This window comes from Macrotis lagotis, chromosome X (assembly GCF_037893015.1).
Source record: "Macrotis lagotis isolate mMagLag1 chromosome X, bilby.v1.9.chrom.fasta, whole genome shotgun sequence".
Taxonomy (NCBI): Eukaryota; Metazoa; Chordata; class Mammalia; order Peramelemorphia; family Peramelidae; genus Macrotis; species Macrotis lagotis.
The window spans coordinates 697,932,195-698,212,355 of record NC_133666.1 but is presented as its reverse complement, the minus strand read 5'-3'; the positions used below and the strand labels follow the sequence as shown (position 1 = coordinate 698,212,355).

Genomic DNA, 280,161 nt, shown 5'->3' with positions numbered 1-280,161 from the left:
TATTTGGGGAAAGATTGGTCAATCTGCCCTTCTGCCAGACAATGGGGAATCAGGGGCAGGGATTCATGTTGAATGGCTCAGAGAGTTCCCTGCTCAGGAGAGCCACCTTCTCCTTCCGAGCCAACCCCAAGTCCTCTGGGAAAAAAAAGGATGGTCTGTCTTGGTGATCTGGACATGGGAGGGCTACATCAGATAAGAGAGATGGGAAGTGTACACAAGAGTCAGCCTTAGTGACTGCCCAGCATGCACAGGCATCAGCCTCAGAGCTGAACACACACTGCTGCAGCTGGGTAAACCACTGAGGAGAGGCAGATCCCCAGGCAAGCTCACAGCTCCAGGCAGGGCTAGTCAGAACACACAGTGAGGACCCTGGCCGTGAAGGACTCCAAAGGAAAGACCATTTCTCTATGACAGCATCAGGGGTGGTGGTTGGGAAGCCCCCAGGGATGGCTCCGGGTGGAACTTAAGCAAAGTAGAACAGGAAGGCTGAGCAGCCCAAGCTCCCAGAGCACATGGTCAGAACTTTGGACCTTGCCATTGAGGAGATGAAGAAGCTCCACAGCAGAGCACAGAAGGGACTTTCCCAGCTGTGTCCAGAGACTGAGGGCCAAGGGCAGCAGAAGAGCCAGGACTGGCCAGGGTCAGAAGATAGTGTGGAATAACAATTCAGTCTCTAACTCTCTGTAGACATAAGAGAGCTCACTTCCACTCTCTGGGACTCAGGTTTCTCATCTGTCAAATGGGATGAATTGGACTCTGGTGTCTCTTCTACCTGGATGTCACATATGTTCTGATCCAGGACTACCTCCTACTTCTCACTCTGACTCCCTAAACGCTGCTAGTATCTACACTACATACTCAAGGCTGGAGATCCAACCTTCTCCCATAGGCCCTTCTATGTCTAACCTTTTCACCTCTTGGCACCCCTCGCAGGTCAACCCAAGGCAAGCCCCACCGTCAATGTCTTTGCTCCATCACAAGATGAGCTAGACACCAAAAAGGCCACCCTCACGTGTCTGATCAGTGACTTCTACCCTGGTGCCCTCGAGGTGGCCTGGACCAAGGATGGCTCCCCAGTGTCCCAGGGTGTGCAGACCAGCCGGCCAAACCGCCAGACTGACAACAAGTATTCTGCCAGCAGTTACCTCACACTCTCTGCTGACCAGTGGCTGTCAGCCAACACCTACAGCTGCAAGGTCACCCATGATGGCAAGGTCATCCAGAAGGAGCTGTCCCCAAGACAGTGCACTTAGGTGTCCATGTCCCTCCTGGACTCTTCCTTCTATCCTGACACATGGGCTTCTCCAGCTCACCCTCCCCTCTACCTTGCTTTCAATAAAGATCTTGTCCTTTCTCATTCAATTGCCTCTCGTGTCTTCTGTGCCTGTTCTGCCCCTTGATGGTAGTTTCCAATATGGCAGCTGTAAAAATCCCCATATCAAAAGGTCAGCGCAGGTCAAGTCCCTGACTTGAAAGGAGGTGAAAACCACAGGTCCCAGATGACAGGGTCTGCAGTGGATCTCATCAAACCAGGCACACAATGGAAGAGGGAAACCTGAGGGAGGAAGCCCAGGAAGCAACCCTCCATCTAGGGAACAGGAGAGTGGAACACAGGTCCGTTCCAGCTCAGCATCAGCCATTGGGATGAACAAACCTACTACCAGAATAGGAGCCCCAGATCCTAAGACTAGACCAGACCACCCTTCTTTGGATGAGTCAGAGGACCATTGTGAACACTGGTTTATAATGAGAAGATGAGGACTGGTACTGGGTCATGTGTCCTTAGCAATGAAGGGAACTTCAACAAGTCACCTCAATCTTCCCACATCTCCCTAGAATGAGAATGTAGAACAATGTAAACTATGAGAATCTTCCCAGATCAATAATGGAATCCCATGTCAACTCATACCTCATTATATCAGCCTACGCCACTTGGGCAAAGATGGGGTACTGAGGCCTAAGCTGAAAGCAACAGACAAGGCTAGTATTAGCACAATGAAACTGAACAATGTGGAGACTCCTCCCTGTAGTCTGAGTGAACAAGATGGGGATGGCCATACAGCTGGTCAGGAGTCAGGGGAACCCTCATGAGATGGTCGAGGCCAAGTCATCTGGAGACAACTCAGAAACATTAGAGACATGTCCAATGACCTCTTAGTGGGATCGATCCGGGGTGATGCTGGACACCTTGGGTGTCCAGTGGATTCAAATATGGAGCAGTGAAGAGGGAAGGGGAAAGGGAATTAGCATTTATGGGTCATGCCCCAGTTTAGGAAAATTGGATCTCAGTGGATCTTCAGAACTGCCAAGGCATGGAGCAACAATGACCAGTCTCATTTTATAAATAAATGACTAGAAAGTGCACTTAGTTGTCCAGAAACCATCAGTTGGGACGAGAATCAGGTCCCATTTGAGCTCAGCTGCTCTTCCCAGTTCTTGTTTCCTGACCAGCAATCTATACAACAGCTGGTGCTATGATGGTGCTCATCAGATCTCAGATGAAAGGCAATTGGGGATGGTGAAGAGTCCTGGGCCCCTCAGGGAGGACTCAGGGAATTGCTGAGTTTTAGCATAGGCACTTATGACCACTCAGATAACAGATATCAATGGCACAATCCAACTGAGACAAATAGTTGCTCTCTATTCTTGGCTGCAGAGAGAGGGATTCACTGGATCAGAAATGGGAATTCTGGGAAAGTAGCTCAGGTCTCCCATGAAGGAGAAGGTGCCTTGAGACCCTGAAAGGTGATGCTGAGCCACCCCAGAGAGGGGCCAGTGCCCCCATTTCACAGCTGTAGAGAGGGGAAAGCAGGAGGGAGGGGCAAGGGGGGCTTGAATACATCTTTGGGAGGTTTGTGAACAGGTCTGTGTCATTGTGTGCTGTGTTCAGCGCAGGGACCCAGCTGACAGTCCTCGGTGAGTCGCTCTTCTTTTGCTCTTTATTTTTGGGATACTCGGATTTCTGAGATATTGGCTAAAGATTTTGAGGGCTTTATTGTGGGTCCTCCCTGGGGCCCAACATCCCAGCTCCACTCCCAGATTCACAGCCCACTGGGGTTTCAGACCCCAACCCTGCCTGGCTCCTCTTCCTCCCTTGTTTCTGACAAAGATTCTGCTCACCTCCTGGCTCCAGGGGCATGACTAGCCCATGGCCGTGAACAAAATATTCTCAGGCTGGGTGCTTCTACAACGAGCTTTTTGGCGTCCCAGTGTTCTCCCTTTCACCCTTCTCTGCCTGAACTCTCTATCTCTTTATACAACTCCCAGGGCAAGCCAAGGACACTAAGGGGAAATTGGGGCTGGGCACAGGGAGGATATTTGGGGAAAGATGGGTCAATCTGCCCTTCTTCCAGACAATGGGGAATCAGGGGCAGGGATTCATGTTGAAGGGCTCAGAGAGTTCCCTGCTCAGGAGAGCCACCTTCTCCTTCCGGGCCAACCCCAAGTCCTCTGGGAAGCAAAAGGATGATCTGTCTTGGTGATCTGGGGATGGGAGGGCTACATCAGATAAGAGAGATGGGGAGTGTAGACAAGAGTCAGCCTCTCAGCAAATGATAGATGGCTCCAGAGATGATCTGGGGAGGGCACATGGCTACTCAGGGCCAGAGACACAACCCACACCCCAGTGACTGCCCAGCACACACAGATATCAGCCTCAGAGCTGAACACACACTGCTGCAGCTGGGTAAACAACTGAGGAGACGCAGATCCCCAGCCAAACTCACAGCTCTAGACAGGACTAGTCAGCTCAGACAGTGAGGACCCTGGCCCTGAAGGACTCCAAAGGAAAGACCATTTCTCTAGGACAGCATCAGGGGTGGTGGTTGGGAAGCCCCCAGGGATGGCTCCGGGTGGAACTTAAGCAAAGTAGAACAGGAAGGCTGAGCAGCCCAAGCTCCCAGAGCACATGGTCAGAAGTTTGGACCTTGCCATTGAGGAGATGAAGAAGCTCCATAGCAGAGCACAGAAGGGACTTTCCCAGCTGTGTCCAGAGACTGAGGGCCAAGGGCAGCAGAAGAGCCAGGACTGGCCAGGGTCAGAAGATAATGTGGAATAACAATTCAGTCTCTAACTCTCTGTAGACATAAGAGAGCTCACTTCCACTCTCTGGGACTCAGGTTACTCATCTATCAAATGGGAAGAATTGGACTCTGGTGTCTCTTCTACTGGAGGTCACGTATGTTCTGATCCAGGACTACCTCCTACTTATCACTCTGACTCCCTAAACTCTGGTAGAATCTGGAATACATACTCAAGTCTGGGGACCCAACCTTCTCCCAGAGGCTCTTCTATGTCTAACCTCTTCACCTCTTTGCACCCCTCCCAGGTCAACCCAAGGCAAGCCCCAACATCAATATCTGCTCCATCACAAGATGAGCTAGACACCAAAAAGGCCACCCTCGCGTGTCTGATCAGTGACTTCTACCCTGGTGCCCTCGAGGTGGCCTGGACCAAGGATGGCTCCCCAGTGTCCCAGGGTGGGCAGACCAGCCGGCCAAACCACCAGACTGACTACCAGTATTCTGCCAGCAGTTACCTCACACTCTCTGCTGACCAGTGCCTGTCAGCCAACACCATCTCCTGCAAGGTCACCCGTGATGGCAAGGTCATCCAGAAGGAGCTGTCCCCAAGCCAGTGTACTTAGGTGTCCATGTCCCTCCCGGACTCTTTCTTCTATCCTGACTCATGGGCTTCACCACCTCACCCTCCCCTCTACCTTGCTTTCAATAAAGATCTTGTCCTTTCTCATTCAATTGCCTCTCATGTCTTCTTTGTCTCCTCTTCCTGCCCCTAAATGGTAACTCATAGCATTGTGCCTGCAACAACCCCTTATCAAAAGATCAGCACCGGCCAAAGCCTTGACTTGATGGAAGAAGAAATCCACTGCCTCCAGAGGCCAGGTTCTGCAGTGGAACCAATGAAACAATAGGAGAGGGAAACAGGTAATAAGGGAGGAGGTCCAGGGAGTAACCTTACATCTACGGAACAGGAGAGAACCTAGTGGTTCAACTTCAGTCACTGGGATGGACAAGCCTTCTCCCAAACTTAGAATCCCAGAGTCCTATACTAGAAACTTCATCTTGATGAGTCAAGGAACACTGGGTCCATATTGAGAAGATGAGGGCTCAAATAGGCCATTTGTCTGTTTCATCACCAAAACACCTCAATCCTGCGATTTATCTTTAAAATGAGAATGTGCAACAATGTGGGCTATGAGAGTCTTCCCTGATCAACTCTGGAATACCACAACTCAGACTTCCTTATATTGCCACATGCCTCTGTGGCAGAGGTGGTCTCCGGAGGTCTAAGCTTTAAGCACCAAACTAGCTACCTTTGGCCCCAACAAGATGAATGAGCTTAGGACCTCTCCCTGAGGGAGAGGTGGGAGCTGTAGAAAGAGAACCATAGCATCTATCAAGCGTCTGCTCTTCCAAGGCTCAGGACAGTCCCTCATGGGATGGCTGAGACCAAGTCACCTGAAGACAGACTCAGAAACATTAGAGACATGCCCAAAAGACTCCCAGTGCAGACCAGCTGGGGTGATGGTGGACACCTTGGGCAGCCAATGCCTCCAGATGCAGAGCATTGGAGAGGGAGGGGAGGGGACCAGCATTTATGAGCCAAGTCTTGGGTTTCACAGACTTCATCTCATTTGATCCTCAAAACAACCCTAAAAATAGAAATGTAATTCTCAATCTCATTTTATAATTGAAAAATTGGAAAATTCAAGTAGCTGTCCAGTAACAATCAGGTGCCAAGAATATGAGGTCCAATTTGAACTCAGGCCTTACTCCTTCCAAGTCCAACACTAGACAGAAGCTGATGTCACAATGCTTCTCAACAGATCTCAGGTGAAAAGCAATGGGCCTTGGGAAGAGAGTCCTGGGCTCCTCAGCGAGTACTCAGTGAATTGGTGAGTATCATCATAGGCTCTAGTGTCCATGCAGATAGCATATTTCAATGGCACAATTCGAATGATAGAAATAGATTCTCTCTGTTCCTGGATCGAGAGAGCAGTGTTCACTGGAGAGTGGGAATTCTGGGAAGGTACCTCAGGTCTCCAAAAAGGAGAAGATGCCTTGAGACCTTGAAAGGTGATGTTGAACCTTTCCAGGGAGGGCCACTGGCTCCCCCCCATTTCTCAGTTTCAGAGAGGGGAACGCAGGGAGGGTGGGGCAAGGGGGCTTGGAGACAAATCTTTAGGAGGGTTTTTGTACAGGTCTGTGTCACTGTGTTATGTGTTCGGTGAAGGGACCCATCTGACAGTCCTTGGTGAGTTACTTTACTTTTCCTCCCCTTACTGGGAAATGGGGGTTTCTGGGAAATTGGCTGCAGATTTTAGGGTTATTAATGAGGGTACTAACTGGATTTCTTCAAACATTCCAGCTCTACTCAGAGATCCTCAGTCTACAGGGGTCCAACCATTGCCCTGCTGGCTCCTCTTCCTACCTTGTTTCTTTCTTGTTTTGGTTTTTTTTTTTAAGGTTTTTGCAAGGCAATGGGGTTAAGTGGTTTGCCCAAGCCCACACAGCTGAGACCTGAGGTACTCCTGATTCCAGGGCCGGTACTTTATCCACTGTGCCACCTAGCCGCCCCCCTGACTTGTCTCTTAATGCCCTAACAAAGCCTCTGCTCAGCTCCTGGCTCCAGGTTGTGGTCAAGACACCCTTAACCCGAGTCTTTCCACTAGCTTTTGGAAGTCCTAACTCTCTTTGGGAAATGAAGGAATTGAAGGGACTGAAAATGGATTGACACTAAGGGGAAATTGGGGCTAGGCACAGGGAGGAACTTTGGGCAAAGATGGTCCAATCGGCCCTTCTGCCAAACAATGGGGAATCAGGGACAAAGATTCAGGTTAAAGGGTTCAAAGGACTGTGCTGCTCAGGAGAGCCAGCTTTTCTTCTGACAACAAGTAAACAAAGGAAGGTCAGTTATGATTATCTGAGGCTGGAGGGTTACACCAGACAGTAGACATGGGGAGCAGAGACAAGAATCAGTCTCTCAGCAAATGACAGATGGGTCATCTCATGAGCAGGGAGGGCACAAGGCTACTCAGGGCCAGAGACACAACAAAGTCCCCAGTGAATGCTCAGCACACAGAGGCTTCAGTCTGAAAGCTGGACACACACTGCTCCAACCACTGAGGAGAGGCAGATCCCCAAGGAAAGCTCACAGCTCCAGACAGGACTAGTCAGCACACACGGGGAGGACCCTTGCCCTGAAGGACTCCAAAGGAAAGACCATTTCTCTATAACAACATCAGGGGTGGTGCTTGGGAAGCCCCCAGGGATATCTCCGGGGTGAATTTAAAGAAAGTAGAACAGGAAGGCTGAGTAGCCCAAGCTCCCAGAGCACATGGTCAGAACTTTAGACCTCGCCATTGAGGAGATGAAGAAGCTCCATAGCAGAGCACAGAAGGGACTTTCCCAGCTGTGTCCAGAGACTGAGGGCCAAGGGCGGCAGAAGAGCCAGGACTGCCCAGGGTCAGAAGATAGTGTGGAATAACAATTCAGTCTCTAACTCTCTGTAGACATAAGAGAGCTCACTTCCACTCTCTGGGACTCAGGTTTCTCATCTGTCAAATGGGATGAATTGGACTCTGGTGTCTCTTCTACCTGGATGTCACATATGTTCTGATCCAGGACTACCTCCTACTTCTCACTCTGACTCCCTAAACGCAGCTCGTATCTACACTACATACTCAAGGCTGGGGATCCAACCTTCTCACATAGGCCCTTCTATGTCTAACCTCTTTACCTCTTTGCACCCCTCCCAGGTCAACCCAAGGCAAGCCCCACCGTCAATGTCTTTGCTCCATCACAAGATGAGCTAGACACCAAAAAGGCCACCCTCGCGTGTCTGATCAGTGACTTCTACCCTGGTGCCCTCGAGGTGGCCTGGACCAAGGATGGCTCCCCAGTGTCCCAGGGTGTGCAGACCAGCCGGCCAAACCGCCAGACTGACAACAAGTATTCTGCCAGCAGTTACCTCACACTCTCTGCTGACCAGTGGCTGTCAGCCGACACCTACAGCTGCAAGGTCACCCATGATGGCAAGGTCATCCAGAAGAAGCTGTCCCCAAGCCAGTGCACTTAGGTGTCCATGTCCCTCCCGGACTCTTCCTTCTTTCCTGACACATGGGCTTCTCCAGCTCACCCTCCCCTCTACCTTGCTTTCAATAAAGATCTTGTCCTTTCTCATTCAATTACCTCTCGTGTCTTCTGTGCCTGTTCTGCCCCTTTATGGTAGTTTCCAATATGGCAGCTGTAAAAATCCCCATATCAAAAGGTCAGCGCAGGTCAAGTCCCTGACTTGAAAGGAGGTGAAAACCACAGGTCCCAGATGCCAGGGTCTGCAGTGAGTCTCATCAAACCAGGCACACCATGGAAGAGGGAAACCTGAGGGAGGAAGTCCAGGAAGCAACCCTACATCTAGGGAACAGGAGAGTGGAACCCAGGTCCATTCCCGCTCAGCATCAGCCATTGGGATGAAGAAACCTACTACCAGAATAGGAACCCCAGATCCTAAGACTTGATCAGACCACCCTTCTTCAGATGAGTCAGAGGACCATTGGGAACACTAGTTTATAATGAGATGAGGACTGGTTTTGCGTCATGTGTCCTTAGCAACGAAGGGAACGTCAACAAGTCACCTCAATCTTCCCACATCTCCCTAGAATGAGAATGTAGAACAATGTAAACTATGAGAATCTTCCCAGATCAATAATGGAATCCCATGTCAACTCATACCTCATTATATCAGCCTACGCCACTTGGGCAAAGACGGGGTACTGAGGCCTAAGCTGAAAGCAACAGACAAGGCTAGTGTAAGCACAATCAAAATGTCCAATTTGGAGACTCCTCCCTGTTGTCTGAGGGAACTGGAGGAGGATGTCCATAGAACCTGTCATGAGTCAGGAGAACCCTCATGAGATGGTCGAGGCCAAGTCATCTGGAGACAAGTCAGAAACATTAGAGATATGTCCAATGACCTCTTAGTGGAATCAATCTGGGGTGATGCTGGACACATTGGGTGTCCAGTGGATTCAAATATGGAGCAGTGAAGAGGGAAGGGGAAAGGGAATTACCATTTATGGGTCATGCCCTAGGTTTGGAAAATTGGATCTCATTGGATCTTCAGAACTGCCGAGGCACGGAGCAGCAATAATCAGTCTCATTTTATAAAAAAAAAATTACTAGAAAGCACACTTAGTTGCCCAGAAACCATCAGTTGGGAAGAGAATCAGATCCCATTTGAGCTCAGCTGCTCTTCCCAGTTCTTGTTTCCTGACCAGCAATCTATACAACAGCTGGTGCTATGATGGTGCTCATCAGATCTCAGATGAAAGGCAATTGGGGATGGTGAAGAGTCCTGGGCCCCTCAGGGAGGACTCAGGGAATTGCTGAGTTTTAGCATAGGCACTTATGACCACTCAGATAACAGATATCAATGGCACAATCCAACTGAGACAAATAGTTGCTCTCTATTCTTGGCTGCAGAGAGAGGGGTTCACTGGGTCAGAAATGGGAATTCTGGGAAAGTAGCTCAGGTCTCCCATGAAGGAGAAGGTGCCTTGAGACCCTGAAAGGTGATGCTGAGCCACCCCAGAGAGGGGCCAGTGCCCCCATTTCACAGCTGTAGAGAGGGGAAAGCAGGAGGGAGGGGCAAGGGGGGCTTGAACACATCTTTGGGAGGTTTGTGTACAGGTCTGTGTCACTGTGTGCTGTGTTCAGCGCAGGGACCCAGCTGACAGTCCTCGGTGAGTCGCTCTTCTTTTGCTCTTTGTTTTTGGGATACTCGGATTTCTGAGATATTGGCTAAAGATTTTGGGGGCTTTATTGTGGGTCCTCCCTGGGGCCCAATATCCCAGCTCCACTCCCAGATTCACAGCCCACTGGGGTTTCAGACCCCAACCCTGCCTGGCTCCTCTTCCTCCCTTGTTTCTGACAAAGACTCTGCTCAACTCCAAGGGCGTGACTAGCCCATGGCCGTGAACAAAATATTCTCAGCCCGGGTGCTTCTACCATGAGCTTTTGGGAGTCCCAGGGTTCTCCCTTTCACCCTTCTCTGGCTAACCCCTCCATCTCTTTACACAACTCCCAGGGCAACCCAAGGACACTAAGGGGAAATTGGGGCTAGGCACAGGGTGGATTTTTGGGGAAGGATGGGCCAATCTGCCCTTCTGCCAGACAATGAGGAATCAGGAGCAGGGATTCATGTTGAAGGGCTCAGAGAGTTCGCTGCTCAGGAGAGCTACCTTCTCCTTCCGGGCCAACCCCAAGTCCTCTGGGAAGCAAAAGGATGGTCTGTCTTGGTGATCTGGACATGGGAGGGCTACATCAGATAAGAGAGATGGGGAGTGTAGACAAGAGTCATCCTCTCAGCAAATGATAGAAGGCTCCAGAGATGATCTGGGGAGGCACATGGCTACTCAGGGCCAGAGACACAACCCAGACCGTGGGTTGTGACTGCCCAGCACACACAGGCATCAGCCTCAGAGCTGAACACACACTGCTGCAGCTGGGCAAACCACTGAGGAGATGCAGATCCCCAGGCAAGCTCCCAGCTCCAGGCAGGACCAGTCAGAACACACAGGGAGGACCCTGGCCCTGAAAGACTACTAAGGAAAGACCATTTCTCTATAACAGCATCAGGGGTGGTGGTTTCGAAGCCCCCAGGGATGGCTCCGGGTGGAACTTAAGCAAAGTAGAACAGGAAGGCTGAGCAGCCCAAGCTCCCAGAGCACATGGTCAGAACTTTGGACCTTGCCATTGAGGAGATGAAGAAGCTCCACAGCAGAGACTTTCCCAGCTGTGTCCAGAGACTGAGGGTGTGCAGACCAGCCAGCCAAACCACCAGACTGACAACAAGTATTCTGCCAGCAGTTACCTCACACTGTCTGCTGACCAGTGGCTGAGAGCCAAAACCATCTCCTGCATGGTCACCCATGATGGCAAGGTCATCCAGAAGGATCTGTCCCCAAGCCAGTGCACTTAGGTGTCCATGTCCCTCCTGGACTCTTCCTTCTATCCTGATACATGGGCTTCTCCAGCTCACCCTCCCCTCAACCTTGCTTTCAATAAAAGTCTTGTCCTTTCTCATTCAATTGCCTCTCATGTCTTCTCTGCCTGATTTCCTTTCCCTTTGTTAGGGACTCACATTATGATGACCCTGCCAACATATCAAAAGTTCAGCACAGACTGAGAGGCCCTGACTTGATGGAACATGAAAACCACTGGCCCCAGAGGCCCCACACACCAGAGGGTCAAACCGAATACACAATGGGATGGGGAAACAGGGAATGAGGGAGGAAGTCCAGGAAACAACCCTTCATCTTGGGAACACGAGAGAAGGATCACAGTGAACCCAGGACTACTCCAGTTCAGCTTCAGTCACTTGGATAGACAAGTCCCCTCCCAAACTGAGAACCCCAGAGCCCTAAACTAGACCACCCTCCTCCAGATGAATCAGAGGAACTCTGGCTCCAAATTGAGAGGATGAGGGCTCATATTGGGCCACGTGTCCTTAATACCTGGGAGACCTCCACCAAGTTATCTCATTCCTGGAATGTGTCCAGGAATTATCAAATTCATTTTAAAGATGAAGAATTGGAAAGTGCAGTTAGTAACGATCAGCTATGACTTCAGATTTGAACTCAGGTCTTCCCAATTCTAGGTCCAACTAACTATACAGCAGCTGATGCCACAATGCTTCATTAGATCTCCGATGAAGAGCAATAAGGCTGGTGAAGAGAGTCCTGGTCCCCTCAAGGATGACTCAGTGAATTGTTGAGTATTATCATAGGCTCTAGTGTCCATTCAGATAACAGCTATCATTGGCACAATCCAAATGATAAAAATAGCTTCTCTCTAATCTTGGCTGGAGAGAGAAGTGTTCACTGGGATGGTACCTCTGGTCTCCAATGAGGAGAAGGTGTCTTGAGACTCTGAAAGGCTGATGTTGAGCCACCCTAGAGAGGGGCCACTGTCCCCCATCTCACAGTTGCAGAGAGGAGAAAGGAGGGGGTGGGGTTAGGGGGCTTGGAGAGAAATATTTAGGAGGTTTTTGTACAGGCCTGTGTCCCTTATATGTTCAGTGGAGGGACCCAGCTGACTGTCCTTGGTGAGTGGCTCTTCTTTTCCTCTCCCTTTCTGGGAAATCAGGGTTTCTGGGAAATTTGCGGAGATTTGGAGATCTTTATTCTGGATAATAAATGAGAATCAATCATCCCAGCTCCACTTTAAGATTCACTCAAGTTTCCAAACACTGCCCTGCGGGTCTCCTCTTCCTCCTTTTTTCCCCCAGGCTTTGACAAAGCCTTCTGCTGAGCTCCTGGCTCCAAGGGCTTGACTGGTCCATGATTTTAATCAACACACTCTCAGGGAAAGTCCTTCTTTCACTAGTTTTTGGGAATCCTGACCCTCTTTGAAAAAAAAGAGTGGTTGGTCATCCCACCAGAGTGACAACAAATATTTAGCCAGCAGTTACCTCAGCTTCAAGGTCGTTCATGATGGAAAGGTCATCCAGAAAGAGGTGTTCCCAAGCCAGTGCACTTAGGTGCCCATGTCCCACCTGGACTCATCCTTCTATCCTTACACATGTAATCTTCCCCTCAACCTAAATTTCAACAAAGATCTTGTCCTTTCTCTTTTAATTGCCTCTAATGTCTTCAGTTCTGATTTCCCCTCCCTTCCCCTTACAACATGGGGCCTCTGAAAACCCGCATATCAAAATACTAGCCAGGCCAAGTCCTGTCTTAAGGGTAGGGGAAAGATCAGTCCCAGTAGACCACTTTCTAAACTCTTTCTCCTCCTTGGAATTTGAAAATGTTTTTATTGAAAGGGCTGACTCTCTGAGATGAAGTGAGAGGAAAAGGATGGGGGAAATACAGGTTCAATGAATGGAGTCAGGAAGACCTGAGGTCAGATCCAGCCTTAGTCCCTTCCTAACTGTGCCCCCCAAGTGAGCATGGCACTTTTCCTTCTTCAGCCTCAATTTCCTTATCTGTAAAATAGTGAGAATGACAGTATTCACTGCCCTGCATTGTTGGGAGTATAAAATTCAATGGTATCTGTCATGCACTTTGCAAAACGAAAGCCTCTTTAAAGGCTAATTATTATCATTATCATTATTATTTGCTATTGTTATTACTAACACCTAGCTCCCAGGGGCTTTGTGAAGATCAAATGAAGACCAAATAAATCAAGTGCTTTGCAAACGTTAACGATTTACCAAAATTCTAGTTCTAGAGAGGCTAGATTACACCAGGAGCAGACTGAAGGTGGGGGATCAGTGAGAAGGTGTTTGCCAGGCACCAGGTATGGGGTGATGATGGACTGACCCTGGACAGGAAAGTGCAATTGAAAAAGACAGGGGTTTATGGGGGAGAATGTGAAGGCAGAAAAGACAACATTTGGAGGGTGCTGAATAGGCAGAGAGAGTGACAAAGAGGAGGAGTGGAAGGCGGGACCTAGGGGGTGGACCTGGGTGAAGACATCACCATGACTACTTCCTTTCTGCTTTTTCCTGCCTTGATCCTCATCTAAATGCTCTCCGCCATGCTCTCCACCTCTTCAGATCCCTGGATTTCCTTACATGGACGTGTCTTCTTAGTGGGGCACTAATCCCCACTCCCTCCTTCAGATCTGATTTCTTTCTCATAAAATCTCAATCACAGATTCACAGGATCTAGACATGGACTTCCTCCTACCACATCTCGGTGACCCTCACAAGGCTAAATTGGTCCCCTTGTATTAGGTCATTTCTTTAGTTGCTATTTTTCTTACTGTTCTATTTCATTAAAATACCTTTGCTTTGAAGGAATTGTCTCATATGGCTAATTTCTACGGATATGTACTTTGGTAGGACTTCCCAGGCTATGGGAGGCTATAGAACCACAGAGTGTCTTCAAACTAGAGTAGACTTTACCTGGAGGAATTACCCTGTGCTCTTTGAATTGGGGAAGTGGCCCCAAGTGCAACCCAGGAATCCATTAAGATGATGCAAGGCTCCGTGAGAGATACAGCAACAGAGATAACCTTATTTAATGGCGTTCTGGTTATCATTTTTGAGTGGTGATTAAAACATGCCTTGGAGGTCATTGAGGAGAATGTCCACACAGAGTTCATATTGGGAAAAAAGGAGCCCCTATATTTAGTAAAGTCCTCCAGAGACCACTATTTGTAGGTAACAATACATCTGAGTGCATCCAGACCTTGAGCACTGTAGAGCCTGCTGTAACTCTCCCTACCTTTCCAGTCTTCTCCATCACTCCTCTCCAGTTAAGGGGTTCAAGCTGGGAAGACCCAAGTTCAAATCTGACCTCCGACTCTTACTAGCTGTAGAACCTCTGTCCATTTCCTGATCTGTAAAACAGGAATCACAATAGCACCTTTCTCCTAGGGTATGGTCAATGAACAGCCAGAAAAAGAAGGGGGTACCACAGAGAACCAGTAGGGTGACCCCAAAGACCAAGACAGACAAACCCAGAGTCCTTTGGGTGACACTACAAAACAGCCATGGCAGGGAGAACATGGCCTCTCAAGGCGAAATCATCTTAGGTTCTCCTGTGCCCTGAAGAGGTTGGAGGGTCATTTTCCTCTGCCACTGACTGTGAACCCCCATTTTAGAGGTCTAGGGATGAGAACATCAGTTTGATCTAACTTCAAATTTATTTTTTCAAAGAGCTATTTACTTTAAAGCTTTCTCTAGAAATTAGCACACAGACCTTTTCTCCAGTCCCTAGTAGGGAGAGAGGGGGGAGGGGAGATGGGGCTCCCAGTTCAGCTTTATTCCTACATAGTCCCACTAAGTTAAGGCACAAAACCAATGTGGTCTTCCCTAAAGACCAGTTATTTCAGCACTTTTGTTGAACTGGCTGAACACGGAGAGGGGATCCCTTCGGAGGCCAACCCTCCAGATTACACGGTGCCAGCTCTCAGCTACCTTGATTCTGCCCTGCCCCCTCCAGCTGCCCAGCCCTGTGCTCAGAATAGCCTCACCTTTCCTGGGGCCCCAGGGTGTGGGTTGAACCACCAAAGCAGTCTTTCAGAGAAGGGAGATAAAGTTCAGAGACTGGCTGGCCCAATACATGTACTTAAAATCAAGAGCCCTGAGAAGTGACTGTCCCACTTTTGCTTGAAGATCCCCATTGAAGGAGAGTTTCCCCCCACTCCCCTTCTCTCTGGAGACATCAGGTTGCTCTGAAATCTTTCCACTATGGAGTCTAAACTTGCCTTTGCATCTTCTCCTCATTTCCCTCTGAAACAGACTCCCCACTTTTGGGAGGGCTTATTGGGTCATGGTTGGCATCTTGCCCAGCGGGCAAAGGGACCTATGGGGGCTCAGAGCCACCTGAGGAAGAAAGCCTCCCTGCCCTGGACACTCCTGTAGTCCCTTCTTCACCCAGAATTCCTCATTCCTTCCTAGACTCTCTTCCCCATCCCAGTCCCTTAAGTATTGGAAGGAATTGAGGGTACCTAGCTTGGAGAAGACCAGAAAGGCCATGATAGTTATCTTTAAGAATCTGATGGAATCCCATGCAGAAAGTAATAGGCTTGTTCTGTCTGACACCACTGGCAAGAACCAGGAGCAATAAGAGTCCTTTACAAAAGGGCAAACTTTGGCTGACATAAGGAAAAGTTTCCTAAAAATGAAAGCTATTCCCAAGTAGAATGAGCTGCCTTCAGAGATGCTGGCTCCCCATCCTTGGAGGTCTTCAAAGCAGAGGCTTGGTTGACCATTTGTCCCATATGTGAAAGTGGGAGTTCTGTCTCTCATATTCTGCAATTTGGTGATGCTCTCTCCGGTCTCTTCTCCCCACTAAGCAGCCCCACTCTTTTCAGTTAACACTCATGTACAATGGACTCCAAAGCCCTGTGCCGTCCTCAGTCACTGTGCCCGATACCCTCCATCTTGTCAATGATCTTTCCAGGGACAATAACAAACACTGTGGGGTCAAGTCGGCAACCATCAGACTAAAGTCTGGAGGTCTCTGGCCCCAATAGCAGTGTAACAATCTCCTCAGAGTGGGGCCTCACAAGGAACAAAGCAGTCCAGGGAGAGAAACAGGTCAAAGTTCTCATGGTGATAAGAGTAAAACCAGGTCTGTTAGTAACCACTTCACTTCTGGTCTGGACAAGAGAGAAAGAGTCATGCTTTTTAATTAGTCCTTCTTATGTTCAGAACTGAGACTGGTGCCCCAGATAGAACCAGTTACCCACAAACCAGTCCAGATGCCAGAACACAAATTGGCAGCAATGGGAGGACTTAGAACAGGAACCAGGATGCTGGAGATGAATGGAATTTAAATAGTATCTTGTTAAATGAGATGCCATTTCCTGGTCAGAACCTCAGAGAGTTGAACCCAGACTCCCCGTCTTTGGGAGGGCTTATTGGGTCATGGTTAGCATCTTGCCCAGCAGGCAAAGGTACCCATGGGGGCTCAGAGCCACCTGAGGGGGAAAACCTCCCTGCCCTGGACATTCCTGTAGTCCCTTCTCCATCCAGAATTCCTCATTCTTCTCTTTCTAATCTCTCCTGTTCCTGTCCCAGTTGATTCTCTCTGGCTCTATCTCACTAAGTTGTCTCTTTTTCTGACTCTGTCTCTCTATCTGTATGTCTCTCTGCCTCTGTCTCTGTGTCTCTGTGTCTGTGTCTGTCTGTCTGTCTGTCTGTCTGTCTGTCTGTCTGTCTCCGTCTGTCTGTCTCTGTTTCTGTCTCTGTCTCTGTCTCTGTCTCTCTCTCTCTCTCTCTCTCTCTCTCTCTCTCTCTCTCTTTTCTCTGTCTCTCTCTCTGTCTGTCACATGCACACACTCACACAACATCTCCACTTCCCAAGCCAGGACTTGTTGTCTCCAGGGGATCACTTGAGGCACTGACAAGATAGAGGATATGATCCCATAATGATGGACTCTGCAGTTTAGTCATGGACCTAGAGTCAAAAACCCTGAAACAGAGTTCCAACCAGGACATGTCTATCTGAACCTGGGCAAGGTCCTTTGCCAGTCTCAGTTTCCCTTTTCTATAGAATAGAGATAATATTTGCAGTATTGTGGAAAAAGGTCATTCTATCCCCCAAAGTACTGTGAAGAAGAATCTTCCCATCCTCAGTTCCCCAGAAGGCTCTGGTGTAGCTCCCCAACTTTCTGAGGGGGCAGGTGTTCCTGAGTCATGGATCTTAGAGGATACCTAAATGTACATATTTCTCTAATAGAATTCATAGGAAAAGAGAATGTCAACTGAGAGGGAACTTAGAACAGAAAATGACAAAGCTGGGAGAATTTGTAGAATAGAATTTCGGAACCATAAAGAAAATGAAAGCATAGAAAGTTAACTGTAAGGAACCCTAAAATAGAGAACATAAACTGTCAAAGCAGGAGAAGACCTTAGGATATGGAATATCAGAACTATATAGTTTCTTAGAAAATAAAAGGTCGGAGCTTAGAACAAAAAATCTAGAATGTCAGAACACCAAAGCCCCTTAGAACATCTGTGTCAGACTTAAAAAAATACCCAACCTCCAAATTTTGCATAAGAATCCCTGTAGAACCTAAGAAAACCACATATTAACATTATCTATGATCTGTTGCATTTTTATTTATTTTGTTAACTATTTCCCAATTCCATTATAATGTGGCTTGGTACCCAGGAATGGCCAGCCTTTTGCCCTAGAGCAGGAAAAAAGTATCCTGGATCATAGAATGTCAGACTCAGAGGGGCCTTAGAGACCATCTCCTTCATCATATAGATCCAAGCAGAAGGAAGCCAGGATTAGAAGCTCCATTCCTTGGCTCCTGGGTTAGGCTACTTTTTTTCTCAAATTTCTGCCCACAGAGCTGAATCTTAAACTTGACCTGAGACTGGTCTAGTTCTCAGGCCTGATTTAATGATGAAGCCCCTACACATAGCTCCCTAAGTGACAGACCACACAAAGTGGCAGAAATAGTCTATATTAGAGGTCAGGAGACTTCCTCCCACCCTTTCAGACCTTGCTCAGCCCTTCCCCAATTGGTCACCTGGGCCCTACTTCCCCTGATCCCTGAAAATAGGAGGCAAAGATTAGAAGAGTCAATTTCAGGTGTCCCCCACCACCCCCCTCTACTCTGGTATTCTGTCATTCTACAATGCTTGGGACCTGAGCCAGATGGGTCAAACTCTGGAACTTCACTGTATATAATAACCCTCTCAGAGAGTCAGTTTGAGGGACCCCAAGCATCAGCCTCCCTAGCTCCAAAAACAAAAAATGACACAACCTCTCCTATTGAAATGGTGCTGGAGCTGAGCTTTGAAGAGAGCTCCAAAAGGCAGAGATGATGAGAGAGAACTTTGCAAGTAATGGCAAGGATGGCAGTCAGGACAGGGGGGAACAATCTGCACAAAAGCATGGAGGCTAGAAATGGAATACCAAACATTAAAGAAGTCAGTTTGGCTGACATGCAATGTCTACAAAGATATCTGCTATGACATTCTCAATAAGTGGTCCCCCAACCTCTCTGTCTGAAGATTTCCAATGATGAGGACCTCACTGTCTCCCCCAGGAAGCCCATCCCACTTTTGGAGACCTTTAAATTGTAGGAAGACCTTTAAATTGTAGAAAGATTCTTTTCTTCTCTGCACCCTCTCTACCTTTCCTCTCTTCTTTCCTTGTGGGTCTATGCAGAACATCTCTTTCACATGAAAGTCCTTCCATATTTAAAAACAGCTATCACAACCTCTAGTCTACCTAACCCCCACTTAACTGAGCTTATCCTGTTGCCCTTTGCCTTGAACATCCTCCAACTTCTCAAAGATCTTCCTAAAATGTAATGCCAGAACTGAATGCTATTCTAGAAATGTGGTCTCAGCAGAGCTATCACTTCCTCCATACCTCTTTTAATGAAGACCCAATAAATGAGGAACCTTGGTTGACCGAGAGCCTAGAGCACTAGAGTTTAACATCCATATTCAAAGGCTTCCTGCTCTGTGTCCCTGGGAAAAAATCACCTAACCTCTGCCCACCTCAGTTCCATCATCTGTAAGATGGAGAGAATCACAGTACCATGTCCAGGATTGTTGGGAGGATACAATGAAATGATATTGGTAAAAACCCTTTGTAAAAAGAGGTCCCAAAATGCTATCCATCATTCATAAACTCTAAGCTTGAATTAGTTTCTTGGTTGGCTTATCCTGATCTTGTAAACCACTACCATCCCTGTACTTTGTGATTGATTTTTTGAACCCATGTGATATTTTTACATTTAAAGCAATTAAACTTCATTTTGTTAGTTTTATCTTTGTACCCTATAAACATCTTTGGGAGTTTTTCATTACCCAGGGAAATAAGTATTGAATATTAGTATCCCTAGTGACTCAGTGAACGCAGGAGCTGTGACCCCTCCTTTCCCACTGGGGGTCATCCATCAAATGAACAAGCAGCATGGAGCAGGGGAAGGGGCACTGGGGAGTGACATTTATAGAACTAGAATCAAATCTATAGTTTGCCCTTGGGCAAGTCACTTCACCTCTGGGGTGTCTCAGTTCACTACCATGATGGCTGTGGTTCTTTCTGTGTCTAAATCTGTGATTCTCCTAGATCCCCCCCAAAGTCACATCTTGAAAGATGGTCAGATCTCTAACGTGCACATCACTTGGTGCAGGACCATTCAGACTGGACAATGGGAGTAGACTCAGATTCAAGGGATCCAGATATCTTCCCCATTCTGCCCTACTGACTCACTGATCCTTCAGTTTCCTGCTGCCCAAGATTATGGTTGGGGCCCTTATAGTTGAGGCTCATGACCTCTCAAATAAAGCATTCCCCCTAAGAAGGTCAGAGTTCCTGGATTCCCCCTTGTCCAAGAGGTGATTACACACACACACACACACACACACACACACACACACACACACACACACACACACCAAGTCCTGAATGGCATGTTCCTCTTATTCTGATTATGGGACCATGAGATGACAGACTTAGAAATTGAAAAGCCCATAGACAACATCTGGACCAACCTCCCATTTCACAATAAAGAAAACTAAGTCTGAATGTGACTTGAACAAGGTCACTAACCCTAGTCTTCTGCCCAGTCCTCTGACCACCACTCTTTCCATGTCACCAGACTGAGATCCTAGGACCACAGGTCTATGCCTCAGAAGCCACCCAAGTCAACTTCCTCCTTTTACAAAAGGGAAAACTCATGTCTAGGAAAGGAACTTGCCAAAGATCCCACTGATAGAAGCAGAGTTAGAGTTCAAGTCAAGTCCTCCCAATCCACATCGAAGATTCTTTCTATTTCTCTCCACCTCCATCTCAATCAGTCAATAAACACATATAAAGCCCCAATTAGGTGCCATTTTCAGGGATAAGTCATTTCAAATAACTTGTTTTCAAAGATGGACAATCCTCTTCCCTTCCCTGGACCTCAGTGTCCCTATCTGTAAAAGGATAGAGACACATGACCTACTCCTTGTATGATCTTAGATAAGTCACTTCCTTCACCTTAGCCTCAGTTTCCCCTCTAAGCCTGAGACTGGTCTCCTAGTTCTCAGACTTGATTTAATGATGAAGCCCCTACACATGGTCTTTGAGGTCACTCATGGCTCAAATGTTTTTATGGTGCTATGATTGTGTTCATCTCGGGTCCTAAGTTATACACTGGGGTCATGCTGTCCACAGCCCCTTCTGCTTCCTTCTCTTGGAGGAAAGGAGCTGCCCCAACATGGGATCTGGTGGGAGGACTCAGTCAAGGGATCAGAGCTCCCAGATCAGGTGTGGCCCCCAAGCCCAAGTCTTTGATGATGGGATCAGAGCAAGGGGTCCCACCATAGGGGCCATCTGACCACTAAGGCCAAGCCATTGGACAGGAAGCTTTGGAGCTGTCACCTCCCAGCTGTGCAGAATTAAGCAACTTCCCCTCTTTGAGCTCAGTTTCCTCTTCTGTAAAATGGGCTCACAATGCCTGCCTCACAGGGTTGTTGTGATCATCAAATTAGCAAGCATATGTAAAACAAGAAGTAAACAAGAAGCTTGAGAAATGCCAGCTGTTCTGTGGCCCTCCTTGTTTTGTTGTTTCATCATTATTTTGTCAACAACTCAGAGTGGGGGAAGGGAGCCCCAGAGGCACAGACCCTCAGCTGGAAGCCACCTGAGAAGCATCTAGTCCAAGACCAGGCCATGGGAACAAGACCCTCTCTCCAACACTCCAACAGGGGAGAAGCCAACTGCTCTTGAAGCCCATCAGGGATAGGGAACTCATTACCCTCTGAAGCAGTCCATCAGAGGACTACAAGGGGTCAGATACTTGGTCCAACTCAACTGGTTTTGTTTTTTGATTTTTGTTTTTTAGGGATTTTTTTTTCTGCAAGGCAATGGTGTTAAGTGGCTTGCCCAAGGCCACACAGCTAGGTAATTATTAAGTGTCTGAGGTCGGATTTGAACTCAGGTACTCCTGATTCCAGGGCCGGTGCTCTATCCTCTATCCACTGTGCCACCTAGCCACCCCTCCAATTCACCTGTTTTACAGATGAGGAAATGGAAGCCAAGGGAGAGAGAGAGAGAGAGAGAGAGAGAGAGAGAGAGAGAGAGAGAGAGAGAGAGAGAGAGAGAGAGAGACGGGGGGGGGAGAGGGAGAGAGAGAGAGATATTTAACCAGGTGCCATAGTTCACAAGAGACACATCCCAGATTGGAGCTCTGACTCCTAGTCCAGGGCTAGCAATTCAACAGCACTCCAGCATCAATTACTCCTGTATCCTTTAATTAAAAGAAGTCTGTTATGTGGCCAAAATCTAGCAATAAATCACTAAACACTTATTAGACACCTCTTATATATCCTCAATTTAACAATCACTAAGCATTTATTAGACACCTGTTATATGCCTACAATTTAGCAATCACTAAACACTTATTAGATAACTATTATATACATTCAATTTAGTAATCAATCACTAAGCACGCATTAGGCAACTGTTATATACCCACAATCTATCAATCAGTAGACATTTATTAAACATGTTATATGCCTGAAAATCCCCTCAAAAAGCTTAGGGAAGTAGGCAAAAAGTCTTTACAAAGCAAGTTTGAGGTCATTTGAGGAGAGGGGAGGCATTAGCACCCAGAGATAAGGAGGGGAGTGAACTATTGGGAAAGACCTCCTTGAGAAGGTGTTGCTTGAGATCTGAAGACAAAAAGCAATTCTAAGAGACAGAGCCCAAGAGGGAGGGCATTCAGGGAGCTCCCTGGCTAGGGAGGGAGTGAGACACAAACAGGATGGACTCCAAATGATCTGGGATGCTGGAAAACCTTGAAGTGCTCTAACAATGTTAACCAGTGGTCATCATCATCATCAGCATCACCACCACCAACATTACCATCACCACCATCATCACTATCACCATCACCATCATCATCATCATCACTATCCCCCTGATTAGATCATTGTCATAAGCTTTTGTTCCTGCCATGTCCCTTCTTGCCTATCCTGACTAGGGAATGTTTATTTGCTGCCTCCTTTATATTCATGTCCCCGCCCAGAAAATCTCTGAACCCGCTTGGGGTATCCCTTCCTTTCTCTTGGCATCCTGAAGGGAGATGCCATTGGAACATTGAGCTGTCCATCAATCATCCCTCCCTCTGTCCATTGTAGTTCCACAGTTCTTTGATAAGACCCATTACATCCTTCTACATCTTTCCCTCATTCCCTGGCTATTTCTCAAACACTGGACAAATCATTAGGCACTTGCTATACTCACTCTACAAAGGACAGAATAATCCCTGTTCTCTAGGAGTTTATAGGTTGGGGGTTGGGGGATGGAGAGGAGAAGACAATGAGAACACATAAAACTGTGCACATGATAAAGATAAAGAGGTAAAATACAAATAAATAAAGACAACTTTAGAGAGGGAAAGCACTAGGCAGAGGGAAGGAGTGGGTCCATTCCAGGCATGGGAAATGACCATTGGAAAGACAAAGAGATGGAAATGGAGATCCATGTTTGTGGGACAGGGAACTTTGGTTTGATTCCAGAGGGATGGAAAAGGAACAAAATTCAATGGGGCTGGAAAGACAGGTTGGAAGCAAGGGGTGGGGGACTTTAGAGAGATTATAAATGTTTCCAGGAGGCAACAAGCAGCCCCCTGAGGCTGAGTGAGCAGGCAGGTGAATGGCACAGACAGAGAGCCAACTTTCATTCTCTAGAGGCTGTAGATTTCCATTATTCCAAGACATGGAAAAAGAATTGGAAGTGTTATTGGAAGATCACTGGGGTCAAAAAAAGGGGAAAAACCAGGGGTCAATGAAACAACTCTTCAGTTCTCAAAGTCAATCCAATTCTCTCTCTTCTCCTGGTTCAGTTCAATGTCCACTTGCAAGGTCCATCCAAGATCTAGGTATTCATAGATTGCAAGCTTTTTGAGGTCAGGCAAAGCTTTGTTTCTATCTTTGAATTCCCAGCACTTAGTACAGGCCTGGCACCTGGTATGATCTTAATAAACACTTGATGGACAAGCTTTATGGGTTTGGACAAAGCTCACCATTCTGGAGAGATACAGAGGGAAGCCACAGGGAAGCAATCCCAAGCATAGATTGATACAACCCTGGGTCTGTTCAGGGAGGTGAGGACATGTCCTTGGGCCTTGAGCACAGGTTACCAAAGGCCTAAGTAACCTAAGTCTGGGTAGGTAAGGTAGGAGTGAAGACAAGAGTCTTGAATACTGAACAAAGGAGCTGGAATCTGGGGGAGCAATGGGGAATCCCTCCAGAAGTTTTGAGTTGAAGTCCGATCTCAGCAAAAGGAGCCTTATTCTGGCCGTGAGGGAATTGGGGACTGGCAGCAGAGAGAGAGACCATGGGTCTAGAGTCTGGAGAAGACTTCAAAGCTAGTCATATCTAAGTTGCAGGCAGGAAACTGAAGCCAGAAGACAGGGAAATGACTTGCTCAAGGCTTCACAGATAGCACCAGGGAGAGGAAAGCCCCCTTTGAACTCAAATCCTTGTAACTTCAATTCCAACACTTTTTTCATTGGCAGAAGACAGTGTAGAGGTCAAGAAGACAGGAGCTAAGGGAGAATAGCCCCGAAGATGGGGCTCTCTTGGGGGCTTGGCCACAGCCCCAGAATCAAGGTGTTTTCTAACTTGGCTCATCTTTCCCTTCCCCCACCTCCCCAATGCAGCTGATGAAACTGAGAGGCCAGGAGGTCCCGAAAGAGTTCAGAGGGGGAGGGGAAGAGTGGGGGTTGGGAGGGAAGGGCCCCACCCAGTCCCAGGAAGGGCCACCAGGGCCAAGGTCAGGTGGAGCCAGGATCAAGGTCTGGGGCCCTTGGGGGGGGGGGGGCTCTGGAATCACAGCCCCTTAGAGAACTACAGTCTCACAATAAGTGACTTTTAAATCTTAGACATTTCAAACCTCAGAAATCAGAAATCCAGCTACTGAAATCTTAAAATCTTGATATTATTGTCTTAGACTTGCAGGCTCATCCATTGGGAGGGGACTTCCAGATGATGGAATGACCATCCCCTGGGTCTGAATTTCTTCCAGTTCCCTCATGGGCCAGAGGCATCCTCAGAAGGAGGAAACTTCAGGTTATCAGACCTGGAAGGGGTCCTTGATCAGTAATTCTCAGTGTGGGCTAGGAACTGTCCCCAGGAGCCTTTCAGAGGGTCTGGGAGTTCAAAACTAATTTCTATTATGATAAATGCTTCTGTATAGAAATGACCCACATAAACAAAAGCTCTTTGCTGGGGGGAGGGACTTCAATAAGTTTCAGGGAATAAAGGAATGCTGGCAACAAAATGTTTGAGATTCCTTGGTATTGATTGTCAGAAGTAGAAGAATTCTGGCAGAGCTGGAAGGGGCCCCAGAACAGAGAATGCTACTGCAAGAAGGCAACTAAAACATAGAAGGTCACAACTGGAAGGGACCTAGAACCTAGAACAGGGAAGGTCAGAGCTGGCCCTAAGAGATCAGTTCCCCCAACTGCCTCATTTCCCATAGAAGGCCTCTTTTCTCCTTGGCCCAAAGTTCCACTGGGGCCTAGTGATTGTAAGTCTGGTTCAGTTTGTCTGACTCCAAGTCCATAATCTATTAGTGGCTTGTAAATGCCATTAGCTGTCTTCTGTGACCTCTCTGTTGGTTCTTTCTGTAACACACACACACACACACACACACACACACACACACACACACCCTCCAGAGCAACTGGACTCTAGTCCCCAGTCCCATGGCAGAGTCAAATCTAGTCCTGGGCAGGACCATGGTCAATGAGTTCTGGCACATTCTATGCCCCTATTGGGCTGGACCCAGGGTCCCATATGAGTTAGTTTTGATCCCCAAGTAATTCGCTCCTATGGGAGGCATCTCAGGAAAATGGGAGGAGAACAGAAAGGGTCTGACTGGTTCACTCTGTGAGCCCTCTCTGGGTCTCAGTTTCCCTTGCTGTAAAATGAGAATATTAGAGAATAGTTAAATAAATTGTGGCCATGAATGCAATGGAGCATTTCAAAAGAACAGGGGAGGACCTTTGTGAACTGATGCAGAGCAAAGTGAGCAGAACCAGGAGAACAATTTAGACAAGGCAAGAAACAAAGATCATCAATTTTAAAATACTTTAGACAAGCCAAGAGTCCAAAATAATGAAGATGAAATACCCTGCTCTCCTCCCCGACAGGGAAGTGATGAACTTAAAATGCAGAAATAAACATGTTTTCAGACATAGCAAATGTCTGGAAGTTCTAGGTAGCTAAGTATGGAGGGATTGTTTCTTTAATTTGCGCCATGGGAAGGGAGAAAATGGTAGGGACAGAGAAATTTTGAAAACATTTTATTAACTTTTTAAAAAATGTTTTTCATCAACTAAGGACAATAGAGGAAAAATTGAGAAAAAGAAATGGGAGCAATCCAGGAAAAACATGAAAACCAAGTCAGCAACTTAGTGAAGGAATTACCAAAAAATACTGAATAAAATAACCTCTTCAAAACCAGTTTAGGTCAAATGTAAAAAACAGTCCAAAAGGCCAGTGAGAAAAAGAATGACTTAAAAAGCAGAATTGACTAGATGGAAAAGGAAATGCAAAAGCTCTTTGAAGAATATAATTCCTTCACATGTAGACTGGAGCTAGGGGAAGCTGATAACTTTGTGAGAATCAAGAAACAATAAAACAAAACCAAAAGAATGAAAAACTAGAAGAAAGTGTGGAATATCTCATTGGAAAAACAACTGACCTGGAAAACAGATCCAGGAGAGATAATTTCAAAATTATTGGGTTATCTGAATGTCATGACCAGGAAAAGAGTCCAGACTTCATTTTTCTTTTTCTTTTTCTTTTTCTTTTTCTTTTTCTTAATTGTTTTTCAAGGCAATGGGGTTAAGTGACTTGTCCATGGTCACACAGCTAGGTAATTATTAAGTATCTGAGGTCAGATTTGAACTCAGGTCCTCCTGACTCCAGGGTTGGAGGTGCTCTATCCTCTATGCCACCTAGCTGTCCCTGAACTTCATTTTTCAAGAAATAATCCAGGAAAATTGCCTTGATATTCTAGAAGTAGAGGGTAAAATAGAAACTAAAGGAATCCACCAATGACCTCATGAAGGATGTCCCAAAATAAAAAACTCCCAGGAATATTATAGTCAAATTCCAGAACTTCCACGTCAAGGACAAAATATTACAAGCACCCAAAAAGAAATAATTCAAATATTGTGGAGTTACAGTCAGGTTAGCAGCTTCTACATTAAGAGCTTTTGGGGGGTGGCTAGGTGGCATAGTGGATAAAGCACCAGCCTTGGAGTCAGGAGTACCTGGGTTCAAATCCAGTCTCAGACACTTAATAATTACCTAGCTGTGTGGCCTTGGGCAAGCCACTTAACCCCATTCACCTTGCAAAAACCTAAAAAAATTTAAAAAATTAAAAAAAAAGAGCTCTTAGGGTTTGGAATATGATATTCCAAACTGAACATACTCTTTCAGGGGAAAAGGTGGACATTCCATGAATTAAAGGACTTTCAAACTTCCCTGTTGAAACAACCAGAAATGAACAGAAAGTTTGCTCAAGTGCAGGACTCAGATGAAGCATAGAAAGGGATTTAATGATGTTGATCTGCTTGTTTTCCTGCATGGATGATACTAATACCTCATATGAATCTTCTCATTTATTGAGTAGTTAGAAGGAGCATTTATAGACAAGATCCAGGAGGGAGTTGAACATGAAGGAATAATATATTATAAAGATGGAGTTAATGGACAAGAAAGGAATGTACTGAGAGAAAAAAAGCGTTAGAATGGGCTGTTATTTCACATAGAAGATGCAAGAAAAAGCTTTTGCAATGGAATGGAAGGAGGGAAGGTGAGGGGAGAATGAGCGAGCCTTCATTCTCATCAGAAGTGGTGCAGAGATATAGAAATCTATGTTACCCTAGAGGAAAATAGGAGATGAAAGGGAAGGGAGAAAGGGAACAGGGGAGGAGGTGTAGGTGATAGAGGAGAGGGAAGTGTGAGAGAGGGAAGTCGTATACAAACACACTTTCAGGAAGGGTCAGGGTGAAAGCAGAGAGAGAATAGAGTAAATGTTAGTGAGGAGGAATGGGATGGAGGGAAATGCAGCTAGCATTAGCAACTGAGGGAAAGGATATTGAAGCAATTCTCTGATGGAACTGTGCTAAAGAATTCAACCCATCCCAGAGACAGAACTGTATATGAATACAGACTGAAGCAGACTTTTTCTCTCTCACTTTATTTTTCTTGAAGTTTTTCTTTCTTTGTTGGGGGGGGGGGGAGGAATTATGTTTACTTTTACAACATGGCTATTGTAGTAATGTGAAGAAAAAATAAATAAAAGCAAAATGCTTTTTTAAAAAATGTTTATGATTTTGAATTTTTAAAAGGAAATAAAGTTGGAGTACACTACCATTTTCTGTAGTTAATTTTGTGCCAGAGCCCCACACCATGTGAACAAGGTCTTCATGGCAGAACAGGATATTGCTGGGTATGAACTTTCTACTAAACATCAGAGATAAAACTATCATTTAATTCAAACTACTCTGAAGCAACTTTTCAGCTTAAAGACAAGAAGATTTCATTTCATCTTCTTTCTTCTAAATTTCTCTGAGCCTGCTTTATCCCCAGAGCATTCTAGGTGCTGTCCCCCAGCTCAGCTAAGGTTACCTCAGTAAAATTGCAGACCCCCAGAGTTGGCAGAGATCCCCTAAGTTCCTCCATGCCCCCCAGAGGAGTTGCCCAGCCCACAATGGGAGTTCTGCCCAGCACCTCCATAAGGAATTCCCTACATGGTGGACAACTGGAAATATGAGGGAGTTTTTCTTGGCTTCAAGCCTAAACTGGTCACTTGTAGCTTCTACTCATGTTTCTAGAACTTCTCTCTGGGGCCAAGCAGAGAAAGATCTCTCTCTCTCTCTCTCTCTCTCTCTCTCTCTCTCTCTCTGTCTGTCTATCTATCATGAGAGCCCTTCAGATAACTGTTTCTCTTCTGTCTTTTTCAGGCAAAGCATTCTCACCTCCTACAATTCAGACTCCAGGTCCTTCCTTGCCCTGGCCATCCTCTCTGGCTACTCAGTAGATTTTCAATGTCTTTTCAAAACTGAATACAGGACTCCACATGTGATCTGACCTGACTAGAAGACAGAGGTACTACCATAGCTTCTTTCCTTCCACTCCCAAATAAGCTTAGAGCTCACTTTCTTCCATACCAGAGTGTTTTCTGAAGAGCCTGGAGACCATCTTCTCTCCTTTTCTTGGAGGGACATTAGCTTGGGCTGAAGGAAGAGATATTGGAGTCAGTCTTCTAATGAATTCTGGCTAAGGACCACAAAAGTCTAATTCAGGGAGGTTGTTGGGATGGGCCCGAGATCTAACTGTCTTCTATCTGGGTGGAAGGGATTGGGGGTGAGAGATCAATGGAAGCTCCAAGCTGGTGATCACAAAATGCAATCCTCTCGTTTGAAATGTGAGGAAAGAAAAGTCAACTGCCCAAAGCCAGACAGACTCAGGGTCTCTAATTGGGAGCCAGTCCAGAGCTCTTTCCATTCCAACTCTGTGGTTATCTTTGAGACAGTAGGTTTATGTCCATGGGATCACAGAGCTAGAGGGGAACTTGGGGAATAATAGAGTCTGAACCCCAGAGAGGAAAGAACTAGTGAAAGGCTATGGATGGGCATCTAGGTGGTGCAATGGATAGAGCACTGGAGTCAGGAGGACCCAAGTTCAAATCCAACTTCAGACACTATAGCTATATGACCTCGGGTAAGTCATTTAACCCCATTACCTAAAATAAATGTTCTTTTTATAAAAAAAAAAAAAAAAGGCTATGGGTACAGCATTTGATAAGGGAGAACCTTGAGCCAGAGCCTCACAGAGGCCAAAAATCATGATGGAAGCCCCAGTCCACCACCTCATCTATGATAATGGTCCTCCATTCTCTGCCTGAAAATCCCCAAGGAGAAGGAGCTCACTGCCTCTTAAGTCCACTCTGGGGCAGCTCCCCACTTGGGAGAAAGTTCTTCCTGATGTCAAGCCTCAATGGGCCTTTCTGTAACTTGCACAAGTTGTTCTGATTTCTGATACAAACAGAAGAAAGCTAAAACTTCTTCCAAAGGCCAGCCCTTCAGATCTTTCCAGAAACTCTCCAGAAGCACCACCATCACCCCAGACCTCCCAGTCTTCCTCACTTGACATGAACTCAAGACCCTTCCCCATCCTGGTGAGACTCTTCTGTCTCTTCCCTAAAATGTGGAGCCCAGAACTGAACACATTGTTCAAAATAGAGTCAGACAGGAGCTGAGAACAGCAGGATTATCACCTCCTGGTTTCTGGATAGTTTAGCCTCTCCTAAAGGGATCTAGGAGAGCATCCATAATGCTCATGTTGAGTAGGCAGTCCACCAACTTCCCCCAGAACTTTTTCAGATTAACTGTGCCTCCCTCAAGGGTATTTTTAATCCTTCCATTTCCCCCGTAGGTGTTCATCTTCATACATTCAATCCAGTGCATGAGCCTGCCCAGGTTCTTTTGGATTCTGACCAGGCCACCCTCTGGATCAGCCATCCCTCCCAGATTTATATCATCCACAAACTCTCTGGGCAAGCAATCTGGACTTTTGCTCCTACATTTGACCAGAATATTAAATGGTTCAGGTCAAGGTCAGATCCACCTAGACGAGGACTGGCAGAGGGATGGGGACTAGTGGTCAGTGCTTGAGTACTCATTGCTGAGGATAAACTTGGGTCAGTCATCCAGCCCAAATGGACATGCCCCCCCACCCAAAGGATACATACATACACGTATACACACACGTGCACCTGCAGGAGTTACAAACATCCAGTTTCAAAAACACAGCCCTTCCCTCCTCTTCCCCACCCCCCAGGCTGGTCCCACCTGGCCCTTGTTTGTCAGTCCTAGCCACGCCTGAACGGCCCTGAGGATGCTCTCACTTCCCCTTCTCTGTCATCTTTTGCCGTTCAGAGTTCTGGTTTCAACCAGCACTAGCTTAATTTTAGCCCCGGAATTTCCAGGCTACAGCAGCTGCTGACAGAACTGGATGTAAGCACTCCCCCTCCCCCTTCTCAGGGATGCTAGAGGTCATCCCAGCTAGGCCCCTGCCTGTAGGCCTCAACGATCCCCCCCAGCTCATGTCTCTTGCTCACTGTCCCCACTTACTCCCTCTAAGTCACTAAGTGGCATTGGGTTCATCACTTAATTATCTTCAGGTTTCAATTTTAATCTATAAAACAAAAGGCATAGACTAGAGGACCTCCCAGCTCTGCCATCCCCCTTTCTAAAGCCTCTCCCATCCATAACATTCCCTGTTCTAAGGCCTCACCTAGCCTTGACATTCCCTGTTCTAAGGCCCCTCCCAGCTCCATGAGATAATATCTGTAAATCATTTAGCTTAGTCCCTGGACCTAGTACACATTCATCTTTGACATTCTCTGGCTGGTGTTCTCATTCTAGGCCTAGAGTCCTTTGTAGACAACCTGGATCTGGGGTCAGGAGACTGACTGAGTTAGTGGATTGGCCTTGGTCAAGTCACTTTAGTCCTCAGTTTCCTTCTGGGTCAAATGAGAACATTCAGTGAGAAGCTTTCAAAGGTCTCTTCCAGTTTTACATTCTATGAGTCCCGAGTGCACAAGCCAGGTCCCTAGATAGAACCCGAACCTTTTATTTTTCTTTAAGATTTTGAGTTTTACAATTTTCCCCTGATCTGACTTCCCTCCCCCCACCACGGAAAGCAATCTGTCAGTCTTTAATTTGTTTCCATGTTGTACTTTGATCCAAATTGAGTGTGATGAGAAAGAAATCATACCCTTAAGGAAGAAAAATAAAGTATGAAATAACAGGATGAGACAATAAGATAGCAGGGGTTTTCTTTCTAAAACTGAAGGGAATAGTCCTTGGTCTTTGTTTCTTTCTCTGGATACAGATGGCAATCTCCATTGCAGACAGAAAGCTGAACCTTTTAGTCCAAAGTGACCTCAAGGACCTTTCTCTCCCCATCCCTAGCCCATACCAAGATTGCCTCCCATTCAGCTCCCAGTGACCAGAGCCTTCCATGCCTCCATGAATGTACCCAAGGAGTGGCCCTGGGACAGTGCCTTGCAGTAGGCTTACAGATGGCAGTAGGCAGTAGGCCTACAGATGGGCTTTTCTGTCCAGTGAGTTAATCCTGAAAATGGGCAAACTGAGGCCCAGAGGAAGGAGTGGAGTCAGGGAGAGAACCAGGAGCAAATTCCAGCTGTCCTGCCCTCCAGGCCAAGGCTCCATCCTGGACCTCCAGAGGCAATTTTGACATCCAAAGTCTACTAAGCAAAGGGAGAACCTGACCCTTCTGGAGACCTGGAGAGGCCTGGAAAGTCAGGGCTTCAGCATCTGAGCTTGGACTATGGGTGGGTCTGCCCATTGCTAATGGGGCAGCATAGGGATTGGGTAGAAATAGTGATTGAGAATAATGGAGGGGTTTTCTAAAGAGAAAATCCACATCACTTCAGCAGCTGCTTCCCCCCCCCCCCATGCTATTGGCTCCTGCCTCCTGGTTTCCCAGGCTTTCCTTCTGTCTCCTGGCCCAGCTTTCTGTCTCCCGAGCTTTCTAGCTCCTCCTTCCATCCTATCTCCCAGTCTCTGGCTCCCTAATTCTGCCTCACCCCACTGCTGCTCTCAGGCTTCCATCCTCTCCCTCTGTCTCTCTGTCTCTCTGTGAGTCTCTCTGTCTCTGTCTCTGTCTTTGTTTCTCTTTCTGTCTCTCTGTCTCTGTCTCTTCCTCTGTCTCTCTGTCTCTGTCTCTGTCTCTCTGTCTAACTCTATTTCACTATCTCTTTGTGTCTCTGATTTTCTGTTTCTATGTTTCTCTGTGCCTCTAAGCTCTCTGTCTCTCTCTTTTTTTCTTTCTCCTATCTCTCTCTCTCTCTCTCTCCATCTCTCTGTTTTGGTGTTTCTCTGTGTCTCTGTCTCTGTCTGTCGGTCTCTTTCTCTGTATGTCTCTGTCTCTGTCTTTCTCCCTTCATCTCTCTGGGTCTCCCCACTTCTCCCTCTACTTCCCTTTGGCTGTACTTTTCTTGTTCTCTTTCTTTCTATCTGAGTCTGTCTCTGTCCTCCAGTTTCCTGTCTCTTTGGGTCATTCTGCCACTATCTCTCTGTTGCTATGTGTGTCTCTGCTTTTCTGTCACTTTCTTTCTCTCTCTGCTCTCTGTTTTTCTCTATCTCTGTCTCTCTGTGTCTCTGCCTCTCTGCCTTTGTCTCTATCTCTGTCTTTTTGTGTGTACTTCTATCTCTGTCTCTCTCTGTTTCTCTGTCTCTGTCTCTATCTCTGTCTCTTTGTTCCTGTCTCTGTCTCTCTTTTTCTCTCTCTCTGGCTCTCTGGCTCTGTCTTTCTGTCTCTGTCTCTCTGTCTCTCTGTCTTCATTTCTCTGTTTCTCTGTTTCCTCCTCTACTTCCCTATTGCTCGTTTTCTTGTTCTCTTCCTTTTCTCTCTGAGTCTGTAACTGTCCCCCCAGTTTCCTCTCTCTGTCACTATCTCTATCTGCCTCTGTCTGTTTTTGCCTCTGTCTGTGTTTGTCTCTCTCTGTCTCTGTCTCTATCTCTGTCTCTCTTTCTTTCATTTCCTTCATCTCTCTGGATCTCTAGATCTCTCTCTACTTCCCTATCACTCTAATTTTCTCTCTTCTTTCTCTCTGAATCTGTCTCTGTCCCTCAGTTTCCTTTCTTCCTGTCTGTGGATCCCACTACCATTATCTCTCTCTCATTCTCTCTCTCTCTCTCTCTCTGTTTGTGTGTGTGTGTGTGTGTGTGTGTGTGTGTGTGTGTGTGTGTATGTGTGTGTGTGTGTGTGGAGAGAGACACTCTCTGGTCTCTTTCTCTTTCTCTGTCTCTGTCTCTCTATCTCTGTCTCTGTGCATGTGTGTGTTTCTGTCTCTGTCTCTGTCTCTCTCGCCTCTCTCTTTCTCTGTCTCTGTTTCTCTCTGTCTGTCTCTATCTCTTTGTCTCTGTCTCTCTTTCTCTGTGTATCTCTCTTTGTGTCTGTGTCTCTATTTCTGTCTCTCTGTCTGTCTCTTTCTGTGCATGTGTGTCTCTCTCTTTGTCTCTGCTTCTCTGTCTCTCACTCTGTCTCTGTCTCTCTATCTCTTTGTCTCTCTGTATCTCTCTTTCTGTCATTCTCTCTGTCTCTGTGTATGTTTCTATCTGTCTCTCTGACTATCCCTGTGTATGTGTCTGTTTCTGTCTGTCTCTCTCTGTGTGTCTGTGTCTCTATCTCTCTGTCTCTGTTTCTGTCTCTCTGTCTCTGTCTGTCTGTCTGTCTCTCTTTGTGCATGTGTGTCTCTGTCTCTCTCCCCATCTCTGTCTCTGTCTGTGTGTGTCTCTCTCTCTCTCCCTTCTCTCTTTCTCTCTGTCTCACTCTCTCTGAGTCTGTTTTTCTGTCTCTGTCTCTGTCTCTCTGTCTCTCTGTCTCTCTCTCTCTCTCTCTCTCTCTCTCTCTGTCTCTGTCTATCTCTTTGGTTCTCTGTCTCTGTCTCTATCTCTGTGTGTCTGTCTCTCTGTCTTTGTGTGTGTGTGTGTCTGTTTCTCTGTCTCTCTGTCTCTGTGTCTCTCTCTGTCTCTGACTGTCTGTCTGTCTCTCTGCTGTCTCTCCCCCTTTCTCTGTCTCTGTCTCTCTCTCACTCACTCACTCTCTATCTCTCCCTCTGATTCTCTGTCTGTCTCTCTGTGCATGTGTATCTCTCTTCTCCCTCTCCTTTCTCTCTCTGTCTCTGTTTCTGTCTCTGTCTCTGTCCCTTTGTCTCTGTCTTTGTCTCTTCTCTCTGCCTCTGTCTCTTTCTATGTCTCTCTCTCTGTCTCTCTCATTCTCTCTGTCTCTCTCTCTGTGTATGTCTGCATCTGTTTCTCTGTCTGTCTCTGTCTCTCTGTCTGTCTCTGTGTGTGTGTGTGTCTCTGTCTCATCTCTCCTACTCTCTCCTTCTCTCTCTGTCTCTTTCTCTCTCTGCCTCTCTCTCTGTTTCTCTGTTTCTGTCTCTTTCTCTGTCTCTTGTCTCCTGTCTCTGTCTCTCTGTCTCTGTCGCTGTCTCTCTGTCTCTTTCTCTGTCTCTCTGTGTCTCTCTCTTTCTCTTTCTTTCTCTGTCTTTCTGTCTCTCTCTCATCTCTCTTTTTCTGTCTCTCTTTTTGTGTCTGTCATTGTCTCTTTCTTTCTTTCATTCCCTTCATCTCTCTCAATCTCTATTTCGCTATCCCTACATGCCTTTCTTTCTGAGTATCAGCCCTGTTTCCTGTCTCTATCTCTCTGTGCCTCCTTGTCTCTGTCTCTGTCTCTCTCTCATTCCCTTCATCTCTGGAGGTCTCCCGGTTTCTCCCTCTACTTTCCTATCCCTACGGTTGTCTCGCTCTCTTGCTTTCTCTCTCTCCCTAGATCTGTCTCTGTCCCTAGTTTCCTGTCTCTAGCTCTATCAGCTTTTCTGGCCTCTCAGGATCTCTCTTTCCCTCCCTGTCCTCCCTGCCTCCATGTTCAATCCCCAGGATGGGGCCTGGCCCTCCCTGCACTTGGCCCAGCCTGGAGGCCCTGTTCCTTTGCTCTTGGTCCCTATACTGGTCTAAGGCTGGGCCGGGTCTCAGAGGTGAGGTGCTGTGAATCCAGAAAGGCCCAGCTCAAGGGAGCCTCCAGTCAGTCATGTCTCCAGGCCCCCAGGTCCAAGAGGACTGGAGAGGAAAGTGGCAATCGCCGGGGTCTGTTCAGCCCCAAGGGACAGATTAAGGCTTGTGGGCTGGCCCCTTCAGGAGTGGGGCAGCTCTCCAAGCAGAGCCAGGAGGGCACACTAGGGTCACTGTGGAAGAGGTCCTGGGGAGACCACGGCCCCTGATGGCCTTTCACATTCAGGCACTATAAGGCAGTGGATTGCTGAGATGGGGTGGCTGGCCCTGGTGAACAGGGCTCGGCAGGTCAAGAGCAGAAGGGACCTTTGAGGTCAACCGGTCCATACCCCCTCATTACAGATGGGGAAACTGAGGCCCTGGGAGTGAACAGCACGCATGCACACACACACACACACACACACACACACACACACACACACACACACAATCAAGCAGGAGTCCAGGTCAGGTCTCAAGGACAGGCCTCACCCTCACACTCAGGGGTGGAGCCAGGGCCAGATACTGAGCCACCCCCAGTCAATCTCAAAGACACTAGTCACGGACCATGATCCCCTGTCCCCGCCTCAGTTCTCTGTGCCTGGAGAAGTAGCGTCCCCTGGCGTCCTCATCTCCACATTCTGGTCATATACCAGTCACCTACTGGTATATGGGGCTGGAAACTGGGAGAAGACTAGGGGAATGCAGGAGCAGACCTGGCCTGATGTCCACCAGGGCAAAGAACAGCCACACTGCTAGGGCTGTCTTGACCCCAAACCAATCTTTTCTCCTTGGGGACTCAGTTTCTCCATATGTAAATGAAGGAATTGGACAGAGAGTTGGGTAGTGGAATGACCCAAGCTCACCCCTTGCCTCCAGCTCTTAGAAGCTGTAGGGTCCTGGACAAGTCACTGAGCTTCCTGACCCTCAGTTTCATCAGATGTAAGGTGGGAGCCACTATATCTGAGGTAAATAAGTGTCCCTTGTTCCTTTAGGCTCCGGCAGGTGTGACATCTGGAGAATTCTTCCAGAGTGGATGCTATGGTTTGTTCAAGGCTACCCCTCTTGACAGAGGTCCCAAGAGTGTGTTGGGGTGGAGGGGGAGGTCTATGCACCTCTTGGGTCAACATGTCTTTGTCCATGTGTGACTGCCTGAAGGGTGTGGGTGTGGGTGGGATAGGTGTGGGGATGGTGATGGGGGGACAGGAAAGTTGGGGTGGGAGTGGGTAGGAGGAGGTGGGAGAGGTGTAAGTGTGTGCATGGGGGGGCAGTTTCTGTGTGTGTATGTGTGTGTGTCCATGGATGCATGTGTGACTTAGCAGGTTTTTGACCCAAAGATCATTTTTAGTTCATTTTATAATGCACTACATGCTTTTTCTTTTTTTTTAATCCATAGGCCCATGTGTTTCCTTCCCCCTCCTTCCCAGCCCCCCTCTCCTCAGTGGCGAACAGTCAGGCTAACATGTACATATAGATTTAGATAAACATGTTTACAGATTAGTCATCTTTAGCATGAGGAATTAGGAGTAAGGGAAAAAGATACAGTGGAGATCATTTTTATAGTGTTCAGCAGCTTCTGAGGGTTGTGTTTGTCTTGTTTGTCTTCCTCCGGGTGGGGATCATATTGTCCATCCTGCTCTAATAGGGCTGTCCTCACTCTCTGGACTGCTGAGAGGAGCTGCGTCCATCGAGGTTGATCATCTCCCAATGTTGCCGATGTGGACGTTGTTCTCTTGGTTCTTCTCCCTTCACTCAGCATCAGATCCGGTAACTCATCCCACACTTCTCTAGAGTCTGACCCATTAGGGTTTCTTATAGAACAGTAATAGTCCACAGTAGTCATGTGCCATCACTTGTTCGGCCATTCCCCAATGGATGGGCATCCCCTCAATGTCCAATTCTCTGTATCACACAAAGAACTTTAGCATGTGTTCTTGCATGTGGCCATGTACATGCGTGTCTGAATAAGTCTATTTGTGCATCTTTGTGGGCAAGTGTTTGTCTTCATGTGTACCTGGGTGTCCATGTGTCTGGACATCTGTATGTCTTTTCATAGATCTGTGTGTGTGTGTGTGTGTGTGTGTGTGTGTGTGTGTGTGTGTGTGTGTGTGTCAGTACTTGGTCTAATAGACCCAGATTTCTGGGTTCTTTCCACCTGCCATGGAGTTTGAACCTCAGAGACTCTGGACACCAGATGAGAGTCATTCTACAGTCTAGAAAACTGAGGCCCAGGGAGGGGACAGGATCTGTGTGAAGTCCCAGAACAAGGGAATGACAGAGTTCAGCCAGACCCCAGGCTGCAGACTCTGAGGAGGGGGAGGATTGGACTGGGGGGGGGGGGGGGTTCTTCCCTGCACTTACTGGGTCCCTTTCCACACACATCAGGAGCTGCCAGGAAAGGATCTCCCAGAGTCCTCTCCACCCTGGATCACTGAAAGGAAAGAGACTGGACCCTGAATTCTCTCAGGATTCCACAGGGGATGGGCCTGCAGTGGCCCGGGGCGGGGGGGAGAACAGACAGCCAAGGAAGTTCAGCCATACCGAGCCATCCTCCTACTCCTGGTCCTCACTCAGTGGGGGAGTGAGAACAAAGGGAAACCCTGTCCCTGCCATCCACAAAGGGCAGCTCTGGGGGTCCAGAGTGAGCCAGGTTTCTCAGAAGAGGCTAAAGCAGACAGTGGTTCCCCTGGGCCCATCAGAAACACTTGGAGGCCAGAGAACTCTGGACCAATCCCACAAAGACAAGCCCTACCCCTGCTCCTGCCCCTGGCCAAGGGCATCCAGAGGCCCAGCATGTGACCAGCACAGGGCACAGCCTTCCAAGAGTCTCAGGTGACTCAAGAGTTGTAGAAAGTTCATAGAATGGAAGCCAATGTTTTGGGTCCAGGTCAAAGGGCAAGGACGACCTGGGACACAGGGAGAAGTTGAGGGTCTCCTGAGCGTGAGAGGGGGACGTTCCTGATTTTGTGAGCAGAACTTGGAGATGATCCAAGGCCCAGATGGGAGATCTGAGGCATGGCCACAGTAGGGCAAATCGAGCTGGGGGAGATGAGGTCGGGAAGGGACCAACCCATAAATCCTGCCTGACATGGTGGCAGGCTGGGAAGGTGACCTTGGGCCAACAATCCTGGAGGCCCTGTGGAGATTGACTTAGAGGGCAGAGAGCTGAGGCAGGGCAGAAGAGACTCCAAAGGGAAGCCATCCTCCTCCTGACCCTGGGCATCCTGCCCATGCTGCCAGGCTCAGGTCAGGGAGGAAGTGGAAGAAATGAGGATTCCTGAAGGATGCAAGGTGGGGCATGGGGAGAATAGACCTGGATTCTAGAACATCTAGGGCCAAGGCAGCTTGTCTGGACCCATATATGACCCACACATACACATGACACACAGACACACAGTCACACACATACACACACAATATCCCTTACTCTTGGGGTCCCTCCAAGTCAGGAGAACAAGAGCAGAGACCCCAGATAGGGCAGAGATCAGGTCTTTCTTCCGACCTTGAACAGAGGATGCTGAACCATGGTGTGTAGGGAGCCTGACTTTTTGAAAGAAGGGTCCTCAGGGCCCCAGGGCCCCTCCTCCAGAGCCAATGCTCTACCCACCAAGGCATGGAGCAGGACCAAAAGATTGGTTGGTTCTTTCCCTTCCTCTATGAAAGAAGACCAAAGTGCCATCACTATGTTAAGAGTCAAGTGAATCCAACTGGCAGTCAGACCAATAAAAGCTCGGAAAGCTGTACCACTGGTAGGGCACCAGTCAGAATTTCCATGAAAGGAGGGGAGGATAGGCTAGGCTAGGTGAGGCTAGGGTAGGGTAGGGTAGGGTAGGGTAGGGTAGGACAGGTAGGGCACCAGTGGTCCATGGGAACCCCTGGGGTGGGTACTCTGAACTTATGGGTGTCATGTTTCCTCTGAGCTGCTCCCATTCTGCCTTCCTCATGGAGCGCAGTCCCCTCATTGATGAGGGCCCGCCATGCTGGGCGGTCCTGTGCCAGGGTCTCCCATGCTGTAGAGTCAATTCTAAAATTCTTCAGAGAGACCTTCGGGTGTCCTGATGTCACTTCTGACCCCCCGTCAGCGCTTGCCCTGGGTGAGTTTTCCATAAAATAGTCTTCTTGGCAAGCGTACATCTGGTATTCTAACATGTCTGGCCCATCTCAGTTGCACTGAAAGATTCTACAGAATCTTCCTAAGACACTTTAAATGGAAGCGACTCAGTTTCTCGGCATGGTGCTGGTGACTGTCCAGGTTTCAAAGGCATATGACAATAAACAAGGATGGTCAAGGGATAAGATGGCACCATGGAGGCAGAGAGTGCATGATGGTAGAGTGAGAAAGCAAGGCCAACGGAGGCCGGGCTCTGGTGATGACATGCCATGTGTGCAGAGCTGGGGATTCTGAGACGAGACCAAGCTGGGCAGGGGCTCAGGGGGCAAAGGAGAAGGGCCTTGTCCTGGGGAGGCAGCCTGCTGTCCAGGCTAGCCAGAATCTAAGGGCCTGGAAGCAACAAGAAGGAGCCTGTGGGTTGGCAGGACCTCCCTCAAAAGAGGCAAAGGACTTAAGGGCTGGAAGAGCAGGAGGAGGAGGGTGGAAGGAGGGAAGGATGGTGGGCTGCAGTGGATCAGGAGAGAAGCACAGAGGGTCCTTCCCCTGCCCTTGGGGAGGAATTTCCATGAAAGAAGGAGGGGAGGATGGGAGAAGGAAGGTTGGGGGGAGGAGGGGAGAAGGAAGATTGGGGGGGAAGGGCCAGGACCAAGGGAGGAGGGGCCACAGGGTGGGTGGTGGGGGCTGTGGTCACCCACAGACCAGCCTGTTCAGCACCCCCCCACCCCCAGACCTGAGGGCTCCTCCTGTCTGCCTGAGTGATGGGAACAGCCAGTTATGGGGAGACAGTGACCCCCCCGGAAGAAAAAGGAGAGGTGCTCAAGCTAGCCCGGGCAGACCCAGCCTGGCCCAAGGCCCCCATCTTCCCAGATGGGTCCTGCTCCTGCCCTGGGCTGAGCCCCTGCCCGAAGTCATTCATTTCACATAGCTAACTCCCCTGTCCTCTGGTGTTTGGACCCCAGGAGGGGTCCAGGAGGATGCAGAATGTCTGATGCTGATGGTGCCAGAAGCAAGACCTGGAATGCCCGCCTCTCCCTGGCCCCAGTCCCAGCTCACTGGGTCCTGCCACCCATACGTTGCCCAGAGCCTAGCGCACTGATCATTGGGAGGAGTGGAGAGGAAGCTGCTATCACCATTGCTGAAGGTGGTGGCAGGGAAGGCAGGAGCCTCCAGTTGTTTGGGAAGGTGACCTAGAAGGCCAATGGCCTCACATGGGTTGTGGAGTATTTAGGGTCCCCAAAAGAGAAAGCCCCTGAGTGATGGGGGCACAGCAAGGTGGAAAATGAGGGGGCCTGCTGCCCTCTGGGCCCTGAAGTCAAGGGGAGGCTGGGTCAGCAGGGGAAGAAGTTGGAAGGTGTGAGCTCAGTGGAGCCCCTGAAGATTTGCCAGGTGCTCCCCACCTATTATTTCATTTGATCCTCACAACTCTGAGGGGTAGGGACAATTATATCCATTTTTCAGATGAGAAAACTGAGGCAGAGGGGTGAAGTGCCCCATACTTCTGAACTCATCTTCTAGACTCTGGGTCCCACCCTCTTTCCACCGAGCCCCCTAGGTGCTCATCATCATACACTGGAGCCTCTGTCCCCCAGGGATTCCCCTCCTCTCCCGAGCACCCTGGGCACCGACAAGTACCCACAGAACGTGGCCCGGACCAAAGCAGTAATTTCAAAGGACCAACTGCATGGCGGGGCAGGAGCTGCCTTGGTCTCAAGAAGCTCCAGTCACCCCACCCAGGACAGATGCCAGCTCCAAGCCCAGACCGGTCACTCCCCAAGTCTCTACACCACAGTCAACTGCAGCCCAGGAGGAGGAGCCCCAGAGTAGAGGCCCAGCCTTAGGTTTGCCAGCAGAGGTGGGGGGCCTCATCTTGGCCAACTACTGCTTAAGCACTTTGTCAGATGAAAGTTTCAGGGCCCGGAGGAGGAAGAGGGAAGTGACCCCCAGAAACTACTGCAATGTAAACATCCAAAGTGGCATTTGTCCAGGAGAAGCCACATGACATTTTGTAATGATTTGCTAAGGTGATGGCTCGTCCCCAGAACTTGTGCCCAGGAGACCCACCGCACAGCAGGGAGCCCCAAGTCCTGGCCCCTTTAAAGGGTCTGAGAAGAAAGGGGCCCATGGCAGCTGTTGTCAGGCCCAGATCCAAGGAGGTCGGGGGCAGTAGGAGCCTTTGGACTGGAAAGTGGGGACTCCTCCCCTGGCCAGGCAGACGGGGAAGGGAGGGCTGTAACCTGGCTGTGTGCAGAAGAGGGGCAGCCCAGGCTGGACCCAGGGAGGCACTGACCATGACACAAATCCATCCATTTATTTCATAAATAATCACAGAGAAAATACAGTGTGAATGGGAGAAGAACAGGAGCCCTGGTGCCTGCCCTCAGGGAGCTCACAATCTAAAAGGGGAAAGGCAGGACACACACACACACACACACACACCACGCATGCACACAGACACACATATGCGCACGTGCACACAGACTCTCTCTGTCTCTTGTCTCTCTGTCTCTTTCTCTTTTGAAACTATGGAACATTTCCTGAACCTGCATGGCATCCTTTCCCAGGAATATTCTAACTTTCTCGAATGGCTTCCACTTTAGCCAGATACTAATTAGAATATCAATTATGTTACTAATTAGAAGTAACTAAGAGGACTATCCAATGGGGGAGGGGGTGGCACCCAGAGAACAGAGATCCTGGGCAAGGCTAAGGCCAGGCCGGGCCCTGCTCCGGCCGGTCACGGACACCAGGGGTCAGCGTTGTCACGAGAGGGCCGGCCTGCAGACACCACCCCAATCAGACTCTTGGGTGAGATGTGAAGCACAAGTTTCAGATGAGGGACCCGGGGCCATGGGTCCCACCCCACCCCCTCCTTCCTTGCTCTGGTGCCCCGGAAGCATCAGGGAGGCCACCACATCCCCTCACTGCCAACATGGCCAAGGCGCCGGAGGCAGGAGCAGGGGCAGCTGCTGGCAGCTCTTTCCAAGATGACCGCCACAGAAAGATGTCACCGGGGGGTACCTCTCTCCAAGATCAGATTTTAATTGGAACTCCCCCATGGAAAGGCAGGTGGTCTCACCCCAGGAAGCTGCCTGCCCAGCATCTCCTGGAGGGAAAAGGCCTCTTTAAAAAAGACGAGGATTCTTCATCTCCGCTGAGCTGTGGCTCCCTCATCCCTCCATGGGGAGGGGGCACCCAGGCCAGGCTCAGGGGAAGGGCTTTCCAGGCTGGTATCCCCGCTGCTGCAGCTTCCGAATCAGCTCCAACAGATTCATCTGCAGAGTCAGCTCCTGGAAGCAAGAGAGAGCAGCAACCCATGAAGGCTGAAGTCTGCCCGGACCTCCTCACTGCCCAGTGACCAGCCGCCTGCCTCAGTGTCCTCAACTGAAAAAGCCCCTAATATTTGTGAAGCAAACTAAGGAGTTTGCTGGCACTGAGGGCTCCTAAGACATCTGGAGCAAGGCAGAGCCAGGGTGCGGTCTGAGGACACCCAGCAGGGAGGGTCTGGGGCCCCACCGGAGAGGCCTTCCTGCCTCCAGGCCAGGGTGCCGACCACTGGGCCACCATCAGCTGCCTCAGCCTTCATTCTGCAGGTGCCAGAGGGTCGCACCATGAGGTGATGGCAGAGGCAGGTTTGATCCTGGGCAGTATAGTCTGGCAGAGGCTGAAGGGAAAGAGGGGCCCGCCCCAGGCCTGGGCCCTGACCTGGGGGTTGGTGGTGACATAGAAGCCCGTGACGCCTGCCTTCTCCAGGGTGCTCTGCTGATCCACAACTTTCTGATCCAATTCCAGGACAATTTTCTCATCCATCATCCGCTGCTCCTCTCTGATGCGATGCTCCACAGCCTACGCAAGGAAGACAAGTGGGGGAGGGTGAGAAGCCTGGCCCCTGCCAGACCCACTGGTAACAACATCACAACCAGGGGGTTTACACATAAGGCCCAGAGAGGGACCCTGCTTGCCCAGCTGGCTCCGGACTTAACTGCCTCTCAGGTAGGCACCCACTGAGTGAAAACAAAGGCCCTTGCCCCAGGCCAGCACTCTGATGAGGGGTGCCACCCCCAGGCATTATCGGAGATGGAAGACCAGGTGATGGACAGAGCCCCTGGAGGGCGAGTCAGCCCTCTCCTTCCTCAGAGGCACCTGGATAGGTGAGTGACCATGCCATCCACAGGTAGCTGCATGAGCACATCTCCCCTCCCCTCTGGAACCCTCGCACCCTCACTGCCCCAACTGAAACTCAAGCCTGGGAAGAAGCCAATAGGGAAGGAAAGGAGCTCAGGGTTGGTCCTGGAGCAGGGGGCTGTAGGCCAACCTGTGACCAGAGGTTGGGCAGGTCTCCTCTCCGAGCTTTAGTCAAATAAGGGGCACCCCTGCTCCTTCAGAGTCTCCTCCTCTGGGTAAGAAACTACTGAGCTCTTTTCCCTTCCTGTCCCCAGCCTCAATCTTCCCCCTCACAGACTACTAGGAAAATGAGGAAGTGAGGCCGAGCTTGGCCCCCCACAGCACGCACTGCCACATAACACTGCCTAGCCCAGTCTTACCACCCCCATGAGGCGGGGGACTCGGCCCCGCACATCATGGCTATGCCACAGCAGCCACTTAAGCCCAGGGGCTCTGGGTTGGGCACCCCTCCCCCTCCCCAACTAGGACATCCTGCCTCTCGTGGAGTCAGCCCCCTGTCCAGGCGTTGCATCTATTTGTGTTTCCTTAATTGGGCCTCTGTGTCCACCATTTCCCAGCCTCCCTCTTGTCAAAACCAAGCCCATGTGGTTAAGAGCCAACTGCAATGCCACCACCTACAGGACACCCTGACCACTCAAGAGCACCCCCAAGTTCAAGGAAGACAAGACCAAGCCTGGGAATGGGAAGACAGGCCCTGCCTCTAGTTGTGAGCAAGGTCTGCTTTCCCCAGCAAGGACCACAGTAGAGGCAGAAGTCACTGACCTCTCTCCACCACTTCTAGGCTGGGCCAAGCCTCCCCCAGTGAATGGTCAACCAAGGAAGGGCTGGGCCTGAGCCAGCCAGGGATGAAGGAGGAAAGGACATCCAGAATGGCCAAGCTGAGCAGGCCCTTCTGGTGTACAGAGAGGCTGAGGCCCAAAGAGGAAAAGGTCCCCCAGCCCCCCAGGGGCAGATCTCTTGACCCAGCCCCAAAGTTACAAAAGTCTAGAACACCAGGGGAAACAAGGAAGCCTTGGGGACCAGCTGGTTTCCCAGGAATCCCAGAACACCAGAGGGTAAGGCCCCTTGGTCTGCCCACTCCCCTGTGGCTGTAAATGAGGGAGGTGGGACCTCTAGTCCAGAAGGGCTCAGACTACCATGGCCAAGGCCCCTCCATAGCAAGGGGATGTTCTGGGCTTCTATTTGTCCAGGTGTAAGTCCGGGACCCCCCCACCTCGATATGTCCAGGCGCCAGCTCCTAGCTCACCTCCTGCTCACGCTGCTGGGCCGCCCGCAGGATGGGCAGGTTGTGGGGCCGGCAGGCCTGCTGGGCTTCCTTGTGTTTGTTCAGCAGGGTCTGCTTAAGCACTGCAGGGAGGAAGGGAGAAGCAGAGGGATTGGCTCTGGGTCCCAATTTAAAATCTTACCAGAGTCACAAAGCTACCAAGTGGCAAAAGCAGTGAAAAGCAGCAAGAGAAGGCCAGCAAGGAGACATGGAGAGCTCCAACCAACCCTGCAGGGAGGCATCTAAAAGGAAGAAGTCAGGCTGTAAAGCCCTCTGAACCTCAGTCAGGAGTTTACATTAGGGGCTAGAAGCACTGGGGAACCACTGAAGAGCATGGAGCAGAATGCACGGGGAGGGAAAGGCTCGAGGAGGGCGAGAACAGGAGAGCCTGAGCAACATACATGAGATGCCACAAAGAGAGAAACAAGATTTGAAAACTGCCTGGATGAGGGGCGGCTCATAGGGGTCCTGGTGGGAAGACATGGTGGACAAAGCCCTGGAGTCAGGGAGAGCCAAGTTCTAATCTAGACACTTCCTAGTTGGAGGACCCTGGACCAGAACACTTGACTTGGGTTTCCTCATCAGTAAAATGACCGGCCAAGCCATGGGGAGGTTCAAATGAAAGAAGATCCGTAAACACTTTCCAGCCTTAAAACCCTCTGTAAATGCTAGCTGTGGTCCTCATCACTGTCAAAACCCAGGGCAGTGTGGGGTGGCTAGATGGCACAATGGATAGAGCACCAGGCCTGGAGTCAGGAGTACCTGAGTTCAAATCTGGCCTCAGACACTTAATAATTACCTAGCTGAGTGGCCTTGGGCAAGCCACTTAACCCCATTGCCTTGCAAAAACTAAAAAAAAAAAAAAAAAAAAAAAAAAAAAACCCAGGGAAGTGAGAAGAAAAAGTCTTGGGGGACATACACCAAGGCTGTGACCATGGGACAACCCTAGGATAATCCCAAGGAAATCCTGGGGGAATGCACAAGTCTCCATAGCTTTGAGCTTTCAGCTCAAAGGCCAATGGGCAGTCAAAGCTCAGGAGGGTGACCAGGCCTGGAGGCAGGACATGGGCCAGGATGGACAAGACAAGAACTGAGTCCACTGAGCCCTTGGAGGCTCCTGAGAGAGGTGCTGAGGGAGGGGGAGTGCCATAGAGCCGAAGTGGAAGGAGAAGCAAGAGAGCCCCAGAAAGGGTGGGAGAAGAGGAGGAGGAGTTCCTTCTCTGGAAAGGTGGGCTCAGGGCAGCGACATCTCAATAAAGGTCCCCCTCCCCCTATATGTTTTAGCTGGGCTCCAGCCCAGGCTGCTCTGGCCATAGCTGACAACAAGACCCAGTCAGATAGGCCTCCATCAGACCCACCACGTGAACAAAGTAAGCAACCACTGGCCGGAGGCAGGCCAGTGGGCAAAGGGATAGGCAGGCTAGGGAGCAGGTGGACAGGCAGGATGGGAGACAGGCAGGTCACTCACCTCGATGCTCACTCTGCAGCTTGAGCCGCTGGTTGTAAAGGCTTTTCTCTGTGAGATGCTGGATTTCTAGCAGCCCCTGAACAATCTCAAACACAGTGCCATCGATCAGCACCAGGGCCAGGTCGCTGAGGGTGGTGTGGGACAATCGCTGCTGGAAAGAGCTGGGGAAGAGGACAAGAAGGGCCGTTCCAGGTCAGCTGCCCTGGGGTGGGGGGGGGGGGTGTCTGAAGACCTAGAGCTGACACCACTCTCTGCTCCCTGTGACCCATGCATGGAAACAATGGAAAAACCTCCTTTTTAGTAAAACCAGGCAAAAATCTCATTCCAAACTTTCCCTTTGCAAAGGAGGTAGAACAAAAGATTAGGTGGCTGCGTTCCTGACTGGTCTTCCACTGCTTCTCAGAAACCCCTGGAGAGGCTGGTGCTGGGTGAGCTGAGGAGGGAAGGGAGGAGGTCCCCTAGATGGGCTCCTGCAGTGAGAGTGGGGGTCCCACAGGAACATGAGAGCGACTCCTCCAGGGGCTCAGCTCTGGGATGGGAACCCAGACTACATTTTAAGGCTGCTCCTCAGCCAAGATCCCAGGAGCGTCCCAGGAAGGCTCTCTGAGGCAGTCCTGTCTGGTGGCACGAGGGACTACTCTGGTTTGGACATCTCTCCTTCCAAGCTAGAAATGCCTGGATACAGACTGACGACAAATAAAACCATTTTAGCAGAGGAGCCCAAATTGTAGAAGACAATATGGGCGTGAATACCATTTCTCTGACACCAAACTCGTCCTGCAGAGCTCCTCTCCGAGCCCTGGCACCCCCTGTGGGTGGGGCGAGGAGCCGGAGAGCAAGAATGCAAGGTGATGGAGTGGAAGAGGAAGGTGAGGGGGAGTGAGCAAGCCTTCAGTCTGCGCTTCAGAGAGAACATAACACACTCAACTGGGCACGGAAATCTAGCTTGCCCGGAGGAAAGAGGAGAGGGAAGGGATGGGAGGAAGCGGAGGGTGGGCAGGTGACAGCGGGGAGGGTGGGCAGGTGCCACACCCTGCTGGGGGGCGACAGGATGGAGAGAAATGCCGCTATCCATGGCAACTGTGGGGAAAAACAGGAGGCGACTTCTCCACGCCGGGATGGAGGACCCGATCCATCCCGGAGACTGGAGCCCCCCTCTTCTCTCACTTTATTTTTCCCGGGGTGTCTCTACCTTTGGGGGGCGGCTGGCCTCTATTTCCTTTCACAACAAGACTGTGGAGCGATGTGCGGAAGAGCAGGAACCCGTAAACCATGAAAAATAACGTAAATTCTTGTAAAACACAGACAGACCGAGGGTCAGATGTGGGGAGAAGGGACGGGGAAGGCCCCGGGGTGCCAGGCAGCTCCTCCTCCTTCCAGCCGGGAGGCGTGTTCCTGGGGGGCGCCCCCCACCCTGGGCGGGGGCAGCACCCAGCTCTGGAGGCATGTGGGGGCGGGGCGGGGCGGGGCGGGGCGGGGCCGGCGCTGGGGGCGGGGCCGGGGATGCGCAGCCGCACACACTCTCCCGCGCCCGCAGGCCCCTCTCCCAGCTGAGTCCCCGCCTCGCCCAGGGACTCCCTGCGCCCCCGGCGCCCCCTCTTTGTCACTGTTGTCCGAGCCCCCTTCCCGGCGCCAGCAGACTCGGACTAAAGCTTGGGGGGGGTCGGGGGGGGGTCTCCGGTCAGCCCGTCCAGGCTCTTCCTCGGAGGGGGAGGGGCAGCTTCGACCCCGCCTTTCTTCCTCCGCGGGGGGGGGGGGGGGGGGCCGCCGCCCCCCCTTAAGTCCCGAAGCCCCCGCCCCGCCCGTGCCGGGAAAGGGGTGGGGGCGAAGTCTGCGGTCAAGGCGGGGCCGACCAGTGGGGAGGGAGCGGGAGGCCGCCGGGGGGGCCGGGGTCAAGGGCAAGGGGTCAGAGGTCGGGCTCCGGAGGCCCGGGGGCCGCGCTCACCTGGGCAGCTCCTTGACGAGCCCCTGCAGCGCCGACAGCAGCTGGTAGTGGCGCTCCTGCTGCCGGGCGCCATCCGCCGCCTCCTCGTAGCCCCCCGAGTAGCGCTCCATAGCGACCGCCCGGGGCCTGGCCTGGAGCCCCGCGCGCTACCGCGCAGGCGCCGTGCCGCAGCGAGGCCGCCCCGCCTACTCTTGAGGAGGTGCTGGGCCTCCGCGCCTGCGCACCACCGCCCCACCGCCTCAGTCGCTTCTTGCGCAGGCGCGGATCCACAAAGACCCTGCCCCTGGCCGAGCCCGAGTGCGGAGCCCTCCTGCGCAGGCGCAGATCCACAGAGACGTGGCTCCGGCCCGGCCGAGCCCCGCCCCGCGCCGCCAGGCCCCGCCCCTCCCCTAGGCCCCGCCCCCGCCCTGTGTGCAGGGACTTGAGGGCGGGGGGGGGGGGGGCCGGCAGGTGAGACAGAGCCCGCCTGTCCTCTGACGGCCGGGGGGGTGCTGGGCCTTGGCCATCACAGGTGACCGGGGGAGGTGCAGGGCCCTTGGCCTTCAGAGGTGACCGGGGGAGGTGCTGAGCCCTTGGCCTTCAGAGCTGGCCGGGGGAGGTGCTGGGCCCTTGGCCTTCAGAGGTGACTGGGGCAGGTGCCCAGCCTGCCCTTCAGGCACTGCTCTGACAAGGGTTCAGACCTCGCAGCTACCCACATGGCAATGGGCTCACAAAAATATTAAATGTGAAGTGATTTTCTGAGAAGCAGAGGGCGCTTGAGCTGAGATGTGAGGGGAGTTAAAGATAAGGGGCCGCTACATGGTTTTGCAGTGTATAGAATATCCAGCCTGGAGTCAGGAAGTTCCAACCTCCAATATTCAGCTGTGTGACCCTGACCAAGTCATGTCACCCTATTGGCCTCACTTTCCTCATCTGTAAAATCAGCTGGAGCAGGAAAGGGTAAACCATTTCAGTACCTTTGTCAAGAAAACTCCAAAATAGGATCATGAAGAGTCCAATATGACAGAAAACAGCTAAACCACAACAAAGGTGAGAAGGTAAGCAGGGAGGGCATCCAGACATAAGAGGACAACAGGGGCAAAGATCTGGAGATGAGAGATGGAGCCTCATGTTTGGAGAGTCACAGGTAGGAGAGCAATGCTTCATCATTCGGGAAGAATAGAGCCACATGATGAATTCGTTTATGATAGGGGAGAAGAGGTGAGGGGCAGGACAATGCCTACAAAAGTAAAGATAAGCATACTCAGTCTAACCCACAGTGGTTGGGAGAGGCACTAGCAACTGCCCGAGAAGTATTCTCCCCATTTCAGAGAAAAGAAAACCAAGCTGAAAGCTGGGAGGGATCACCAAAGTTGGGAGTTGGCCCTGACTTACTAATTCAGAGCCTCCCTTGGAGGCCATCTAGACCAACCTTGAATGGTCCCATCAAGTCAGAAAGTATATTACCAGGCCTTAGCGCTGGGGGGGGGGGGGGGTATAAAATTTACAAAGCCAAAGATGTTTCCTGCCATCCATTGCTCCTGGCTCTGTGCTCTGGGGCCTTCCCTGCTCAAAGATAGCAACTGGGATTGAGGCTGGTACCCAAGCAGGGCCAACATCTCCAACTGAAGAACTAGGGACAAGCATTGGGCTAAAGCTGGCATGGGCACCAGAGGGCCAGGGGCTGGAGACTGGACTGGAGCAACCAGCTGGAAGCTTCCCCCCCCAACTCAGTTTCCTTGTTTCTTTCTGCCCTCACTTGAACTGGGTGGAAACAAGGGATCCCCACAGGGATCCCCACCCCCACTTTGTGGTTTCCTTCATGTCTTCCCCTTCCTCATCCTCTGCCTGCTGTCTTTTGGGGCTGGCTGAGTTTTCATTCTCACAAGTTCTTAGGGTCTATTAAAGGTGTTTTTTAATTATTGTTCATTTAGTAAGCACATGGCGTGTGTGCCAGTCTTTGTGGGGGAAGTAGAGAAAGGGTGGGAGAAGAAAAAAGGGAGGAAGGAAGGAAGGAATTCATTTATTATTTGCATACAAAGAATCATACTAAGCACTGAGGATGCAAATAGAAAAGCAGAAAACAGAAAGTCCAGTTGTCAAAAGTCTGTTCCTACACTAATGAGGAGACCGCCCAGATAGAAGTGTTTAGCCACATAGAGGTGCAAAGGTCCCAGGAGTGCAGGGATGACCCTACTCCTCCTTGAGTCTGCTGCTGACCCCACTATCGGACAGTGCTGCAGACTTCAATATCTTGCCTGGAGGCTGGAAACGTGCCATCCGCGACATTTGCCAGCTCCCCCTCCACAAGAGAAGAACAATGACTTCAAAGGAGCAAAGCCATTCCTGGGCCCTGAAGGCCTCCCTGCCCGTCAGGGTTCAGTGGTGGTGAGGAAGGCAGCCCCCTTCTGAACCATGGTCAGAGTGCTTTGCAGGGGCAGGGGCTGCTGCTCTGCCTGGCTCCATCAGGCGGTCAGTGGTCAGTGGTGGCGGTGGTAGTGGTGAAGAAGGCATCCACTAGGGTGCCCTGTGTAGGTGTGAGCACCATCCTGGTAGGGCTGGGCTGGGTTGAGGCTCCTGAGGAGCTTGGCCCTTGCCCAAAATGAGCAGCTGTTACCAAGGTCCTCCAAGTACTGATCTTTCAGAATCCTCATGTGACTGCTACCCCACAGTTCAGGCGCCTGCAGGCTCCTAAAGAAATTCTCCTTCATTCACTCTTCCTCCTGTAACAACTGCACTCCAACATGTGGCCCCCAAGGGGGCAGAGAGGAGAGACAAGTAATCTGCTACAGACCCCAGACTGTGCCTCTGCACCTTCCCCACAGAGATGGTCTGACAACCCAAAGGTCAGCCTCCTGCCCCATGGGGTCTGGAGGGGCTTCTGTTTGGGGGCAGCAAAATGAGGATTTGTGTGATGGAGATGTGCACAAACATGAGCATGTCTTCCTGAATTGTGGGTGTTGCTCTGTGTGTCTATAGAGAGGAGGGTAGAACCCCCCCCCCATGATTCTGTGGGAAAGAGGTGAGGACTGGAGGAAAGGCTATTTCTGTGAGGGTCTGCCTACATACCGAAAGCATGTTGTGAGGGACAGAGCAGCATTGGGGGTCTTACTGTAGGTGGAGGGAGTATGAGCAGAATACATGGATGTGGGAAGAGCATGTGTCTGGTTACCTATGTATGTCTAGGGAAGGGAGACTAGGGGAGGTTTGGAGGAAAAGGTGTATGAAGGGGGTGGGGGTATACCAGTAAAGGAGGGGGAGGCGTATATGTCAAATACCCCATCCCATATATACATACACACCCACATTGCCCACAAAAGGAAATATAAACATGGGATGGGTATAGGGATGGGCTATTTGTATCTGGCTTGAATATGGATGGGGCGGGTAGCTATGAGTCTGAAGTGAGCATGTATCCAAATGCACAGAAGGTTTCTCTGGGATGTCTGACTAAATGACTGAATGGACAGATTCTGGATCAATGAATAAATGGATGAAAAGCATTTCCTGTGAACCAAGTCCTGGGTTGTGTGTAATGTATGTGGCCGGGATGTGTGGGTATGGCTTGTCTATGAGGTTGGGTTGGGTGAGGTAATGTAATGATGATGATGATGATATCATTTTTGGTAACAAATGTAATTCATTCTCTCCTCATGAAAAACTTCAAGGAAGTAGCATTATTCTGATCCCCATTTTACCAAAGGGGAAACTGAGGCAGACTTACCCAGAGTCACCTCGAGGCTGGATGTGAATGTGTGTGCAGATGCAGGTGGGGGGTGGGACAGCAGTGTGACTCCTGGGCAGATGTGGCTCTGTGGGGGTACCTAGAATATGTTTGTTTGTTTTTGCTGAGAGGGAGGGAGTATTTTTCTGTACATGTCTGGGAAAGGCAGGGATGATGCGTGGGTGCTGTGTGTGTTCCTGGGAACTGTCTGTGTGTGTGCATGCCTATGGGTGATGGAGGAGGAGAATTCTATATGTGTATGTATGTCTGCCTATGGACCTGGGAGCATGTCCAACCCCTCCCCGTGTCAGGGGAAGGGAAGAGGGGAGGAAGTAGGGGAGGGAAGAAGACTGTCTCCAGGACCCCCCCCCCCCATGGCCTCCCAGCTCCTCTGTTCCTTCTGCTGAAGAAAATATTTGCTTTTTTCCCAACTCTTCATTTTTTTCTCCCCTCAATAACTACCAGATGTGGATTCTGTGGTCCCACATCCCCATGGCAACAGAGGCTCCCACCGCAGGGTGGCCCATCAGGCCTGGCTGGCTGCGGGCACCATCCCCTACCCCAGCCCATTTCCTGCCTCCATTGTGTCCTCTCCTTTTCTGCCCCTCACCCCAAGACCCCTGGGATCTGGGGTTTGGAAAAGCCAGGCAGAGCTGACCCCCATCATCACCAGTGAGTGCCTCAACTTGGCAGCTGTCTGTGAAAGCCAGAACAGATAGAGGAAGGGGGGAAGGGGGAACCCTCAGGGCCAACTTATGGAATCCTGGATAAACAACCAAGTCTAGACCCTTGGGTAAGATGGGGGTGGGGGAGGAGACAATGAGTTGGCACTGCCCAAATGGGGCAGCCCCAGTGCTGAGGAAAACAGGGAGTTGGGAGTCTTAAGAAGCTCCCAGCTTGGGCACCTTCTTTTCTCAATGCCTCAGTGGGGCAGGACGGAACCCAGATGGAGGTGGTGAGCTAACAACTGAGACTGGACTGGATCCCACTGAAGTCCATCCCCTGAGCACGGAGAACTGGAGCATTAGGAGCCCCCACCCCCCCTCCTTCAGTTCTTCCCAGTCAAGATCCGAACCCTGGGGGGAGAGGGGAGGAAGAGACCCAGGTCTCCCACCCCCAGGACTGGAAGGGCATCGAAGGGCAGTTAAGTCTAGTGCCAGAGATCACCTCGTACAACTGCCTCATTTTAGGAATTGGAGAAGTTTAATGTCAGGATCCTGAGGTCCCTAAGTCACACAGATTCCAACACTGAAAGCTAGAAGGGGTTCCAAGGTCAACCCCAGTGTTTTGCAGGTGAGAAAACTGAGGCAACCAGAGGTTAAATGACTTGCCCAAGGTCACATAGCTAGAAAACATCAGAGGGCAGGTTCAAAGTCAGGTCCAGCCTTCCAGGGTTCTTTTCACATCTTCTGGTGCCAAACACAGACTCCTTTGTCCAGTGCTAGGTTGTGGTTGGGAATGTGGAAAAGACAACTTCAGGTGGGGCAGCTCTATGAGGATTGGAATTCCAATGATGTCAGTCTCTACCTCAGGGTTGATTAGTGGGGGACCCTGGAGAGAGGAAGTAGTAGGGAAGGAAGGAGAGCTACAAGAGCAGGGGGATGGGGCCCAGATTTGGGCAGGGGGAGAGACCCCCAACCCTCCTTCCCTGGGAGCCTCGCAGGATGCCCCTCCTCCAGGAGTCTGGGGGAAGGAGAAAGGAGGGGAAGGCCAGACATGGGCAGGGGAGGGGTACCCCCTTCTTCCCCAGGAGCCTCCAGGCAGGGGCCAGACATGGGCAGGGGGCTTCCTGCCTTAAGACAAGGAATCATTGAGGGAGGACAGTGGAGCTCTGTGTTGGCTCTCTGGAGGGACGGAGGAAACCTCAGAATTCAAATGTTTGCTCTAGAAAGGGCTGAGCCAGGGCCAAGCTGAGTTGGACTGCAGCTGCTGCCGTCTGGAGGCCCAGGCAGGGGTGGCACAGAGCAGAGGGATGCCCGGCCCAGCTGTGCCAAGGCCCAATCACTACTGGCTCCATGCTGCTTTCCTTGCCTTCTCTTGTAGGATTTAGAGCGGCCATCAAGGCCAACCTCCACATTTTACAGATAAGGAAACTGAGACCCAGAGGGCTTGACTGACTAAATGAGGCAATGGCAGAGGCTGGATTTGAACCTCAGGTCCTCTGAGTCCATAAAGGCCACTTGTGTACCCAAGGTCCTCTAAGACTCATACTTAGTATCTTTCATTTTGTAATTAGATGCGCAGAATCTGATGATGAGAAGGGAAGTCGCCACATCCAAGAATTTACCCTCCATCCCCACCCCAGCCTTTGTTGGAAGTCCTCCAGGAATGGAGAACCCACTCCCTCCATTTCACCCAGAGCCAACCTTAAAATTGGGACAAAATAGTGACGGCTAGGTGACGCAGTGAGAGTCAGGAGTGCCTGAGTTCAAATCCGGCCCCAGACACTTAATAATGACCTAGCTGTGTGGCCTTAGGCAAGTCACTTAACCCCATTTGCCTTGCAAAAAAAAAAATTGGTCAAAATCTACCTCCCAGTGGCTCCCTCAGACCCCAGAGGAAGAGAGCCCCTCCTCCATTCAGCTCTTTTGCTGGCTCAGCATCCCCAGGACAGCCCCAGCTCCATCACATCATGCTCCCATGACACATCTTCCAAAAATTGGTACCGGACGGTTCTGACGGGGGTGGGGGGGAGGCAGGACATCACCCAAGCTCAAGAAAGATACATGTTTTTTATTAAGAAAGCTTTTGGCAAAGACCCTCCCTCCCCATGCAGACAGACACACACCTGTGGGAAACCCATCCTGCGGGGGATCTCCACAGGTGGTGCCTGGCTCCCCCAGGAGCTAGCTCATAAATATGCCTTCCCTCTAGATGGGCTCACAGGGATCTCCTCCCATGTCCATTGTGGAGCAGTCAATACCAGCTTGACCACGAGGAAGGCAGGGCTGAGGGCAGGGCTGGCACTGAGCGGGGACAAACAGAGCAGGGGGAGGGGAGGGCCTGGATCTGGCACAAGGCTCTCCTGGCCTCAGGGGCAAGGGTCAAGGTGGGCAGAGGGAAGGAAGCAGCTCCAGGAGCTCAGGAAGGCCAACTCTCCTCCACTAGGTCCAATCAGCTAGGCTGATTGGGGTGCTCCTGATCTTAGGCTAAAAAGAGGTTCTCCTGTTTGAGGCGCTTTCCTGGTTTTGGCCGACAAGACAGACCGGCCAGGGCTCTCCTGACTTTGGCCAATGAGGAGCCAGACAGGTCAGGGCTAGCTAAACAAGGAGGCAGCCCCCGGCAAGGGGTCTCCTGATTTTGAGCACTGCAAAGTCAAGCTGGCCAGGTCTCTCCCGGTTTGGGCCAAAAGCCAGACTGGCCAGGGCTTGCCTGACTCTGCAGGCTGGGCCCAAGCCCCAACCCAGATACAAATTACAGACTACATCAGAGTAACAATGAACTTCCAGAGAGGAAAAATGGGGGATGCTGTTCCTAATAGCCCCTTTGTAGGGCCTGAGGGTGGGGAAGAAGGGGAATGGAGGGGTGCAGGTATGACCCTGGCCTGCCTCCCCCCCCAGCGGTACCTAAGGCGGGGAGGTGACAACCTTGACCTGCTCCCCACTGCCAGCCTCACGGCTCTTTTTCCGGGGTGGTTTCTGGATGGGGGTCTTTTTCCTGGGCACCTCCACCAGGCCAGATGGCTCTTGGCTTCCCGACCTGCCAGTGTCCAACTTCCCGGCTCCGGGCCCGAGGGGGTCTCCAGAGGCAGCCAGGGTCTCCAGACCGGATGCCTGGGGTTTGTGGTGGGCTGGGGAGGTGGAGGGACCAGCCTTTCGGGAGCCAGGCAAGCTGGAACGCTTTGCCTTCTGGGGTGGAGCAGGCTTCTCCCGGTGGACCTGGGGGGCCCCCAGCCCATTCTGTTGAGTACCCACATCTCCCCGGCCGAGGCTCCCAGTCTTTTCCTTGAGCTGCGTGGCCAGGAGCATGGCTGCCTCAGGAGACAGACAGGAGGGCAGTCCCTCAGCTCGGGACCTGTCCCCTGGGCCACCGGTCCCCAATTTCTGTAAGCTGGCATCTGTGGGCTCCGAGCTCCCTGGTCCCCTTTCTCGGGCCCGAGGGAGCCCCTGGGCCAACAATTCCTCACCTCCCCCTGGCCGGCCCTCGGGGACACTGGGGGGCTTCTGGCCCTTATCGAGGCCCCTGGGGCTGCCTGGCTCCTCGCCCCGCCCGCGGAGGCCAGAGGATGTCTCACTGGGGGTCCGTTTCCTTTTGCTCAGGCAGTGGCTGGCATCGAGGGCTTTGCTGGAGGCAGGCAAGGAATTGGACTGCTGGGAATTGTACCTCCCGTGGATCCAGGACACCTTGGGCTTGGTGGAGGGGTCTGGGGGAGGGGGCTTTCTTCTCTCAGGGGAGGGGGACAGGCCCTCGGCCTCAGCCACAGGCTGCTTGGTAAGCCGAGCTACGCGGGCATAGAGGGCTGCTGGTGGCAGCTCCGGGCTGGAAGCCGACCTCTCGCTGTCTGAGGAGCCCAGCGGCACCGTCTCTCGGCTGTCAGCGGCCCTGGAGGGGCACGTGTTGGCATCTTCCCCCTCCTTGGGCCCAGGGACCACGGGCACCTCAGCAGGGTTACCAGGAGACTCTCCCTCCTGACTCTCGGGCACCGATTCTGTGAAGGCAGGAGCAGAATCTTCTTACTTAAAACAGAGATCAGGAGGCGGCTAGGTGGCCCAGTGGATAAAGAACCAGCCCTGGAGTCAGGAGTACCTGGGTTCAAAACCGATCTCAGACACTTAATAATTACCTAGCCGTGTGGCCTTGGGCAAGCCACTTAACCCCATTTGCCTTGCAAAAAAAAAAACAAAAAACAAAAACAGATCTCACAGACCCAAAGGATGATGCACTCTGAAGGCCCTTAGACCATGCAATATCACAACTAGGAAGAGCCTCAGAAGAGGGGATGGCAAGGCTGAGAGGGTCTTAGAAAAGTCTGGCAAGGTTGAGAGAAGACCTAGAATAGGGCATGACAGGGCTAGGAGGGCCTTAGAATAGGGGATGGAAGGGCTGAGAACATGGAATGGCAGGACTGGGAGGGGCTTTAGAACAGGGGATGGCAGGGCTGGGAGGGGCTCTTTAGGGTTTGCAAAGTGTCTTCCATATGTGTTCTCACTGAATCCTCACAACAGTCCTGGGTACAATTATCCTAATTCTACAGATGAGGAAACTGAAGCCAACAGAGAAGTAAGTTAAGGTACTTGCCCAGGGTCCCCCAGCTAGCCAGTGAGGATGTGGACAATCTTGAGCCAGGTGTCCCTTGGGGAGGGGAGACTGAGCTGCCCCCTTGCATGCAGCAAGGCCTCTCCAGCCTCACTTACCTTCGTGGGGCACACAATACACAGGGCCCTCATCTGTGGTGTCAAAGGAGGAGAAGGAAGCCCGAGAAGACCAGGATGGCGAGGGCGGCTCCAGGACAGAGGGCGGCTCCAGGAAGCTGCAGTTTAGGGTGTTCTCTGGGTCATGATGAGCCACTGGGGAGAGAAGGGGGGGGGCGCAGCTGCAGCCTGCCCAGTACACCACACGAGCCCCAGTGGCCCTAGTTCTGCTACTTTAACAGTTTGTAGGGACTGGGATGGTCAGAAGAGGGCCCCAGCTGGGCCCACAGCTGCAGGATGGCCCCGGCCCTGGAGAGACCTCCAAAGAAGGAAACTCTTCATTTGTTTCTTGTTTGGCCCAAAGGCTTAACTTGGACTGTCAGAGACAATCACTTGGTTGGCCAGGCAGCACGTCTTACATATGCCAGGCCCTCTACAAAATGCTAAAACCAAGAGGGCCTGCCCTCGAGAGCCCCGTAGGAAGATGCCAACCAGGGCAAGGTCCAATTTGCAGCTGAAGTTTGAAGCAAGGGACACTAAGAAGGGAAGGGGGAGTCAAGAAAAGGAATGTACTGGGTGAGGGACAGCAGAGAGACTTGTGGAGCTGGACCCGAGCTGTGGAGGGGAGATAGACATAAGAAAATGGGAAAGGAGGCTTGACACACTAAAGGCTGAGGCCAGAGGTAATAGGGAGCCACGGTATTTCTAGTGTCCCACCTCACTCCATCTCAGTACATTGTAAAGATAAGGAAAGAAACCCCTTTCCTGCCAGTGGCCAAAGCCACCATTGACACTGACTGGAGCACCCTGGGGCTCCCAGGGGCCCCTCTCCAGGAACCTCTATCATCACTCAGGAATTCACCTTGAGGAATCCATCCCTCCCTCTCTCCCTTTCTCTCTCCATCTTTCTTTTCGCTCCTCTCCCCCTTCCCCTCCCTCTCTCTCATCTCCCACATCCTTGGCCAAACTTTCATGAAACTCCAAAACAAGCATCTTTATATACTCTTGGAGGGACTAAGAAAAAAATGGTCCAGTTACACTAGAAAGCAGTTGGACCTCGGCCCCAGATCACTAAGCAGGGACATACCTTCCAACTGGCCTACACTCAAAGAGATCAAAGAGGAAAAGACACAAATGTACAAAAATAGCTAAAGGAGCTCCGTGGAAACCAAGAGGGTACCCACCCATCAGTTGAGGAATAGTTGAGCAAGCTGAATCCTATTGGGTTGTAAGAAAGGAGGAAAGCTAGGTGGTGCAGTGGATAGAGCACCAGCCTTGGAGTCAGGAGTACCTGGGTTCAAATCTGACCTCAGACACTTCAGAATTACCTAGATCTGTGACCTTGGGCAAGTCACTTAACCCCATTGCCTTGCAAAAAAGCAAAAAACAAAAAAGAGAATAGAAAGGATGAAGGGCATGATTTTCAGAGAAACCTGGGAAGACTTGTAGGCACTCAAGCCTTTGCATACCTCCAATGATGAAGAAATCACTACCTTAGGATATATGCCATGTTGGGTCAGCTCTCATTGTTGCATTCCATTTAAAGCTGCTTAATTTCCCCCCACTATGCCTATGTTAAACCTCTAGGGCTAAGTCAAACAGGGCTAGTATGTACCCTCAGGGGTCATTTAGCCTGGCCCCTGTCTGAACAAGACAAGACTTTGACATCAAATGAAATTAGGATGTTTCCACAGGAATAGCAGGAAATTCCCACACATGGGTTCAAAAATGGGACCAACCTCACAAATACAAAGTGAGAGAAGCATGGTTAGTCCGGAATTTGACTAAGAAGAAGATCTGGCAGTTAGAATGGACCACAAGTTCCATCTGAATCAACTATGCTCCCAATGTTTACTGTGATTTTGGACTATGGGAGGAAAGGTAGAGATCTTAGGAACTGGGAGATGCCAGCTGCTCTGTCCCCTTCTCCATTCAGATGACCTAGGAGCCTGGGGATCAGTTCTGAGTCCCACAGTTTAGAAAAAACATTGCCAACCTGGAGAGTTTCCAGAGGAGAGTAAGCAAGATGAGGAAGGCTCTGATGTCGAGGACAGTGAGGACACCTGCAGGCTTCTAAGCACCTCCTGGACCTCCCCCCTTGCTCCAGCTCTGCCCAGACACCTCCTCCAGACTGCCCCCAAGATGGTGGGTTGTCGGAGGCTGCCAGCCCCTTCCCCCCATGACACTGAAGTTTTCAAGCCTGGAGGAAGGAGGGGTCAGATTGGGCTCCAGCAAACAGCCTCTGTGGCCGAGAGGACAGCTGCCAGATTGTGACTCCACATCTGGTTCCTGGACCCTTCAGACCCATCCCAGGCTAACTGCAGCTGGGAGAACTCAACCACTTCCTGTGAGGCCCGACAGACTGGGGTGGGGAGAGGGAAGGGAGGTGACAACAGAGGAACAGTGACTGGGAAAAGCCCTCCTGCTCACCCCCAACACACACATACACACACACACACACACACACACACACACACACACACACACACACACACACAGACAGAAATTTCTAAAGCTATATTCCTGTGATGAGGCAGAAACTAGCAGGGGGAGCAAGCCAGGTTGGAATGGCAGAAGGGAGAGGTAGATGGCAGCTGGAAGTTTAACCTGAAAAGAACTGCCAGGAAGCTGGGCATCTTGACTCACACTGGTTAATCAGCTTGCTGGTCCCCAGTTCCTTTCCTTGCCTCAAAAAGAGACATGATCACCCCAGAACCTCTGAAGTGACCCAAGCATTGTCCCATACAGGGACCCACCTGAGCCTGAGGCCCCAAAGAAGTCAGGCTGTCTTTAGTCACATTGGATCACTGTTCTTGCCCAACCAAGTTGGGCTTGTACCAGACCTGCTGGTACTTTTATTGGATTCTCACAGTTCCCTCCTTGGGGCAGACCAGGCCTGTCTCCCCAAACCTCCAGGATTGGGTAGGGGGGGGAGCTTTTTCCCATACCCCCAGGTAAACCAAAGATGAATTCTGGGACATGGGCTTTTTAGACCCATGCCCCACCTAACACACATACACAGGGCAGGAGCTGGGAGACAAGTACCCATCAATGGTCCTGGACCAAAGAAGGCACACCCACTTTGGGGAAGATCAATGCTGAACAGCACGAAGGTCTCCAAGGATCAGGAACCCATTAGCCTTCGCGGAGGTCGATTCCATTCTAATACAGTTCCAGTTATTTAGGAAAATCTTCCCAACACCAAGCCTAAATCTGCCTCTGTGTAATGTCCCCCCTTCCTGACCTGGCAAAGAAAGGTTGGTTTTGTTTATACCTGCCTGTCCCCTGGAAACCCCTGAAGACTCCTATCATGGACCCCCGAGTATTCTCATGACTAACTATCCTCAGTTCCTGACATAACTCTAGGCCTTTCCAAATCCTGCTTGTATTCCTTGGGACATTCTTCAGCTTATCCAGACCTGCAAACATGGCGCCCCCAACAGAACACAATCCTCTGGGCCTTCGGACACATGCAGTCCTCCAGGCTGGGCTCAGTCCAGCAGGAATACCTCCCTTCCTGGGGCTGGACTGGATCCAAGGTTAAGATCATTGGATGGAGGGTTTGTGGTTGGTTTGTTTTTACCATTGGCATATCCTACAGACTTATGTAGAGCTCATAATCTATTTCTGGTACCTAACAATGCCTCCCATCCACTAGCTTGATTTCAGAACCAAAGTTACATTTTCCCAGCAAATTGCCTCTTAGGAGATTCTACCCATGGTCCTAGTCTGTCAAAATTGGGTGGAATCCCTACTGTCATCCAAACAAGGTGGGCACTACTTTCAATTTTTTTATCCTTTGCAGATTTGGCAAATAGTCCATCTATGCTGCTACCCAAATCAATGCCAGAAATGCTCAAGACTCCTTCCCCAGATTGGAGCAGACAGCCCTGGGGCATTGGGACACAGATTCCTGAGGCACTCCACTGGAGACCTGGTCCCTGCTTCCTTTTCTAGATGCTTACTGGTCATCCCTTTAATAATATGTTCTAGAATTTTGCCAAGGAGTAATAGTAATATTTATCCACTACTTTAAGTTCTCTGAAACACGCTGTAGATATAATCCCATTTGATCCTGAGGACAACTCTGGGAGGTAGGGACTATTATCCTATTTTATAATTAAAGAAACGGAGACAAGAAGTCCACATAACCCCAAATGGGGTCACAAAGAGTTGGTCACAACTGAAAATGACTGAACAAAAAAATTGTTCCCTTCTCCCCACCACCACCCTTCCTTCTGTATCTGACTCAAGCTTCAATTCCCCCCTGGTTCTCTTTGTTCTGTCCCTTCAAGTCCAAAGAAGATCTTCCTTGGCAGAGAAGAAAATCAAAGTGAACTGAAGAGTTCTACCATTCTTGCCCTCTGTTACCATCTGTTACCATTGGCCTCCCTCCAAGCAATATCTTTTTCCTCTGTTAATCCCCCTCATTGCTCTTCCTACATTTTGAAAAGAAAAAACAGCAAGCCTTAATTGACCCTCCTTCTCCTGACTCAGTTTATCCCTAACTGTGGCTCTTGGCCCTCTTCTCCAGGCCTGGGTACACCAATAGGTATACACCTCTACTCTTTTCTGACCTTGCTTCTGTCTTCTGCACAAATCACTTTAAACATCTTGTTGGGGGGCAACTAGGTGGCACAGTGGATAGAGCACTGGCCCTGGAGTCAGGAGGAGCTGAGTTCAACTCCAGTCTCAGACACTTAATAATTGCTTAGCTATGTGGCCTTGGGCAAGTCACTTAACCCCATTACCTTGCAAAAACTAAAAAAAAAAACTAAATATAAATATAAAAAAAAACTAAAAATAAATAAAAATAAATATCTTGTTAGATCCATTCCCGGGAACTCACATTGGTCCCTTTAGGCAACCCATCCATTGGAATGGTTTCTCTTCATGACCTCAAGATTTTATTCTTGGGACTGTCCCCTCCTTCCTGATCTGGCCACTCTCACTTTAGGCCACTGCCTATCATTCCTCACAAGCCTTTGAAAGCTACTTTCCTGAAATTCAAGGTCCTCTTCAGACCCTCCCTGGCCTGCCTCAAATACTTCCATGTTCTAGGATAGAATGATCTCAACCCCACTAAACTGTTCTAATGTCTACATCACTAACCAGATGCTCTGTATAGGAAAGAATCAGACCCCAGATAACCTTTTTTTTATATTTTAAAGATTAAAATCATCATTCAGGCCTAACCAAAAAAAAAAAAATGTAGCTTGGAAAAAGCCAAGCATACTCATGTACTGTTGTTGAAAGTGGGAAATGATCCAGCTCCTCTCGATTTCAGTCGGTGATTATGCAAGAGAGTGACTCAATTATCCATACCCTTTGACCTGGCAACTCCACTCCTGGGTATACAGGGCATCCCACCCCAAAGAAGTCAAAGGCAGAAACAATGGTCCCATATAAACCAAAATCATTTCCAAAGCATTTCTGGCATTAGCCAAAGAAAAAGATGAAAACAAAAGTGAGACCCACGGATTAGGAAATGGCTAAAAAAAAACTATGGAACATGAATATGATGAGATATTCTTGTGCCAGAAGAAATGATGAATCACAGAAATTAAGAAAACAAAAGAGGATTTCTATGGACTTATACAGGCAGGCCACAGAAGCAGATCAAAGAGACTAATCTCCACAAGGACTGGGGCCATGTCAATGAAAAGATGGAGCAAAGCAAGCCAGACACAGAAAAATGGAAAAATGACTGAAGCTCCAGGAGGAGACAGCAAAGCATACCCTCCCTCTTATGGCCAGAGGGGTGGGAGACTCCTGGACCAGAATAATGCCTGTACTGGCCCACAGAGGCACTCTACTGAATGGTTTTGCTTAATTGTTTTTCTCTACCACTAGGAAGAGCTCAGTCTGAAGAAGGGAGTGAGGAACTGGCATGGTCAGACCATCGGCACCAAGAAAACTATGTGGGTTTTGCAGATACAGCCTCCATCTAAGTAAAATGCATGCCTATAAGACTCATATGGCCCCAAAGAAAAGTAATTACATCATGACAGAGACCCAACTTGTCATTTCCTTGGTAAAGGAAATTGCCCACCAGGTGAGGGGGCCTCCCTCTATCAATAAGTGCAAGTATTCAAAGAGCTGCCTAGGGCACCAGGGTGAAATGATTTATTAGGGAGACAGAGGCAAGGTTTGAACCCAGGACACTGTGGCCAGCTCCTCCCCACCAAACTATCCACCACTGTGTGAAATAATAACAGATATAAGGCTTCAAAGTGCTCAACCTGGATTATATCAACTGAAACTCATCCCATTACCTATGGGATAGTATTGATGGGTTTTTTCATTGCATTTTGGGGTTCAGTCCCATGGGATTTCATTAGCACCTAAAGATGAAAATCAACTTATGGCTGCCAAAGGGTCTCCTAAACCACATATCTGACTCCCCTAGTCACAAAACTCCAAGGGCTCCTTATCATCTCCAAGATCCAAACAATGCTGCCTCAACCTACCTTTCCAACCCTTCCTTCAAGTACTCTAAGGTGCAGCTCAATTGCCCCAGCTCTCCCTCACCTTTGCCTTTCATAAAGCCTGGTTTCCTACAAAGCTTACTTCCAATTGACCTCCTCTTTGAAGCCCTTCCTGAATCCCCCAGCTTCGAATGTCTCCCCCAAAGGAATAGATTTTGAACTAGCATATGTGAGCATATATTATCTTTCCAGATGGATGGAAAGCTGTTTGTCTTTGGATACTTAGCCCAAAGCAGTGTTCATGTTCACCTTGATTGACTAAATGAGAGCATTCTGGGGCACCAAGAAGTTAAGGGACTCATCTAGGATCTCACATGTGGCCCATATATGTCCAAAGTGAAACTTGAACTCGTGACAATCTGACTACCCTACATGACAATGCCTCTCCTTACATGTATCATTAACCCTATTTAAAAGAACAGGAGAGGGGAACCACTTTTTCTGTCAAAGGCCATTTGGATATTTATAACATCATTCACAGACTATATATATATATATATATATATATATATATATATATATATAGTCAAACATTTAATTAATTTAACATGAATTTATTATTTAATTAGTAAGAATTTAAGTTAATAATAATTAATTTAATAATAATAATAATTTAATCAATTTTACATTTAATCCACCCCTAAAAAGCTCCTAGATTTATTGAATTTTGAGTCCTGCCTGTGGTTGCCTTGTCAGTGCCCGGTCAAATGATTTCCTGGGCTTTATAAGGCCCATGGGTCAAACATTCCCTGATCCTGTAATAGAGGTTTAGAGATTTTGTCCTAGGTCACCCAGCTAGCTAACATCAGGGGAAGGATTCAAATCCAGGTCTCTACGAAACAATTAAAAAATATTAAGTGATCACAGTGTGTTAGGTACTGGAAATTAAGAGACCCCCCCCCTTTCTCCCCCACCCCAGGAGTTTACATTTTAATGAATAAGAAAACTCCTAAATACCAAGGTCCATGGAAGTTATAGAGAGAGTAGATGGGGTTAAGATGAAAGGGAAAGGTCATTGGGGGAGGCAAGAGTCTCAGAAGGTGTCCGGTAGAAGATGGTGTTTGAGCTGGGTCCTAAATTAGGCCAGGGAAACCAGGAGGCAGAGGGAAGGAGGGATGGCATCCCAGCCAGGCCAGCGCCTAGGACACATCGGCTTATGGGCAGGTTCTTTCTGACATCAAGGAGAAAGAAATCTGACTCTGCGTCTTCTACCAAGGTGTCTTGTCCTGCCACCAGACCAGTATGACTCAGGACGAGAGAGTGAGGCTGAGCAAGTTTTGTCTCATTTAAGTCCAATTCACACCAAGTCAAGACATTGCCCGTGATGTCACTGGTCCTTTTTGAAAACCAAGGCCGAGCAACAATCTTGCTCCAGGCCCCTTCTCATATCTAAAGTCAGAAGTCCTCCCACTCTCTTAAATACCCACAGTTCCTTGAAACAGCCCTGCCAAGCCTGGTCTCCAACTCTTTCCCCATTCTGATGGTTTCTCCTGTACCCCTAAGCAACCATACCCAGTTCCAAGAGCGCCCCCCCATCCCCATCATCCTAACATCCCAACTGCAGGAAGGTGTGAATGAAGTTTTGGTCTCCCTGGGCCCTGGCTTTTAATAAGTGTTCATAGATTGCCTGAAAGGGCCTGTTGCTGGTTCCAGGGTGGCAGGCCCCAGTCTTACCCACAACCTTGGGCAGCTTCTGTCTCCTCAGGGGGATCCGGGGCAGCTTCATGCTGATGCGGCTGAAGCGGCCACAGAGACGTTGGGGACTCTTTTTCCTCCTTGGCTGGCAATCCCTGGGACATGAAGGGAGAAACGCTCAGTCTGATGGTAAGCTGGGATGGTCTGGTGAAGACCTGGCCCGGGGAAGAAAGGGCCCCTGCTCTCCCTTATCTGGATTTCAGATCTTGTCAAGAATTTAGAAACCATCCAGTCCAATCCTGTCATTTATAGATGAAGAAACTGAGGCTCACAGAGGAGATGCGATCTGGGAGCCGAGTCCAGATGCTCTGACCCTGAAGACTGGATTCTGTCCATCTGCTCCTGGGTCAGCTGGGAGGAAGGAAGAAAAGAGGTGGACTGGACTTGGACTTACTGGCGGCCAGGGTCCTTGCTCCGGCAGACACAGCAACAGCCCAGCAAAGAGAGAAGCAGGCCCAACAGGAGGATGAGGAGGGCCCCAGCTCCCATCACCCCCTGGCGCTGGTTGGTCTCTGTGGGAAGAGAAGAGATGTGAGAAGCTTAGGGATGGGCCAACTCAACAATCTGGGTTCTTGGGGAGATTCTCTGGTTCCCCTGGGTGGGGGGACCTTACTCTCTCCCAGGAAGGAAACTGAGCTCCATCACTAGCCGAGAGCATCCAAGCAGGCAAGGGTCCTAGTGATGGAGGTCACAACAGGGAAAACTACTGCCATAGGGATTCAAACTCAGGTTCCTGTAAGGCCAAGATCCTCTCCCTGAACAAACTCTCCTGCAGCCTGGACTGAGAAGGGGGTTCCCCACTCCCAGCAGGGTCAGAACCAGGCTCACCCATGTGGCAGGCACCCGTCACCGGATCACATGTATCCTCATGGCAGCTACATGTCTGGGCACAGTCCACTCCATGGTGACCTGGGAGGCATGTCAGGTTACAGCTGCAGGGAGAAGAGGGAGGAGGAAGAGTCTATGAGAAATCCAAGAACCTGAGGGCAGAAGGAGGGAGCAGTCTGGCCTTCCAAAGAGGAGAGTGACTGAGAGGGCCCCAAAGGAGCCACTGGGGTGGCATGGCAGAAGTGGGGGTGGCAGAGGAATAGCAGGGAGGCTGCTGACCACTCCCCTTCCCCATGGTTATCTGTGGCTTGACAGCAGCATCCTAACACACCCCAGAAGGATGGAACCCAATTTAGCTGTGGCCAGTTCAATTTCCTTCTAGAAGGAGAGGTAAGTCACCAGCCAGTTATAGCCAAGTAGGCCTATCCCTTGGACCCAGCAGCTTATCTGTTGGGCCCTGAAAGGAAAAGGGCAGAGAGGAGATCTGATGTAGACCAAGGGAGGGACCAGAAGCCCTGATCCACCAGAAGGGACCGGCCTCCATCAATCACCCTTCTGGCTTCCACTTGGTCTTGGACCCGGTGATGTCAGCCAACCCAAGTTGAAGGTTTGGGATTCATCAGGTCGGCTAGACCCCAGACTAAGAAATGGCCTAGTCAACCCTAGGAAGACACTAATGTCCTAGCCTAGGCACAGTACAGAAGGGAGGAACAGCACCTTGCTATTGGAAGAATTCCCCAGAAGTCACAAAGGAAAGAATGGAGCTGCCAATCAGAGGGCTAGGAAGACCTTAGAAGCCATACTCTCCAACCCGACCCCACCCCTAAACACACATGCACACATGCACTGTACAGCCAGGGAAACTGAGGCCCAGAGATGGAAAGGGACTTGCCCGAAGTCGAACAGCCATAGGCGAGAGGGAGGTCACAGAAGAGAGTGAGGTCACAGGCAGGAACAAGGTCACAGGCGAGAGCTGAGGTCACAGCTAAGGAAAGAGCTCCAGGTCACAAGGGAGACTGGAAGAGGGCTCTACCTCTGGCTGCAGAGCTAGCCTGGCCCTACGCCAAATGCCCCCCCCCAGTCAGTGACCCAGACAAGGAATTGGCAGCTGGTAGGCATTTGCCCACTGTCTTCTGCTCTAGGCCCAGACTGAGCCAGCTGGGAAACAAACATGGCACCCCATCTCAGAGCCAGCCTGGCCCAAGAAAGAGTGATAGTTGTAACAGTAGTAAAGGCAGCTCTAGTAAGAGGACGAGGAGGAGTAACAGTAGCAGTAGTAGTATCAGGAGCAGGGGCTGTGGCAGTAGTAGTAGTAGTGGTAGTAGTGGTAGTAGTAGTAGTAGTAGTGGCGGCAGCAGCAGCAGCAGCAGTAGCAAAAGTAGCAATAACAGCAATAATAGCGGTTGTAGTAACAGTAGCAAATAGTCATCATGGTAATAGTAAGGGGCAATGAGAGAGTCTATGAGGTTCTCAAGGTGCTCTACATGTATTATTTCATTTGAACCTCCAAACAACTCTATGAAGTAGTAAATACAAGTGTGATCCCCATTAGACAGATGGGGAAACTGAGGCTCAGAAAAGAACAGTCATTTGTCTTTTGTTTTGTTTTTGTTTTTGCAAGGCAAGCAAATGGGGTTAAGTGGCTTGCCCAAGGCCACACAGCTTGGTAATTATTTAGTGTCTGAGACTGGATTTGAATTCAGGTCCTCCTGACTCCAGGGCTGGTGCTCTATCCACTGCGCCACCTAGCTGTCCCCCACAATCATTTGTCAAGATCGAAACAAGTCTAGGAAAGGTTGGTGGGGGGTTGAGATCATGAGATTCAACAAAGAGAATTCACTATAAAAAGATTAAAGAACAAGATGATTGGAAAAGAAAAAGGGAAAGATGTGAAAAGTCTTTGTTTTGCCTCATGATCGTTGGAAAGACAACAGCTTTTTAAAGATCTTTTTGCATTAATGAAAAAACCAAGATGCTGATGGAGGGAAAGTTTAGAGTGAGCAAACCCAACAGCTGTAGAAAGAGGTCTCCTGACTCTCCAACGGTCTGGCACATCCAGTGAGGAGAGCTTTGCACTCTGACTTCCTAGCTGTGTGACCCTGGGCAGGTTACTGTACTTCTCTGAGGCTCGGCTCCCTAGGGGGCTCATGAGATGATTCTGGGACTTAGATGAGCTGTTTAGAAAAGCCCTAGCTCCATCCCGGTGATCATTCACCATTCCCCCTGTACTCTCTCCCTTTTTCATCAATCACTGACTCATAGATTTAGGGATAGACAAGGAAAATAGTGGACCATCCTTGGAGGTGCCCAGTTAAACCATGGGATTATAAACCCTCCCCCATATGAAATAAATCTGACCCAAACACAGCAACTGATCTCCATGCATCTGGCAGGCCCACTCCTGTGGGTCAGAATAGTCTTCAGACAGGCCCTCACGCTTAGTCCAGAAGGCCCATTCATCAGAAGAAAGTCCAAAGTCCCTCCCCATAGGCTCCAGGCACAGACTGCTGTTCCCCTGCATCAGTCTCCCCAAAGTGTCTGGACCCTAGCAGCTGCCACACACACGTACCAACCGGGTCAAATGGAGACGTTCCTCAGTGACCAGGAATGTACCTCTGATCACCCAAACAGATATGCCCTCTCCCTCTCTCTTACCGAGCAGACCCAGGATATGCCCCAGATGCAGTTCTGCTTCCACATGGCCAGCCCCAACACTGGCCAAACCAAATTGTACCTGGACTAGCTCTCGGACACAGAATGCCCCCCCCCATAAGGATGGGCAGACCTCCACCCCGGTGACTGGCAGTCAGTACACAGATGGTACTGACCAGAGGCAGATCACCCCCCCTCCCTAGGCAGTGAGCCCCCCCAGGGTTGCTAGATCCCCACAGCTCCTGGCAACAGATCCCCTCCCCAGCCCACCCCCCACAACGTCTAGACACAGGTGCTCAGCTACTTCCCCTCCCGGAGCCCCATGCGCAGGTACGTTCACCATAGTGCCCTCCCACTACTATCGCCATTGTTCCTGGGCCCCTAGGACTAGCCAGACAGAGACCGCCCCAGAGGGTAATCGTTATTAGCATTATTCTAGCTACAAATATCTACTCGGGGGCTGAAAAGTGCTTTATACACAGCATTGTTTTACTTTTACAAATGATGAAGAAACCGAATCCTGGGTTAAGTGACTTGTCCAAGGTCACACAGCCAGCACACTTTTCGGGAAGACCTTTCATTCAGGTCTTCCTATCCTCAACCACTTGTGCCCCCCAATCGCCCAAAGCCCAGCCCCAGTCTCCCTTAGCCTGGCCAGAGCACGCCCCACCGTGGGGTGTCATCGGTTAACATTCCTCAAAAAGACACCGTCTCCAGGCTGAATACAGAGCCCAGGTGTCCCCCCCACACCCGGTACGTGGACAAACCTCCATCCCGCCCCTCACGGAGCCACCCCCTGCCCAGATCGGGCCCAGCCCCGGTGCCCTCAGCCCGGCCCAGCGCGCCCCGGTGCCCTGGCCAGATAGGACCCAGCCCCCGTGCCCTCAGCGCGGCCCAGCACGCCCCGGTGCCCTGCCCAGATGGGACCCAGCCCCGGTGCCCTCAGCCCGGCCCAGAGCCCCCGGTGCCCTGGCCAGATGGGGCCCAGCCCCCGTGCCCTCAGCCCGGCCCAGCGCCCCCGGTGCCCTGGCCAGATCGGGCCCAGGTCCCGGGTGCCCCCTGACCGGATGGGACCCGGCCCGGCCCCCCCACCCAGGCAGGACTCGGGACACTCACTGGGGGCCGTGGGCGCCCGCACTGCACAGGCAGCGCCCGGACTGGAAGTCGCAGCGGCCGCTGCTGCAGTCGCTGCACACGAAGGCGCAGTCTTCGCCGTAAGTCCCATTGCTGCATTTGGTCTCGCACCTGGAGGGGGGGGACCGGGCGACTCAGGGCCGGGGGGGCCTCGGGGAGGTGCCCACCCGACTGGGGGGGGGGCTCTAGGAGCCTAGAGGTGGGGGGGGGGGGGTCCGGCCAAGCCCGAGAACCGGGAGGGAGCGAGTTCCCAAGGGTTGGGGCCCCGAAGGGCCGGCTCTGCGGAGGGCGGACTCAGGGGGTGCTCCCGTGAGGAGAAGAGCGCCCGCCGGGAGGGCAGCGGGCCGGGGGCGGGCTCACCGGTCCCCGATCCAGCCGGCGTTGCAGCGCGTGCACTTGCCGGTGATGTGGTTGCAGGTGTGGCCGTCGCGGCAGGGTGGGCAGCGCTGCCCGCAGCCGTCCCCGTAGAAGCCCGGCCCGCAGGGCTGGTCGCACTTGGTCCCGTTCCAGCCGGCCTCGCAGGTGAGGCAGCGGCCCTCGGCCACGGTGCAGGGCTGCTGGCCCTTGCACTGGCCGCACCTGGGGGCGGGCGGGGAGCTGGGGGGGGGCCGGGGGCCGGCTCCTCCCCTCCCCCCGCCCCGCCCCGCCCCGCCCCACCCCCGCCCCCCCGCCCGCCCGCGGGCACTCACCGGCGGCGGCAGCCCGGGCCGTAGAAGCCGGCGGGGCAGGCCTCCCGGCAGTACTTGCCGCGGTAGCCCGGCTCGCAGGCGCAGGTGCCGTCCAGGGGGCTGCAGCGGCCGCGGTGGCACTGGCAGTAGCGCTCGCAGTGCGGCCCGAAGGTGCGCTCGCGGCACTGGCAGCGGCCGCTGAACTGCTCGCAGGGCGAGCCGTGGCAGGAGCACTGGTTGTTGCAGCTGCGGCCCCACCAGCCGGCGTGGCACAGGCAGGCGCCCGTCTGCGGCTCGCACTGCGACGTCTGGCTGCAGTAGCAGGCGCTGGCGCACTGCGCGCCCCACCAGCCCGGCTCGCAGCGGCACGCGCCGCTCGGGGCCTGGCAGGCGCCGTGCTGGCACAGGCAGGCGTGCTCGCAGCGCGTGCCCCAGCGGTGCGCGTGGCACGTACACTGGCCCGTCACGTCCTCGCACTGGCCGTGCGGGTGGCAGCTGCACAGCTCCTTGCAGTCGGGGCCCCAGAACTGCGGCGGGCACTCTGCCGGGCGGGGGGTGGGGGGCGCTGAGCGGGGCGGGGCGGCTGAGCCCCCCAGCCCCGCCCTAGGCGCCGCCCCGAGCCCCCGCCCTAGGCGCCGCCCCCAGCCCGCTCCCCTCCCCCCCGCACTCACTAGTGTCGCAGGTGGCCCCGAAGTAGCCGTGGCGGCATCGACACTCTCCGGGCCGCACACACACCTCGTTCTCCGAGCACGTGGAGTTCCCCTCACACAGGGCTGTCAACAACGGGGGGCGGGGCCGGGGGGCGTGAAGGACCCCGCTCCCCACCCAGCCACCCCTTTTCCTTTCCAGCCCCGCCGGCTCCCCTTCTCCGAGGCTCCCCGGGGAGCTGGCCACAGCGCCTCCCCACCCAGCTGTGCGCGTGCCGAGGCGGCCGCTGGGGCCCAACTTACCGATGGTGCATTCTTCGCCCTGCTGTCTCCATCCCGTACAGCACGTGAGGACTTGGGAGCTGTGGGGAAGGAAAGGCACGGATTGGGGGACACACTCGGCCCCCCAGGTCTGTCCGGCACCTGGCATTGCATAACGCAGGCACATTCCCGGTCCAGTTGAAATGAGTGCACTAGGGCTGCCCGGGTGCTGGGGGAGAGGCAAGAGAGGAGCCACAGCTGCCACCCAGATGGAAGAAGCCAAAACTATTCTTTCCCCTCCCCCCAATAGTCTATAGAAGTCCCGCCTGACTGACTCTAGGATTCTGTGTTCTCAGTTCCAGAGCCCCGTCCCAGCTCTGCCATCCCCTGTTCTGAGCCCCCCAGCTCTGCCATCCCCTGTTCTGAGCCCCCCAGCTCTGCCATCCCCTGTTCTGAGCCCCCCAGCTCTGCCATTCCCTGTTCTGAGGCCCCTCCCAGCTCTGCCATCCCCTGTTCTGAGCCCCCCAGCTCTGCCATTCCCTGTTCTGAGCCCCCCAGCTCTGCCATCCCCTGTTCTGAGGCCCCTCCCAGCTCTGCCATCCCCTGTCCTGAGCCCCCCAGCTCTGCCATTCCCTGTTCTGAGGCCCCTCCCAGCTCTGCCATCCCCTGTCCTGAGCCCCCCAGCTCTGCCATTCCCTGTTCTGAGGCCCCTCCCAGCTCTGCCATCCCCTGTTCTGAGCCCCCCCCAAGCTCTGCCATCCTCTGTTCTGAGGCCCCTCCCAGCTCTGCCATCACCTGTTCTGAGGCCCCTCCCAGGTCTGTCCGTCTATTTTAAGACCCCTCCCAGCCCAGATAGTCTCTATTCCAAGACCCATCCCCAACTCTGACATCGATGTTCTATCCTGTCCCTTGTATCTCTGCCACTGTATGTTCTAAGCTTCCTTCCAACTCTAAGACCCCTCCCAGCTCTGCTATTTTGTGATCTATGTTCTAAGATCTACCCCTACTTTGATAGTTGGTTTAAGACCTAAACTCCATCCAGCTCTGGGTAGGAATGGGGCCTAAGCAATTACTAATCTTGGAGAGCAGAGGGAAAAGCAGTATTTCTACACCCCAGGGGCCCTCAGGAGGTGCTAACACGGAAGGCAGGAAGGTATTCGCCTTTCACACGCAGGGAAAGAGAAAACTTGAGAACCAGCTAGCTCTTACTGAGACTCCCCCAAAGGAAAGGATCCAAGCTGTTTCTTGGAGCTCCCTAACCTCCAAATATCTCCTGATCAGTTCTCCCATGACTCCCTCCTTTGGACCAAAACACAGAGGGTCCCTGTCAGTAGCTCGGGAGGGAAGACCCAGTCATTAGTGATTCCCATCTTAGCATGATGAAGTTTGCAATTTGTGCTCCACAAAAAGCAACTCGGACACTGGTAGGACAGGCCCCAGCACAGAATCTGGATGGTTGAAGGGCAGCAGGAAGGCTGAGATGGGAGCACAGAGTTCTCCCAGGAGAACACCAGATGCTTCCTAAATCTGCCAGATGACTCTGATTCCTCCTTCACCTTAGAATTCCTCCTCTGCAGTCTGAGGCCCTGGGGTGTCTGCTAAATGAGGTGCCGGGGTGTCCCCAAGAAGTCTTATTCTCATTTTGCTAAAACTGGGCTTTGTAATTACATATCACAGCCTCCTCTCCCTTCCCCTCACCCCTCTAGAGGACATATGGGTACTCATAACCACCTTTTAAGATAATTACCACAGTCATCCACCAGGCCTTCCCATCTCCATTTTATTCTTTTTTTTTTTGTAGGTTTTTGCAAGGTAAATGGGGTTAGGTGGCTTGCCCAAGGCCACACAGCTAGGTAATTTTTAAGTGTCTGAGGTCAGATTTGAACTCAGGTCCTCCTGACTCCAGGACCAGTGCTCTAAGCACTGCACCACCTAGCCGCCCCTCCATTTTATTCTTGCTTCTTTCCAGTGCCCAAATTATTTTCCACACACAAATCCACTCAAAAGTCTTTCCTGGCTCTGTATCACAAGCCATTTAGTTCATGTTAGTTATCTTTTTTTACTCTCCGCTTTGCTCTAAAAAAGCAGGGAGTTTGGCCCCTGGGTATCTCTGAAGTCTTTCTGGCTTGGTGCCTCTCTCTGTCTGCCTTAGGTCTCCCCCATTCACTTACAAGCATCTCAGAAGTCGCTTCTCCCAGGCAATGTATCTAAAGCGATCTGTAAACCCTAAATGCCAGATAAATGCCAGTTGTGGGTATTTTTCCTGACTACACTGTGGGCTCCATGGAGAGTGTCAGATCAAAATTTTCTATCTCCCATCTCTACAGCAAGTGATTTATTGAGGGAACACAGCACTGTGCTTATTTTATCCTCAATGGCCCTGGCAGATCATGGGGACAGAAATGAGTCATGACCATTTTACAGTCAGGGAAACTGAGGCTTGGATGGCGGTTTACCCAAGGGTACAACTTCAGGAATTGGCCCCAGAGCTGTAGCCCGAGCAGGGCAGCTCTCTACTTGGAAGAGTTCTAGTAAAGCAGTTCTCCTTAAACAACTAAGGGGGAATAAGATTGGTTTAAGATAATAAATATAAATTAAAAAGTAAATGAATTGCCAAATAAATAAATGAGATAATAATGAGTAGTTAAGCTGAGAAGCTAGCAGCAGGGCTTCTCCTCCCCAGTCGCTGGGACAGGCACCCCATGGTCTAAGATCCCCTAGACCTAGGACTCTGTTCCAGGGTCACTTTCATCATGGAGTTTGGTGGCCAAAGATGCTTCTTTCTCAGCTCTGCACTAGAAAAGCCAGTTTTGTCTCTATTTGAACCTAGCTCTCTTGATTTCCATCCTAAGATTAATTTCCATTTGGCTCTTTAGTGGCTCCAGGAATTGAGAGGCAGGAATAAATGACAGAAGGCAGTCCTCAGGGGCTCCTAGACCCTGCTTCCTCTCTGCATTGCCCAGGAACAAATGAGGTGCTCATTGGACCCATTCAAAAGCATTTTGAAAACGTCCTGCTTTGCCACCAAGAAGGTACAGGCCAATTTCAAAAGGCAACTGGAATGTTCTGGAAGGCACCAGATGAGGTCTGAGAAAAGGCAGAAATAAAGCCCCAGCCTGGAGTAGAGCCAGCAGACAACATCCAATCACTTTCCCTGGGACCAGAAAACAGCAGGGCACCTAGGTCCCTACTGCCTCCCCTAGTCTCCACCCTCCTCTTCCTCCTCCTTTTCCTTCTTCCTCTTCCTCCTCCTCTCTCTCCTTCTCAGGGCTTTCTCCTTTTGGCAGGAGCTAGTGGGAGGAATTTTGCAGATGCTGGCTCCTTCCATAAAGGGGCCCAAAGGAACTTCCCCAGCTCGAGCCCTGAACAATAGCCCCAGAGCCTCTTACTAGCTTATGGATCTTGGGAATGCTAATTCCTCTCCCTGGGCCTCAGTTTCCTTACTTCCCTCCCTAATCCTACAGTTTCCCATTTGCACAAATCCCTGACCCCCATCACTTAAAACCCTTACCTCCTTGTACTTTTTGCTTCTGCCCACTGGACCACTCCAACTCTCAGCTTGACCTGCCAGCCCCTGAATACTGCTGGAAGGAGTCAGGCCATCCTTGCTGGCTGACTGGATGCCGGAAAACTCTAACCTCAATGGGTCCTTCCAAAGCTGCACTCATTATCTTCCCTGCCCAACTTGTCAGCACTGCCCACAGAACCTCCAAGCCTCTTCCTTAACCACCCCCATTCTGGTATTCTCATTTCACATCTCAGCTCTGCCCACACCTGACTTCAGTTTTCAGCACCTCCAACCTGGACAGCAACATCCCCTACTATGTGCAGGCCACAGGGGAAAGCTTTCCAAGTACAGGGGATCGAGGCAAAAGAAGTAGATGCCAGTCTGGTCTCAGCTACTTTCTGCCTATGTGGTCCTGAGCCTAGTGATAGAGCATCAGAAAGGAAATCTAACACCATCAAGTCAAACCAATCCTCGAACAAGAATCTTCTATGTAGCGCCCCTGCCTTTCCTTAAAGACTTCCATGGAGGAAGAATCTGCTTCCTCCCCTCTCCCCCACCCCCAGGCAACCCACAGTGCTTTGGGACAGCTCCAATTGTTAGGAACTTTGAGGTTTTTTCCCCTGATAATCAGCCAACTTATCCGGCCTTAAAACTTTCAAGGATCATTCCTAATTTTGACCTCTTCAATCAAGCAAAAAAAAAAAAATCTTCAGATTCCAGATCATAGTTTTAAAGCTAAAAGTAAGCTCAGAGGTCCTATTTTAGTCCAAGCATCATTGAAACTCCAGCCTCAACTGGAGGAGGGCTCGTACCTCTCCATCATTTATTTGTGAAGTTGATTTCTGGGGATCAAGTAGAAGGCTTTACATGTAACCCCACTAAATTACTTCTTATTCGATTTGCCTCAGTGGTCTAACCTGCCAAGATGTTTTTGAACCCTGACTTTGTGTTGTGTGCCCCAAGTTTGCATGACATCCAAAGTGGTAAGCAGGCCACCCATGTCCTTATTTGAGTCATTAATACACACTTGAAATGGCATGGCACAAACCACTTGCTCGGCCTGTCTCCCTGATTATTAGTCATTTGGAGCATTGTTTTCCTGTAGTTGTAAATAGTGTATATCTTCCTTTGAAAACCCTTGGCTTCCTTTAATCAGTGTAATACTGGGGATTGAGCCTGGATCTAGTGGATATTTGTGTCACTTAAGCTGTTCAGGCCTCAGTTCCTTCATCTGTAAAAGAGGGATAATAGGCTGTGATGTTTTAAGGAAGCATACTTTGCATACTTTGTGAAAATAGGAGTTAATATTAGATGGCATCCTCTCTGCCCTTCAGAAAAGCTTAGAATATAGCAAGATTCGGCTAAATAACAGCAGGAAGGGGTGGCTAGGCGGGCCCTGGAGTCAGGAGTATCTGAGTTCAAATCCGGCCTCAGACACTTAATAATTACCTAGCTGTGTGGCCTGGGGCAAGCCACTTAACCTCATTCGCTTTGCAAGAAATTAAAAACAAACAAACAAGAAAAAACAAATAACAGCAGCAGTGATAACAACAGCATGCAACAAGAAAGGACAAAACCAAAGGATTACGTGATGGATGGGGTGAAAGGGTCTCGAACAACATTAAATGATTCTTCTAGCCCGGTCATCCTGCCTACAGGTTCCCCCTCTCCACTTCATCCCCCACAGAACTGCTAACATAATCTTCCTAAGACATGGAGCTGATGTCCCCTTGCTCAAAAGTCTTGCCCTCCATGGCCTTTCCTTAGTCTAGCCTTTAAGGGCAGTAGAATCCAAAGTTCAGGAAGAAAGGGGTTGTTTCATTTTTGCCTCTATCTACAACCCCACAGACATTGCTTTGCATATATTTGTGAAACTGAATTGGATTGAATTAGGCCCATCCACCATCTGGCTCTGAATGACCTTAACAGTTTTATTTGAACATTATTCTCTGCTCTAGATGGAACTGCAAGCTAATCACCAAGCTCGGGATTCCACTGCCAGTTTCTTGGAATTCCCACAAACTGTCCCTTCTACCCAGAATGACTTTAATTCCTGGGAAAACTCTAGGATGAATCACTGGAGAAATGGTTACTGAGTACTTGGAAAGGGAAGCAGGGATGACCAAAAGCCAGCAGAGTTTTGTCAAAAGCAGATCTTGCTAGACAAAACTCATTTCCTTTCCTGAGAGAGTGACTAAGCCAGTACAGGCTATACCCTGGCTGACAGAGTTAGGATCCAGAATTATCTTGATAGATCAGATGGCCCAGTGGAGACAACTGGGTTTGCAGATAGGAAGACCTGAGCTCAGACACATCCTAGTGTGTGACTCTGGCAAAACACTTAATCTCTTTGCCTCAGTCTCCTCATCTGTAAAATGAGAATAATAATAATAGGACCTACCTCCCAGGATTGCTATGAGGATCAAATGTTATTTCTAAAGTGTTTTATGCAGAGTCTGGTACATGTGTCACATAAATGTTAGCCACTATCATTACCCTCTTCATCATCTGCCCTGGTCAGACCACATCTGGAATGTTCTGCTCAGTCCTGGGTACCAGAGTTTAGGAAGAATTTAGATAAGCTAAAGATTACTCAGAGAAAGGCATCTGAGAGAGTGAAGGGAGTTCTAATCATCTGAGTATTTGGTCGACAGGACTAGGGCAATTCAGCCTGAAGAAGAAAATAGCTCATATTTATAGAGCAAGTCAAAGTCGGCAAAGTATTATATATATGGTATCTCTTGGGACTTGGGCACTATTCTTAACCCCATTGAACAGCTAAGAAAACTGAGACTGTGAGTGAATATGTGATTTTTCCAAGAGTCACACATCTGGTGTTTTGAGGCAAGTTTTCCTGACTCCAAGTCCACTCTATCCACTAGGATGTCTAGTTGATTGAGAAAAGACTGGGTGAATGGGTAGATGAATAGATAGACGGATGAGTGTATAGATGGATGAAAGAGTGGATGGGCTAATAAAATATTACTTTCACTTCTTCCTTCCTCTATTCATATATGGCTGCCTGATGCCCACAGGGGCCCAAGCCTGGACCTTATTTTCTGGCATTTTCATTTGGCCCATATTCCATGCCCTTGTGCCCCCTTTACTCATTCATGGTAAGCATGGGGATTGTTTCACTTTTGTCTTTGAAGTCTGGCAACCTTAGAAAATGCTGGCAGATTACAAGAAACTCACCTGAAGCAGAGAGATACATATAGAGTAAAAGTAAAAGGTTGGAGCAAAACAGATTTTGCCTCAGCTGAAGCGAACAAAGCAGGGGTAGCAATCCTTATCTCAGACAAAGCCGCAGCAAAAGTAGATAGGGTTAAAAGAGATAAGGAAGCAAACTATATCTGCCTAAAAGGTACCATAGCTGGGGGCGGCTAGGTGGCGTAGTGGATAAAGCACCGGACCTGGAGTAAGGAGTACCTGGGTCTCAGACACTTAAAAATTACCTAGCTGTGCAAAAACCTAAAAAAAAAAAAAGGTACCATAGCCAACTCAATACTAAAAAGTACTGGCAGAAGGAGCAGCTAAGTGTTGCACTGAACAGGACATCATTCCAGGGGTCAAGAGGACCTGAGTTCAAATATGACCTCAGCCATTTGACACTAACCGGGTGACTTTGGGCAAGTCACTTAACCCTCCTGATTGACTCACAAAAGAAAAAAAATGCTGGTTGAATTGAATGAATTCAGAGTCACATCTGGATCCCCCACCATCCCAGCTGGGAGGAGGCACTTACTGACACATATACAAATATATACATCATATTCTATGCAGCTGTCCAGCCTCTACTTACAACTTCTTGCTTTCAAGTGGCTAGTCTCCTAAAACAGAGTCCGGATACAAACTTATTGGGGGCGGGGGGGGGGGGGCTAGACTGAACATTCTTGGTCAAGTGAAGATTGGACCAGATGTCTCTGAGGACCCCTCCCTGGAGAGTCAGTCTGAGTCTCCAATCAATGATATTCATGTATCACTTGGCAAAATTTCTTTCCATCTCACTGGAGCTTCACAAAAACTCTCTGAACTCAAGACTATAGCTATTATCTCCACTTGACAGAAAAAGAAATTGAGGCCCAAAGGTTCTCTTATCTTCTTTATTTTTTTCCTTATTATTTTTTTTGCAAGGCAGATGGGGTTAAATGGCTTGCCCAAGGCCACACAGCTAGGTCATTATTAAATGTCTGAGGCCGGATTTGAACCCAGGCACTCCTGACTCCAGGGGCAGTGTGCCACCTAGTTGCCCCTCTCAGTGGCCTTGTACAGGATCATACAGCTTGCCTGCATTTGATGTCACAGTGTAAAAGGGTACTGAAACCTCCAATCCTGATATGTATATGGTTCTTTATCAACCATAACAGGAGCCTTAGGCAAAGGGTAAACTGGATTCTCTGTCAGCTTCAGCCTCATTGCTCCCAGTTCTGCTGCCCTTTGGGACCAAGCAAAACCTGTCAGCTGGCACCCAGAAGCAAGGCTGGGGCAAGGACAGTCCTCAGACATCTCGGGTTCCTCCTCCCAAACTCCTAACTTCAGCCTCCAGTCTCCACCTAACAACGACTTCAAGGAGGGCTTTATGAGAACATGAATAAAAATCACACTGGAAGTGAAGACACGCAAGCAGAGGTTTGCTCTGAGTGGGGGTCTGTGAACTCACATACAAAAACACAGGTGATAGATTATTACGTTTCAACCTAGGTGGTTTTCTTTGTGTTTTAGGTATTTAATAACATCGTTCTGAGAAGGGGGTCGGGCCAGTCAGTCAACTAGCATTTCTTGGGCACCTACTAGGTGCTGCAGTCTGGGGCTTCAGTACCACACTGCCAAAGGGCCCCGTGACACACACAAAATGCCAAGAACCTTTGAATCTACACTAACAGAGGCAGCGGTGCCTCCTGAGAGAGATCGGATAGGCTGAAGAAGAATACTTGGAAACAGACTTTGTCAACCCTCAAAGAACTAGACTGACGGGAGAGTTTGTGCTGGTTCAGCCCAATGGCCCCAATGGAGGCTCAGGGAGGAAGGTGTTGTCCAAAAGTTCCCCAGCACGGAAGCTCAGTCCCTCAATGAAAAAGCTGGGGCGAGAAGAGGAGGCTGCCAGCACCCCTGGCCTCCTTTGTCCCTGCTGTACCTTGAGGCCTAGCAAAGGCAGAAGTAGAGACAGGAAGAGGAGCCCTGGGCTTCTAGGGGCTGCCCTCCCCTGACAGGAGTCACTTCCCTGAGGCTGGCAGAACCCTGAAGATGGTCCAGGTCTCCTAGTCACCTGACCCCATCCCCACCCCAGGGAGGAGAGAAAGCCAATCACTAGTGGCCTTCTTAGATCAAACATTTTGGTTTCAGTACCCTTTTGCGCTCCTATGAATTAATAAGAAGCCCCCTTTCCTCTCCACCAAGAGCTTAGGTTTATGTGGGTTAGGTCTGTTGCTATTTGCCATATTAAAATGAAAAGGGTTTCATAACATGCTGAAAATCATTTTGATCTCAGGAACCCCCTGAAAATATCTCAGACACTCCTAGGGTCCTAAGTCACCGTGCATCCAGTTCAATTCCTTCCATTTGATGGAGAAGGAAACAGAGCCAGAGAAGAGGGCTGACTTGTCCAAGGTCACCCCATCAGTGAGAGGAAAATCTGAGATGTGAACCTGCCTTTTGATTCAGAAGTCAAGCCCCCCGCCCTTAAACCCTGCTGGAAGAGCCTCTTTCTCTGAACCTCTGGGTCATTTCCACAGTCCCTGGTGCTGGGACCTAGGCAAGGAGGAGAGTCACAGGCACACCAGGAGTGAATGAGTATCCCATAAGCCTACAGTCCAGAGCCAGATTGGGCACGTGAGGCCCAGAGAGAGCACAATCCTTTTCCACAGGTCACGCAGTAAGGGACCCAACAAAGACTGCTTAGCTCTGCAGGGGGGACCCCTCCAAACCCCACCAGAGTTATTCCCACAGCCCTGGATCTACATTGGTAAGGAAGGGAATGACCCCAGAGGCCGTCTGGGCGGCTCGAGGGACTTGGGAGCATCTCCCTAAGTCAGAAAAGAGACTGGGGGAGGGGGGACTGAGGAAGAAGGGGAACTGGGAATAAAGGATATTTGGAAGGAGGGGGTCTTTGCCTCAGAACTCCTCAGGAACCCAGCCTCCCCCCAGCTTTGGCCCCAGCACTCCTCCCATGGTGGGCAGCCTGCAAGAGGGGATGCTGAAGGCAGCTGCCTGAAGGGTGGGCTGCGCTCTGTGGGTGGGATAGGGGGTGGGGGCTAGCTGCAGTAAGCTTCAGGCCCCTCCCCACCAGCCTGCAGTCCTGGGCCCCAAGAGGGGCGGGGTATATGGGGAGCAGATGGCACGGTTTGTACGGGCTGGCTGCTGACTGGCCAACAGAGGGGGGGGGAACTCTGTCGCCGGACTCCAGGGGGGCCTGTATGGGGGAGGGGCCTAGGTGAGGGAGGGGAGAGAGGCTGAAGGAGAAGAGGGCTTGGGGGGGGGGATTGGGGAGGCAAAGGAGGGGAAAGGGCTGAGGCAGAGGTGGAGAAGGGACCAAGAAAGGGGAGCAGCCAGGAAGGGGGGGGGCTAGGGAAACTCTGTAATTTGCTCCCCCCGGAGCACACACCCCACATAAGCAGGGTCATCTCTGCTCACATATGTGGACACACAACTTCCACAGGCCGCTGCTAAGAAAGAGGCGCCCTGGGGGGCCTTGGGGCAGCTCTCTGCAGAAGGAATGGGCAGGGGTCGATGGCCCCGCGGCTGCTAGGGCCATGGCAGCGGCCCAGCCTGGCTGCCCAAGGGAGCCCACGGGTCCCTCCTCTTCCCGCCCCCCCCTCCATCACTTCGGTCCCCCCTCCTGCCCAGGCCCCGGCTCGGGCCATCTTTGTCCTCGAACGTCAGCCTCAGACTCCCGGGCCCTTGGTCCGACCCAGGACCCCCTCCTCGGGCAACCTGCCAAGCCCCGCTCCTCGCTTGCCCCCCTCCCCATCCTGGCCTCTCCTCCGTCGCTCGTCCCGCCTCCCCCAGCCCCTCACTAGGCCTGGCTTTCCCCGCCACCCAGCCCCCCCTTGCTGCCCATCCCAGCCTCCCGCCCTGGCCAGGCCCTGGCCCGTTCCGGGGCCCCGCGCCCCCGCCGGGCCTCTCCTCCCCTCCCCGCCCCCCCCCGCCCCCCTCCCAGCAGCCCGGGCCAAACCGCGCTCCCCAGCCTGGCCTCTGCCTAACGGATTCCATCCCCCTTGGGCGCCCCTCGAGCCCCGCTGCTGTGGGCCGGGGCCTCCAGCCAGCTCCTCCGCTAGCCCTCTGGGAGGCCTCCCCCGGCCCCCGGCCCCCGGCCCCCGGCCCCCGGCCCCCGGCCCCCGGCCCCCGGCCCCCGGCCCCCGGCCCGGGCCACCGCGCGCGCATCGGGGCTGAGTCCTACCCGGGCAGCCGGCAGACGTTGCGCCCCCGCCGGCGGCTCAGCTCCTGGGGCGGCCCGGAGCGGGCGGGCGGCGGCAGCAGCAGCAGCAGCAGCAGCGGCAGCGGGGGGCCGCGGGGGGCCGCGGGGGCCGCGGGGGCCGCCCGGGGCCCCCCATGCCGGCCCGGGGGCGCGGGGGCGCGGAGCGGCTGCAGGGGGACGCGGCCGGGAAAGCCGAGTGCGAGGGGGCGCCCGGGGCCGAGCGGCGAGAGGCGAGGCCCGGCGGGGAGGGGAGCGGGGAGGGGGCCGGCCCGGCAAGGAAATTTCCACAGTCGGCTCCCCTGATCCCGGGCCAGCCTCGGGCCGCCTCCGCCTAGCGCCGCCCAAGCCCCACCCTCGCGGCGCCGCTCCCCCAGAGGCCCCGGCCCGGGCCCCGGCCCCCCAGAACAGCACTTAGTAAGCGCCCACGGCATCCTCAGCGCGGGGGCCATGGGGGACGTCCCAAGCAAACGCGCCCCTCTGGGCCCCCCCATCGGCTCTCCCTTCATTTTCTCACACCTCCCCTTCTCCTTGCCCTCCCCCCCCCCTGTAGTGCCATCCTCCTCTCTGCTCTCCCCGGGAGGCTGAAGGGACTCCGTGGGAAAGGAGGACCAGAGGCTCCCGAGCGGCTCTCCAGTTGGTGAGGTCCTTCGCTTCCCTCTTCCCTGGAAAAGACATCTACTACCCGCACCTCAGTTTCCTCATCTGTAAAATGGAAATGCCGGCATCACCAGAACTCGAGAGGTCTTGGTCGTGCTGGGCCTGTTCCATCGGGCCTTTCTCGGAGGGATAGATGTCTCCCAAATGGTGCTGCTGTCCTTACCTTTCATTTCCGTGTTGGGTTCCATGGAGCAGCTGGATTTGAGACCCGGCACGGTCACCCAACAATTAACTCCTCTTCGGGGGTCTGGGAAGCAGCACGAGCCCCATGGCCTCCCTTACAAGCTCCAGAGGCCAGCCTCACCCAGAGAGTTTCTGACTGCAGTGAGTGAGCCCATTTCCTGAATAACAATATCTCTGGGGAAGTGAACCCCAAAGACCTCAGCTGGTAGGGAAAACCCAAGGTATCAACCCCCTTGGATTGTGTTTTCCACAGGACTATGGGTTGTTCAAAAGGTTGCAAGTTCTGGGTTTCTCCACCACTTGTCAACCCAAGGCCTTCTTTTCTTCTTTTTTTTTGCAAGGCAAATGGGGTTCAGTGGCTTGCCCAAGGCCACACAGCTAGGTCATTATTAAGTGTCTGAGATCAGATTTGAACCCAGGTACTCCTGACTCCAAGGTGGTGCTTTATCCACTGCACCACCTAGCCGCCCCTTCTTTTCTTCTTTCCAAGATACTCAATGTTGATGTGGTTGGTGCTCCTTTTCGGATTCCTCCTGGAGCCCTTCCCAATAAGGATCCAACCCTTCAGAGATGTTGATATTTCCTGGGATGGTCACACTCTGGTTTCCTTCTGGCCCCAGATGGGCCAAAGCCAGCTCTACCAGTGAGGGTGGCTTAAGAACCAACCAGATGAGAGAGTGGCAGAAATTTCAGGAGTGTGTGTGTCCTGGAAAGGCCATACCTAGAAGGATAAAATCTGGATCCTTCAGCCAGGAGTCAGGTGGAAATATGGCTGAACACTAATTGGAGGAGAAGAAAGGATTGGGGGGGGGGGGGGAGAATGGAAAGGCAAGTGGGACTGCCCAAAGCAAGTCCGCTTCTTTTGTGTCACAACCCCTTTCTCACGTTTACTGCTCACTTTCCTAATGGAAGGAAATGCTACATTTTAGCAATGAAGGAAAATCTAGGTGTCCCCTAGTTTCCCCCACCCAAGTTCTGTCCCCAGATTAAGGACTGCTCCTCTAGTCCAAGGCCCTCTTTTGACAGATGACGGAGGAGACATGCACCCAAAAGTCACAAAGGTAGCAATAGAGCCAATATCTGAACCCATGTCTATTAAGTCCAAGTTCATGGTTTCTTCCACCACAACTTGGGTGGAAGCAACAAGGTCTGGGGAAGGAATAACAGCTTCAATCATAAATGCTCGCTACCTGTACTTTGGTTTCTTTTTATTTCAGATAACCGATTTTAACGGGGTCAACTTTGGATGGCCATCCCCTCACCAGTAGAGCTGGCTTTGGCCCATCGGGACCAGAAGGAAACCAGAGTGTGACCATCCCAGGAAATAGGGCAGAACCTGATACTCGGCTAGGGGAAACAGGGAATTGGGAGAAGGGGGCAGGCAGTTGCTGCTGCCCTAATTTTAAGAATGTTCTTTGTTATTATGGGCTGACAGGAATATCATTAAGCATGAACACTAGATGCCCAGCATAGGGCTTCTGATTAGATTCAGGGCTGGGAGGGAATTTATGAGATTGGGGTCTAATTAGACTCAGAAAGGGGGAAGGGGTGGTGTCAAGAAACCTTGTCCAAGGCAACAGTGCAAACCAGAACCCTGTCCTACCCTGTCCTTCATACAAATGCACTGTCTCCTTTTCCCCATCCCCTATCCCATCCATAATCTAGATACATTTGCTCCCTGACTTGGAATCAGGAAAACGTGAGTTCAAATCTTGCCTGAGATGCCGTCACCAGGGCAGATCATAGCCTCTCAGCTTCAGTTTCCCTATCTGAAAAATGGGCATCAAGATGGAGTGACTTGGTCAGTTGTCCTTTTCTCCAAAAGGATCAAAATGACATCTCTACATTGGAGTGGGGGGACAGTACATGGCACCAGCTGATCAGGCACAAAAAAGTATATGTAAACATTGGTGAGGTCTTTTAGTCACTGGATTTTGGGGAGGCAGGGTCGGGCTGTCACTGGCCTCACTCTCTTCCAGAGGCGTCGGAATTAAGTGCTTTGCAAACCTTATAAATTCACCCCTTAGGATCAGAGGATCCCAAACTCAGTGGGGACTTTTTACTATCACATTCTTATTCACCACCTCAAATGAGGGAGTTGGACTTGCCTGCCTGAGGCCCCATCCAGCTTAAGATCTGGGACCTGGTGTCTTGCTCTCATCACCTCTTCTCCTCACTGTGCAACCTCAAAGCCACCAAGCCAAGTACCTCCTTCTCCATGGAGTCTTACCTATCACCTCAATCCCTAACCACCAGGTCTTCCTCCTACACTAGGAAGGATTCAACATCACCGCCATATCCATGTCTCCATGCTTAGAACAAGGACCTACTCAGAGCATAAACTGTTGCATTTATTGGTTGACCCCCTTTCCCCACCAAAAAAAGGTCATTTCCCCATGAAGAATAAATGCACCCCACCCCCTCCACAGATTGACGAACACATCCGAATTTGTAGGAGAAGGTTCTGGACAGAATAAGAGCAGCACCCCTTGGGCCACCTGGGCACATCTGCTTCCTCTCTTCCTCCTCCATAGCAGAATGGGCCATTGTCCCTCTGTCCAAGGGAGGTTGGGAAGAGGAAGCCTCAAAACAGGGCTAATGCAGTAGGGAGAGGGGGCCTTGATTTTTAGTAAAACATTTAAAAAAAAATTCTAGCGAGAGAGCTGTTTCCTACTCAGGCCAGGGAGAGGGAGTGAGCCCTAATCAATCAGGAGTAAAAAAGAAACATCCTTCAAATCAGCATTAATTGGGTTTCTTTTTAGTTTGATTGTAGGATTGAACTCCCCCCCTTTTTTTTTTTTAAGGTTTTTACAAGGCAGTGGGGTTAAGTGGCTTGTCCAAGGCCACACAGCCAGATCATTATTAAGTGTCTGAGGTCACATTTGAACCCAGGTCCTCCTGACTCCAGGGACGGTGCTTTATCCACTGCACCACCTAGCCACCCCTGTGCTCCCTTCTTTAGAAAAAGCCGATCTAAACAGCAAAGCCAAACCAAGAGAGATTCTCTGAAATCCAGGCTACAGATTTACTGAGTAGATGACCAGGTCTATTGCAATAGCAGCTACTTTAGACATACATCTCTGTAGAAATAAAACCACCATAGTATTAAGACTCTTCCCTTTCCAGCAGCTAGAGAGAGGCTAAGTTCCTCTTCCAGTCTTCTTGGGTGGGCCCCCTTTGTCTTGAGCAGGTTAGTGGCTGGAAGCTGGTGAGGTGACTGCAAGCTGGTGAGGTGAATGCTCCCTGCAGACCACAAGGTTCCAGTTTCCCCAGAAGCCCTCTGGTTAAAAAAAGGCATCATCTGCAGGACAATCTAGGGGCAACCCCAGCAAGATAACCGATATTGCCCTTGGGTTAAGAAAGCCTGGGAGAAGCACACTAGTCAGAAGCCCTGCCTTGTCCAACTGAGTTATGGTTAAGTGTTGGGCATTTTTTTTTTATTCCTCTCTTCTAAAAATCAACTCTAAATCATTGTCTCTGACCTCTGAGGAGTCAGATGACCTGACTAGCTTTACAAATTCAATCATAAATGCTTGCTACCTTTGTACCTTGGTTTCTTTTTATTTCAGATAACCGATTTTAAGAGGGGTCAATTTTGGATGGCCATCCCTTTCCATGTGGACACTTCCCTCAAGAGACTCTCCTTCCACATCAAAGGAGGAGCACCACTCACTCCCCTCTAAATCACCCAGCAGGAGATCAGGGGGTCAAGCACCCAAGGCCTGAGGGCTTTGGAACCCGAGTCTGAAGTCATGCTAAGGAAGCTAAGGTGTAGAAGCGGGGAGTGACCCAGTCCTTGGCCCACAAAGGGGCATTAACAGTAATTCAATTTGTATGCTGCTGATTAGGGGAGCCTCCAAGTGCTTCAACTTCAGAAAACCTCAGCTTATAAGGTGAAGATGTGCAATCTAGCAAGTGTGGGTGAGTGGGTTCCCAATGAAGGCAAGGATTTCATTGAGCCTGCCATGGTGGGCCTGATTCTTGGAAATCAGGGGTACAATCCATCTCAGACACAGAAAAAGAAAGACTGAGGCTTGGTCCTAGGAATGCAATAAAGACCTCTATGATTTTATTATTTCACTTATGAACGTATGGTTTTGGAAAAGCCCCCCCCCCCCCAACAATGCATGCCCTTTCCCCCTTCAGAACTGGTTCAAAGGCTTCCTGCCTCCTGAGACTGGTTCAGGGTTCAGGGCACACTGGCCTCTACCCCTCCAGGGCACAGGGCTTGCCCCCAGAAGGCAAAGGTCTCCCCGGCCTTGCTGCTCATGCCTCCATCACTCAAGAAGCCTCCGCTGTGGCGGGCAGCTCTGGAGGAGAAGGAACCTGTCCGACTTGACTGGGCCCAAGGCCACCAGTCTGTCCATGACACAGCCAACCGTAGGCAGGGAAGGGAGTGATAAAGTCACTCTCAAATGTTTAAAATCTCTTTTTAAAAAAATCCTTCATTTGCACATCTTGCCACCTAGAACAGGACTCTTTCCCCAAATAGCTCCCGGGCCTGAGCTAGTTTTGAGTCACGTGTGGTCAATGCCAAAAGAATTCCTGCCTCTTCAGAGGTGCAGCCCAGAGGCGAAAAGCCCGGTCCTCAACTGCTAAGTCTTCTTTGCCACCTTCAAAGACCCTGCCATAATTCCCTCTAAAAACCAAGAGGAGATTTGTCCCGAGGTTCAGTCTTCACTGGAGTTCTCAAAGTCTTCCCAGTCAGATACACTCATCACCTCAGAGCCCAAGTCAGGGTCCCGCTGCCCCCGGTCAGGGTGCCAGCTGGGGGTTCGCCGGGCAGGGTCTGTGAGCAGAGATCTGGGCAGTGTGAGCACACAAGCTGCCAAGCCAGAGATGGCATTCTCCAAGTGAGGCCCTTCCTCCCAGCAGTCTTTCTCCACATCGTAGATATGGACATAGCTCATTCGACTGCCTCGGTTGTGGGAGCGGCCCCCCAAAACATAGATCTTATTGTCCAGGACTGCAATGCCTGGCTCACCGTGCCCAGCGGGGAGTGGGCAGACTGCCGTCCATTGCCTGGTGCTTGGGCTGTAGTACACGACCTGCAAAGATGGAGATGAATGAGTGAATGAAGACTGGTCATGTAGGTACAGGCAGAAAGGTCAGACAGGGGATCCCACTGAGAACCCCACATGGGGCTGGTCATGTCATGCCTCTTCTTTCAGTTCAGGTCTACTGAAAACCCCCCATCAGCATGTGGTGCTGAAGTGGGTGACAGACTGGCCTTTAGCAACCAGGGTCTTCAGGAGCTCCCCACCTAGGAGAGGGGCACTGCCCATGGACCATCACACTCTTTGCCCAGGTTGTTCCTCCTCTCCATCTTATTACCCATCCTAGTCTCAGCTCCTCTAACCAGGACCCCCTAGCTCATCTCTCAGATTCCATCACTACACCTCAGACCTCATGACTGAAGACTTCCCCATGGATCCCCAACTTCAATGAGAACAGAAACCAGGGCACCTCCAATTTGGAGGCAGCCTGCATAGGACTGGGGGGTTCATTCCCATCTGGTTCCATGAACTGGTTCCTCATTAATTGGAAGGAGGAAGAGCAACAGCTTGTAAGCCCATAACGTAGACTTGCAAGCCCAAGGGGGCAAGGCCCAAATGATGCTAAATTCTGTCTCTTCCCAAGTGTCCAGCATGGCGAGTGCCTAATAAATGTCTATAACCAAACTGGAAACAACGTAAGCAGCACAAGATTTAGAGTAGGGAAGCCTAGGTTTGTTCCTGCCTTGGCTCCCACGTCCACTAGCTCAGCAAGGGCCCCCGTCATGTCTCTTCTGCCCTCTTACCTGGTGGACGTCTCTCCGGTAGCCTGAGTCATTGTTGCTGCCACCAATCACATACAGTTTTCCCAGAAGGGTGGCCATGCCATGCCAGGCACGCCGGATGGGGCCGTCAGCCAATGACTCCCAGCAGTTGGTGTCTGGGTCATAGCGGTGCAGCTCCTTGAGGTAGTCCTCGCCTCGCCGACCACAGGTGATGTACATCTTCCCATCCAGGGCAGCCCCCGCGTGGGCATACACCTACACAGAGACAAGGCAGGCACTGAGTCAGACAGCCACAAGCAGGGACATCCTCAGCCCCTTTGATTCCCAGCTGGGCCCTGCCCCTCGTCTCAGCTTGTTGTCCTTCAGAAAGGTAGAGGAGACTACCCCCCAGGGCCTGGGCCTGCCCACATACAGCCAGGGCTGACTGACTCAATCTCCACTGACCCCTGACAGGGGCTGGATGAACATTTATTGAGGAATGAATGAGCCCTGGGCTACTTGTGCTAGAACCTGCATTCAAGTCATTTTGCTAACCCCTGGGAGAGGTGTCAGGAGACCTCGGGCAATAATGGACGCCTCCTTCCTTTGGGTGCCCTTACACTTCCTCCCCCTGGGGGAGGATGGTGGATGGAGAGGATAGTGTAACTGTGAGGGCTCCGTATGGCGTGCACTGCTGTGAGAACCAAGGCACGAAGGCGACTCACCAGGCCTTTCCAGGATGGCCCCACCTTCTGCAGGGTGATCTCGCCACATGCCAGCATTTTCTTCTCGAGGCTAGACACATTTGCTCTGCCATGTGCTCAATGTCAGGGAAACAGTCAGAGGAAGCTGCCCTGTCCTGCCTGGCTCTGGAGGAGCCCCCAGTCTTACAAGAAGGGCTAGGTGGGTCAGGGAGTACCATGATCAAAGGAGAGGGAGGAAGAGATCACTTCTGGTTTGGTGCAGTTAAGGACACGGGCATGGGAGAGATGAAAGGTTATAGAACAGCCAATGGGCTGGTAGAGGGAAGGAAGCACATGTCTGGCTGGGTCACTCCCTGCGCCATAAACGCCAGTGGCTCCCTATGGCCTCTAGAATCAGATGGACCCTCCACAACCTAGGCTCTGCCTACCTTTCCAGCACTACCATCTATGGTGCTCCCCATCCAACCAGCTGCTGCTATTTCCCACCTCAGTGCCTTTGCCCAGTTGCTCTCCCCTCCCCCCTCCATCTCTTATTCAATATTACTATAGAATATTATTGCCTAGTTTCTTGTTTCTTTCCAGACTCAGCACAAGGACCATTCACATGAAAGCTTTCCTGACACACTTTTCCTGCCCTTGCTCTGTATTTATTCTAAATTCACATGTCTATCTCTAGATCCATCCACCTCTTGTCTCTCCATCCCCCTATAGCTGCTGGGTGCCCCCCTCGCTGTGATGCTGGAAAGACCTGTTTCACCTGTGTCTCTTATCCCACCAGCTCACCAATGCCTACTGATGAATGGCTCTGAAGGGGTTACTGGGCCTGGGTCTTGAAGGCCACACCCACAAATGCACCGATTCCATTCAGCAAACCTCCAGGAAGGGTCAGCTACTCCCCAGGCCCCCCCCCCCAAGAGACCTTGGTGGCCTGTCCACTGGGTCCCACATCTGCCCCAGGCAGGCTCCTCCCTCTTCTCTCCCCATTGCCCTGACTTCCACTCTAGAGCAGTACACACTGGCCCCTCCTGCACCCCCTTTGCAGCTGACCCTCTTTAGAACAGAAGCTCCCCCCTTTCCTCACTCTACCCACAATGAACACCCATGTCTGTTTGCTGAATGAAGGCCCAGGACATTGAACCAGAGAGGATGGAGCCTAAACCTGCCTCTCCAGAATTGTTCCTGATCAGACCAAGCTCTGCCCTTTGGGGAAACCCCAAGGCTCCAGGGCCATGCCCAGAGCCCTGGTTTGAGAGTCAGCATGTCCAGGGCCAACGCCAGTCTTGTTACTTGCTGGCTGTTGGACCCTCAGTCACTCACCCACCCTCTCACCTGTCAAAGGGGATCATCTCTCTCTTTTTTTAGTTTTTAAGCAAGGCAAATGGGGTTAAGTGGCTTGCCCAAGGCCACACAGCTAGGCATTTATGAAGTGTCTGAGACCGGATTTGAATCCAGGTACTCCTGAATCCAGGGCCGGTGCTTTATCCACTACGCCACCTAGCTGCCCCGATCATCTCTTTTCTATGGACACCACAAGACTGCTGGGAAGAACTGATCATTTCAAGGCCCTGTTCAAGATTCCCTTTCTCTTCCATGATGCTCCAAACTAGTCCAAGTCCCAGACACCCCGATTCCTTAGGATCAAAAGTATCTCAGAGCTAGAAGAGAGCTGAGAGACCACATACTCTAAGATCTTCTTGGAAAAGATGAGGACACGGGAGCCTGGGCTGGGCAGGGCAGGGAGTTTCCCCCGACTCCTACTGCACTTGTTATTTGCCCATGCCTAGGCACAGGCTACTTCACCTTGTTCCTTCCACTGTGTAGGTCTTCCCAACTCCACCCAGCACGTGCTCAAACCTTCTTGGATCGACAGCATCCAGCATCTCTGCCTATGGAGCTGGAGATGCTGCCAAGAAGCTGGGCTGCCCTGGAAAGGTCAGAAGGGGGAAGGCAGGCCAAGGCTAGTGTCCAGCCCCAGCCACTGACTAAAAGACCAAGTGAAATGAAAGCCTTCCCACTGGATTTGGGGCTTCTATAAAGGAAAGAAGAGGAGGGGAGAAGAGGGGGAAGGGGAAGGGAGAGGAGATGAGAGGGAGGAGAGAGAAAGGAGAAGGGAGGGAGAAAAGAGGAAAAGGAAAAAGAAGGGGAGAGAGAACAGGGAGGGAAGATGTGGGAGGGGAAATAGGAGGGGAAGGGAAAAGGGATGGAGAGAGGAAAGAGTAGAAACAGACAAGACAGGTAGAGAGTTTATCTCCAAACTAGCCTCGGTGATCCAACTTGAACAAAAATAGGTATAATTTGTCCCTCCATTTTTTTCTTTAATCTCTTTGGGATACAAAAATATTTCTAGTAGTTCTTTTTTTTGTGGGCAAAGAACTGGAAATAGAGGGAATGCCCAACAGCTGGGGAGTGGCAGAACAAGTCATGGTTATAGGAATAGGATGGAAAGCTATTGTGATATAGGAAATGATAGAGGATGGTTTCAGAAAATCCTGGGACAACTTCCATGAACTGATGCAAAGCGAAGTGAGCAGAACCAGGAGAACCTTGTACACAGTAACAGCCACACTGGGTGATGCTCTACTGTGAAAGATCTGGCTTCTCTGACCAATACAAACAACCCAAGACAATTCTCAAGAACAATGCTGTCGATATCAGAGACACAACTGAGGACCCAGTGCAAACTGAAGCACTTTTGATTTTAACACTTTAATTTCCTTGCCCCCCCCCCACACACACACCACTAAAGTGGAAATACGTTTTGCATGAGGTCATACTGTATCGTGTGTGTGGTACTGTTTGCCTTCTCAATAGGTATGGAAAAGGGTGGAGAACATTTGGAATTGAAAATAACAATTTTTTGTGCAGTAAACATATCTAATTCTTTAGCTTTACCCATAGATATACATTCCTTTGAAGAGCTCTCATCTCGGGGCAAGGTAGAGAATCTAAAGAAACAGGCCCATTTTGAGCAAAGGTGTCACATGATCCACAGCAAGCCCAGTTCGGGTCAATCCCAGTGAGAAAAGGGAAGTGGCATGGAACAAGTCCGGAAAGGCCAGATGGTTTGAGGGTAGAAATGCCATAGTGGGAAGTTTGTTGTTTAAGCTGAGGGCAGCAAGAATCCCTGGAGTTTGGCCAGGCAGAGATGAGGAAGAATCTGATGGGCCAGAGCTGGGGGGCTGGTGGCACCATACAAAGAAATGGGGCTGTTTAGAGGCCAAAAAAGGCTAGCTATCAAGATCTGGGACTCATCATTGGGCTTAGAGTTCAGAGCAAAGGAGGCCCCAACTGGTCTGAGGGTAATGACGGGACAGCAGGAAGAGAAGGGAGGGAGCGGAGAGGCCAAGAGGGCAGAGCAAGGAGCAAAGAGCATCCAGTGTGACCACAGAGCCTCCCGCCCATCCTTTCCGATCCTCCCCAGGCCCAGCGCAGGGAGCCTCCGAAGGATTCAACTGTTCAAAATGGGGGACCTGTTTAGCCAAAGGAGGTAGCAGCCAGAGGCCCCCAGACCTGGAGTCAGAAAGCCTTGTGGGCCTGATTTCAAATCCAACACTTACTAGCTGTATAACCCTGGACATGTCACTTAACTGTTTGCCTCAGTTACCTCTTCTGTAAAATGAGCTGCTCCAGCACCTCTGACAAGAAAACCCAAAATGGGGTGATGAGGAGCTGAATGTGACTGGACAAGAAAAGGATGAGGATATTCAATAGGGACATGCCCTAAGGACCATTCACCAGCAAAGCCCCTCTGACCCGAGCTGGCCTTCAAGGGTTTCAGCTAAACATAAGAGACCCTCTCGAGCTCCTCAGAGTTCAGTGGTTCAATGGTCTCAAGTCTGGAGTCAAAGAACAAAGTTCAAATCCAGCCTCAGGCCCTTTCTAGCTGTGTGACCCTGGGCTAGTCCAGTCACTTCAGTCTGCCTCAGTTTTCCAAAAAGGAAAGTGGAGAGAGACTCCCCACCTCTCCTCCCCAGGGCAGAATTGAGTACCAATGAGATCACGTTTACAAAGTGCTCCCAAGGGGGCTTCATCAATGCTTTGCTGTTAAAGCATCAGAGGCCGGATTGGAACTCAGATCTTCCTGTCCCCAGGTCTGGCATTCCATCCACTAGGCTACAGTCATCTAGCCTTACTCCTCCTATAATCATGTGACTGGAAAGTGAGATCAATGAGCCAATCCTGAGTCAAATCCAATCTCAAGAATGGTTTCAAGATATTTTAGGAAAAACAGAGGTTTAAAATCTTGGCCCCATGAGCCCTCTTTACAGCCCAATACTGAGTCAAATCCAACACTTACTAGCTGTGTGACCCTGGACAAGTCACTTAACTCTGTTTGCCTCAGTTTTCTCATCTGTAGTCCATAACACCTTGGACCTTCCTGGGAAGTGTTTTGCCCCCCTCCCCCAAACAGAGGTTTCCAGGCTCAGGGAGCATCCTGGGGAAGCAAGAGGAAGATGAAGGCCCCAGAAATCCCAGTGGGCTGCCAGGGTTGGGTGGCTCCCCACCACATCAACAGCTCTGGCCTCCGTCCACCTCCTTGATCCATGCCCCAGCACCTCAGGGGGCTGCCCCTCTGCCAATGGACTCCTCACCTCTCTCTTCAGGGGCGCCACATAGTCCCATGTGTTGGTGTCTGGGTCATAACGCTCCACCTCCTTCAGGTCTGCGTGGTAGTCCCGTCCAGCAACGGCATAGATATACTTGTCAAGGACACACACACAGAGGTCAGCATGTTCTTGCCGCAGGGACTGAATCTGAAACCACCTGTTGTGCCTCGGATCATACCTTGGAAAAGCAGACATGGAGACAGGGCTGGACCCCCTCTGGACCAGCAGAGTCATCCAGCCCCCTCCCCACCTCCACCATTATCCCAGGGAGAAGGGGAAAGGCTGCCAGATGACCCCCTCAATCCACCCTCTCCCCAAGATCCCTGGTGTTTGCTTTCCATTTCCTTGGGGGGACACATGTTGCTCTGTGCCCTGACCTTGCCTGGGCTCAGTGGCTGTGCACAGTTCAACCTGTGATGCTCACAGTAGGTCCAGGCCCCCAACTAGCCAAGAGGCCTTTCTTCAGCACCATCCCTGTCTAAGCCTGGGGATGGAAGGGCAAGAGCTGACCCTCTAAAGGGGACCCAGCAAAGATGGATCCACTCCAGGGGGATGGGAGGGGTCAGGAAAGGTTTCCTGTAGAAGGGGAGTTCAGGCCAGGCCTAGGCCTGACACAAAGGCAGGAGAGGGCAGGACAGTGGGTGAGGCAGTTGGCCCACAGAGCTTACAAAGCTACCCCAGAAGTGTCTCAGTAGATACAATGCAACCCCCAAGATGCTCAAAGAAAACACCCTGGTCAGTGGTGGGGGAAGGCAGGGCAGCCCAGACTGTGCTGGGGGTCGACTGAGGCAACCAAAGAGGAAGGCCAGGGGCCACCAACAATAAAAGGGAAGTACAGAGGACACCTGGAGGCCAAAGTGTCTCCAGGACACTCAGGTGCAAATGTCTGACAGGTGGCTGGTGATGCAGTGTCAATGCTCTGGGCAAGACCAGAAAGATCTGGGGTCACCAGATAAACTCGTTAAGAGCATTTGGAGAAAAAGAGAAGAAGCTGAAGGGGGGGACCCCAGTGCGATCTGGATGAACAAAAGGAGACCAAGAAGAAACAGGGCCCTAAGCAGGAAGAACACCAGGAGAATATGGAGAGGACCAGCCTGCTGACCTTTAGGAGAGTGATGACCCCAGAAGGCTGAGGAGGGTACCAGAGGCTGGAAGGTCAGCAATGACTGAGGAGAACCCCTGCATCCCAGAGGGGACGACCCAAGCAGCGGCCACTGGGCCTTCATGACAATCCTGATAGTAGGGAAGATTTTCCTGTCCCTTCCAGCCACTGTTCCATTTGTCCTCCCCTTTCCCTGAGTCCTGTTCTCCAGGTTGAGCATCACTAGACGCCCCCCTCCCCAAAGAGCTGCTCTCAAACCTTCCCCCTCTGGAGTCCCTTCTCCCTCTGTCAGCTTTCCTGCCTCTGGGCCTAGGGGAATTGCAAGGGGGTCCCACTTCCCCTCTGTGTGCTAACAGCTCTGGACCAAGCGGCCCCTGACCTGAGGTCTGTCTCAAACACCCTGCTCATTTCCTCTGCAGCTCACACCCAATCTCCCGGAGCCTCATGTCTCCTCTGTAAATGCAGATAGCAGAGCATCGACTTCATGGACTTATTCCCCTTTACAAGTTGAGGGCGTTCCCCACCCAAGTACAGATGACATGAGGTTTAGACCCTGTTGGGAAACACTAGCATTTGTTAAGCCCCAGGCTAAGGACCAGGGGACAAAGAGAGGCACTCGAGGAGCTCTGTGGGAATGAGCGATGACCAGCAGCCCTTGGGGGGGGGGGGGCTCACTGGAGCAGCAGAAAGCTAAACCCCAGGGAACCATAGAGTCGGTCACCCGGGGCGGGGGGCAGCCAAGGGACCTAGAGGTGGGAAAACAGGAGTTGGGATGTGTCCTCAAACCCTTGGGACCTGGGCAAGCCTGGCTTTCACTTGTTTGCCTGGCTTCCCAGCTGTAAAATGGGGATGACACAGCCCGGGCTGCCTGAAGGTGAAAAGAAGATGGCAGATATGCTAAGGGAGCTCCCGGCTTCGCCATCCTCCTCACTCTGACCCAGCTGGTCCACCTCCATCTCCTGGTCAGCATGAGTCTGTCCAAAGCAAAGTCTGCAGTCATCCCAGGCAAGAAGCTGGGAGTTTGGAGCCAAGAAGGAACAGCTGAACTGGTTGGGGCTGAGATGGCCCAGAAGGTCACAAAGCTCCTCCTTTAGAAAAGGGGAGGAAGCTGCTGGGCCCCAGTGGTCTACTCCAGGGCCAAAAGCCCTGGGTTCCCATGTCCAAACTTCTCTGGGCCCCAGCTGCTGTGACTCCAAGGTCCCCCCCAAATCGAAGCTCTTCTGACCCTGAAGACAACACAAATGAGAACTGGGGGGGGGGGGTACCAGCCGATTCACAGACTCAGATGAAGGGGCTTCTTTCCTGAATAAGCTCCCCAAGACTGAGTTTAGATGACAATAGTGGCTGCGTGCACCCCAACACCAATGCCTGAACAAGCAAAGGGGTAAAGAGCAGGGGCTTCTGAGGTCAACCTACCTCCAACATCTGGACTCGGCCCGGAATCCTCGGACATTGTTATCCCCACCAATCAAGTAGACAAAGTTATGCAGGACAGCCACGCCCTGATTGGACATGCGGGGCGCCAAGGCAGCGGTAAAGTGTCGCCACTCTCCCAGCGTAGGGTGCAGGTATTTGGCCTGGTCGCTAAGGACCGTGGACGGGGTTGAATGCATGCCCCCAAAGCCCACCACGCAGCGGAACTCGGACCGCAGGGCCGTGTGGGAGTTCTGCAGACTGGGCTGGAGGCTCTCATGGTGGTGATAATGCAGGGCACTGCCCACCGTGTCTCGCAGTGGGCACGGGCTGAGCTTGTCATGGAGCTTCTGCAGGAGCTGCAGCTCCATGAGGGGGAAGCGTACAGTCTCCAGAAGCTTGGGCGGCTCCGTCAGAGACACCTGGTCAGTCTCAATCTGCTCCTGGCTGTAGTGGTAGAGGAGCGCCCCCTCATAGACCTCGTTCTCACAGCTCACCTCCAGGCGGTCGCTGCTGAGCAGGGCGTAGACCTTCTCCAGGGGCAGCTGGCGGTACTTGTCAGTCCGACAGAAGGCCACAAAGTTTCTGAGGATGTAGGAGTCCAGCTGGTCCGTCAGCCGGCTCAGCTCAAAGAGGTCGGCCAGCCTGTACACGTCCAGGATGTTCTCCTCATCCACCCAGGACATGAGGAAATCGCAGCAGAAATGGATGATTTCTGGGATCTGAGAGAGAGACAAAGAGAGAGAGAGAGACAGAGAGAGAAAGAGAGCGGGGTGGGGGGAGAATGAGTGCAGGGCTCAACGAGGGTAGCTCCAGAGCCCGGGGAGAAGCAGCTCTGTTGGGGGGCTGTGGGGACCTGCACTGATCTGAGAAGCCTCCTCCACCTAACGCTGTCCCTGGCAAGAATCAATGATTTGGGAACCAGCAATCTAGATCAATCCATTCATTTTACAACAGGAAAAACTGAGGTCCTACCACTGAAGTGACTTGTCTAAGGTCATCCTGACAAAGCTGAGGTTCAGATTCAGACCTCAACGAGTCACAACTCTGCCCCCTCTCCCCCCTCTTCTACCCCATGGCTCCAAAGACCTGGCTCGCTGTCTGAGCTCGTGCTCTACACCTCCCCCCACCCCTGACCCCTTTCCATCTGGAACAGTAATGGAGGGAAAATCAGAGATGTGGAGAGCTCATCACACTCCCAAAGGGCTTCCCTTAACCAGCATCACAAAGCCTCAAGCAGTAGCCATAGGGGTAGCTAGAGGCCACAGAGCAAGGGTCTAGAGACAGAAAGATCCATCATCTTGAATTCAAATCCAGCCTCAGACACTCAGTGCCTAGGTGACCCTGGGCAAGTCACTTTACCCTGTTGGCCTCAGTTTCCTCATCTGTAAATTGAGCTGGAGAAAGAAATGGCAGAGCCACTCCAGTATCTCTGCCAAAAAAAACCCAAATGAGGTCATGAAGAGTTGGACATGACTGCAAACAACTAAGCAACATTTGTGGACCAAGAATGAAGATCGATCTGAAATCAAAGGACCCTCGAGGCCATACCGGCTCACCCCAAGCCCCAGGTCCTAAGAATTCCGTGGGCAAAGTGTCAGGGCCAGAATTCCCCAGGCAAGGCTCCCTCTGGGGACGTCCAGTGACCTCGCTGGGAGTCTGAGGGCTGCCAGGGCTGAGAGGGCAGAGCCCCCAGTGCTTGGCCTACAGTCAGGACTTGAGCACTGAACACACATTAGGAGGGTCTGCCTTTGACAGGGCTGAAATCTGTCTCCCTGCCACTCCAGATGCGTCTGCAGGGGGAAGCACGAGTTGCTGTAGATCACTGGTGTCCAGCTCAGGGCAGGGAAGAGGCAGGAAGCAGCAGAATTTCAATTGGAATCAGGACACAAAGCAACAGAGACAATCTTGGTGGTGCTAATGGATCATTTCTCCATGAGTCTGAGCCTGCGGGCCTAGAGGGCTCCTAGGGTCCCAAGGTGGGCCAGCCCCTACTCCACAACCACCTGGGATGTCCCTGGGCATTTCCCCTCCAACCATGGTCTCTTGTTCAATGCGTATCAGCAAGTGACAGACTGTGAGAGACCAGCAGAGAAGCTGCCCCACCAGGCTCCCCTGGCCTTCCAAGGCCTGTCCTCCCCCCAACACACAGCCTCAATGCACAGACACAGGCCCAAGACCACAAGGCCCTGGCCAAGTCATCTCACTTCCCTCAGCCTTCATGTCCTCATCTAGGGAATAGAAATAAGAACCACTCCCAGAGAAGCTATGACCTTCCAGGACTCCAGCCTCTCTCCTCTTTAGAATGTCCCAGGCACAACTTCAAAGGATAAAGCGAGTCAGAGCTGCAGGCCTGTGTCAGAGGCCCCAGGAGCCTCATAGCAGCCAGACCCCCCCAGGCTCCCCTAGCCTGCTCCTGCCCCCCAGCTCTGTCTCGTCCCTTAACTACACACAATCCCAGAAGAAGCACATGGAGCTGGCAGCATCGAGTGGACAGTTTCTTCTGTTTTCTCTTCTTCATTTTAAGTGGCCTTCCTTTTCAGAAATCTAGACTGAAGAAGTCACCTCAGGCAAGGCCTTTGGACAGGTTTATTGGGGGGGGGGCAGACCTCCAAAGCAACAGTTTGCCAGCCCCATCAGAGACAGAGAAAGAGGCAGAGACAGAGACAAGAGGATGCCTGACAAGAGTGTGAGTCGCCACCAGGGAGATCAGAATGACCAGTGAGGAGGATGGAGCAGACACTGGCGGAGGCAGGTCATGGAACGACAGGGAGAGCAGCCTCTGACCAAGAAGGAGGAGCAGAACTAGGGTAGGAGGTGGTGGCAGTGGCAGCATCAAGTGAGGGGGTTATTTTTTCCTGGAAGATAATGGCAAAGGGAGAAATCAGTGGATAAAGACTGAAAACACCAAAGAAAGAGCTCAGAGTGAAAGGGGGGGGGGCGCAAAGTGGGCTGGGAAAGGAGAGCCTAGGAATCAATGCCAATACCAAGAGAAAACCTCCCAGTCAAATCCACTGATGAATTAGGAAGGCCTCCTTTCTTCGGCATCTTCAATTATATTCCTCTCATTTGCAAAGCCAGGCATCTCTGCCACCTGCAGTGCCATTAGCCCTGCCCTACCTTGACTCAGGGCTCATCTCTGCTCCAACCCCGGGGGTCTCACCTGAAGTTGACAGGCAGCCACCAAGGTCTCCTGGACATTGTGCAGACTGAGTTCCAGTTCGGAAGTGTAAATGAAATTCAGAATCTGGCACATAGCATTATAAGAAACCCCATGGATCAGGACTTCTTCTTGTTCCATTTCCCGCAGTCCCCCTGCAAACATTCCTCTGAAAAATGAAGACACAAAGGAAGAGGGGGTTAATACCCACAGCCCTGTGAGAAAAACCCATAAGTCCAGGGGAGACTAGCCAATTGGAAAGATAATCAAAAAACCAAGTCTGGAAATTCCTAAAGGTCATATTGGAAAGGATGGACTTTGGGTGGGCTCGACTTGCTAGAATGCTGCCCACAGGGAGCTGATGGTCAGGGCTGGACTTGGTCACACAAACATCCAGCCAAAGGTATCATCTTTGGTGCCAGGCTTCCGGCACTATGCTTCCCTCCCCCAAATCAGGCCAGGCCACCAATGGCAGACCCACAGTGTGGGAGGGCCTGCTCCACAAGGCAAGGACAGGGGGCAATGCAGAGCTGGCCATGAGCTACATACAACCAAACAGGAGAAGCTATGAACCCATTCCAAACTTTACTCATTCAGACACCTTATGGCCAAAATTATTCCTCCCCTCTCCGGCTAATGATGAACTGAAAGACCAGGTAAGAATTCAGTCAAAGAGAGATCCAGGTTATCACCAGCCTCCTGGAAGGCAGTTGCTACCAAGGGCCCTCCCTTCCTGTGGAAGGGAATTTATCTCACACTGACCATGTGACCAGGCCCCCAAGTTAAGCGCTTTGTGAACATCATCCCACCGATCCTCCCAACAAGCCTACAAGGGAAGTGCTGTTATTTGCCCCATTTAACAGTGGAGGAAACTTGAGGGTAGGGCCCCCCAAAACCAGGAAGTGTCCCAGTCTGAAAATGAACTCTGGTCTTCCTGCCCTAGGCTCTGGGGCTATAATCCCCTCACCTCTAACTGTCCCTATGGCAGGTTGACCAAAAGTCATCAAATCTGGCTTTTCAAAGGAACACTAAGGGGACACAAATGGGAGCATGTGTGGGCAGCAGGCCAGGCAGAAGGTTTGACTACCAGCAGTGAAAAGCCAGGGGACTGGGGAAAAGCAGACTGGAATTCCCTTATACTGCATTACGTTGGCTAAGTCATTCACTTTCCTTACTGGGCCTGGGGAGTACTGGGCTAGAGGGTCCAGAAAGTTCCTTCTAGGTCAGACACTAGGAGGCTCATAGCAGGCCTCCCTTCACCGGCCCTCCTGCAGCTCTCACCCAGAACAGCCCCACTCACCCCAAGAGTCTCTCCAAAGAAGTCAGGGCCCCACCAGCAGACAGAAGGGACCTGGCTCTCACTGAGGTCAGGGCAGCAGCTGCCTCAGGGACCAGATCCTCCCCTCCTCAAGGTCTGGGGAGGGAGACAGGGTGGGAGGCCCTAGAGAGGAGAGTCTGCTTCCAGCGATACTTGAATGTTCTCATTCTGGAGACCAGATAATGCAGAACAGTCTAGTCAATGAACCGCTCTCCCACTAGCGTCTCTCACACCTTCCTGTCAGAGAACCTGAGTTCAAATCCAGCCTCAGACACTTAATAACCATCTAGCTGTGTGACTTGGGCAAGTCACTTAAGCCCATTGCCTTAAATAAAAATAAATTTTAAAAAATAAATAAAAATAATCTGCTGGCAAAGTGCAAATGCTTAACAGATTCTTTCCCAAGAACCAAATGGATTTTCTAGCCTTTGACCTTTAGCAAAAGGTCATGATATCGATGACCAAAGAACACAATTTATTAATAACTATAAAAACAGCTCCCAAGTAAGTACATGATGACTTATGGTTACACACAACTTGTCTGGAATTCTTATGTGGAAGGCCCCTGGTCAGGGCTGGGCCTTGAAGCAAAGTCTGTCTCTCCCAAAGGAGCTTCAAGGTCCTGGACTGCAAGAACCTCCCAGTGCTCCCACTCTAGGAAAGGGGTTTGGGAACAAGGCCCCGCTGGCAGGCTGATGGGGAAGGAAAACCAGGCTTTCAGCTGGCAAAGGAGCATCCACGGGTAGAGCAGGCCATTTCTCCCTCTCCACTGAGCCTCGGTTCCTTCCTGACCACTGGCTTAAAGGACTCACTGCCCACTAGATAGCTTCAATCAGTAATCCTCCAATTCACTCTAACAACTCACTCTCTTTCCTCTCTGTTAGTGGCAAGGGTACCACAGTCTCCTAATCTGGTGCCCTCCTCAGCTCCCCACCTTGACTACATCTCTCCAACACCCCCTTCTCTCCCTCCCTAGTGCCAGCTCTCATCTCACAGGCTCACACTGTCACCATAGCCTTTGGTGGGACAATGGTGGGGGGGGGGGGGAGCCAGGGTCTTCTTGCCTCAACTCTCCCCAGTCCATCTCCCTTCCATTCAGTTCCCAGAGTGATTCTCCTAAAGCCTAGCTCTGACCCCATCCCTCTTCTGTTCAAGCATTCCAGTGGCTCTCTCACTCTCAGGGTCAAACATAAAGAATTTTTTTTGGTGCCTGCCTCCCCCTCCAGGAAGCCCTCTCCAACCTACCCCTCTCTCCTGTCTCTGCATGTCTGCAATCACATCTCCCCCTCCTTGTTCTTTAAATCCCACCGTGCGCCAGAGGTCTTGCTCCTAACCCCTCACACCTGCCAGGGCCTCCCCTCAGATGGCCCACCATTCAGGCTGCAGCAATCCTAAAGTCCCCCCCCAACCCCCCCATGTCTCCCTTCAGGGGTACATGAGCTCCCTGAGGACAGGGACCTGGACTTTTCTTTCTTTGTATTGTGGCCTACAGAAAGCTATTGTCGACGGCCTCAGTTCAGTCTTAACTCAAGAGCTGCCACGCAACAGAATAAAGAGCAGTTTGCGCTATTCCTCTGAGAGGCAAGGCTCCTTGGGGTTCCAGTGAAGGAAGAACAGTCTGTAAGAGCAATCAGAGCTGACTGAATGTTCTTCAGCATCTATTACGTGCCAGGCCCACAAATCACAGTGTGAGAGACACGTGGACCACGTACCCAGGAAATCTACTTTCTCCTGGAGGATACAAGTCCACACAAAATCCTATCTGGCACAAACTCAGATGCAGACCAAGAATTTAAGGGAGGGCAGGGCACAGATGGAGCAGCCAGGAAAGAAACAGAGAAAAGTCAGGCTGCCTGGACCCCAGCTGAAAAGGGGACCCTCAATCTTCTTCTAGAGGTGATTAGAAGCCACTGACAAGAGAACCAGCTGCTCAGTTCTGGATCTAATGAAGGTCACTTGGTCAGCAGAGTGGCTGGAAGCTGCTAGATCATCTAGAGGCAGTGTGGGAAGGACCTGGCTCACAGCGGTCAGATGGGAGATGCTGTCTGAGCATGAGGGAAGAGAGGATGAGGAGTTAAAGAGAGGTCATGAACCTGGGAGACTGAACAATGCCTATGACCAAGGAGTCACCCATGCATGGACTGAAGCGAGGCAGAGCTGCACAACGATGTCAGCCTCATTCTCCCCTCCAGAATCATGGAGTCCAAGCTGCAGGAGGACTAGCCACGGCCAGGGAGGCAGTGGGTGACCTTGGCAACTCTGATGCCTGAGCAAGCTCTGAGAGCACCACAATGCCAGCCTCAGCCACCTCCACAGCCATTAGAACACATTGTTCTTATCCACCCCTTCTGCCGAGGGATGTCTTCATGTGCTTAAGTCAACAAAGAGTTTGTGGTCTGTCTGCCGAGAAGAGTTTACTGGAGCCCCAGATGAGAGCTGGGTGAAGGTGGACACCAAAGGTGGGTAAGCCACCCTCCCCCCGTCTCAGCCCACCCCACACATCCCTGCACTTAGATAACATAGTGGATAGAATTACTAGCTGTATAACCTTGGAAGAGTCCCTCAATCTGTCTCAGGCTCAGATTCCTTATGTGTAGAAGAGGGATCAGGGTTGTCATGAAAATAAATGACTTTCAGGGATAAAGTCTGGAAAAGGGGCAAGGTGGAAGAGGAAAAAATCATGAATTCAATTCTGGCCATGTCAAGTTTCAGATGCCCTTGGGACATCTACTCTGTCTGAAATGTCTAAGAGGCAACTGGTGCTGTAAAATGAGGCTCAGGGCTGAGATGGGCCGGGACATGTCAATATGATAGCCAGAGCAATGGGAGTTTACCATAAGAGAGAGTGTGGAGAGTAGAGGGCCTCAGATGGAGCCTTGGGGACTGCTCATATTAGGGAGCAGGATCTTGATGATGAGCTAGCAAAGGAGCCTGAGAAGGATGGTCAGACAAAAATCCAGAAAACAGAGGCAGGGAAGAAAGGGGGTCAGTAGGGACAAATATAGCAGTCAGGACCAAGGACAAACTCTCAGCTAAGAGAGAGCCAATGACTTTTGGAGAGCAGCCTCAGTTGAGTGATGAGTCTGGGAGCCAGACTGCAAGCAAAGAGGACTAAGAGGGGAGGGAGTGAAGACACGAGTACAAACAGCCTGACCATGGAGTGTGCCAAAATGGGAAGAGAGGCATGGGATGGTCAGTGAGGTCATGTCCAAGGTTTTTAAGGATGGACTACACTGGGGTGGTGTTTGCAGTAAATAAAGAACAGTGGACAAGGGGACTATGAACAAAAAAGATAGAAAGAGACAGAGAAAAGGGAAGGTTGAGGATTCATTTGCTGGAGAAGATATAGGAGACAGGATCAGGTCTGGCCTTGGCAAGGAGAAGGGAAAAGGAGAAGAGAGTAGGAGTGGTGTCAAGAAGTTTTGGGAAAGCCATGAACAAACAAGTTTTCAGAAAATGAAAAAGCTAACAATTGTCATATGAAAAAATGTTCTAAAATCATTAATAATTTTGTGGTTGAGTTGTTTCAGTCCTGTTCAACTTTTCAGGACCCCATTGGGGGGTTTCTTAGCAGAGATATTGGAGCAGATTGCCATTTCCTTCTCCAAATCCTTACAGATAAGGAAACTGAGGCAAACAAGGTGAAGTGACTTGCCCAGAGTCACCCAGCTAGGAAGAGTCTGAGGCCAGCTGTAAACTCAGGAAGAGGAGCCTTCTGGACTCCAGGCCCAGAACTCTATCCACCTAGTAGCCCCACTACACTAATTAGAGAAATCTAAATTAAAAGAACTCTGAGATTGCACCTCACACCCTTCAGAAAAAGATGACTGAAAAGGAAAGTGACAAATACTGGAGGGGGTGGGAGAAAACAGGTTCATTATTGCCCATTCTGGAAAGCAAGGCATACCATCTTAGAAAGCAGAAGGTAGGTACTTAGGGTAGCTCTTTTTGTGATGCCAAGAATTAGAAACTTGAGGGGATGCCCATCAAAACAGCTCAACAAGATACAATACCACTGCGATATAAGAAGAAACTAATAAGACTGGTCCAAACTGATTCAGAGTAAAGCAAACAGAACCAGGGAAACATCGTAGACAGTGACAGCAAGGTTGTAGTAACAGTGAGCTGTGAAAGACTCAGAGCATTGTTCCACAGAATGACCTGACCCAAATTTCAAAGAACTCATGATCAGATGCTACCCTCCTGCAGAGAAGGAACACAAGGCCTCAAGGTGCAGAGGAAAGCATCTTTCTTCTTTCTTTTTCTTGTCTTTTTTTTTTTGAGGCAAGGGCTTTGCAGACTATGCAGTTTGTAATGGGTTTTTGGTTTCATTGGGTTTGGTTTTTTTTTGTTTTGGTTTCCTTTTTTTGCCTTTTCATTGTATGAAGGTAGGAGAAATGGGAAGGAATTTGGAACTAAATTTTTTTTAAAGTGCTTTAAAAATTGAACAGCTGGGTGCTGAAGTGGATAGAGCACTGGGTGCTGAAGTAGATAGAGCACTGGCTCTGGAGGCAGGAGGACTTGGGTTTGAATCCAGCCTCAGATACTTAATAATGACCCAGCTGTGTGACCTTGGGCAAGCCACTTAACCCCATTTGCCTTGCAAAAAAAAAAAACAAACAAACATAAAAAAAAGAGAGACTCAACCTTGATAAAAGGATTGGAGAAAATACAGCTAATAGTAAACGGCCTCAACTGTCTCAGTAAGGAGTCAAGGTCTTCAACTGAGGGCGAGGATGAGGGGGCTCTGTAAAGAAGAGAAAGTTTAGAATCATGTCTGTGAAGAATGAGATAGGGAATCAATCAAGAAGGAATAAAAGGACTGCCAAGCTGCAGTGAGAACCCAGCTGAGGTTGGCTAATATAAAATTTGTAATGGGGAGCATGGGTGGGGCTCCTGAAAAGAGCAAAGGAAGAGGATGATGGCAGTGATGCAGTAATGATACAGAGAGGCGAGGGACTGAGGAGCATAGGACACAGTGGAATGGAAATGACCAACAGGATTGAGACTGAAAGAGGTGGGGAAATGAAGTCAGAACAAGGCTAAAAAGGTGAAGAGGGAGGAGCAGTAGAAAGTACAAGGGGATTATAGGCATTAGGGAGATTCAGCAGTCTATATGGACTGTACTTCTCCAGGACAGAGGTGGGTGTGGAGGAACATTAAGAGGAGTTCCTTGAGAAAAGAGGAAGAATGCCCTGGGAGTCAGTATGCCATAACAGACATCTTTTGGACTGAGTAGAAAATGTGGACTTGGGGGATTTCAAGAAGAGGTTAGTTAAGGGAGAATCTGAAAGTAACAGGAGTGAGGAATATTCCTGCCAGGGAGGGAGTGACCAATCACAGGTTTCCCTTGTAAAGTGGGGATGGCACCTCTGGAAGGGCTTCAAGTCACAGAGGGTCAGAGCAAAAAGAGGCTTCGTGACTTCCTGCACTGGGGAAAAGCTGCAACAGATGCCCCCACACCATTTACTCATTCCAAAGTCTGGCTATTCCAAACCTAAAAGCCCCCCCCCCCCAAAAAAGGAAAGAAAGATGAGGCCACTGTGTTAAGCTCACCGGAAGTAGTCACAGGAGGCAGCCAGGAGGATCCGATGGGCTTCAATTTGCTTGCCTTCCACCACCAGGACAACATCAAAGAGAATCCCACTATCTCGAAGAGCCAAGAGTCCACTGAGTAGGGACTGGGAATGCTGGGCGCTCCGGTAGGTGTTGCTGTTGCAGTGCTGAGCCATGGGTTCAGGGGGCACCTGGCCCAGCTGAGGGAAGTCCTGATCTTCTGCCATCCCAAACAGGGTGGCGTCAGTCACTAAAGAGACAAAGCACAGAAGGGATGAGCCCTGTAGCAACTCCCCAAACTCCCCCATTCCCCAATATCAACAGGGCAGAGGGTTCCAGGTAGTCCTGGAGCCTGTCAGAGCATCTCTAGGCAGAGGAGTCCACAACACCCCCCCCAGCAGTCCGCTCTGGAGTAGCTCTGAGGAGTGGGGGGCAGGGGGAGGGACCCCTATCTTTTACGGTCCTTGTAGTCCTTGGCTTTCAGTAACCAATACCATACCTCCATTCAACAGGAAAGGAAGGACAATCTAACAGTTATCATGTCTGTTCATTTTAGAATAAAGAGAATGATTTCATTAGATGGGTCACTCCTTTTCTAAATGTTCACTGGTTTTAGAGTGTCAGGGAACATGAAATAACCTTTGCATAAAGGAGAGGTATCAAGGAAACTTCAGAGCACCTAGTATTTTTATAGTAAAATACTCTACAGTGTAGAGTTGAAAAAAGACCACAGCGTCAGGTGGTGTAGTGGGTAGAGCACCAGCCCTAGAGTTAGGAGGATCCAAGTTCAAATTTGGCCTCAGATACTTGACAGGTACTGTGTGACCTTAGACAAGTCACTTAACCCAGGCTGCCTCGAATTCAGGACAATCTCCAGTGCTTATTTATATCCAGTCACCGGACCCAGACAGTTCCAGAGGAGAAAATGAGGCGGGAGACTGAGCACAGTTCCCCTTCCCCTGCCGCCCCACCACCACCAAAGTCATGATATCAACCTCTTCTGATTTCCTGGTCTTCTTCAAGAACGAAAGGCAAACAGCAGCAACAACAACAGAACGTGTGAATGAGAAACACAGGTAAAAAGCCAAGAAATAGAAGAAGGATCCAGTCTGGGAAAAGCTTTAAATGCCAAAGGAGAGAGTAGGCTTGATCCTGGAGGTAACAGAGGAGGGAAAGGAAGAGGAAGAGACAGTAGAGAGAGAAGAGAGATGGAAAAAGAGGGAAGAGGGGAAAGAGAAAGACATAGGGAGAAAAAGAGTGTTGGGAGTTGGAAGAGTTGACAAGACAATTCCCTTAAAAATATATTTTAGAATTTTGTAAGAAATTGAAGTCAAGCTCACAGGCTAAAATGTGCAAATACCACCCTCTTTTACTCATTTGAGAACTAGGCCATTTGTTTGCCTGTCTTCAATTCTGTTCTATCTTCCCTATCCTAGATCCCTTATCTCATCTAGGTTGGAAGCTCAGGGGTCATTCAAAGCCCACCCTGCTCTGGAGCTTGGGCCTAAGCCTTGGGCAACCTGGTGGCCCCTGCTCCCAAGGGTGAAATCACTTCCCAGAGGCCATGCTTAGTCCTCTTAGTTCAGAACACTCAAGCTTAACCTCATCTCCAAGCAATAGGGTTTCCAGGCCACGAGGCCCAGTTATCTAGAATCAAAAGTCACTAACATTTGTTACAATAGTTTGGGTTTTCTGTGGGATTTTTTTAGGAGGGAGGATATAAAAAAATGCTAGATAAGAGAAAAATTAATTTTAAACAATCACTGCCAGCATGGATCAAGCCTCCCTGGCCAGTTTTGCAGTAGAAGCCTGGGATGCTGCTCGCTGGTTGGAGGAGGGGAGACAGTGAGTTATTTCCTATCTCTCTCCGAGGCACAGCTACCAACTCCCTCTTCACATCCATGGGAAATTAGCTTTTCTCTGGCTTTTAAAATCTGCTCTCCCTTAATCTAATCCTTCCCTCTTCCTTCTCCCCTCCTCCTCACCAGTCTCCTTGGTCTCAATCCCCATTACCCTCCAAGAGCGAAAACAATCTGTGCCTTCAAATACCAACTTGTTACATCTTCCACAGGCTCTTCTATCCAAGTGCCCTGATCTCCTACCAAGACAAGCCTGCTGCTTCCCTTCCCTTCCCTATCGAGATTTGCATCTTCTCAGACTTTTCAGAGATTAAATTCACCATGGAGGTAACTGCTTTGTAAGCCATAAAGGAGCCATAATACCAAAATGAGCTTCCCTTACCGGTCAGTCCCTCTACCTCCTGAGGCCAGGTAGCAGCTCCCTCTGCAGGAGGTGCAGGGTCAGCTAGGGTCAGTTCTGGGAGCTTCGGAATCTGTGGGGTGGGCAGGCTTCCAGCTAGGCCCTAGCTAGAGTTCATCAGAACACCAGATAAGTCAGCTCTGCTGCTGCCAAGCTCAAAGGGAGCCTAATTCTTGTGCCATATCAGAATGTTCAAGACAGAGAGCTGGGATCAGCCTCCAAAGGCCCTTCATTTTACAGATAAGGAATGAAAGAACTAATGAGGTTCAGTGGGGAAGGAAGGGGCTAGGACTTCAGTCAGAGGTTAGCAATGCTTCATGCTCACCAAGTCACAGTCAAATTTGAGGCATCTACGATAGCTGCCTCCTGGTGTCTCTGCAATATATTTTTTTTTTGTTTTTCATTTTCCCCACCAATTACGAGCAAAGAGTTTTCAACATTCATTCTTTTGCAAGATTCAGAGTTCCACATTTTTCTATCACCCTCCCTACCCTCCCCCCCCCCATAGCAGCAAGCAATCTGATACAGGTTGTATACGTACAATTGTGCTTAACATATTTCCATATTAGTCAAGTTGTAAAAGAAGTATTAGAACACAAGAAAAAATATTAGAAGGGGAAAAAAGAACCATGAGAAAGAAAAAAAAAGTAAGTTTTAAAAGTGAACATAATATTTGCAATATATTTTAAGATGTAGGTATCTTCTTCCTGTTATCAGGGTCTAATTAAAGAAAATAACTCGTTTTAACAGCATTTTCTCTTAAGTAGAGGCAGCTTATCATAAAGACAGAGATTCAGCCTCAAGAGTCCAAAAGATGAAGATTCTGGTCTTGCTTCTGATGCTAAGCAAGGAACACTAACATCCTGTTAGTCAAGATGTGAACTGATCTGATCCAACCGTTCTGGAGACCAATTTGAAACTCTGCCCAAAGGACTCTAAAACTCTACCCTTTGACCCAGCAATTTGTCTACCAGGTCTGTATCCCCAAAAGATCAAAGGAAAAGGCAAAGGACCTCTCTGTACAAAAATATTTATAGTAGCTCTATTTAGGTTGGCAAAGAATTGGAAACCAATGTGCTCTAAGAAATGACAAGCAGTTTCAGAAAACCCTGAGAAGATTGTGTAGAAGCTGATGCAAAGTGAGGTGAGCAGAACCAGGAGAGCTCTGTACACCCTATCAGCACTGTTGTTGCTGCTGGGATCAGCTGTGAATGACTTGGCTACAATGCTTCAAGCCAATTCCAAAGAACTTACCCACCTCCAGATAAAGTACTGATGGAGATAAAAGCATAAATTCTTCATTTCCTTTATTGTTCTCGTTTTGAGGGATGTTTTGGTTTTTTAAAAGTCCAAGATCTCCCATTGCATCCTAGGACACCTCCAGGCATCCTGATCCCTATTTGGCCACTGGACCCAAATGGCTCCAGAGGAGGTTAGGAGAGTGGGACACTGTGACTTGGCAGAGCCTCCCCTCACTTAAATCCAATTCACTCAACATGTATGTCATGGCATCACCTCCCGACTGTCATACTCCTCTCCAAAACAATGCCAGACAACAATACCTTGCAACATGGCTAACAGAAATGTTTTACATTATTTCACATGTATGACTGATATCACATTTCTTGCCTTCACAATGGGTGGGAGAGGGCAAAAGAGGGAGAAAATTCATAATGCAAAACATTTTAAATGAACGTTAAAAATGAATTAAAATAATTTTAAAAGTTCTTTATTCTAATAAATCACAGGGTCAGGTCCAGATTTTTTAATTCTTGAAATAATTAGGAAAATACATGATTGAAAAATCACTTCCCTAATGCTCTCAAGATTGGATGATAAATGAGTGTACAGATCTGACACCATGGGGATGGTCTCCACAGCCTGGGTATCTGCTCCTATCTCAGAGGAAATGATACACCTTTTCCTCCTCCCTACCAAGCCTCACCACACCTCAGCACATGCTTCTTTCCCTTCTCCCAGATCCCCCTTCATCACTTACTCTAAGAGCTCTTCCTCTAAGAGCCTCCACCACTGGCTCCTTCAATTCCATATACAAACGTGCTCAGGTCTCCTTCTGGCCTAATCCCCCAAGACTCTTCTAGCTGCTGTCTTCACTCCATCCCTAAGCAGGTCCAACCCAATTCCCTCCTTTCCTCTGCCAACTCCTCAAAAGGATCTCCTGACTTACCATTCAAAGCCTCTCTGCTGCCTGGCCTTCGGTCACCATTGAACTCAAGCTGCTCTCCAGGGTTTCCACCAGAGCACCTAATCTCTTCTCAGCCGGGTCCCCAAGGATCCCTCAGAAGCACTGGGCCTCCCTCCACCTGGAGCTTTCTGAGCCACTGCATTGATTTCTCTTTCTCCCAATGTCTCTCTGCATTCATTCTGCTCCCTCCTCTAAACAGCCCATCTCTGGCACTATTTCACCCCTTTCCACCACTGCAATGGTCATCCATGATCTCCAGCTCCTGCCTTGACTACTCACCAGCAACGGCTGCCATCTAGGACTGCCCCTCCAGGCTGAGCCTACCTGATGTTCTCCCCCAGATATCCCGTTAGCACCTCAGACCCCCGGGTGTCTCTGCCACAAACCCACTCTTCTAAACTTAGCCTTCCAAAATCTGATGCCCCAATCTCAGTTCTCCAAACTCCCAAATCTAATTTAGCAACTCCTTCAGCATAACCCCCGAGCCAGCCTCCCTCGGACTAAAGGTGCCAGATGAATCTAGCTCAAGGAAAACTCTGACCAAGCCACATTGCTACCAAAACAAACCTTCAATGGCTCACATGGGTGGCCAATGAAAGCCTTCACTTGGAATTCAGGGTCCTCTGGGAATTGTTTCCACTCTCACTCGCCAGCCTGAGCCTCAGGGGAGCCGATTTCTTAGACTTCAGTCCCGTAATAGCCTCCAAGAACTTCCCCAAAGCTTTCTCCCACAACTCCAGTCTTCCATGACCTCCCCTTGCTTTAGGCTCCAATGTCTACCAACATTCTATCATCTGGCACTTTCTAAGTGAGCTGCATTGTCTCCCTCTGTATTGAACTTAACCATGAGCTTATCTTGTCTCTCAACTAGAAGGCAGGGTTCACACTTTATACTTCCCTGTAAGCCTCCCAGTATCCAACAAGGCAATATGCAATAAAAATTTGAGTTCCACCCCCAACTCCAGAAGAAAGTTTTCCAGTCTCTGTTCTTGACCAGGGAATCCCCTTAGAATGTCTTGGTATTTCCCAGGCCCAGGAAAAAATGCCACCTCTTCCACCACTCATCCTAGGGACCTTTCTTTCCCCCATACTCCTCTGGCACATCACTCAACAAACATTTAAGGGCCTACTGCCTGGTAGGCATTGTGCTATGTATTGAGGATACAAAGACCCCCCCCAAATACACATACAGATCCGTTCATCTAGAGCTACACTGACATTCACGCAGTCATCTGAAAATAAATGTGCCCCACACAGATATCTCCAACTCCATAAGTTCAAAGGAGAATTTATTATTTTCTTTAACTAAACTCTCCCTTTATCCCAATTTCCCTATTACATCAAGGATGCCACCATTCTCCCAGTCACTGAGGCTCACCCCCCAGTCTTGGGTTCCCCTCAATCCACTCCCTCACTCATCCAATCCTCTGATCAGTGAGGATCATTAGACCTCTATCTGGTCTGCTGTCCTCCCTCCTCTGACCCATCCTCCACACATCACAGCACTGCTCAATAAAGTCCTGGGGCTCCCTCTTACCTCCAAGATCAAAAATAAAGCCCTCAATTTGGCATTTAAAATAGGCCACTGCCTAGTCCCTTCCCAGCTGGCCAGTCTTCTTATACCTGACTCCACTAGCCTCTTGGCTGCTCCTGCATCTCCCAACCACAGGTATCTTCACTGATTGTCCCCCATGCCTGCAATATTCTCCTTGCTCACTTCCCACTCCTAGTCATGTGGGATCCCCTTAAGAGGCAGCTCAGACTCTACTTTCCAGGTAGACTCACTCAGCTGCTAAGCTCAGATTCCCTTCCTTTCTATTCTGCAGAGATTTTCTATGTATGTACCTAGTTGTTTTTAATTAATTTTATTTAATTAAGATCTGTCTCCCCTTCCCCCCAATGAGAAGGCAAAACCCCAAAACCCTGTTGCTAGCAAATATAATCAAGCAAAACAAATTCTCAATTGGCCATTCCCAAAAAAGTGTACCAATCTGCACTGAGTCCATCACCTTCAACAGGATGTAGGCAAATGATCAACTGTGAATGACGTAGCTCCTCTCAGCAATACAAAGATCCAAGGCAATTCCGAAGGGCTTATGACAGAAAGTCTTCTCCACCTCCAGAAAAGGAACTGAGGGAGTTTGAATGCAGATCCAAGCAGATGTTTTTCACTTTGTTTTTTTGTTTGTTTTTTAAATTCGGGTCTGTGTCTTCTTTTGCAAGAAGACTAATGTAGAAATGTTTTGCATGATGGCACACATATATCCCATGTCAGATTACTTTCCATTTCAAAGAGGGAGGAAATTTTGGAACTTGAAGATTTTTCTAAAAAAATGAAAGTTAAAAATTGTTTCTATGTGTTATGGGGGGGGGGGGGGGAACCAAATGATTAAAGACAATAAATCAGGCACCTTGGAAAAAAATAAGACTGCAGGCATCCAGTTTCATCAAGAGTCCTCCAGCACTGGGGCTATTCGTTGGGAGGATCACTGGTTCTGCTCACTTCATTTGGTATTAGTTTATCTGGTCTTCCCAGGTTTCTCTGATACCATCTCCCACTTCAGCATTTCTTATGAGGCAATATATTCCTATTATTTCCATGCGGTTTTTCCTTAGAATGGGCAGAGTTTTTTCCTTTGCCTCAGTTTCCCTAGCACAGAGCCTGGCAGATAGGCAATGCCTGAAGACTAATAGATGAGGGAGATTGCTAAGTGGGTATACTGGAGGGAGAGCATTGACCATCTATCCCCCTTCTCCCCAAATACTGCCCATCTCCCTCCCCACCAATAACACTAAGACATTCTATAGCTCTCCAACTGCCTTTGGAGACAAGACCATCAAACAAGCTACCTGGTCTTCCAGATTACATCACTAACCCAAGCTCTTTACCTCAAGAAACCCAAAGGCAAGGATATATCCTAACCCTTGAAGATCAGCTGCCTACCAGTTATCCAACTGGACGCTGTCCACAGAGAGTGAACCCAGCTCCCTCCACCATAGGTATTCTACATCGGGCAAAGATGGGGGCAAAGCAGATGGCTGTTGAGGAGACGACTTGATAGAAATGGAAGAACATCTAGAAATAATGCCACTAGGTCCTTCCAAGAGAGAACAGGTCCATGGTTGAGTTTAAAAAGTGGTGGCCTGGGCTCTAATTTCTACTCTCTGATATTTTTTGAGGTAACAGGCCAGAAGGGCAGGTCGGTGGTCGCCAGGTTCTTCCTTCTTCCTTCCTATAGAATGTTCCCAAGGCTGTATCATTCTCATGGAAAGTGGCCCAGAGGTGCCAGGAACAGCTTTCCAGCTGTGGCACTCAGGGTCTGAGGCCCGGGGCTGCCTCCCACGGCTCCCCAGGGGCACTGGGGCAGGCAGTTGGTGGGGATGACTGACTGCTCGCCACAGAGAGCTGGGCAAGAAGCAGGACCATGGATGGGAGGTGCCGTCACACTCAGGGTTCTCGGGTCTGACAGTTGGCGGCAGTTGGTCAGCGACTGCTGCCGGTGGTGAGGAGGAAGGTGGGTCCCTTATACCGGAGGATGGTTCCCTCACTGGTGGCTGGGAGATGGATACATCTTTAGTTGGGGAGGGGATTCAGGGTCCTGGGCTGTCTCTACTGAAATTCAAGGGGAAATGGTAGAGACAGATGATGCCTCTTCTGGTGTGATCTCTGAAGAAGTCACTGAGGTTCCTTCCAATTCTAAAGTCCTGGACTGATGGGGGCACGGAAAATGGCTAATGGAACCACAGGGGCTCAAGCTGGGAAAGTGAAATGGGTTCTGGGTCTTGGCCTGGTGGAGAAGCTGGCGGGCTTGGAATCTGGAAGGGACGGGCAGAACCCTGGCAGGGGCATTTAACAGGCCTCTGCCATCGCGGACCCCTGCACCTCGGGGCCTCGCCTCCTCGGGTGGCCAAGGGAGGCGGTGCCAGCACCCCACCTCGGGGGGCCCCGTCAAATAAAGCCGGGGAGCTCCCCGGGAGAAACGCCGCGGGGCCACTAAGGGCCCAAAGCCCAGTCCGGCCACTGGCACGCGCCGCTGCCAGCTCCCCTCTGCCCCTCCCCCCGGGCCAGGCCCCTGGGGAGGAGGGGCCCGCGCCGGGGGGGGGGCGGCGGGGATGCAGCGGGGGCGCCCCCGGGGGCCCCCCGGGAGGGGCGGCCAGCAGCGGCCCCGCCGCGCCCGCAGCAGGTGCACACTGAGCCCCGAGGCCCCCCGGGAGGGCCACAGGTGGGGGGCCGCGGCCGGGGGAGGCCGTGACCCCCCAAGGTCACGGTGGAGGGGGAGGGGAGGGGAGGGGCGGCCGGGGGGGGGCCGCGGCGCGCCTGCGCCCACTCATTAGGCGCCTGCTGTGTGCCCGCCCCGGCCGCCCCCTCCCCCGCCCGCGCCCCGGGGGCGCCCCCGGCCGGGGCCCACTCACCCGCGGGGCTCCGGCTCGGCGCCCTCCTCCCTCCGCCGCCGCCGCCGCCTCCGCGCCCCGGGCCCGGGCCGCCTCCTCAGGCCGAGCCGCCGAGACGCCGCCGCCGCCGCCTGGGCCGCCTCTGCCTCCTCCGGGGGCGGGGCCAGCGGGGGCGGGGCGGGCGCACGTGACCGGGCCTCCCGCGCCGCGCAGGCGCCCCGAGCCCGCCGCGGGCCGGCCCGGAGACGGGAGGGGCGGGGCTAGGGGCGGGGCGGGGCTAAGGGAGGAGCCGAAGGGGCGGGGCCAAGGGTGAGAGTGGGACAGACAGAGAGGAGGGGAAGAAGGGAGGAGGAGGGGGAGGGGGAGGGGGAGGAGAGGAGGAGGAGGGGAGGAGGGGAGGAAAGGGGAGGGGAGGAGAAGGAGGGGGGAGGGAGAGGAGAGGAGGAGGAGGGAAGGAAGAGGAGGAGGAGGGGAGGAGGGGAGGGGGAGGGAGAGAAAGAGGAGGGGGAGGGAGAGGAGGAGAGGGGGAGGAGAGGAGGAGAGGGGGAGGGAGAGGAGGAGAGGGGGAGGAGAGGAGGAGAGGGGGAGGGGAGAAGGAGGGGAGGAGAGGAGGAGGAGGGGAGGGAGAGGAGGAGGAGGGGAGGAGGGGAGGGGGAGGGAGAGGAAGAGGAGGGGAGGGAGAGGAGGAGGGGAGGAGGAGGAGGGGGAGGGGGGAGGAGGAGGGGGAGGAGGAGGAAGAGGGGAGGGGAGGAGGAGGGGGGAGGAGAGGAGGAGGAGGAGGGAAGGAGGAAGAGGGGGAGCAGGAGAAAGAGAGGAGGAGGGGGAGGAGAGGAGGAGGAGGTCATTTAACTCCACTACCTTGTTTTAAAAAAAAAATCTAAAAAAAAAAGGTAACTAAGCATCATCATACCTTTTCTATTTCTGTCTCTAGCACTTTAGCACATTACTGCACAATTAGTAAACACAATGTTTTCTCATTTCATTCAAAGTCTACCACAGGGCAGGGCCTCCAACCCACATTCTGGAGACCTCCTTTGCTTTCTCCCAACATCTCAAGGGATGAAACACCCAACATCTCAAGTGGATGAAACTTTGTCATCCATTTGTCATCTTTGCCATGGGATAAGCCCATCTTCATGTCTTGCAATGCTTCGATGACTTCCTTTATTCCTATGCTTCACATGTTAGTTAGATGCTGTAGTTGCTTGAATCCACTGCCTCCAAAGATGCATGCATTCATACATCTCTTTGCTATGTAACATCACTTTTCAATGTTACTATGGGAAAGAGGGACCTGGACTGAGTTCAGAAAAGAGATCTTCACAGTCTCTCCAAAACAATCCAGGCTTCTTTCCCCTCCTTTCCAACTCTAGGCCTAGCTCATTGCCTCCTTGTACCATTGAGACCTTTAGATGATGATTAGATGATTAGATGATTTCTCATTTCTCCCCATGCCCCAGGAAGTTCATCATTAGAGAAACCATTCTTTTGCCAACTTGGGATTCTTCCTCATCCTCAGCATCAATCCCTCTGATGAAAGGGTGGAGCCTGGCATTTACTAAAGTATCTGATGCCAAGTAGGCCCTGAATAAATATTGATTGATTAAATATTGGCACCATGAACTCTAAAGCCTCCATTGTGGGACTTGATTCAATCAGAATAATGTCACCAAAATATGGAACATGTGGAGGATCTGCATAGATTCTGCCCTGGACCTCCTCTTGACCAGAATTGGCAAGAGACCATCTCCTTCTGAAATAAGGGAAATATTGGACAGGAAATATGTTTTATAAATTAATCTATTCTCTTACATTACATTGACATTGACCCCCTCTACCCCTCATGGAGATGAGGTCAATGAACTTTAGTAAACTACCTCATCCCTCCCAGGAAAGAATCCCAGTAAAGCCCTGCCACCAGGCACAAAAGCTCCTATCTATAAAGCAAAATATTCCTGCCTAAGTCTGAAAGGATTGTCTTTGATGCTTCTCATCTACTGGTCCTTAATTACCTCATCTCTACTGTGCCCATCAACTTATAACTAATTAGGGACAGCTAGGTGGCGTAGTGGATAAAGCACCGGCCTTGGAGTTAGGAGAACCTGGGTTCAAATCCATTCTCAGACACTTAATAATTACCTAGCTGTGTGGTCTTGGGCAAGCCACTCAAACTCCATTTGCCTTGCAAAAAAAAAAAAAAAACCCTAAAAAAACATATAACTAATTACTTCATCTTCCTGCCCCTTTAAAAGCTCACATTCCTCAGTTGAACTGCTTGTCTCCCTTTGGGAAGCTAGCCCTCTCTTGGGTAGGGTCACCCCCCCAAATAAACTCTTCCAAACTGTCAAAAGTGAATAGCAAATTTGACTTAGGATAATAATCAAGTAAAACATATGGTAAAGACTGTTTACCACCATGGGAGGGTGGGAAGGTAATAGAAAAATGTGGAACTCATAAATTTGCAAGTGGATGAATGTTGAAAAACTACCATTGCATGTAATTGCAAAATTGAAAATAAAATTTCAATTAATAAAAAAAATACAGCAGCTAGGTGGCACAGTGGATAGAGCATCAGCACTGGAGTCAAGAGTACCTGGGTTCAAATCCAACCTTAGACACTTAATGTTACCTAGCTGTGTGGCCTTGGGCAAGCCACTTGACCCCATTGCCTTGCAAAATCCTAAATAATTAACAAACATAAAAAGAAACTCTTCTGCCTCTTTATCTTTCCTTACAGCTTATCTTCTCACCACAGCATCTGTAGTTGTTGCTGCTGCTGCTAATCTTTCCCTCAGCTTCTGCTAACCACAGCAATATCTAAATAAACTTTTTTTATACCTAAATCCTTCCGGGGAAGAGTCAATCTTTTAAGTGAATATTTTCACATTTACTCCAACTCCTAAAATTTTAGGTGGACACATTTTTCTAGCAACACCAGGAGGAAGGCTGTTGTGAGCCCTGAGCTGGAATCAATGGTGTTGGACCATCTTCATAGTGATGCAATGGTGTAAGGCCAGTCCCAAAGTCCAAAGTCCAGTGGTGTGCAATTCTCTCCTCATTTGGTGGATGAATATACTGCCTTATATGATTGGCCAGGTAGAATGGGTGAGAATAAGGCAGCTCCCCTTTTTTGTAAATTTGCTTCAAGTTGCTTCAGGTGCTTCTGGCTTCCAGTTTTTGTTTTTTGTTTTTTTGTTTTTGTTTTTTTGTAAGGCAAATGGGGTCGAGTGGCTTGCCCAAGGCCACACAGCTAGGTAATTATTAAGTGTCTGAGACTGGATTTGAACCCAGGTACTCCTGACTCCAGGGTCCATGGTTTATCCACTGCACCACCTAGCCACCCCTTGGCTTCCAGTTTTGAGGAAGAAAATGGTAGATGCCAACCCCACTTCAGGTTCCTGAAGGGAAAGATGAAGAAGAAACCAATATGAGAGGAGCTAGCAGGATCCAGCAGGGTCCCCTCTTCAGTTTGCTATACTACAGATTTTGGGAAAGCTCCTGTTGGGTGAGCTTTTGGGTTTGACTCTTGATAGATCTGGGCTACCTCCCTCCTAATGGGAGAGCTCCCTCCTCTGGCAGGTCTGGTATATCGTCTCCTCTGTGTACTTCTGACTTGTCTTTTGCTTCTGATTTGGATAAATGGATGTTTTGGTTAAGCACTATGTTTTTTTGGGTTTTTTTTTTTAAAGTTCAGTGACAAGGATTATTTCACTTCTGTTTTTATAGGCCCAGCCCTGGAACATAGTAAGTGCTTAACAAAAGTCCATCATTTGAATTGCTAAGTCAATTACTAGGTGGAGCAGTGGATGGAGCACTGGTCTTGGAGCCCCCAGGAAGGGAATCCAAGCTATGTGGCCTTGGCTAAGCCACCCAACCCTACTGCTTCACATCCAGGACCATCTCCAGTCATCCGGATCCACATCCGGCCACTGGACCAGATGGCTCCAGAGGAGAAGTGAGGCCGGCAGCCCAGCGCAGCCTCCTCCCACCAAAATCAACAATAGGCAGTGAGCTCCTTGAGAGCAGGGACTGTATTTCCCAAGCACTATGTTTTTCAATGTGGAATTGGAATTTGGTGGCAAAAAGAGCAACCCTTGGATATAAAGTTTGGCCTCTGGCTTTCCCCCTATAATGAACAGTGATCAGAAGTTAGATTAAACCTGAAAATCAAATTCCTTTTTTTTTTGCAAGGCAAATGGGATTAAGTGGCTTGCCCAAGACCACACAGCTAGGTAATTATTAGGTGTCTGAGACCAGATTTGAACCCAGGTACTCCTGACTCCAGGGCCAGTGCTCTATCCACTTCACTACCTAGCCGACCCTGAAAATCACATTCCTTAAACTACCAATATTTAAATGTGTTGATAGTCACAATTCTTGCCCAGTACCTCCTTTCTCTGAGGAGAGCAAAATGACAGCCACCTCTAGATCTAACTTCCTGATTGCCCTCCTGGAAGAAATAAAAGAAGGGTGAGGGAAGAAGAGGCTAGTGAGGTGTATTCTGCCTCTGTTTGAGCCATACTGGGGTCAACCCTCCACAGTGGGAGATAGTGGTCAGGGTGATACTGATGGTCCGACTCACCTTCCCTATTAATCTCTCAGGGTGTTCCATTGCTCATCTTGAATACATGGGAATGCCTGGCCTCTTCTCTGCAGACATTGCTTCCTAGGATGATAATAAAGGGATTGAGACTAGAAGCACGATGTAAAATCTGCGGATACCGTGAGTCCCAGGACTGTGAGTATCAGATCAACAGCTGCTTGCTGTTTGTGGTATCAAGGAAAGGGTCCTCTTTCCACATTGATCTTTCTTTTCAATGATGACTTGCAGGGGCAGACCTGGAAATAAGTTTAGAGGTCTTCAGGTGGAGCTCTTGAATCCATCTGCCTGGTATAGACAGTTTGTTAATAATTGTGGCATATGTGCCCCCTGAAATGTCTGGTCCATATTTAGTAATATTACTTTCAACTTAAACCTCTTTCTTCCTTTTTTATTCCTCCAATCCTTTGGTCCTCAATGACACACAGGTTTTTTTTTTTCTCACAATACGGTTAAAATGAGGAGCCCTTCTACCAGCATTCCCACACACACACACACACACACACAAACAGGAGGACTAGGGAGTTGGCCTCTGGGAAGGATGTGATAATGTATGTGTGATAGAATTGTCCTGAGACACCTGGACATATGTAGACATTCTGTAACTGGTTCTAATCTGTTAACTAAATGCTTGGGAGAAGCCTTCGCAATTGACTGAATAGCCAGGATGAAGGCTTCCTTCCAAAGGAATTAGTGATTAGAACTTCATTTATTCTCTTTAGCTGTTGTCTCTTGACTTGACCCTACTGATGGCATCCCATGGGTCAGTGGGTGACCCTATGAAATTGCCTCTGTCCTTTGCCCTACCTTTTCTATTTAGCTGAAGGGATTGGAGACTTTTATTTTGTGGATTTCAAATGGATGGGGAAAGTTCTCCTCTGGGAGCCTCAGCATCTCAGAAGTCAGGTTCTACTGTAAGCACCAATGCCCTGAGGAGCAAGAAGTGGCCTTCAGGATGCAGCCCTACGAAAACTAAGATTCCTCGGAAAGATATATGCTGCCATCTGGAAGTGAGCTTGGTAGGAATAGGGTTATGTAGAAATTATGCAAGGAGTGAGCACATTGATTGAGGTAGGATAGAGAGTAAGGTCAGATTTAAGGAGTAAGGAGTAAGAAGACTGGAAAGGAGGGGCAGAGTTTAAGGACTTGGAATGCTGAATGAGCATTTTGTAATGATGCTGGAGACCATAGGGAGTCAATAAATGGGTTTATTAAGTTGGGGAATGACATAGTTGGACTTGTATTTAGGAAAATTACCTTAGTGGCTGACTGGAGAATAAACTGAAATAGGTAGACTGAGGTGATCCTCCTCTCAGCAGACTATTCTAATAATCAAAACTTGTAATGGACTAGTGGCAGTATCAGTTAAGAGAAAGGGACATATTCAAGAGATGTTGCAGAGGTGATATCCATTGTTAGGCCTATTGTCCTGAAACCAACATTATTTGCCTTCTTCAGTTGCCATATTTTCCAGAAATACTAGACCCAGAGTATATAGGAGGTCCTGAATATGTCACAAACAAAGCTTCCCTACCTCAGCTGATAAAGGTTGTTCTTTGCATCCCTAGCTGGACCAATAGACCTTGGTCACAGATTGGATATGGGGAGTGAGAGATGATAAAGAATCCAAGATGGAAACCTGGAAATCTGGGAGAAAGGTGGTAGCTTCTACAGTAACAGGGGAGATACCAGAAAGGGAGTTTTTTTTTTGGGGGGGGGGATAAGGAGTTCTGTTTGGAGCTTATTAAATTTAAGATGTTTACTGAACATCCAGTTGGAAATGCAAGATTGGAGGTCAGCAGAGAGATTGGGGTAAAATAGGTGGGAATTGTCAGCCTAGAGAGGGTCATCAAAACCATGGGAGCAGATGAGATCACCCAGTAAAACAGAAGAGAAAAGGGTCCAGGACAAAAGCCCTCAGAAAGATCTGGAGCAGGATTCAGTAAAGGAAACAAAGAAGAAGCCTTCAGAGGGTGGCTGGAACACCTGAGAGAAATGAGGATCAAAGAGGGGAGAGTGATGGATGGTGTCAGAGGCTACAAGAGAGGCCAAGGAGAATGAGGACTGAGAAAAGGCCATTGGATTTGGAACTAAAAGATCTTTGGAGAGAGTAGTTTTGGTGGCATAAGACCAGAAGTTAAGAAGAGAGAAGAGTAAATGGAGTTCCCTGTTGGAGGTTGCCTTTTCCAGAAGTTTAGCTACAAAGCACAAAAGAAAGAAAGGATGATAATCTGCAAGGATGGAAGGATCAAGTGAGAACTTTTCCGGATGAAGCCATATGGGCGTCTTTGCAGCCAATAGGAAATGAGCCAGTAGAGCGAGAGAGATCGAAGGTCAGGGACAGAGCGGTGATGCCACAGAGAGGGGTAGGTAATCTGTTGACTCTACATTACCCTCTACCTTTGAGTCATCTGAATAAACTCCACTTCCTTCCTTCACTAGTAGTCAAATATGACTTAACAGAGCTGATGAAAATCAGGGAACCAGGTTGACTGGTTGCAACTACATGTTGTCATCTAATAATCTCACCAGGTGCTTCAATCTGCTCAGGTAATCATTTTCCTCCTTCCTGATTCTCCCCCTCTCCAGAGGCTTTACCGAACCTCCTTGTCTCCTCCATTGTCTCCCTCCATCCTGAGGACTTTGGCTCATACTTCACCAAAAAAATGAAGGCTGTTTGCTAAGAGCTCCCCTTACCTCTCTTCATCTCCCATCTTACAGAATTCAACCATCTCTTCACTCCGCACCCCTCTACATCTCCCTTTGTGTCTTTTCCAGCAGAGGGCTCCCACAGTCATCTGAATTCTCTTATTTTCAGTCTTTTCTTACCTACTGACTCTTGTTAATCCTGTCTCCAAGCATACTTGGACCTCAGAAAACTTCATCCATTTCACACTGATCAGCTATCTTCCTTTATTATCTCTCCACTCTTTTGTGACTAAACTCCATTTTTTTTGGCAGTTCAACTAAGTTTTTTACTTTTTCTAATTATATGCAAAGGTAGTTCTCAACATCATCCTTTTGCAAGCTTTTGAGATCCACATTTTTCTACCTCCCTCCCTTCCCATCCCCTCCTCCCCTGGTAGTGAACAATCTGATCTAAGTTGTATATTATACAATCAAGTTTAATATATTTTCATATTAGCCACGTTGTGAAAGAAGATTTAGAACTAAGGGGAAAACTACGAGAAAGAAACAATATAAAAGAAGTTTTAAAAAATGAACATAGTGTGCTTTGCTCTAGACTCAGACTCCAGAGATTTTTTGGTTCCCCCCCCACCCCGATATAGATGACATTTTCCATAACAGGTCTCTTAGGACTGCCTTTGATTACTGAACTGAGGAGAGAAACTAAAACCATCATAGATGATCATCTCACAATGTTGCAGTTAATGTTTATGGCGTTTTCTTCCTTCAGCTCAATTCCCTCAGCATCAGTTCATGAAAGTCTTTCCAAGAATTCCAAAAGTCCACCCACTTATGATTTCTCCCCCCCCCCAACTGTGTTTCTTTGTAATTTATTTTTTCCAATTACATGCAAAGGTAGTTTTCTACATCCATCCTTTTGCAAGAGTTTGAGTTTCACATTTTTCTACCATTCTCCCTTCCCTCCCCCCTCTTCTTGGCAGTGAACAATCTTTATAGGTTGTCTATATACAAAACTGCATAACCTATTTCTATTAATCATGTTGTGAAAAAGGAATTAGCTGCTCATGATTTCTTACAGAATAGTACTCCTTAACATTCACATACCATAACTTTTTTGGTCATTCCCCAAATGAGGAGCATTCCCTCAATTACCAATTCTATGCCACTATGAAAAGAGATGCTATAAATGTTTGTATAAGTGAATCTTTTCCCCTTTTTTTAATGATCTCTTTGGGATATAGACCTAGTAATGGGTATGCACAAATTGTTTGCCCTTTGGGCATAGTTCTAAATTGTTCTACAGAAAAGTTGGATTAGTTCACAATTCCATCAAAAGTGCATTAGTTGTCCCAGTATTTCCACATCCTAACATTGATCATTTTCCTTTTATAACATTTTAGCCAATATGATAGGTGTTAACTCAGTTATCTTCACTGGCATTTTTCTAATCTCTAATCAATAATGATTTGGAACATTTTCATATGACTATAGAAAATTTTAATTTCTTCATCTGAAAACTTACTATTCATAGCCTTTGACCATTTATCAGTTGGGGAATGATTTGTATTTTTAAATTCATCTCAGTTCTCTATATATTTTAGAAATGAGTCCTTTAATCACAAACATTGTAAAAATTATTTCCCAGCTTTCTGCATTCCTTCTAATTTAGTTGCATTGGTTTTATTTGTGCAATTTTTTTATTTAATGTAGTCAAAATTATCCATTTTGCAATTTATAATGTTCTCTATCTCATTTGGTCATAAATTTCTCCTCTTTCCATAGATCTGACAAATAGACTATTCTTTGTTCTCTTAATTGGCTTTGTGTCTAAATCCTGGACCCATTTCAACCTTATATTGATATAGGGTATGAGAAGTTAGTTTAGTTTCTGCCATACTATTTTTCAGTTTCCCCAGCAGGTTTTGTCAAATAGCGAGTTCTTATCCCAGCTGGAATCTTTTATGAAAAAGTAAATTACTAGACTGTTTCTCCCACTGATCCATTTCTCTGCTTCTTTGCCAATACCAGACAATTTTGATGACTGTGACTAAATTTCTCGAGGAGGTAGTCAATACATCTTGTGCTTCCACTCCTTGACTCTACAGTCTGGCACTAGACTGAAGTTGTTCAAAAGTTGCCAATGCTATTTTTTTTTATATTTTTATAAGGCAATGGGAGTTAAGTGACTTGCTCAAGGTCACACAGCTAAGCTAAGTATTACTGTGTCTGAAGACAGATTTGAATTAGGTCCTCCTGACTCCAGGGCTGGAGTTCCATCCACTGTGCCACTAGTTGCTTTTTCTTTTTTTTTTTTTAAAGGTTTTTGCAAGGCAAATGGGGTTAAGTGGCTTGCCCAAGGCCACACAGCTAGGTAATTATTAAGGGTCTGAGACTGGATTTGAACCCAGGTAGTCCTGACTCCAAGGCTGGTGCTTTATCCACTATGCCACCTAGCCACCCCGTCCAATCCTTTTTCAATGGACAAATCTGATGGGCTCATCTTTTCTACCTTTCTCTAGCCTTTGACCCTGGAGATCACACTCTTATCCTTGATGAGCTAGGCTTCTGTGGCTCAACTCTCACATAACTTTTCTCTTGATTGCTCTTTTTGAGTCTCCTTTGTTGGCTCTACATTCAAGACATGCCTACTAATGGTGAAGGTTTCCCATGTGTTCTATTTTGGACTTCCCTTCTTCCTCTATACTATTTCACTTGGTGACCTCATCCCATGAGATTGAATTATCTTCTCTATGCTAATTGTTCTCATATCTAACTATCTAGCCTTTACATCTCTCCTGGCCTCCAGTCCTATGTTACCAACTGCCTTTTCATCTTTCTAAATTGAATGGCCCCTGGACTAAACATCTTAAACTCAAAATGTCCAAAATAAAACTCATTATCTCCCCCCCCCCAAAAAAAAATTCCCCTCTTCCTAACTTCCCTAATACTGTGGAGGGTACTACCAACTTCCAAGTCCCCTTGGTTCAAAACCTTGGTGTTATTCTCAGGTTCTAATTCTCTTATCCATCTAATCTGCTTTCCCATTCTGTTGATTTTTCCCTAAGTAACATCTGGAATAGATGCCCCAATCTTTCCTCTGATGTAACCCTTACCACCTTTGTCTAGACTCTTCTGGTTGGTATCCCAATCTCTTCCCCACTGGGAATTAATACTCAATCATTACAATGATTTTCCTAAACCAGGGCTGTTCAAAATGCAGCCTTCAGGCCACAAGTTGGCCACAGGATGATTTTATGTGGCTCATCTGTGGGTTTACTAAATGCTTCAGTGAATGAAGCTGAGTTATCACAGAGCTCCCGCTAAAATGGCAAATCAAAATATATTGTCTGTTTCAATAAAAATTTTTCAAAGTAAGGTTGGACAGCTCTGTCTTAAACTATAGACCTCCCCAGCCTCTGCCTAATTTAATAAACCTCAATGGATCCCCATCACCTCCAAATCAAAAGTAAAATTCTCTGTGACTATTAAAGCTCTCATAACCAAATATTGTCTGCTCCCTTTCTACTCTTTTTTGCATTTCATATTTTTCTACCACTCTCCCTTCCCTCCCCCACTTCTTGGCAGTGAACAACCTTTATAGGTTGTCTATATACAGTACTGTTTAACCTATTTCTATTGATCATGTTGTGAAAAAGGAATTAGGGTTACATGACTTGTCCAGGATCCACATAGTTGGTAAGTGTCTGAGACCAGATTTGAGCTTAGGTCCTTGCAACTCCAGGACTGGTATTTTATTTGCTATACCACCTAGCTACCCATATCTTTCCAGCCTTCTTGGTTGTTTGTCCTTCATTCTCAAAGAAGACCATGACATCAGGGAGGGGATTCCATGACATGCACATGAATTGGATTTGAATAAGAGGGGGCTGTAGTAAGTCACCAGTCTCACTTTCTCCTCCAGAACCACCTAGGTCCAGTGCCTGGATAGGAATCAGGTTGACTGGACATGGCCCTGGATGAGAGGCAATTAGGGTTAACTGACTTGCCCAAGGTCACACAGCTAGTAATTGTCTGAGGTTGGATTCGAAGTCCTGTCCTTCTGACTCCAAGGCCAGTGTTATATCCACTGTGGCATCTAGCTGCCCTTTCCAGCCTTCTGAAACTTTTCTTGTCTCCCAGAGTTCTGAATTTCAGTGACATTGGGTTATGTATCCTAGACTGAGCACAAGTCCCTCCTTCTTTGGTGTCCCTAGTCTAGTTCCCTCAGGGCCCTCGCTGGTCTTGGCAGACATGCTTAGCTCCAAGTTCCTCCCTTTATCCAGTCTCCCTGGCTGCTCACCGAGTCTGGGGACTCCCCCCTTCTTACCCCCACTTTCTTATTTCAAGTTCTAGTTAAAAGTTCACTTTCTGCAAAAAGCCTTGTCCAGTTCCCCCTCATCTTAGTCACTTCCTCTGAGATCATCTCCCATTTAGTCTATATGTGTCTTGTTGGTACAGTTTGGTACACACTATCTTTCCTGTTATAGTGTGAGCTCCTTGAGGGAGGGACTGCGGGATTTTTACCTTTCTCTGTATCCTGAGGGCTTAGCACAATGGTTGGCACATTTGTGGTTTGGTCAATTTAAATCAATGTGTTTGTTAGCCTCCCTCTTAAATCCAGCAGTTTATCTCCTACACAATATGGTCTCTGTGTGTGTGAGTGGAATTGTAAAGTGGCAGAATCAATCCTAAATAAGGTCCAGTGGTATCCCGGTAAACATTTAACGATCGGCTTTCTGCCTCCCCCCCAAGTCTATATAACACATTTTAAAGTTTAATCAGCATTATTAACATTTCCTCCACCACATTCTTAAGTTTACACAACTCATAAAAACTAGAAATTCAACTCTGACTTGTGACATTTGCCCAAATCTGAGGTAGAAATGCTCATGTTGAAAATTGAACAACCAGTTCTCAGGACAAATTGTCTCTAGCCCTCCCTGAGACCTGAACATCTCAGATCTCTTAACTGTTCCTTTCTATGTTCTGACTAATCATCACAGAGACCAATTGTCCTAAGGACCTCTTGTGAAGCATTGCTGTGTCTTATAGTCTTGAGGAGCAAAATGAGGAAAAATTCATCTAGTCAAACTCAAGTGACTTTGCTCCTCGCTTCTTAGAATTAGAAAGAATCCTGGATTCCTGCCTCTTGAGTCAAAATACAAAAGTTCAAATCTTGATATTGACAAATCATTTAATCTCTTTGGGTCTCAGTTTCCAAATCTGGAAAAGGAGGCTCGTTTCTTCTAGCTCTGAATCTAGAACTCTATAATCTTTTTTTTTGTTGTTGTTTTGTTTTGTTTTTAGGTTTTTGCAAGGCAAATGGGGTTAAGTGGCTTGCCCAAGACCACACAGCTAGGCAATTATTAAGTGTCTGAGACCCAATTTGAACCCAGGTACTCCTGACTCCAGAGCTGGTGCTTTATCCACTGCGTCACCTAGCCGCCCCTAGAACTCTATAATCTTGACCAGCAAATTATGAAAAATGTCTCCTTCGGGTAGCCTTCCTCACCTTCTCTAAATTCCAGTGTTTCAGGTATAGTCTAACCTATAGAACTGCTCAGATTTTTTTTGCTCAGATAAGGGAATTTACTTCCATTAGTTATAGTGAGGCTCCCCCCACCCTTCTCCCATGTAGCATGACAGTGTTATGTGCAGACACATGTAATCTCTTCTTTGCCTGCTCTTTTTTTGTTTGTTTCTTTTGCAAGGCAATGGGGTTAAGTGACTTGCCCAAGGTCACACAGCTAGGTAATTGCTAAGTGTCTGAGGCTGGATTTGAACCCAGATCCTCCTGACTCCAGGGCCAGTGCTCTATCCATTGCGTCACCTAGCTGCCCCTACCCCTGCTCTTTTTAGTTTGGATTCTGCTTAACGGAATTAGTTCCTTTTCTTTCAATTATCTTCTTCAATCTTGCCTTCTGTTTTTCTCTTAAGTATTCAAGTGAAATCTGCTTTCTCTTCTTTAATTTTTGTTCATTAGTTGAAATTTCTTTTCATTTTCTGTGCCTCTTCCTAGAAAGGATTTTTTTCTTTTATTTTCTTCATAATTTATCTTCCCTTCTGTCTACTAGGATTTTATTTTATTTTATCTATGGCCTTTACACTTGCTTAGGTCTTCTTTAGGATTGCTGTTGGCATGAAAGCTTTGGGGTTTTCTATCTAGTCTCTATGTCATTGAAATCGTATTTGTGAACTGCCTAGCGTATATAATATAATGGCATATAATAAACATCATGTAAAAGCTTATTCCTTTCCTCTGCCCTTTTTATGTTGTGGATCTTACCCCAATCCCCTTTACCCCTTGTGTCTCACTCTTAACAGTTCCTGTACAATAAAATTATTGGCCCAATCTAAAATTCCCCCCTGTCCCTTTATTATTAATTTTTGCTATTATCAGCATCATTTCCCCCTCACTGGTCATGCACTTTCTTCCCTGAATCTACACTCTTCTACTCTTCTGGGTATCAGTTGCCATTTACCTTTTCCTGGGTAGAATGAGTAGTCTTTCTCTACCCCCAGATCCCTAGACTATATGGTCTTCATCTTTCTTTATAGAATATCTCTCTTCCCAGAGAGATTATCATAATACTTCTCCCCTTGCTTCAATTCTTCCTTTCACTTTCTAGTTCCTACTCCTATGGGCTCTCTTCTTCCTAAGAGATCAGAGGAGTTATTTTTCTCTATTGCTAACCTTTGAATTTAATCCTGAACATCACATTTTTCAGTCTATTCTTTCCCTCTTCTCTCCCCTTTTTTTTTGTGTCCTCCCTTACTTGTAATTTAATTTCACAAAAAACCCAATGGTTCACCTATAGGCCTTGCATTCATTGTGAGGTTTTAGTTCCTGATGTTTCCACTCCTTTCTCCACCATCACTTGTATTTGCCTTTTGCTTTCACCTTTGTATCCTTCACTTTTAAAAGAGAAAATTCCTAATGGCCTATTGTCATTTTGTTGTTATTTTTATATATATGGTAATAGGTCACTTTAGCTTATATCCTTTCTTCTTCAAAACACAAGATTCTATGGTCTCCTAAAGTTTCTAATGAGTGCAGAATAGTTTTATGTTATTTGAATTTCCTTTGTATTTGAAAGTGTTTCTCCCTTACTTGAAGGGTTGGTTGTTTACTGCTATAATTGTTAAATTTAACCATATCTTGTAGTTTTTAGTTTTCCACGTTCAGAAGTTCTGTGAAGTTTTATTGTTTATTTGTTGCATTATGGTGTTGTTTTTTGACTGAGAGACCTTTATCTTTGTGCATTATCTTCAAGATCAATGTTTTGCTTTTAAAGAGATTGTGTTTTAACATTTTTTTGCTTCTCTTTTCTCCGGATTATCTTTTGTTTATGTATATTTACATTTCAATAAGTTTTTTTTTTCATTTTTATTGTGCTAATTATTTCTATTGGGCAGGGTTTAAATTCTTATTTCTTTTTTTGAAAACATTCTATTATGCCTCCTCAGAGAGATTTTTTTTTTCTTCCTGAGGTCTTTGGTAACTTAAGTGCCATGCTACACATGGAGGGTGGCTTCCCTGGACTTCAAAGCCATCTCAGCCATGCCAGGCAATTCAAATTTATCAAGTGTCAATTTTTATACTCAAGTAACCAGGTCCCCGGCCTTGGAGTCAGGATGTAGCCTCGGACACTATAGTTCTGTGTGACCTTGGACAAGTCACTTCAACCCTGATGGTCTAGCATCCAGGGTCATCTCCAGTCCTCCTGATTCTTATGGCTCTGGAGGAGAAAATGAGGCTGGTGACTTAGCACAGCCCTCCCCCACTTAACTGTGCCACGATGAGGATGAAGAAGAACACATCATCATCACCCCAGTGACTTGGGGGGGCAGGGGGATGTCAGGCTCTTTCCTTCAGTCACACAGAGGTGTCTTCCCTTTCTCAATTCTCTGCCTGGGCTCTTGGGGGAGAGGGTGTTGCCTGGGGGTACTTGGGTTTTCTCTTGCCCAGGAAGGGATGGCAGGGCAGAACTGTTCCGTGGAGAGCGGGCTTGTGCGTCTGGTGGGCTGCCGTTGGGGGCGCCGGGCTTGGAGGCCCGGGGTGACTCGGGGGTCTGCCGATTCTCGGTGTCGGCCCCGGGGGGCAGCGGACAGGGCGTCTCCATTCCGCGGTCGCGGAGGCTGGGAAGGCAGAGAAGCCGGGGTGCCCTCGCCGGCAGCCGCCCGGACCTCCGTGGCTGGGAGGGGGCACCGGGAGCTGGCAGACCCCGTCTTGGGGACCCGACTGCACCGCAGCAGTTTCTGCGGAGAGCGCCTTTGGGAAAGGGCGGGCGGGAAGCCGGGGGTGAGGCGGAGCGGGCTCCTGGCAGGCGTGCCTGCTGCGCCCCCGCCCAGCCCGGCTGCCTCGCCTCTGGGCACTGCCCTCCCCCCAGAAGCCAAGCCTGGGGGAGGGGGCTGGGGCTCCCCGCACCCCGCAGGGTCAGGCCGCGCCCTCCGGGCCGGGTCGGGCTCAGGCTCCTGGGCTCGCCCACGTGCCGCAGGCAGGACTCCAGGTCCCGGCAGGCCGCGGGGGCGGCGCAGGCGCACTCCCAGCCCCGGCCTCAGCGCCCGGGCTTCCCTTCCGGGTCGGGCTCCTCGGCCCGGCAGCTTCCGGGTCGGGCTGCTGGCAGCGGCGGCGGCGGCGGCGGCGCCCGGGGCGAGAGGCGGGCGCGGAGCGGAGCCGAGGCCGGGCCGGGGACCATGGACGTCTCGGGCCAGGAGAGCGACTGGCGCAGCGCCTCCTTCCGCCAGAAGCTGGTCAGTCAAATGTGAGTAGGGGAGCCGCGGCCCGGCCGTCTGTCAGCGCGGCTCGGACCCGGGAGGCGGAGGAAGGCCGGGGCCGCCCCGGGCCGCCGCCGGGGGTCCGCAAGGGCTGGCCGGGGCAGGCGCGCGTCGGGCCGGCTGTCACCCGCGGGCCCGCCCCGGCCCCCGGCCCCCGGCCCCCGGCCCCCGCGGGGCTCGTGGGGTGCTGCGGCGGCTCCGCCCCCCGGACATCCCCGCCCCGCCCCGGGCCGGTGACTCACGGCCGGGCTATGCCGGGACCCCGCGCCGAGGGGGAGGTGGGGCCCGGCGGCTCCGGGGCCCGGGCTCGGGGCGCCCCCGCCGCGCCCCGCCGCTTCTCTCACGCCTTGAGACCGTAGGCAGGGCCTGGCCTCCCGCGCCCACCTTGTGCCGCCGGCCCCCGGGGGACCACCCAGAAGCCCCGGGGAGGCCACTTCCAGCCCCAGCCGGGTGCCTGCCCCCGCCCGCTCCTGGAGCCCCCGGGGCGGGCCCCCAGGTCCTGCGCCCCGCGCCGGGCCGGCCGGCCTCCTCAGAGCCCTGGTGACCGCCGGGGCCAGGCGGGGCCAGGAGCTCCGGAGCCCACGGCCGCGCGTGGCTCAGGGGGAGCTGGAAGCCAGGTGCCCGACTGGCTCCCGCCCCAGGTGGGAAGCCCCGGGAGGAGGGGAATCGGTAATAATAGCTGTCATTGATGCTCTTTATGATTCTCTCCTCTCATCTTCACAGCACCCCTGAGAGGGACCTCTTCTTATATTATTCTCCTCATTTTACACATGAGGAAACTGAGGCAAACTGAAGTGGGGATGGGGTGAAGTCTCAAGACCGATGGGATCTTGCAGGACAATGAGGTTTTTCCCATTCATGAGATTCTAGGGTATGAGGGAAATGAGGAAAACATTCTTGATGTCCAGCCCCCTATGGCCTGCTTGCCCCTGGGCCTAAGCAGCTAAGAGGAATTGAACCCAGGTTTGTCTGCCCACAGATGAGGGGCTTTACCCTGGCAGCTGCTTCCTCATCCTCCAAACTCCCTTCCCTTGTCCCAGACCTTCCTGTGACTCAGCACCACTTACTAAATCAAGTCCAAACTGGCATTTAATTTAGCAAGTAATTATGAAGTGCCTAAGTTACTATTGTATATATCTGTTTTCTGGCCCTTGGGTGAGGCGAAGGGGAAAAGAGACAAAGAGGAGTCCCCTCCACTCCAAGGAGCCTGGGCTCAGCCAGAGGACACGAGGAAGAAGAGCACTTGCCAACTGCCCGTCTTTGTAGGACTCACTTGAAATGGCAGGATGAAGGAAACCTGGATCTAGCCAAAGTGGTCTCCGAAGCTCACTCTCAGGCCTCCTTCATTTGCTTAGTGATGTGATTGGATCCATGCTGGATCTAAAACCTCTGATCCTTTTCTTGTGTCTTCAGCACCTAGTCCATCTCTGGCAAAGGCTTGGTCGTCGCTTCTTGACAGGATCTTTTCTGTCTTCGTGCTCTCTCCATCCTGTCCCTTTCTCTAGAATGGACCCCCCTCCTACCACCACCTAGAAATCCTTCTATTCCACCAAGCTCCAACTATGCCATGCTTCTCCATGACTTTATCTCCTCAGATGGAAATCTTTCATGCCTCCTTGTGCTTACTATAGTTTAATTTGTTATGATAACAGCCAGCACTCATGTAGTCCTTTAAGGTTTACAAAGCAAGCTGCTGGAGGGCAGGAACTATGGTTTATTTCATTTTGAGATCCCAAACCAATCAATCATTCATAAAGTTATTAAGCATCTACTAGGAACTAGGAACTGTGCTAAGAGCTGTTGATACTAAAAGGTAAGAGAAAGCCCCTGCATTCAAGGAACTTACAACCCAATGGGAGAGAGACTAATTAACAGAGAGAAGACTTTCTATTGAAGGTTGGATTTTAGGTGGTCCAAAGGTGAAGCAAAGGAGAGAGAGCAGTCCAGGCATGGGAGATAGCCAGAGAGAATGACCAGAGGTGAGAGATAAAGTCTCTTGTTTGTGGTACAGCCAGGGGCCCTGGATCAAAGAGGACATGATTGAGTGTGAGGTATAAGACAGGAAAAGGAAGGGGACTAGTTTATGAAAGGCTTTGAATACCATACCACAAGAGCATTTTGTATTTACTCCTCAAGGCCATATCGAGTGCCAGGTGACACGATCAGATCCGTATTTCAAAAATCACATTAGTGACTTGGAACGGGGAGAGACTCCAGGCAGGGAGACACATCAGCAACTATTGCAGTAATCAAGGCCTGAGGTGATACAGATCCACACAAGAGTGGCAGTTAGAGGAGAAAAGGGGGTATTCCAGAGATACTGTAAAGGTAGAATGGTCAGACCTTGTCTATAGCTTGTATTTGGGGGTGGGATGGGGGGAGGGTGTGAGAGACAGTCCAGAAAGACTCCTATGTTATGAGCCTAGAGAAGTGGGAAGATTTTTTTTTGGCCCATCCATTAATAGAAAATGTGGGTTTAGGGGAAAGATAAATGATTTGATTTTAGATATATTGAGTTTAAGATGTCTACTGGACATCCGGTTTAAGATATCCAAAAGGCAGTTGGAGATGCAAGATTGGAAATCAGCAGAGGTATTGGCTTGAGTATTATTGTTGGTACTAAATAACTCTTTTAAAAATAGAATTATTTTGAGAACAGAGCATGGGTCATAACAGAAATCAGTCCTTGGGTTATTGTTTTAGAAATTTTAACTTTATTAGGAGGGGCAGCTAGGTGGCACAGTGGATAGGGCACCAGCCCTAGAGTCAGGAGTACCTGAGTTCAAATCCGGCCTCAGACACTTAATAATTGCCTTGGGCAAGCCACTTAACCCCATTTGCCTTGGAAAAAAAACCCCTAAAAAAAACCCAAATAACTTCATTAGGGAGATTTATGTGCTTTCAGTTTTTAATATGAAAAATAGAGAGGTAGTCTGCAGAAGTCAACAGTTAATTAATTCCAAACCTCTTAGTTTGTTTCCACGTGTCCACGTGATTCTCCTCGAACACCCCTAATTAACAGCCTGGACCTAGAACACCCCTAATTAACAGCCTGGACCTAGAACACCCCTAATTAACAGCCTGGACCTAGAACACCCCTAATTAACAGCTTGGCATGGGAGTGATATGAAGAATTTAAAAATCACATATAAGCCCCTGGGGTGCTTTGCTGCTCGAGTAGCTATGAAACTTTGACTCTAAGGTCCTCTTTGCTCACAATATGGGGGATACTGTGGTTTTGATTGAATGGTAGAGAGCAGATTGCTGATTGTCATTCCCCTGAAGGCATCCTGCCCTAGGAGGATGGGAATTAATCATGCCAAGGCTCTGGGAGCAGTTGAATTTTAAGTGATTTTTTTTGGTTGTTGTTGTCTTTTGTTTGTAATTATCTTTGTTTCCAGATATATTTCTTCTTTACCTAGGGAGCCATCTCTTATTACAAAAAAGTGAAAAATAAAACAAAAGCAGTTCAGCAAAAGTAAACAGTAAGGTCACCTGGGTTAAGAGAGCATTTGCAGTATTCCACATCCATAAGACCCTTTGCCTTTTCAGTGAAGATACTAATTATTTTTTAAAAGTGAAGGAAGAATCCTGGTAGATAGCCAGTAGGTAGCCTGTGGGAGGGGGGAAGCAGTGGTGGGTGTACTCTTCTGAGGATGCTTTTGGAAAATGCTGAGATACTAAAAGAAGAAAGCTAGTAAGAGAACGGAGACTAGACCTGGTCTTAGGCAATGTGCTGCAATGTGCTGCTCAGTCACTCAATGATCATTTTGTATTTCCCTTCTCTTTGCCAAGCTCTGTGCTAGCAAACATAAAGGGAAATAAATCTTAATTTCTACCCTCACAAACTACTCTTATGGTTGTAGAGAAAGTAACATGGGGAGCCAGCTAGAATGCAGAATGGGCAGCAGAGTGGGTCTGGGGGTGAAGAGAGAGGAGTCAGAAGGCTTTGTTGCAGATTTGGAAACTCTTTAAATCTCATTTGGAATGGTGGGTGGCAGGATTTAAAGAGATGAGAAGTGATGAGTTCATCTCAGCCAGGAGAAATAGCCTCACCAAAGGCATGGGCAAATGAAATCAGAGTATTGATTGTATATCTTTTGGGCCTCATTTATTGTTTCCTCTGATAGAATGTCATCACCTTGAAGCCTGGGTCTGTTTTATTTTTCTCTCTGTATGGCCTGTGCCTGTGCCTGATTGTTGATAGGAGGCATGGTGTGAGATGAGGCTGGAAAGGTATGTAGGTGTCAGATAGATTGGCATCCATCCTTAGACTATGCCTTCAGTGCCAATAGAAAAGTTCAGAAGAGGGGAGGGAAGGATTAATTCTCTCTTGGACATGTCTTGTTCGAGATGCCTCTGAGATCCTTCTACCTGGAGATGGCCAGCAGGTACTTGATAACCTGAGTCCTGACACTTAGGAGAGACTTTATGGCTAGATATATAGATTTGGGAGTCCTCTGCAAAATGATTAGGGTTGAACTCACTGAAGTTGATAGTCACCAAGGAAAGACAGCAGAAAAGGTTCTAGAAGGCTTCTTGGGGATGACCAAGGTATCTTTATATGCTGCTAGTGAATGTGAGGAGATGAAGACCCAGCAAGGAAATGGTCAGAGAAGTGAGAGGAGAATGCTGAGAGAGCAGTCTCACAGAAACCAAGGGATAGGAGCAAGAGGAGATACTCTGGGCAGTTGAATGGTTGACAGCATTCAAGGAGAGGAAGAACTGAACAACCTAGGCCTTTGTACCTAGCATGGTAGTGTAGTACGGAGAGTGAAGGGGACTGGAGGGAAGCAGAGATTTAGACTAAGGAAGCCCAGCTTTGAGCCCTCCTAGAAGATTTGAGACCACTCTGCCTGTAACCCCTCTGAGGCTCACTGAACTCTAGTAAGTAGGGATGAGAAGGAGGCTTGTACCATCCGCCCCACAGGAAGCATTTTGAGGGAAGTATTTTGCAAAGCTTAATTTGCTTCCATACATGTAAAGCCGCTGCTGTTGTAATTATAGGTGCTGCTCATGATTATCCCTTCCGGTGTTAGGATAGGCTGCGCTCCTGTCTGTAGAGCTCCTGTCTCGCCAGGCTAGGGAAGCCGAGAGTCCACATAGCACAGCATGGTGGAGATGACTGAGCTGAAGTGCCCAGATCACACATCACACACACTTTAACAAACATTTTTAATATTTACTTCCAGTTACGTGTAAAATAGTTTTAACATTCATTTTAAAAAATGGTGAGTTTCAAATTCTTTCCTTCCTCCTCCCCCCCCCCCCTTGTTGAGAAGGCAAGCAATTTGAGAGAGGTGCTTTAGTTGTACATGTGCAGTCCTACAAACTATATTTCTATGGGGACCAGAAAAAGAAAAAGATGGGGAAAAAGTCTGCTTTGATCTGCATTCAGATTCCATCAGTCTGGAGATGGAGAGCTTTTTTCATCCCAAATTCTGTGGAATTGTCTTATGTCATTGTACTGAGAATAGCCAAGCTGGTCACAGCTGCTCATCCCACATACTACTGTTACTCTACACAATATTCTCCTGGTTCTGCTCATTTCACTTTTATCAGTTCATATTAGTCTCGCCAGGATTTTCTGAAACCATCCTCCTGCTCATCATTTCTTTTGGCATGATAGTGCTCCATCACAATCCTATACCACAACTTGTTCAACCATTACCCAATTGATGAGCATCCCTTCAGTCTTTGCCCCCACAAAAAGAGCTGCTAGAAATATTTTTGGGCATATAGATCCTTTTTCTTTTCTCTGTGATCTCTTTGGGACAGAGACCTACTTGTAGTTGCTGGATCAAAGAATGCTGCACAGTTTTAGTCTTTTGAACATAGTTGGTTGGACCAATTCACAACTCTACCAATAATCAATCTCTCTCTCTCTCTCTCTCTCTCTCTCACACACACACACACACACACACACACACACACACACACAAGAACAGTGAGGAGACTGCCAACCAGGTTGAGAGGCATATATTAGGCCAGACTCAGCCCTTGGCTTGCTGACCTCCCACCTAACAATGGTTTCACAGTTTTAAGTGGGGGGGAGAGACTCAAAAGAAAAATATTTTGTGAACCCTGAAAATCATGTGAAATTTTGTCCACAAATAAAATTTTATTGGAATACAACTATGCTTATAATAGTTTGTGTTGTCTCTGGCTGCTTTTGCAAGAGCAATGCAAGATAACTATTCACGAGACCTTCCATGTGTGGTGCTCTGATTGTTTAGCACTCCTTTAACACTCTATAAATTGTATTTTGGGGTGTCATGTGCATTGCCATACATTTTATTTAACAGCACATATTGATCTTGTCAAAATGAGAAGGGGGGGATAATTGCAATTTTTTTGAGCTTATAACCAAGGTCGATTTTTTTTTTCTAAATGAAAACCCGAACCACTTTATAGCTGTGGAAATTAGTTTTTGCTGCAGACTTGATAGTGTTTCTTAATGAATTCAGCCTAAAAGTACAAGGCAAAATAGCACTTACCTCAAAACTTCTACTGCAATAAACTCAGTTCAACAATGGCAAATGTTACTTAAATCACAAGTAAAGTTGAGATACATTATATACTTCCTGAGCTGCTCAAGATGGAAATAAGAAATAAGATAAGATCCCTATTGCTACACAGATTTTCAGAGAGTCTGTTTTCCAAAGTCAAACTCCCATTGTGACAATGTTTTTCTCAATCCAAATACAGAAGAAATTTCAAAATTCGTTTTAGCTATGCTATTAAGGAGCTTCTACCTTACCTTCAGTTAGAGTTGATTAATCTGTAATATAATGATGTATCAAAAGCCAACTATCAAGAGAAGACTTCTATAAAATTCTAGAAAGACCTTGTAAGCAATGGGGACAGCTAGGTGGCACAGTGGATAGAGAAAGCACTGATCTTGGAATCAGGAGGATGGGAGTTTGAGTCTGCCCTCAGACACTTGACACTTGCTAGCTGATGACCTTGGACAAGTCACTTAACTCTAATAGCCTCACATCCAGGGCCATCTCCAGTAATCCTGATTCATATCTGGTCACTTTACCAAGATGACTCTGGAGGAAAAAGCAAGACTGGTGACTTAGAACAGCCTCCCCTCACTCAAATCCAATTCATGTGCTTGTCATGACATCATCTCCCTGCTATCCAGGTCTTTGGGAATGAAGGATAGAACAACATCATCATCATCACATAAGCAATGAATATGCTTAATTAAAATCATATGCTTTTGTACTGCTAGAAGTATATGATAATATTTTTATCTATTTGAAAAGACTTTTTTTTTTTAGGTTTTTGCAAGGCAAATGGGCTTAAGTGGCTTGCCCAAGGCCACACAGCTAGCTAATTATTAAGTGTCTGAGGCCAGATTTGAACTCAGGTACTCCTGACTCCAGGGCCGGTGCTCTATCCATTGTGCCACCTAGCTGCCCCTGAAAAGACTTTTTTTTTTTTTTTTTTTTAGTTTTTACAAGGCAGTGGGGTTAAGTGGCTTCTCCAAGGCCACACAGCTAGGTAATTATTAAGTGTCTGAGGCTGGATTTGAACTCAGGTCCTCCTGACTCCAGGGCTGGTGCTCTATCTACTGCGCCACCTAGCTGCCCCATGAAAAGACATTTTCAAAGATGAAATGTGTAAAAACAGATTATTATAGATCAGCATTAACAGATGAACATTTACATTTGATTTTGATGATAGGGAACATTTAATTTTGAACTCCAGTTAAGCAAAATATCAGTTCCCCAAAAAAGAATTCCATTCTGTTCTCTTATTAGTAGGACTGTATTATGAAGAGACAAAACATTAGGTCTGTATTACCAAACATCCTCAATTATATTTTAAATTTTGTTGATAGAAATTTTATGGAAATTTGTTTTTTGATATTTAAGTCACTGCATAATATCCTCAGTTTTATCTATTGGCCACAAAGTCTAAAATATTTACCATTTGGCTCCATACAGGAAAAATTTGCCAGCTTACCTAACCTACCAAAGCACTGTGATGTCAATAGGCATAAGACTTAAGTTGGAGAGGATTTGGTTAATTAATATCACACGTTTTCTGCCTTTCTGCTCTCAAGATCCTTTTACACTCATTTTTTTTTTTTTGGTTTTTCGCAAGGCAATGAGGTTAAGTGACTTGTCCACACAGCTAAGTAGGTGTCAGACTCTATTTGAACTCGACCTCTTGACTCTAGGGCTGGTACTCTATCCACTAAGTCACCTAGCAGCCCCTACATTCTTTTTAAGTTTTTGCAAGGCAAATGGGGTTAAGTGGCTTGCCCAAGGCCACACAGCTAGGTAATTATTAAGTGTCTGAGACCAGATTTGAACCCAGGTACTCCTGACTCCAGGGCCGGCACTTTATCCACTGAGCCACCTAGCTGCCCCCCACCTACATTCTTTTAAAAAAAAAATTTTTGTTTTCCTAACAACATGCAACAAGTTTTCATCAATATTTTTTCTATTTTTCTGTATTTTTAAAATATTTTTATCCAACTACATGCAATGATAGTTTTTACCAATTTTTTTTTGCAAGATTTTGAGTTTTACAATTTCCCCCCATCAGAAAGCAATCTAATATAGGCTCTGCATGTATAATTAGGCAAAACTTAAATTAATATTAATCTAGCTGTGAAAGAAGAATCAAATCCAAACAGAAGGGGAAAAAGGTTAGTGAAAAAATGACATATAATACATAAAACAGCTTTTAAAAACTGAAGATAGTAGGTTTTGATCTGCATTTAAACTCCACAGTTTCTTCTCCGCACTGGATGGCATTTTCCATCACAAGTTTTTAGAATTGTCTTTGATTATTGTACAGCTGAAATGAACAAGTCCATCATGAATGAGCATCATCCCATGTTGTTGTTAGTATGTAGAAAGTTCTTCTGGTTCTGCTCCTTTCACTCAGCATCAGTTCATGTAAGTCCTTCCAGACTTTCTGAAATCCCATTCCTCAAAATTTCTTACAGACAACAGTGTTCCATCATATTCATATACCACAACTTGTTCAGCCATTCTCCAGTTGATGAGTATCCCCTCAATTTCCAATTCTTTGCCACATGAAAAGAGCTGCTGGAAATATTTTTGTACTTTTGGGTCTTTTCCCCTTTTTTATGATCTCTTTGGAATACACCCAGTAGTGGTATTTCTGGGTCAAAGGGTATGTTTTGTTGCCCTTTGGACATAATTCCAGATTGCTCTCCAGAAAGGTTGGAAGATCCTTTTATTCTCCTAAAAATTATTAAGAACCCCCCACCAAAAAATGTTGTTTATATGGGCTGTTACCATTATTAGAAAGTAGTCTTGATCTAGAGAACTCTTTATTTTTTTCAGAGGTGAAAGTAGACCCATGGTCCCCCAAATGTTAAGTAGTCAAACTTGAACCTTGGACCCTTGGTTGCATGGTGCTCCCTCATTTCTTGTTGGAGATTGTATGACTTGGATGCTTTAGCATGGAAGTTTATGATCTTCATCCCAACCTCGGTTGGTCAACCTCTGGGTACAAGTTGGCTGATATTTGAGTGACAAACACATGGCTTGTTGCAGGACTGTACTCAAAGCTCTAAAGTTAATGTCCCATTGGTACAGTTTTAGAGAGGCAAGTGTTAACTCTAGGCAGCTACAGGAACCAAAGAGAATCAAATCTCAGAGTCAAGATAGATCATAATGATTGATCATCTACTCATTTTGCCAAGCACTGGACATATAGAGTCAACAGGCAATTACATCATCATGAGATATAATGGGAACTCTAGGTTTATGACGAGAAATAAGCATACATGTGAAACCCCAGTTCGCATTTAGTGCAGAAACTTGCATTTTTGTAACAGTAGAACAAAGAGAAGAAGAGATCCCAGATGGTTCCATCTAAAGGGGGTGTGCCCAGTGGGGGGGAGGTGAAGTAAAGGTAGGAAAAGGACAAAAGCCCTCCCAAAGGGGAAGGAACAAGGCCACAGCAAAACCAGTTTCTTTTCCCTTGAGAACTTCTAGAGTATAAAGATAGGAGGGTCTGCTCATTTCCAAGGATCCATGCTACACAAGCAGTTATCCAGTCTAGTATAGACTGACTAGTGATGTCTTGACTCCCAAGAACTTACAGGGAGTCCAGTTTGGGATACAAATAACACATGATAGCAGTGGTGGGTAGGGTTGTGCCATCACATTCAGGGCCTCCTGTATAGAATGGGTCCAGTGTTTTTGGAAAATAAGGCATCTTAAAAAGACAATTTCAGGGTACCCCTTAACATTTCTTTTTTATTTCGATCTGACCGATTTTTTTATTCTATTTGATATTTTATTTGTTTTACAATTATATACAACAGTAGTTTCTACCTACCATTTTGTCAGGTTTTGAATTTTACAATCCCTCCCCCCCAGAAGGCAGTCTGATAATCTTTGCATTGTTTCCATGTTATACATTGTTTTGTTTTGTTTTTTAGATTTTTTGCAAGGCAAATGGAGTTAAGTGGCTTGCCCAGTGCCACACAGCTAGGTAATTATTAAGTATCTGAGACTGTATTTGAACCCAGGTACTCCTGACTCCAGGGCCAGTGCTTTATCCACTGTGCCACCTAGCCGCCCCCATGCTATACATTGATTGAAATTGAATGTGTTAAGAGAGATAGCATATCCTTCAGGAAAAAATAAAATATTAGGGATAGCAAAATTGTGTAGTATATAAGATACTTTTTTTTTAAAATGAAGGTAATAGACTTTGGTCTTTGTTCAAACTCCATAGTTCTTTCTCTGGATACAGATGGTATTCTTCATTGCAGACAGCCCCAAATTGTCCCTGATTGCTGCACTGAAGGAATGAGTGAGTCCATCAAGGTTGGTCATCATCCCCATGTTGTTGTTAGGGTGGACAGTGTACTTCTGGTTCTGCTCATCTTGCTCAGCATCAGTTCATGCAAGTCCCTTAACATTTCTTAACAAGTCAAATGAGACAGCTCCTTCCCCCAGGGAACTTACATTTTTATAGGCTGGAGGTTCTTAACATGGAGTCTCTGAAATCGTTCTGATAGCTGTATTTCAATGCAATTGGTTTTCTTTCTAATCCCATGTATTTTGCTTTTTGAATTTAAAAGCATTATTCTAATAATCATTAACATTTATAGTTCTTTAAGGTTTACAAGGCACTTTTACCCCATTTTATCCTCATATTTCAACCTGAGACAGATGCTATTACAGCTACATTATAGATGAAGGAGTTCATAGACATCACCAAACGGACAAAATAAGCCAGGACACAAAAAAAGGCTAAGCACCCTTGTAATAAGGGGAGATGATAGCTAGAATAGAGAGGGATGATTGGGCCAGGGACTATGGTAATAGGGAATCAGCAGACATAACTTTTCTAGTAGCAATGGAAATGTTTATTTGATTCCTGTGCTCAGAATAAGAGGTGGGGTTGTGAGTAGGGACATATGTGTTCATGGGACTTTGGTCCTGAACAAGTGAGCTTTCCCTTCTTCTGGAAGCAGGTCCCCACCTGAGCAAGATGACGTGTTGGAGGGAATAGTCTAGTGCCAACCCTAGAGCTGATAGATGAGTGGAAGTTCCAAATTGTGCTCCAGAATGGTCAGATCAGTTCCAAAAATGAAGGGACAAACTTTCTCTGTCACTTGGAACCAAGGTATCAAACTCACTGTCACCCTGGCACTAAATTAGGATGTAATTGGGGAATTTAACAAAAATAAATCAAAGTACAGTCAGTGTAAGATGTGTTCATTTGTGATTTCCTAGTCAGTATACAGCTGACTAGGCACACAGCATTAGTATATATTACATATACTTCAATACAGCAGTTTGAATATGACCCCATGTTCTGGAGGGCCAAGTGGGAATCCTGTGGGGAGGTGAGGTAAGTGGTGACTGGTAAAGGTGGAATACAATCTGAAACAGGCATCCAGAGGGCTGCTGCCTGTTTTGGCATGACCCTTGAGCTAAGAATAAACCATTTGCTCAAGGTCATACAAAAACAAGCAGCAGCCCCTGATCTAAAATATTAAAATAATACAGTCTTGACTTCAGATGAGTAAAGACTCCTTAAAAAGACTATCACTTTGGTTATTTCAAACATTTAAGGAACAATTGGTTCCAATTCTATATAAACTCTTTGGAAAAATAGGTGAATACAAAACTCTGCCTAACTCTTTCTGTGACACCAATATGGTGCTGATACCTAAACCAGGAAGAGTTAAAACAGAAAGAAAATTATAGACCTATCCCCCTGATGAATATAGATGCAAAAATCTTAAGTAAAATCTTAGCAAAATGATTAAAACAAGTTATCACTAGGATAATACATTATGATCAAGTAGGATTTATCCCAGGAATGCAGGGTTGGTTCAATATTAGGAAAACGGTTAGTATACTCAATTATATCAACAACAAACCTATCAGAAATCATATGATCATATCAATAGATGCTGAAAAAGCTTTTGACAAAATACAGCACCCATTCCTACTAAAAACACTGGAGAGTGTAAGGAATAAATGGTTTGTTCCTTAGAATAATAAGCAGTATCTATATGGAACCATCAGCAAGCATTATATGCAACAGGGATAGGCTTGAGGCATTCCCAATAAAATCAGGGGTGAAACAAGGATGCCCATTAGCACCACTACCATTCAATATCCTATTAGAAATGTTAGCCTCAGCAATAAAAGAGAAGAAAAAGAAATTGAAAGAATTAGAATAGGGAAGGAGGAGACAAAACTCTCACTCTTTGCAGATGATATATATGATGGTACCTAGAGAATCCCAAAAAGTCAACTAAAACACTACTAGAAATAATTAGCAACTTTAGCAAAATAGCAGGATATAAAATAAACCCTCATAAATCCTCAACATTTCTATATATGACTAGCAAGATACAGCAGAAAGATAAAAAGAGAAATCCCATTCAGAGTAACCTCAGACAAAATAAAATACCTGGGAGTCTACCTGCCAAGGCAGACTTTTGAAAACAGTTACAAAACTCTTCTCTGGCAAATAAAATCAGATTTTTTTTTTTAGGTTTTTGCAAGGCAAATGGGGTTCAGTGGCTTGCCCAAGGCCACACAGCTAGGTAATTATTAAGTGTCTGAGACCGGATTTGAAGCCAGGTACTCCTGACTCCAGGGCCGGTGCTTTATCCACCGCGCCACCTAGCTACCCCATAAAATCAGATTTAAATACCTGGGCAAACATCAACTGTTCATGGGTAGGTCAAGCTAATATAATAAAAATGACAATTCCACCAAAACTAAACTACTTCTTTAGTGCCCTACCAATCAAAATTCCAAAAAATTACTTTGAGTTATAGAAGGTTGTAAGTAAATTTATTTGGAGAAATAAAAAGTCAAGAATTTCCAGGGATTCAATGAAAAAAGGTGCAAAAGAAGGTGGCATAACCTTACCAGATCTAAAATTATAAAGCATCAGTCCTCAAAACTGCCTGGTATTGGCTAAAAAATAGAATGGTGGATCAGTGGAATAGACTAGGGGCAATAGCAGGAAATGATTATAGTAATCTGCTGTTTGATAAACCCAAAGAGTCCAGCTATTGGGAAAATTGGAAGTTAGTGTGGCAGAAACTTAGATTAGACCAACACCTCACCCCCTATACCAAGAGGAGATCCAAATGGATATAGGATTTAGACATAAAAAAACAATATTATAAGCAAACTAGAAGATCAAGGAGTAGTTTACCTGTCAGATCTATGGAAAGGGAAACAGTTTATGAGCAAGGAAGAAGTAGAGAACATCATTCAAAACAAACTAGATAATTTTGATACATTAAATTAAAAAACTTTTGCACAGACAAAGCCAGTGTAACCAAGATCAAAAGAAATGTAGTAAATTGGAAAACAATTTTTGCAACTAGTGTTTCTGACAGAGGACTCGTGTCTAAAATATACAGAGAACTGAGTCAAATTTTCAAAAAAAACCAAGCCATTCCCCAATTGACAAATGGTCAAAGGATATGCAAAGGCAATTTACAGCTGAAGAAATCTTACTTATTAGAGAGAAATGCAAATTAAAGCATCTCTTAGATACCACCTCACACCTCTCAGACTGGCCAATATGACCAGAAAGAACAATGATCAGTGTTGGAAGTAATGCAGGAAATCTGGGACACTGATACTTTGTTGGTGGAGCTGGTGAACTCATCCAGCCTTTCTGGAGAACAATTTGGGATTATGCCCAAAGGGCAACAAAAATGTGCCTACCCTTTGACCCAGCAATACCACTACTGGGTCTATACCCTGAAGAGATGATAAAAAAGAGTAAAAACATTGCTTGTACAAAAATATTCATAGCAGCCCTGTTTGTGGTGGCAAAGAATTGGAAATTAAATGAATGTCCTTCAATTGGGGAATGGCTTAGCAAACTGTGGTATATGTATGTGATGGAACAGTATTGTTCTGTTAGAAACCAGGAGGGATGGGAATTCAGGGAAGCCTGGAGGGATTTGCATGAACTGATGCTGAGCAAGATGAGCAGAACCAGAAAAACACTGTCCACCCTAACAGCAACATGGGGGTGACGTTCCACCTTGATGGACTTCCTCATCCCTTCAGTGCAACGACCAGGGACAATTTTGGGTTATCTGCAATGGAGAATACCATCTGTATCCAGAGAAAGAAGCATGGACTTTGAACAAAGACCAAAGACTATTACCGTCAAATTAGAAAAAAAAGTTATATTATGTAATTTTACTATCTCATACTTTATTTTTCTTCCTTAAGGATATGATTTCTCTGTCATCACATTCAACAGAGATCAATGTATTACATGGAACCAATGTAAAGACTAACAGACTGCCTTCTGTGGGGAATGGGGGGAGGGAAGCAAGAATGGGGGGAAAATTGTAAAACTCAAAATAAATAAAATCTTAAAAAAAAGAGAATATCACTTTGGGAGAATTTGAGCAGAAGTACAATAGAATCTGTAACTGGGAGGGAACTCTGAGGACTCCAAGAATGTCATATAACTCAGTTCCATCATTGTACAGGTGAAGATTTCAAAGCTTGCTTCACAGACTCTCTTCCCCAATTCTGGCCCTCACACCAGGGGACTTCATGTTGATAATCCCTCCAATACTCCTCAGGTCTTCAGCTTACTTCTCATGACCTCCATTGTACCCAGGCTGCATACAGAGATGGCATCATCAGCTTCTATCTCAAGAACTCTGAAACTCCTTTATCTGATTACAATCTGTTGGGATTCCATCTCTCCCTCTGCTTTGCAGCCCCACCCTATTGTTGTGACCTCTCAGAAATCCAACCCTAGGCCCTCATTCCTTCACTCTCCTCCATTCCCCAGCTTGATCTCTTGCTTTAAGTCTACACTGTCCTCTTCTCTGGAGTCCCTTCTCCCCTTAATATATTACAAGCTGCAGCCATGGATCACATCCACCATTGCTGCTGAATGGAGCAGAAAACCCTGAAACCAATCACTCCAGCTTTATATATTCTGAACTGGGCCCTCACTGCAGCTCAGCAATCCATGTACCTCTTCCTCCATAATTGACTCACTCTCCCACCTTCCACAGCAGCTCTTCCAAACCTTTTCATCCCTCTTTCAACCCCCTATGACTCTCCGTCCTCCTGCCCTCTCAGCTGAGAACCTGGCCTCATATTTCACTGACAAAAATTGAGACCCTTCACTAAGAGCTCCCTCTTTTCCCCCTCCTTCTCAATTGTCTTTCCCGGCTATCTCCTTCTTCAACCTTGTCTCACATGAACAGGTGGCTCTCTCTTCTTGCCAAGGCAAACCCCTGTACCTGCACAGGTGATCCTATTCCATCCATCTTCTCTAGCAGATCATCCCCTCTTGTCATCCCTCTTTCTCATCAGTCTTCAGTCTTCCTTAATTTTCAGTCTATTGACTGCCTTATCTCTCTCAACCTCAGAAAAGCTTCACCTGATCCATCTTTCCCTAATGACTGTCTACCTTCTCATGACTAAGCTTGAGAAATCCTCCCGATCTCCCCTTCACTCTCTTCTTAACTTTGTACGCTGGCTTCTAACCACATGAAATTGCTCTCCCACATTACCAGTGAACTCTTCAGACCTTTTGCCAGGCTTTATCCTTCTTGATCACTGTCGATCCTCTTCTTGATATTCTAGGTTTTTCTGACACTCCTCTCTCCTGGTTCTCCTATCCTCTCTGACCTGTTTTTCTTGCTCTCTGTTGCTGGATTTTCTTTTCACCCAGATCAAATTCATACACCTTGGATATCTCCAAGTACACTCTTCCTGGGACCTCTTCTTTCTCTATACCATTTTATTTGGTAATGTCATAAACTTCCATGAATTCGGTTATTACCTTTATGCTGAAGACTTTCTGCTTTATTTATATAGTCCTAACTTCTCTCTCTTGACCTCCATTCTTGTTTTCTCTCTGCCTATTGAACATATTGAACTGGGTGTTCTACTTTAAATTCAGTATGTTCAAAACTATAAACTCTTTTCCTTCAAACCTTTCCTTCCTTTCTTCCTGGTTATTCTTAAGGGTGCCATTTTCTTTCCAGTAACCCAGGCTCACAACCTTAGTTGTGAATTCTCTCTTAGTCTTTGTGTGTGTGTGTGTGTGTCTTCCATATCTAATCAGTTGTCCCTTCCTGTGTTTCTAATTTCACAGCCTCTCTTGTCTATGCCCCCTTCCTTACCCTGGTGCAGTCCCAGATCCTTCAAGTCTGGACTAGTGGCAGGAGCCTTCTGGATGGTCTCCCCACTACTAACCATGCTCAGCTCAGTTCTGAAATTGATCTTCCTGGTGTAACTGTGTTGTTCCCCATTTAGTAATGTTTGTGGCTTCCTTTTATCTCAAGGATCAAATCTAAAACCCTCCACTTAACCTGGCCCTTGCTCCTTTTCTAGTCTTCTCACAAGCCTTGCTCCCTCTTCTTCCTGGTGATCCTGGCCCCTTGGCTGCTCTTGTACAAGACCTCCTGGCTCAGCAGTGTCCTCCATCCTTGTCTCCACTTCCTTCGAGTCTCTGTTAAACCCAGTTTCTGCAAAGAGTCTTTCCAAGGGTCCCTCGATGCTAGAGAGCCCCTCTGTTGATTTTCTTCAGTTTATCCTGGGTATATCTTGTTTGCACAACTGCTTGCATGTTGATATCCCCTGGAGAGCAGAGATAGTGGAGATCTTTTTTTTAATTTTGTCTTTTTTATTCCTTTCAGACTGCCCAGCATACAGTAGGTGCTTAATAAATGCTTATTAACTATAAGTGAACTCCAGGAAGCCTTTTCCAAGGCTTAAGGAATTCTTGATAACTCAACTTGAAGAAACTGAAGACGGGGGGGGGGGGGGGGTGTCAGTGAGTTACCCAGGTACATACACAGGTAATTTGTGGCTTCAGCATTAGGATCCACACTCACATCAGGGAACTGAAAGACTTGTTTGTAACTAGTTTGGTCAGCATAGAGGCTGTTGGAAGTAACAGTTGGTATAGGAAAGGTAGAGATGATAGAATGTAGGAGAATATTTTTGTGGAAAGAGTGTTGGATTTGTAGAAAGAGCTATAGATTTGCATCCTGTCTCTGATTAGCTAAGTAACCAAAGGTAACTGAATTCACATCTAGATAGTTTTTTAAGCCCTAACATGCCTCATTTCAGATTTTTTTTTTTCAGTATTATATGGTTGAAAGGGACCAGAACCAGAAATTCAGTAACCTGGGTACTAGGTCTGTTGTTGCCACTAGGTCCAGTCAATGAAGTCTTTCCCCTGGTTCATTCTAGCTAAACTGGACTGTCTGCTCTTCCCCAACTCTGCTTTCTGTTTTCCACTTCTGAGGGAAAATAGAAGGCACAGTCCTTTCTCTCTTACCTTCTTCCTGTCTTCCTAAATCTTCCTCATCCTTTGAAGTTTAGTTCAGCCTCCACCTCTTCCTGGAAGCCTTCTGTGATTCCTCTCTGTCCTAGGCTGGTTTGAGATGGGGTTGCCCTGTGCTCAGGCTCTCTCCCTACTCAGATTTCTTCCTAATCTACTTGTCTGTGTCCAGAAGGCCCAATATGGCCTGGTTTGGAGATTTGGAACTGGGTGAGACCAGGGTTTCCAGACCTACCTCTAACTTTCCCCACAAGCCTCTGTTCTAAGACATTACTGATGGCTAACTGGACAGAGAAAAGGGTATTGGAAGGGGTTGGGTTGCTCTTCTCCCTCTCATGACTGACTTTGGGGTGAAGCCCTACAATTTCTTCTTGGAATCCCCTAAGACAGCTTCCTTCTCTGAGTCTTCATTTTTCTACTTTCAATCAGGGATTCTTAAATCTGGGGTTTGTGAACTTTTAAAAAACTTTTAACAACTATATTTTAGCATAATTAGTTTCCTTTGTAATCCTGTGAATTTGGTTTTCTGCATTTAAAATCACTCTTTTGAGACCTCCAGTTGGGGTAAAAAACCAGATGCAGTATCTCTTGAGTTCCATGGTTTGAACAGGACCCTGGGATCTTGGGAGGGGTCCCCCAGGGACTCTGGGCAAGTCATTGGCCTCACACAGTGGGCCGAACAAGCTGGTCAGATGTGGTAGTAATCAAGGGCTTTGGAAACCTTTGCTCTCTTGTAGGCATGTTGACTATTCTGAGAATGCATGAATGACAGAGTGTTCTGGAGATCTCTTGTTGGGGGAGTGCCACAAGTATTTAGAGAGAGAGAGCCCTTGTTCTTAGCACATTGCCTAGCAAACAGGGAGGCTTAAAACGCCTTCTTTCCTTCCTTCTTCCAGGAGAGTTTATTCTCATAGTGCTGAAGGAAAAGGAAATGGAAGGAGGGAGGGGTGTACAGGCCCTGTAACTAGTGAGAATACTTGGGGGGAGGACTGGAGGGCAAGAGGGCCTGGTGCCTGGTGCCTGGTAACAGGGCAAGCTGACTGGTTGGCATTCTCTCAGTCACCAAACATGGGGGTCAGGTCCTAGGCCTGAGGCACTAAAGGTGAGTGAGATTGGAGCTTGGGGTAACAGTGCAGAAATGCAGGCCCCCAGAGGGAGGTTGGTGCCAAACTGACCTCTCCAAAGGAATGGCAGCCCGAGGGACTGGGGCTAGTTGACCTTTGTATCCTTTTGGGGTGCTTGATGAGTTGAATTTTTTTTTAATTAAACAGAGGCAGTTATAATGCAGTAGAAAGAGCATAAACTGAAATTGGAGGACATGGTTTCTGACACTTATTTGTGTCATTTAATCTCAAGTCTCAGTTTATCTATAAACATGAGGGTGTGAAGGACCAGACAGACGGGTCTCTGAAGTCTCCTCTGGATCCAAGGGGCATTGAGTCTGGCACCAGTGGGTGCTTAATGCTTCTTGGTTGACTGACTTTCTTTCCTCTCTCACTCTTCTTAACTCTGTTCAGTCTGGCTTCCAACCTAATCACTTGACTAAAATGCTCTTCCCAAAGTTACTACCTGCAGTAGAATCTCATTGGCTCCAGACTTCTCTTTCACTCTCCTGGCCTCCCAAGCAAGCACAGAGTCCTCACTCTTACCCTGGCAAGTCACTTCACTCTGTTTGCCTCAGTTTCCTCACTTGTAAAATAAGCTGGAGAAGGAAATGGCTAAATATTCCAGTATCTTTATCAAGAAAACCCTAAATGGGGTCATGAAGAGTGACATGACTGAAAAACAACTAAATAACAAGAGCATATTTAATTGATACCTTTTGTTGTTCATCTCATTCATTTCTAAATATTTTCTCCATCTACCAAACGACCCATCCTTTGGAATAGAATGTACATGTAATTGTAAAAAAGAGAGAAAACCAGGTTCTGCAGAAGCCTACCAACTCTGAAGCCTGGTGGATAGAGTCAGATCTGGAGTCAGGAAGACATTCTCAGATATTGAGAAGTTTGGTGACCTGGACAGGTTACTGGACCTCAGTCTGTCTCAGTTTCCTTATCTGTAAAATGGGAATGATAATAGCACCTTCCCCCCAGGGTTATGAGTATCAGTTGACCTTATAATTATGAGCGGCTTAGCAACATGACATCTCATTGGAGATGCTCGTGCAGTGCTTGTTCCTTCTCCCCCCTCCACTGACTACCCCCAACCTAATCTGAGTGAGTGTTCTGTATACCCAGCAGGAGGGCCAGGGCCTAAGGAAAAATGAGAGGGGCATTTCTTCCCCTCTTCTCAAGTTATTTAGTGTTTTCCTTTGGCCTTTAAACTGTTCTGGTTCTTGCTTGACAGCAAGTCATAGGATCCTAGATTTTGAGCTGGAAGGATCTTGAAAAGAATCAGTTGAGTTCATTGTCCTTCATTTTATGGATGAGGAGTCTTAGAGATGTGAAGTGACTTTGCCCAGGCTCTTATAGTTAGTAAATATATGAGCCAGAGTTTGAGCACAAGTCTTCCTGATCTTTATCCAGTCTGCAAGTTTTCCCAAGTTTCTCTTAATTCTTAATATGTATAATTTCTAAGATATCATAATATTCCATTACAATCATATACCACTGTTTGTTCAGCTAGTCCTCAGCTTTTCCTTATTTGAAGAGTTTTTTTCTCTTTATTTCTTTGGTTTTAAATATTTCATTTTTTCCAATTACATGTAAAGACAATTTTTATTTTTTTAATTGAAGTTTGAGTTTCAGATTCTCTCTCTCTTTCATCTCCCCTCATTGACAAGGTCAATTTAATATAGGTTATACATGTACTGTGATGCAATACATATGTCCATGTTAAGCATGTTTGAGAGAATACTCAGAACCTCCCCACACTTTGATCTACACTCAGACTCCTCCAGTTCTTTCTAAAGATGGGGAGCATTTTTCATCACGAATTCTTTAGAACTGACTTGGATCATTGTACAGCTGAGAATAGCTAAATTATTCTCAGTTGATTCTCATACAATGTTGCTGTTATTGTGCACTGTTCTCCAGGGTCTTCCAGATTTTTCTGAAACCATCCTGCTCATCATTTCTTATAGCACAATAGTGTTCCATCACAATCACATTCAACAATTTTATTTAGCCAATCTCCAGCTGATGGGGATCCCCACAAAAAGAGCTGCTATAAATATTTTTTCTACATAGGGGTCCTTTTCCTTTTCTTTGATCTCTTTGGGATACAGACCTTGTAGTAGTCTAGCTGGGTCCCTAGGGTAATGATGATAGACCTTTGGGGATATTTTGGGGATATAAATTGCTCCTCTGGAAATTTTCTAAGTTTTTTTTTATTTAAATGCTGCTGATAATATATGAGAAATGAATAATCCTCTCTGGGAGACTTGTAGTTAGAGTGGCTTCCTCTAATGTCCTTCCAAGCTCCTTTCCCAAGTTTATTTCTTTCCCTTCTTGAAATCAAACCTTTTTTAAAGTTTGTTTTACAGTTTTTTTAAGGGCTGTAAATTAGTTGAATAGATAGAGTTGAAGTGCTAACTAACTCTGGGCAAAAGCATAAGGAACTAGGCCTTTCTTCATTCCCCCTTCCCCTCAGCAAACCAGTCTTCCAGTTCCTGGTGTTTTTTTCACTAAAGCCTCCTAGGAAAGAGACCTGTCGGAGGAATCTAATGGAATTCCTAAATACAGGGAAAAGGAACTGAAGGAAGGATGGCCTGTGCTTCAGTGAATTGGATCCATGCCCCTTGTCTCTCTTTGGTTGTCTTCCCCAAACCATCCTCTTCATCACTCCTCACATTCAGAGGAGCTGAGCGCAGTAACCCATCTGGTCTAGTTGGTGTTCTGGTCCCTCGCCTTCCTCCCCTGTCTCTGCTTGCCCTGTTTCATCCCCCTCCATCCTTGCTACCTGCTGACTGTGGTAGCATGTTTCAGTCACGAAGCCCAGAGGACTGGGCTATATGGTTTCTCCCTCAGGAAGGTCAGCTGCTTGGTGGAGGCCAGTTGTCACCACTTTTGTGACCTTCAGCAAGTCCCCTATTTGCCCTGTGTCTTAATTTCCTTTCCTCTTGGAAAGAGGGGGGGCTCTAGGACCGACTTCTTCCAGGTGTCTTATCCCCTCATCTGGGATCTGTTCTGTTTCTATGGCATTTGTTTTACATTATCTGTAGATAATAGGCTGTATGCTTGTGTACTTCCCTCCCAGACTGTAAGGTCCTTAAGACCCTTTGTATGCCCACCATTTTATACCTACCAGTCTTACCCTTTTAGGAGGTGCTTTTTTACACAATCAGGTTAAATTGAAAGTAGTTCTGGAAAATAAGCCCTTGGAAGCCTTCCTGGTCCAGGTCTAGATTTCTAGGGAAGGCCAGATACATGGAGTTGGGAGGGATTTATCTCTCCCCGGGGCTGGCTCCCTGCTTGAAGGGAAGGGAATTTACTCTAAATTTGAGGTTGGGGGGGAGGGTAAAAGAGGTTCCAGGTCCATGGAACGGCCAGTTCCTCTAATGTCCTTCCAGGTTCCTTTCCCAAGTTTATTTCTTCTCTTTTTCTTCTTGAAATCAAACCTTTTGAAAGTTTCGGGGCTTGCCTGCAGGTGAGGTGGCCAAGCTCCCCTTCTTGTTGCTAACCCTTGGAGAGTTTAACCCCACTTCATTAACCTTGCTGAGACTCTCCTGCCATCTGGTGGTGAAGCCAAGAATTTCTCTCTGCAGCTTTTTCTAGCCGAGTTTATCAGGCCTGGAAAGGACATTATGTAACAGAGGACTAGACCCTTACAGGATACAAGGGGAAGATGGGCATTTTCAGAACCCAAGATGTTCAGTGATGTTCCACAAGCACCTGCTGTGAACAGCAATGGGTGTGCAACACCAGGAGTGAGAGCACCTGGCCTTAAAGAACTTGTTCCAGTCTGTAGATGCACAATCAATGTCTGGTCATTCAGGGAGGGAAGTCAAGTCTGGTCTGATGTCAGGGGTGATGCTTGGACTGAGCTTTGAAAGAAATGAGAAAGACCTAAATGGGGAGAGAGGAAAGGAAACACATGCAGGTATGTGGGGGGGGGGCACAGCCTTGGAAAAGGCCTAGAGATAGGAGATGGAGCAGTAAGGAGATGAGCTTAGGCCAGGCCAGAACTGTGCTATGTGCTGGAGAACTAGAAAGCTTAGGCCAGGGCTTATGTGCTCAGAAGGATGGAGGTCAACTCTGGAGAGGGAAGGATAGTGGTCCCAGCCCTTAGGAATAGATTGAAGAGGTACTAAAGATTGCAGCACCAGTTATGAATGAATGAGTGAGGAAATGAATGAAGTAGCATTTATTCACAACTGACTGGCTCCAGTCACCACACTAAGTTCCAAAAATCAAATCAAAAAACTTGAGTCTGTCCTCAAAGAGATGGACTTTTCAGAGACAGACAGAAACATAGACAGACACGCTAAATCACAGGATTGACCTCCCTGGCCAGCTAGACCAGCCCCTAAGGGAAAGATGCCTCCTCAAACCTGTTGAGGAAGTGGTTTTTGCAGACTTCCTTAGAAGAGGAAATCATCAACCTTTGAGACAGGACATTCTACTTTGGGATAGTTGAAATAGAGGGAATGTCTTCTAATATCCATCCAGCCAGAATTTGCCCCTTTGCAACTTCCACTATCACTCCTGGTTTGTCCCTCTAGGGCCAAACAGACGCCTCTTCCTTATGATGTCCTTTCAAATACTCAAACCAGCTGTCATGTTCACTCCCCACAGTCCGTCCCCCCCCCACCAGTCTCCTGTCATTTCCAGGCTAAACATCCTCAGTTCCTTCTATCAATCCTTTATAACATATATAGACTTCCCAGTTGATCCTGCTCCATGACCAAGTCTGGCCCCTTTGCTTATTTATGTAAGACTAGAGTGGATGTTTACACTTTTAAATATTAGAAAACTATTTACCAATTTAAAAAGCATTCTTACTTGGGGGCTGCACAAAATCATGACTCGGCCCCAACTCTAGAGCCTCTCTGGTTTATCAATATCCTTTCTAAACTCTTCCCAGAACTGTACCCAGTGCTTTAGATGAGGCCTAATGAGGACAGACTGCAACAGGACTGCCACCCCCCCCCCCAGTCATTCCTAGTATCTCTGCCCCTCCTAATATAGTCTAGGAGCATTTTTCTGTTGAGATTCATTAAGCTGGCAGTCTCGTCCAACCCTGCTGCCATCTAATCATGCCTCTGGCACCTTATGTTTACGAAGTTTCATTTGTGTGTTTGACAAGCCTTGACATATTCACTATTGAATTCACTATTATTTGATTCAGTCCAAGGATCTAACCCAGGGTGGTCAGGGCCCCTCAGCTAAGAGTGGTTCTTGATTGGTCATCAAGTGATTTTTGGCTTGTCTTCCAAGTGAGTTAGATATTCTTCCAAGCTTGATATCATCTGCCAGTTTGATGAGCAAACCTTCTATTCCTTTATCCAGATCATTGAAAAGACTAAACAGCTCAGGGTCTAACACAGAGCCCCAGGGTCCTCCCGTGAGGACTTCCTGCCATGTCAGCATGGAATCTGACAGTCAGTCTGATTGGGTTCCTGGCTTCATATGGCTCCCTTGTTCACAAGAAGAACATGAAATAGTTAATCAAAAGCATAGGGGAAATGTAAGTACACTATATCCAAAATATATCCCTCATCTGTTAAGTTAGCGATCCTGTTCAAAAAGGCTTGAAGTTAGTCTAGTGTGATCTGTGCGGCTTGTGAGGTTCTGCTGGGTCTGTGCCATTGATTCCTGGCTCATTGGCTGCTGCCCCCCCCCCTTTCTTTTGGGCCAGTGATGCCCCTTGAGGTTTTCCTCAGGATTCCTAGTCGGTGTCCCTGACCTAGAGTTTGACTCTGTCATCTTTCTGGGACAACACTTGACTTTCTTCAGTCTTGTGGCCCCTCTCTGGTTTTCCTTGTGCTTTCCAGTTGTTGCTGACAGTGGCTTGGTAGACCCATCTGGGCCAGGGAGGCCAAGTGCTCTCATCCCATTTTCCAACTTATCTTGACCCCTTTAAGCATTTTGTTCTGTCATTTCCAGGGTAAAAGTCTCTCTCTTTTCTGAGAAAACAAGTAGACCCTCTGGTCTTCCCACCCTTTCTGCTGTCCTTTGTTTCCCTTGCTAGTCTCAACCCTGGTCTAGCACTAACCCTCCAACCCCAGGAATGGAGACCAGACCAGTGCCCTGAGCCAGAAAGGGAGAAAGCAGGGCATGGGGGCAGGGAGGGCTTTACTCCTGGACTGACTAAGGTCCCCCCCCCCCCAACTCCACCTCCCACATAAATAGATTTGGTCTGAAATGACTAGATATGATGAAGCCTTTTTGTGGATTATACCACTCTGGCTTTTCAATGGTTTCTCCCCCTCATCTATGTATAGTTAAGCAAGTCAGCCTACTCCTTGAAGTCTTTGGCCTGATCTGAAGGGTCTTCTTTCTTCTGTACCTCTATCCACTTGTGAATTTGTCATGTGAATTTGTCTCCTGCAGAATGCATTTGGCTAATTTTCACAACCATGCATATTTATGTGGAAGTTTGTATTTTTATTTTTTGCTATTTAATTAGCAAGTGGGAGGGAGAAAGAGAAATATAGGGCCTCAAAACCTGGTGATCCAGTGCCTAAAGTACTGAGAAGTCTGTCAGTGTGCTTGTCTTTAATATTGTCACACTCACTGATGTCCTTTCTGTTCTGGCTCCTGTTTTGTCCTTCCTGGCCTTGTCTTGGCATTTGTTCCTACCAGGAACCAGAGATTCTCTCTCCCTCTCTTCTCTTTTTCCTCTCTACATCCCACAGTCTGTCCTATCCTTCCAGGCTAGGTCTAGGAGCCCCTAGGCTTCTTTAGGCCTTCCCAACTCCCTTAGCTGGAAGGAAGCTCCATTTCTGGTTTCAACCCCTCCTTGGCCCTCCAATCCCCCCCCCCCTTTACAAGCCTTCTGTGATGGAGAGTAAGGCCAAGTCTCCATAGAAGTCCCCATCCCACCCCACTTCTCTCCTGGCTTTTTTCATGAGCAAAATACAGGGACTGGAGACTCCCAAAGGCAAGCAACAGACCCAAAAAAAAGAAATCCTTTTGGCTTGGCTTAACAGTGTGGTAGAAAGGTTAGTAGGTCTGGAGTCAGAAACCAGAGGTTAGTTCATAGTAGTTAGACAGTAGTCTTCCAAGCTTTGTTTGAAGACCACTAGTAAAGGAAAATCCCTTCTGTCCTGGGGCAATCCACTTCATTTTTGGCTAGGGCTAAGTGTTAGAAAGTTTTTTCTGCTTTTTAAAGATTTTATTTTACTTTGAAGTGTTCATTCTCTCTCTTTCTCTCTCCCCCCAACACCTCCAAAACAAAAGAAACAAAATGAGTGAAGCTGTGAAATCAAATAAATTCCTGAATTGTAAGAAGCAATCTATCTTCATTTGACCCCAAGGCCATCCATCTCTCCCTCCCAGAGCACAAGAGCTTTGGAATTCTGTTCTTTGGTCATTCTGTGGATCAGTGTTAGGAAAGTTTTCCCCATGCTTTTAGGCTTAAGTGTTTCTCTTTTCTGCCCTAAAGGGCAGAACCAATCTAAGCCCTCTTTGATGTCACAATCCCAGAACAACTTCACTGAATTCATCTCTTCTTGTTAAACATCAATTAACAGCTGATCCTCTGACAGCAAGAATTTGAGACCCTGCCCAACCTAGGTGTCTCCTCTCACCAGCCTTTTCAGACAGAGGTAAACATCCAGGTTCCACCCACTACAATAGGTGTCCCCTGGCTGTCCTGAGCTTCTCTTCTGCCTCCATTCTACTTCACTAGGTCATCTCAACTCTCAGGAAGTCCATTTTCATTTGTCTTCAGAAGACTTTAAAATTAGCTTGTTCATGTCTCCAACTTGGGCAAGTCACTTAACCCCCATAGACAACTTAAATTTATCATGTACAAACTGAACACCTTAGCTTTTTCACCTCCTTTCTTATTATCATTGAGAGCACCATGTTCACCCAGTCATCCAGGCTCCCCCCTTTGAGTGCCAATCTCAAATTTTTTCTTGTATTCAGCTTACTGAACCCATCTATGGCCATTCTTTCTAATACTCGTACAGTCAAGACTGGTGTAGGTGCTCACCACCTTAGGCCCTGTCATAGCTTGCTTCAAGTCTTTCCTCCTTTCAGACCATCCTCCAACAATTGCCAAAGTACTCTTCCTAAAGATCATGTATGACCTGGTCACACCACTCCTCCCCCCAGCTCTCTGACACCCAAGCTCCACGAGCTTCTGTTTGCTTAAAGAATAAATATCCAGTCTTTTGGGGGCTTTCTCAGACTTCCATAACCTGCCCCCTATGGACCTCTCTAGTCTTCTCCAGGCATCCTATAACCCAGCAGCACTGCCCTTCTTGCTATTGTGCCCATAGAACATTTCATCGTTGGATTCTGGACTTTTTTTTCCTTTTTACAAGGCAATGGGGGTTAAGTGACTTGTCCAAGGTCACACAGCTAGGTAATTATTTAAGTGTCTGAGGCTGGATTTGAACTCGGGTCCTCCTGACTCCAGTGTGGTACTCTAGCCACTGTACCACCTAGCTGCCCCTGATACTGGGTTTTTTCACTGAATGCGTACCTTCTATTTTCTGGGATTACTTACCCTGGTCTGTATCTCTGTACATAGTCATTGTAAATAATCTCTTCCAAAAGAATGTGAACTCTGTGAGGGGGAGTCTCTGCTTTTCTTTGGATCCTCAGCTAGTGAGTCTTTATAAATTCATTAATTGACTGATTAAATGGGAAGACCCATGGTCTTATGTCACATGTACTTAAGGAAAATTACTCTGACCATTATGTGCCAGTGGGAAAGACTTGAGGCAGGGAAACCCTTCTGGAAGCTCCTGCTGTGGCCACTTGAAAAGGGGGGTGGTGGAGTGAGAGCAGTGGACAGGGAGTATGTGAAAGATATGGTGAAGGTAAAAACAGCAAGATTTGAGAGCTTGGTTAGATGTGTTAGGGTGAGAGTTTGGTTAGATGTATAGGGTAAGAAGGAAGGAGAGCATTAATGGTGAAGAAGACAGATCAGTTTTAGATCCTTAAGGGTTCTGTGGAGTAGAAAACCCTGTCTAGATCCAAATGTTAGATTTTTATGGTTCTGAATTCTCCCGGTTTAGGTTAAGTATTTTAAATACCCACAAATGTTCCTCGTGTGGCACTATTTCTAGATGCCTTTCCTATTCCTTCCCCTTTTTGGCCTCCACTCTATAGTGTCCTTCTGAAAATGCAACTCCCAGAGTTGGAGGTAGACCCCCCCAGCAGGTGATGATGATGATGAGGAGGAGGAGGAGATTGTTTGTCTTTTGTTCTCAAAGAAGTCCATGACATTAGAGGGGTGATGCCATAACATACATGTGAATAAGATTTGAGTGATGAAAACTGTGCTAAGTTAACAGCCTCATTTTTTCCTTCAGAGCCATTTGGGTCCAGTAGCCTGATATAAATCAGGTTGACTGGGGATAGCCCTGGATTTTTGAGGCATCAGCATTGTGTCTTGTCCAAGGTCACACAACTAGGGCAGGAGCTTTACCTGAGTAAGCTGAGCAAGTAGCCACAGGGTGGCCCTTTCTCTTCATCCTTCTTTGTCTGGGGTTATAGACTAACATCACAGCTTTTTGTACTGTGCCATTACATTGCTGAATTGAACCTCATCAACTAAAAATCCCCAGGTCTTTTTCTCCAATGCATTTCTAACAGAATGAAAAAATTTTGGTTGTCTAAGGCAATCTGAAGTATGATTTTTTTCTTGAATGTCAATTTATTTTATTTTTTCAATTACATGCAAAAATGGTTTTCAGCAGTCATCTTTCTTGTAAGATTTTGAGTTCCAAATTTTTCTAGCGCCCTCTTTCCCTCCCTCCCTCCCCATGGCAGCAAACATTATGATATAGGTTATATATATATATATATATATATATATATATATATATACAATCATGTTCAATGCATGTCAATATTAGTTATGTTGTAAAAAAACAATCATAATGAAAGGAGGAAAAACCATGAGCAAAAGGGTAGAAAAGCATAAAGTTTTGAAAAGTGAAAATAGTTTGCTTTGCTCCATATTCAAACTCCATAGTTTTCCCTCTGGAATATAATTTATACTTTTTTCTATATTGTTAATTTTCTTTCACTTGTGGGAGTTCTATCAGACTTTCACACACAATCAATCAGTAAACATTTATTAGGCACGTGCAATGTGTCAGAAACTGATAGGGGCTGGGCAAAAAGTGACAAAAGCCAGACCCTGCCCTCCAGGAGCTTAGAGCAGAGAGATGGCTTACAAACAATTAGAATACACTATGAGATAAATAGGGTAAATTGTAAAGGATGGAGTTTTAGTGGAATAGGGGGAGCAGGGCAGTTGTGGAATAGAGAAATTCCAGACATGGAGGACAAAGAAAATGTCCAGAATTAAGAAATGATGGACTATGTTCATGGAACAGTGAGGAGGCTGATGCTATTGGATAAAAGGGTAGGGAGAGAGAGGTATAAGAAGACTAAAGAGGTAGTAGGGCTAGGAAAGGAAAGAAAGGGGTGCATTGTTGCAGAAGCAAAATCAGCAGACCTTGGTAAGAGATTGGATGTGGGAATGAGAAGTAGTGAGGGATACAGGAGAACCTTTTTTGTTTGTTTGTTTTTGTTTTGGGCAAGGCAAATGGGGTTAAGTGGCTTGCCCAAGGCCACACAGCTAGGTAATTATTAAGTGTCTGAGACCAGATTTGAACCCAGGTGCTCCTGACTCCAAGGCTGGTGCTTTATCCACTATGCCACCTAACCACCCCTTGACAGGAGAACCTTAATTGCCGCCTACTGTAATAGGAAAGATAGAAGGAAGGGGAAAGATGAGTTCCATGTTGGCTATGTAATGAGTATAAGATTCAAATATCCAGTTTGAGGTGTCTGCCATGCATTTTGGAGAGGCCTAGAGATGGTAATTTAATCCATAGGATCTGATAAGGTCACCCAGGGAAGTTGTATAGAAGGGAGAGGAGAAGAAGGCTAAGGACAGACTCCCAAGAGATACCTACAAATGATCTAATGGAGCATTCAGCAAGGAGAGGAGGAGGAGGAGGAGAACCAGGAGAGGTGTGGTGGTGCCCTGAAAACCTAGAGAGGAGAGGACCAAGGAAGAGAGAGTGCTGGACAGTGTCTGAGGCTGCATAGAGGCCAAGGAGAATGATGATGGAGAAGAAGCCATTAGATTTGGCAATTAAGAGGTCATTAGTAACTTTGGAGAGAACAATTTCAGTGGAGTGATGAATAAACTTAAGAAAAGAAAGGAGAGGGGTGGCTAGGTGGTGCAGTAATAAAGCACCGGCCCTGGAGTCAGGAGTACCTGGCTTCAAATCCGGTCTCAGACACTTAATAATTACCTAGCTGTGTGGCCTTGGGCAAGCCATTTAACCCCATTTGTCTTGCAAAAAAATTTAAAAAAACAAAAATAAAAAATAAAAGGAGAGAAAGGAGAGTCCCCTAATATAGACAACCTTTCAAGTTTAGCTACCAAGGACAGAAGAGATACTAGAGAGAGGATAGTTAGCTGGAATGGAAAAACCTAGTGAGGATTTTTTCAGATGAGAGACAAGGACATGTTTGTAGCCAGCTGAAAATGAGTCAGGGAGAGATTGAAAATAAGTGAAAGAGGGGCGGCTAGGTGGTGCAGTGGTGGATAGAGTACCAACCCTGGAGTCAGGAGTACCTGGCTTCAAATCCGGTCTCAGACACTTAATAATTACCTAGCTGTGTGGCCTTGGGCAAGCCACTTAACCCATTTGTCTTGCAAAAAAAAAACTTAACAAAAGAAAAAGAAAATAAGTGGAAAGGCCCCTGTCTCCTACCAGTTGTGCCATTTTGTTAAGATAGCTTAGTTAAAAACCATTTTAATATAAAAAAAGTGAGAGTGGGGATGACTCAGAGGAAGCCATCTGTTGGATGGAATTGGGTCCATGTGAACAAGAATGGGGTTGGTCTTTCTAAGGAGTAAGGCCTGGGAGACGGGGTGAAGGTGGCACAAGGAACCTGAGTGATAGGAGATGAGGAAGAGGGACCTCACATCAAATAGTGCAATTTTATCTATAAATTATGAGATCCTCAAGGTTCTCAGCTGAGAGGGTGGGAGGAGAAGGAAGCATAGGAAGTTTGAGGACAGATGAGAAGTTTGGAAGAGCCACTGTGGAGAGAGTGGGATAGTGAGTTGGTAAGGAAGGTAGAGTGGGATTGCCATGCAATAGTGAGGACCTTGATGAGTTTACATAACATAAATTTGGAGTGGACCCAGTCAGAAAAGTTAGGGTAAGCAAAAAAATACATTTCACTTTGTATATTGAGTCCATTTAGTCCCCTCTCTGGAATTGGGCAGGATGTTTCATAATCATTTGGAATTGTAGTTGATCATCGTATTGAAAAGTTACTAATAGTCTTACATAATTGATTATCCTTACAATGTTGATGTTATGTATCCATCGTTCTCCTAGTTTTGCTCATTCAGGCCTTCCCACATTTTTCTGAAATTATCCTGCTTCTCATTTCTTTTAACACAATAAAATTCCATCACAATCACATACTACTGTTTGTTCAACTGTTCCTCAGTTGATGGGCATGCTCTCAATTTCCAATTCTTTGCCTCCACAAAAAGAGCTGCTAGCAATATTTTTGTACGTATATATCCTTTTCCTTTTTTTTTTTTAAATCTCTTTGGGGCATAGACCTAGTAGTGTTATTGTTGGGTCACAGTAGGTATAATTTATTAGCTTTTGGAACATAGTTCCAAATTGCTTTCTGGGATAGTTAAATTACTTCACAGCTCCACTAGTAGTGCATTAATATACCTATTTTCTCATATCCCCTCTAGCATTTGTCATTTGTCGTTTAACTTTTTTATCATCTTAGTCAATCTAATGGGTTGAGGGGATAGCTCAGTTTTGTGTGCATTTCTCTGATTATTAAGAATTTTTTTTTAAGGTTTTTGCAAGGCAAACGGGGTTAAGTGGCTTGCCCAAGGCCACACAGCTAGGTAATTATTAAGTGTCTGAGACCGGATTTGAACCCAGGTACTCCTGAATTCAGGGCTGATGCTTTATCCACTATGCCACCTTGCCACCCCGATTATTAAGAATTTAAAATATTTTTTCACATGGCTATTAATAGTTTGAATTTCATCTTCTAAAAAATAATCTTTTATTGATTGGGGAATGGCTTATTCTTACAAATTTCACTCCATTCCCTACATATTTTTGAAATAAAGCCATTGTCAGGAAAACTTCCTACAAAGATATTTCCCCCTCCCCAATTTCCTGCTTTTCTTCTAATTTTAGTTGCATTGGTTTTGTTTGTGTAAAACTGCATAAATTTTATGTAATCAAAATTATACATTTTACCTCTTGGGAACTTTTCAAAAGTCTCTTATTGGTTCACAAACTTTCCCTGTATTCCTAGGTTCGACAAGTATGTTCTTTCATATTCTACTAATTTGCTTATAATATCATTCCTTAAGTCTAAGTCATATACCCATTTTTGAAATTATTTTGGTAAACAATGTGATATGTTGGCTCTCTGCCTGGTTTCTGCTTTCCCATCACCCAGTGAGTTCCTATCCTATTACATGGGAGATTTCAGTTGATCAAACTCCAAGTTACTGGGCTTGTTGGCTTGTGTCAGTCAAGCACCTGATGTTTTCCGTTGGTGGGGGGCTTCTAAGAGGAAGAGGATGTTAGAAGATCTCTCATGCAGAGGAGGGAAGAATCTTTCCAGGATTTGGGGGCGGGGGGAAACTACTGAGCTTGGGCTTTTGGTTCTTCCTCTTCTCTTTCTATACATACTCCTCTCTTCTTTCCCAGAATACTTTAGACTTCTTCCCCAGCATCTGCTGCACTGATCTCTGCACAGTGAATAGTAGATAAATAGTTGTTGGCTGCCAAGTGATCTCTGTAGTCAGCTCCTGCGTCACTGGTGGGGACATTGACCCCACCACCTCCATGGCCTGCAGGGGAGCCCTCCCTCCAGATCCACTGCTTGCCTCCTCACGACAAGGCCCTGGATAAAGGGGAGGGGGCCAACCCAAGCCTGGCTGCCTCCCTGGGGAGCTGGGGCAGTCGGGGCTGCGGCGAGTGACGTTTTCTCTTTTGTATTACAGTGAAGATGCCATGAGGAAAGCTGGAGTTGCCCACAGTAAATCCAGTAAGGATATGGAGAGCCATGTCTTCTTGAAGGCCAAAACCCGGGTAAGGTGCGATAGTGGTGTTGGGCCTGCAGGCTCTACTCCACCCTGGGGGAATGAGGGGGTGGCTGCTTTGGGTAGTGCCCCAGAGAAGGGAAGGGACTGAGCCAGGGTCATGGACCCCTCAGTTTCTGACTGACCCCCCCCCAGGACCCCTTATAATATTCCAGGTCACCTCTTTACCTTGTTTGTCTGTAGTTTTGTTTTTGGAGGCTCACTTCAATAATAGCAGGAAAATGGGCAGCTAAGTGGCTCAGTGGATAAAACACCGGCCCTGGAGTCAGGAGTACCTGGGTTCAAATCTGATCTCAGACACTTAATAATGACCTAGCCATGTGGCCTTGGGCAAGCCACTTAACCCCATTTGCCTTGCAAAAACCTAAAAAAACAAACAAAAAAAATGGAAAAAGTCATGCCATCTTTCATTGACATAGTCCTGTTTTCAGAGTGCTTTTGTGTATGTCATTTAGTGACCATTTGAGGGGGCTTTCTCCTCTGGGTCACTGGGCTAGAACGTGAGGTTTCCAGAGGTCCAAGGTGATGGAGTTGGGGGAGAGCAGGTACCAAAGACCATCCTGTTCACTGATGGTAAGGGAATTTGCCTTCTTGGCCATCACATGGCAACAGGTCAAAAGGATCTGGTGATGGGAGCTTGAGCCTGAGATCAAGGGTGAGGCCTTTTACTTCAGTGAAACTCCACTTCTCCTCTGTCCGAGGGGCAGAATACTATTGGCACCACTGATGTCTGAAAGCTCCAAATAAGAATGGGAACCAGCCCTTTGAGCCCTGTTGTACAAGCTGTCCCTGGAGAGATTTCCTGTTGGATGGCTCTCTGGCAGGGACTAGGACTAGCTAGGACTGAAGTAATATGGAAGAAAAGGACCCCAGAGAAAAGTGAAGCAGATGAGGCTCTTTACCCTTCTGAAACCCACCAGTGCTCTGAAGGGTGGAGCCTCCTTAGAGTGGGCAGGGTGCTAGGTCATCTGGGGTCTTGGGATGGGTCAGAGGTCATTATGGATGCCTGCTATTTGGGGGTCTACTGTTATTAAATCCTTCCTTTATGACCCCCATCTAAACCCCAGTCAAGTGACAGAATGCTCCCCTTCATGCTATCTAATAGCTCTTCACTATTCCCCCTCCCTAATGAATGGGGTCTGGGATCTGTGTGTACAAAGGGAAGTTCATCCCCTCTTCTCTATTCCCAACTATTGTTTTAATGAGGTAAAACCTGTGGCCTCTATTAGGGAAAGAGTGATGCCCGAGATCACAGAGGTGCTAGAGTAGAAATCTTTCTAGAGCATTCTTTACAAGTGATGATCCACTCCCTGGGGGACCCCTGAGGCAATCTCTAGGCAGAGGCAGTTTTCTGGGAGACTATAGCTGTATGCTAGTCAGTGGGGGGTCATGGGAAGTATCCTGGACTCAGAAGACTGGGCCCCAGGTGTCCATCTCCCCATTATTAGTCTTAGGACCCTAGGCAAGTCATTTCCTCTTTCTGAGACTCACTTTCCTTATCTATGAAAAGGGGCTGTTGAGACTTCTGCTTTCTTCCCCACTGACTTGTGCTAGGGAAACTTTGTAATCAGGAGCAAGTCCATTATCATTTAAATTATTAAAGTACTGGAGACTTTAGAAGCAAATCTGTTGAGTTCATAGGGGTCCTCAAATGAAAACTCCACAGTGGCAGTCTTCTGGGTCCTCACTGGCTGCAAGCTCCTTGGTGTTTTAAGGTGAACAAATTGTTAGGTGTACAGCCCTCCTCACAGACAAGGAAACTGAGGTTCAGAGATATTAAATGGTGAAGAAGAAACCAAGATCTCTGAACTCTGGATTTTCGGCAAACCATTTTTATTTAGTATTACTTAAAGTTCTGGAATTTCTGCCTTAGGAATATCTAGATATCCAAGCTTGCCTAGCAACCTCCCTTCTTTTCCCTTCTTGAAATCCTCTATCCTGAGATAATTTATGAGGAATCTTGAGTAGGGAAAAGGGTCATGATAGATTAAAATAGTTTTGAGTTAACATTCCAAGAATAAAATTGTCTTCAACTAGAACTACTCAGTTTCTTCCACAGAATTGCTAGGGTCCCCTCCCTGTGATCTGTATCAAGATTAGAACTCTTTCTGAGAAGCTAAAAAGTAAAATGGGAAATGGACTGGAGGATGGTGAAGAACTCTTTCTGGCTTATATCTAGTTTTCTTGAGTTCCCTCAGCACAGAGTCCATTAAAAAAAAAAAAGAGTTCTTTGGTTCTTCATTTAACCCGCTTTCCTAAGATACCAAATCTGGAAAGGGTTTGAGATGGGGAAAGCGACCAGGAGGTTTGCCTCTGCTCTGATTGGAGCCTGGGCCCCCTGACTCCAGATGCTGGACTGCTCTTTCCCTCCCCCTCCCACTCTGACCTTCTAGGGTCCTCCCAGCGCCAGCTCTCTGCATCCATGTTCTGAGGGCTCAACCCAGCCCAGACAGTCATGTCTGAAGAAAATGGGCAGTAGGCTCAGCTGATGTTTTTTCACCCCTCCATCTTTCCTGGTTGTCCCAGTCCCCTCTTTCCTCTCGGCCCGGTGTTGGCCTGCTGCCTTAGACATTCAGATGACTATTTCTCCCCAGTGGGTCCTGTTGTGGGGCCTGAGCTCTAGCCCCTGCCATCTGTCAGTGTGTGGCTCCACTGGCCCGCAGGAAGAAGAAGAAGGGCTCCCTTCTGGTGAGAGAAGGGAAATGGTGAGTCACCAAATGCCGGTCTTCTTCATTGTGGATTAAACTGCTTCCTGTTGTTTAATTTTAGGACGAATATCTTTCCCTTGTGGCCAGGCTCATTATCCATTTCCGAGACATTCGTAAGTAACCCCTTTTTGTGTTTCTTGGCTTTAGGGAGCTGTTGGGGGGGGGGTGGAGGGACGGCACCCTGTCCCCAGCTGAGCACAAGTAGCTCTGTTTCAGCTAATGCGTCCCTGTCCTTTTCTTGGGACACAAAGACAGAAGCAAAGCCAGAGGAGATGGTCCATGTCCTCAGAGAGCTTCCAGGACCCCTTTGGGGACCTTCCCAGCTCCTGTGACTGATTGAGTCTTCCCATTCTCAACTCTTGGACCCTTCACCCTGTGTTATCCTACAGCTTGATTCTTAGGTCGTAGCTGGGTGACTCCAAGCCTCAGTTTCCTTTTTTCTTTAACTCAGATTAGCTCAGATCCTCTCTGAAGCTCCCTCACAGTCAGAAGAACTTGAAATGCAACCATGGCCTTCTTTCTTCGGGAACACCCTTCACTTTTACTTCCATCTCTCTACTAATTAATAAACATTCATTTTCTTTCCTTACCACCCCTCCCCCAGCCTACCCAACACTTCAACAAGAAAGAAGTGACCCCTCTTCCCAAGTTCCAACCTGGCTGGTTGTCTCCTTCTGCATCTGAAGTCTCCCCTCTGGTGGCAGGACTTGGATTGAGCATTGATCAGAACCCACAAAACTGTTTTTCTTTATGACACTGAATTATAAAGTATAAATTGTCCTCCTCAGTTTGTGAAGTCTTCCTTTCCCAGTTTCCTCTGGAAAACTGGAACCCATCCATTTTGTCATTTCTTCCAGTATTCAACTTTTCCTGACCTTTCCTGGACCTAGATTGAGTTAGCCATTTGATGGTACCCTAGAGGATGGGCACCTCCTTATTTTTCAGGTTGGGGCAACTTTGAAAAGACTTGCTATAACTAGTTTTGGACACATGAGCCCTTTTCCTCTTTCTTGGGTATGTCATGAAGTTCTGAAGATTCACGGTGCTCTATTCACTGCTCATATACAGCTTTTAGCTAATAGCTCCAACTTCTGCAGATTTCTGGGTCTTGAGATATACATTTTTAGAAAAATGACATCTTTTGGTCTTCCCATCAGTGGCATTCCCACCTCTACCCCCAATCCCATCCCTTAGAGTAAAAAGGGGGGGAAAGTTCAATGAAACAAATATTGAACAAGTGACAGGCACTGTAATTAGGCCCATGGTCTCCCACTTTTGCCAAGCAACCTGGGAAGCCTCTTCTCTTAAAGGCAATGGTCACATACTATGTCCAGTTTGGTTCTTCCTTAGATGGAGTGAATGATTCCTAAGTTGTTCCTTGTCCCATAGAGGTATGGAGGAAAAGGAGCCAGGAAATCTGGGACCCTGGGTTCTAAACCCAGCTTGACCCTAGACTTTCTGTGAGAGCTTGGACAGTCATTCCTTAAGCTCCTGCTATTACCAGACACTGATTTCAAGTTCATCATCTCTCCTCAAAGAGGGCATTCTTAACTGACTTTTTACTTAGAAAGTCTGGTATTCTCTGGTTCAGTGCTTCTGTTAGGATGGGTAACCAGCATCCTGGGAAGACACTGGCTACACTCACTGGTTTCTTTTTCATTTTCTTTTGGTTTACTTTGGTCTATTCAGCTAAAGTATAACTTGAGGGACCTAGAGGAGCTCGCTGGCCCTCTTGGGGTCTCAGGTTCTCTTGAGAAAATTGGGACTGGCTTAGTTGCCAGCTTTGGATGCCTTCCAGCTCAGAGACTCTTTGTGGTCTTTCGGAACTGAATCAGACCCAGTTTGTACTTGGAGTTCTCTGTCCTTCTTGGAGGCTGGTCACCAGTCTGGACTCTAAGTTGTATTGCCATTGCCCACATGCATAGCCAGATGCTGTCTATAGCTTTATAAGTTTATTTGGGCGACTAGGGAAACAAGGAACTAGGTCACTGTTAACCTCAGAGCTTCCGGTGCGCCAAGAACCCCTGCTTCCTCCTACAGTTAACCCCGCCTTTTGAAAGGCACTGAGTTGAATTTCATCGGTTTTTTCCTTCCTCTACTATTCTGAAGTAAAAGTACTCCAAGAATGAAGTATATGAATTATCTACAGATTAGAGGATCATCTCTTTTTAACCCAGCATGAATTTTGTTTATAGGAATTGGATTGTTTAGGTATAGCAGGAATGCTGCCACTGACTGGTGGTGTGGCCTTGGGCAGGTCACTACCCCTCTCAGTGTATTTACTGTTGGGAATCTATAACCAGACTGACTTGGGATATTAGGAGGTTTCATCCGACCCCAGCACTCCCCCCTGCTTCCTCCCTCCCTATTGTCTTGAAACAAAAGATGAGCTCCTGAGCTTGGTCTTTCAAAGTCCACATTCCTGGGCTCTTGCCTGTCTTTCCAGGCTATCATCCAAGCAGACTTGGTGGGTTCCCCAAACTGAGCAGTCCTTCATGGTGCCTCTTACCTACAGACAAGCTCTTGTTGATCTTCCCAGCTCCACTGTGAGTGTAGGCTTCTTCCTCTTCCCATCCTCCTGTGAACGTCCACTTGCTGTCATATTGTGTCTCTAGTAGAATGGAAGCATCTCCCTACCCCACCCCAGAACAAAGACTATTTTCCTTTTATCTTTATGTCCTCAGTAGTTATTGCAGTACCTTGAAACAATGCTGGTGGACTCAGATTGGATCAGGTGACTTAGTCAGAGGAAGTCAGACCCTGAGAGTAAGGGAAATAGATATTTTCTCTATGTTGTAGTGAAGATCTCTGCAGCCTCTGAGGGCTGGGACTAAATGACCTCTACCTCTGAGGGTTTCTGATCCTGGGACTCACCATGATCTTCAGGCCAGACATTGATGCACCTGCTCCTGAAAAAAAGGTTATCTTCAACAGCTCTGGGTGCACTGCCACCTCCCAGGATCCTGGGCCATCTCATTGCAAGATGGCCCCTTACATCCAGCCTACATTGACCAGACAGAACCACCTGAGCCCTCCCACACATGGCATCCTTTGAGGCCCCACTGCCAGTTGGCTTGTCCCTATGGAGGCTTTCCTTTTACCAGCTAAATAGCCTTCAATAGTCCTTCAATAAGTCTTCCTAGTACATGTATTCAAAGTCCTGCCAGTTTTTCTCCAACTTAGAACAAGTCCCTTCTAAAATGATGTCTAAATCTCCTCTGAAGCTCATGGCGATGATTTTTGTAATGTCTGCTGCTGTCTTGGCAGGGTAGGAGTTGTTAGTGATTTCTGCTTAAGCAGAACTTTTCAGCAGGCCCTCCTCACTGATGGCTTAGACTCTTGTCATGAGTTCCTTGGGTGACCTTGGAGCAGTCCTACTATATAGACCTGAGTACCAGAAAGAAACCTGGAGATCAACTAGAGTAATGCCCTTATTATATAGATGAGGAAACTGAGGGCACAGAGACATAGAGACAGCTCACTGACCTAACTGCAGGTATGTACTTGAGGCCCAGCTACTCTGGGTTCCAAGTCGGCGCTCTTCCCACCAACCCACACTGCCTCTTAGCCTTTCTTGACTTAGTTCTCAGGATCCCTTCCTGTTAAATGAGAGGAATGGATTGGGCAAGTTCATTTAAGATACAGCTCTGATTTCTATCCCATTTGAAGTTCCTTCTTGGGGCTCTTTGGTAAGAGGCTTATCCTTCTAAAGGGGTGAGCTGCCTTGGCCAAGGTTACTCAGCTCAAAACAGAGCGGTGTCCTTTCTGGGTCCAAAATCAAAGATTCTGGGAATTCCAAGTCTGGGGTAGTCCAAAATGACACAGGAAGACCCCAGATCCTTTGGGAGTCTGGGGCAGTTGTGGGGCTGACTTCAACTCGTCTGAACTTCTGGGCATCTTCCATGGCCATCTAGTCCACCCTCCTGGTGGGCACCATCTTGTAACCCTGGCTGCCTTCGTTATGTGTTCCTTGAGGAGTCCCAGGTCTGAGAGGATGTAAAGGCCAAAGTTGCTGCCCTCTGAAACTGTCTCCAAGCAGAAGCCAGAACCAGGGCCTGGACAGATGCTGGGCTTTGCTTTTTTACTGGTCCCATTTTGTGGACTTAAGTGACCCTCTGGAAGCCTGGCAGACTGCAGGTTGGAGGTGCCTACAGGCTATAGCTTAGAAGGGAATATGCTCTTAGACTATGTGCTTCTGAATATTTGTTTTTGTGTTTTTTCCTTAATAGATAACAAGAAATCTCAGGCTTCTGTTAGTGGTAAGAACCTCCCCTCACCCCATACCCCACCCCCAGCCATTTCTGTGTTATGATAGGATGCTTAGAGATGGGGAGTGAGGGAGGAAGGGTGAGCCTTTGGGAATGTGCTTTTTGTGCTGGAGACCTTTCCCCCATGAACAGAGGAACAGTTTTCAAAGAAAATATCAGGGCAGAAACGAGGTCACTCCCTGCTTCTGGCCACAAAATGCATTCATTTAATTGTTCAGAGTATTGAGAGCTCCCTTCTCCTACCAAGACATTCTACTTGTCTTAGCAAACAAAAAAAGAAATCAGCTCCCTACCCAATACAAGAGACAACATGTCTAGACTGTTATGAAGACACTTTTCTTCTCCCTCCCTGCTGGACCTGATGACCCTGCCTCTCTTGTTTAATTCTTCCTTGAACCCTATGTGCAGCCAGTATGTAGGACCAGGATTAACCCAATTGGCAACTTTCTGGATTGTCCCCTATTCAAACATAAGAGTTTTGCTATTTTCGAGTACATCTTTTCCTGTAGCCAAGGCCCCTCTGGCCTCTCCAGTAGGCTGCTTTTCTGGCTCTATCCATCCTTCAGAAGAGGGGGATGACCTCAGGGTCAAAAGGTGTCCAGAGTTCCCAAAAATGTTCAGCGAGTGAGCTTGGTTCTGTAAGAAGGGAGCTGTCCTTGGTGGCCTTTGGGCTAGGTGGGCATTGGGTGGGATTAGGGAACCCCACCTGGGACCACCGCAGCTCCTACTTTGACACCAGGCTTTTATTTAGTCCAAATTCCTTGAAGTTCAGTTAACGAGGAACAACATGACTGGGATGTGGAAGTTAAAGGATTGCTGCTAACTTCATGGTTTTGACTCTAGGGAAGGATTCCTTTGTGCTCAAGCCTGTTCAGTGGCACAGCCTTGGGATCTACTCAGTTTACTAGGGAGCAGGGGGAGGGGAGCTCATTTTAGGTAGAGCAGTGTGACCCCAGTGTTCAAGGTGCCCCTTCTGAAGCATGCCCGAACACCCAGGCCCTGGACCTTGCAGTGTTCCCAGACTCTTTCCAGATCCCCTCAGTGGAGGGCATTTTTTACACCAGTTTCCTACACTAATGAAATCACAGATGGGGACCCCCAAAAAGCCTCTGGGCAATGAAGGGAATTGGGACTGTTGCCCCCTTCTATTTTGGTGATGGTGACCCTCAGGGCAGGGTAGCCAGTCTGAACCTTGTCTTTGAGCAGTGGTGCCATTTCCCCCACTTCCCCCTCTCCCCCACAGATCCTATGAATGCCCTACAGAACCTCACAGGTGGACCTACAACTGGAGCGACTGGAATTGGGATGGCATCTCGAGGCCCAGGCCAATCACTGGGCGGGATAAGTGGGCTCGGAGGAGTGGGCCAGACAATGGCCCTTTCGGGACAGCCACCACCTGGCACCTCAGCAATGCCCCCTCATGGTATGTCTGTTGTTTCTGCCACCACTCAGCAGAGTAAGTACCGTGACTTACTTTTTGGGAATTCCTTGATGTCTATATTGTTACTAAACGTGTAACCTTGTCTCTTGTCCCCTACCAGGGATCTCAAAGAGGGTTAAGGAAGCCCTGACACAGTCCCAGCTAGATGATGGATCCCTTGTTTCACCTTTGTGGTGAATGGGGGAGAAATAAGCCGGACTTTGCTGGCACCTCCCAAAAGCAGAATTGCCCTAGGAATGTATTGGGTTGTTATTGGAAGAGTGTTCTGGCCACCTTGGGCATGTGGTGTTCCTTCGTTTCAAATATCATTAGCCCTTTGACATTACAGTGAGACTCCTCAGTATGAGGGAGTCACCCTGGGCTAACAAAAGATTTGGATTTGGGTTTAGGAGACCTGGGTTCTAATCCAGTTTTTAATCCATTGATGATCTGTATTGAATGAGCACCTTCTTTTGCCTGGACTTCAGTTTCTTCCTGAGGAGGTTCTACCAAGTACCATCCTCAGACTTTCTAGCTCTAAAAATCTGATCTGAGGATCTAATTAATGGCCCCTTGCTAAGCAGTGCTGGACTTGTTTCTCCCACTCACCCTTGCCTTGGGCCCCAATGAAGCTGCATTTTCTCTAGTCATCATTCAGTCATTCAGCATTTCTGAGGCATTTTCAAGTGCCTCCCCCCCCCCCCCCCCATCGATGAGCACTATCTGCTAGTCCCTGGGGAAAAAGGGGGGACTTAAACAGTCCCCACTAAGGAACAGATTATTTGATCTCCTTGTTTCTACATCACCTCCCTCTCTTTTCTGTTCAAAGTAAATTGTAAAAATTGATAATTCGTGTATCCATTGATTGTATACTGGTAATTCAGAATGATTTAAAAACTATTCTCTTTAAGGGAAGTTTTTTATTGCTATCAAAATTTTGTTTTTACATATCCTAGATTTCCCTTGTAGCCTTCTTTTCCCTTCTCTGAGTCATCCTTTATAATAAAAATTTTTTACTAAAAAATAAAACTAAGAAGATTTTTGTAGCAAAACTAGTCACAAATTGAGAAAAAAAAAAGTAAAACCTCTGATATTCTAATGCGGTGTTTCCAACAGACTTCCAGAGGACTAAGAGATATCTCTTCTTTGGAACCAAGTTTATTCTGCATAATTTTTCGACATTTTGTCTTGTTTATTTTGTGAGAATTCAATTTCCACAGTTATAGTCATTGTGTAGATGATCTTTCTGGTTTTTGCATTAGTTCATGTAATTCTTCCCAGTATCGTTATATGTATTTCTTTTTTTTAATAGTTTATTTGTTTTTCCAACTACATGCGACAGTAGTTTTTAACCAATCTTTTTTGAGTTTTGAGTTTTACATTTTTTTTTTCCTTCCCTCCCCCCAGCCCTGATAGAAAGCAGTCTGATTTATCAGGCTCCAAATTTATAACCATGCTACATATAAGTCCATATCATTCATGTTGTGAGAGAAGAATCAAATCCAAATGGAAGAAAGAAAACATTAAAGAGAAAAAAGATGAGTTTTAAAAATTGAAGATAGAAAAAAAATTGAAGATAGCAAGATTTGAGCTGCATATAAACTCCTCAGTTTCCTCTCTGGATATGGTTGACATTTTCCTTCACAAGTCTTTTAAAACTGTCTTTGATTATTGTGCTGCTGAAGTGGACAAGTCCATCAGGGTTGACCATCAGCCCATGTTGTTGTTAGTGTGTAAAAACGTTCTTCTAGCTCTGCTCATCTCACTCCACATTAATTCATGTCAGTCTTCCCAGTCTTTTCTGAAATCCCATCCCTTGTGATTTCTTATAGAACAATAATACTCCATCACATACATATACCAAAGTTTGTTCAGCCTGTCCCCAATTGTTGGGAATCCCCTCAATTTACAATTCTTTGCCACCATGAAAAGAGCTGCTGTGAATATTGAATACAGGTGGGATTTTTCCCTTTTCCCTTTTTCATGATCTCTTCAGCATATAGACCCATTAGTGGATTGCTGGATCAAAGGGACATACATTATTTCTTATAGTACAGTCACATTCCATTATATTTGTTTACCAGAGTTCAGTTAACTATTCCCCAATTGATGGTTATTGACTTCATAACAAGGTTTTCTTAAGAATTCAAACATAACCCTGGCTGGCACACCAGCCTCACATCTGGAGCTTCACCTTTCCTTGGCTGCATCTTTGTATCCTCTCATCCTGCCCAGCCCAGGATAGGACTCCATTGAGGCTATTCAATAAACTGTGTTTCTTCCACTTTGTATCTATGACTCGGAACATTTTACTTAAGACGTGATGTCATGAGAGTGAAAAAGCTAGCAAAGCTAGTAACCCCCTTCTGGAAAAAGAGGGGATTGTCCTCAGTGGTGGTCTCTTGGGCCTTTCCAAACTGAATTCTATTGTCCTGTGATCTTCCCAGGACTTAGATTCTCCAGCTATAGATGAAGGAGTTGGACCAGCTCTCCACTCTTAGTTTCTAGCTGTGACTAAAATGACTTTGGGAAACATTTGTTCAACGTCAGTAGATTCTGGGGAAGCCCTGACCCAAAGGGACATTTCCAGAATGTCCTTGCCCTATCAGGGTCAGAGCACAGCCACGCTCACCTCTGTTATGCCAGTCCTTATGACTGCAGCTGCCCTTCTCCCCAGCACCTGGTACTTCTGGTTCTGCTGGCTCCCTGATTGGCATCCTTGTCAGGAAGTCAAGTTTTGTGGGGTGGCTGTCTTTCCTTTCCACTTTGCCAGCCTTATATTGTGCTCGAAAGAATGAGCATGAGCCAGTGTGGACGAGGCTCTGGGGAAGTGGGGGAGGTTTGGGAAGGATGAGTCTCAAAACAGGAAAGGTCCCACTTTGATTGAAGCCCCTTGCCTGTATTCCTTCCCTTAGATAGACTAGCTGTAATGGGAATAGTCAAGGGGCTTTTCAGCCCCACAGCCCTCTGCTTCCCTTGCTCCCTCAGAATCTGCTAAATAAGGGAGAGGAAGGCCTGAGGGAGGATCAGAAAACCCTCTTCTTCCTGGACCCTGCCACTGGGCTGGCCTCTCCACTGTCAGAGCTCTTCATAAGGAAGGCTTCGTTCTGTTGTTGACAGAAGGAGGGAGAAAAGGGAAGCAGTCTTGTTTTGTCCCTTTTATCTGGCTTCTCTTTGGACCGTCCAGGCCAGAACTTGCTGTTTTTACTGAAGTTACTAGTCTTGATCTTGGACATAATTAATGAGGATAAAGGGGTTGTCTCCCACCCCCTCGGCATTTCAGCCATGTAAGGTGGTCTTGGGGAGGAATGCCACATGACTGCTGGCATAGTGATAGCTGAATCCTTGAGAAGTCAAGCAGAATCTTTGGTCTGGTCCCCGGCTGGGGTCCTTCCCCAGCCCTACAGTTGGTGCAAACTTGTCTCTAGGGCCACTCGGGAGCAGTAGAGTCCTGGATGTAGGGCCTGGGTTCTAGAAGCATCCTTAGGATGTTCTGTAAATGCTATGTGGAGGCTTCTCTTAAGAGACCAAGGCTAGCCAGCAATTCTACTTAACAGAAATTTCTCTCCTTCCTACTTCCTCCCCCCCCATGACAAAATGAAAAACAAAACACTTGTACTGAACATGCTTAGTCAAGTAGATCCACCCCCCCAGATTGGCCAGGTCCAAAAATTGCATCTTGTTCCTTCCTAGTCAGTTGGGTATCCAGCTTCTCATCAGGCCCTGGAGGAGCTTTGGTCTAGACCCTCCTGGCCTCCAGAGTTGCCTGCTTCTGTAATGGAGCAACTACTGCCTCAATTGTCCTCCCAGGGCCCCTCACTTCCCTCAGAGGCAGCTCAGGCAGTCTTCTTAGAATCCTCCCCACTTACCATTTCTGACCCCTCGGTGGCATGTGCTCCCATGCCCATGCCAGCATGTTCTGAGCCAGTACCCAGGAGGCCAAGCCCTTAGCTGCTGGGTGTTTTGCCTAATCTGCCTCTGGACAGGGTGGGGTGGCTGGGGCCAAGGGCCCCTGGCAGTTGGCCCCCAGGCTCCGATGGGGTGATGCTGGGGGGAACTGGGGCCGTGGAGAGTTTTAGGCCGAGCTGGACTCTGTCTTTCCAGCCCAGCTCCAGCTGCAGCAGGTTGCCCTGCAGCAGCAGCAGCAGCAGCAGCAACAGCAGCAGCAGCAGCAGCAGCAGCAGCAGCAGCAACAACAGCAGCAGTTCCAGGCCCAGCAACAGGTGGCTCTGCAGCAGCAGCAGCAGCAGCAACAGTTTCAGGCCCAGCAGAATGTGATGCAGCAGCAGCAACAGCAGTTCCAGGCTGCCGTGCAGCAGCAGCAGCAGCTGCAGGCTGCCGTGCAGCAGCAGCAGCAGCACCTCCTCAAATTACACCACCAGAACCAGCAGCAGGTAAGGGAGGAGCCCAGGCTTGCCGACATAACTTTGGCTTCTCCCGCCAAAAACCCTCCAAAACAGTGAGCTCCCCATCCTTGGATTTCCTGGCTGCCTGGAGAAATACTGGTCAGGGAGGGAAGGATGTGAGGGGAGACCCTGCTGAAGCCCAGTCATCGATCCTGGTTTCTTAGAGCTGGAAGGAATTTCAGAAAGTTCTCTGTTGTCTCCCCCCACCCCATAGGAAGTAGGAACCCTTCCATATTGGTCAAGCAATTGTGGTTCAGTAAAGTGAGTTATAACAGTCATGAATTCCACAGCCCCTGTCTCCCCCAACCTTGCCACCTGGACACCCAAGCTCAGCACCAGAGAGGGCAAGAGAGGGAAGGATGCCATCACAGCCTTCTCTCCAAGAGGTGTGCTTTTGGCAGGAGCTAAATATTCACATGGGCTGCAAAGACAGAGCCCCAGCTTGTCCTAAAACTCTCCTGAATTGGGAGGGAAGGGAAGAGAACAAATGTTCTGAAGCAATGTGGCAGGCGCTGTTGTGTTTTGGTTGATGGATTGAAACAATTGAGGAGACCAAGGTTTGGATCTCCAAGCATATTGATTTATTAAGTAGTGTGTGCCAATTGCTCAGCAAATCAGGAGCCGCTCCTCTTTTAACTCATTTTGATTGAAAATGCCCCCCTGATTCATGCCACATTCCTCCATGGATCACTTATTTATAAATAAAGTAAAATCTATAAGATTTTTCAAGTATTCCTAATCAGAATTACCTGAATCAGGCTTTAGATCAAATTACTCAGAGGACTTACAGTGGACTAATTTTGAGAGGGGAATTTTACATGTCACTAAGGTAACCAAGTAACTTGGCATAAAAGCTCATAGCTTTTATGCAAAGGGAGAAGGGCTTAATAAATTAAGGCAGCAAAAAAAAAGAATGGTGAACCCTTGGCTAGAGTCAGGCTCCCAAGTTTATGCAGTGGGAGGGCCCTTGGAGTTGTTGAATAGGGAGCAGTGTTGGCCTAAAGAGGACATGGACAGTGCTGTGAAGGATGGGTGCCAAAGCAATTTAATGATGATCATCAGTATTAAATAACATTGTCTCCTTGTAATCCACTGCCAGTGTTCTCTTAATCGTTTCCTATTGAGTCCCAGATGCCCCATGTAGTCATCTGGTCTCAGGAAATAGCTTCTCTTGAACAATCTGGAATAGGTCTCATTCTCATGTCAGCTTTGAATGAGGCTCTATTTCTCAGCCACAAGGCTTCATACAGTTTTATAGTCTCTTAAATTAGGTTCTCCAGGGGTGGCTAGGTGGCACAATGGATAGAGCACCGGCCCTGGATTCAGGAGTACCTGAGTTCAAATCTGGCCTCAGACACATAATAATGACCTAGCTGTGTGGCCTTGGGCAAGCCACTTAAGCCCATTGCCTTGCAAAAACCTAAAAAAAAAAAAAATGGTTTCTCCAAACCTGAAACCTCAGAAAATTTAAGTTTTTATATACCATTGTTGTTCCTAGCCTTATTGATACCCTACCTGATATAAGAATCTTTAAAAAAAAATTCCTGAGTGTCTAACTGTAAATGAACTCTTCTGGCTTCTAAAATGATCAGATACATACTTTAGAAATGAGAAAATAATTTTACTTTCTTAAAGCAATTTGATATGTAAAATCCTTAATCCAATTTTGAGAACTTATTACCAAAACATGTTTTAGTACTAAAGCCTGAGTTTCCCCTACAGGATACATCTGGAAGTCAATCATATACATATGTATATAATTCTTAGAGAAAGCAGTGAAATCTGGTTGCTTTCTCAAAATTATTCCATTTAATTAGAAACTTTTTATTGTATCTTTCTCTTATAAATTATAAGATTTTTCATACTTGCATCCTATTATGGTAACTCAGAGATGTTCTAAGTGTCAATCTATTAATTTAATGTTGCACATAGAAAATGTCTACTATTCACCAGTTCTAATTATAGAAATTTTCCCTGAAAGGAAAAGGAGGGACCTAGTTATAGAAATCTCAGGACTCATTCCCTTGAGGCCTTATGTATACCTTAATTTGGGTAAGACTCCCTTAATTTCTACTTGATTCCACACATACATTATAACTGAGAGCCAGTTATCAGAATCCAGCCTCAGGATCAACCAGGGAAGTAGGAGTTTCTGTTCAGAAAGAAAATAACACAATGAGGAAACCGAGTCAAGGCTCCTCCCTTAGACCACACTAAGGTTATCCCCTCAACTTCTCCCGGGGACAGATATCCACCTGTTGAAGTTCTCAGATCGCAGCACATGTCATTTTCTACTTACTCCTCTTGGCTTCGTGACAAATCAAACAACCATCCCTATAATCAAAACTCAAGAAATTTTCCCACAAATATCAAAATTCCACTAATTACATCTTAAGATTCAGATACTGTTCATAATTCTGATTTCCAAACAGTTGTATTTCATTTATCCTTTACTTAGGAATGAAAACTAACCCTGTCCTGGATTTCAGGCACAGTATTGTGTTCCCTGCTGGCTCTCCAAAACTGCTGCATGAGGCTTGTACTTCCAGGCATGGGGATTTCTTAAGCAAGGCAGCTTATTAGTGGGGGAGACCACCAATAGCAGGGGAGATAGAATTTTATATTCTGTTATTGCAGGATACAAAACAGGATGATAATCAGGTAGTCAGATATTCAATCGGAGAAAAGTTTGATTGGGAAGGGGACAATAAAGAGGTGCAATTCCCTAAAGTCAGAAAAAGAGGTGTCCAACACTCCTCAAGGGTCTGTATTCAATCAAAGGAAAGAGTGATTGATCAGTATGGGGGGAGTCACAATTGTCCTTCTCTTTGGGGCTGACTGAGTTTCTTTTGGTCACCATAACCTAGATCCTAAGCAATAGGTTGAGGGATAATGCAATCAAGTTTTCTCACAAGCCAGAAATTGAACTAGTCCTATAAATGAATAGGTGGTGAACTTAACTAGATCCAGAATTGAGTCACAAGATGGAGTCAGCATGGTTCACTCCATTCCCAGAGTTCCCCAGCCCTGGACTCAGTGCCTTACAGTTAGCATTATTTGATCCTTACAGCACCCAGGAGGCAGCCGTTGAATTATCTTCCTTTTACAGTTTAGGAAACTGGACAGAGTTTAAGTGACTGTGTCCGAGGCCAAATTTGAATTTGGGTTTTCTTGACTCTACCCACTCTGCTGCCTGACTGTCTCCGTCCTTGGAGGGAGGTGGAGGATTAAAGTAGACATAGAGTCCATTCCAGGAATAGACCACCATGCAGATGGGAAGGAGGGGATGAGATGGAGAGCAGTTCAGTCTTCCTGGCTCATAGCTTTTATGCAAAGGGAGAAAGGGTTAATAAATTAAGGCAGCAAAAAAAGAATGGTGAACCCTTGGCTGGAGTCAGGCTCCCAAGTTTATGCAGTGGGAGGGCCCCTGGAGTTGTTGAATAGGGAGCAGTGTTGGCCTAAAGAGGACATGGACAGTGCTGTAAAGGATGGGTTGTCAGTACAGAGCAGTCCAGGAGGCTCTTCTGATAGACTAGATGAGGAGACTGGAGGTGATGAGCAAGAGGGAGGCTGCTGACTTTAGAAAGGAGAGGCCAGAGATGAGGGAGAGGGCAGAGGACTTGATGGGACAGTCAAGGGGCTTGAAGGAAGGAAACACATTTATTAAATGTTTCATTGAGTCCTTGTAAATGATTCCCATTTATACTTCAGGAAACTGAGGCCAATGGACTTGCCCAGGGGTCACCAGGGAGTGCCTGAGGCTCCATTTTAATTCCAGTCTCCCTAACCCCTGCGCTCTGACCAGTGGGCCATCTGGAAGAAAAGGGTCATCCTTCAGCCTGACTCCTGACATCGGCCCCTTGCCTTGCTGTTGAGCTCCAAAGGTTGTTTTGAAAGCTAGCTTTGAGGAAGGCCCTGTGAGGTGCAGGGTGCTGGAAGCAACCCTTGCTTCCACACTGCTCCCCAATGTTAACCAAATACTCGAACATCAGGATTCAGCTGCAGGAAGGTCGGGAAGATCCCATGAGGGTGTGTCTGGATCCAGGGGGCCTTTTGGAAGGATCCCCAGATCAGAATGAGAGGAGACCCTCTAGTGGCCATTGTACAGGAGCATGGGCTGAGGTGGGACCCTCACCTCAGGAGAGGCTTCATGAAGGGAGTGGCTGGGGGCTTAGCAGTGACAAGGAGCAAAGGTGAGGAGGGCAGTTTGGGGCCAGGAGGCTGGAGGAATAAGCAGAAGCCAGAGGGGGACCTGGTCAGCCCTCTACCCTGGTGGTTCTTGGATGGTGGTTGGAGGCAGGGAGGCCTCCAAAGAGATGTGGGAGGATAGCAGTGACTAACTCTGGGCCAGAGGAAGAGGAGGAGCTGAGGTTTCAAATACAGGAGACCGAAATAGGGAAATGTAGAAGAGGAAAGATCATGAGTTCTGTTTGGGGAAGGTCCTAGAACTGAGAAGTAACCAGTGGGAGCTCTTGAGGTTCCTGAGAGTGTCAAGAGAGAAGTGAGCTCAGGACAGAGCCTTGGGGCACACCTGCCATGGGATGGTGGGCGGCTAAGCTAGCCTGGAGGGAGAGGACAGGCAACAATGTCAGGGGCTACTGAGAACCCCATGTCTGGTCAGAAAGGAGAGAGTGGGATCCTTAGGAACCCCAAAGGGAAGATTTCCTTCCAGTCACCTCTAGTGCTCCCCCCCACACTGACCCCTCCCCTCCCAAGATCCTCATCACCTAAGGGACTCTTTGACCTTTTCCCTCATATTTGTCTGTGTATTCCTTCTGAATTTAGCAGCTTAGCAAGGCAAGAGTCAGTTTTCAGACTGAAGCTGAGCACTGAGGCTAGTCCTCTTGGACTGAGACCTTGGGCCGAGACCCTGGGCCCAGAGCCGGGGGGGGGGGGGGGTGTACAACAGCTGAGGCAGCAGCTGAGCTTGGAGGTTGTCAGAACAGTATTTCCCTGGCTTCCTCCAAGGTTAGCACCTACAGGCTTTCAGGCCACAGGGTCTTCTCTATGAGGCCCTGGTCTTGCCTCCAGAGGCAAATTGTCTTTGGAGACCAAGTTGAGGGCTTTCCTGGCTTCCTATGGCAGAATGAGCATCGGTATGGGGAGGGCAAGCATACCAAGGGTATCCAGGTGCTCTGAGAAACTGAAGCCTAGGGAAGAGTCAGGTCCCTCTCTTGGGTGTCTGATTGGCTTCCTCCTTCTGATGTCACAGCAGGGAAGGGAAGCTTCTGGCCTAGAAGGTTCTAGAAAATGCCTATGGTAGTGGAGCCTGGCAGATAGAGAGAGTGAGCGAGGGCCAATTCTGAAAACCTTTTCTCATCTCCAGCAAGGTCAAGTCGGGCAGGACAAACGCTGTCCTGTAATAAGTCAGGTGGGCTGCTTTGGAAGGTTGGGAAGATCCCATGAGGGTGTGTCTGGATCCAGGGGGCCTTTTGGAAGGATCCCTAGATCAGAATGAGAGGAGACCCTCTAGTGGCCATTGTACAGGAGTCTGAGACCCTGGAGGTAGGGACTGGGCCGGGGCTCCTCGCCCTGCCAGTCAGATTCAGGAGCTCTGGCCTCAATCCCCTCCCCTTCCCCTGAGGCCAGCAACTTTGTTCCCAGCTCACAGACCTCTACAAGCATCATGGGCTGGAAGAGGAGAGTGTGGTCAAGGTCGCACCCAAGGCCTTGTGCCACCCAATCTGTCAAATACCAAGGGATCATGGATGAGGTGGTGCAGGAGCGCGATATCCTGAGGGTGGGAAAGCAGGAGGCCAGCTTAGTGGGGTAGTGCTAAATGCTGACTAGTCGGGGGACTCTGGCCAATCACTTACTTGCCCTGTTGGCCTCGGTTCTGTCCTTGGTAAAGAAGGAATCCTAGTGGCAGCTGCCTCGCAGAGCTGTCCTGACCCTCTGATGAGATTGTCTTTGTAAAAGGGCCTAGCCCAGCCCTGCCTGCCCCTCCCAGCTGGTTTCTAGGCCTTTCAGTGCCATACCAAGGGGCTGAGTGATCTTCTGGGAAAGGGGCGAGGACATCTGTATGGAAGAGGAATGCTGCCCGACTGTGAGTGTGAGATGCAGAGACCACCAGAAGTAGATGCCCTTCTCCTGGGGTACACCTGCCTTCTCTGCGGTGATGCCTTTTGTCATGTTAAATTTGATTTTATGAAATCTCCCCCTTGCTCAGGTCAGCTCTCATTCTCTCCCTCTTATAGCCCAGATCCATCACTGGGTTTGCACCTCAGCCATGGCGACTTGTAGCCACCTTGTGTTCGTCATCTCAGCCGAGTTTGTCTGTAAATGAGTGTCCATAGAAGGTCGACCACTAGGTGGTGCCTTTGCTTGGACACCGCTTGGAGGCTGCTGCCCAGGCCGAGAGAGCAGGGAGACCAGTCCAACAGGGGCTGGGCAGCGGGTCTTCATGGAGTGTGGCTACCTGGGCCGGGCCAAACACCAATTCTACAAAGGAGGGCATCACTTGGAGGCAGGTTGGTGGGAAGGGCAGAGCAGGTGGCCGGTCTTGCCAGGGCAGTCAGAAGGAAGGAGGAGGGGCAACTTTGTGTCCACTCACCTTATGGGTGGTGGAAGATCTCTGGACAGCCCTGAGAGCTCGAGCATACAGCAACAGTTATTGTTTTCACTTTTCAGATTAGGAAGCTGAGGCTGAGAGAGGGCTCTGACTGCTGGGGGAGGGCGCGTCCACAGAAGACTCATACTGCTAGCTTTTGCTTTTTCTTCCAATGGTCGTCTCCCCTCTAACAAAGAAAAAAGATGAAGCCAGGCTGGTTCATCGATTATCAGGACCTTGGCCTTGTGGGCCCATTGTAACATCATTCCCTGGACCCAGGGCCCAACCCTCCCTTGCCCCCCACTGGCTCAGAGCTGCGAGAACTCCGTGGTTAGCTGGCCATGCCCTCCGCCCTCCCCGGCCGCACCCCTGGCTCCTCTTGGGTCGCTCCCGGGCTCTGGCTGGTGACTGGGGCACATGTCTGTTTTCTCCTTTCAGCTGCAGCAGCAGCAGCAGCAACTTCGGATGGCCCAGCTGCAGCTGCAGCACCAGCAGCAGCAGCAGCAGCAGGCCATGCAACCCCAGCAGCCACCCCAGCAGCCACCATCACAGGCCCCACCGCCCTCCCAAGCCATGCAGCAGCAGCTCCAACAGCTGCACCACCACCCACCACCTCAGACCCAGCCACCGCCACCCCAGCAGCAGCAGCAGGTGGCTCAGAATCAGCAGCCCCAGCTTCCGCCCCAGGCGCAGCCGGCGCAGCCTCTGGTCCCTCAGGCCCAATCGCTCTCTGGACAGATGATGCTCACCCAGCAGCAGCTCAAAGTAATGCAGGTAAGCCGCGGAGGCTCTGCTGGGAGGGAGGGGACCAGGGGTGGCTGGGCCCAGCCACAGTGGCCCACCTGGGGAAGTGAGGCTCAGGGGGTGGCTGTGGAAGAGCCAGCAGCCCCCTTCCTCCTCAGCTCCCCTGAAGGTCATGCCAGCACCAGCAGTTTTGCAGGAGAAATGGAGGCACAGGGAAGGTCAGCAGCTCTCAGCCAGAGGATGCTCGAGAGTCTGGACTACCGGAGGCCTCGTGTCCTCACAGACTGTGGCCTGACCTGTCCCTCAGCACTCCTTCTGTGCACGGTTCATTCTCGGGCCGAGGTCACCACTGGGCTGACCCGGGGGACCCATCGGCCTCGAAGCCAGTGCAGCCTCTCTTTCTTCTTCAAGGTCCGAGCCCAGATGGTCGTGCAGCAGGCCCAGCAGCAGCAGCAGCAGCAGCAGCAACAGCAGCAACAGCAGCAACAGCAGGTGGCTGCAGCCCAGGCCGCTCAGGTTGCTCAGATGGCTGCTGCCGCCGCAGCGGCTGCTGCCGCCGCCGCAGGAGGACAGGTAAGGGCAAGAGGGCCGGCCTGGCAGTCAGCCCTGCAACAAGTGCATAGAATTCAGGCTCAGGGAGCTTTCTGAGGAGGATCTTGGTGGCTCTTAGAAGGGACTGGACAAACATTCTTCTTGCATTTCTGTCCTGAGGAGTGAGGACATGGGTGTGCTACTCATCCCCACTGGGTGCCCCTGCTGGGTGTCAGTGATGCTGGTTTTGCTTTCCGTTGTGCTGAACAGAGGAGAACCTGGGCATGGTACCTCTTCTCCTTCTGGCCCTCACTTTCTTCTCTTTTGTCTTTCCACCACAGCTGCAAGATTGTGAGACTGGAGAAAAAATAGAGGGGTTGGCCCACCAGAGAGGCAGTGACCCAGAGGCTGATGCCATTTCTATGCCTCCATGCTAGGGGATCCCTCACCCCATAGCACCCTCCAATTTTCTCTTGTCTCTTCTGAAGTGTGAAGCAAGTTTGAGGGGGGTGCTGGCAGAAACATTCCTGGGCAGGTAGGGTGATGGCCTGGATGAGGCTTCCTTGCTTCCCCTCTCCTGGTGTGAGGACTGTTCTTCAGAGGAGCTTAGAGCCCCCAGCCTTTTAAAGAGGGCAGGTGACTGAGGCCAGGCTGCCTTGTTCCTGGGAGGCTGTGGTCACTGTGTCTGCTGAGCCCACAGGGTGAGGCCAGGAGAGCTTTCTCCTCCCCCTCCTCCTCCTCCTCCTCCACTCTGCTTGGGATCAGACTCTGGGGGAGGTAGGGCATGGTTGGTTCACTGGCTCTGGACAGAACAAGACGGTCCCTCCCATGCATTCTGTCCCTCCTTTGAGCAGGGAAGGCAAGATCCTTAGTACGTGAGAGAGGCCCTGTTGGGAGGGCAGTGAGGGCTGGCAACTGACTTTTCCTTCATTCACTTCTAACCCCCTGGTCTGAGGCACCATGGTGAATGTCTACTATGTTGGAAATGTTTTTAAAAATACTTTACAGACAAGATCTTGGACCAATCCCTTCCCCATGTGGGCATCGGTTTCCTTCTCTGTAATGTGAGGGCATTACTGAGATGGTCTGAAGTGTCTCTCAGATCTGTGAGACCGATTCTGAGCTTTTGTGGGGGGGGGTTGATAGAGTCTGCAGTTTTAGGAAACTTCCCTTGAATACTTGCAGAAGCCCTGGGGCAGTGCCCTGCCTCAGTTTGCCGAGGTGGTGATGGCCACCTGTTAGTATATCCTGGGGGGAGTGGGCTTGATTCCCAAGTTGCTCTTACTCTGGCCATGGCTGGGGTAGCATGGATGGGAAAAGGAAGATCTTAGGGGAAGTGCACAGACTCCCCAGGGCCAGTTTCTTTTTCTGAATCCCTGGGCTGGGTACCCAGGCTGTCCTCCATCCTTTATCTAGCAGACAGGTTTCATCCCAAATTCGGCTGAGCCGTGCGGCTCTTCACAAAGCAGAGCCCAGCTCTTCCCACAGCCTTCCTACAGTTCATTCTTCTGCAAGCCATCCAGGGAGTTCTTTCAACCAGACCAACCACTAGAGTCCTCTGTCCCACAGGCACCATGCAGGCCAGTGAGAGAGGCCATTTTCACATTTGTGCTAGGGGGGCTCCGGGCACTCTCCTCCTTGGCTACCCCAGGAGGTGGTCTCTACAGGGTCTTTTCCCTCGGAGTGGGGGTAGGAAAATTGAAGTGTTTGAGCTGGTAAACCTTCCAAAGGCTACTGTCAACAGGTAAATCCTGTTCCTGGCCAGGCCAGGCTCAAGATGAGCTTCCCTGGTGCGTGGCGTTCCCTCCAAGATCTTCTGTTAAGCAGCTTTGCGTCAGAGGGCTCACCAGCCCCTGGAGCCATCCCAAGACGACAGAGGCTTAAATGGGGATGCAGGGAGCAGGAAGACTTTCTCTGGGAGCCTGAACTGGAGCCACGCAGATTTGGCTGCTCATGGGGTAGGGTCCTCACCACTTCCCTACGTTAGACCAGCCACTCAAATGGGCTGTGACATGGCTGGAGAGGAAGGTATTCTTCCTTCTCCACACATTTGATGTATCTTTGGTGGCACCCTTTCCCATGGGTGTGACCCTGGCTTATTGGCTGCCTATTGAGGCTGAGCACTGGGTGCAGGGATGGGGTATATAGGGGTGGTGGACCAGCCTCAGGAGGCTGTGTGGTTGTGAGCCAGTGTACCTGCGTGTTTCTGGAGTGATGCTCCCCAGGTGGCAGGGAGTGGCCCAGAAGCCCTGGCTGGTCCCTGGACATTGACCCTGCCCTTCACTTGGGTCTTGAGAGCTGCTCCCTGGAGCAAGGGCTGACGGCTGTGGTTCAGAGTGTAAAGCAGCCAGAACCAGAGCTGGACCAAGGTTTGCCTTCCTGATGAGGAAGGGCCTCTTCCTTCACCTAGAAATGGAAGCAGATCCTCCACTTGAATCAGAGGACCCTGTCATTCCTAAGAGAACCTCAGTTTGATCTTCTGTCAACTGGGGAGAATCATCTTTGCTCCCCCTTCCTCACCAGAATGTTGTGGGGCCTGAACAGCCCTGGAACCAGGGGTGAGGGTGGTGCTCTGTGGGGATTCCAAGACGTAGTGACCTCCTGTCCAGTTGTCGGGAAAACGCCTTTTTAGTCTATCACTCACATGGTTTGTTTCATTGCAGAGAATTCATCTTGTTGCCAAAGGAAGCTTCCTACTGTGTCATGTAGTAGCTGAATTAGTCTGTGTTGTTGTGTGTAGAATTCTTGAGGAGAAAGCCTTGTCCTGGCACTTTGGTCCACTGGGGCCTCGGGCTTAGGGTCTTGTCTCTCCATCCTGGTTCTAAAGCAAGTCCAAATTCCTTTCCCAAGCCCCGGAGGGACAAAAGTGCCCTCTGCCCAACCATTTGGTGGCTTGGGCAGGGGAGGAGGAGCCCCCAAGGGCACAACCTGGACAAAGCCAGTTCTTGTTCCTGGCCTGGTGCTGGGGATTTTTCCTTTTGGAATCCTGCCTCTGCCCCCCATCCCAATCCTCCCCCTGCATGGACCTAGATGGAGAACTAAGCCAGGGCTGATGGGTGGTTTGCTTGTTCTCTATGTTACTTCCTGCTTTTCTTTGCTGGGCAGCCGTGCTTGGTCCTTACTGGCGTTAGTTTAGCTTAACTGTCCTCTAGCACATGCATCCTCTCCCTGTCCCGACATTGGCTGCCTGCCTCCCTGCCTCCAGATGACAGCACCCCACCCACAGGGTTGTGAGGGCTGCGCCAGTCAAACCTGACCTTGTGATAGCCATCCTCCTCCCGTGCCCATGCGTGTGTCTTGAGGGCCTCTCCTCCCGTTGCCCCCATGGTGAGGGTAAGAGGAGGAGATGGAGTTTTGGTAAAACCTGTTTCTGAGGTCAGTCTCTTGGGACAGAGGAGGAAGTATTTGTACTGGTGGCCGCTGGGTGCCAGAGGTTCAGGGCAGCAGGGGAAGCCCCTTCGGGAATGTGTCCCGAGGGGTCGCGGTGAAGAATTTCTTTGTCAGCTTACTGGCAGGGCTGTCCAGCCCTAGTTGGGGACTTTCTTCTGTGAGACTCTGGGCAGCTGCTGCTACGAGGCCGAGACCCACCTCCTCTGTCCTGGACAGTTCACCCCACCACACACACCCCCACACACCCACCCCAGTTTTCCTTCTCTGTAAAAGGAGCAGGTTGGACTCGATGACGCCTAAGTTCTCCTCTAACCCTGTGATCTTATTTTTTTTTTTTGCAAATGAACGTCCAAAGATTTATTTCAAACTCAAGATATTGTGAATTTTAAAAAAGAAGTTGAATTCTCTGTATATTTTAGAAATGAGTCCTTTGTCAGAAATACTAGTTGTAAAAATTGTTTCCCAATTTACTACATTTCTTTTAATCTTGGTTACAGTGGTTTTGTTTGTGCAAAAGCTTGTTAATTTAATGTAATCAAAATTATCTACTTTGTTTTTAAAGATGTTCTCCAACTCTTCCTTAGTCATAAACTGCTCCCCTTTCCATAGATCTGACAGGTAAACTAGTCCTTGATCTCCTAAGTTTGCTTATAATATATTTTTTTGTGTTTAAATTCTGTTTCCATTTGGATCTTATTTTGGTATAGGGTGTGAGGTGTTGGTCTAATCTAAGTTTCTTCCATACTAACTTCCAATTTTCCCAGCAGTTTTTAATCGAAAAGATTTTATCCCAATAGCTGGACTCTAGGTTTATCAAACAGCAGATGACTATAATGATCTCCTGCTTTTGCACCTAGTCTATTCCATTGATCCACCACTCTGTTTCTTAGCCAATACCAGACAGTTTTGATGACTGATGCTTTATAATATAATTTTAGATCTGGTAGGGCTAAGCCACCTTCTTTTGCACTTTTTTTCATTAAATCCCTAGAAATTCTTGACTTTTTATTTCTCCATATGAATTTACTTACAATTTTTTCTAACTCATTAAAGTAATGCTTTGGAATTTTGATTGGTAGGGCACTAAACAGGTAGCTTAGTTTTGGTAGAATTGTCATTTTTATTATATTAGTTTGAGCTGTCCATGAGCAATTGATGTTTGCTTAGTTATTTAAATCTGATTTTACATGTGTGAGAAGTGTTTTATAATTGTTTTCATATAGTTTCTGCATCTGTCTTGGCAGGTAGGCTCCCAAGTTACTTTGAATGGGGTTTCTCTTTCTAGCTCTTTCTGCTTCATTTTGCTAGTCGTATATAGAAATGTTGAGGATTTATGAGGGTTTATTTTATGTCCTATGACTTTGCTAAAGTTGCTAATTGTTTCTAGTGAAAGACCTACATCTAAGAGACCACAGTCTTCCATCATATCCAGGCTAACACCAGATAGCGTGTTCCTACTATATCAGACCATGGGAGGGAAGGAAGCAAGATTAGAAAATTGTAAACTTCAAAATAAATAAATAATTTTTTTTAAAAAAAAAGAAGCTGAAAAGGAAGGATCCTACTTTTCCCAAAGAAAGCTTTCTTTCTCTGCTGCCAAATCTCCTTATCAGCTGCTTCAGGACCTTGAAACTCTGCTAGAGGCCCCTCATTTTTCTCCAGCTGCCTGGGGCAGAGGAGACTAAGGCCTGCTACCTGGCCCTGCCACTGCCTCCCCCACCCAGAGGCTGTACGTGCTTCTCTCCATCCTGCTCAGAGCCCACCTGCGGTTCCTGTTTTGCCATTACTTTTATCTGTTGTCCCTCTGTCCTCAAAGATGTCGACTGCAGCCATGCCCCGAAGCGGGGTGCAAATAAGACCACGGTTCCCACCTGCCACACCACCCATCGCCATCCCCTTGGGCGGACAGCCAGTGCCACAGGTATTTCCGTAGTCCTTCCACAGGCTGTTGTGGAGGACAGCAGGCATTGAGCCGGGGGGGGGGGGGGGGGGGCAGTCAGCCAGGGCCTTAGAGAGGAAAGGGTCGGCCTGGGGCCCTCCCCAAGCCATTTCTGGGGGAAGACTGGCAGGCTGAGGCACATTCTCCAGACAAATGTCTTCTTGGATTCTACTTAACTTTCTATGATTGCAGCTGGAATCTTCTCTAAGCTCTGCATGGCCCTCTCTGGTGGCAGTAAACCATGCTCGCATCACACTAGGTGGTGTCCATGGCGGGGGGGAGGGGGGAGTGCTGACCCAGGCAGCCTTAGGCCAGACATTTCACTGATCCAGGAAACCTGAGGAACTTGGGATGGAAATAGATGGTGCTGGCATTGACAGGTTCTTCAAGCAGAGGAAGGCTTGCTGGAAAAAACCCAGGGGTAGTTAGTGCCTAGGCCTTGAACTCTGTGCAGGACGAGTCTCACTTTGGTCAGGGGGTGGGGCAGTTAGCATCCCTGGCCATGAGTTGCAGATTGTCAGTTGGTATGAGCTGTGGAGGCAGGGGAGGGCAGTGGGCTGGGCTGGGCTGATTCTGGGAGCTGTTGCACTTGTTATTCTGTCAACCTGAGGGCCATGGGCTTTAGGGAAAGTCTGGAGAAGAGGCTGTGACCAGCAGCATCTATGTGTGTTAGCTAGAACCTAAGCCAGACCCACAGGAAGGAAGGCAGAACATTGGGGCAGCTAATAGAGCCCTTGGGGAAACCTTCCCACCTACCATGTCACAGGGGAACCAAGAGGCCTTCAGTAGGGACACACACACACACACACACACACACACACACACACACACACACACACACACTCTCTCTCTCTCTCTCTCTCTCTCTCTCTCTTTCTTTCTTTCTCTCTCTCTCTCTCCCTCTCCCTCTCCATCCTGTCCTGAAAGTCCATTCTTCATGTCTGTTTATTCTCTCCAAACCTCCTTTAAAAACCCTTTCCCTTATATTCTCTGTATTATTTTAAAACCATCACCAAGCTTTCCAAGCCCTTTCACTGTTATCATTTGCGAGGTGCCCATGGCCTCCCCCCATTCCTTAATTCCATTCAGCAAACATTTCTTTTTTTAAGAAAGATTTTATTTAAGTTTTACAAATTTCCCCACATTCTTACTCCCCCTCCCCCAGGAAGGCATTCTGTTCGTCTTTCTGTTGTTTCCATGGTATACATTGATCTAAGTTGAATGTGTTGAGAGAGAAATCATATCCTTAAGGAAGAAAAGTATGAGATAGTAAAATTACATAATAAGATAATGGTTTTTTTTTCTAATTTGATGATAATAGTCCTTGGTCTTTGTTCAAACTCCACGGCAATATCTCTGGATACAGATGGTATTCTCCATCGCAGACAGCCCCAAAATGTCCCTGGTTGTTGCACTGTTTGTATGAGCAAGTCCATCAAGGTTGATCATTGCCCCCATGTTGCTGTTAGGGTGTACAGTGTTTTTCTGGTTCTACGTTCACCATCAGTTCACAGCAAATATTTCTTAAAAACTTTCTGTGACCCAGATACCACAGAAATAAAGAGAAAAATATCTCAGCTCTGAAGGAATTTCTACTTTAGTTTGAAAGAATGTTTGATAAGAGGTAAATAAAAAGTCATTTGCGGGGTGGCTAGGTGGCACAGTGGATAGAGCACCGGCCCTGGAGTCAGGATACCTGAGTTCAAATCTGGCCTCAGACACTTAATAATTACCTAGCTGTGTGGCCTTGGGCAGGCCACTTAGCCCCATTGCCTTGCAAAAAAATAAAAATAAAAATAAAAAGTCAATTGAGAGGGAGCACTAATAGGGTAATTGGGGAAAAGCCTCCTTTGGTACAGCTGAGGCAATGGAACTGAGCCTTGAAAGAAGCTGCCATTACCCAAGCAGTAGGGGAGGATGTTCCAGGTGGAGGAAACAAATGTTCAAAGGCATGGAAGTGAGAGACAGCCTATCTTGTGTGAGGGAGAATGGCTAGCATGGGCCAGGATAGCTGGGTCATAGTGGGTATGAAGATGTGGCCAGAAAGTTGGGCCACATTGCCAGCTACTTTAGATACCAAAGAGAGGAAAAATGGCATCTCCAGAGCAGAGAGTGGCATGGGCAGAGCTGGGTTTTTGAGGGAGATCAAGAGGCAGGGAAAGGTTAACTCTGAGTGTAACTGGTGGTTCTGAGAGGAGAGGGAAAAGGATGGGTGCCTCAAAAGACTATTGTGCATTAGGATGGGCAAGTCAGGTGAGGTTGGGGAGGATGGAGGAGCCATGTGACATGCGACTGCTCAGGGTATGAGTTTTAGTAGAGGAGGACCAGGAGAGTTCTGAAGGAGAGGAGGAAGAGGAGGAGTACTTTGAAGAGTGGAGATAACGGGTTGTAGTTTGGACATATCAGAGTCTCTGAGGCTTCTTGGTGGAGGCTGTTGGTGACATGAAACCTGAGCTGAGGAGAGGGAGATGAGGGCTTAGTCTGCAGGTTTGGGATCAGGGAACCCACTGGAGTAGCTGAAATAATTGCTTCATTGTAAGGAGAAGAGAAGGGGCTTTGTCTGGAGCCCTGAGGGTCAGCCACAGATGAGCACCCTGAAGAGCCTACCAAGCTCTCTCAGCTGAGAGAAGAGCCAGTGGTTGGAAAAGTGGCTAGCAGCAAGTCGAGGGAACATTTTTAATAAGAGATATCCAAAAATTTAAGTGTCAGATTGAAAATAGAGTGACCAAGAATAATCCTCCTTTTTCCAGGACTAGACAAAAACAACAGATCCATCCAAGGGAGTCAGGTGGGCAGGAGCTGGGCTGGGGGTTGGATCGGCTCCTCCTGATTTAGACCTGCAGGCTCTTCTTTGTTCTCTGCCCTTCTGGCCTAATTGTCCTGTCATTTAGCCAGGGAGCTCGGCAGTCCATAGGATACATGGTCAGCATCTAGAAATCTCTGGGAGCAGAAAACCACTGAAGGAAGGAGGGCCCTAGTCCTCTGTTTTAGGACCATGGCTAAAGAGATCATAGATTTAGGGACCCTACAGTCTTGAGACCAGAGGAGAAATGAAGAAAGGAAGCTTCAGAAAGTCAGTCAGATGTTAAGGAGCCCAACTGAGATTTGAACCCAATGCCTTTCCAGGTTGTCATCGTTCCAACATGTAAAGCCACAGGCCCCAACTTAGGGGAGGCTTGATTGATGCAGACCTTGTACCAAGCAGGTTTTGGAAGAGAGATGGATTGAAGCATAGAAAATGTAAGACATTAGATGGCGGGGGTGAGAGATCAGTGCTACCTATGTCTCCTTGGGCAGGAATCCAGGAGGGTACATGGTCCCCTTGGCACTGCGCTCTCTGGACCATCTTGAGAGGCACAGTGCTCCCAAAGTCTTCCCAAGCCAGGACCCCTCTCTTTTAATTTATGCTACCTGCACATGATGCAGCAAGGATATCCTTGGCGCCAGGGCAGAAATGGAATCCTCGACTACATTGTGCACCCAACTCAAAAAGGGCAGAAAGTACAGGACCCTAAGGTGCTTCAAAGGAAGAAATCAGGGTCTGGAGAGTGACTTCACCCTTCAGTGTTCTCTTTACCATATGGAGTATGAAAGAAGCCTTCCATGTGTCCTTCAGACTCATACGCGATTCCTTCCAAGATCCACAGCAGAGTGACCTTTGTTCAACAACCTGCTCACTAATAACCAAGATGGAGGCAAGCTGGCCACCCAGGGAAGAACCCCAGCCTACATTGGGAAGGCTTCTCTCTAGCTGTTGCCATGTTTTCAGATGACACTGCCCACAAGCATCCAGCTCCAAGACATGGCAGAACATCTTCAGGCAGATCCCAATCACTCCAGAAGTTGGGCTCCGGACAAAGCCCCCCTCTCTTCTGGAGTGGAAGAAGAATGTGTGTTGTCTAGACCACTCCTGAGTATAGCCCACTGTCAGATCAATTCTCACTGGGAAACATTTAACAAATTAAAACTACAAGAAAGCCTAGAAACCATACATTTTAAGCCTCATTCCCCAGGCCATGTAAAGGGATCTGTTGGTGCTCAATTAGTGGATCCCATTTCTAGGCAGTGGTCTAGGTAGTGAGATACAGTGAGCTGGACCAGCCCTGGGCAAAGCTGATCATCAGTCCATTTACCAAGAGCAGAGACCACAAAAGGACAAAGTTTTGGACTCAGAATTCAGACAGAAAAGAAGGGAAATAGCACTCGGGAATCTCGTAACCAAAGACCCATTGTTTTTAGCCCCAGATTCTGGTAATAATGGAGTACTAGAAGTTGTATTGAAGTGGACACCAGAGAAAATCAGAAGCTTGACAGGCAGAGGCCAGCTGTAATGCTCAACTGGAGAAGCTGGGTGATGCCCATCAGAGGAATGGCTACTCCAGAAAGAAGGTGGAGTGGAGAGTGGGGCACCCATGGGAAGAACTGCCAGCCGGCTTCCTGTCCTGTCCTCTGGGGGTCCCTGGGGTGGTGAATCAGAGTCTTCAGCATGGTGGAGTCCTGTCTTTCCTATTTGAGTCCAGGGACAGTCCCACCAGCTGAGCCCAGGACTGGACAGAGGGTGCTTTTATATAGTGGTACCTGCTGGTGGAGTCAGGTTTGCTGCCAGGGCTTAGAAGGGATTCTTGTTTGAGCATGGGTTGTAATGGATGGACCTTGTGTGAGAGGTCAAGCCTGCCTTGGCCTGGATGCCTCAGAGGTCTGATAATGAGTGACCCACAGCTTTAGGGATTTGTGATGTCAAACATGAGCTGAGGGATCGACTGTCACAGCTTCAGAGTCTAGAGCAGACCCATTGGGACTCGGGAGGGCTGTCCTTGGCAAGGAAGAAATTACAGCATGTGCTGTCAGAGCACTAGCACTCCTGGGCTCTCAACGGCCTCAGCTCCCCTAGGAGACTTGCCATTGACTCTCCTTCCTCCCATAGACCTCTTCTTCCAGTCCTGCTCCCAGCTCCTTGGAGGCACTTGACTTTGCCCTGTGTCTGCTGCTCTCTGATGTTTGGGTTCCCTAGAAAGAGAAGCCTGTGGAATGGTTCCGTCTTTGTAGCTCTTTCCCTGCTGGCAGGGCTCAGAGCCTGGTGCTTTGGCTCTCTGCTCCTCTCCTGGCATGGACAGTGCCCTCAGCTGCCTGACTGCTTGGTCAGCGCTGGCCCTCACCTGGGCCACACCTGTCTAACTCCTCTCCAGACTCGGGGTCCAGACCCAACCAAGGGCCTCAACAGGTTTGCTCTACTCATTTTTTGCAGTTGAGGAAACTGAGGACCAGGAAACTGTTAGAGCCAGAAGTTGTACCCATCTCCAGGACTTTCTCCACCACACCTAGTTCTCTGACCTTGGAGCTGGGAAAACTTGCCTTGGTCCCTCTGAACTCTGGCTTTCAGCCCACCTCTGATGTGCTTTGATGAACCTCGGCCCCTTTACTGATAGGGATCAACTGCCAGATCTGCCCTTGACGTCATTCCCATCTGCCTTTTCTTCCCTTGGCTCTCCCTGCACTGGAGGTCCTGAAAGGAATTCATCCTCTCCATTGCTGCCAGAAGCCCAGTTCTCAGCTATTTATAGCTCCGATTTCTCTTTTCCAGCTCTCCCTGCTCCCAACTCTGCCTCCCACTCTCTCTGGGGCCCTCTGCCTCCTCTTCTTTTCGGGCTCTACCCCTGGGGTCAAGCCCTGGGCTCTCCTTTCCTGGAGCCAGTGGCCTTCCTGCTCACAGCTCCATTCCACCCTTTCATCACTCATCGTTTAAAATTAGGCACTTGTAACTGTCCCATTCTATGTCTTTTCCCTTGCTAGATCTTGCTGTCTTAATCTCACATTCAAGCAGTGTTTTTGGGTCTCCTTTCAACACTTGGTCTAAATCCACCCTTCTCTTGAGTCACCTTCTCCAGCCTTGGCCCATGCCATCTGCCTGCCTTCTCACTTCTCTCACCTTCTTTCAGCCTTTGCTTGTTGGAATGCTTCCTTCTACCCCATACCTAGTTCAGACTCCCATCACCTTCTCCACATGGACCCTCTCCCAAATTTCTCCAACCCTTGTGACCTCTTAGCAGGGAGCCTCTCTTTCAGATTACTCCAGCCGTCTGGCTGGACCTTTCTTTCACTGACCCTGTTCACTGGCTGATTATGTATGTAGATTTAGTGTAATGTTAAGCTTTGTAGGGGTGGCTAGGTGGCACAGTAGATAGAGCACCAGCCCTGGAGTCAGGAATTCAAATCCATCATCAAACGCTTAATAATTACCTAGCTGTGTAGCCTTGGGCAAGCCACTTAGACCCATTTTTGCCTTGCAAAAACAAAAAAACAAAAAAAATTGTTAAGCTTTGTATTAAAGAAGATAACTCCGCCCACATAGGACATCCTGAGGAGACTCCTACAGTTTCAGGGACTCTCTGACCCTGGGCTCAGCTCAGCCTTTCCCCATTTCCTTCTGAATAGCACCCACCCCTTCCTCCAGGACCAAGAGTAAGGGTTGCCCCTTAACAGGTTCAGGCCTGACTTTCCCCACCACCTCTAACCCCAATTAGCTCCCATCAGATCCTTTGAGAAGAAGCAGAAGGTTTAGATATGCTCCTTCATCCAGTGACCAAATCTCCAGATCATCTTTCTGCCCCCCCCCAACTTGGCCTTTTGGTTACTGAGTCCCCTTGGGTTCAATTAAATGCTTTTTGGACTAAGGGGAAAAAAGACCCATGATAGACTGTTTCACAGCCCTGCATATCCCTTGGACTTTGGAGACCCCTTATCCCCATATAATACATTCTGTGTCACAACTCTAGGCTGCCCTTAGTCCTGGGAGACACCCTGGATTTGTCCTAACTTCCTTTTCGTATGGTCATCTTCATCGGTCCTTTGTTTTAGTTTAAACTACTTTGATTTAGTATTTATAATTACTCAAAATAGCGTAGTCATTCAGTTCCTCTTGGAACAATATGGTTGTTGCCATATACAACAGTTCTCTTGATTCTACTCATTTTGCTCTTCATTATTTCATGCACAGCCTTCTGTGTTTTTCTAAAATCATTAAGTCATCATTTCTAGTATAACATCATGATCAAAGACTGCAGCTTATTTAGCCATTCCCCACTTGATGGCATCCCCTCTACTTCCAGTTCTTTGCCACCACAAAGAGAAATTTAGTCCCACTGGTCCCACAGCCAGTTTATATCTGGGGGAGTGGGTGGGGCTTGAACCCAGATCTTCCTGGCTCTGAAGGCTTTCTTCTACTTAGTAATAATATGAAGAATGACTCTCAAGACCATCCAGTGAAGGGTAGGAAGGAGGGACACAGAGGTCCCGGGGGAGAGGGCAGCTCCCAACGGACCACAGTGTGAGCACAGTGTGAGGGAATGAAGAGAAGGAAAGAGGACAAGAAGGGCCTGCAGAGAGGTAGGAAAGGCTGGGGAGGAGGGTTAGGAAGAGACCCTGGGTTCCCATCCATCTTGTGGATCCTCCCCGTGGGATGGAGGCCAAACCATATGACCTCTGACCCCGGAAAGGAGGCTCATGCCAGGTGGGGGGGAGGCTGCAACAGAAGGTCCTAACTCTCCCAGGAAGCAGCAACAGACTGTGGGGCCCTGTAAGACTATAGATGAGACCTGAGCTCCAACGTGTGAGGATCTCCTGGTGGGAAAACTCTCCTCGGAGTGTTGCCAGCATCCTTGAAGACCAAGGCAAACAGGGCCCCACTCACTGATGTCAGAGGCCGTCCTTGGGCCCGAGGCCGCCTGGCTTCCGGCTGGTCCTCTTGCTTCTCTGCCACACTACCTCTTACAGGAACTGTCAGAGGCGTGGAGCTCTCGGGTTGGGAAGGGCACTCGGGCCAAGAAGTCTTGTCCAACCCTTCAGGACAGAGGACTCTGGAGACACTGAGAGGTGAGGAGAGTTTTGCCCATAGGAATTGTCAGAGACAGCATTGACCCCCAACTTTCCTTCTGCCACTGCCCAGGAACAGTCTTCTTTTGTGTTACCCTAGTGGCAGGGCCAAAATTCCACAGCACGAGAAAGGGGGGCCAAGAAGAGGGGTACAAGGAGTTCAGAGGAGGCAGAAGCGAAGTGAAGCCAGTCCCCTGAGCATTCATCTCCCTCCATACATAAGCAGAGCACTCAGACCTCCCTCCCTTTGGGTTTGCTGCCTGAGTGGATTCCTATCCTTGGTCTCTTTCTTTGTCCTTTTAATCACTCCTTCCTCTTCCCCATGACCAGTCCACCTAGAACCAAAGATGTGTCCCCACATTCTCTTCTGTTCCACCTTCTTCCCCACCTCCCAACCAGCCATTTTGAATTAGATTTTTTTATGATCTTTCTTCCTTATTGGCTATACTTTTCATGAAAGCTGGAGCTGGCATCCTGGCTCTGCTTCTCCAGGTCTGTTTTTGGCACCCCTGTTGCCTCCCTCTACCTCTCCCTCCCTTGCTTTGTCAAGCCTTTTCACCCCCTCACATCCCACCAGGGTAGATGCCTTTTCAGAAACTCTTGTCTGAAACTTTGCTCTCACCGTCCTGAGCCCTGGGGCCCACAACCCTTCACAGATCTCCCAAGTACTCCACCGCTGACTTCACAGGAACTGGATGTTCTCCAAGACATTGGGGGGGCAGCGTCCTCAGCCAGCTGAAGGTCAAGGTCTGGTGGTTCATCTGCAGGTGCTGCCTCTCTGAGGATCAGATGCTCGAGCTCCAGACACAGCAGGAGCATTCTGGGCAGGAGGGGCGACAGCCTGGAGACCAAGGGGGCTTGGGGAAAGTAAGGCTGCTTCCTTTTCTAGGACATGGCCATTGAGGTTCACAAGCCCTTTGCTGACCACTGCCCTAGCAGGCAGACAGTACAAAGAGGCTCATCCCTAGCTGATAAAGGAAGAAGCTGAGTCTGGGGGCAGGACCCCTCAAGGGGGCTTGCTTATGGTCTGGCAGCTGATGAGCATTACTGTCAGGTTTCAGACCCAGGTCTCCCAACATCACTTTGTCTGTACTGCACCACAGAGAAGGCAATTAGGATACTGTAGTCAGGAGTCAAAATAATTTAGCATAATGTCATTATTTATCACAAAGTTTTACTAATATTTTTGTTTTTACTTCACCTGAATTTTCCTCTAGAAATCTTCTGTTCCTAGAAAACTATTCCTTAAAGAAGGGATTCTTTTGAAAGGGGGGGAAAAAAAGTAAAAAATTTTCAGAAAAATCAGTCAATAATTTGGAAAAAAAACGAGCCTTAGACACAATGTTCTATGCATGAACCTCCCACTGCTGTACAGGAAATGGAGGGCTGAGAAGAGACATATTGTCTTCTTGGGAGTCAGCCTTGTTTCTTAAGAAACTAAAAGGGGGCAGCTAGGTGGTGCAGTGGATAAAGCACCAGCCCTGGAGTCAGGAGTACCTGGGTTCAAATCTGGTCTGACACTTAATAATTACCTAGCTGTGTGGCCTTGGGCAAGCCACTTAACCCCATTGCCTAGCAAAAACCTAAAAAAAACTAAAGGAAAAATAACCTAGCAAAGTCACAGACTACAAAACCCATTAAAATGAACAGATTTCTGAGAAATGGTAACAAAATTTTATAGTCATTAGTAAGTTCCATTTGAAACAAATATAAAATGCATAAAAATAATGGAAAGACAGTCTACTTATAAACACATTTATATGTAGAGGTTCAGTAAGAAAGTCCTCAGAGAAATGATAGCAATTTAGCTGGAAAAATATTTAGTGCTCATGGCTGGGTCTTACCAATCCCATAGATTTGAGAACTATCAGTTAATTTACAAATTTAACACTTTACCATTCACCCTATTGAAAGGATACCTGACAGTCTTAGAGACAAAATAATCCAGATTAATTTGGAGAAGAGCAAGGAAAATCACAAAAGGTCCAAGTGAAGAGGAATTGCATTTCAGGCCTCAAGCCATATTAGAGTGCAGCAATCAGAGCCATGTGGTCCTAGTAAATAAACTGAGAGATCCACGAACCAGAAAAGAACCAGCAACAAGTGAACAACCCCAAGGGATGTGTCTCATGAGGGAAGGGAAGCAGTCAGTTGGGGTGTAGCTCTCTTGAAGTAGAGTTCCAAGTATCCGATGTTAAGGGTGGGTGAAGTGAATTTTGTTCGATGTGGAAGGCAGGCTTGCCTTGTTCTGCTTGGTCACAGAGCATAGGAAGGCAGCATAAGCTGACCGGAGGGTCTGGGATGACCAGCAGGATGGGAGGGTCTTTGTAAAAGTCTTTGGGCTTGGGCATGGACTGGACGAAGTCCTGGAGTTCCAGGAGACCAATTGGAGAGAATCCAACAAGGACCTCTAACTCCAGACCTGCTGTTAACCAAGAAAGTGCCTCTTGTCCTTCCAGAGCCTTCATGTCTTTACCAAGGTTGGACCAGAGGATCTGGTAGCATCTAGGCAGCAGGGTTGAATGAAGGGGACTCCAGCCTTGGGATCAATATCTAGGGTTCAAGTCCTGCTTCTGACTGTGTAACCTTTAAAGCAAATCAAGGCTAGGGGCTTGGCAGCATGTAGATGAGGTTCATCTGACAAGAAGTGCAGGGGAGGCAGGTGGACTGGGGCTCTGGGGACTTCAGTGTCCCTGTAATGCTTGTCCTCAGAGTGTGCATTGAGAAAGTTGAAAAGAGTGGGAAAGCTTGCAGATAGGACTGAGGTCATAAAATTATTTCCTATGGTTTTCATAAACAAGAATATTTAACATAAAAATGTTTTAAAGATGGTTGTGGCCAAAAAATGTTACCCTTTCGTGGCCAGCAGATCCCCCTAGACTCATTCACAATTTGGAGTTACAGACAGGTGGGGCTTGGCCGACACAGGGAAACAACAATAGAATGATGCTTTTTCTTTTTCAGTTTTTTTTATTATTGGAAACAATAACCTTTAACAAAAACAATCAGGGGCAGCAAAGTGGTGCAGTGAATAGAACACTGGCCCTGGAGTCAGGAGGACCTGAGTTCAAACACGGCCTCAGATACTTAATAGCCACCTAGCTGTGTGACCTTGGGCAAGTCACTTAACCCCATTGCCTTGCAAAAAAAAACAAAAAAAATTTAGGATTTAACAAAGCAGTGAAGGGATCCTCATGTGCCTGTGTTTTTGTACTTGTTGCCTATGGACTAAACCAGAGATGAACCGGTTCAGTACAAGAAGGCAGAAGGTAGGGCAGCCAGATGGTGCAAGGAATAGAGTACCAGCCCTGGAGTCAGGAGGATCTAAGTTCAAATCCAGCCTCAAACACTTGAAACTTACTAGTTTTGTGATCTTGGACCAGGCACACACAAAAAAAGTCAGAAGGTGAGTTGGAGAAGTAGGGAATAGCACCAGCTTTGGACTCTGGGGAAGTTCTACCCTATCCCAAAGGGTTGTACACTACTAGGATTCAGCAATATGATAACCTAGAGGAGAAAAGCAAGGCTCCAAAGGACTCATCCAAGGGTGCCACAGTGCTGCTTGCTGGGTTTGTGACCCTTCTGTGGATCTCCCTCAGTTCCCTCCTAAGATGATCCAAAGGGTCTCATCGTTGACTGAACTAACTTTGCTCATTGTTAGCTGGATAGGTTTCTTTCCTGCCTCTTCCATCTCTTTTAAAATCACAGGACTCCTTAGCACTGTCTTAACAAGTTGGGAGGGGGGAGAGAAGTGGGGTATTAAAGTCACTCCTAGCCGCCGCCTCTTCTCCTAACATTGGTTGACTGATGTAATGATGGCTTTTTGGAAGGCACCTTTCAGAAGACAGAAAAAGGTCTGTAAGTTGCTGTGTGATCTCTCTGAACCTTGATTTTGCTAGTATAGGATGCCACCCAGGCAATTCAGTTATTGCAGGAGCAGGACCACGCCCTAAAAAGCCTCCTGGCCTACTGTTCCAACCTATGGTAATTGCTGAACATGTCTGTTAGGGGGAGGACGAGGGTCAGTCTCTTCATGGCCACCTGCTTCCCAGGTCACACACAGGCTGTGTCCTCTGACAAGAAGAGAGCACTTGGATAGGCCCATCTCCGGGAGGTCAGGTGGAAATACCTACCTTGCTGAGGACCAGTGTCCTAGATTTCTGTGACATGGCCTTGGTCAGTAGGCAATCTGAGCAATGGGAGGAGGGGCTTGGTTCAGGACCCTGCAAGGAGAGAGTGCACATCCAGAAAGAGATGTGGCCCATGCTGTGGGAAGAGCATGAGGAGAAACCTAGGAAAGTGTTATGGGAGTTGGGGAGCTTGAGAGATGGCTGGTGGACTTGGGGAGAAGCGAGACAGGCTTTCTGGGTGGGGGGATTGGAATGGGCTTTAGAGGCAAGAGAAGACGACAGGCCTGGAGATGTCAGTCTGAGGACTGAGCAGTGACTGCCACAAGCAGGACCACGCTGCCTCCAGAGACCCTGGTGACCTCCGACAGTTGGAGTGGCATACCATGAGCTGACGCAGGAAGACTGTTCTTTGCGCAATGAATATTGGGGAGAGACTGGGAATGGGCATCCATGAGGGAGATCATGGACTCCCAATGTATAGAGAGGGACTGTCGAGGAATATGGTGCTCTCCATCTGTCCTGCTCAGGTCAGACTGTAAGGGTCAGGAGTCAGTGAAAGAAGTCAGAGGGCTGGGCTCATACCTGCTCTCATTGCTGGCTTATCCATGCAACCTTGGAAAGTCAAGTTCCCCTCCCCAGGCCTCAGTGTTGTCCTCCATGAAACAGAAGGTTGTATCAGAAAATGATCCATGTTGTGGGAAATGGGGATATTAATGCACTGTGGGTGGAGTTGTGAAGGTTCCAGCCATTCTGGAGAGCAGTCAGGAGCTATGCCCAAAAGGCTTTGTGACTGCATACCCTTTGGTCCAGGTCTGTGTCCCAAAGAACCATGGAAAAGGGGAAGGGGCTTGGGGAATGGCCGAACAAGTTAGGGTACATGAATGTCAATGGAGGAGGAAATGAGTGGTCCAACTCTGGAGAAGCCTGAAAGACTTGTCTGAACTGATGCTGAGTGGAGGGAGCTGAAGCAGGAGAACACTGTCCACCTTATGGTCACCTGCAACAAACACTGCTGCTCTTAATGTCCAATGAGCAAGGACAACCCTGAGAGTTGAAATGAATGATGCCATCCATACCTGGAGAAAAAGCTGTAGCATCTGAATGCAGTCAAGCAGGCACTTTTAAAGCTTAGTAAAACCTATGGTTTTTTCTTTATTCTTCATGGATTTTTTCCCCTTTAGTTCTATTCTTTTCCAACATGACTAGTATGAAAATCTACTAAACATGCTTAGACATGTACAACTTATATCAGATTGTTCACTGTCATGGGAGGGAAGGAATCAAGATAAAAAATATGGAATTCTAAAGCTTGCAAAAGGATAAATGTAGAATGCAATCTTCATGTAATTGGAAAAAAATCAAATAAAATTTTAAAGAAGAAAAGGACAAGTTGGATTAGATCCCTCTGAGGGCCTTTCCAGCGCTGTGCGTTGGAAGGGGGGGACAAACAGTGGGGGTTGGAGGCTGCATGAGCAGCCCCCAGAAATGGCAGGGAACATGACACGCTCTCCTTTTTGTTTCAGGTCAATCAGGGCAGCATGACCATGATGTCCTCGCCTTCCCCTGTCCAGCAGGCCCAGACCCCACAGGCGATGCCTCCTCCTCCACAGCCATCTCCCCAACCCGGCCAGCCTTCCTCTCAGCCCAATTCCAATGTCAGGTAGGTTTCCAGCTCTCTCCATGATCTGCCTGGACACAAGGACCTTTGCTCACTGGTCTCGAAGCAGTTATTCCCAACTTGGGCTCCCCCCCGTTTCTGGTCTCCAGATCTCCCACCTCCTCCCAGCCTGTTGGGCACTGATGGCTATCTTTGGAGAGAACCCTAGCCTGGCCTTCCCTGAGCTCCCCTCAGTTGGAGACCTGTTGTCCCCCTTGTCCTTGTGCAGCTCCGGCCCTGCTCCATCTCCCAGCAGCTTCCTGCCCAGCCCCTCTCCGCAGCCTTCTCAGAGCCCAGCATCTGCCCGCACTCCACAGACCTTCAGTGTTCCATCCCCCGGGCCACTCAACACCCCTGGTGAGTCCCCATGGGCAGAGCCAACTTGTGCCTCCGTGGTTATCTCCATTCTGGTCTGGACTGTCCACTATGTCAGGTCTTGGCTGACACCCCCCACTCACACACACATACGCACCTACTATTGGGAGCGCTGGAACCTGGAGATGGTTGGGAGGCTCTTGCTGGTGTCCTAGGTCCATGAAGTTCCCCTATGATGTGGGCACCGTGTGCTCCCAAAATCAGTGCTGGCTGCAGAGCCCTGACCGAGGCTCAGCTCCGTCCGCCAGCTCCATAATTCAGCCTTCACAGAGACCGTTAAGCCTAGGGCTGATTTGGCAAACACTGGTCACTGTCATGGGCAGTATCTAGTGTCAGTACTAGTCTGTCTTCTAAGGGGCCTACAGGTGGCCACAGGGTTGACCTGCAGATCCCTGAGATGGTCGTCCCTCCTCCCCCTCAGGCCATGGGGGAGGGAGGTGAGGAAGAGAGGGAAGCTCATCCCTACTGCTTTGCCATCCTCCCTGTGCAGTGAACCCCAGCTCGGTCCTGAGTCCAGCCAGTTCCAGCCAGGCTGAGGAACAACAGTACCTGGAAAAACTGAAGCAGCTTTCCAAGTACATTGAGCCCCTCCGGCGCATGATCAACAAAATCGACAAGAACGAAGGTACCCAGGCCTGGCCTCCCTGTACTGGAGGGCCCAGAGGAGGAGGCGACGGAGCTCCAGGGCAGGGTGGCCTTTCCTAATGGAGTTCAGGGTCTGGCCTGGCCACCTGCCACCTGTAGCCTCCTGCCTCTTGTCCATCTGGGAGCTCCAGAGAGGTAGACTATGTACAGATCTCACTGGCCTCTGCTCTTTTCCAGAACGGAAGAAGGATCTCAGTAAGATGAAGAGCCTTTTGGACATCCTTACAGATCCATCCAAGCGGTAAGTGGTGGTGTCCCTGGGCCCCTCCTCAGCAGAGCAGCCCCTTTTTACCCTTGCCCTGTCCTGGCCTAAGCACGTAGCAGCTGTCCTAGGTGGTGTCCCACCTAGTCCCCTCTAGGACTACTCCCTCTTCTCTCTGCAGACTGAGCAACAATGTAGACTCTTTTGTTTTCAGTTTTATTTGTCTTCAACATAAACTAAGCCTTAAGAGTCAGTGTTCAAGGTGGAAGCCACCATCGATTATGGTGCCTCCACCGTTGTGTGGGTCCTGGCCCCTCTGGTGAAGCCTCTGGACCCTTCTGAGAATGTTGCATGACATCAGCTGCTAGCATGACAGAAACCATTGTTGTTGAATTGCAGTTATCAGAATGGTTTTTAAAACCAAGCCTCCAGGTGCAGCCCCCTTCCCCGGGCAAGCGAGGCCGGCCCCATTCTCTGGCCCTCAGGTCTCCTGGAAGGTCCCTCTGTATCTAACTCTGTTTTCCTGGGTGCCCTCCCTGTTGCTTCTAGTTCTGGCTGGTGACCAATCCTCCAACCCCAGTGAGAGGTGGTCTGGCCTTTCTCCTTCCCAAGAAAATTCCTTTTAATTGAGTCACAGTTGGCACTCCATCTGCTGGCTTCCTTCCCTTCATCTCAGGGCAAGTCTGAACTGAATGCAGAGATAGACTGTGGCAACCAGGCTCAGGGCTTTTCCATCCCATTCCCTTGTCTAGAGCTGGTCAACCTCAAGGCTGATAGGAGCACAGACTGGGAGATGGCAGAGTCATGATACCCATCAAGCCCTGGGACGGGGTGGCCATGTCCAGTACAAAGACCCTCCCCTATGCCAGGGTCAGGCTGACGGCTACCTTCTCTTGTTCCAGGTGTCCCCTCAAAACACTCCAAAAATGTGAGATTGCCCTGGAGAAGCTTAAAAATGATATGGCTGTGGTGAGTGTGGGGTGGGGTGGGGGGGCTGATGAGGCTCCAGGCAGTCTGGTGGAGGCTAGGAGGAGATGTTCAAGGGATTGGGTACCCCAGACCAGAGAGGAGGGTCAAAAGTAAAGGCAAGGGATCCTGTCTGCCTAGCCCAGGATCAATACATGGATACAGCTAGTTTATCTAGAATTTCTCTAATGAATCGAGCCTCCTGTATATCAAGCATAGGGAAGCCACTGGAATCAAGTCTCGGGCAGAAGCACAGTATCGTAGAGGAGGATGCTGACTCCCACAACAGCAGAATGTCAGACCAAACTTCATATTTTTAAAGAAAGGGTTTTTTTTTCCCCCTTTCTCTGTCCCTCTCAAACCTAGAAAAGGTAAAGCAAAACCCTTGTATCAAATAAGCACAGTCAGAACAAAGCAAAGTTCATATTGGTCCTCTCCGGAACTCTGATTCTACATCATGAGTTCATCCCTCCTTGTCAAGAGCCTACCGGCTTCCAATATCCCCAGTCCCTGGAATCACTCTTAAACAGACTGGTTTGTCTGCTGGGGGGGGGGGGGGGGTTCTCATACAAATTGTTCTGCTTGCACTTCCTCATTTTCTCTTGAGTTCATTCCCTTCATCATTTCTTACAGCATCATATTCCCTGACATTTATAGACCTTAACTTGTGCAGTGGTTTCCCAATTCATATGGACTCCCTTAGTTTCCAGTTCATTGCCATTATGAAAAGAGCTGCCTTGAATTTTTTTTGGCATATGAGTTCTCTTTGAGACTGAAGGACAACCATCATCATCCTCTTGTGCATCCTTATTATGTGAGATAATTTCCCGCCCTTCCTCCTCCCCACTTCATGTTTTCTTTCTCTTCCCTTCTCTTTCTACAATTTTCTTTATAAATTTTTTTAAGATTCAGTTCCAAAATCTCTCCTTCCCTTTACCTCCTCTCTTCCATTGAGAAGGCGAGAAACACAATACCCATTATACATATGAAGTCATACAAAATATTTCCAAAACAGCCATGTTGGGGGGGAAAAAGGCAGGAAGAATAGAATAAAAATATGCTTCAGTCTGCCTTCAGAATCTGTCAGCTCTCTCTGCATGTGGATAACAAAAAAATATATTTATTTTTTATTTATTATTACTATTATTACAATAATTTTGTTCTAAGAGTAAACATAACCCCCCCCCAAGAAGATGAGAAACCTCAAGAGTAGTGAGAGAGAAAAGAATCTACTTCAGTGTTCAGATTACAATGGCTCTGTCTCTGGGGTGAGTCCACCAGAGAAGTTGCTTCAATATTTTTCCCATAGTTGCTATTACTAGCTGTTCTCTCCACTCATTTATTCTGTTCTTTCTCTCCTTTCATCCTGGCCCTGTCCAAAAGTGTGTTGTATCTGAGTACCTTCACCCTCAATCCCCCCTCTCTTCTGTCACCAACTTCTATCACCCCTTCCCTCCTCCCATTCCCCTTATCCCTCCCTTTCTTTTTATTTTTCTCTAGGGTAAGATAGATTTCCTCACCCTCTTAAGTGTTTATGTTATTTTGTCTTTGAGCCATTTCTGATGAGAATGAAGGCTCACTCATTCCCCCTTGCCTTCCCCCTTTCCACTCCATTGAAAAAGCTTTTTCTTGACTCCTATGTGAAATTTCTTAGCTTCTTCTTCCTCTCCTTTCCCTTCCTCACAGTACTTTTCCTTTATCACCTATTGACTCCATCTTTTTACTATATTATACCATTATATTCCACTCCTTCCTATGTCCTGTCTATCTAAGCTCCTAACAGCTCTTATAAATGAGAAAGTTCATATGAGTTATCAGTATTTTCTTCCTGTGCAAGGATACAAACAGTTCAACATCAAGTTCCTCATATTTAGTCCTTCTCTTCCACCTCCTCTATGGTTCACCAGAGTCCTGTACTTGGAGATCAAACTTTCTGTTCAGCTCTGGTTGTTTCAGTAGCAAAGTTTGAAAGTCCCCTGTTTCATTGAAAGTCCCATCTTTTCCCCTGAAAGAGGATGTTTAAGGGGCGGCTAGGTGGTGCAGTGGATAAAGCACCAGCCCTGGAGTCAGGAGTACCTGGGTTCAAATCTGGTCTCAGACACTTAATAATTACCTAGCTGTGTGGCCTTGGGCAAGCCACTTAACCCCATTTGCCTTGCAAAAACCTAAAAAAAAATTGAATAAAAAAAAAAGAAAGAGGATGTTCAGTTTTGCTGGGTAGTTGATTCTCAGTTGTAAACCAAGATCTTTTGCCTTCCAGAATATCATATTCCAATCTCTGCGAGCCCTTAATGTAGATGCTGCCAGATCCTGCCTATGGAGCCTCGGTAGTTGAATTGTTTGTTTCTGGCAGCTTTTAGAATTTTCTCTTTGATTTGGGAGTTCTGGAATTTGGCTATAATATTCCTGGAAGTTTTTCTTTTGGAATCTCTTTCAGGAAGTGACTGGTGAATTCCCTCAATTTCTATTTTACCCTCTGCTTCTAGGATCTCAGGGCAATTTTGCTGTATTTCTTGAAAAATAAAGTTTAGGCTCTTCTCCTGGTTGTGGCTTTCAGATAGCCCAATAATTTTTAAATTATTTCTTCTGGATCTGTTTTTGAGGTAGGTTGTTTTTCCAATGAGATAGTTCACATTTTCTTCTAATTTTTGGCTTTTTTGGGAGAGTTTTATTTCTTCCTGATTTCTTGCAAAGTCATCAGCTTCCTTTAGCTCCATTCTGCATTTGAAGGAGTTATTTTCTTCAGAGAGCTTTTCTATCTCATTTTCCAGCTGGCCAATTCTGCTTTTTAAGGCATTCTTCTCCTCATTTGCCTTTTGTTTTTTTCCATTAGGCCCTAAACTGGTTTTTAACATATAATTCTCTTCAGTATTTTTTTGTATTTCTCTTACCAAGCTGTTGATTTGGTTTTCAGAGTCTTTTTTGAGCTCATCCAACTTTTCTGAGCCCATTTTCTATTTCTCTTGGAGGTTCTGGATATGGAAGCTTCGATTTTGTCTTCATCTGAGTATGTGTTTTGATCTTACATGGGACTAAAGTAATTCTCCATGGTCAGATTCTTCTTTTTCTATTGTTTACTCATTTCCTCAGCCCAAGACTAATTTACAGTATTTCCAAGGCTTTGGGTTTTGTTTTGTTTTGTTGTTTTGGGGACACCCCACTGGGACCTTTATTCTAACAAGGTCTTAATGCTCTTGCCTATGGTTTGATATGTAAATGCCCACTGTACTTTCCTCTGCCCTGGAGCTGTAAGGAAGGGTCCCGCTTGGCTATCTTAGTTTGGAAGTCCAAACTGCAATCAGGATCTGAGTGTGGGCAATCAGCAGAGTCCTGCCCCCAGGGAGAGCAGAGAAATTTCTGCAGCCTTCCCTGACTCGCTTACTGTCTGTGGGCTGTGCTTTAGGGGTGCAGGCTGCTTTCTCCAGATTCTCGCTGCAGGTTGTGGCGGGTGCTCCCTCACTCCACACTGATTCTGGTGTAGCAGAATTCTCTCCCTGCTCCTTCAAGCTGTTCCCAGGCTACACTGTGACCAGGGCTTTTTCCAACTCCTGATCCTGGTGAGACACACCTTTCCCGTGGAACTTCTAAGTTATCTTGGACTGGAAAAATATATCACTCAGTCTTTCGGTGGGTTCTGCCCCTCTAAATTTTGACTAAAGTCATAATTTGTTGCTTTTGGAGTTTTGGGGGGAAGGAGTTCCTGGGAAATGCTGCCTTCACGCTGCCATCTTGGCTCCACCCCCCTCCCAATAACATCTTTTAGGATTGCTGGGGAACATTGTATTGATGAAAGGACCTAAGTCTTCCCCAGTTGATCATTGTTAAAATATTGCTCTTAGTGTTTCCAGTTTTTTTCTGGTTCTAGTCACTTGATTTCAAATCAGTTCATGGAAGTCTTTCCAGGTTTCTCAGAAACCCTGCTACTATCCTTTCTTACAGCACAATAGAAGTTCATCACAGTTATATACCCCAACTTTTTCAGCCCTTCCCCAAGTGATGAGCCTCCCCTCAGTTTCAAAGCCTTGGACACCACAGAAAGAGCTGCCATAAATAGTTTTATACAGATGGGTCCTTTCCTTTTTCTTAGATCTCTTTGGATACTAACCCAGTAATGGTATTACTGGGTCAAAAGACTGCAGTTTAATAGACCTTTGGGCATAATCCCAAAACATGGCCCAATTTTTCCACCTCCTCTCCAGCATGTGTCCTTTTCTGTTACATTAGCCAATCTCATAGGTGTGAGGTGATGCCTCAGAGTTGTTTTAATTTGCATTTCTCTATTAGTGATTTAGAGCATTTTTCACATGACTATTGGTAGCTTTGGCCATTTATGAATTGAGGAATAGCTCTTATTTTTTATAAATTTGGCTCAGTTTCCTATATAGTTAACTAATGTGGCCTTTATCAAAGAAGCTTGTTATGAATTCCACCACTACTCCCATCCCAGTTTCCCTGCTTTCTTTCTAATATTGACTGCTTTGGGAAGTTTTTTAGTTTTATGTAGTTTGGGGTTTTGGCTTTCTTTTGGTGCAAAAAAAAACTTGTGAATTTAATCAAAATTATCCATTTTTCATCAATAATCCTTTCCATCTTTTTTTTTTTAGGCTTTTGCAAGGCAGTGGGGTTAAGTGGCTTGCCCAAGGCCACACAGCTAGGTAATTATTAAGTGTCTGAGACCAGATTTGAACCCAGGTACTCCTGACTCCAGGGCCGGTGCTTTATCCACTGTGCCACCTAGCCACCCCTCCATCTCTTGTTTGATCGTAAACTTTCCAGTTTTTCATTGGTCTTACAGATACATTTTTCCATGCTCCACTAATTTGCTTATGAGATAACCCTTTATGTCTCAATCATCTGCCCATTTTGACCTTATATTGGTTTATAGCATGAGATGTTGGTCTGCACCTAGTTTCTCCCAAACTATTTTTTTAATATTTTCAGCATGCTAAATGGTGGGTTTTTTACTGTAAAAGCATAAATCTTTGAGGTTACTCAAACCCTATCTTAAAGCAGTCATTTTCCAATGCATACTGTGTATCTAACACATCCATTCTGTATTTCTTAGACAGAAACAAATTGTTTTGATGATTGCCATTTTGTAAAATAGTTTGAAATCTGAGACTACTAGGCCACCTTCCTTCACATTTTTTCCCCATAGAATCTCTTGATCTGACCTTCTTTGTATGAAGAGTGTTTTGTAATTGTGTTCATATAATTATTGGGTGTGTCTTGGCTTGTAGTCTTCAAATATAATTTATTCCTCTGCTTCCTGCTGTTTTAAATAGGAATGAATGTGGTTATTTTTGTCCAAAGCCTTTTCAAAATCTTTTGAGATAATCATATGATTTTTGTTGTTTTTGTTATTGATAGGGTTAATTATGCTATATTGTTCAGTTGTTTCAATTGTGACCTCCTTTGGGGTTTTTGCCGCAGAGATCCTGGAGTAGTCTGCCATTTCCTTCTTCAACTCATTTGACAAATGGGGAAACCAAGTGAAGCAAACAAAGTTAAGTGACTTGCTCAGGGTCACATAGCTAGGAAGTGTCTGAGGCCAAATTTGACCTTAAGACCCAGCTATCTATCCACTATGCCAACACTGCACTGCCCCTAATTATGATAGCTTTCCTAATATTGAACCAGCCCTGAATTCCTAGTATAAACTCCAACCTGGTTATATTGTATAATCTTTGTGATATTCTGCTGTATTCTCCTTGCAAGTATTATTTTATTTAAAATTTTTACATTAATTTTCATTAGAGATATTTGGTTTATAGTTTTCTTTCTCTGTTTTTTTTCTTTCTTTGATTTAGATATCAAAGTTATATTTGAATCACAGAAAGCATTTAGGGTAGGACTCCCTATTTTTTCAGAGAGATGAATTATTTTGTAAATGTTTAGTAGAATTCACTTGTAAAAGGGCAGTGAGGTGATGCAGTGGATAGAGCACTGGCCCTGGAGTCAGGAAGACCTGAGTTCAAATATGACCTCAGTCACTTAATAATTGGCTAGCTGTGTGACCTTGGGAAAGTCACTTAACCCCATTGCCTTAAATAAATAATTTTTTTTAATATTTAATATTTATTCTCATTTTGTACAAATTTTTTTTATACATTAATAAAATATTCTTGTTTAAGAGTAAACAGAATACCCCCCTCCCCCTAAAAAATATAGACTTGCTTGAGTGATAAAGTAAAGGGGAAAGAAAAAAATTAAAATTAAAAAAATAATAATAGTAATAATTGTAGGTATGGCCAGGTAGCACAATGGATGGAGCATCAGCCCTGGAGCCAGGAGCACCTGAGCCCATATCCAGCCCCATACACCCAACAATCACCCAGCCATGTGCCATTCAAGCCACCTGATCCCCACTGCCCTGAAAAAAACAAAAAAAAGAAAAATAAAGACCCAAAATAAAATAAAATAGTAATAATAGTAGGGGCAGCTGGGTGGCAGACAGAGCATTGGCCCTTGAGCCAGGAGCACCTGGGTCCGAATCCGGCCCCAGACACCCAACGATCATCCTGCTATGCAGCCCCAGGCAGGCCACCCAGCCCCATTTGCCCTGCACCCCCCCAAAAAAATAATAATAATAAAAAATGTACTTCAGTCTTTGTTCCAACACCAACAACTCTGTTATGGGTGGATCACATTCTTTATGATAAGGTACTTCCATATTTTTCCACCATTGCCATTGCTGATCGCAATTCCCTCCTTTCTTTATTTCTCCACTACCATGTACTATATTTTCTCTCTCCTTTCACTCTTGACTCTGCTGTAGGGTAGCTGAGTGGCATAGCAGACAGATCCCTGGTCCTGGGCCAAGAGGCCCTGAGCCCCCATACCACCCCTTAGGTCCAGCAACCACCCGGCCCTGTGGTCCCGGACAGGCCATCCAATCTCAGCCCCTTGCAAGAAGTAAAAAAGAAAATGTGTTATATCTGGCCACTCTCCCACCATGGTCCATCCTCTCCTCCATCATTCACATCCCCCCCCTTCCCCTGTCCCCCCCTCTCCTTCTTACTCTACATGCCTATACCCCATTGAGTATATATGCTGTTTCCTCTCCTAACCACCTCCAATGAGAGCAAAGATTCCCTCATTCCCCTTGCCTTCCCCCCTTCCACATCATTGCAGTAGCACATTGTAATAAAGAAAAATCTTATTATATGAGATATCTTGGCCTATTCCCTTTACATTTCCCTTTTTTTCTATTGACTCCATTTTTACACCATATTTTATCTTCAAATTCAGCTTTCTCCTGTGCTTCAACTATAAAAGCTCCCTCTACCTGCTCTATCAACTGAGAAGGTTCATATGAGTATTATCAGTGTCATTTTTCTATACAGGAATACATGCAGTTCATCATCATTAAGTCCCTCATATTTTCCCCTTCTCCTCCAATCTCTATGCTTCACCTGAGTCTTATAAGTAAATTTTTTTAAAAAAAGAATCCACTTGTTAATCCATTGATCTTGGAATTTTTTCCTTAGGGAGTTCATTTATGACTTGTTCAATTTTTTTTTTCTAAAATAGAATTATTAGAGGCAGTACCAGCCCAGGAATCAGGAGGCCTAAGTTCAAATCCAGCCTCAGACACTAACTAGCTGGTTGGATAACCTTGAGCAAGTTAAGACTTAATCCTAATTGTTTCTGGAAAAAAAAAGTTATTTAAGGATTTAATTTCTTCTTCTGTTAACCTGGGCAGCTTATGTTTTGTAAATATGCATCCATTTCATTGGATTGTCCATTTTCTTGGCATGTAATTGGGCAAAGCAGCTCCTAACTTCATTGGTGGTATTTACCCCTTTCATTTACTAGTAATTTTGTTTTCTTCTTTTTTTAAAAATGAAATTAGCCAAAGGTTTCTTCTTTTTCTCCACCCCTTTTTTTGTGGGGCAGCTAAATGGTGCATGGATAGAGCATTGACCTTGGAGTCAGGAGGATGAGAGTTCAAATTCAGCCTCAGATACTTGATACTCCCTAGCTGTCTGACCTAGGGCAAATCACTTCACTCTGATGGCCTCACATCCAGGGCCAACTTGTCCTGATTGATATCTGGCCACTGGACCCAGATGATTCTGGAGGAGAAGGTAACGCTGCTGACTTAGCCCAGCTCCCCTCACTCAATCTACTTCACATGCTTGTCATGGCATCACCTCCCTGATGTCATGGTCTTCTTTGAGAATGAAGGACAAACATCATCATCACCCACTTATGCCCCCAATAAAACCGAGCTAGTGAATTTAGTGGATGGAGCACCAGGCCTGGAATCAGGAGAACCTGAGTTCATATATGGCCTCAAGCACTTACTGTGGGACCACAGATGAGTCTTTTTAGATTTTTCAAGGCAATGGGGTTAAGTGGCTTGCCCAAGGCCACACGGCTAGGTAATTACTAAGTGTCTGAGGTCAGATTTGAACCGAGGTCCTCCTGACTCCAAGGCTGGTGCTCTATTCACTGTGCCACCTAGCTGCCCCCCACAGATGAGTCTTAAACCTGTTTGCCTCTGTTTCCTCATTTGTAAAATGAGCTGCAAGACAAAATGGAGGAGGAAATCACCTGAGGATCTTTGTCAAGAAAGCAACAAAAATAAAGTTTTATGTATTAGTTCAATGATTTTTTTTCTTTCAGTTTTATTAATATCCCCTTTGATTTTCAGAATGTCTGGGTGTTTAATTGGGGATTTTAAATTTGTTCTTTTTCTAGTTTTGTAGTTGTATGACTAGTTCATTGATCTGCTCTTAATCCATTTTATTGATGTAAGCATTTTAATGTATAAATTTGCCCCTGTACCGTTTTAACTGCATCCTACAAAGTTTGTTATGTTGTCTCATTGTTGTATCTTTAATGAAATTGATTCTTTCCAAGATTTGTTCTTTGACCCACTTTCCAACTAGTTTTTAGTCTCAGCTTCCAAGGTCCTTTATTGAATATAATTTTTTTATTTCAAAAAGGGTACATTCTTTTTTTCTATAATTGTGTACGAAGTTTTTAATGCCCTAATAAAGGTCATTTTTCATGAAGGTGCCATGTACCATTCTTGAGATCATCAAGACATAACAGAAAAGCTTCCAAGGCTTTGTCTAATCCAACTCCCTTTAATGGCCCCTTTTGGTGACTATCATCTTCTTATATTTAAACGTTAGCAATTTATCCTTGGTTAGTACATTATCGTTGTTCATTCACATTGACCTTTTTCTGTGTCTCTTCAGTCCTCTTTGAGCTTTAGAGTTCTCCACAGCTCTTTTCACAGGAATGCTTGGGAATCCTCTGTTCATTAAAGGTCCAGTTTCCTCCTTAGTTTTGCTGAGTTGCTTCTCTTGGCTTTCCCTCACATCCTTTGCCTTCTTGGAGTTTCCTATTCCACATCCTCTGCTCTTGACAGTCATGGCTCTTACATCCTGTGTGATCCTGACTGTGACTCCTTAGGACTTGAACTCTTTATCTCTGACTCTGTGAGTAATTTTCTTTGATCGGGAAACTGGATTTTAATTATACTGTTCCTTGGAGTTTCCATTTGGAGATTTTTTTTTCAGGAGGTGATCAGTGCATTTTATTTCTACTTTGCCTTCTGGATCTGGCATTTTTTTTTTATTCAGTCTTTTGACTTTGTTCTGGTATTTCTTGTTGCCTCAGGATTCACTGATTTCCATCTGGTCCCTTTCTGATCTTCAGGAAGTTTTGTATCTTTTGTGCCAAGCCGTTGATTGGGCACTGGTCCTGGAGTCAGGAGGATCTTGATTCCTTTTCCAATACTTTCTTCCATAGCTCTCAATACTTTTTCATTTTTTTTCCTCAGGCGCTCTGATTTCATTTATTAAAATATTTGTTAACTCTTTTTTGCCCCCTGCATTTCTGTAAGGGAATTTAATTGAGTTTGTTTATTCTTCCAGCCTATTTTCCTTCTACAGGGAAAATCTGAGCTGGTCCTCCTCTAGTGTCCCTTCTTGGCTTATTGACTGTAGGATTATTCCAGAATCTCATGGACAGGCCAGAGATCTGCCATGCCGAATTGGTTCACTGCCCCCCCAGGCTGAGCTCTGCATTTTCTGCCTGGGTTTGGGTCTGAGCAAGAGTCATCTGATGAGGCACTCTCTCTGTCCGCTGACTGGGAAACACTACTGGTTCAGAGCTGCAGAAGTGTCGCCTTCCGTTTGGTCTGTTCCTTCTGCCCTGGCTTCTCCTCTGCAGGCTGGGCTCTATGCTCTGAACCTCTGCTGCTGCCACCTCCTAAAATTCATCCTTTCTCCATATACCATCCAGGCCTCCCTACCCAGGAAGACCACTGCCAAGCCCAGGCTCCCCAGGGACTTTGATCTAAAACAAGTAGTTTGTGACGAAGATGCCAGTTTGCACCTGTCCCAATTGCAGTATTCCTGTATGGGTCTGTCGGTGCTGAGAAGGCTCTAGTATCTTACCATAGCGTTCAGCTTCTCTGTGGATACACAGGTGCTCAGGGTACCGGCTCTTGACCCAACCATTTCCCTAGTGCCCCCAGAGTTCCCTCCCTGTGGACTGGACAATTCACTCACCATGACCTTTTCTGAATTTTCCCCTCAGGATTTGGTCTGGTATATTTTCTAAGACTGTTTGGGGGCGGTTAGGTGGCGCAGTGGATAGGGCACCAGCCTTGGAGTCAGGAGTACCTGGGTTCAAATCCAGCCTTGGACACTTAATAATTACCTAGCTGTGTGGCCTTAGGCAAGCCACTTAACCCCGTTTGCCTTGCAAAAACCTTTAAAAAAAAAAGACTGGAGAAGTTTTGTGGACAGTAGCGAGCCATTCTACTAAGTACCATGCTGCCCTCTCAGCTCCAGCCCGGGAGCCCAGTTTTGGACAAGTTAAATTTAGTATATCTTTAGTTGATCCAGTTTGAGATGTCCAGGAGGCAGTTGGAGATAAGGGACAGGAGAAAGCTTAGAGCTGAGAATTGTCAGCCTAGAGATGATAATTGAATCTGTGGGGACTGGTGAGATCACCAGGTGAGACTAGACCTGGAGGAAGCTCCTGCAAAGGAAGGGGAGGAGGTCTGACAAGGAGGAGTAGGAGCAGGAGAGAGGGTGTCGGAAACATCTACAGAAAAGGGTAGAGGAAGAGGATGCTGAAGAGTGTGGAAAGCTGCAGAGAGGTCAGAAAAGAGAAAAGGCCATTAGATGGGCAGTTGGGAAATCATGGGTCACTTTGGAATGATGAAGTAGAACCCAGATTGAAGAGAGTTAAGAGAGTGAGAAGCCCCTTGGTAGGGGGCCTGATAAAGGAATCCAGCCCTGAGAAGAAGTGGCATAGGATATTAGCATAGGGTAAGAGGGAATGAATGGGGGGGTTTTGAGGATACAAGGGACAGGGGGTTGTTTGTAATCATAGCAGGGAGGCTTATGGTAGACAAGGAGAGATTAAAGATTAATGGGGGAGGGCAGCCAGGTGACACAGTGGATAGAGCACTGGCCCTGGAGTCAGGAGGACCTGGGTTCAAATCTGGTCTCAGACACTTAATAATGACCTAGCTGTGTGACCTTGGGCAAGTCACTTAAGCCCATTGCTTTGCAAAAATAAAAAAATTAATAGGGGAAGGGGGTGGGCACCCATACCAGAGAAGACAGGATGGAATCTTGTTCATTTGAGATGAGTGAAGGAGAAGCTGGGGGTGAGACACACCTGGGTGATGTGAGATAAAGGACAAGGGGAGGGCAGAGCTCTGTCAAATGGCCTCCATTTTTTTGTAGTGAAATACTCTCAGCTGGCAAAGGGGAGGAGGGGAGAAGGGGGAAACAAGCCAGGGGAAGTTGGAGGAAGGATGTCAAGATGTGGAAAAGCTGTAAAGAAGTGGCCTTGACTCATTAAGAGCCCAGTGGAGATTATGAAAGATGAATTGGAGTGAACCCAAGCATCCTGGGCCTCTCCTGAACAGCCTCTGTCCCTTCCCCAGCCCACCCCTCCACCGCCTCCTGTGCCACCCACCAAGCAGCAGTACCTGTGCCAGCCCCTTCTGGATGCCGTTCTTGCCAACATCCGCTCCCCAGTCTTCAACCACTCCCTGTACCGCACATTTGTGCCAGCCATGGAGGCCATCCACGGCCCTCCCATCACGTAGGTACTGGGGAGTCCAGGCCTGAACGCTGTATTCAGGGAGATCGTTAGGAATGGGGCTGGGCTGGGCAAGGGGGCAGCTTCTCCCAGTCAACAGTTGGGGTGAATTTCCCTTCAGAGCACCAATCATCTCCCCTCGGAAGCGTAAGTTTGAAGATGATGAAAAGCAGACAATCCCAAATGTGTTACAAGGAGAAGTGGCCCGACTGAACCCAAAATTTTTGGTGAACTTGAACCCCTCCCATTGCAGCAACAATGGCACAGTGCATCTCATCTGCAAGTTGGGTGAGTCCTCCCCAGGGTTTCTTTGTGTCCTCCCTGATGAGGAGGAGCACCAGACGTGGGCAGTGGTGTTAGGTTCAAATAGAAATGGGCCACCGATCTGTGCAGGAGAGTCCCTGTTTAAAATGTAATGTTACCCATGTCTTCTTGCATATTTATTTGTTTAGTATTTCCCATTAAATATTTGGTTTGGGCGGGGAGCCATCAGCCAGCACCTCCATGTTGGGTCTGAGGACCAGCAGCCCCAGCTCTTGTGGACTTGCCTCTTAGACTTACTCCTAAGAAGTCAGAGCCCTGTAGGTCTTGTGGCACTAACTCCCCTGCCTAAAGACCCCAGAAGTGGGAGGGCCTCCTGAGAGAGCCAAGAGGCCCCTCTCCCTCCCTCTCCCTTCCCAGTCCCTGTCAAAAGGGCTTGGCTTCCAAAGCCACATCCGTGACCTTGTGATCTTCTGGGGAGCCTGCTCCAGAGGGGTAGGGTTGGGGCAGAGTCTCTTCAGAGGCAATGTGGAGATGGTTGGTGATCCGGCCCTAAGGGCCTCCACCTAGGCAGCATAGTCCCCACAGGAGACGGAGGAATGGGGTGTTCCTGAGACACCTTAAGTCAGAGATGCTTCACCTCCCCTTGATCTCCCTCCTCTGCCAGAAAGCCATCTCTTAGGACAATTGTCATCCCAACAAAACCAGATACTCTTGGGCTGCGGCATCCCCTTGTGAAGGACCAGGGGGAAGCATCATCTGATGGCTCCTCTTGGGGACCGGCCACTGGGGGTGAACTGGTTCGGTGTAGAGGGAGGCCCAGGCCTTGGAGAAAGGCTTCTCACGTCAGCCCACCATGAGCCGGGCGCCATGGTCCACCCGGCTTGGCCCTTTTGGGGACTCCCCATTGTCTTGTGTTATGTATAGATGACAAGAACCTCCCCAATGTCCCGCCGCTGGAGCTCAGCGTCCCTGCAGACTACCCTGCCCAGAGTCCCCTGTGGATAGACAAGCACTGGCAGTATGGTAGGTCTGCCTCCCCGGGGGAGGCGTGAGGGCCGAGCGCAAGGTGTCGGCTGGCCGCTGCCTGGGAGGTGGCCATGAGGAGCCTGCTGGACTGGTGGGAGGAGGAGGCCCAAGGTCCTAAAAAGGACAATCTCCTCCCTGGGACCACTAGATGCTCCAGTTAAGGCAGGGGCTCTGGCCTAGGGCCAGGGGGGAGGGGATGGGGGGCACAGACAGATTGAAAATAAGTGGATGGGAAAATAAATTACAATTTAGAATTTAGCATTTCTTGTAGCTACAAGTTTGTTACATTCTGTGGAGGCGCTGAGTGGCCTCATGAGATGACCAGTGGTCTTGACACAAAAGCAGCCCCGCCAACCTGCTGGGGGGGGGTCAGGGGTCAGCAGACTTTGGGGTCAGGCCCCTTGGAGGCCCCATCCCAAGATATTGAGGAGATGGTGATGCCGAGGAGACTGGTGTGGGCTCTGGCAGGCAGGGAAGATGCTCGGGGCTGGAAGGGATCTGGGCCCCTCCCCAGACGTCTAGGGAGGGAAAGGGACCACGGTCACTTCCAGGGAAGGCCTTCGGTGAGGCCTGAAACTCGGGGTGGGCCATGCACTCTGGTTTTAGAGAGGTTTGAATGGACTCGGATGACCTGGGGGGGAAGTGGCAAACATGCCAGGGTATCTGGTGCATTGGCATCTCCAGACGGGGGAGAGGGCCCGGACAGGAGAGGAGGAGCACAGCTCAGCCCAGGCTGGTAAGACACCGCATGGGCCTGTTGCAGGCAGTGTCAGGAGGAGAGAAGTGGTGCCTGAGGGCAAGTGTGGAGCTGGCACCCCCACACACCCTCCTTGACAGCCCCTTCCCCTTCGTTTCCTTCCCAGAAGCCAACCCATTCCTGCAGTCAGTGCATCAGTATATGACGTCTAAGCTGCTTCAGCTCCCGGACAAGCACTCTGTCACCGCTCTCCTCAACACCTGGGCGCAGAGCATCCGGCAAGCCTGCCTTTCGGCTGCGTAGCGGGCCGGACCTTGGCAAAAGGTCACCCCAGTGTAGATTTAGCTCCCCCCCCCCGCCTCTGCACCACTCACTCGCCCCCAACTCCTTTCCGCAGGCCGGGTCATTGTTTAGGAAGTGAGGGACTTGACCGTCTCCTGTGGATCCCGGGCCGGGAGTCACTCTTCCAGGAGACAGTCTGGCCTCGTCCACCAGCCCGGGAGCCTCCCCTCTGCTGAGCTGGGCTGCCCCCACCCTCCTCACTGGCCTCCACTTCCTCCTTGTTAAGAAAAGGGGGGCCGAGGGGTAGCAGTGGAGGCAGTCCGAACATAGGAAGCTTGTTTTTAGTTTCATTCTTTTCTGGGTCCACTATGGACTCAGGCAAGGCCATGCCATCACCCTCGTCGTGGAACCTGAGGACAAATTCTGAGGTGTCCTCTGGGAGCGCTAGACACAGGAGCCAGGCCCCCTCCTATCCACTTGGGTCCGAAGATTGTCTCTCTCCTTGGCTTTGTCATCTTGGTCCCAAGCCTGGGTGGCGTGCCTCCTACTCTGCCCTACCCCGTGCAGCCAGGCCCCCCTGGGCCATCTTGGGGTCTGGACCCCAGCTCCCTCCCTCTTTTACCCTGAGGCATTTCTAATCTCCCCTTCCTCTTGCCTGCTGCGAGATCTTAAGATGGTTTGTCCATTTGTGGCTTTTGATGACCAAAGGGTCTGGTTGTCATTGGCTTCCCTAGGGAAACAGAGGGGGATCAAGGTGGGAATATAGAACATGGGGAGAGAAGAGCCAGGCTTCCCCCCCAAGGAAGAGCTAGCTCCCTCCCCTGGACCACATTCTAGGGTCTCCAGACACTGGTCGCCCCCCCTTGAGTTCCTTCTATGGCCTCAAGGCTGCCCATGGCAGAGAAGCAGTGTGTTAGTCGGGCACTTTGAGAGGGAGGGGCAACGTTTTGTACACAAATACATTATTTGTTGTCTTTGGATTATTATAATAAATTTATTCCTGTGTTTGTCATGAAGTTTACTCACTTTTGACATAACCGCCATTAGGATAGTGGCCGTCTCATCCGTTAGCTCACAGGAGGGTCGGTAACATTGGATTTTATAAAGTTGTTCTGGCCAGAGAAGCAACTCGGTTGTCCTCCAGCCCATGAAAGGGAGAGGGCAGCCTCTTAGAAGCCCGAGGATCTGGGGCCTCATCGCCACCGCCGCATTTTTACAGATGAGGGCAGCGCCTGGATGAGCTGTCCAGAGTGGGAAACTGCACTGACCATGTAAGGGTGTGACCTCATCATCCCCATCTCGGGGTAGTTCTCCAGCTCCGTTGATGCTGTATCGGGGGCCTCCAACACAACCACTCCCATCTCGTGCCACCTCTCTGCCAGTCTTCTGTGGCGAGGGTGGGGCCTGGGTGTTCCGGTGGCTTTTTTCTCATTGGTGGCTCATTCTCTGGGCTTTAAGAAAGCAGATGGAGACAGGAAATGACCACCCCCCCCCCTGGACCCCAACCAGCCTAGCCCAGGGAGGCCCCTTCCCCACCTGGGCCTTGGCATGGGACTGCTCTTCACAAACTGCTCAGGAGCCCCCTGCCCTGCTTGGCTCAGGTGCTGCCGCCTCCATGAGGCCACTAGCTCCCCCCACCACTTTCTTCCCATCCATCCTAAGCTCCTTGAAGAAAGGGGCTGTTTCCTTTTGGGCCTTCTATCAGTGTGCCCTTGCAGTCAGGGCAGCTAGGTGGCACAGTGGCTAGAGTGCCAGGCCTGGAGTCAGAAGACAACTGAGTTCAAATCCAGCTTCAGACACTTCCTAGTTGGGTGACCCTGGATAAATCACTTTGTGTGCCTCAGTTTCCTCATCTGTGAAATGAGCTGGAGAAGGAAGTGGCAGATACTCCAGGATCTCTGGTCATGAAGAATTGGAGTTCACACACACACACACACACACACACACATCCTGTCACTGTGGCAGCATGCCAAGCAGTAGTCCCACAGAATGCCCGGTGAGCCTGGCAGGGATGGGCAGAAACTCCCAGGCCTCAATTAGTCTGGTAGAGACCCAGGCAGGCTCCCCTGGCAGGTTCGGCTGCCTCTGAGGGATGCAACGCCCATGTTCTCCTCAGAAGCTGTTTCCTTTCTGATCCAAGAGACCCAGTCACCTTAGACTCAAGACTGGGTCCAGAGCCCCAGCTGGACACCCAGATGACAGGCTGAGTCCCAGGCCACACCGACAGGCCAGAGCTTCACCCTGCTGTGGACTCGGCAACAAGGCTCTGAAGCCAGAGCCCCCCGAAACTTCGGACTGCTTCATCAAGACTCTTGGGAAGAAAGCCAACTCGAGATAAGACAGATGAGATTTAATTCAACACTCGGGCTGGCAGGGAAATAGTCATTCTGTACTGAATTTTTGTGTTAACGCATGTTTTGGGGAGAAGAGCAAAGTGTTCACAGCTGGTGCCTTGGGAGCACCCGGCAGACCCGAGAACTTAAAGGTCAGAAGCCCTGGCGAGATGCTCTGCTGGTGGGGCCCAGCCCTTGGCCCACAGCACCCCTGAGGATCTCGGGCTCCGTTACCCGGGTCCCCAGGCCACAGCCGCCTGGTGCTGCTCACAGGACCGTGCGGTGCAGGCGGCGGCTCTGGAGGGCCTGCAGTTTCTTCTGCCTCTCGGCAAAGTTATTTCTCAAGGTTTGCTTCAGGGCTGGCAAGACCGCTCTCTCTGCCCCGGGAATGGGAGCTAGGATCAAGCTGGATGATGAGAGAACCGGGGCATTGGCACAGTCAGTCCCCAGGCTGGTCGCCGAGGCCCCGCCTGCCTGCCACGCACCTCCCCGGGGCTGCCATCACGGCAGAGGAAGCCGTGTCACAAGGAATGGGGCCCGGGAAGGGAAGGGGGGGCCCCACAACTGTGCTTTCCGGGAGCCAGGCACTCACCATTTTTTCGCACTATTCTTATCAGCGACTTTGGGAAACTGCATACCTTCCTGATGCCTGAGTGAAGAAAAGGTTTGCCCTAAGAGAGATTTGGGGCAAGCTGGAGAAAGAGGCTGGGAATGGGAGCAGTGTCGCCCCCAAGGGCCAGGGCAGAGCCCAGGCCCACCTGCACTGCCTGCCTACAGTGCCATGCCAAGTCAGTGCCAGGAGCCCCTCTGATGCTGGGGCCCAGGGACCCAGCTGATCTAAGTCAGGGGAGAACAGGCTGGGCCTCCCCTTCTTACATTCTGTCCCCACGCATTTTGTCTACACATCCGGGCCTCTATCTTGGCTCCATCCTATCCTGGGGAGGACCTTTGGAAAGGGGAGATTCCCCCCAAGAGGGGGGGCAAGGCAGCCTGGCTTCAGGGGCTACCGGGAACTCATGGGCCAGGTTTTGCTGGTCTGCCTTCCAACCCCCTTGTACCTGCCACAGGACCCTGCAGAGAACAAACACTGATGAGTTTTTTTTTTTCTCCCAATGCCCTCCTTTTGAGAAAAGAAAAAAAAAGGCAGGTTACGTTTCATTCAGAGCAGACCCTCGGCTGGAGGTGCCCCCCCAGGGGCGAGAGGGCACTCACTTGGAGTGGCTGACTGGCAGGCTGTCGGTGGCCTGTCGAGTACTCTCTTCCAGGGCAGATTTGAGGTGTTGGAGCTGAAGGACGTGGACAGAAAGGTCACTGAGGGTCTGCCCTGCAAACCACGCCCACCAATCCCTCCTCAGGTAGCTGGCGGGGTAGAGGCTCACCTCTTGTGCCTGCAGGTGGTTGGCATTCCACAGCTGCCGAATGACCATCTCACACTGCTGAAGAGTGGACAGCTTCTGCATGTGAGGGGGGAGCTTCAAAGAGGCCATGCCCCCCTGGATGTGTTTCACCTGGGGCTGGCAGGACATCATGGGGATCCCCGTGGCTATCAAGGCTTCCGTGTCTTCTCTAAAAGAGTACAACCAACAATGAGAATGAGCATGAGGCCTTGGAGGCCAAGGACAGAGCTAGAGGGAAGGGGCATCGGAGGCTCTAGGGCGCCCAGAAAGCCAGGTGCTGGGCACGGCAGGCCGAGCACCTTCCCTATGGAGACTGCTCTATCTAGAAGGCAGTTTCAGGGACAGCCCCCCCATTAGAATGTGAGCTTCTTGGGGGCACGTTTTTGCCTTTCTTCAGTAAAGGGCCTCACTAGCAAAAGCAGAGTGCCCTCAACTCTGACTACACTCCTTATTCCAATAAGCAGCTCTCCCCAAAGATGCCAAGTCCAGGAGTCCCTGAGCGGCCTGCAGGCTCGGACACTGTCCATCGCTGTCTCCTCAGTCCTCTCTAGATGGCAGGCCACCCTCTTTCTCCTTCTCTGGCCTCCTCTGTTGGACCCTCTAACCTGGGTCCTCTTCTCCGTCTCTGGTGGTCTTGGCTTCCTTGGTGATGGCCCTCAGAACTAGCTAGCCTGCCCTAATCCCTGCTGACCTTCTCCAAGCGACCTCATTGTCTTTTCCCGTTAGGATGGAGAGCGCCCCCCTCCTCCAGACATCCTGCCAGGCCCGTCACTCTCATCCCCCATACCCATGCCTCAACTTCACTTCTGAACTATTGCAGTGGCTGCCAGGAGGTCTGCCGCCTCGTCTGTCCCCCCAGTCCATCTCCTGGCCACCCTGACGCTCTGTAACCTGCTGTGACTCCCTGTTCATAACCTGCCCCTCCCCCACCTTCTTACTCCTCTCCCCCCAACACATTCTCTTTGATGCAGTGCCCCGACCTCCCCAGCTCTTCCATGAACATCATGAATCACCATCTTTCTTCTCTGGACGTTCCTTTGGCACCTCCCTAGTTTTCATGAACTCCTATGGGTTCAACTCAAATCCCACCTTCCACAGTAAACCTTCCCTCTGTTCATTATCTGCTTATAGCTTTTGTGGGGCATCGCGGTGCCCAGAGGCTGGCCTCCAGGTCTTGACACTTAGGGGCCGTGTGACCCTAACCCTGATTGCTTCACATCTCCTGCTTCATGTCTGGCTCCTGGATCTGGATGATTCTGGAGGAGGTAAGGCTGGCAACCTGGTACCATCCCCTCCCCCACTCAAACCCAATTCATGTGCTTGTCGTGGCGCCACTTTCCTGATGTCAGGGCTTTCATTGAGGAGGAAGGACAGACATCAGAGTGTGTGCCCACATTTGTTTGCATCTTGTCTGGTCTAGTCTCCAGTTCCTGGCCCAGAGGAGACTTTGAGTGTCAACTTGACGAGGAGAGCATTTGGGAAGTGAGCCGATAAGGCAGCACAGGAAGGAAAGGGTTAAGTAAAGTTGTCTGTGTGCCCAAGGAAGCAGGAGGAAGATGTTGGAAAAGGCTGCAAAGGAGCCAAGCCTGGGTCACTGGTCTGACTGCCACGGGTGCCCCGAGCTGTCTTGCCCTGTCCCTACCCAAGGAGAGCAGCTCCTAACTTCCTGACGGTCTTGACAAAGATTGTGTCCTATTCTGGAGCCGATTCCCAACCAACCAGCGGGGCTCCCAGAGCAGCTTCATCAGCTTTTTCAAAGGTTAGAAAACCAGGCGTTTTTGTGAGTGGGGTGGCTTTGCTACACTCTCATGCTCTTCTCGTGGAAAAGATGGTAACTGGTCGGATACAAGTGACAGAGAGGTCGGACGGTCCTCCTCAGAACACCAGGTGACGCAGGGCCAGGTCGGCCTCATCCAGCCCAGAGCTGGGAGAACAGCCGACTCCTGTGCGACGGTCAGGACCTGACGAGATCCACAGGTGAGGAAACAGGGAATCTACTTGATCTAAAGGTGGAGACTTAAATCGGGTTCAAAAAATCCACTTTGCCAGTAAAAGATGGGCAGCCCTTAGAAAAAGTCAACAACCAAGAGAAGCTAAGGGCTGGGGGATGCCTAACCCTCGGGAACAAAGAAATGACTGGCCTGTCCTCTGTTTTGAGTCCTTGGTCATGGAGATTGGGTGACAAGGAGGTTGGGCGACAGGGAAAGGCCACATCACCTCAAGATTGGGGAAGAAGGGGGGCGCTAAGTGTCACTGTGGATAGAGCACGGGCCCTGGGAATCAGGACAACCTAAGTTCAAATCCAGCCTCAGATACTTAATAATTGTCTAGCTATGGGACAGCTATGGGACCTTGGGCCAGTCACTTAACCCCACTACCTTCAATAAATAACCTTTTTTTAAAATTGGGTAAGAGCTCGCTGGGGCAGGGGCAGTGGCCATGGGACAGATGGCGGCTTCCTGGCAGAAGACCCCTTTGTCACTGTTCTTTTTTTCAGCAAGGGGCTTTATGGCCGTTGCTGAGGTCCTTTGAGCTCTGAGATGCTGGGATCTTCATCCCTTTCCCAAGGACGCTGGGTTTTCTGACTCCAGACCTGAGTGGATTTTCTATCCCGTTCCTGAACACATTCATGTCGAGAGCTGGACCCAGCTCTGTGGGTCTCAAGTCTCCACTGAAGACCTTGGCAGGAACATGAGCCATCGCTCCCACATTTGAGGGCCCGAGGTCATGTTATGGCCAGTGGCAGTGCTGGGGCCAGAGCCTTCCTCCACCTCTGTCAGGCTTGCTGCCATGCTGCCTCTGCTCTCTCTTCCATCAAGGACGCTGTGGTGGCCCCCAGGGGGGCCACAGCTTTGGGACCCAATCTTCAAGCTGATCTCCTCAGCTCCGAGGATCTTGGCAAATCCCAGGAGCCTCCAAGAGGCACAATAGGGACAAGGGTGCCCCCTAATGCCTTGCCTGAGAGATGTTACACCACCTACACATTACTGTGGACAAACTTTCCTTTCAATAGGAAAAAACATGGGGAGGGCAGAGGAGACACCTCAGCTCCTGTTCCTGGGGAGATCTACCCCCAAAAAAGGGTTCAAATGAAGACTGTGAGGTTATTTTGGTCAGTGTCCAGTCATTTGGGCATAGCCAGGGCCTACCCCGCTGGGCCTTGCCTGGTGCTGGGGTCCTGCTCCTCTTCTCCAGACTCCTCTGCCTCTTGTCTCTTAGGACAGCAAAGTGAGTGTCTGACTTTGGATGCTGAGCAACCTGTGGTCAAAATGGAGCACAAGATCAGGCCCTGGAGATGTTTGTTCACAAGGGGCCTGGAGCACCTGTCCCTGGGCATGACCCTTTCTCACTGGCAGTGTTGGAGGGCCCTGGTGACTGCAAAGTGTTTATTCTTAGCCCCCACTGCTTGGACCAGGCTCTGGGTCTGATCCCACCCTCCTAACACAGCAAGGGTGACCAGGCCAACTCCAGAGTGACCATAGAGTCAAGCGAGAGGAACTGCCCTGGTCTGGCGGCTGGCGGGCGGCAGGGCTCCCATACTGGCTTTCCCCTTTCCTTTGTGACCTTGGGCAGCAGCTCCCTTCCCCGGATGCTAGGCCAACAGCCAGCTGCATTCTAGGTTTCCTCTGCTTGTGGATGCAGGCCTCCAAGGGCTACAGAGGCTGCTGTGGTGGTCCATGGGAGGGCGATGGCTGCGGCATCACAGCCACTCTCCACAGACCAGGAAGCCTTTGGCTCTTTGACACTCACCTGTCGACACCACCACCGAGTTGGACTTGAGGAAACTGGAACCAGAAGTCATCCCTACAGGAAGATCCAGGCGTTTATGTATGTGTGTGTGTGGGGGGCAGGGTGGCGGTGCCGTGGAAAGAACATTGGGCCTGCAGGCAGGAAAACCTGGATGACCTGGGCAAGTCGCCTCACACTTTCCCTCTGTTCACCTCGGTTCCTCCAAGGTAAACTGGAGATAATGGCCGAGTTCAAACCCAACATCACTGGTCACCTAACTCTGGTAAGTCACTTGGCATCGGCCTCAGTTTCCTTGTCTGTAAGATGAGGCTAACAATGTCCTGTTTCCCAGGGTTGGAACAGCTCTACCATGGTGATTACTAATTCTCCTCTTGGGGAGGGCAGAAGGTCCTGGTGTGAAGCGTCTCTGGCCCACCCCGAGCAGGAAGCCGCCGGAGAACATCAGAGCCCAGGGGCCCTTCAGCCCCAGCCTCAAGCCCGGGCCCCCGGGGGCCCATTCTGCTGCCCCACGGCTCTCTGGAGGAGAGGGCTTAATTGCCTAGCAAGCTTGTCTCGGGAACTTCCTACCCGTAACTCCTCCTGAGCCCACGAGAGGCAAAGCCCCCCGTGCGCCCCGACACAGAGGACAACGTTCCCAGCATCCACGCGGGGGATTCAGAGCTGGGGGGCAGCAGGGGGCGCGGCTGCTGGGGACCCCGGCTCCCGGGGCCCCCGCAGCAAGCCCCGGCTCTATGTTGTGGCGACCTAGGGCGCGGGGGCAGAGGGCCAGGGAGCCCGGACTTCAGTGGGAAGTGGGGACATGCTATTCCACCCCCGTGGTCCTCCTCCCCGGGGGCCCCCTCCTCCCTCTCTCAAACAGGGGCGCCCGCCCGAGCCCCCGCCTCCCGCCACCACGCCCAAGGCTCGCCCGGGCCTCCCGCTTTGCTGTGCCCCCGGGGTGGGGGCCGCAGCCATCTTCCCTGGTGCCAGGGAGGTGAGCCCCCCGCGGGGGGGGGCCTCCAAGACCCCCTGCTGCAGGCCCGGGGGGGGGGCCGTACCTTTCCGCTGCGCCTTCTGGTTCATTATGAGTTGATAGTGAAGATCTGAAACCAAGAAACAGGGGGCGGCTGCTGGCGGCCCCCAGGGCGCCTCCCGGGGCCGGGCCGCACGGCAGGGCAGCTCCCTGCAGCTCAGCCCCCGTGGCCCGGGCTCGGGTGGGCCGTGTGAGGCAGAGAGGAGGCCGGGGGCGGGGTGTCCCCGCGGCGCGGCCCGGCCCTCACCGCGGTTGGCCCGGCCCCGGCCCGGCCCGGCCCTCACCGCGGTTGGCCCGGCCCCGGCCCGGCCCGGCCCTCACCGCGGTTGGCCCGGCCCCGGCCCGGCCCCGGCCCGGCCCCGGCCCCGGCCCGGCCCGGCCCTCACCGCGGTTGGCCCGGCGCAGCCGCTCCACCTCGGCGTGCAGGCCCAGCAGCGTGTCGGCGTGCTGCCGCTGCACGAACTGCAGGCTCCTCTCCAGCTCCTGCACGCGCTTCTGCAGCTCGGCCGCCGCCGGCCCCGCGGCCCGGAGTCCCGGGTGCGGCCCGAGGCCGGGCGGCTCGGGCGGCGGCGGCCCCGAGGGCGCCCCCCGCGGCCGGCCCTGGCCCCCCGGGCCCTCATACGCGGGCCGCCCGCGGGCCTCGCCCCCGGCCCGGCCCACCCCGCTCCGCACCGCCGCGTCCGCGACCGCGACCGCCCGGGCCGCCGCGTGCGCGTCCCCGGCCTCCGGCCCCCGGCCCCGGCCCCGGCCCCGGCCCCGGCCCCGGCCCCGGCTCCGGCCCCGGGCCCGCTCCTCCTCCTCAGCCGCCGCCGCCACCGCGGCCGCCTTCTCCGGGTGCCGCCGCGTTACCATGGTCACCGCCCGCCCAGCGGCCGCCCCGCTGGGCGCCAGCCGAGCTCCCATTGGCTGGGCCACCCAGCACGCCCCGAGGCGGGGGCGCGCAAACTTAGCTCCGATTGGCTCAGCCTCGGCAGCATGGCGTGGGCGGGGAGAGCGAGCCGGGCTCCCATCGGCCGACTATCCGAGGGCGTGGCCCAGGCGACCCCCATCCCATTGGCTGACCTCCGACCGACGGTGTTCCCCATTGGTCAACTCGACCCGCTCCTTTCGTGATTGGTTGTTGGGGGGTTTGGGGGGGTCCCTCAAACTCGTGGGGCGACTTGGGGTCGCAGACATTAGGCGCCTGCTGTGTGCTCGGGGCAGACAGTTGGGAGCCGCCGCGTGCCGGGGCCGGCCGGCTCCGCGGCGGCCTCTCTCCTGGGGCCTCTGCCTTCTTCCTCCCGAGACCCCCCGGGCCCGGGCCCCCGGCTCGGAGGCGCCCTCCCCGGCCCGGCCTCTCCAGGCCGCCCTGCGCCTTGTCGGCCCCCTCGAGGAGCGGGGGAGCGCCGGGCTTCCCGCGGGGGCTGGGCTGCGCCGGGGCCTCAGGAAGCCACCACAAAGCGCCCCTGGCCCGGGGACCCGCGGCCTGGGTTTTCCAACACAAGACTCGGACACCAGGTCTGGCCCAGCTCGGGGCTTTATTGCTCGGTCCCGTTGCCCCCCCCAGACACAGTCGACATTGGGTGAAAGTCATGGTCAACCCGAATCAGAGTCCGCCGGCCGCATCGGAAACGATTTAAAAGGGAATGAGATCGCATCCAGATTTAACAATCGTGGACTTACAACACCGCATCTACACAAGTAAAATCGCGGTGGACAGAGGAGAATCAGCCGGGCAGGGAGGGAACATCACTGATAAGGGTTAAAATAAACGAAAGAGGCAGTATTGACCCAACGGGAAGGAAGTTTGCAGGAGATGGAGAGACCAGGAATGGCTGCGTGGACACGTTCTCCCTCTCCTCAGAGGGCGGTGCTGCTCCTGGGACTCTTCCAGACACAGGCTGGCCCTGGAGGCCAGACCGCCTGCTCGGCGTGACTTTCCTGGTCTAGAGACGCTCTGGCCGGCATTTCGCCTCCTTCCACACAAATGGGAGAAGAGGAAGAGATGGGGACACTGTGCCTGTGGGAAGGAGCTGCAAGGGTCCCAGAGGCGCTGCATTTCCCACTCCGGATTCTCCGTTATATAATGAGACGGACACAGACATCCCACCCTCTACTGGGCCTAGACTCCAAGGAAGTCAGGGACAGAAGCAAAGTCCCCATCCCGATACAGCTGCCCAAACGGTGACAGCAGCACACTGGGTCCTTGCATTGAGAGCCTTTGGTTTTTACAAATTTATTTTCAAATACATCCTTCCACTCCCCCTTGTAACCAAGAATTCAAAAGAAAAAGCAAAAAGCACTCCTCTCTGTCACCTGAGCCAGATCAAAAAGGCCCCACTCCTCACCAGGAGGCCCCCTCCTTTCTAGTGAGCATGTGGCAGCCCTTCCTGGTTCCCCTCCACATCAGCTCTCTATATTCATATATGTTTCTGATGGCTCAGGAATTTTAAGAACACGATTGGTTTCCCTGTTTTCTGTCAGCAAAGGACTGGAAACAAGGGAGGCCATCAAAAAGGCACCACCACAAGGACCGGTAGGACTGAGAACACCTGGGAAGGGCCAGAAAGGAGGTGGTTTTACTCGTCTTCACAGAAGACAAGAGGGGACAACCAGACAGAAGACTCTACCACATCTGGCATGGCTTCTACATAGTATGTTCTGTCATACAACAAGGAGGAGTTCATCCAGGGAAGGAGCCAGAAAAGGCAGATGAATGGGGAAAAGAGATTAGCAGAATGGATGAGAACTACCAGAGGCAGCATGATAGGGAAGGGCCTGGCCCGGGGGAAAAAGCAGATTGAAATCATGCTTCTGCTGCTCCCACCCTGGGAAGGGCAGGCAACAGGAGGCACTCTCCCAAGTCCCTCCCAGCTCCAAACCCTCATTACTTACTACTGTGATCTGGCCCAAGAACCTGGAAACGTCACAAGGACTGGACATTCTGCACTGCCCCTCGAGGAACAGGGAGGGTTTGAGCATCTGGAACCAGTTGGCTGTGACTCCAAAGCAAACTGGCAGATCCCCACCAATCAGTTTCACAGCTGGAAGAAACTCAGAGGAAGCAGCTCAGATGGCATTCTCTGCTGAGTTTGAAAATACTTTTGAGAACCACTTGGTGCAAAAGACAAACATCAAATGCAACCTTCGAAGGCTTCAGCCAACCGAAAAAAGGATTCTCTTTCAATAAGAGCGCAAAACTTTTCCAGCAGAATATAGCTTTGGTTTTAAAGTGGAAATTCATTAGGAAAACGGGACTCTCACTAAAACTTCCCTTGACAACAAGTTTGCCAGAAGCCCTAGAGCTCCGAGCCCCCAAGTCACTTGTAAGTCAGGGCCCCAGGAAGGCTGGACTTGATGCACCCACTTCCCCAGAGGCTGCAAGGAATGACATTCAAAGAAGTGAAACCGGTTTTGGTGCACCGTGAACAATATTGAGGCAACAAGGCTAGGAAGGTGAATGAGGATGTGCCCGCTGCCCTTGTGCAAAAGTGACTGTCCGCCTTCCCTAACCAAGTTGGCCACGCAACAAAATGAGAGATTGATGACCTCCCCCCAGGAAGGGAAGAGGCAGAAGAGGGGAAGGAAGTTTGGGATCTCCCTGCGGCGCATCTGACATCAGTAACTGGGGATCCCATGAGGCAGGCACTCATCGTGAGGAGACAAGTTCAGCCCAGCAAGGGAAGGGCCCCCCACTGGACAGGGCCAGGCATTAAGGAAGATGAGGAAGGGTCCATAGGACACTCCTAGAGTCCAGTGGCTGGCAGAGATTTTGAGCTGGATATGTCTCTACCCAACCCACACTGTTGGACCTCTGCCTTCCATCCCCAGGATCCCAAAAGCAGAAGGTTTGAATATGCAAAAAGACTAGAAGCACCCAAAGGCTGAGGGGTGACCCTATGTCCCCATCCTCATTGCTGGCACATTCAAAACCTCTATTGGGAGGTAATAAAGGCCAACTGGGGAAGAGGGGCAGGAACCAGGCCCTGCCCAGCTACAGGCCAACTTGGTCCCAGTCTTGACTCAATGCAGCACCAGGTTGCACCACGGCCTCGTCCAGTAAAATGCAGGCCAAGACAGCTCCCCTGGGGAAAGGAGGCCCACGTGCCCTAAGGTGGACACCCCTGGGCACACCTGTCCCAAGGGCACCTGTGGGTTCACACACCGGACACTTCCTTTCAGCTGCCCTACACAATGGTGGCTTCGATAGCTATATTATTAAACAATACATTACAAATGTGTGGTGACCATCAGCCTTCATGCTCTCGGTCTGAAGGTCCAGGAAAGGGGGCTTGTCCCCAGGCAAGTGCCCAGCCTGCTGCCGGCCATTTCAGTGTTGGTGAGGCTTCAGCTTCTGAGTGAGGGCCGTCATCATGACGGCGTACAGAAGGTAGAAGACAAAGAGGAGCAGCGTACAGGGGATCGGCCCGATGCAGAACAAGGATGCGATGAAGAACACCATCAGCAAGGAGACTAGTGTCCGGTAGCTGGCCAGGAAGCGCAGACTGACCCGGGGACCATGGATGCGGCTGGCCCGGTGTGGCACCACAGGGCTCAGCCTGATCTTCTCAGCCTGGACCGAGTCAATCAGGTGGAAGCGGCAGAAGGCCCCAAGGAAGTCTTCCCGTGAGCAGAGGGCTTCCATCTGGCCTGCAAACTGAACCAGAGTAAGGGAGGTCAGGACCACAAGGGATGATACTCTTCTGCCGGCTCTCAGCTCCAGTCACACACCACTTGCAGCAGCAAGTCGAGGGGGAGCAGGGTAAAGAACATAGACGCAGAGCCTGGTCCGAGCCCCAACTCTGCCTTGGCTGAATCTCAGGGCAAGTAGGATGTGCCTATTGGAGGGTCTCCCAGCCCGGCTCAATTACCACTAAGCCCAGGGTGGTAGTAGGGTTCCTCATCTGAGTAAGAGCAGAACCTCCCTGAAGACAGCAGTAAGCATCCCAGGACAAAGTCCCTGAAGGCTAGAGCTACTAACCTAGGCAAGTCCATGGCTGCTCCCAGGGAAATAATCCCCCTTCTCTCCCTGCCACAACTGCCATGACTCCAAATCCCTGAGGCTGAGCCCAAGGTGGCTGAGCCCCCAGGGTTCCCCCAGAACTCTCACTGGCAGGAAGGGTGGACATCATGAAAGGGATGGCAAAGCCAAGAGCAGGCCTGGACTCTAGTCTAGTGTCCTGAGTGCTGAGTACAGGAGTTAGGCTGGGTCATTCTGCCCTACACCAGGAAAAGGAGCACAGGCAGGCAAAGAAGTCTGTGAGGTCTACGAGCCTGAGGACTATGGAGATCAAGCCTGGACCTCAGATCTCTTGGGAGAGGGAAGGGGGTGGCATCCGGTAAGGCAGAATTCCTTCCCATTTCTCCAGTGCTATGAGTGACCATTTTACAGGTCAAGAAAATGAGACCACACACGTTCTCCCAGGTCTCTTAGCTAGGCAAAGAGCTGGGCCTAGAACCTAGCTCTCAAGATGATGCCAAGGACATGACTATGGACAGGTGAGCTGCCCTGACTCCTTCCTCCCTGGCTTTCAGCACAGCTCGGGGGTCCCAACTGTCTGAGGCCTGTGCTCCTGAGCTCCCAGAAGGGGAAGGATAAACACCTGGAAATCCAGTGGTCAGAGTGAGAAGGAGGCAGAGGCTGGGCAGAATCTGCATAATGGGAGGAGGAAGAAGAATAGGGAGACCTCAGGGGCAGCAGGGAATCCAAGTGACCAAGGAGCCTGCAGAAGCCCGCTTGTCCAGAGGAGCCACAAGAGGACAAGCCAAAAGCAAAGCCTCCAGTGGTCACCCCCCAAGATCCAAGTTCAGGCAGCCAACAAGAAGAGCTCCATCACCAAAGCTAGGCCGCCTGCTGATGGGGCTTTGTGGAGAGCTCTGTGCTGGGCCTCCAGTTGCGTTATACTGGGAGAAGGTCACCTGGTCACCCAGGTGAGGAGTGGGGTCCAAGAGAAGGCATTTTGACACTGGAGGCTGCCACAGACCTGCTGTACACCCAGAGTCTAAGAAACAAGGATGCATCATCTTGGTTTTGGGGTTGACTTGTCCAAGGTCATATGGCTAAGTATTAAGTGTCAGGCCTACTTTGAACTCAGGTCCTCCTCACTTTGGGGCTGGTGCTTTTTCCACTGAGCCACCTAGCTTCCCTGGGCATCATCATCTTTACAACAGTGATGGGGGAGCAGAATGCTGCAAAAATGCCCCCAAGGGAGCCACTGAGTAACTTCCTGGCTTGTCTCAAGGGTAACTTCACCCTGCAAAAGTTGTACAACTCTGGCCCCGAGCCTCAACAAGAAGTGAGGATGAGGTGAATGAGAATCAGAGCCAGGGGGAAGGGACCCTGAACCTCAGATTTGGGGACAAAAGAATAACCAAAGAGAAGGTTGAGGAGCCTAGCCAGGGCTGGGAGGATCCAGGTGGGAATAAGAGTGGACAGACCAGCCTTCTCCTCCTCTTCCTCCTCCTCCCCAGCCCTGCCTTGGCACCCACTCACCCGGCAGTTAACGGCAGACGACAGCTTGAACAGTAGCCGCACCAAAGGGGCCATCTCATAACTGCGGATGGGCTGCAGCTCTAGGTCCCCTTGATACTCGATTTCAAACTTCCGCAGGCCATTGATGATCTACAAGCAAGAAGAGAGCCCTGGGCATCAGCCTAGTTCCCCATCCAGTCTCCTCCCTCCCTGCACTGCTCACCATCTGCAACAAACAGACCAAGTCTGCCCGAGGAACAGGAAGCTGATTCCAGGGGAGATGGGAGCCCCCCGCCCCCCCCCCGCAGAATCCACCCCTCCCCTCCCCAGCCCTCAAGTGACCAGACACACAGGCCAGGCTGCAGCCACAACTGTGTCCAAAGGGAGGGTCCCTGCTCCGTGGGGGGATCAACCAGGCCACCTCCACGTCCATTCTGGTGCACTAATGCAGCAGCCCAGGACCGTGGGTCTACCAATAGCATCCACAGCACTCTGTCCTCATATCTGGCAAGGCAGAGTTAAGGGACATACAAGGAATATCCAATTTTGTGGCTATGAAGCTGCTGCTGACCTGGTATCTGCCGAGGGGGGTGAGAACCAGCCCCTCATCGCTCATGACACAGTCAGGAAGCTGCTTCTTTCCATTCTCATTAGGTGCCATCCCCACACTCATCAGGAGCTGAGTGAGCTGGGCTTCGCTGAGCTGTTGGCGCACATGGGCAAGCAGAGGGGAGAGCCTAAAGTCAGTGGGCACAGAGCAAGTCGTCCTCCCGGAGGACCCCAGGGGATAGCCCTGACCTCATCTGCCCCTCAGGTGTGGGGTGCCCACCCGTCTCCACTCCTCTCTCCTGTCTACCTTCCCCCTCTTGCATTCCTGATTGTCCAAGGGGGGAATGCCTTTGGGGCAGAAGCTGCTGCTCTTGGAAGTGGCCAGGGGAACTTGAGGCCCAGGGCTGCCCCCCACCTGCACCACCCCTCCATTCCAGGACCCCAGGAGGCCCACCCCCTGCCAAGGTGGCCTGATCATACTCGGAATATCTGGCACAGGTACTCCAGAGCCTTCTCCAGGTACTCATCCGTCTTCTTGATGCTGTCTTGGCCCAGTTCATCGAGATCATTGGTGCTGTAGGTGCCATTCAAATCAATGGGCTGAAAGCCCAGCCATGACAGAAAAGAGTGGTTGCTAGAGGTCTCACTTGAGTAATCAGAGAGAGAGTTTGCTGTCTGTTTGGCTTGCGCAATCATCTGGGCCAACCGCAGGACCTAAAACCCAGACACACACAGACAACGTAATTCAACAAATCATCTCCTTAAAAAATGATGCTCCCCATTTCCCTCCCCCTACACGCCCCCTTCCCTGGGGGCCGCTGGGCATTACTGTGTTAAGTCCCAAGGAGTTTTCTGGGCCCTTGGGTTGGGGGCACATGAGGAGGCAGGTCTCCCCTGCCAGAGGAAGAGTCCCAAAGTCTGTTCCTTAAAAAGGCATTCAAGAGGCAGCTAGGTGACACAATGGATAGAGCACTGGCCCTGGAGTCAGGAGGACCTGAGTTCAAATCTGGCCTCAGATACTTAATAATTACCTAGCTGTGTAACCTTGTGGAAGTCACTTAAGCCCATTGCTTGCAAAAAACCATTAAAAAAAATTTAAGGGAGGCTAGGTGGCGCAGTGGATAGAGCACCAGCCCTGGAGGCGGGAGTACCTGAGTTCAAATCCTACCTAGCCGTGTAGCCTCGGGCAAGCCACTTAACTCCATTGCCTAGCAAAAAAAAAAAAAAACAACTAAAAAAAAATTTTAAAAAAAAGGCATTCAGACCCAGGCAGGGGCAGCCTTCTCCCTGGCAGCCTTGATGGCCCCCTTCCTGCTGGGGGGACTCCTCTAACCCTGCTCTCCCACAGCAGCATTCCTATGTCAGTCTCTGTTTATCAACCTCAATGCTCAGTCACTCTCCCTGGTCAGCCGGGACCATGGCAAAGCTCCACAGAGGGCCTCTCCAGGGGGCAGCTGCCCAACTTGCCAAGCCACCCTGATGGAGAAGGCTATGGCAAATAATGGGGCATTTGACCAAGCCAGGGGTCAGGATGACCCTGGGGTCCTTCCACAATTTCCCCCTTTGAACATGAGCTTGCTTTCTCCCCATTAGCCCTAACCTCCTTGTGAACATGTCTTATCTGCAGCATCAGCTGTAACCCAGCCAGCCCAGCACAGAGATTGGGGGTTGGTGAACTCCAGAAACCTTCCTCTGAATCCACTGCCTGCTCTAGCCCATCTCTTCATTCTCTTTTGCTTATTTCTCTCCACTTTCCTTTCTCTCCCCACCTCCCCCCATGACCATGACTGGGGGGACCTTCTCCCAGTATAATGCAACTGGAGGGCCAGCACAGAGCTCTCCACAAAGCCCCATTGCTGAGTGAGAGCTCCTGGCAGGCTGCCCCAGGACCAACCCAACTAAGTGCCCAAAGGCTCCTTGCCAGGGGTTAGAAAACTTGTCTGGCAGGGCCTAGGGTCTGTACCCATGTCAGGGCAGAGGGGATCCATGGCAAAGGAGCACCTGATGCTGAACTGAGTTTTCCAGGCCTGCTCCCTTCATCTGACAGGCAGATGAGCTGCGTTTTCCTATCACAACAAGCAATCCCTCAGAACTCCCAGCCAGGTCAATTCAGAGCCCAGCTACAGGCTACTAGAAAGGAAGGGAAGACAAAGAGCCAGTCAGACAGTCCCAGGGAAGCATCTTCACCCCATTGTGGCCAGCACAGTCAATGGTGTCTGAGAAGAGACAGATGATAAGCCCAGAGGGGTCTTAGGAAGGGAGGAGAGGTGCCACTCCTTTTCTGTCCTTGTTTGAGGGCCGGGGGCAGAAGAGACCCTGAGAGGCTGAAGGCTCAGAAAGGTGGTGGGAGCAGGGCAAGTCGGGCCAGACTTTGTGAGGACTACTCACAGGATGCTCAGGCACTGGAGCCAATCACCGCCCCTTTACATAAAGTTCATTTTTGAACTAAAGGTTTCCATCCCCTGGACACAGGGCAGAAGATAAAGCAGAAGGGGCCATATCTGAGGGACCGAAGGAGCTCCTGTCAGCTCTGGCGACAACATATCCATCAAGAGCAAACATCCAAAGGGGAAGACTGAGGCCAAATAGAAGGAAGGCTGGCCACACATCCATAAGGGCCAGACTTACCAAGGTTCGGACTTCAGGGCCAAACATCTGCTTGTACTGGCCGTCCTGGCCCTCCAAGCTGTAGATGTGGTTCTTCACCTTGAAGGAGGCATCGGTGATGGCAGGGGACCAGGAGGAAAGGAGGGTCCCAGGAAAGGTTGGCGTCATGAAGACCCGATGCTGACGGTGCGGAATGACCAACTCTGGCTCCAGAAACAGCTGCTCTCCTATGGGGGGGGGGGGAGGTTATCACATGACCACTTGGCTCAGCAGCCCTGACCCCTCACAAGGGCCTAGTCCAGCCAATACCCCAATCACATCCCTTACAAGCAGGAGCGGAGCACTTGCTCACCACCTCTATGACTATGCCAGACTAAAATAATCCCTGCCCTCAACCCAATTTAAAAGAACACTCAGAAAGACAAAGAATTGGGGGGGGGGGCAGGAGAGGCATGGGTCAGCAGAGGATTTCTATAGACACTTGACTTGAGCCTCGGAGGAAACGGGGTGAAGAGGGAAGACGTTCCAAGCTAGGTCACAGCCAGTGCAAAGATGGAAGAGGGGGCTGAGAGGGCTATGGACGAGGATCAGGGAGGGTGTGGGGGGCTCCAAGGGACAAGCAGAGCAGACAGGGCTGACTAGGAGGCAGCCTGGCCCCCAGGCCACAGTAGGGCACACCCAGTTTTCTGGTAAAGACAGACAAGTGGCTTGGGATCTACACAGCCCCAGAAGCAGGGTGCAGTATTCTACAGAAAATGAGACGGAGGTGCAGAGAACCAAGGTGGGTAGAGCCCAAGGTCATGGGCATAGCACGAGAAGGCCTGGGTTCCAATTTGATCTCCAGCACCCTGGACACATCCTGGTGTGTCTCTATGAGCTTTAACAAGGTGCCAGGTGGGGTGGGAACAGGATCTGCCCTCAAGAAGCTTACATTCCAGAGGAGGTCGTAGGGGTGCCTGTGAAAACAGGTAGGCAGGTGAGCCAGAGGGCAATCACAGCCTCTGGGAGAAGAGGCTGGGGGGGGGGGACCCCTCAGCCTTACCTACAGACATCAGGACAGCCGGCTCCAAGGCTTTGTTGAAGGCAGGGAGGAGGAGACTGCCCAGAAATGAGCCCAGAGTGAGCCCCCAGGTCAGCCAACATCAGCAGCTGCTGCCACCAACCCGAGGCAGCCTGCAGCTCTCCCTCTAAGGTGTGGGCAAAGGAAAGGCTGTCGGCCCTGAGGAGAGTGACTCTGGGGGGGTAGGTGTTGGCAGGTGTTGGCAGCATGGCAGCGGGGGGTGGGCGGGGGGCGGTGGCCACTCACCCTTCTGAATCATCTCTGCCAGGTTGGGCTGGGCGAAGACCTTGGCGACACGGAACACCATGAGCGCGTTCTTAGGGCTCACCAGATCCGTGCGGAGAGCCCGGTTGAGAAAGCCTATGAAGAGCTTGGTGTACATCAGCAAATTTTCCTGCACGAAGGGAGCCCTGTAATATCCCCAGCACCAGGGTCAGCCCAGGCTGGGAAGGGCGTCCCCCCTCCCCAAACCTGCACCACTCGGGGGGGGGGGCGACATGCTCCGGCTGCCCCCCGCATTAAAAGGGATGCAAGGACCCCAGGCCAGGTGTCAGGTGGCCTTGTGCATGGACCTCATCTCCCTCTCCTTCCCCAACCTGCAGTCCAGACTTCCTCCAACACCGAACCCCCCAGGCTGAGGCCCCCTACTCTGGGAGGGGAGTCAAGGCAGCAGGAAAGAGTCAGAACCAAGGGGAGTGTGCCAGGAGAAGAGGGACAAAGGAATTGGTGGAAGAGGAGCCCGGCAGACCCTGGGAGGACGTCTGCTAATGCCTGCCATCTGCCTCTCCTCCCTGGGCGCCCCAAGAGTGATGCGGCACAGCAAGCTCTGGAAACCTTGGCCGGGCCATGCCTGGTGCCACTCACCACTTCTCGGGGATACTTCGAGTCTGAGGGTCTGCAATGAGAAACTGTTTCTCCGGAGCGTATCTCCACGGCTGTAAGTAACTCAACCACATCTCCAGGACCTGACACAGAAGGGGCATCTCGTTATGTGTTATGTGAGCTGGGGCTGGGCAATGCTGATAGTCTAAGTGCCCCACTCCCCCAGCTCTGACATCATCTATGGGCTCCCAACACCCTCACACCAGGGGTCTTCAAGCAGAGGCTGGAGGACATGCTGCTGAGGGTTGGCCTCAATGGCCTCCGAGTTTCCTCTCCATCCCTGAGCCTCTGGCAGCTCTGATCTCCACACTGAGGGTAAGGGGATAAGGGGGGATGATGGATCAGGACCCCAGGCTTACAAACCCTTGTGTGCATTCAGACTGAGGGGCCAGCCCAGGTCCCTGGGGACATCTGGACACCTGCCCCACAGGTCCCTAGTGGGGACCCTCCCTTTTGGTCTCTGCATCTCCAGGATTCAGCCTCAGGCCTGCGGAAGGAGAATCAACCAGCCCCCTCTGGGGGAGCCCACTACCACACATCAGATGGAAGCCTGCCTCATTAGACTTGCCTGGCACACTGATGACTTTCGGGGGGGGGGGGTGCTGGCAGCTCTCACCAGCCTGGGGGGCCCAGAACCACCCAGAAGCAGCCCCTCCTAGGGTTTCACCACAACTTCTCTGGCCCACTTTCTCCCTCTCAGACATAGCTGGGCCAACAGTGAGAAGAACACAGGGACCCTGGCGGGGGGGGGGGATGCCTGTGCCCTAGGCTGGTTCCAAGGGCAGCCCAGACGTACCGCTCGGAAAGAAGCATCCAGGGGCCAGTGGCCAAAGCAGTGCTGGAGGAAGATGTAGAGCTTCTCCTGGACAAAGCGAGGGATGACCACTCTGCAGCGGAATGCACAAAGAGATCCCATCAGAGGTCCACACACTAGCCCCCAACCAGCACTGTGCCCCCATTTCCATGGGGTACTGAGGTTGAGGTGTTCCAGCTCAGTGACCCTGAGCAAGCTGCTTTGCCTGTCTGCCTCAGTTTCCCACCTCTAAACTAAGATGGTGCTTGTACATGGCAGGAGCTACAGCTCTAACACAGCATGCCCGCGTGGGGGGGAAGGGGGATGGGGGTGAAATCCTTAGCCAGCCCACACACAGGCCCCAGTGGTCAGCTGGGATCCCAGAGACATGTGACCAAGTCCCTGCAGGATTCTTGAGGGGGCAGCCTGTGGTCACACTCCGAGATCTCCAACATGTCCTTCCCAGGAGTGCCCATTCATCTCACTATGGCAGGGAGAATTTTTTCCACACAAGTCTTGGTGGGTGCGCCCTTTACACAGCATGCTCTTCCCTTTTACAGATGAGGAAGGCGTGACTTCCTCAGGGTCCTCCTCCTGGCCTCAGGCTATCACTGAGTGACCTGCATTGTCCTTTGCTGGTATGTTAGCCCCCTCCTAGCTTCCTGAGCCCCACTACTAGAGAAAGGGGAGAGACCCCAAGAAGGCCCAAGGACAGCCAGAGGTGGGCTTCATGGACACCACCCAGAGGATGCCAAGGGTACAGGTGTGGATGGGCAGGGAAGGCTGCATCTGTCTGAATGTGTAGGACAGTGCTCTGGGGTATGAGGCCCCTCTCCCTCCTGGACAGGAACGAGCCTCCCCTCCCCTGACCTGGGATCTCCTGGGAAGGAGGGGGAGAGCCCACTCACCGTTTGAACTCCTCCAGGGGGCTGGCTGTGTGGGAATGCGTGGAGGGGGACATCTGCTCAGGCTTCAGGCTATTGGAAAAGGCGTGCAGATGTTTCACGAGAAGCCTCACCACCAACACATGTTCCTCTGTGGGCTTAAAGGATTCCTGTGGGCAGAGCCAAAGGAAAGAAATGAGACCAGGCAAAAAAAAACCCAGGCGTGGTGTCTGGCTTCTAATCACCACCCCTGTTCTCTCCTGGAAAGCCCACTCCTCACTACCATCCAGGAGGTCTGAGTTCAAGTAGTAGCCTCACTCTGCAGATATTGAGGCCCAGAGAGACAACTGGCCAGAGTGCTTAGGCCCCAACACCTGCTGGGAACCCTCAGCTTGGTCAAACACCTCCATCTAGTACCTGCATCCTTCAAAATGGCCTGAGTCCCCACAATCTTTGCCTGATCCTGCTGGGTTAGTCCTGGAGATGTCTGGAGTAACAGAAAACTGGGTGCAGCTCTCCCTCTAGGGTGTGGGTGAAGGAAAGGCTGTCGGCCCTGATGAGAGTGACTCGGCTCCCACACACACTACATGGATTTGTGGCCTCAGTCCCACCAGGGACTTGTGAGGCCTCAGTCCCACCAGGATTGATTCTATCAGGCTCTGGGACCATGGAAACAGAAGATGACTCCCAATATGAGGGCTTTCCTCTTCTCAGGGTTCTGCTAGAGTTCAAGACTCTTCATGAATCTTTTGCTCCTACAACCCAACCAACCTGAGTGATGACTGGTGGTCTCATTCTTCTGGGTGTCTGTCGCTTTTCCTATGTCCTCCCTTACTCCCTTGGCACCCCTCTCCTAGACAGAAACCCAATCAGGAGGACAAAAACAAGCCTGCATACAGTAGGTGCTTCATAAATGGTTTCTCAACTAACAGCATCATCCACGATACAGCCATGGCCAGGCACTAGGAGGTGCCCACGGGCGTCTCTCGAGCAGTGTCACATGTCTAATACAACTAGCTTCTAGGAGTCAATGAGAAGTCTTGTGAAAAAGTGGAAGGAACACATGGGGCCAATGGGGAGAAGTTCAGGGAGGCAGGACTTCCCAGCCTTCAGAGCCGACCAAGGAAGCAACTTCTCTGTCACCTGCACTGTTCAAGCAGAGTCTGCATGACAACCTTTGGGGGATATGCTACAGAGGAGATCCATGTCCTGGACAGGAGGCATAAGGACTGTCCACCAGGGATGGCTGGTCCAGCACCATCCCTTCCCTGTCCTTGGGGGCAGTGACAGAATGAGTGGAAAATCTCCAGTCTCTTCGGTCCCTCTTTTCCTGCCTCCACTAGGCTGTTTTCTTTCTTTCCTTCAATGCCCATCATCTTCAGAGTCCCTCTAATGTGCGACCCCGAGCCAGGTGTGGTGGACAGAGCCGTCAACTGCCCCGAGCCAGGGTTCTCATCAGGCAGCTGTCGAGCACATGACTTGATTTTTGCTTTTAACAATCCCGTTTTGTCTCCGCCCTCTGCAAAGTTCTTCTACACAGAGCTTGACTTCACACAGTTCAGGCCTAGTCTCCCAGCTGTGCAACATTCAGGAACTTCTCCAGATAACCAAATCTGAACAATTTCCCATAAACCCTTAAGACCAATGGGATCAGAGACCTTGGTCAGCTCTACAGATGTTAAATACAAATCCATATCTGTTCAACCCTTTCTGAAGTCACATTGGCTCAGGGAGGTGACCATCTCACAGCCAAAGGATCAACTACTGAGGACGACTCTGGCAAGACTCTTAGCAGCAATGACAGAGACCCCCGTGATTATTATAGGACAATCTAGTCTCTACCTTTATAGAGACATACAATGGAGGTGTCCCTGAATACCTGGGGAAAAATGTTCTTAATTCCATATAATCTGGAAAATTTTAATCAACTTTTGGATGACCTGTGGAACCCCCACCACCACCTAGTAAATCTCATCTGGAATAGAATCAGTGCCAGATACTTTAAACTTCTTACATTGAAACTTCAGACAGACAGACTGACTTCAAATTGAAGTCAACAGTCAGTGGTTTCAGCACTAATTGTTAAGAACCTGTACTATTGATCTTTGGTCCATAAATAACAGGGCATCATAAAAGTATTTTGGATTGTTATTATCCACATAAAACTAAATTTTATCTGCCTTCTTACTGAGACAAGTATCCTACATCTCTCTAAGCTTCGCTTGTACTTTACTTTTGATGGAATTAAACTCTAGCTTCTTAAAAAATGGATGAACCAGCCTGCTAATAGACTGTGGAGTTCTTGTTTTCTGTTGAGCAACTTCTGAATTTCTCCTTCATTTTCATTATTTCAACAATTTTGTTTGCTAATTCTATGACGACGCAGGTTCTAGATAGTGGATGATGCTCTCGAGAATTTCCCAGTCACCAATGGAGGGAAATAAGGATGTGTCCTTGCTCCCAGGCTTTTTAGCATGTTTTCAGCCATGTTCTCAAATGGCTTCACTGAGGATGAACATGAACACATAGCATTGAGGTCAGCTACTGCATTGATGGCAAATTCTTCATCTTGAAAAGGCTTCAAGCCTTTCAAAGTGGAGGCAGTGTTGGTGCACGGTCATCTGTTTGCAGATGATTGTGCCCTTAATTCAACCTCTAAAGCTGAGATACAACAGACTGTGGATTGATTCTTTGCTTGTACTCATTGTGGTCTAACATTGAACAAGAAACTCCAGAAGTTTTGAGTACTGTGGACAAGTTCACTTGGCAAAGTCCTTTCCAAGGAGATTCATGTTGACAATGAGGTTGACACCTATCACCAAAGCTAATTCAGTATTTGGGAGGCCCCGAAGAAAGCAGGAGAGAAGAGGTATTTGTATTAGACTATCAAACTGAAGGTCTTGTATTGACCTCATTGCTAGATGGCTGTGAAACTGGACAGTCCACCAGCACCATGTCAGGAAACTGAATTGCTTCCATTTAAATTGTCTTAGGAAGATTGTGAAGATCACTTGGCAGAAGAGACCAGACACTGGGATCCTTTCAAACATTACTACGGAGAGTACAACTCCACTGGACTGACCCTGTTGTTTGAATGCCACAAAGGCCAAGCACTCACAGGGGTGGGGTCAGAAGAAGTAATACATACAAGGAAGGTCTGAAGGTCTCTTTCAAGAACTCTGGAATTGATTGTGCCACACGGGAGACAACGACACAGGATCTCCCAGCATAGTGTGCCCCCATCAGAGAGGGGGCTGAGCTCCAAGAGCAAGGCAGAAAGAAAACATGAGATATGTAAGTTTAGCGTAACTACCTCAGGTGTTCATGTGGACTATTTATGCCCGACTTGGTCTGATCAGCCACAGTCAGACACAGTGTGGCTCTTAGCATAGTGGTATCATTTTGGTGTTCTTCAAGAATGAAGGACAGGGGGGCGGCTAGGTGGCACAGTGGATAAAGCACCGGCCCTGGAGTCAGGAGTACCTGGGTTCAAATCCGGTCTCAGACATTTAATAATTACCTAGCTGTGTGGCCTTGGGCAAGCCACTTAACCCCATTTGCCTTGCAAAAAAAAAAAAAAAAACAAACCTAAAAAAATACATTAAAAAAAAAAAAGAATGAAGGACACTAACTCAAAACCCATTTGTAAGGGAGGCTGATGACCAGTCATCCAGCCTGGTTCTAGAGTGGCTAGAAGGCTCAAGTGAAATAAGCAATGAGAACATGCCTTGCAAACAGCCCACTAGAGAAGTGCTGGCTGGTGCTGTCATGACCCTCTCGTTGTTGTCATAATAAGCATGACCATCACTACTGATGCCTGTTGAGCCCTGGTCAAACACAACCACCTGGCTTTTCCTTTGAACTACTGTCTCACTGTGTACCCACAGCTCCTCCCAGCCTCCCCATTTTATGTAGCAGATTTGTGGAACCTAGGACCTATTGACATTCATCATGCTTAAAGTTTATCTTGTTAACAGGTTTAACACTCAGTAACTTCTAGTTTTTTTTTGCAAGGCAAAAGGGTTAAGTGGCTTGCCCAAGGTCACACAGCTAGGTCATTATTATTAATTATTAGGTGTCTGAGGCTGCATTTGAACTCCTGACTCCAGGGCTGGTGCTCCATCCACGGTGCCACCTAGCCGCCCCACTCCATAACTTCTAGATGAAACAAAGTTTCTCAATTGACTAAGGACTGCCTATCCTATATGTCAGCGGCACATGCACATCCCCGGCTCTTCCCAACCCTGGACAGTCCAACTCCCCTCACCAGGACTCTGTCCTTCCTGCCTGGGCTGCACTTTCTCCTCACCTCCACCTCTGGGAATGACCCAAGTCCCTCAATACTCAGTCTGAGAGCCACCTTCCTAATATACCCCAGGCCAGCACCAAGGAAAAGAAGAGTCTCCCTTGGTTGGGTTTAGTGAACATGACATCTCCCCTTGCCCCTGGCACAAGTCTGGGGTCATCAGAGGCCTTATAGAGGATCCAACAAAATCAATACTGCCATTTACACACACAGAGACCACGTTTGTACAAAGCTGTATGACTAATAGAGAAAAAGGCCTTGCTAGGATTTTATATCAGATGAGGTAGCATTTCACATGAAGAATCACAAGGATTCAAATGAGAAAATAATCCAAGGCCACTGTCCTGTTACTTGTCAGAAATTGACATGTATTCCATTTTATTCATTGTTCCAGTAGGATTTTGCCTTCACCCTTAAAAATACCCAAGGTTGTCCCCTCTTCCTAATAATCCACCTCAAGGACAAGTGGCAATGGACCCAGACTGACAGCCAGCATTCTCCATATCCTCTTCTTGGCTAAGCTGAAGTAAATTCTAGAATAGCCATTCCACATTCATCTCTTCCAACTAGCATTAGTACTCAAGTTTTAAAGGATGGGTCTGGATTCATAAGTAGCTACACTGTGCTCCCCTCACCGAATCCCTACCCAGGAACCCTGAAAAAGTCAGAGCATCTCCCACATATCAAAGGTGGGTCATTTCAAATACAAAAGGTGAAACTGGAGGAGCTACCTTTGGAGAAGTTTCTGCAGCACCAGCCTGACCTGATCTGGACACAGACCGAGGTCTGGCCTGCCCCTGATGTCATCTGGCAGACTGTAAAGCAGACCTGAAGGTGATACTCTTGACAAAGTCAGAGCTGGGGAATGCCCAGGTCATCTCATCCTCAATGAGGCACTAAAAAGAGGAGGAGACTCCTCTAGTCTCATTCTCAAATTCCTCCCGCACCCTCCCTCATTACTGCCCCGGGGAAAGAACACTAAATGCTTCCAGATCAGAGGGTCCCCTAATCTGGGCCAAATGAGAGGTGATACTACCAGACACCATGTTTCAAATCAGGGGTTCTGAACCCCTGGAATCTGAGAACTTGGCCTTTTAACATTTTGATGATTGAATCTCAATGGACCTGGATGCCTTTGTAATCCTATGTATTTTACTGAATACCTTCAAAAACCATGGTTATCCTGGAAAAGGGTCAAGAGGCTGCCCAGGCGGCCACAGAGGGAAGAGCCCCTCCACCCTGGCCAGCACCTCTCCCTCCAGCATCATCCAAAGATGCACTAACCAGAAGCCTAGAAAGGAGGTGACAGACCTTTTGGCATCAGCCCATCTCATGCCACACAAGTCGCAGATCCAAAGACAGAAGGATGGGCTAGGGCAAAGCCAGGTGGCTTGCCTGTGGCCATGCAGGGCAGGGATCCAACCCTCATCCTCAGACTCTAAACTCGGGGTTCTCTGCACAACACTTCCCGACCTTGGCAGAAACAGTGAAATCTGTGTGCCCAAGTCTACAGAATTGTCTCAAACTAATAAACAGAGCATGTGGGGCCTGGCAGGTCTTGCCCACAGCAAGGGAGCTCCAACAGATCCTGACTCTTTCCCAATGGCCTCCAAAACCAAACTTACCACTTTCCTTTCCCTATCTTAGAATGACCAGCTGCCCTCCCAGGCCTCTGAAATCTGAGTGCAGGCCCTGCCAGGGGCCTCCCATGCGCTCCACCAGGTCCCTCCTGCAGCTCCCTAAGGTCTCCATCACCAAGCCCTCCTCGGTCTCCTTTCCTGGGTTACGTGCTATAGGCATGGTCAGCCCTTATTATGGCTCAAGGCCGGACCTTCTCTCTGGGGGAGTCCCATGGATTCAATAAAGCCTTTCCAGGAGGATGACTCCTACCTACTCCTGGCCTTTTGGTCCCATATTACCAACTGCCAGACAGACTGCTCCTCCAGGAAATCCCAGAGGCCCCTCGAACTCAGCACATGGATGCCCTGGCCCTGGCTGTCCTCACCTGTCATTCCTTGTAACAGGCCTCCCAGTCTTACCACCTTGCTACCACCACCTGCCCCAGAGTCCTTTTTGGAAAGTACCAGCCTGACCATGTCACCGCCTGGCTCTGACCTTGAGGATCCAATACAGAAGCAGAATCAGCTCTTGCCACAGTATTACACACCACCTCCCTCCACACACCTGAGCTCCAGCCAAAGCGGCCTTCTCCATCTCTCACCCAAGGGCAGGTGCCTATGGGATGTAAGAAGATTGATGCCCTGCAACCTGCTCTCCAAGAGTTTCTTCCTCATCACAAGGACAAGGGCTAGGGCTGGTTTCACCTCTGTGACTCACAAGAGAAGAAAAAACCTATACAAAAACAAAGGGTGTTCTTCCCTTTGGCCCTTGGGATCTACTCCAAGAGAGGAGGGGGACACCTGTCTCTGAGGAGTTATCTAACAATGATGCCTTGTGTCTGGATGGATGAGGGGAACAGGGGTGACCACAAAAATGCCCCAGGACCAGGACAGCCGCAGGTCTGCTGTTTCTGAGTTCCCAATCCTCCCATCTGTAAGATCAAGGGACTGGGTCCTAGCAGGAGTAGCAAACTCAAATAGGAAGAAGGCTGAACACTGACCCAGAAAATCACATGTTAACATGACCTGGGTTCTTCTAGCACCATCTTTCTTTTGTTAAAACTTTCCCAATTACATCTGAATCTGGTTGCAGCACTCAGAAGGAAGTGCCATGGGTCAGCCCAGGAAGTCTGACCCCAGGCCTCAGCATCAGGCAACATCCCCACCCTCCCACGCCTCCAGGATGAAACAAGGAGCTGGCACAGCCAAGGCAGGTGGACCTGGGGGCAGTACCACCTCCAACTGATACCCATTGGTAAGAGGTCAAATGACATAATGTACAAAATGAGTTCTATAAAACCCTATCAGAGATCATCATCATCATCATCATCATCATCATATAAAATGAATGAATGCCAATCTGAAACATTAGAGTGGCTCAGAGCCACCAAAGACCAGTCTCTGAACCAGTCATTCCCCAAACAGACGACTACCAAATACTCTAGTACTGAACACAGGGTCAACCAACAATTGCTCCAATGTGCCCCCCCAACTCCTCTCTCCTCCCTCTCAGGATCCTTAAGGACACACCTGGTGCAGCCCCTGAAACAGGGAGGAATGCAGGCCCTCCCTGAGCAAAGACCCTCCCTTGTCTCCCATGCAGGATTTGATGAAAGGAGAGTGGATGAACACACAGCAGGAGGAAATGACCAGAGCGTTATCTAGTGCGTGTGCAGTAACACACACATACATACACACACACGTCCCCACACCTCTCTCTAGCAAAGCTCTGGCTCCTCCCAGCGCCCAGTTCTGATCTGATCTGATGGACTTTCTCAAATCCCCTGGAAACCAGTCCCTAGCTAGCCCAGGGGCCTTCCTCGGGGGGGGGGGGGGGCTGTGCCAACACCCCTACCCACACATCCGCACAGACTCTCTGCAGATAGCCAGCAAGAATAAAAAAGGAAAGCAAACAAAAAGATGGTATACTTGGTATGCGTGGAGGGCCTGGTAGCTGGGTTGGGCAGGAGAACTGTGGAGACTACTGGAGAGACTGAGCCGGTAGTGGAGAACCTCTAGCTGAGAGACAACAAAAAACAAGAAGGAGAAATGGAGGAGAAAGGGGACCAGGGAAGGTGGAAGTGGGGGGTGGGGGAGAAAGGGAGGAAGAGAGACAAGAGAGGGGAAAGGGAGTAGAAGAAAGAAAGGGTAGAGACAAAGGGAAGGGCAGGGAGGGGAAAGAAGGTAAAGAAAAAAAGTAAGAATGAGCCCAAGAAGAGGAAAAAGACAACAAAAAACAAAAACAAATACAGTCAATGCCAATCCAATCGACCCTTGCTTCAACCCCAAGAGCCTCCACTTGTCCTGGGAGCCCTTTGCTTTCGTCAGCCTGGGACCCCTCTCTAAACTAGTGGGGGGAGGGGGAAGAGGGCATGGGTTGGGGTCAGGCTGAGCACCTGGGTGTGCCTCGGCCAAGGCAGCACCAGCTTCCCTTGGGACAGAGGGTGGGCTCCTCCTGCCCATTCCTGGAACATCCCCTCAGAGTCATGGCCTGGCCAGAACAAAGCAGGCCAGCATTAGGCTTCTGCAAAATAATGGCTGGGAGGGTCTGTGGATCACCAAACTCTCATTTCCTAGCAGAAAAGCAGGCCTGAGGGCTTCTACAGAAAGCTTCTGGCCCCCAGGTTGAGGGGCAGGTGACTGAGAAGGGAAAGGCCCAGAGGAAGGATGGGCCCCATCCTCCTGGGGACCTCAGCTGGTTCTCCCTCCAACTGTGGGAGCAGGACATCTGCCAGGGAGGCTCTGTTGAGCTAGAACAGGGGCTCTCCTAGCAGGGTGTTCTTCCTGGAAGAGTGGGGGGCCTAACCCCCCGCTCTCTGATCAGCTTTGGCTGCTCTCAGTCAACCGTAAGGACAAATGAGGGTCTTCTGAATGAATTCTAGAGACTGGAGAATCTGGACCAGGCCGACCCATGGGAGCATGGGGAACGCTTGTGGGGGAGCACCGGGCTGACAGCTCTGGTGGCTGCAGCATCCCAGCCAGGCCTGGCTCTAGGTGAGGACCCAGGGACAGAGTGCCCGCCACCCTCCCCAGGCAGATCTGTTAGCAAAGCAGGAAGGAGCCAAGAAAGAAAGCCAAGATGTCAGCAGCGCAATCAGCAAAGTTCATCAGAAAGAGCAGGGTCAGCCCAAGCATCCTGGGCAGCCCAGGCAGCGCCTTGGTCCCTGGCCACCCTGAGGACATCTCCCCTACTCTGGACACAAAGTTTGCCAGTGTTACGGATTAGGCCCGGATGGGTGTTCCCAAGGATGCCGATGCTGGAAGGGCAAGGAGCCGTCAGGCCGGAGCCCCAGGTCCACGACAGCTTCCCATCCTGGACAAATGTCACCTGGACTCTGCTCCAGGGGTTTCCTCCCTACACAGTGGGCCATCCCCCACACCCTCCTGTTTTCATGTCCATGCACCCCCTGGACCCCTGGTGGTTCTTATGTCACAAGCCCAGCACTGAGGCCCCAGCCACCACCCCTCTAGAGCAAAGGCAAAATCAAGTGGAACAGGCTGGGGGAAGGAGGGGTAAGCCAAGACCACCAGCCTACAAGCTGCAGAGCTCAGAAGAAGTCCCAACCTCCTGGGACTTCAGGCTTGGTCTCAGACCCTTGTTTGACAAGAGGCTTGTACTTGTCAGCTGGTGGTGAAAGGTAGGGGGAGGTCTGAAGGGGTTCTAAAGCGGGTCATGGCTGCCATCACTGTCTACCCAGCATCCATCCTCAGTTGGCAGCCAGAGAGAAAGCATCCTAGGCACAGAGAGCAGTTGAACCATCCAGATACCCCCCTCGGGGGTCCCAGCCAAAGTGGGCTGAAGGGTAGTAGCCAACAGGTGTAGTCCCTCTCCTCTAAGGGAAGGCAGAACCAGGAGATACCATGTGCCAGCCCAGCTGTGATTTGGCTCCTGGGCAACAGCTATACACTGTCAGTCTACACTGGGAGCCCTGCTCCCCTTTTCAGGATTCTCCTGAGGTGGTCATGGAGGAGCTGGGGGCCTTTGGGGACACAATGGGGAAACTGAGGCTTAGAGAGCCCCACCTGCACACTGCCTACTCACTGAGCCCTGAGCACCTGGCTTCTGCTCTGGCCATGGCAGAAAGAGTGGCAAACCCAGTGAAATGGAAGGTCACACTCCAAAGTCTCCCCTTGCCCCTCCAGCCCCCCAAAACTTCTAGCCACCTCCCTATGCTAGCATGGACAGCAAGAACAGACCCATCCTCTGGACAGAAGCAGCAGACAGAAGCGGTCAATACTTCTGCAAGGCCAAGCCACATTCAAGAAGAGAAAAGAAACCGTGCCCATGCCCAAGCCCCTGAGGGGCTGCACTGCCAGGGTGGGGGAGTTGGGGGTTGGAAGGCTCCTCGTGGTCCTTCCCCAACCTTCCTTGGAGGCTGAAGGAAGTGGGCTTAGGGGCCCATCGACGTGGCAGTCTCTGACTGCTGAGCTGACCAATAGGATGGTCTCAGGCCTAGCCCCACCCCTGCCAAAGACTTCAGTTGGCAGGGCCCCTGGTCACCAACCAAAGCTGGCATCAGGAGGGTCTGTTACTCTGCCCTGGAGCTGGGCAACTCCATCCAGGAAGCCCCAAGCCTGGGGCAGGCTCTAGCAGCCCTTGTCTCCAGAGAGGGTCTCGAGGGGGTGGGATGGCCCCGCTCTTGCCACCAAGAAGCAGAAGCTTGGCCCAGTGAACACACTGGGGAGACTGGAGAGCCCTCCAGTTGGCCAGGGGCAGACCCAGGTAATAAGGCTTGCTGAGGTAGAAGGGGCCAGGGCAGAACACAGAGCCTTACCTTGGCATGAGGGGACTGCATCTTCTGATACATCTCCAGAGAATAATGGTGCAGCCACATCTCAACAAAGACCTAGGGAAGAGCGGAAGCAGCTGGTGGTGCTCAGCAAGCCGCAGGGCGCAGAGGAGAGAGCCCCTCCCACCCTCCAAGGTCTATCCTCTCCTGCTTCTCTCTATATGAACATCAGCTCCACAAGGAATGGGCTCAGCTCATTCCCCCCCCCCCCCCGTCAGAGTCCACCACAGTCCCTGAGCACAAATCTCCTGAATGAAAAGCAAGCAGGGAGCTCTCTCTTCACGGGCTGCTCAGTTGCACCCCCATCCTCAGTCCCGACCAAGCTGGCCACGCCGCACACCCGAATCCAAGCCAGCATCTCACCTGGAGCAGAGTCTCTGATCTCCAGATCTCCTGTGAGGCTGGGTCTGCATTCACCGAGGGCTGATGGGAAATGTGCCGCTTCAATAAGCTCGTGTGGTGGAGGCCATAGGAAGTAAAAGGCACAGCTGGGCTCCTTGGAGCAAGAACCAGACAATGTGTGTAAATAAAGAAGCCTCTCTGATCCTAGCCTGGCCATACCCACCTCACTTTGCCCAGCTCGGTCACCAACAAAGTAAAACAACTGGCCTGGAGGACCGCTGGAGCGCTGCCCAGGCCCGAGTCCCCACATTCTGCAAATGTCTAAAAGGGGCCCCATGAAAACCCCACAAACAAACCAATATCAGAGCCTGCCCACCAGTCATCAAGCCACCATCCAAGCATCTGCACCAGCCTTGTGTCTCTTAGCCAATCAGCCCTCACTGGGTCCACAGCCATCATGGATCTTCCATATTCTCATGGGACACATGTATGTGTGTGTGTTGGGGGTGTGTGCATGTATGTGAGGGGGAGTGGGTAAATGGGCAGGATGCGTGTTGGGTGGGAGCAAAGAAAGTGATTAATATCTGTGCCCACTAAAGCAGAGTGAGTGTATGGGAGATGTAGGAGACATGGGTGCACGTGTATGGAACGTGAGGAAGGACAGAGTCCACGGGGGCGGGGGCAGTCAATAAGTCTGGTTAAGTCTGTTTCCAAAGCAGCGGCTGGGCGCTCTGGCGCCTCTGCTCCATCTACCCTGTGGCCAGTCGGATGGCCTCCCGCTCCTCACTGACCTTCTGGCCCTTTCCCCACACTGGTGCCATCTTGGAGAATTTGCTCACACTAGGCTTAAAGGAAAACCCTCAGTGCCCCTGCTGGGAGGGTTCCCCTCTACCCTAGTGACCTCCCCCATGCAGAAGCCAGGGATGGCTGTTTCTTGTCCTTGTGCTCCCAGCCCCCAGCAAGCTCCCATAATGCTGATGGATGTGTAGATCTGGGAGACAGAGACAGACAGACAAGACAGAGAGACAGGGAGAGCATGCCAGGGAATAGTCCCCGGGCAGCAGCTCCCACTGTCTACAGGTGGAGGTTTCAGAGCAGAAAGGCACAAGCCGATCTCAGAGAAAAGCAGCATTTGGTCAATGAATTGGGGGGGGCCCTAAATGTCTCCACCTTCAAGGAACTTAGACTTTCAAGGGAGCCATATGCATAGCTGTGACCACCCACTGCTAGGGACATGTTCACATGTGTTACATATGAACAGGCTCATGCACACATGTGCTGAATGACTATATAAGTGTGTCTCACTATGTGGGAAGGCAGGTGTGGCCCCCAAAGGTGGGGGGGGGGAGGGAATGGGGCCAGGGGGTGCCAGGCTTGTGATGGTGGCTCTGCTGTGCACCGAGCAGCACCTGACTACGGTGGGAAGCTTCAGACTGGAAGCTCCCTGTAGCCAGGGATTGTGGCTGAGGTCGGACCTGCTGTCTCCCCGTCCTCAGGAAGACTACAAGAAAGGCGCAGAGTCCGACCCAGCCTGGCCCCAGGAGACTCACCTGGGAGTGGGAGAAGGAATGGTGCCCCCCAGGGTGGTCGAAGGAGGAGGGACAACATTTCCTTCTGTGGGCAGGAACCATGTCAGGTAGCGGTCCACCAGGATGAAATAGGCACAGTCGGAAGTTCGGACGTGAATCGACAAAGGAAAATTCTGGACAATAAAGGGGCCTTGGTTGTGACTCTTTGTCAGAGCTGGAGGGCCCGGGGATGCTCAGCAGTCTCCGTGAGGGATGGGGTGGGTGTCCCCCAGGACCCGCCCCCAGCCCCATGTGAAGGTCTGTGAATCTGCTGTCTCCCCTGACTTCGTGACGCTGTCCTGTCCTGGACGAGATGGCCTTCAAGCTACATGGAGCCCCCCAAGTCTATGCACTTCTAGTTCCTTCCGCCACACAACTTCAGACAGGGTCCTGCCCCCAGCCCCAAGAGGTTCCAGGGTTTGTAGACTTTTCCTCTTCCCCTCTCCCTCTTGACAAGGCCTCCCCAATCTTCAAGCCAAGGGCAGGTAGACCTCAGGCAGTGAAGATGTCCCTCCAGCCCAGCCAGAGAGCCTGCCGAGCCTCCCCATTTGGCCTGCCCAGAGAAGTTAATCCCTCTCATGGGGAAAGTCATACTTTTTCTCCTCCCTTTTCTTGGGTGGTGGAGAGAAGCCAATGACATAAGCCTGCCCCCTTCCCCTTCGTGAAGCCCAGGCGCTTCCCTCCATCCTCAGCTGCCTCCTCTTCCCCTTGGCCCACCCCCCAAATTGCACCCCTAACTCAGTCCTATCCCCCTTGCCTGCTTGGCTGCCCAAGGGACCATCCTAGCCTCAGCCTGAAGAGTGTCGTCTTCTAGTACCTTTGCCAACCAGAGCCACCCTCGTTCCAGATGTTCCAAAATGCATTTTTAAACTACTCAAACTGGACGCTGCACCAAGAAACTTCAGGACACTGGCCATAGACAAGGCCTGCTCCACTCTGGTCAGGCCATGCCAACCTTGCCACTCTTCACAAAGACCCTCATCTCCCATCTCCCAGCTTTCCAATGGCCAGCCCCCACCTCTGAATGACCTCACTTCCTTTAAGCCTCAGCTCACAGAGCCCACTAAGGCTGGCCCCCTGCCACTGCCGCACCCGTACACCATCACTCCTGCTCCCGTGCCCTTGCATATATCTCAGGATCTGCCTCAAACTTCCCCCCAGTCACACACAGCACCCAAAGCTACTCTCATTGCTACAGCCCAGCCCAATAAAGTCTAACTACTTTCTTCATTACTTTCCTGACATGCCCCATGCCCAAATCTGACCCCAGTCTTCATAAACTTAAACTCTCTGCCTAGCCCCCCACATTGGTACCTTTGCCACCACACACACCTAGCTCACGGACCCACCCAATCACTCCCATCCCCCAACCCTCTTCTTAGGCCATCTGTACCCCCATGTTCCCATGCTCCCACAGTTCTGGAGACCTACACACAATCAGCATATTCCAATATAGCCAAGCACCTTTCTTTATTAAAACATAGAGCCAAATCTGACCACTGACCACTTCCTAGCCCAACACCCGGCCTACCACATGTATCCACATACCCCCTGACCTCCTCCCAATCAGACCCAAAGTATATGCATTTACCCATAACCCCCAGATCTAGGTGGAGAGTCCCCATAACTCTCACCCTCTGGGACTAATGTATGCAGATGCTCAAAGGCAACAGCCAATAAACAGACTCAAATGTCACAATTTCCCATTCCCTCTTCTGGATGAGTGTCCCATTGGAGACCTGACCCCAGGCCCAAAGGCCACCCTCCCCACCCCCACCCCAGTGGTCACAATCCTGTCTGGGGCTTCTCCCTCTTCCAAGAGTGTTATGCAATAAGATGGGTGGGACAACTAGGTGGCACAGTGGACAGAGAACCAGCCCTAGAGTCAGGAAGACCTGAGTTCAAAAACAGCCTCAGATACTTAATAATTACCTAGCTGTGTGACCTTGGGCAAGTCACTTAACCCCATTGCCTTGCCAAAAAAACTCTAAGAAATAAAAAAAAAAGACAGGTGGAATCATACCCTTTGTGTGATGAGGCTCAATGCAAAGAAGAACATGTAGTATTCAAACGGATATGGGGTAGAGGTCAAGGATAAATAACGCCAACCTACCTCTGGGAGCCTGCTACAAGGCTGCTGAACCACCCGCCTCCCGCTCCCACCAAAGAAAGGATACTGAGAGCCAGATGCAAGCCCTGAGTGCCAGCTGCTGGGAGTTGGACCTTGTTGTGGTAGAGTGGGCACTCCGGGAGGACACGCTCCTGAATGCAGGCTCGTACGGGCTCCTGAAAGAGAAGCAGTGTGAGCGGAGGTGCCAGGGGACCAAGGAGATGGCATCTTCTGCCCTTCTCACATGGACACTCTAGTGAGGCCAAGTCCACGGACCCAAGTAATACAATACAAATAAAGAGTGCCACAGAGGGTTCTAAAACAGGGCACTCCCTTTGGGTGCTTGGACAGAGAGACAGGAAGGCCAATCAATGCCAGGCAGAGGTGAAGGGCATGATGGGCATGATGAGAGCAGGATGACAACAGAGAGAAGCCCAGTGTGATAGACCTCGATGTAGGTAAGAAGAGGCACAATGGGGGTGGGGAATGGGGGAGGGTGTCTAAGCTGGAAGAGCGGGTTGGCAGAGCCTTGAATGCCAGAGAAGAGTATGGGAGTCACCCTCTGGGGAACAAAGAGCCACTGGAGGTTTTGTCAGCAGGGGATAGAAAGGACAGACCCAGGAACAGTTTAGACTACAGTCTGACATCGTCTCATGCATTGCTACAGCCCACCCCCCACAGACACCAAGCCTTCTCCTTCTCCCCCTCCCCTTGGTGGCATGAGAGGTAAGTGTGATAACCCCAGACTATGAAGGAAACCTTCACCCAAAGGGAGGTGAGCCAAGTGGTACCAATGTGACTCCACTGTGCAGACAGGGGGCACCCCCAAACCAGGTGGGGGTCGGCTCACCCCCTTAGCAAGCTTGTCAAGCCCGCCCTCCTCAGCTGCCCAATTACTTACAGGAAGGTACGACACCGGAAAATCATATTTGTAATCCTCAGCCTGGAGTTTGTACACCAGCTTCATCATCGGCCCACTGTCCAAGAATCAAAGAGAACACAGTGTGAGTGGCTCTCAGGCCCAGTCCCCCAAGGCCAGACGACAGTGAAATCACTTGCCTGGGGTCCAGAAACTCCATGGCAATGCTGTATTCTACGGGGTTCACTCTTCCTTGCAAGCACCGCAGGTTCCAGCCGACCATGATGCCATCCAAACTGCCAAAAATGTTTTCTACAAGCCATGGGAAAATGGAGTGCAGCTCCTGAAGCAGGGAAAACAGAGCTGGCTGAGGGGGAGAGGCAGCATGCACAACTCCACGCCGGCCAGGCTGCCTGCAGCCCTTGCCTGGCCATGCTCCCCCTCCTCATCCCTCTTCCCGAGACACTCAGGAGAAACAAGAAGGGGGATCATCAGCTGTCAAGTGACACCTTGGAAGAAGCTGCCAGAGGTGGAGGCTGCCCTTTGCCCTTGTCCAAAATGCATCTCTCTGAGGGCCCCTTACAGGACGGTCTGCCAGGGCAGAGACAAAGAGCCAGTCCCCTTGGCCTGAGCTTGTTAAAGAAAAACAAACTCGGACAAGAGATCGACGAGTCACCCCAGAGGGGGAAGGGGCACTGGTGGAATGGAAGAAGGCTCAGGTCCAGGTTGCGCTGCAGGGGGCGAGAGCTGAAACCCCTAATTGTGATGGAAAAACCAACTCTTCAGAACTGGAATGCTGATGTTGTTTCGTGGCTAGGTGGGTCCCGGAGCCCCTAGGATGCCCCAAAGAAAGAAAACAAGAGGACGGAGTGGGGCAGAGGGCATGGATTGTTCTCATTCCACCAGCTTAATTCTACACATAGGCCCAGGCCTGGGCTCCAGGACCACCTTGAGCAGTGCTCATGCCTCCGGCCCACCAGGTCTAGCAGAGGAAGGCCTGGAGAGACAGAGAGAGGCCTCAAGTCAGGGCCAAGAGTGGAGATTTTAGCATCAAGTCTCACAACAACTCTGGAAAATCAGCATTCTGGAGAGTTCTAAGATCATACATTGGAACAGTGGCTGAGCCACCATCCTGAGCTCAGCATCTGACAGGGTTCCCCCAGCAAGAAGTCCTCAAGCTTAGAGAATACACTCACTCACACCCACACACATTCACTCAGCCTCACAGTCTCACACGTGCGCACATGCGCGCGCACACACACACACACACTCGCACTCACATTCTCACTCTCATACTCTCACTCACTCTCACAAATGCCTCTGTGTCTAGCTACCTTGGCCGGGAAGTCCTCAATGACCTTCACCAGATCATGGCACCGCTGAGTAAAGGGTTTGCTCACACAATCTGCTTTCAGGCTTGCCTAGGAAAGAGAGCACGGATGCTGAGTGGCTCTGCTCCAGTTCCCCCACCCCCACCCCAGAAGATGCCTCTGGGTGACTCTCTAACACCAGGACGGGCCCTCACCCCTTCCCCCCAATCCAGCCAAGACTGGCTGCACCACCACTAGGTCCTTCCTCTAGGAAGGAGAGCCTATTCAGGCCTCCTCAGGCCGTGCTCCAGTGCCCCTCTGCTCCAAGGGGAAGGTTTGAGGGGTGTGGAAGCCCTGGACCAGTCTGGCCTTGCTGTCCGAGCAGTCTTTGTAGTGTGACAACATGTTCAGACCCTGCCTCTAACAGGGACCAGCTCAGGGACCCTGGACAACTCATCTGACTCTTCTAGGTCTGTTTCCTCCTTCATTAACCAAAAGGGCTAGGAGGGAACCCCGCTCCAGGGTCCCTTTCTGCTCATGAGCAGCCCACCTAAATGAAAAGAGGCCCAACTCCAAGAGGGGAGGGTTTTTGGGTTGCCATGGCACTATCTGCTAAGGCCCATCCATGCATGCTCTTGAAGGCACTCCATCCCAGCCCTGGAGGGAAGAGATGACCCAGAACCTGGAGGCACACACAGAGAGGAAATGCGGAATGCTATGGAAAAAGCCCTAGGCTGCTTCAACAACAGAAAGTCTAGCCGAATCCTCCCAGCTGGCAGCGCCCACCGGCATAACCCAGATCTAGGCCCCTGAGCCTGCTTCTTCCTGTGAACTCAAACATTCCCCCAGGTTCAAACCAGATGGAGACCTGGTTCTCCTATTCCTTTGGGGGATTTAGTCAATGGGAATGGAACATTGCAGGCTGCAGCCCAGGAGGGCAGAAGCAGGGGCAGTATAGGACAGGGCTGGAAAGACTGGCAGCTCCTTGGGGGTCACCCAAAAGCCTTGGTTTTTGCAGGCCTTTGAGAAGTCCAGGGTAGGGCTGGGATAGGAGACCAAAGGGTCATGTTGGGGTTAGTACTGAGGCTTCCTAGAGGAAGGATCTAGTGTTGGTGGTGTGGCCAGTCTAGGCCGGAACCTCACAACCTCACTCAACAGATGCTCAGACAGCTTGAAGTCCCCCCAGCCTGGCAGAACTTGCCCTCAAAGGTGCAAACTTTAAACTCCTGAGGTCACCTCTGTGCCAAGTGGGGGGTGGTCTCCCACAGTCCCCCACCATGCTCTTCCTTGAAAATTGAAAGATGATGCCAGCCCCTAATGATCGTACTTGGGTGACCCGCTTCAGGCCAGATGTTTCCCCTCCCCGGGTCCCCTTTTCTTCACCTCAAAAGAGACAAGCTGAGCACCAGCCCTGGAGGACCTGAGTTCAAATCTGGCCTCAGACACTTAATACCTACTTAGCTGTGTGGCCTTGGGCAAGTCACTTAACCCCATTGCCTTGCAAAAAAAATAAAACAAAAAAAAGGAAAGAGACAGGCTTAGACGTGCTCTGAGGCTTTCTCATTTCCAAATTCAGAGGCCTGAAGTACTTGGAACTACAAATCAACTTAATCCTCAGACCTAGGAAGAGACAGGGTGAGGCAGCCTCATCATTCTCACTTTATAAAGGAGGAAATTCAGGGTCCAGATTACATAGTAAGAAGTGGCAGGGTCAAGATCCCCCACTGAAGTTAACTGACACCTGGCTCCATGCTTTTTTTATATACATATGTTTTTATTTTATTTAAGGAAATGGGGTTAAGTGACTTGCCCAAAGTCACATAGCTAGGCAATTATTAAGTGTCTGAATCTTGATTGCTGAATGCTGGAGCCCTGGAGTCAGGAGGACCTGAGTTCAACTCCAGCCTCAGACAATAATTACTTAGCTGTGTGGCCTTGGGCAAACCACTTAACCCCATCTGCCTTGCAAAAACCTTAAAAAAAAAAAAAATTTATGTATACTACCACCTAGCTGCCCCTACATGCTCTCTTCCAGTAAATCCCCAGATATCAGAAAACCAGAGGAAGTGACTAATGGAGAACCTGGGAGCAGCAGGGGTGGTGTAGTAGAAAGTGAACCAGGCCTAGGGTCTATGACCCCAAGTTCAGATCATGGCGTGAGTGGCCGCCATGTCTCACACTTCACTGCTTGTCATGATGTGGGGTGGTACTGGAAGCTTTGTATGAATTTGTATCAGTCAGCTCTACCAAGTGCTACAGAAATCCTGCAAGAGAGTGAGGGCCACACGGGCCCACCTTGAAAAGGAGGACACCAAGGCTGAGGGGAGTGCCCGTGCTCCACAACCGGGGTCCAGGTTGTCAAGCAAACCAATCACCTTTGCCTTTGGGCAGAAGACTGTGGCCACCTCCACACCCCCTTCCCTCCAGAACTGGACACTTACCAGTAAGAAACTGGGGGGTTGCACGTGGGGAAAAGCCATGCCAGTCTTCCAGGGAGAATATAAAAAGTCTGTCGTCTTAGGAAAGTCCTATGGAATATCAAGAGAAGCACAAAGGTTCAGATCAGAATAAGAACAGCTAGCAAATGTGGAACAAACGTGATCTCCCTGGACCCTGACAACCACTCTGTTCTTATGCCCATGTTCCAGATAAGAAAACTCAGGCAGACAGGGGTGATGTGGTGAGGAAGTGTCTGAGGCTGAACTAAGTGCTCCAGAAGCCAGGCCTGGTGCTGGCTCCCCTCAGTCTCAAGCATGCTACACCGCCAGCAGCTGTAAGGCAGTCACTCTTTCCTGTTGGTCTTGTATCTCTAGGGACTGGCATGGCGACTTGTAGAGAGTAGGCATTGGGCCTTCATAAAAACTGGCTAACTGCCAGTCAGTGTTAGGCACACCCATATCCTGGGGCAGGTGGGCAGAGGGCAGCCACCCAGGCCACCTCCCCAGCCCTCCCTTCCACCGCATAATGCCCTGATTTTCACTGAGGTGCCTTCTCTTCATCAAGGCCAACCTGAGGGATGGGATGGGACGCTAGAAGAGGAGCAGGTTGGGGGGGGGGCTCAAAATGCCCAGGAGGCTTTTGGGGAGGTGTGATGAGAGAGCCAAGGAGAATCAGGAGCAAGAAGCCAAGTGGGATCATGAGGAAGGGGGCCACAAGCATGCTTCCCAAGAGGAGCAAGTGTCTCACAGAAGAGGGTGGTCGGCAGAGTCCGATGCATAGGACTGAGAGGTCAAGGAAGGGGACTGAGAAAGGGCCTTACATAACCAGGAACCACAGGCCACATTTACCAGTCGACAGGAAAGATTGATTTTTCAGAAGGAAGTGTGGCCAAAGGCTGGCTCTGAGGAGGTGGGAGCCCCTTTTGGCAGGGATGTGCCCAAGGGCATCTCTGCTGTGTGTGTGTGTGGGGGGGGACCACCCTTGGTTCCAAAAGGCTGTAAATTCTGGCTTCCAATTCCAGAGTCCAGCTACTACCAGCGAGTGATTCTGCCTCCAACAGTTGGTCCAGTTCAAAGGTCTTCCAAAGCTCCAAGCTTCCAAAATTTGGGATTCTTAAATTGGCCCTTACAAGTGCTACATGATCTGGCCCCAATCTCTCATGTGGGGCCAGCCTGCTTCCATGCCTTTGCTCAATGCCGCTTCCTTCACAGCCAAAGGTGAACACCGCCTCGTCTGAATGTTCTGAATGCTTATGGCCATTCCTCTCTACAGGAGTGCATTTGTCAGATGTGTCCGTTTATCTACCATTCACTGGTCACCAACATCGTGCAAGGACTTGGGTGAGGCTCTGCCAAAGGGCGATGAAGATGAAGACCAAAGACTGGGCCATCAAAGGGGTCAGTCAAAGATTTAGGCAATAGAGAAAAACAGTTTGGGGAGAGCCCACTGTGCCTTCAGGATTGGGAAAACAGAGCAAAGGTATTTTGTGAGGCACTATGTAAGAGAGATCCTCCAAGTGATCAGAGCCATCCCAGGAAGAAGCTGGGAAATGCACATCCTAGATCTTCCAAGGGGTTTTGGTCAGGGCCCTTGAAGGGTCTCCTCCCTCTGTGCTGCTCCCCAGTATCCCAATACTCTACAGTATCTTTGCCCCCAAACCAGCTCCCCTCTTCCAGGCTAGGCCTCCATCTGAAGTCCAGGTTCATCTGCCCTCGTGGATGAAGCAGAGGCTTTTCTAGGTGGGGAGTCGGGAAGCCCCCTCACCAGAACGGACGGGAAACTTCTGGGAAGTCCAGCCAGACAAAGAGACAGAAGGTAGGCTTCAGCATCAACAGGGTTCAAAGAACAGGGGTCAGATCGGGTAGAAGAGCCTGAGACCAATCCAGGCAAAGGGCCACACTTGGGGGGGAGGGGGGCCCAGCCTTTCTCACAGCCGCAGGACTTCCGTGTGCCTCTAAGCAGCAGGAGACCCCCAGCCCCTGATGTCAGTCTCTCTCCCCTGATCCGAACCCCCACACCATCAGGGAAGAAGCCCAGGCTCTGAGGGCTTGCGAGGGCCCTGCGCAGTCCCCCAAGCGGCGGTGCCAGTGCGGTCCACCTGGGCCCCAGAAGGGCCAGGCCAGAAGGGCCCGGGCGAGGCCAGGGCGTTGGCGAGGCCCCCCAACAGCGCGGCCCGGTCCTCTGGGCCTGGCTGCCTCCGGCGGGGGCCCCGCGGGGGACCCCGCCCCCCACTGACGGGGCCGAGACCCCAAGGTGGCCCGCGGCGCGGGGGCGCGGAGGTGGGGGAGGGGCAGGGCCCCCCCAGGAAGGTTACCTCGAGGCCCCGCTTTCTGGCTGGGGAGTCAGGAGCGATCGGGGGTCACGGGGGGAACGTCTGCGCCCCGGCATCAAGCTTCCCCCCGAAAGCCCAAACCCGAAGGAGGCCTGCGGCGGGGCTCGTGGGCTGAAGCCGCGAGAGACCGGGGAAGGGGCGCTCGGGGGCCTCACAATGGGGGGCGGGGGTCGCACCCCGCCCTGGGACGGCCGCGGGGCGAGGTCGCGTCTCCGTAGGCCTACGGCAGGAGGCGGGGCCCCGGATGCACGGCGGGTCAGGGGGCCGGGGGTCCCGGCGGCCCCTCAGACGAGGGGCGCGGCCCTCGGGCTCGCTCACCTGCAGAGCCCGCTCCCGCAGCTTCACCAGCGCCAAACCCGGCCGCCATCCCCAGGAGCCCGGGTCGCCGCCGTCGACGTCATCAGGCCGCGCCGCAGGCCCCGCCTCCCGGGATGGCGGGAAGAGGGCAAGGGCCCGCCACCTGATCCGCGCCTGCGCAGACAGCGCCGCAGCCCTCCTGGGGCTCCCTCTGCGCTTTCCCGCCTCCCACCTCACGCTTGCGCACTGAGACACCTCTCGCCCGCCGGGGAAGAGGGCTGGAGTCCCTCCTGCGCACGCGCACACAGGGCCCCTGGCCGCGCCGCCAAGGGCTGTCCGAGCAGACTCGGCCCCGGCTCCTGGGCGGGGCCCCCCAGGCCCGACCCCCCAGGCCCGCCCCCAGGCCCCCCAGGCCCGCCCCCCCCAGGCCCGCCCCCAGGCCCCCCAGGCCCGCCCCCTCCGGCCCCCCAGGCCCGCCCCCAGGCCCCCCCAGGCCCGCCCCCTCCGGCCCCCCAGGCCCGACCCCCCAGGCCCCCCAGGCCCGACCCCCCAGGCCCGCCCCCTCCGGCCCCCCCAGGCCCGCCCCCAGGCCCCCCAGGCCCGCCCCAGGCCCCCCAGGCCCGCCCCTCCAGTCCCTCCCCCCCAGGCCCGCCCCCAGGCCCCCCCAGGCCCGCCCCCTCCGGCCTCCGGCCCGGGCCTGCGCCTCCCCCGGCGGGGCTGCGCGTGGCGTCCCCCCCCGGCCCGCCCCCTCCGGCCCCCCAGGCCCGCCCCCAGGCCCCCCCAGGCCCGCCCCCAGGCCCCCCAGGCCCGCCCCTCCAGTCCCTCCCCCCCAGGCCCGCCCCCAGGCCCCCCAGGCCCGACCCCCCAGGCCCTCCCCCCAGGCCCGCCCCCCCCAGGCCCGCCCCCAGGCCCCCCAGGCCCGACCCCCCAGGCCCGCCCCCCCAGGCCCGCCCCCAGGCCCCCCAGGCCCGCCCCTCCAGTCCCTCCCCCCCAGGCCCGCCCCCAGGCCCCCCCAGGCCCGCCCCCTCCAGTCCCTCCCCCCCAGGCCCGCCCCCAGGCCCCCCCAGGCCCGCCCCCTCCGGCCTCCGGCCCGGGCCTGCGCCTCCCCCGGCGGGGCTGCGCGTGGCGTCCCCCCCCCCCGGCCCGGCCCGGCTTCCCCGCGGCCTCGCCGGGTCCCAGCCTGGCCCGGGCGGCTCCGGCTCCGCCGCCCCCGGGGCTCCCCGGCCTCCCGGCCTTCGCGGGCGCGAGTGGGGGTGCGCAGGGGCTCCCCGCACCCGGCATCTGTTAGGACGCTGGAGCCCGGCCGAAGCTCCACCCTGGCTCCAAAAGCAGGTCGGGAGCCCAGGCTGGAGGCCCAGAGGCTCTGGGGAAGTAAAGATGGGGGAGACGGCCAGAGGCCACTGCGACCTGCTCTGCCCGGCCCAGGCCCCGCGGGCTCCCTGGAGGCAGCTAACGCCCGGGAGACCTCGGAAAACGCAGGATGCGGAGGAGAGGGGCTCCGGGAGGAGAGAACTGGGTACATCTGGCCTCAAGGGTTGGCCGAGGCAGCCTCAGGAGGCCTGGCGGGGCGGGGAGGAGGCAACCGAGGTCACTCGCCGAGGCAGATCTTGACTCAGTCTGAGGGCCCCATCTCAGGGGGTCACCGGGCGCGTTCCCCATCCAGGGAGTTGCAGAGACCGCGCAGTTGGGGGTGCTGGACTCCCCAGGATCTCTACAAGGGGCTTAACCCGTCATCTCCGTTTGAAGATCTGCTGCTTGGAGCCGGATGGAATGGTCAAGGAGTTTCTCCTGACATCAGTCCTAAACTTGACCCCACCGGGTGAGGCAGTGCTAAAAGTGTTAGACCGCCATGGAGGCCGCATCTCCTCCAAATGCGCTCCCAGACTCCTATCAGCCTGGCAAGCCGCTGACGAGACTTCCTTTCCTCAACTGTAAAACACCCAGCGTGTGCCGCTAGTGGATGCAGCACTACTACTGGTCTTGGAGTCCAGAGGACAGGAGTTTGAGTCCAGCCTCAGACACTTGACACCGACTAGTTCTGTGACCTTGAGCAAGTCACTTAACCCCGTTTGCCTCATATCATAGCCCTCCCCCCATCACCCTGATCCTATCTGGCCCCAGGCCCCAGGTGGCTCTGGAAGAGCAGGTGAGGTCGGTGGCCTTTGCAGCCCCCTCCCACTCAAGTCCAGTCCGTGTGCATGTTGAGGCATCACCTCCCCGAGGGCGAGATCTTCTTGAAGAAGGGAGGACATCACCATCATCATCATCTTCATCATCACTATCACCATCGTCATCATCACCATCATCATCATCACCATCACCATCATCATCATCATCACATCACCATCATCACATCACATCACCATCATCACATCACCATCATCATCATCATCACATCACCATCATCTTCATCTTCATCATCACATCACCATCATCATCATCTTCATCATCACGTCACCATCATCATCATCACATCACCGTCATCATCTTCATCATCACGTCACCATCATCATCATCACATCACCGTCATCATCTTCATCATCACATCACCATCATCATCATCACCCCCACCCAACTCCCAGGGGCGTGCTGAAGATTGGATGAGGCAGAACTTGTAACGCTTGAATCCCCTCTGTCGGGGGAGTCTCCAGGGCAGGCGGCCCCGGCTCCCCGCGGCCCGGCCCGGCTCCCGCCCCCGTCTGTGTGCCAGCTCCCGGCGGGCGGGAGGGAGGCGGTGTTCCCTTCGGACGGGGGCGGGGCCTCGGGAGGGAGCGGCATTAGCCCGCACGGCGCATGCGTGCCCTTGGCCGGCGGGACGGCCCCGCCCTCCCGATCCAGAGCCTGAGCCCCCGGGGGGCCGAGGGCGGGGCCTTCCGCGTGACTGACAGGACCGGCGTGATGTCATGGGTCGAGCCGCCTCCGGGGGCGGGCCCGAGGCCGCCGAGCCGCCTCCGGATTGGGCCCGGCGGCGGGGGCGTGTCCCCGGCAGGACGCGGAGCGCGGGCCGGGCCGGCATGGCGGCGGCGGCGGCGGCGGCGGCGCCGGCGGGCGGGGGCGCGGCAGGCCCGGGGGCCGGGCCCGGAGGGGGCGCCGGGAGCAGCGGGCCGGGCCCGGGCCCCCCGGCGCTGGAGGCCGCGCTGCAGAAGCTGGCGCTGCGGCGGAAGAAGGTGCTGAACGCCGAGGAGGCGGAGCTCTACGAGCTGGCCCTGGCGGCGGGCGGAGCCATCGACCCCGACGTCTTCAAGTGAGCGGCCCGGGGGGCAGTGAAGGCCGCCGAGACCCCCCGAGGGCCCGGCCCGCCCCCCTTCCCGGAAGGCCCGACCCCGGGGAGCGCCCCCTCGTACCCGCCGGGTGGCGGCGGGCCCGGGCCCGGGCAGGGGCGCCTCGGCATTCCCCGGAGGCCGGGAAGCGCCGCAGTGCTCCGGGGAGACTGAGGCCCGGTCCAGGGGGGCCTGGGGGCGTGGCCGGGCAGCCCCTGCCCCCCGGAGCTCGCGCTCCCCCAGCTCCAGCCGCGAGGCTGGGGCGGCCCCCGCCTTCCCGAGCATCCTCCCAGGGCTGAGGGCAGGGAGGGCCCGGCCTGCCCGAAGCCGAGGCCCGGCCGCGATCTCTCTCTCTCTCTCTCTCTCTGTCTCTCTCTGTCTCTCTCTCTCTCTCTCTCTCTCTCTCTCCCTGTCTGTCTCTCTCTGTCTCTCTCTCTCTCTCTCTCTTTTGAATAGAATTTTTTTTAAACTTTTGAAGCTATTTTTTTTATTTTTATTTTTTGCAAGGCAGTGGGGTTAAGTGGCTTGCCCAAGGCCACACAGCTAAGTAATTACTAAGTGTCTGAGACCGGATTTGAACCCAGGTCCTCCTGACTCCAAGGCCGGTGCTTTATCCACTGGGCCACCTAGCCGCCCCTTAAATAGAATTTTAAGAAAAGTTTTTTTCATTTAAGGTGATGGATTTAAGTGACTTGCCCAAGGCCACACAGCTAGGTCATTATTAAGTGTCTGAGATCGGATTTGAACTCAGGTACTCCTGACTCCAGGGCCGGTGCTCTAGCCACTGTGCCACCTCCCTGTCCCAGGGACTCTTCTTGACCCCTGAGTCTGGGTGCCCCCCAGGCCCCCACGCCTGGCAGGGGGAGGGATTGCTCACAGGGCTTAGAGAGCAGTCTCTGGTGCTCCTCCTGTAGAAACCCTGGACTTGAGAAGCCATTTGTTCCAAGAATGTTGTTGCCATTAGAACACAGTAAGTCCGAGTCAGCAAGCATTTATTGAGTGCCCAGTGCATGCCACACACCATGTGAAGTGATGGGACAACCCCACAAGAGGAAATAATTCCTTATCTCCAGGAGCTTAGGAAAAAATCTACATTAAGCCCCTTCGAGAGGGCTAGCAAGAGGTTCAAGGAGAGGGAGCATTGATGAAGTCATGTTTCAAGGTAAAGCGAGAAGGGTCCATCCCCTGTTGCCAGTCTTAGAGGGGCTCCACATTTATTGGGGAGGCACCAGGGAGCCACCAGAGGCTTTCCAGTAAGACGGGGTTATGATCCCATCTGTTAAGTGGGAAGATGATCTTAGCAGCATACACATAGAGGCAGGGACTCTGGGGACAGGCAGACCATTACAAGGTCACCCCTTGTCCCCATTCCAGAGGCTGGTGACTGACAGGCTGATGGGCATCATGCTGGTCTGGGTGTCTCTGGCTGCCGTTTGTCACAGGGATTGAGAAGAAGAGTGAGAAAAGGAATAAAGAAATTATAACAAAATAGTTATAATAACATAATATAAATAAGATAACATGATAGATAAATATATGAGATATATATAAATGTATAAATAGATTAAATAAACATGAAATAGAAATATTCAGGTATATTTATAAATATACAGATAAATGCATAAATATATAAAACAAATATGTAGAAATATACAGATATATACATACACATGCATAGATGTTATATAAGAATATGTTGAAGGGGGCAGCTAAGTGGTGCCATGGAGAGATCATCCAGCCCTGGGAGTCAGGAGGACCTGAGTTCAAATCCAGTCACTTCATAATTGCCTGGCTGTGTGACCTTGGGCAAGTCACTTGACCCTATTGCAAAACAAGCAAAAAAAGAATCTGTAGAAGGAATAAGAATGTAGATACACATACACAGATCTATTTTATGTAAGACATTGTGGAAGGTAAAAGAAGGGTAAGATAAGGTATAAGAATGACTCTGGCTTTGGGTTCTCCCCAACAGGATCTTGGTGGATTTGCTGAAGTTGAACGTGGCCCCACTGGCTGTCTTCCAGATGCTCAAGTCCATGTGTGCAGGGCAGCGGCTGGCCATAGACCCTCCCGGGTCCGAATGCATGGGATCTTCTCTACCACCATCCACCTTGCCTGACACAAGAGGTCAGGACCAGGCCTGTTTCCCTTTGGGGGTTTATGAAAGGATTCAGGTTTGGGGCTGGGGAGGGAGGGGTTAGGTCTTCATTCTATGGGCTGCTCCCTAAGACTCCACATTTCAGCGTCTCCTGTCTCCTTTGGACCTTAAGGAAGCCAACTCCTCTGGTCTTGTTGGCCGGAGAGCCCTTCTTGAGCCTTCCCGTACTTTCTTTAATAAGGTGACCTTGCCTTCTCTTGCCTCCAAGCACCATCGAGGCCATCATTCTCAAACCTGGAGCCTTCTCCTTTTGCCAGGAGGTCATACTCTCTGGGGGCCTTTTCTAGATAAGCCAGCAGTTCTACAGGTCTGATATATGCCAGACTCTCCCCCCACTCCCTCCCCAGGAGGGACTGGGCTTTGGAACTGAGAGCAGAGAAAGCACCAGATCCCCAGTCCTGTCCTGGGGGCCCTCAGCTGCCGGGGGGGGGGCAGGGGGGGAGGTACTTGCCCAAGAATGGCCTGAGCCAGACAGTCACCTCTTCAGATGCAGAAAAGTGTTCTGTGTTGAGGAGTCATATCTACCTCCCTTGGTAATTAAACTTTAATTGAGACACAGTTAACAAAATAAATGAAAGGCTGGCGGGAATCTTTAGGTAGGGATTATTCTATTTGAACTTCCCCTAGGCATGGGGAACTTGCAGCTCCTAGGTCCAATGGGACCTGGTTCCTGGATGGCTAAAAGATGCTTTGATGAAGTCTGAAATTCTGGGATGGGTGCCAGGGGATCTGCTCCAGAGAAAGACTCTCCCAGGAGTGCATTTTGGGCTGGGGTTCAAGAGGTCTGACTTCCTATACCTAAGACTCTGATAAGTGAGTTTGGGCCCTTCCCATCTCCTCCCTGGATCCCAGTTTCCTCACCTGTTAGATGGGGTCTAATCCCTAAGGTGCCTTCAGCTCCAGAGAATCCCAACTCTGAATTTTCCCATGTCTGGAACCTGAAATCTTGGTTTCAGTGGTAGCTCAGTGTATTCTGGCTCCTTTCTGGTCTTCTTGATGATGCTGGTGGGCACTAAACATCCCCAGCAGAATCCCCTTGGAGCAATGGTGGATGGCGGGCCTCACTCCCATGGAAACTCTTGGTTGGCATTTACCCCTGATGAATAAGGCCATGGGACAGGGTCTGAATAAGCCAGTGGTCTTGTTTTAGGACCTTAATCTGAGCTATAACCAGGCTGGGGCCACCAGAGCTCCTCTGACAAGTGCGAACATTAGCGGGGACACAGGCAGCGCCATAGAAACAGCAGAGTTAGCAAGAGTGAGGAAGCTCCCTTTCCAGCTAGGTAAGTTCTTCCCCAAACTGGCCTCTTTGGTTTTCTTCTTTTTTTTTATTTTAAGCAGATCTCTATGCTTATTTCATGACGGCATGACGAGAGAGGCCGGGGAAGCAGAGGGGTGCTAGGCTCCCCACAGAGTCTCAGCAGCTCCTCAGCCCCATCTGGCCCGGGCAGGTTCAGCCCTCCAGGTGTAGTGTTGGTGGCTACAGTTGTTCTCGTCCAGAGAGTGTGGCAGCTTGGACGTGAAGAGGGGTCCCCTTGGGGCCAAGAAGTCTCTCAAACTTTTGAGGCCCTGACTTTCGCCTTTTTTTTCCCATTTTGAACCCATCGTTCAGCCTCTCCAGGGTCAGTTAACTTTGGGGTCTTTCCTCCAGTGGCCTCAGGCACTTTTTACCCCTCCAGTATGATGTATCAACTCTGTTCAGTGGGCCTGCCCTGGTGAGGCCACAGTATCCCGCACTCAGTACCTCCTGGAGGCCCCTCTTTTCTTCACCCCACAAAAACCCTTCTGAGAAAGGGCTAAATTGTTTCTTGGGGACAGTCATCTTAGAGGTGGACCCTACTTTAAGGGACAGAGAAATGGCCCTAGACTTGGCAGATGCACTGCCTCTTCCTACCTGGGAGACTGGGCGAGTCGCTTCCCTCTGGGGCTCTATAAATAACCATTTCGACCAGACCGTCTCTGATCCATGAGCAGACCCGGGGGGGGGGGGGCACAGGCTCACACTCTGTCGAAGCTTTATGGGTTTACTGAAGCCCCCGGGGTCCTCAAGGAAAGCCCGAGGGGCCCTAGGGTTGGCCCCTGCACCCCCTTTGTCCTCCAGGATGTCTTCTGGACTCCCTCTTTCTCCTTCCCGACTGATGCCAGATGTGTTTGCTGTGTTTGTGTCTCTCTCTGAACTCTAGAGGGCTCATTTGCCTCAGCCAAGAACGGCACAAACCCTGTGGCTCCCTCCTTTTCCTCAGCCCTCCGGCCTTCTCCGCGCCAGGCCGCTGCAGCTGCCGCCACTCAGACTGGGCTCGGCAGCCCCGCCACCACCGCCGGCCTTTGCTCGCCTCTCTCTCACAGGGCCCCAGGTTCCTTCCAGTTTTCTTGCTGCCTGTTCTCTCCTTTTACAGGTTGCATTTATTGGTTCCTTTACTGGGGTTGGCGCTGTCTGGTGTTGCCATAGGAACAGAATCAGCACCTCCAGGAAAACCTAGACAGGCTAAGATGTGGGCCAGATGGAGGCAGGTGACAGTCAAGAGAGAGAGATGGGAAAAAACCTCCCAAAGAGAGGATTCCAGGATGGAAAGGGCAGAGAGTCAGTGCTCTAGGCCAGGGAACATAGAGATAGGAGTCTGGGGAGAGGCCAGGGAACACACTGGGGTGAGGCTGGGTTAGCTGGCACACTGAGCCCATGCAGGTAGATCTGGTGAAATGAGGCTGGAGATGGGGGCTACAGAGGCTTCAGTAGCAGAATTTTGTCTTGGAGGCATCCAGAGCCACTGAAGACTTTTGAGTGGAGACGTCAGTGGTCAGATAGCTGGTTGGGAATGTAGTCATTTTGGAGACTGAGGGACACTGGTGGCAGGGAGGTTGCTTCAGGAGGCCAGGAGAGAGGCGGTGACCAAAGCGTTCCTTGTGGCTCCAACACAAGATAGTCTGACTGATGTTCTTTCCCAATCTGAACTGGGAGATCGCTCCTGGCCATCATTGGAGCCAAGAAATCAGGCTCCTTTTCACTGTCTTGCCAGGCAGAGCAGGAGGGAAGAGAAGATCCATCGTCCGGCTTCTCCCAGGGTCTCCAGTCTGTGGCTTTGGGGCTGCCAGGTCCCTGTCACTCCTCTCCCACCCCACCTAGACCTTCCATTCTCCCCTCAGTCATCCCACTCTGGTCCCTAGCCAGCCCCGCTGCTCTAGAGGAAAACCCAGTGTCTACAGTGGCCTCCTCCTCATCTCCCTGTTGTTTCACCTCGAACCTAAGCCAAGAGACAGTGAGAACCAGTTCCATCACCTTCAATCTTGTTCCCAACAGCCCAAACTTTAGCTGTTGAGTTTCCAGAATAAAATTGCCATTCAAAGAATTCTTATAAGCAGAACCCTGTGGCTAAGGGCTTAGGGAAGACCTGGTTTGGGCAAGACATGGTTCTTGCTATGAAGGTGGTTGTGGTTGTGGTTGAGTTGTTTCATTGTAATGGACTCCTCATGACCCCATTTGAGGTTTTCTTGGTAAAGATACTGGAGTGTTTGCCATTTCCTTCTTTGGCTCATTTTACATTTACAGATGAAGAAATTGAGGCAAGCAGAGTGAAGTGGCTTGCCTAAGGTCACATAGCTAGGCAGTGTCTAAGCCTGGATTTGAACTCAGGTCTTCGTGATTCCAAACCTGCCCTGCACTCTTATCTATCCACTGCACCATGAAGTTTATGTTTTAGCAAAGGATTTACTACGAGGCAGAATTAAAATGCTAATTGGAAACCAAGGAGGAGAAGCAAGGGGATGCTCCAGATCCTGGGGGCTTCCTGGAGGAAGTGATGCTCAGTAGTTAGGTTTGGAGGATGAGGGTAAGAGGGAACTTGGCCTTTCTCCTCATGGCCCTCCAGGTATCTGGTGCTAATTGACTAGCAGAAATTTGGGGACCCAGAAGGTCTTTGGGCAGCGGGATCCAGTGACCCAATCTGTGGAGGACAAGTACGGATGGGCGAGGAAGGGAATAGAGGCAGGTAGGAGGTGGTTCAGGGAGGAGGCCTCATCCCAGGGCATCATAGGGAGGAAGGGGACAGCCAAGGCCCAGGGAATGTGGGGGTCATCAGTGACTGGCAAGAGTCATTGGGGAACCAAATGGGGAGGAGGCAGAGACCCAGCTCCACTAGTAGTCTCTTGGTAGGAGGGCTCTGGCCCCATCCCTCTCCCTCCCATGGTGATTCCTCCCAACCAGGGAAGGTTTCAGGGATGGGTCTGGGCACCATTCTTGTGCCAAAGCCAGCCTGGATAAGTTTGCAAGCCTCACCACCAGTGTGACCACAGGGCTATGCTGTTTTTGACCCAAACGGCCCCATCAAGTCATGGCTCCTGGAGCTAGGAGCAGAAGTGACCAGACTGGATGGAATCCCCCAACCTCTGACAGAGAAGAAAGAGACCCCAAAGATAGGAAGTCATGACTGGGGTGTGACCAAGTCAAAAGTGACCCTGCCTTCAGGGAAGCTTGTTTTCCTTGGACCAGGCAATGATTAAGCTTAAGTGCTGAGTGGAGCTACCACATGAAAAGGGAAATGGTCCCTGCCATGGAGCAGCCACGGTCTACCAGGAAGGGTCCAAACTTGGACGGCCACTAGGGGGCATTACAGAATCCATAAGACCCAGGTTCAAATCCAGCTTCAAGATGTACAGCATGACCCTGGACAAGTCACTTCACCTGTGTCTGCCTCTGTTTCCTCACCTGTAAAATACTACTAGTCTTTCCCAACAAAGATGATCATACCATCAGTCAAATGATTGGAGGCATGAGTTGCACATGTATACTTATACTGAAGGGCATGCTGAGCAAGGCAAAACATTCCATCCCAGAACCTGAATTTTAGGGACCAGGGTCTTTGGAGGTGGTCTGGCTACTGCAGCCATCCCCTGACCTTAAATGGTTTCACTTCCTCCCACATCAGGGCCAGGCAAGCACAATCCTGTGCCATGTCATGAAAGTTTAAAGCTACCTGGTCCATCCTAACCTGTTGCTCGATGGGCTAATCATCAGTAGTCTTTCCTCTCAAACCTTCCATCTTTGAGTTGTGATGGCCGCAACTACAATATCTGATTCTTGGCTCCCTGGACGCCGCCAGAAATGTGACGTGAGACCTCTGTCTTGGGGCAAACCATTCCAGGCTCTGCCCTTCACATAGAAAAAAGAACTCTCTCCTGGGGCTCCTGACAGCATCTCCAGGATCTGGCAGGTTACTGCACTGGAGGCCGTGGCGCCCATCTCCACCTCTCCGGATTCAGGGATCTGAACCTTTCAATTGGCTGAGGACAAATGCAGGCTGTTGCCCAGCCCTTTGGATCGGCGCTTGCCTATCTCCGACCCCTGTTCAACTGTTGTTCACATGAAACCCTTCTCCACTCAAAGTTCTCATCACTTCAGTGGGGTGACAGAGTTGGGCAGCTGAAAACAACTGAACCTGTAAAGTGGAGATGATGATGATGAGAGCACTTCCTTCCTCTCCTTGTGAAGTCCAAGGAGAGAACATCTGTGGGCCTGAACACAGCACATCCATGGGTGCTCTAGGACCTCATCACCGCCTCCCATTTTTTAAAATCAGAGGGGAAAAAAATTAGCCCCAGGAATGAAATTAGTAGCTGAGTTAGAATCGAAGTCAAGTTCAAGGATGTGGAGAGAGGAGTGTATGATCTGCAAGCTCCTGCAGAATCTGTAGAGCCCTGGGTTCAAATCCTTAGTTCTCCCTTTTTTCCTACCGACATGAGTGGGGGAGGAGGAAATCCTTGGAAGTCAGAAGAGGGGGAAAGATGGACAAAGGCATCTGGAAGGTGGACTTAGGAATCAGAGCTCGAGAAACAAAATGGAGTGGAAGGGAAAGGAACGAAACATCGGGGGCAATGCCCCAGCGGGCTGACATGTGACAGGAGTGCCACCTATGTGTTGGAGTTGCACTAGATGTCTTCCAAATTAGGATGAATCCTAATCTCAGTGAACAGAAGAAAGGCTCATAACCAGAGCTGCCCTAAATGGATCAGGCAGCCATGAGAGGTAGTGAGCTCCGTCTCTTTGTGGAGGTAGAGGCTGGATAGCCTGCCGATGGTGAGGGCCAGGGTTGGAGCAGCAGGCTCTCCGTCCCCTTACGGCCCGCTTGGTGGGGGTGGCCTAGCCACTGACCCTAGCAGGGTGGATTGAGTGGTCCACATTTTGTTCTAAATAATTCTGGTCCTGTTTTTCTCTGCTGTTGTGAGTAGGCCAGTGCATGACCAATAGAGAGTGTTTTTGTGGCCTGGATGAGAAGGGGCTGGAGGGCAGGTGCCAGGGGAGATGGGGCAGCCCAAGCCCCTCTTAATTGGCCTCAGCCACCATTTCCACCACAAAAACACTCCATCTTGCCCAGGTGCAGCTTGAATGTCTGGCAGCCCTGTGCTCCTGCTGGCAAGCATGTTAGCCTGGGCCTGGGGCGGGGGGGACCGGCTTCTGCTCACCCCCCTACTTGACCCTATAAATGCATCCCCGGCTGTTGTCAGAGAGCTTGTGTTCCTGTGACTTTCTTTGCAAGGGGCTTCCAGGCAACTCTCGATGACAGCCCTGGCTCAGCGGATGGCTTATGTGAAAATGTCTCTGTGTTGAAATGTGCCCAAGGGGGATGTTGGGGGATGACGCGCAGTAAGAATTCGCATGGTGACCCTAACGGCAAACCTTCTGTGTCCCCTCAGGGAGGAACAAGAGCAGTGGGGCAGCCGTGCTGGGGGAGCGTGGTGGGCGAGAAGGATCGAGCCAGCGGATGCCCAGGCAGCCTAGTGCCAGCCGGCTGCCCAAGGGGGGCGGCACAGGGAAGAGCCCCACGCGGAGCAGTAACTGAGAAGGCAGGAGGGGGGCCTCACACTGGCCCCAAAATACTTAAGGATGAGAATCTAGCAAAAATAGTCATGGAGATGCCCAGAAGACAAGGGGCAGCATTGGGGTAACAGGAGAAATGTGTGTTGGTCCCATCTCCTTTGCTGATAATAAACCATGTTTTGAAACAGGCACTCATTTTCAAGTGGCACTGACTTCATTAATTCATGTGGCTTAAAACAAGTGTTTCAGTGGAATGAACTATTTTAATGTTAAACATATAATGTTAATAAAATGTTATTTTGTTTCTTCCGATCACATGCAAAGAGTTTTCGACAGTCACCCTTTTGCCCACTTTGAGTTCCACATTGTTCTACCTCCCTCCCCTTCCCATGGTGTGATCATCTGATAGGGGTTATACATGTGCAATCATAGTTAATGTATTTCCGTAAGGAGGCAGTTGTAGTACCTGATACAGAAGTCCTGGATTCAAATCCTACCATTGTGACCTCAGGCAAGTGACTTGCCCATTGAGCCACCTTTCGCTTATATGTAAAATGAGAAGGCTGGAGTAGGTGCCCACCGAGCTCCCTTCCCACTTTAAGTCTGTGAACACTCGGTAGACAGGAACAGAGTGATAACCTAGCCAGGCTTCCCAGCTATGGGTTCAGACGAACATCATTAGCACCACCATCCTTACCGGCAAAGCAGGTGATGCACAAGGAAGTCGAGGGCTCTGAGATCAAGGCAGAGATGGGACTGCCTCAGATCAGATCACCCCAGAATGAAAAGACCTAGTGCCAGGATGCCTCACAACTGGTTGGTTGAGTGGGAGATCCAGTGCCCTGACAGATTGGGAGCTATGCCCCCAAAGTCACTCAACTGCACCTGCCACCAACAAGGTGCCCATTAAATCTGAAGTAACTTGCATCATGATCTATGATTATACTAGAGGAAAGGGATGGCTCCAGAGACCAGGGAAGACTCAGGTAAACCGAGGCAGAGGGAAGGGAGCAGAATCAGAGAGCCATCTCTGCCAGCCTGCCACACTGAAGGGTGACTGCTTACTGATTGCACACACCCAGGAGCAAAACAAGAGACAGGACGTACAGCAGGTCTATATGATGAGATACGCACTCTCGGGTGTGCCCATTGTGCGACTTTGTTTTGCTCAGCCATAGTTATTACAAGGAAGGCTTTTAAAAATGGGGGGGGGGGACTGACTAGGTGGTGCAGTGGATAGGGCACCAGCCCTGGAATCAGGAGGACCTGGGTTCAAATCCAGCCTCAGACACTTCATAATGACCTAGCCGTGTGGCCTTGGGCAAGCCACTTAGCCCCATTTGCCTTGCAAAAAAAAAAAAAAATGGGGGTGGGGAGAGGGGGGAGGTAAAGAGTTGAGAAGGAGTTGTGGGATGGGGACAATAATGCCCCTCCAAAAACCCCCCCAACCTAGCAATGAAACGTTTAAGAAGGGCAGAAGAAAACTGGGGCCACAGACCAGCCGGGTAGTGTTTGTGTAGCCTTGATAAATGAGCTCTGAATGATATTCACAATTGTACAAAGTCCCCTTCTGCCGTCTGTGCCTGGGAACTTGCGTGTTACTGGTGTGTTGGACACCATCAGTGGACTCTACTACTTTGCTCTGAGTTCCTTTAAAAGATGGGAGTCCTGTCGGTAATCCCCTCCAAAAAGGCGAGCACTGCCCCGGAGGAAGCCGGGCTGGCCTTTGTAATAACCATTCCTCTTCCTAGATGGTTCCTGACACTCTCTAATGATGTGTTCCGACATTTCCCCAGGCATTGCCATTAAGCTCCCTGATCTATAGTTTGTAGACTAGTATCTTCCCTCTGGAAAACTGGGATTTGCCCCACTCTCTCAGGGCAGCAGACCTGAAGGACCCTTCTCCTCTTCCCTGGTCTCCCCAAGGGCATGGACGCCAGTGCCCTTGAGCCCCCAGTCCACCAGTTCACAAAGCACATAAACCAGTACGTGGACCGAAAGCACTCTGGAAATGCTAGCCTCTCCGTGTCTAGGCCAGATGACTTCATCCATCCAGGGTCCCTCGTTTCCTTATAGGAGCACAAACCGCTCGTCAGCCATTTTGGAGGGTTCTGTCCTTTTCAGTGTGAATGTTGTTCTCCTTGGCAGAGAAGACAACAGGGCCCTTATCTGCTATCCTTGTCCTTGCCATCCCAAGCAGTAATTTGACTCATTCCTTGGTTCCCTAGGGTAGCTTTAAAAAACTTTTAGAGGGGCAGCTAGGTGCTGCAGCGGATAGAGCACCAGCCTTGGGAGTCAGGAGAACCTGAGTTCAAATCCAACCTCAGCCTCGGGCAAGCCACTTAACCCCACTGCCTTAAATAAATGAAATTTAAAAATGAGCTTGAGCTCTTATATCCTTCCTCCATGGTAGGAGCTTAGAATTTAATTGGCCTTTCTGTGTTACTTTTAAACTTCGTTTGACTGGTGAGTTCCTCTGCACTGGTCTCTTTAAAAGACAGTGATTTGGGGGACAGCTAGGTGGTGCAGGAGGACCTGAGTTCACATGCCACCTCATACACGAAGTACCTAGCTGTGTGGCCTTGAGTAAGTCACTTAACCCCGCTGCCTTGCAAAAAAGGACAACTTTCTGCACTGGAATCGCTTCCTTTTATCTCCAGAATTCCATTCTAAAGTGTAGGTCTTCCCTCCGCTCAGGGTCTCCCTCTTAGCTCCAAGATCAACTATGCAATCCCTGTTTGGCATTTAAAGCCCTTCCTGACCTGACCCCTTCCAGTCTCTAGGCTTCTTACACCTTCTCTTCGGTCCAGTGACACTGGCCCCCTCTTGATCATTCTACCACCCAAATCCTCCCTCAGTTCTCCTTTGGTTTCCTTTGCAGCTCAAGCAGAGTCCCACCTTCTGCTGGGGTGGGACCCCACCTCAGAGATCCCCTCTCACAGCATGGGTAGCATGTATCATTTCTACCTCCTTAGCATGTGAGCTACTCCCATAGGGCAAGGTTTCTGCTTGGCTTTGTGCTCAAAGCAATCATTGCATCAATGCTTGGCCGATTTTGAGCTTCTCATCCCTCTGGGATTGGTTTCTGGCAGAAATTTTCAAGTCCATGGACTTTGACTCGTCCTTCAATTCCTTTGAAATCTATTCTCCCATATTTTAGGACACATGTCCAACTCTACCCAGCTCTCTGCCATTCCCACCCCCTACCACGTTGTTACTGAGCATCAACTCAAGTGTGGAACTTTTGT

General features: G+C 49.8%; 7 protein-coding genes, 1 long non-coding RNA gene, 1 pseudogene and 2 gene segments (V, D, J or C); 6 read left to right on the top strand and 5 right to left on the bottom strand.

Annotated features, from left to right (window-relative positions):
• Window positions 1-1,357, top strand: part of LOC141499625 (immunoglobulin lambda constant 1-like) — a 3,132-nt gene extending 1,775 nt beyond the window's left edge. The window contains 1 exon segment of the C gene segment in view: window positions 934-1,357. Coding sequence covers window positions 934-1,253 — 320 coding nt within the window.
• A 183-nt stretch (window positions 1,358-1,540) lies between these two features.
• LOC141499624 (immunoglobulin lambda constant 6-like) lies at window positions 1,541-4,741 on the top strand (annotated as a pseudogene).
• Window positions 4,742-5,831: 1,090 nt separating this feature from the next.
• On the top strand, window positions 5,832-8,206 carry LOC141499623 (immunoglobulin lambda constant 1-like). The segment is given in 3 exon segments: window positions 5,832-5,914; window positions 6,221-6,273; window positions 7,778-8,206. Coding segments are annotated over 3 exon segments (456 nt in total).
• A 34,025-nt stretch (window positions 8,207-42,231) lies between these two features.
• Window positions 42,232-48,266, bottom strand: DGCR6L (DiGeorge syndrome critical region gene 6 like). Its single transcript, XM_074206632.1, has 5 exons — window positions 48,070-48,266; window positions 46,125-46,285; window positions 44,639-44,739; window positions 42,913-43,053; window positions 42,232-42,497 (listed from the first exon to the last, which is right to left on the bottom strand). The coding sequence occupies exons 1-5, from the start codon at window positions 48,177-48,179 to the stop codon at window positions 42,414-42,416; spliced, it is 597 nt and encodes a 198-aa protein (XP_074062733.1). The 5' UTR covers window positions 48,180-48,266; the 3' UTR covers window positions 42,232-42,413.
• Window positions 48,267-54,294: 6,028 nt separating this feature from the next.
• SCARF2 (scavenger receptor class F member 2) lies at window positions 54,295-83,263 on the bottom strand. Its single transcript, XM_074202294.1, has 12 exons — window positions 83,147-83,263; window positions 82,401-82,444; window positions 71,539-71,597; window positions 71,260-71,361; window positions 70,610-71,129; window positions 70,281-70,499; window positions 69,903-70,031; window positions 66,135-66,238; window positions 65,701-65,818; window positions 65,286-65,401; window positions 57,127-57,279; window positions 54,295-56,420 (listed from the first exon to the last, which is right to left on the bottom strand). The coding sequence occupies exons 1-12, from the start codon at window positions 83,261-83,263 to the stop codon at window positions 55,339-55,341; spliced, it is 2,763 nt and encodes a 920-aa protein (XP_074058395.1). The 3' UTR covers window positions 54,295-55,338.
• Window positions 83,264-87,355: 4,092 nt separating this feature from the next.
• KLHL22 (kelch like family member 22) lies at window positions 87,356-115,849 on the bottom strand. 4 transcript variants are annotated; one of them, XM_074206628.1, is made up of 8 exons: window positions 114,286-115,345; window positions 113,351-114,021; window positions 106,877-107,126; window positions 100,006-100,171; window positions 96,846-97,564; window positions 94,313-94,505; window positions 89,059-89,292; window positions 87,356-88,306 (listed from the first exon to the last, which is right to left on the bottom strand). In XM_074206628.1, exons 3-8 carry the CDS (start codon window positions 107,101-107,103, stop codon window positions 87,929-87,931), a joined length of 1,917 nt encoding a protein of 638 aa, XP_074062729.1. In that variant the 5' UTR covers window positions 107,104-107,126; window positions 113,351-114,021; window positions 114,286-115,345; the 3' UTR covers window positions 87,356-87,928. The 4 variants fall into 4 exon arrangements, with proteins under 4 accessions (XP_074062729.1, XP_074062728.1, XP_074062730.1 ...); XM_074206627.1 differs by lacking the exon at window positions 114,286-115,345 and having other exon boundaries at window positions 113,351-113,666; window positions 113,753-114,279; XM_074206629.1 differs by lacking the exons at window positions 113,351-114,021; window positions 114,286-115,345 and adding an exon at window positions 115,755-115,849.
• On the top strand, window positions 114,607-222,515 carry MED15 (mediator complex subunit 15). 7 transcript variants are annotated; one of them, XM_074206623.1, is made up of 18 exons: window positions 114,607-114,856; window positions 120,336-120,471; window positions 164,746-164,833; window positions 167,614-167,665; window positions 171,782-171,811; window positions 173,064-173,276; window positions 177,345-177,634; window positions 184,635-184,970; window positions 185,352-185,513; window positions 204,323-204,459; window positions 204,686-204,813; window positions 205,322-205,456; window positions 205,654-205,717; window positions 206,581-206,647; window positions 218,571-218,731; window positions 218,850-219,016; window positions 219,917-220,015; window positions 220,882-222,513. In XM_074206623.1, exons 3-18 carry the CDS (start codon window positions 164,756-164,758, stop codon window positions 221,016-221,018), a joined length of 2,256 nt encoding a protein of 751 aa, XP_074062724.1. In that variant the 5' UTR covers window positions 114,607-114,856; window positions 120,336-120,471; window positions 164,746-164,755; the 3' UTR covers window positions 221,019-222,513. The 7 variants fall into 7 exon arrangements, with proteins under 7 accessions (XP_074062724.1, XP_074062723.1, XP_074062726.1 ...); XM_074206626.1 differs by lacking the exons at window positions 114,607-114,856; window positions 120,336-120,471 and adding exons at window positions 131,590-131,747; window positions 190,678-190,782 and having other exon boundaries at window positions 173,064-173,243; window positions 220,882-222,515; XM_074206622.1 differs by lacking the exon at window positions 120,336-120,471.
• Window positions 222,516-223,332: 817 nt separating this feature from the next.
• CCDC74B (coiled-coil domain containing 74B) lies at window positions 223,333-230,392 on the bottom strand. The gene is made up of 10 exons (XM_074202293.1): window positions 230,276-230,392; window positions 229,876-230,212; window positions 229,515-229,559; window positions 228,478-228,531; window positions 227,892-227,985; window positions 224,710-224,896; window positions 224,543-224,616; window positions 224,389-224,450; window positions 223,923-224,001; window positions 223,333-223,736 (listed from the first exon to the last, which is right to left on the bottom strand). Exons 1-10 carry the CDS (start codon window positions 230,390-230,392, stop codon window positions 223,598-223,600), a joined length of 1,188 nt encoding a protein of 395 aa, XP_074058394.1. The 3' UTR covers window positions 223,333-223,597.
• Window positions 230,393-230,652: 260 nt separating this feature from the next.
• Window positions 230,653-246,161, top strand: LOC141502062 (uncharacterized). The gene is made up of 3 exons (XR_012472370.1): window positions 230,653-241,093; window positions 241,511-242,469; window positions 242,757-246,161. It is a non-coding gene; the product is annotated as an uncharacterized LOC141502062 (long non-coding RNA).
• On the bottom strand, window positions 230,968-267,067 carry SMPD4 (sphingomyelin phosphodiesterase 4). Of its 7 annotated transcripts, none has more exons than XM_074206612.1 (20): window positions 266,901-267,067; window positions 262,061-262,147; window positions 259,644-259,730; window positions 258,510-258,652; window positions 258,352-258,427; window positions 257,518-257,626; window positions 257,364-257,416; window positions 255,323-255,474; window positions 253,794-253,926; window positions 253,416-253,487; window positions 250,570-250,659; window positions 242,740-242,885; window positions 241,835-241,925; window positions 241,021-241,121; window positions 240,403-240,566; window positions 239,118-239,323; window positions 236,970-237,203; window positions 236,512-236,643; window positions 235,962-236,090; window positions 230,968-234,125 (listed from the first exon to the last, which is right to left on the bottom strand). In XM_074206612.1, the coding sequence occupies exons 1-20, from the start codon at window positions 267,021-267,023 to the stop codon at window positions 233,799-233,801; spliced, it is 2,655 nt and encodes an 884-aa protein (XP_074062713.1). In that variant the 5' UTR covers window positions 267,024-267,067; the 3' UTR covers window positions 230,968-233,798. The 7 variants fall into 7 exon arrangements, with proteins under 7 accessions (XP_074062713.1, XP_074062717.1, XP_074062715.1 ...); XM_074206616.1 differs by lacking the exon at window positions 266,901-267,067 and adding an exon at window positions 264,709-264,816; XM_074206614.1 differs by lacking the exon at window positions 266,901-267,067 and adding an exon at window positions 264,373-264,481.
• Window positions 267,068-267,701: 634 nt separating this feature from the next.
• Window positions 267,702-277,239, top strand: MZT2B (mitotic spindle organizing protein 2B). 2 transcript variants are annotated; one of them, XM_074206611.1, is made up of 4 exons: window positions 267,702-267,931; window positions 269,920-270,074; window positions 272,289-272,501; window positions 276,790-277,239. In XM_074206611.1, the coding sequence occupies exons 1-4, from the start codon at window positions 267,702-267,704 to the stop codon at window positions 276,933-276,935; spliced, it is 744 nt and encodes a 247-aa protein (XP_074062712.1). In that variant the 3' UTR covers window positions 276,936-277,239. The 2 variants fall into 2 exon arrangements, with proteins under 2 accessions (XP_074062712.1, XP_074062711.1); XM_074206610.1 differs by lacking the exon at window positions 272,289-272,501 and having other exon boundaries at window positions 276,790-277,231.
• Window positions 277,240-280,161: the final 2,922 nt, after the last annotated feature.

Excerpts from the sequence above, each read along its gene's own strand:
- MZT2B (XM_074206611.1), top strand. The coding sequence starts at position 267,702 with ATGGCGGCGGCGGCGGCGGCGGCGGCGCCGGCGGGCGGGGGCGCGGCA. Across the intron at positions 267,932-269,919 it reads ATCGACCCCGACGTCTTCAA|GATCTTGGTGGATTTGCTGA; the intron begins GTGAGCGGCCCG and ends TCTCCCCAACAG. Across the intron at positions 272,502-276,789 it reads CCTGTTCTCTCCTTTTACAG|GGAGGAACAAGAGCAGTGGG; the intron begins GTTGCATTTATT and ends GTGTCCCCTCAG.
- SCARF2 (XM_074202294.1), bottom strand. The coding sequence starts at position 83,263 with ATGGAACCCAACACGGAAATGAAAGGTAAGGACAGCAGCACCATTTGG. Across the intron at positions 70,500-70,609 it reads GGCCCGGGCTGCCGCCGCCG|GTGCGGCCAGTGCAAGGGCC; the intron begins GTGAGTGCCCGC and ends GCCCGCCCCCAG. Across the intron at positions 66,239-69,902 it reads GCGGGCGCCCACGGCCCCCA|CTGTAACCTGACATGCCTCC; the intron begins GTGAGTGTCCCG and ends TTCTCCCTGCAG.
- MED15 (XM_074206626.1), top strand. The coding sequence starts at position 131,680 with ATGGACGTCTCGGGCCAGGAGAGCGACTGGCGCAGCGCCTCCTTCCGC. Across the intron at positions 167,666-171,781 it reads TATCCATTTCCGAGACATTC|ATAACAAGAAATCTCAGGCT; the intron begins GTAAGTAACCCC and ends TTTCCTTAATAG. Across the intron at positions 171,812-173,063 it reads ATCTCAGGCTTCTGTTAGTG|ATCCTATGAATGCCCTACAG; the intron begins GTAAGAACCTCC and ends TCTCCCCCACAG.
- DGCR6L (XM_074206632.1), bottom strand. The coding sequence starts at position 48,179 with ATGGAGCGCTACTCGGGGGGCTACGAGGAGGCGGCGGATGGCGCCCGG. Across the intron at positions 46,286-48,069 it reads CTCGTCAAGGAGCTGCCCAG|CTCTTTCCAGCAGCGATTGT; the intron begins GTGAGCGCGGCC and ends CCTCTTCCCCAG. Across the intron at positions 43,054-44,638 it reads CCCAGCAGCGTGAGCAGGAG|GCTGTGGAGCATCGCATCAG; the intron begins GTGAGCTAGGAG and ends TTCCTTGCGTAG.
- KLHL22 (XM_074206629.1), bottom strand. The coding sequence starts at position 107,103 with ATGGCAGAAGATCAGGACTTCCCTCAGCTGGGCCAGGTGCCCCCTGAA. Across the intron at positions 97,565-100,005 it reads TGGCTGCCTGTCAACTTCAG|ATCCCAGAAATCATCCATTT; the intron begins GTGAGACCCCCG and ends TCTCTCTCTCAG. Across the intron at positions 94,506-96,845 it reads GCCGAGTCCAGATGTTGGAG|GTATGATCCGAGGCACAACA; the intron begins GTAGGTTGACCT and ends TGCTTTTCCAAG.
- CCDC74B (XM_074202293.1), bottom strand. The coding sequence starts at position 230,392 with ATGGGAGCTCGGCTGGCGCCCAGCGGGGCGGCCGCTGGGCGGGCGGTG. Across the intron at positions 228,532-229,514 it reads CCAGAAGGCGCAGCGGAAAG|GGATGACTTCTGGTTCCAGT; the intron begins GTACGGCCCCCC and ends ATCTTCCTGTAG. Across the intron at positions 227,986-228,477 it reads CTCGGTGGTGGTGTCGACAG|GTTGCTCAGCATCCAAAGTC; the intron begins GTGAGTGTCAAA and ends TTTTGACCACAG.
- SMPD4 (XM_074206612.1), bottom strand. The coding sequence starts at position 267,023 with ATGATGATGATGATGGTGATGGTGATGATGATGATGGTGATGATGACG. Across the intron at positions 257,627-258,351 it reads TTCCGGTGTCGTACCTTCCT|GAGCCCGTACGAGCCTGCAT; the intron begins GTAAGTAATTGG and ends CTTCTCTTTCAG. Across the intron at positions 253,488-253,793 it reads GATCAGAGACTCTGCTCCAG|GTCTTTGTTGAGATGTGGCT; the intron begins GTGAGATGCTGG and ends GCTCTTCCCTAG.